The 248,794-nt window shown below is 38.0% G+C and overlaps 2 protein-coding genes across 3 annotated transcripts; one reads left to right on the top strand and one right to left on the bottom strand.

Annotated features, from left to right (window-relative positions):
* Positions 1–17,348: 17,348 nt before the first annotated feature.
* On the bottom strand, positions 17,349–139,560 carry ADRA1A (adrenoceptor alpha 1A). Of its 2 annotated transcripts, XM_051974152.1 has the most exons (4): positions 138,067–139,560; positions 134,073–135,812; positions 26,751–26,986; positions 17,349–20,228 (listed from the first exon to the last, which is right to left on the bottom strand). In XM_051974152.1, exons 2-4 carry the CDS (start codon positions 134,953–134,955, stop codon positions 20,220–20,222), a joined length of 1,128 nt encoding a protein of 375 aa, XP_051830112.1. In that variant the 5' UTR covers positions 134,956–135,812; positions 138,067–139,560; the 3' UTR covers positions 17,349–20,219. The 2 variants fall into 2 exon arrangements, with proteins under 2 accessions (XP_051830112.1, XP_051830111.1); XM_051974151.1 differs by lacking the exon at positions 17,349–20,228 and having other exon boundaries at positions 25,644–26,986.
* Positions 139,561–143,916: 4,356 nt separating this feature from the next.
* On the top strand, positions 143,917–144,987 carry LOC127552328 (nicotinamide riboside kinase 2-like). Its single transcript, XM_051982891.1, has one exon. The coding sequence runs from the start codon at positions 144,079–144,081 to the stop codon at positions 144,679–144,681; it is 603 nt and encodes a 200-aa protein (XP_051838851.1). The 5' UTR covers positions 143,917–144,078; the 3' UTR covers positions 144,682–144,987.
* Positions 144,988–248,794: the final 103,807 nt, after the last annotated feature.

The raw sequence follows: 248,794 nt of genomic DNA, 5'->3' as shown, positions 1-248,794 counted from the left end.
CACCCATCCCCTAAATGGTAAATAATCCAATATATGTTAAACATGTGCAATTTTTCTACACATGTTTTCACAATTGCCAGGCTGCACAAGCAAAATCAGATAAAACCTAATCAGATATAAACCTACTAGAAAAACTATGTGATTAAAGGATATGCATGGTTTGATAGTCCTTTGGGCATAGTTCCAAATTATTCTAAAATGGTTGGATCAGTTCACAACTTGTTCATCTGACCATCTCTGCTAGCTGTCAGCTATATTCCTCGAGAAAGGATTCAGATTATTATAATCTACTCATTTCACTGAGCATTGGTTCATGTAAGTTTCCCCAAGCCTCTCTGAAATCATCCTGTTGGTCACTTCTTAGAGCACAACAATACTAATTCATGTCTCATAACTTATTCAGCCATTCTCCAACTGATGGGCATTTACTCAGTTTCCAGTTCCTTGCTACTACAAAAAGGGCTGCCACAAACATTTTTGCACATGTGGGTCCCTTTCCATTTTTTTTTTATGATCCCTTGGGTTATAAATCTAGTAGAAACACAGTGGGATTAAAGGATATGCATGGTTTGATCATCCTTTGGGCATAGTTCCAAATTACTCTCTAGAATGGTTGGATCAATTCACAACTTCACCAACAATATATTAGTATCCCAGCTTGCTCACATCCCCTCCAATATTCATCATTATTTTTTTCCTATTGCCTTAGTCAATCTGAGAGGTGTATAGTGGTACCTCAGAGTTGTCTTAATTTGCATTTCTTTGCTCAATAGTGATTTAGAGCATTTTTATATGATTAGAAATGGTTTTAATCTCTTCATCTGAAAATTGTCTATTCATATCCAATTTATCAATTGGAGCATCGCTGTATTTTCATAAATTTGAGTCAATTCTCTATGTATTTTAGAAATGAGGCCTTTATCAGAACTCTTGGACATAAAGATTTCCCCCTCCCCCCCCCAGTTTTCTGCTTCTTTTCTAATCTTGGATGCATTGGTTTTGTTTGTACAAAAACTTCTTAATTTAATATAAACAAAATTATCCATTTTGCATTTCATAATGTACTCTAGTTCTTTGGCCATAAGCCACATTTAGACTCAATAGAAGGAAGAACTTCCTAAAAATTCTTAAGGATATATTCAAAAGTGAATTGGGCTACCTTGGGAGGTCATTATTTCATAGGATCATAGCTCTAATTTGGAAGAGCTCTCATTATCTATTCCAATATCATTTTATAGATAAGGAAACTGAGTCCACATGAAGTTAGATGACTTGCTGAGGGTTATATAAGTAGGAAGTAGGAAAACTTTCTACATATGTGTGTGTGTATGTGTGTGTGTGTGTGTGTGTGTGTGTGTATCCCAGTTTTTCACATCCCCTCCACCATTCATCATTACCTTTTCCTGTTACCTTAGTCAATCTGAGAGGTGTATAGTGCTACCTCAGAGTTTTGTGTGTGTGTGTGTGTGTGTGTGTGTGTGTATAGTTTATGGTATGTATATAGATATATAGTTTATAGTATATACGTCTTTCTCTCCATATATATGTATACATATGGAAAGAGAGAGAGAGATACATACTATAAATTGCTTTTTCAATGTATAATATAAAACCCAGTCTTGAATTTAATCTCTTTGTCAGGGATGTTGTGTTGAGATACAGTTTAGACTAGATGGCATAGGACATCTCTGATATTCTGGTAGCCTGTGGAAATGAGTTAACAGGAATAAGTTCAGGGGGTTTATTGGGAGGATGGGGAAGATCCTAGAAAACAGGCAAAAGCAAGGGGTGGGAATCTGAGGTCTGAAAGTTTGTCTGGGCCTTCCATCAGTGGTTACCCGAGAAGTCCCAGACAGAAGGAAAATAAGCAACGACTCAGAATCAGCCTGCTTTAGAGCAGTCTCCTTTCTGCCTATGTTGGGGTAAAAGCCGTCTAGACAGCAAATATGTTTTTCTACAAATGTTTTCTAGTTGGATGTTGGCCAGAGAGAAAATAACCTATCTATTCAGACTCGCTGAAGATGAGTTTGGTGAGAGGGACTCTTTATTCAGGAGAAAAAGACACAGTAGATAAGGGAAACCATGGAATATCTCATTGACACAAAGGGGCTAAGGCTTGGGTCAACCAGTGGTTGTTCACTGTCTCTCTTGCTCTTGGACATTTCACTCATGTCACCTTGTCTCCATTCCCTTTGCCGGGGCTAAAACTTCTACGTTTACCTTTCTTCTTCTCCAACAGATTGCTCCTACTGTCATCCCTACATCATCTCTCCAATTTTCAATTTCTATCTACTGGCTGCTTTCCTGTTACTTCTAAAAATACCCATGTCTTCTCTGTCCTTACAAAACCCCCAATACTTGTTCATCTGACCATCTCTGATAGCTGTCAGCTGTATTCCTCAAGAAAGCCATTTATGTGGAGTGCCTTTATTTCCTTTTTTTTTTTTGCAATAGTTCTCTGTACTCTGACTTCATTATGCAATTGATACAACATTCTCCCCTAAATTACTAATGATCTCTTAATCCCCAAATCTGCAGGTCTTCTCTTCTTGACTTCTCTGCAGCTGCTGGCTTTTGGACACCTTCTCCTGGATATTCTTTCATTTTTATTTTTTTTTGTGATAGCTTCTCATTTCTACTCTTTCTTGTCTGGCTCCTCCTTCTTCATTCAGGTCAGCCAGTCCCAGTAGAGCTGTATGTCCTGGAACCTCTTGTGACCTCATAGGTCCGTCACCAGTCATCTTGACTTTTGTCTTGTCCTAGAGTCTGATAACTCTGGAGGAGAGAGTGAGGTTGATGACTTGGGTGGCTCCATCTTACTTAATCCAACTCACTCGCAAGTCAAGATATCCCTCTTGGGATGTCATTGATCTGCTTTGAGAATAAAGGATGATTAACAGCAACAACAATAATCTGTGATCTCCTCAGCATCCCTGGGTTTAGTTATTATCTTTATTCAGATGAGCACACACACATAAACACATGACACATATACACACATATACAGCGCTTATCTCTATTAAGTTCCATCCCATTGCTTTTTGGATATCTGGAACTAGAAGTCTGGTACACATCTCCTATTCAAGATGTCAAAAACAAAACTCATTTTCTTCTTGCCCAAATCTCTCCTTTTCTGAATCTCCATAACACTCCATCCAATTACTCAGCCTCAAACATTAGTATCATCCACGACTCCTCACTTGCATCCATACTCAAATCTTTCTGCAACAAACCCTATTTCTCCTTTCACTTCGTTCACATGATCACCACCACCACTCTAGAATAGGCTCTCATTTTCTCTCATCTTGATTATCGACTCCTAGACTCCCATCACTCTAAGCCATTCTCTACTCAGGTGCCAAAGGGATTTTCCTAAAACACTGGTCTGACCATGTCCTCCCTCTCTCCAATGAACTCCAGTGGCTTCCTAGTATCTCCATGATCAAATATAAAGTCCTCTGTGTGCATTTAAAGCCTTACTTTTTTTGCCTCTTCTTACACTTTCCTCCCCTTTGTAAACCGTATAATATAGCTCCAGTGACTCACTTGTTGCTTCTTGCACATGTGTTCCCTCTCTGAGATCTGGACCATGCTCCAGATTGGAGAAATCCTCTCCCTTATCACACAGAGGACTGGGACTTTTCTGCATTTAGTTGTATCTCAAGTGCTTAGCTGTGTCTGGCCTATAGTAAGTACTTAGCAAATGCTTGTGAACTGATAGTGGGGGGGGGTGGTGGAGATGGATAGTGCCATGGAAGCAAGGAACATGAGCTTCGACTGCAGGACCTTGTAGGGGATGGAACGGCCTGGCGTGCTACAGTCCACGGGGTCACAGAGGGTTGGATATGACCAAAGGACTGAACAACAACAAAAGAGACTGACTTACAGACACAGCACAGCTAATTACCATGAAGTCACGCTCCAGTTTTATTTCAAGAAAGATTTATGACATGACTTCTATGCCGAGCAACACGCCAAGAGGTGCAGAAAGGATGAAGCTCAAAGAAATCTATGTCCCTGCCCTTGTGCATTCTATGACCCAGCTGAGCTGCTTTGTTTTCTAGCCATTTTTTGAACTAGACAGTCTGTCTCAGAATCCTTCCTTCCTTTCAAAACTTATTGTAGATGCCAGAAACCTCTCTGGATTTTGCCAGTTGTTAGTTCCCATGTCTTCACAGTGCAATTCATATCTATCTGTCTATCATCTCTCTCTGTCTCTGTCCCTCTTCCTCATTCTGATTCTCTCTCTTTCTGTCTATTTCTATTTGCCTCTCGCTATATTTATCATCTATCTTTCTATCATCTATCTACCTATCCTCTATCTATCCTCTATCTATTTATCTATCTATGTCTCTCCCTCTCTCTTTATTTGGTTTCTGCCCCACAGCCCCACTCTCTGATCATCTCCCCATCACAAACTGGAACTTTATTCATGGAAGTTTACCACTGTGATAGGTGAGTTTTTGCATTATTTTGTGGAAACATTTCCTGGACTCTCCTTACCATGCGCCAGTACAGTTTCACCATGTGTAGTGAAGGCTTCCAGGAGCTCTTTATGTGTTGTCTTCTTGCATTAGGGTGGGAGCTCCTCAAGGGCAGGAACTGTATTAGTATCCTCAGCACTTAGCAGAATGCCTGGTACCTCTCTCTCTATTCCTTTCCCGCCCTCTCTAACTTCCCTTCCTCATATATCTGTGGGAGGCAGGGTAGGATGGCAGTCCATTTTGTTTTGTGAATTTGTAGAGAGTTTTCTCCCTTATGAGAAGCCCAAATTTGCCTCTTTGCAGCTTCCATCCTGGATCTTGGTTCTTCCTCTGGGCTCCAGAACAAGCTTGATCTTTCTTTGCCATGGCTGCCCTTCAGATATTGGTTGTGCTCTTCAGATTTGGGATTTCAAGGAACATAGATAAAGTCTTAAATCAAACTATGGGTTTTGTTGAAAAATATACCAGCCTCATGGACATATTCACTCAACAGGAAGGGTACAAGATGACAGAATTGCATCTCCTTTCCTGCCACTCACTGGGTTTCCATTTTTGCTTGGCCAAGGACAGTGAACCTCTTCTCCCTGTCCTGGGGTGAATGGCCTATTTAGACATGTCTAAATTTTAGAATGTCTAAATAAGCCATAGCCCAGCTCCCAAGATCTGATTGTCCTCAGATGTTAGAAAGACATAGGGATGGCTGGTCTCCCTTCCCAGGTACTTCCCTGGTCTCCTCGAATAATAGAAGAAAATAGAGGAAGGCCTCAGGCCATGCTTGGGATGATACATAGGAGAGTCCTATGGACTGGATGCATGCATGGTTTGGGATCAAACCAAGGATTCCATTTGAATAATTGAGACAAAGGCAGCTAGAGATTGGATTTAGACCTAAATCCTGGATTCAAAACCTAGCTCTGACACTTTATACCCGAGTGTTATCTTGGCAAATAATAACTTAAAACAACCACAAAGAGAGAGAGCTAGAACATCCAGCATGCTAATTCCCCCCAATGTCCAGTAAGACTGAACAGAATTCTTTTAGAATCACGGTCTGAAGCCACAAATAGTCAGATATCCACTTATTTCTCCTGCTCTCTCTGTCTGCTCATGTCCTCTTCTCCCTACTCTAGCCTCGAAGAGTCTCCATTTAACTTCCCAGAATCACTGGAAGACAATTTTCCTATTATAATCAACAAGATTGAGACCTGAAATGGATAACAGCAATCATCTACTCCCAGATTCTGTAGTAAAGGAATCTCCATTGTAACATACCACCCATGTTGTTATCCAGCCACTGCTTGAAGACCTTTAAAGACTATTGCTTTCCAAGTGGCCCATTCCACTTGGAAACATCTCAAATTGTTGGGTAATTGTTCCTTATGTCAAGTCCAAATTGACCTTTTCTGTACCTTCTACCCATAGCTTTTAGTCTTATCATCTGGAGTCAAAGAGAATGAAAATGATCCATTCTCCTTATTACAGCCCATTGACTACTTGAAGACAGATGTTGTATTCCTTCTTAGGTATTCCCTTCTCCAGGCTAAACATGGTTTAGCCTCTCTCAATGGATCTTTATTTGGCACAGGCCCTATCCTATTCCCTTGCCTTCTGGGTACTCACATGTTTAAACTTTGCAAAATTTAGATTTTAGAACTGATGGCTCAAATGAAGGAGGTCCAATGGCACATAAATGTTTTTGCCCCAAGAATAAAGATGTGATGATAGCTAGGAAATGCATCTTCTATACTGGTCTACAGTTCCCATTCTGCCTTTGGGGACTTTTATACAACTAGAAGTTTTGCATAGAATCAATTGTTTTTCTTTTCTTTTCTAAACTAATAGATGGCTGTTAGGTGCTTAATCAACACTAGTTAATTGATTTGACCAGATGATCTCTCCAAGATACACATTTTGTTCTGTAAAATGAGTATAATAATATTTATAATAACCTCAATTGAGAGAATACATTATCTCTGAATGAAGCTTCTCTTTCTTGGTGATGCCATCAACAAACAGGTGAATTTTTGTTTTATCCTGACCTGAAACAAGTTTCCACTTTACTTCTTGGCCATTCCCAGATCATGCAGCCATCCACAAACCTTACCCAGCCTGCCCGCCTTTTCCAATTCTACTCAATAAATTTCCTTCTCCCACTAAAATATGGGTACTATGTAAAATTGAAAATTAAATAAAATTGAATTTGAAAAAAGAATATGAATGCCTTGAGGGCAGAGACTATGATGATTTCTTGTATTTGTATCTCCTAGAACATAGGAAATCCTTAATGTCTTTCCTCTCCCTCCTTTTCCCCTTCCTCTTCCCCTGCTGCTCCCCTCCTCCTCCTCCTTTACTTTTTTCTCCTCCTCCTCCTTTTTTATTCGTCCTCTTCTTTTCTTCTTCTTCCTTCTTGTTCTTGTTCTTTCTTCTTCCTTCTTCTTCCTCCTTCCCCTTCGTCCTCCTTCTTGTTCTTGTTGCTCTTGATCTTCTTCTTGCTTCCTTCCTTCCTTCTTCCTTCTTCTCCCTCCTTCCTTCTTCTCCCTCCTTCTTATTCTTGTTGTTCTTCCTCTTGCTCTTCTTCTTCTCCTTTTCCTTTCCCCCCTTCTTCTTTTTTAATTATTCATTAGCTTCATTGGGTTTCATCACCATCTCTATGCATGTAGAGGACTTGCAGCCACAAATATCTAGTCCCTGAATTTCAGCCTCACATATAGTACAGGGGAGTGAGATGAAAAGTGACAACCCATGTGGAGACCGTTTTCAACAAACCGTATTGCTATTCATAAAAGGAAGAGAAAAACAACCTCTGTATCCTCAGTGGGGCAGTAGAGGGTTTATATTTATGTTCTAGTGGAAGGGTGGTGAGGGGGTACAGGTAATAGAATGGCACCCCTGGAGTCAGGAAGACTCATCTTCCTGAATTCAAATCTAGTCTGTATGACCCTGGGCATGTCACAACCTTATTTGCCTTAGTTTCCTCATCTGTAAAATGAGCTGGAGGAGGAAATGATAAACATTCTAGTATTTCTGCCAAGAAAATCCCCAATGGGTTCACTAAGAGTTGGAGATGACTGAAAAGACTGAAAATAACAACAGCAATTTCAGCTCTCGTGGAAGGTCCAGAGACCTTCAGGGCTCAAACTTATATATAGTTTGAGACAAAGAGCCAGCATGAAACCAAAGGCATGGAATTTTCTAAATTACCTAATAAGGGATGAGGACAGCTGTAGGGAGTTTAATTCTAATGATGTCAATCCAATAAAGGGCCAAGGCATAATTCCCAGCCTCTGGGATTATTAGCCATGGAATATTTGAATCCTGGGGGCTGGGGGAAGGGAGCTCAGCATATTCCACTCAAACCAGTTTTTCTTGATCAATGCATCTCCAAACTACTGCATATTTCAAACTGGATGTCCCATCGGTAGCTCAAATGCAATACATCCAAAACAATTCATTATTTTCTTCCCCAAATTTCTCCCTTTCTAAATATCCTTGGTTTATTGAGGACACTTCTATCTCTTCAGTTACTTAGATATGTAGCCTTTGTTTTATCCATGACTCCTCACTCTCCCTCATCCCAATACATCCAATCAGTGGCCGAGTCTTTTTGTTTCTTTAACCACAATCTCTCATGTTTTCCAGTTCTCCCTACTTTAACAGCCATCACCTTAGTTCTGGACCTCACCCCGTCCCACCTGTTTGGATTTCTACAAAAGCCTACTAATTGGTCTCTCTGCTTCAGGTTTTTTCCCTCTCCAATTCATCCTTCTTGCAATTGCCAATGTGATTTTAATGATCTATGTCTCTTCTAAACATCTCTAGTTTTTTGAGGATCCAGTTATCTAGATATGTGACGTTGGTGTTATCCATGACCTTTCACTCTCCCTCATCCTAGCCATCCAGTCATGATCTTTTTTTCCCAAATCCACATTTTCTCATGTTTTCCAATTCTCTTCACTTTAACATCCATCACTCTAGTTCAGGGTCTTACTCTCCCCCCACTTGTACTTCTACAAAAGCCTACTAATTGGTCTCCCTGCCTCAAATTTTTCCTCACTTCAATCCATCCTTCTAATAATTGCCAATGTGATTTTAATTAACTAGAGGTCTCAGTTCTATCCAACAAAGACTACTGACTTTTTGTTGCTTCTAGTATTAAATGTAGAATTTTCTGTTTACTTTCTAAAGTCCTTCATAATCTGGTCTTAGCCTAGCTTTCCTATTTCATTGGATTCATTTACCTTCTTTATACGATTACACTATTGTGTATCTCACATTTCTGAATCTTTGTACTCCCATGCCTGGATAGCCTTTCCACTTTACCTTTATCTTTGCCTCTAAGAAGCCTGCGTTTCTTCAAAACTCTGCTTCTATATGGAACTTTTCCAGAGTGCCCAACTGCTAATGTCTCTTCTCCAATTACCTTGCATTTACTTTGTCTTCTTTGTATAAACTTGATATATGTACATGTAGTTTTTTTTCTGTCAAAATATAAGTACTCATTGACTGACACCAGCTACCACTGAGAAGTGAATATAGTGTGAATAGAATGGCACTTAACTTGAGAGTGCTAGAACATCCCAGCATGCTAATTCCCCCCAATGTCCAGTAAGACTGAACAGAATTCTTTTAGAATCAGGGTCTGAAGCCCTGGTATATTTCACCTCAAGAGATAGCATGATGGCAAAATGGATAGAAGACTGATCTTAATATCTGGAAGACTTGAGCTCAAATCTGGTCTTTGAGTCTGAGTAAGTACTTAGCTTCCCAGGGTTCCTAGGCAATTAATTATCTAAACCATTGCTGATCTTCACTGATGGAGGGTTTTCATACCAAAATTTCCCACTTTGACAAAATCACAGCTCTTCACCCTACTCTATCCTTCCCTTGTGTGATAGATAATTAATTGGAGCCCAATTTTATTCCAATCAATATTAATCAATTTGATATGATTACATAGAAGTGGTGATTATAAGTTCTGACATTAGACCCCAGAGCTGTGAATTATAGATTTTAAATTAAGCTAACTAGAGACTCTCCATCTTTGTTTTTTTTTTTTTTTTTTTTTTGTTGTTGTTGTTATGGATGATCGAGCTATGAGTGATGGAGGTGACTCAATTATATGGAAAGTCCTCCAACCATATTTTTGCCCATCTATCCTTGGCATCCATTGGCCAATATGGGAGGAGTGATCATAAGCACTTGACCAACAAGTGGCCATGGGTTGCCAGTCTCTGGCCTGCCTTTCTACCAGCCCATGGGAGTGCTCATTAGGACCTCCTGAAAGATCAAGATAGGTCTGTCAATGTCTGTCAAGACATTAGTCCATTTGAGTACCAATGGGATTCTTTATTTTGTGTAGAGCCTCCTGGAGGGAAAAGAGCAAGGTTTACCAACCAATAAGATTATGGATTTTTAGTTTGTTTCATCTGTGTTGTCTGGGGAACAAGGACTATAAAACTAAGTCTCTGGAGGATGAGGACATCTCAGATCACGAGGAGGATCTGAGGTCCACTTTTTTGGAGGGGTTCATGGACCTTTTAATAAAGTATCAATAGCTCAGCATTCTGTCTCATTTATTTTTCTTATAGATTGGACAATTTAGAAATTTCCACACATGTAGCATCTGAAGATTTGCAAAGCATTTTCTTCCTATGAACTTTGCCAGCTAGATAGTCAAGTATTTTTTGTCATCCTAAATATTAAGAAACAGATGAGGCATGAGTCCTGAAGTCAGGAGGTCCTGAGTTCAAATCTGGCCTCAGACACTTAACACTTCCTAGCTGTGTGATCCTGGGCAAGTCACTTTGCCCCAATTGCATCTGGGAAAAAAAAACAGATGCTTAGAGTCAGTAAAAACCAGTATTTGAATCCAGATCTTTTGACTACCTGGTAGCTGAACCTCAAGTTCACACATTCAAAAAGTTTTGGGAAATGCATCTCTTTGACCACTCTGACATTTGGTATCTCTTAGGACTCCAGCTCCTAATTGGTCCCTGGGCCCATCCTTTTCTTTGATAGAAGTACTATCAGGTTGTGTATTTAATGGTTAATTTGAAGTTGAGAAGGTCTGGGTTCAAATGCTGCCTAAAATACTTGTCATCAGTATGACCATGAGCAAATCTTTTAATCTCTGATGAAACTCCAATTGCAAGGCAACCCAAAAATATTTGGTGATCATTTATTATGTGCTAGAACCTGTACTAAGCATAATTAATGGAATTATAGCTTTAGAGCTTAGAGGAACCTCAGGAGTCACTCTTTCATTTCTTAAATACTGGAACTACTGATGTAATTGACCCAAGATTATGTATATAACAAGATAGAAAATGAACCCATAGTCCTTGACTCCAAATTCAGACATTTTTATTCTCAAATTCAAGGTATAAAGTATGGCTCTACCATTGTTACAGATACTGATGACTCCTGCCTGCATAATTATGATGGTGAGGGGCCTTGAATTCATACTATATAAAGATCAATTGAATGGATCGGGGGTTATAGAGTTATAAATGTTCTAGGTTATATTTCCTTATAAATTCAAAGCTGGAAGGGACCTTGGACCCTTATCTAGTTCAAACTGGTTCATTTTATAGATATAAATATTTACATTCCATTTTATAGAAACAAACATACTCAGGGAGATTAATATCTTGTCTCTAGCTGGGAAAATTAGGAAGGTGGGGACTAGGGAATTTGTTGTGGTGAAGTTATCATTTGGAATAAAACACAGACTTCTTTGTCTGTAGAACGTAGAATAATGGGTAGAAGAGGCAAAGAGGATAAGTTAGATTTAGCTATCTTAAAGAGTCTTAATGTTGTCTTGGGAATTAGTGGGTGAAATTTTCAAGCAAACATTAGCTGATTAATTGATATATTTCAATGAAGAGCTATTTTCTGGCATGAATTAGACTACGTGACCATTAAGTTTTTTCTGGCCCTGAAATTAGTCTTCAAATGAGAATACTGTTTTCACCCTTGAAAGACCAAAAACAACTCTTAACTAAATAAGATTCCTTCAATACCCATAAAGTTCAAGGACCAACCACAATGGCTTCTTACATCAAAGGCACTTCTCTCTTTGGTGCTATCCATGGTCCTAGCATTATCTCAGCCTGTGATAACCCCACCACTAGATTCTTTGGAGTAGACCAACTCTTAACTTGGGGTGCACAAGTAGATCATTCACAGGCAGATTTCCAGGACTCTGTGTAATTGAATTGGAAAATATATCTATTTCCAGTAATCTCTATCTGGAATTTAGTATTTTTTTAAATTGAGAAAACAAACTGTTTTTTTCTGAAGAGGTTTCCCTAGATTGCCAGAAGGATCAATAACACAGAAAAAGGTAAAGGGCTCATATAATTTTTCTGTTTTCATTCCTATTCTCTTTGGCCACCTAGTCTCCCTGACTGCCTTCGACTCCACTGACCTTTTGACTGGTCAACATTCTTATTAGCTGGTTCTTTGATTTTCTCTTCAGACATCTCCACCCATTTAGACATGACCTGGCACACAGTAGGTGCTTAATAAGTTCTTATTAAATGAGTGACTTCTTTGTCAGACATCTCTACTTATTTAGACATGACCTGGCACACAGCAGGTGCTTATTAAATGCTTATTAAATGATTGACTTCTTGGCTTGCCACTTGTGTAAGGCATTCTGTTTCTGAACATAATCAGTAAAATATGAGCCTCTTGAGAGGAAGGACTGTTTCATTTTTTGTCTTTCTATTGCCAGCATTTAGCACAGTGGCTGGAACGCGATAAGTGCTTGATAAGTGTTAGTGGGTGGATTGAATTTTCACAACAACAATGTGATTCATTGAAACATTATAGAATTTAAAGAAAGACATTTAAAATATTTTATTAGAGGACACATTTCAATATTGAACAAGACATAAATATGTTGCTGTATTGATAGGAGTGTAAATACTTATAATTTGAACTACATCATTGAAACAAATAAAACAACTCCCTTAAAACATGAATGAATCGCATGGCCACAAAGCACATCCCTCCCCCAATAATTTACTTGTTGGCTTATTAATTAATTTATACATTCATTTAATTCAAGAAAAATGACCAGCATGATTTTTTTAATGGCTTTTATAAAAATGGTGTTTGGAAAAGTCAGAAACATTTAAACAGCATGGTTCAAAGTCCATTCCACGAGAATAAAACGTCTTAAAAGCCATTTTCAGCTTGGGTGTCAATGCAAAATACTGCAGTTGATTCAAGTAGACAGATATTTTTACAAGGCAGGATGCAAGTCAAGCTCATGAACAGACCTATCGTTCAGTCTGTGACAGCATATACAACACAACCCACATTGCCACAATATTTAGGAAAGAGATATATACATATATATATAGATATATATTTCACAAAATGAAAAGATTAAAAGGTACCATCCACTCAAAATCTCATGTACAGAAATGATCAAATACCCAAAGCTAAAGAGGGCAGATTGAATGGCGGATGGCTGGTCCATTGGTAGAAATTTCACAGGGAGGAGCTTTATTGAGCTTATGTTAAAGGTTATGTGGGAGACCACTCTATCTGATGGGCAGCCCCACACAGTACCTATCTGTTCTGGATACTACACAGAGCATGTATCCTGGGTAACTTTTATTAGAAAACAAGCAGAAGAGGGGCAGCCAGCTGGGAAACGAGCTCAGACTCATGCTTCGAGGAGGACTGTCGCATGCTATTGAACCAGAGCTATAATTTCACAAGGATGTAATGAACCTTTACTTGGGGTAGACCGTATACCATGCTGGGAGGAATAAGCAGAATCCTATCAGTTACTAGTTGACACTAGTAAAATCTTTCCCTTAGAATTTTTTTTTTGAAGTACCATTCAAAGCTTGTGGCTACTCTTACACATAATGAGTCATCCTTCTCAGCTGTAAATCCCCTTGACATAACATAGGTTGAACATCATCCAACTTTTAGTGCCAAAGTTTAAGCACTTCTTCAGAAGTACAGAGATTTAATTATTATCTAAAGCCAGCATTTTAAAAATGGATTAAAAAACACCACCCATTTCTCAGCCCTTCTTGGTTACTGTTGTTTTTAAAATAACACTGCATCATGGAGAACAACACCGGCTTGTTAATGCCTCACAAAGCATTGGCTTTCGGCTATGGATTAGTTGCCTCACGCATGTTTATTTACACGATGAGTTATCAGAAAAGAAACTGAATTACTTTTTTTCAATATAAAGAGAACTGAAGAAAAAGGCTTCTGAGGCCCAAGATTTCCAATGGCATAAACAAAAGGGGCCTAGACTTGTCATCCACTGGCCCTTTAAAGGTTCAGTCTTGGATGAAAGGTAAAGTGGGAAAAGATTGTGTGTGCTTGGGGAAGAAGTTTACTGTGCCAAATCCTGGGGCTGAGAGGCAGCCATTTGTCTTGACAGTTTCCCTTGGCAGGTGTTGGTGTTTCTGCGGTTGCATTTCCTGTATCTGTGAACTTTGCAGGGGAGGATTTTGAGGAGGATGGTGGAGAGAAATTAGAATCTGGACTGTGGAAAGGAAAGTTGTGTAAGCATGAGAACACAATAGAGAGAGACTGTTACACTGTGTTACGTCTCCAAGAATATGAACAATTAGATCCTGAAACCTGTTCTTGGCTTTTGCGTGCTTGTTTTTGCAAGTGCTCATTAACTCATTCATTTAGACACGGATCAAAATTCAGATCGGGACAATGGACATGGGATTGGATCCAAAGCAAAGTTTCCTTTTTAAAGAGAGCCTTCATTTGAAAGATAGAGGGCACCTAGACTCAAAGCTGTAAAGGACCACACAGGACACCTAGATGAATCCCCTCATTTAAACTTGAGGAAAATAAAACTCTTTAAGGTTCAGTGACTTGCCTCAAATTACAGAGCTAGTGATCAGTCAAACTTAGAAGATCTTCTTTTTACTCTATTACATTGTACCTCTTGATGTGATGATTTGTTTAAATTTAATACTGCTGGACAAATGCATTTATTAAGCACCTACTTGGTGCAGAACACTGTGTTAGAACTAGAGGAGAAACAGAGTTTCAATTCAGTTAAATTCAATAAGTAATTCAATTAAGCATCTACCATGTGTCAGGTGCTGTACTAGACTCTGGAGGAAACAAAGGCAAAAATAAAATAGTTCCTGACCTCAAGGAACTTGCCTTATATTGAGGGAAGACAAGAAGCATGCAGATAAATCAATTCAACATGATGACAAGTTTGCTACAACTGAGGAGGCTGGGAAAAGTCTTGTGGAAGAGGTGCTATTCAATATGAACCTTACTGTGAGTTATTAGCTCCAAGAAGCATAGGTGAAAAGGGAGGGAACTCCAGATATGGGGAATTGCAAAGACACAGAGGAAGGAAATGAAATATTATACTGGGAACAGCAAATAAAACAATTTTGCTGGAATAATACATCATGGAATTCTTTTTTGCTCAGAATCAACAAATGAATGAATTCAATTTCTTGGACATAGGTTCTTGCCACGAGCTTGAGAAATCAATTAACACCAAATGAGATTTCTCTCTCCCCATCATTCCCATGATAGAAGAAGTGAGCTGACTTTATTCTGACATGATAGCTGTGTGACTTTGGGAAAGCTATCGTTGTGAACTTCAATTTCTCAGATGTAAAGTGAGGGACTTGGAGAGGATGACTTCTATTATTTCTTCTAGATCTGAGTCTATTAACCTATGATATATATTTAATTGTAGGCATTTTCTTGAATAACTTTATCTATACTTGACCTAACAGTGTCCCAGAAAAGAGATCTATAATTGCAGTAGGGGTACCAATCAGCTTTGGTAGAATTAGCTTCCATACCAATGAAATTATGGGTCTAGCAAAAATAAAAACAGTTCTATAAAAGTAGGATTCTTCTCAACTTTTTTTGGTGAGGCTGGAGAGATCAAATTATTCTTAAAATGTATACTTTATGCTTCAGTTTATCATGACCTACTGAATTAAACTTTTGTTTAGCATGAGAGATAAACCAGAGAAAATCTGAGTGGGACAAACTTTTAACCCTTTTAAGAAACAGAATCATTCCTTCACCAAGTACCCAATTCACATTCAAATGACGTAAGTCAGCAAAGTCATTCATAATGGAAAAAATAAAGTGGATGAAAAGTGCATATTGACCAGATTATACCACCCAGTTGGATGAACGACTAATTGAGTCAGTCCGTTAGTGATTCTAGGTTGGCTGTTCATTTCAGGTGGGTCATGATGTGGTCCCACAACAGAAGAACAGAGAAAATCATAGGAAACTGTGGAGGAATTTCAATAATAGTAAAAATATGTCTTAATGTCAAGGTTTTGTGTTATATGGCTGCAAATAAAAAAAAAAACATGATCTTAGAAGAATTACATAAAATTTCCCACTCTCTTATTTATATGTGTTTCTAAGTACAAATATAAGGCAAATCTGTATTTATTCAGGTCCAAAATAAATCCATTCATCAATATTTATTTATGAAGTACTTATCTTATTCTAGGCACTAGGGTGCTAAGGATACAAATACAAAAAAAAATGAAACAATCCCTACCATGAGGAGCTTACATTCATGATGAAGTACATTCATATTTCACTGAAAATGCTTCTGTGGAATTAACATTAATCATTGATCACATATCATAGGTTTAGAGCTATGGTGATTTTATAGATCATGTAGTTCAGACTCCCAATTTTGTAGATAAAAAAAACTAAGGCCCAGAGTGGGGGGAAGGCCTTTCCTAAAATCCTTGGACTCCCAATTCTGTTCTTTAAGGTCTATGATTGTCTAAAGCATTGAATTTTCTTATTTTTTTCTCTGTGCCAAGGTTGGCCAATGAAATCCTGAAACAAGCTAGCAGTTTTCTTCCTAGAAACTGAAAAGATGATTGATATGAATAGAACATGTTTATACAAAGCTGAAGTGGAACATGAAATCCATGCCCCAAATTTACTCAGGCCTTAAACCAAGTTTAAGAACCAGAGTTAGGAGCAGACTGTCTGGAAAAGGTTGGGGCAAGAAGGTAGCCTAGGAATGTGACTCAGTGTCCTTAGTTAGATTGGGCCATGATGAGCTTGGCGTGTAGCCATACTCAGGTCATACCATTGCTTGTGTAAAGTCTGGAACTTAGTGGTACAGAGAATAGAGTGCTGGAGGAAGAAGACCTGAATTCAGATCTCCTCTGAGACATTAACTGTGTAGTCCTGGACAAGTCACTCTATAAAAAGAGAGGCTTGGCTTGATGCTTTCCATCGTTTTCAAGTTCTAAATGGTCTTCTAGTTCTAGATCTATGGTCCTATGAGACTTGTCTCAGACACGTAACATGTGTGCAATCCTGGGCAAGTCAAATGACTTTGCTCTGCCTCAGTATTCTCATCTGTAAGATAAAAGAGTTTCATTTGATTGGTCCTATGGTCTCCTTTCTGTCTAATGAGTTGTTCTATGACTTTATGCTTTAAAAATCAAATGGAGAAACCCAAGGCTAGAATTGAGGTCTTGAGAGATATATACCATGAGACTGAGCTCTGTGAGTTTGTGTTGATTTGACTCTGATTAGCTAAGAGAGTCTCCAGAGGAAGGAAAGCCAGACAATGAAGAATCCAGAGACCAAGTCATAGGAGTGTCACTTGAAGGAACTGAGGATATTTACAATGAGAAGATTTGACAACTGTCTTCAAACAGGTTAAGATTTATATGTATCAGAATGATTAGATTAGATTATTCTGCTTGGTCCCAGAGGATAGAAATAGGAGCAGGGAGGAGAAACTAGGGAGAAAAAGCATTTAACTTGATCCGAGGAAAAGAAGAGATTTCTAAAAGTTACCTTGGTGTGTGGTGAGTATGTGTGTGTGTGTGTGTGTGTGTGTGTGTGTGTGTCTGTGTGTGTATAAGTGTGTATGCATGTGGAGTATGTTCTCCCTTCCTGGAAGTCTCAGGGCAAGAACTGAATGATTATCTGTCAGGTATAATCTCTTTAACACTCTTTTTAATACATGGACTGGATCTGATGGCTATTAAAGTTCTGGGACTTAAATGAATACATTTGTCAAACTATACATTTTGAATTAGACATTTTGAACTAAATATTTTGGTTTTCTCTGATCTCTCAGAATTACTGCTCCTGCCTCTGCCTGACCAGTCACAGAGTCCTCCTTATACTGCATCTCCAGTTTTTCCCTCTCTGCTCCTGACGTCACCACCCTAGTACGACCTTCACCATCTTTTCCTGGACTAATAACCTGCCCTTCTTTCTATAGTGTCTCCACCCCCTTATTCTTTGCATGATTTCTAAAACAACTTTCCTAATATACATATTCTATCTCACTCTCTGGCTCAAAAGCTTTCTCTGACTCTCCTTTGCTTCTGGCATTAAATATGAATTCTGTAGCTCGACATCCCAAACCTACTATATAGTAAGTCTTCATCCTGTGTTCTGATGCTTATCTTCCACTTCTTCCCTTCATGTTCTAGTAAAATTGGACTTCTGGCTATTCTTTGAACTGCTTCTGTGGATTCCCTTTGGCTAGAACATGTCTTCCTTTAAGAATGATCTCAGTCCCAGGCTCATCTTGGCTCTCCCTGAAACCTTCCTAGAACAATTCCTTTTGACATCCTTTTCCCCCCTCAAATGCTTTACGTTTCCTTATCTGTACATATTTTGCCTCACCACTTCCATGTCTCAGTAGACTGTGAGCTTCTTGAAAGCAGGAGAGCTTCAGACAATTAACACGCATTTAGTAAGCACTTACTCTGGGCCGGGCACCGATAAAGAAAGGCCAAAACAGAAAGCTTCTTGCTCTCAAGGAGCTCACATCCTAATGAGGAAACGACATTCAAATTTTTGCATTTTAGGGGTATTTAAACAATTTTTTTGCCTTGCTGTCCCAAGTATTTTTCACAGAACTTTGCATATAATAGGAACTTAATAAAATTCTTTGAATAAAAATGGTGAAGAAGGTGATTTATCAGAGGAATCAGCTCTTTTCATGGAAGTAAAGAAGAGTAAATAGGGCAAAAGAGAGGACAGGGCAAAACAGAAGAAGATTCCGTGAGATTATAAAGAAGTGGGCTCAGTGTCCAAGCTTTGAATAGTAGACATTAGTTGATAAATCAGTCTGACATGCATTATGATGGGGATGAAGGGGGGAACTAGGGATCTCTGTGGAGAAAATAGGTTGTCTTGCAGTCAAAGAAGAAGAAGACTGGCCTACAAATTGTAACAGACCCTTCAAACTTCTGGGCCCAGTCCCTAATTGGAGGAACAGGAACTTCTCTCTTGGCCAGAGTTCTGTCCTACCTTAAATGAAGAGGTCATATTGTACCAAATCTGAGGTCCCTCTAAGCTCTGATGTGCTGTGTTTCTGTGAACTGGTTGGCCTGACTCTAAAGTTTCTCATAATCCTAGATCTGTATTCCTATTAATTAGGGAAAGCCATGAAAATAATGGCTAATGTCTTAAAATAATGAGCTCAGGGCATCGGGGTTTTCTGCCTTTTCTTCTACTTTCACAGATTCAAATTTGCCTTGTCTCTTTATTGTATTCTATTGTATTCAATTGTACCATTCTGTTATGTTGCAATGGACTTGTATAATTTTAATGGCTCATTAATATTCCAGCACCTTAGGATAATAGGGCCATAGATTTAGAGTTAGAAGATATCTTAGTGGTCCGCAAGTGCAATGTCCTTATCTTACAGTTGAGGAAATTCAGCTTCAGGAGTTTGTCCAAAGCCACCCAGAGAGTAAGTGGATGAGCTGAGGGGGGAATCCTGGTATGCTGTCTCTTTGCTCTCTTCCATGGTGTCTAGGTTCAAATCCTGGTTCTGACTCTTACTACATTTATGGCTTTGGGTCATACTTGAGCCATATACATGGTAAAGGCCCTTCATCTTTGAGGGCCTTTGTTTCCTTAACTTTAAATGATGACATTAGACTTGATGACCACTGGGCTCTAAATTTATGAATCTATCATTCTTTCATCTCCCAGATATGGTGTATTTTTAATCCTGGATTTTTTTTTTGATTATGATTCTTTGTCTATCTTAGTGATGATTCCCCTCATTTTTTTTTTTTTTTAACACACAACACTACACAAGGTGAGCAATAGAATGCCTGATCGTGCTATAATAAGAGAGTTGTTTTTCTCATTCGTCTCATCACCTGTCCTGGATCTAAAAGGCAGTGAAAACATTATTCAGCTACCCAACTTTGAACAAATTTCAGAAATGAGTGTGAGGAAAACAAAAAGCCATTTTTGCTGGCCACTTTGTCTAATAGCAACTTTGGTATCACCAGTACCAGTTATCCATGCTTCAGGAGCAGAGAACATTGTGGGACAGCTTCCTTGTGTAGTGTAGACAAGATTTTTTTATGTGATTGCCATCCCTTACCAAGTGAGCTCCTGGGAACATGAAGAGGAGAGAGGTGAGCTGAGCATCTGCAGACAGCTTGCGCATTCTCTGTAGGAAGCTTAACTCAGTTACCATGTGCCTCAGTGGCCACTGGCTCTTCCACCCCCATCAGCAAAATTGCAAACTGTGATCTCCACTCACCCATCTTGCAGAGGCTCTGGAGGGCCACAGGGCTCATGGCCAGCATTGTTTATGAAGATGGGAGTCAAAACAGGCTGAGATCAGCCTTGCTCCATGACCAAGTTTGTGGGCAAGGAACAGATGCATAGAGTGTCCTCAATGGCTCCGGCTGGAGCTGTTTGAAGGTGTTTTCAGAGTTAAAAGTCCTAGTGGTATGAAAAGAGATTACAATAAGTGAGCACCGAGGTCTCCTCCGCACCTGTTCCTTAGTTGCTCTAGTGGACTTCCAAAGGTGCGTTTTGCTTATCAGAGCACATTAAATTGCCATCAACGAGACTCCCTTCAAAAACACCTAATTAAGTATGGTCTTCATAGGCAAGAGAGCATCATCTTCCCAAAGAGCAATGAATTTGAGCAGAACTAGGCCCAGAAGCAACTGAAGAAAGCTTGAAGAATTTTGATTAAGAGTAACTGTGATTAGACACTGAGAAAAAAAATAAATCGCTAACTCAAACAAACAGCTGGTGCCATATTCCCATGCTCAGATGAAGAACCTTTGTTCCCAAGACCAGCAGGTCAAAGTAAATGTATGATGTTCGTCTTGATCTAGTGCTTATTACTCACACCTGAAATGACCTCAATTAATTTACCATTATTTAGGAAAAGAAGTTAATTAAGCAAGTTAAAAGAAGTAGAATCTCATACTTGGAAAAGACTTCCAAGATCATCTGATCCAGCTTATACTTGAGCAAGAATTTCTTTTTTGTTTATTTGTTTGTTTATTTGTTTTTGCTTGAGGCAAATGGGGTTAAGTGACTTGCCCAGAGCTGGAAAATATTAAGTATTGGATTTGAACTCAGATCCTCCTGTCTTCAGAGCCAGCGCTCTACCCGCTATCTAGATGCCCCGAGCAAGAATTCTTAGTAAGATTTATGACTAGCATTACCCATTTAGGAACATCCCACCAACTCCAAAACTGCCCATTTCATTTTTGGAGAGTGACTATTTAGCAGATTTTCAAGCCAAAACCTGCCTATTGGTAACCTCTATCCATTGCTCTACTTTTGCCCTCGTAGGCTCAATAAAAAAGGCCTAACCTTAGGGTTGTGTGAGGACTTAAGGTATAATGAGTAGTTATAACTTTCAACAATTTCATTATTGATGGTAATCTTGAATGACTCCTAAATTCTCTCCCAGTAAAATCTAAACTCTTTAAAGGTAGGGAGTTTTGACTTATCTTTGCATCCTCAGAGACTAATACTGCCTAGTTCATATTAGTTACCCAGTAAATATTTGTTGAATTGATTTGAATTGAACTGAATTTGTCCTCCTAGACAGGGCCAAATCTTATCCCATTCCATCAACTCTTGGAAACATGGAATAAGATCAGAGACAAGAAATCTTGTATTTTTTTTCCCCTTACTCAACCAATTCTCTTCCCATCTGTAATGTCTTAGAATAGAATCTGGATGCTATAAGTGACAAGGTTGTATAGAAGTTAATTATAAGGATAAAGAGAAAAAGATTTGGGGGAACAATTTGAGACCCTGAAAAAGTCATAACAGGGACTATTATTTCATTTCATTTGGGTGAGCTGGGACCTAGCTCACCCAAAGGCATGGTTTTGGTGTCTTAATGTTTTAAGTGGATAGTCACATACGCCAAATGCGGTCTTTTGGTAGGAATAGTCTAGATATGAGAAAATGTGTAAAAGGTTCTGATGGATGCTGAAGTGTTGATAGTCAGCCAAATAACCATTTTCTGAGGTTCTTCATGTCTCTTTATCACCAAAGCAACACAGGTCTTTGTCCAGTTTGAGACTGGCATTTTACATACCCACATAATCCCTAGTCCTGTGAGTTTAGCCTTTCCCATTAGTTGTGATGACTTCTAGGGTTAGAGAGTCACTTTAAACCTCCTACTTGAATATATTCAAGAAGTCTTTTCAATCCCAATCATTCTGGGTAAATTCTCTAGACTAAAAATAGAGGCAGTAAACATGAGACAGGAAAAGGGTCTAACCATGACTGTCATTTGCCTAAAACAGAAAACGCCAAGGCTTGGTGCCAAAATATAATGATTTCAGACAGCGTTGTGTGCTCTGAGTCATAGAGATTGATTTGGTCGCTTGGTTAAAAAGCCAACTGAAATCGCCAATCTCCCCCTCCACCCCCACCCAACAGGCTAAACTTCAGACGATATTGTCAAAAATTTAAATCGACAATTGCATATAATTTTATGACCAATTTGTGCTATGGAAAAATGTCAAAGTATAATTCTTGGTTCCAGAGAATGAGAATGAGGCTGGAGTTTAAGGTATTTAGGGATATTTGACCTTGTAATAGTCATTATGGTTGATGCAAGTGATTGGATAATTTTCTGGTTAGTGAATTTTGCTAGAAAAATAAGTTTCCATCTCATTTTTTGTTAGCTAGTTTTGTTTTGTTTTTGCTTCTGTTTTAGGTGGTTAGTACAGGAGGATTTTGGAAACAGAATGACCTTGATGTGAATTCTGTTCCAGTCACTGATTGTGCGAGACTTGGAAAAGTTATTTAACCTCCCTTAGCTTCAGTTTCCTGATTTCTAAAATGAGCATAATGAAAGTATCCATAGCACAGGATTGTTGTGAGGATTGAATGAGATAATACGTACAGGGCTTTGCAAATCTTCAAGCATGATATAAATGCTAATTATTACCCTTGATAATAATAATTAGCATTTATATAACCCCATAAATTGAGATTATAGATAATTTGACTTCAAGGTGCTTAGAGATCTTCTCTCAAAACCTATGGTCTTTTTCAGGGGAACCACATGCTGCTATTCTTTTCAAGAGGCTGATAGTCTCATTTTCTGTGGGTGAATGAGGGGTCTTGTCTAGACATTTCAACTTAGAAGAAAACAGTCCCATTCAATTCAGATAAATTCATTAAGACTAAGTAAGGATGACAGACAGAAAAGTTCATAGGACCATTAAGTTAGAAGTGGAAGGGATTTGAGTCCAACCTCATCTTTTTACAGATAAGGAAACTGAAGTAAGGAGGGATTAAGTTACTTGTCCAAGATCCCATAGATCATAAGTGGAACAATTGGACTTTGAAACCAAATCTTCTGCACCAAATCCAGCTTATTTTCCCCTGTGGAATCATTCTAAACCCTTTAATTTTTGACCCCTAAATTCTTCCTATTTAGGAAGATTTGCCAGACATGACAGGGATCCCCATCATCTTTTGTAACCATTATCAAATCAGTGAAAGTTATAAACCAGAGTATCATTGACTAAGAGATCTTGAGCTCAAAATCCTTGAGTGAGGTCTTTTTTTGTTAGAAGAGAGAGAAAGGGATTTGCCCATAAGGGAAGCTATGATTCATGATGTCCAGCTACCATGCAAACCATGCAAGGTGGAATTATACCAAAAGAAGTGAAAACATATGCAAGGAAAGCTCTTTCACTGGAGAAGCTGGTGGTCACTTTCAGTAAAGAAATGGAACAATATCTCCCAACTCTTCCCAATTGTGCAAATAATTCCCACAAAATCTCTTGATTAATCTCCATTAGACAGGTTTTCATTGCAACATGCAAGATGATGATCTCAGACTACAGTATCCTTGCCAGAGTTGCAAGAAAGGAAATGAAAGTGTAGCTTGTCCTGGTTCCCAGGCTAGATAAACTTTGTACCTTAACTAGGGGAAGTAATCAAGATTTATGTCCCAGGGACCCATAATTTTGATCAGTGACAAAAATAAAAATGGGGCTACCAAGTCCTTGTGGCCTGTATTGACTTAGAAAACCACATATTAACATTAGCTCTGTTCTATTGTGTTTTTATTTATTTTGTTGAATATTTCCTGATTCCATTTTAATTAGATCTGTACTGGTGAGTGTTGAGAGGAGGACCAAGTGTTTGACACCTCGGAGAATGCTTGAAAGCATTTGCAATCCTTCAAGACAAGGTACCGTGGAGTTCAATAGCTAGTTAGCAAGAACAGTAAGTAAAGATGGGAAGTAACAAGGAGCAATCCAAGATGAACACTTGCGTTCTCTACCCCCCGACTATGTATACTATAATCATCTCCTGCTATTTGCCCTGGGTGCAAAATTCCTAGTTATGTCTCTGCTCGCTAAACACTTTGAAAACATTAAAAGAAAGGTGTTAAACAAAGAAAAGAAAGGACCCATGGAAATGGCCCAGAGGCCATATGGTAAGCCGTGACCCTACTGATCTGGCAAGAAAAGACACATTTGAATCGGAGCTGACTCCTGCCCACACAACACAGGTGTGTGGGATACTCAGTGCCTGGAGCATCATGCAACAGCATGCAATGGATACTGAAATCCTGATGTGCCTGGGAGGATGAACAGCCCTCCATTTGCTCAGAAATGAGTTCCTGAAATAGTGGGTGATTTATGGAGAAGGGTCTTCCTGCCCCAGCCAAACTGAAGAGGCTGTGGAGTTATTTGGCAGTCTCAACCATCAGGTGCAATGAGTTCTCGTTTGCTCTTTTCCCTTCCCTTTAGTGTGCTGCAAATGACTTTTTTTTTTTTTATCAGCTCCTCAAAATGACTTAACTGGTTTTATAGTTAAGATGAATCAATTCAAATCCAACAGATATTGATGGAGAGATGGAGAGCCAGGCTCAAGATCAGGCAAACCTGGGTGAAAGTCCTGCCTCTGATTGGCTGTATGACTCTGTGGTAGGGCTGCAGTCAGCAAGACCTGAATTGCAGGTCTTGTCCTAATGCTTACTGCCTATATGGCCATGCAGGTGCTGACCTACGTTGATAGAGGGAACTTCCACACTGGGAGTTCCATATACCAACAAAATCAGGTCTAGTTCCTCCATTATCCCTAGGGGACAGGGAGGACAGGTGCTGTAATAGGTGCTGGAGACACAAAACCTAAATGAAATTATTCTCCCTTTTAAAGAATTTATATTCTACTGGGGGATATAATAAATAAAAAGTATGTAAACATCACAAGTAACTTTCAGACAGTGCTTTCAAGATTTGCAAAGCACTTTATAATATCTGTTGGGTCACACAAAAACCTTGTGAAGCAAGTGCTTTTCTTTCATTTTACAGGTAAAGAAACTGAGGCACGGGGTCACATAGTTCATAAATGCCTGAAGCAGGATTCCAGCTACTCTGCCAGGCTGACTTTCAAAGTGGTAACAGGAGGCAGAGTAGTAGCCAAATTCTCATCCTAATTGTCTGGTAGACTGTAAGCTTCCTGATGACAGGAACTATTTTGTTTTCATCTTTGTGTTCCTAGAGTCTAATACTGCACCTTGAGGATAGAAGGTACCTAATACATTTTTTAAAAATTAAATTAAACCCAAATCTGAGCTTTAATAGAAGGTAAATTTCTTGAGGGTAGGGGCTATTTCACTTTTGTTTTCCACTCCATTAGGGTCTAGCAAAGTGCCTGGGACATATTAGGTGCTTAATACATGCCTGTTGAATGAAATCAAATCTTTTGATTAAATGTGACTCTCCTTCATCCAGCACTTTGTCTTTATCTCTCCATTAACCCTATAACCCTTTACCTTGGACCTTAATCATCTGTGTGCATAATCTACCTCTTTACTAGACTGTGAGCTCCTTAAGAGCAGGGACTGTATTCTTTTTTTTTTTTCTTGTATGTCCAACATCCAGCACATAAAAGGCAATTACTAAACATATGGTGAATTATTGAACTTTACCAGTAAAAGATTTCAGTCATCTTATTGGCACTTTCAGCACCCCATTCCCACTCCCCACCCCTCAAAAGAATTTCCCTTTTTCCCATTCAAAAACTCAATGAATGTCATCTCATGCTAGTCTCTGGGAATTGAGGGCTGGCATCAAAGCAAGAATCCAGAGAAAAGTAAACTTCACTCTCATATTTCCCACAGTAGAGATTCAGGAAGGGTCCACAGTGGTCAGGTGGAAGCACTTTCCCTCGAGGAGAAGGGAAATACGCTTAGGGATATTGAGCTCCATTTTGAATCTTCTCCCTTTCCCTCTCCTGTTCTTATTCACTAAAATAGTGACTGAGGCCATCAGTAGATTCAGCCTGGAAAAAAAAATATCCTCGCGCCATCAAGAAATAACTCCAAACTTAGAGTGTGCGCTGAAAATATTCCCGATGAAATCATAATCATATATTTATAGTCTTTTGGATTGTGGAGGAAATTTTGTTTCCCATGATATATTTCGTTGGAACGACCATAGACAAAAAGGAAGGCTCAGAGAGAAAGGGTTCCCAGCAGGGAAACGATTGCCATCGTTCTAAGTCACCGGACTGCGAGATGATCTCTCATCTCTCTCTCTCTCTCTTTCCTCCCCACCCCACCCTACAAGGAAGGCCATTGCCTTAACTCCAGGAAGAAGAACCATCCAGGCTTGATGAATGGGAGATGGAATGTCAAATGACCCATTCCTCCTCCCTGGGGACTGTTCCAGCCCATTAGACCTCCTCCCCATTCTCACTGAGGGAGATGGTGTGGATCTTAATGGTGGGCAGTTGGCGGTTCTCTTGGACGGCCGAGCCTGAGGCCCCCACGCAGCAGCAGACCCTCAGAAAGCTTTTGCTTCTCACCCGGGCCGAGGTGCAGGAGGATTGGTCATGGGACACGGCTTTCTTAGGGGGCCCACTGGAGGTGGAAGAGAAAAATTTCCACTCGCAGACCCCCTCTGACTTGGAGATCTTATAGAAGGTCTCCCCTGATCCCACTGGGATACGCACCAAATCCTTGTGCTGTTCTATGGCGTGGCTGGGTGGGTTGAGGGTATAGCCAATGACATGTTTTGTGGATTGCCTTCTTCGGAGACACTGGATTCTCAGGACATTCTGAAACGCCTTTTTAAACTCTTGACTGGAACAGGGATAGATGATGGGGTTGATGCAGCTGTTTAAGTATCCGAGCCAAAAGGCTATTTTAAAAACAGTATCCGAGGGCTTAGATTCAGGAAAGAAAGACCCTAGAATAAAACACAAAATACATTCACATACATTAATTGGCCGGGTTGGAGCATAGCAGAATAAGGTGATATGCACAGGGTTACAAAATAGAGTACTGAGGCAGAAATATAGATTTTAGGGCAAAAAAAAATAGAAATATAATTGTAAAACGTATCACTGTCATTAGCAGGCTGTGGGATTCTGGGTATGTTTGTCAATCTCTTCAATTGTAGGATGAGGATAATATTTGCATTACCTTTTTCACTGGGCTATTGTGAGTTTGTAAAACAGAAATTTGAGGGTTTTTTAAAAATGATGTATGTAATTTTGGAAAAATCATTCAATTTCTTTGAGTCTCAATTTCCTCATCTGTAAAATGGGAATCATATGTGCAATCTCACAAGATTGTCGCAAAAAGCAGGTGAGAACTGTTTGGAAAGCATGCTGCTAAGGGCATAGAGATGGAGGGATGTTATAAAGTTTGTAAATGGTTTGCTATATATTTGTACCAAACCCAATCAAGAGGCCTTCAGATTTAACCTTGACCCTGGCCAGGTTGGTCTCCTCACCTCTCGAACCCACCATGTTTATTTTTACATCTGGGCCTTTGCTTTACTCCTAATACTCAGCAAACTCCCAATTACATCCAGGATCAAATATAAAATCCCTCTGTTTGGTATTCAGGGCCTTTTGTGACCCTGCCTTCTCCCACCATTGCAGTCAGTTTACACCTAACAACCACGTATTCTTCAGTCCAATGGTTAAACTCCTGGCTGTTCTAGGAAGAAGACATTCTACCTCTGGGCTCAGAGCATTTGCTCTGGCTGTCTCCCATGCCTGGAGTGTTCTCACTCCTCTTCTCTGCCTTCTGCCTTTCCTAAATTCTCTCAAGTTCTAGCTACAATCCACCATCTACAGGAAGCCATTTGAAATCTCTATTAGTTCTAGGCTTTCTCCTCTGTTAATGATTTTTCTTTTTTGGCACATTGCTTGTCCATACATATTTATTTGATTGCTGTCCTCCCTCCTCTTAGACTGTGAGCTCCTCGAGGGTATGAAGGGGTTTGGGCTTTTTTATCCCTAAATCTTAGCACCATACCTGGAACACACTAGATTCTTAACAAATGCTTCTTGACTAACAATATGGAATATTCTCCCCACTCAATCTATTCAAATCAATGAATCAACCAATAATCATCCTTCAGGATCCAGCCCAGATATTAGTTCTTCTGGGAATTCCTCCAGGAATGGCTTTCTCTTTCACCTACTCCTGAGCCTTACGGCATCAGCATCGCCTTTGGTGGACGATGTCCTTCCCCCAATGGCCACATGGTATCAAGAACTAGACCTGGAACCTGTATTTGAATTTTATCTTCAATACGACTAGTGGTACAACAGAAGAAGCTCTTGGAACTTTAGTTTCTTCATCTCTTAGATTAGTAACAGATCTCTTTGTAATAATAATATGTATAATATAATAAATTATACTTAACATAATAGTCTTTGTAAGATTTTAATTTTCCTTGTAATTATCTCTAAAGGTTATGCAAAATGCTAAGTAATTTTCTAGCTCTAAGGGTTACTAAGTGATTTGGTTCACTTTCCTCCTCTCTAATATGAGCTAGGAAGGGTTGATTACTGTTGTCTCTTCCAACCATAAATCCTATAAATGTTGACTCATAGGTTCCACCGTCTAGTGGACTTAAATGGATACCTAAGGATAGGCAATGAGGGAGTGTAAACCTAGTTTACAGCATCTTATCATTTTGGGAAATGGGTTAAAACACATTTATTAAGTAAAATGATGTCATTTTGGTCCTCTTTAAGAAAGGCAAAAACCAACCATTAAGCAACTCATTACTAAGTGCTTGATACTGTTCTAAGTATTCTTAAGTTCTAAGTATACTGTTCTAAGACAGTTCCTGCCTTCAAGTAGCTTGAAATCTAACAAATAAAAAGTTAACAAATATGTTCATAAGCCCATATACAGGATATATAAGAAATATTAAATATAATATCACAATAATATATTATAATATAATAAATATAGTATAATAATATTTATGTAACATAATGCATAATACAATAAATATATATTAAAAGAGCAAATTTAATAGAATTAGGAGGAGTTAGAAGGAGCTTCCTATAAAAGATGAACTTTTAGTAGGGACTTAAAGGAAGCCAGAGAAGTCAGTCTGAAAACTTGAGCTGCCTCCCTTCTCACATTATCCCTTCAAATGATGCATCAATGCCTCTCAAGTGAATACAAAAGCATCTCTCTAATACTCCTTTCCCGGTGAATCAATCAAAGGACAAGGTGGATGAGTGGAGAAGGAACAAGGTGGGATGGACCGTGAGTTACACCATAACCAAACCAAACCAAACCAAGGGAAGGGCCAAAGGCCACCGTGTCTGACTAACTGCAGAGAGAATGTTGACACAGAACAGAAACCCAACGTTTCTCCCTCTGGCTCAACCAGTTACACTAAAAAGCAGTATCACTAACAAGATTGCCTATATTTTGCAAAAGCTTGAGAGTGTGTCTAATGACTGTCAGGGAGAGCTGGGCACATCAAAACTACCTTGGCTGGGAGTCTCTCTTCTCAAGGAATTAGAATGGGGACAAATTTTTCCTTTTTGAGAAATTTTTAGTAGAGAAAAAAATACAGATTTCTGAACTCTGAGACCAAATGCTAAGGAGTGGTTATGAAGCTGTCTGATATTGATCATAATCCTATCAAGTGGTTACCTTCTTGAATTGATCATTAGTTGAGGTTAAGTGTCAGAAAGCAAAAATGAGTGGAATAATAAAAGACATGGAAATATTTCAGATCATATGCTTGAGGTGCAAAATTTGGGGATCTCCTTTCTTTAAGTCCATCATTATTTCTTTTCTCAATCCTTTTACTTGCCCCCTTACTTTCTTCTGATCTCTCTGCCTCTGAAAGTCTTTCATTTGATTCTCTCATTCCTTCTACCCAACAATATCCTAGATGTTAATATTCTCTCTATCCTTCTAACCTCTCTTGACTGTAGCAAAATTTTTGCTTTATCAGCATTTCACAGATATGTTTTAGAAAAGGCATAGATCATAGATTTAGGCCTGGATGTGACCTCAGAGGATATTTGTCCCATTTTATAGATAAACAAACTGGGGTTCCCAGAGTGAAATGATGATATATATTGCAATAAGATTCAAAGAGCCACTTGGATTATGAATGTGTTAGTTTCTCTGAGTTGAAAGCCAAAACTTTTTCCAAACTAATTCATACAAAGATGTGACTAACTAATACACCTAATCTCAGCAAGTTTTCTTAGAAATCCAAATAAGATGGCTGACATTGAATTTCTGACAGATTGAAGGAGGGATATGTGTGTGTGTGTGTGTGTGTGTGTGTGTGTGTGTGTGTGAGATTATGGTTCTTAAATCACAGCACTCAACGTGTTTTCAAGTTTGAAGCTCTGTCATTGTGGAAGAGAGATTAGTATCGATCAGTTTAGCCATAGAAGTTAGAATTAGGAACTATGAGTGCCATTTGTCCACAAAAAAATTATGCATTCAACAATGGAGGTCATCCCATAGTGCAATGGATATTTTTGTCCCTTGCCTAACAACCAAAAAAAGTGGAAGAAACAAACTCCTGTCACCATTAAAGACAATGGCTCCAGCACTCTTGGGGCTCAAACGCCACATTTTGAGATATGGTTACAGAGGAGATATAAATATCATCGATGAAAACAAAGATGGGAAAATCACTGTCCTTGATAAGTGGTTGATTATTCACTTGATTCCCTTGAAGATCTTCAATGTGGGCAAACCTGTCTCCTGTCAATCAGGTCTTTCCAATTTTAGACAAGCTCTAATTGTGAGGAAGTTTCTCTGGTATCCAAACCTAAATTGGCCTCTACTCCCCTTCTTCCCATGACATCTAAGTCTTCCTCTGTGGACAACAATTAGTATGGTTCATCTTTTGACAAGGAGCCCTTCAAATATCATCCCTCTTTTCAGGGCTAAACATTTCCAATTCTTTTAGCTAATTCTCGTACGGATTAGTAAGAGAAACTTCACCAATTGGGATGTTTTCTGTACACTCTACATTATATCAATCAATAAATATCTGTTAAGCACCTACTATGTGCTGAATGCTATGCTAAGCACTGAAGATACAAAAAGAGGCAGTGCTTAGAACTAAGCACAATATGAACAAGGTGGCAAAATAATAGAATCCTGGATGGGATTATTTTTATTGTTGTTATTGTTATTTTTAGATGGGGTCTGATCAGAACAAATCCCTTCCCTTTATTAGTGAAGGTCCAGAAAAGGAAATTTATCTGTTCTCTTATAACAATCAGAAACTAGACGCAAAACTGGGAATATAATTCAAATGTATAGTTTCTTGTTCTACTTTCTTGCCATTATACTAACTATCTAGCTTTGTGAAGTCCGGACTAGCACCCTGGAGGCCTCAGGAACAGCCGGAGTCAGGATACATAAAAGTCCTTGGTCTTTAGGGGGAGAAGTGAAGGAGACAGACAAACTGCCACAAGCTCGCCACCAATCTCCCTTCTCCTGATCTTGCTACAAAGTGAAGTTCTCTCACCTCTCTCACCTTACCCCTTAATCCTAACCTACAATTCTCTTAACCCCAAACATTGAGCCAGCATTAATTGTGAGAAGAACAATTCCAAACATATGCTAATGGAGTCATTATCTTATTTTGAATAGGTAATTAGCCTTAAGTGCTCGGTTGTCTGAGTCAAGTGCACCTATTCAGAGTTTCAGTCCTTTACATAGCTTTATTTTGAATTTTTTTAAATTTATAGAAAAAAAAATTCCATAACATAGCATACAAAAAGATGATTGCACATTAAACTGCAAATCCATTATGTACAATTTGCTATTACTTTTAAATATATAATAATGTCATCATGTAAATTTCTTTTTTTCTTCCATCTCCATCCTAGAAATGACTACCATTCATTAGACACACACATGTAAAATTTTTCTATACATATTTCTATTTATCAGTTCTTTCTCTGGATATAAATAGCATCTTTCTTCATAGGTAGATTTTTATTATGGGATATTTTGTAACCCAAGAATGAAACCAAAATACTGATAGTGATTGATTCTGGAGCTTGCAGACATTTAAACTTATGAAGGACACCATAAAACAGTGGATGAGAGCATTGAATTTGGAGCCAGAAATAGCTGGATTGAATCTCACCTTCTAAGCTTACTATCTCTGTGACATGGGGCAAGTCACTTAGACTCTCTGAGAAGGAGGTGAATTTAGCCTTTAAAATCCTTTCCAGTTCTGTGATCATATGATTGTTCTTATAAGAGTAACAGGAATGCAAACAAAATTAGAAGGGAAGAAATAAACTGGCAAATAATTTTTACATTCAAGGGTTCTGATAAAGACCTCATTTCTAAAATATATAGAGAATTGACACAAATTCATAAGAAATCAAATCATTTTCTAATTGATAAATGGTCAAAGGATATGAACAGCAATTTTCAGATGAAGAAATCAACCATTTCTAGTCATATGAAAAGGTACTCTGAATCACTATTGAGCAGAGAATTGCAAAATTAAGACAACTCTGAGGTACCATTACACACCTCTCAGATTGGCTAAGATGACAGGAAAAGATAATGATAAATGTGGAGGGGATGTGGGAAAGCTATGATACTAATACATTGTTGGTGGAATTGTGAACCATTATGGACAGCAATTTGGAACTATGCCCAAAGGTCTATCAAACTGTACATAATCTTTGACCCAGCAGTGTTTCTACTGGGCTTATATCCCAAAGAGATGACAACAAGAAGATTATACGATGATCAATCGAATTGATTGAGGCCAGTTCCAATGATATTGTGCAGCATGATAATTGTGGGGAGGAAATACATACATATATATATATATATATATAATATATATATATATATATATATATATATAGAGAGAGAGAGAGAGAGAGAGAGAGAGAGAGAGAGAGGAATTGCACATGTTTAACATATATTGGATTATTTGCTGACTGGGGGAGAGAGTGAGGGGAAGGGAGGGAAAAAGAACTTGGGCTCCTGTGTTTGCGTTCCAATCTTGGCTTCAATAGTGTGATATGACAACCAAGAAATTTGATGTGACCATGGGCTGTATTAAGAGACACAGTGTTTAGAGAAATAAGTATTAACTTATTATTTATAATTGTCATTAATAATAATTAGCACAAAGTTTTACAAAGTGCTTTACAAATGTCAGCTTATTAGGTTCTCACAACCCTGAGAGGAAGATGCTGTTATATTTTATAGAGAAGAAACTGAGGCAGACAGAGGTAGAGTTACTTGGCTAGAGTCAAAGCTAGGAAATATCAGAGGCTGGTTTTGAATTCAGACTTTCCTGAGTTCCAGAATGTTACCTACTATGTATCTAACTGTCTCATATAAGAGGGTATCAGTTCCTCTGCCCTTGCATGGCTTTGATCTCATCTAAGGTATTTTCTTCAGTTCTGAGTTTCAAGTATGAGGAATAATATCAGTGGGTCAATGGATTGGGCTTAATGGCCTCTGGACTCTTCCAATTTTGGAATTCTAACATTCTGTGACACATACTAAGTACTGTGTGATATGGGCCAATTATCTGCCCTCTCTAGCCTTCGGTCACCTCATCTCTAAAATGGACATAATAGAATTGAAAATATATAATATATAGACTTATCTTGGGGGAAAACATCCATAAACCATCAAATGCTCTAGAAATGTGAATTATAATTATTGCACAATTTCCCAAATGGAGGATTGTGATCTTTTGAAAGTTTGTCTATGATGTGTTAGGTTCTGAAAATTATAATCTTTGTTTTTTTCATTTAATATATCATCTTAAAAGGAGAAGAAGCTGAGGTGATAGAGTTCTGGAGAGAAGAATCAGTCCTTCTAAAGTCTCAATTCTCTCCTGCTTTTCACACTTGTTGGGCTTGGTTTGAATATAATACTTGATAGTCAACAAACTCTGATCTTACCAGGGAGCTCCCAAAGTGGGGTTAGTCTTATATTATTAAATGTATCTTCTCACTCAAAAACAATTATTTATTAAGTATCTACTTTGTATCTGGTATTGCGATAGCACTGACAACATAAGTACAAAATTAAATGTCACTACCTGCAAAGAGCTTATATTCAAATCCAAAGAGCTTTATGTCAAATGTAGACAATATCTATCTATCCATCTCTCTATACATGTATGTATACATATATAGCAAATAGATACAAATATATGCATATACTAAATGCATTTAAAATGAATAAATGCAAAAATACACACAGTTGTTAAATACAAGGTTGCCTGGGAGGACAGATATTCAGGATGATGATGATGATAACTGTAATAATAATAATAATGAGGATGAGGATGAGGATGATAATAATAGTTGGCATTAATGTAGCCCTTTAAGATGTACAAAACAATACAGATATAGATATAGATATATACACACATGTATATGTGTGTATATATATATATATATTAGCTATATCTCGATATTTTATTTTCTTATTTTATCCATGAAACAATCCTATGAAGTTGGGGCTATTGTTATTCCCATTTTTATAGATGAGGAAATTCAGAAAGCAGAGGTCATATAGCTTTTAAGTGTCTAAAGCAGGAATAAAAATTAGTTTACTAATTACATTTTTTGCTAATTATACTTAATCAGTTATAGTAGGAAATTATGGCTTTGTAAGTAAGGGAGTTCCTTTGGAACCTCATTTCCCAGAATCTCAGAGGTGGAAGCCGGTCTCTGAGACCAGCTAGTCCTATCTGTATGTGAACAAGAAAAGCGTCTACAGTTATTGTGTCAAAGTCAGTTAGAAATGGAAACCCACTAAACTGTACACAGGGATTCCATTGGGCAAAATGTTGACTTAGAAAAACGCATGTTTATATAGTTCTTTGAAAAAAATCAATGTGCCAATACATTAAAATTGATTAAGAACTACATTTTAAATACAGGGCAGCTAGCTGGCTCAGTAGAGTGCTGAGTCTGGAGTCAGGAGGACTCAACTTCCTATCTTCCTAGATACTTGCTAGCTGTATGACCCTGGGCAAGTCAATTTGCCCTGTTTGCCTCAGTTTCCTCATTTGTAAAATGATCTGGAGAAGAAAATGGTAAACTGCTCTAGTATCTTTGCTAAAGAAACCCAAATGGGGTCATGGGGAGTCAGACATAACTAAAAAATAACTTAACAATGGCAAGGCTACTTGAAAGTACCATGGGCCACGTGAAGCCACGATAGGCTAGGTAACATTTCTGACTTCTGCTCTACAGCATCCTTGACAAAATGGCATCTGGCCTCTGACTGAAGACTTCCAGGGAGGGGGAAGTTGAACTATCCCAGGGAGCCTCTTCCATATGGAGATGGCTCTAAATATTACAGAAGCTGAAATCTGCCTTTTCATGATCACTGGTGTATGGGTTCTTAGATCTGGTGGAGATGAAGGAGGTTTCTCATTTAACACCCTTCTAATCCATAAGGAGTAATATGTTATAACAGATAGAGAGCTAGTTTCAGGACTAGTAAGATCTGGATTCAGGTCTCCCCTTTGACAAATACCGGTTCTTGACTGGTTCCTTGACCTCCCAGCATTCTAGACAACTCTTGCCATATCTTTTAATTGGTTTTTCGGCTTGTGTCTCTTCAACCTAACTGGGTTGCTGCCAAAGTGATTTTCCTAAAGTGTAGATTTGGTCATGTCACCCCCTATTGAACAAACCTCAATATCTTCCTATCTGATCCTTTCTCCAGGATCAATTATAAAGCCATTCATTTTGCATTTGAAGCTCAGGCCCTTCTGATCTTGCCAGATGATACCCCAGTACCCCCCATCTGCGAGCCGGCTACCACAGGCTACTTGCTATTCCTTATACATGGTGAATTCCCTCCCACTCCCATCTTTGGACCCTCTCACCCCCAAATTTAGGATGTCCCTCTTTGGCCTTTGAATTTCTCTGTCCTCCTTCAAGAAGCTCAAATCCCAGTTCCTGCCAGAGCTCTTGGCCCGTCTCCAAGCTGCCAGGGCTTCTCTTGTGAGATCACTCTCTATCTACTTTGTAGGTACCATACATGACTTGGCTATTTTTAGGCTGTCTCCTCCATAAGAAAGTGAGCTCCTCCTGGACAAGGCTGTCGTTGCTGCTCTCAAACTTAGCACAGAGCACAAGAGTCCTCCACAGTAGACTTGCTATGGCTCCAAGTTACAGAGAAGGGCCTGCCCTGAAATTGGGAGGAGAAATTTCCTCACCTGGGATTTCTTTATACGTACATAGTCAGTCCTTCTATTTGTGGATCTGTTAATGCAATGAGCGCTCAGTGATGTAATCTCCCATCTGTGTCTTCTCTTCTGTCTCAGTTGTTCAATAGCCTCCTCCTGCAGGGGCGGCCATCTTTGTTCCCCCACTCCTTATTGTCCTGTCACATCCTTAGCTGACTTTGTTTTTTAATTGGCTCCACCAGTAGAACCCAGATGCTTCCTGAAGGAATAGGCTCTGTAGCTTTTGATTTTTTAGCCCAATTCCCCGGCACAGAGCAGGACCTCAGCAAATGCTCCTTGAGTTGACTTTGGCACCTTCTCCATGGCAGCCATTGGGCTGAGCGTACACTATAAAGCAGTCTCTGCCCTCATACAGCTTACATTCTCCTGCCAGGAGAGCAATACAAAGTGCATACAAGAGCAGTATGATTTAATTTGTGGGCGCTCTCAAAGATCTCATGTTCTATTGGGAGAGTATATATATTGTCTCTCCCAATAGAATCTGCATATATATGCAGAGAAATTAAGACAAAATGTATATGGAATAAATATGAGGGTGAGGGCAAGCCTTATGAAGAGTGAGCCCCTGATCTGAAATCTGAAAAGAACTTGGGGGAGGGAAAGAGGGAGTCCATTCCAGCTTTAAAGGAACAGGCCATCTAAAGCCCGGGGGGCTGGAAATTGATGGAAACCTGCTAGTGCAAAGCTCTCTGAATCCCCAGATCCAAGATGTCCACAGCTAATTAGTTTAAGCTCAGGCCTTTCCCTTGAGGAATGTGGAATGTCCAAATGCTTATCTGCCCTGGACAGCAGCTCCCGGGTTTGTGGGCATCGGAGCAAAACTTTTAACCCTTGGCTTGGCTCCTCTTAGCTAAAGCATTGCCTGCAGAGAAGGGTCAGCCAGACAAAGTCTGTCAGTGCCCAAGCAATATCACTTCCTGAGCTTCTGGTTCTGCCCTCTTGGGTTAAATAGTCTGAAGACCGCACCCTGTGGCAATTCTTCAAAGACAAGAAGGCAGTTGTCAAGGCTCCCTTCCTCCACCTTGCTCATGTCACCCATTAGAGATCCTTCCCCCTCCTGGATATCCTCCAGCTTGATTATGTTCTTCCCTCAATGTCTCCAAAAATGGCACTTCCTTGGCGCATGAGATCCATCTATAAGAGGCTCATTCTTTTGACTGGGTCCAATCGACTTTATCTGCTGTATGAATGCTGGTAAGCAGGGCTAAGCCATGTTTTTCATTAGCCCCGGAAGGAGATGAATATAATCAGATCGACAGAATCACAGCTTCTCAGAGTTAGCCGTGGAGCCCAATCCATACGTGAATGAGAGTCTAAGATTATGGACATCCAACTTCTGCCAGGGAGGAGAGGTTACCCACCGTACTCTGGGACAACCCTCATTGTTGGGAAGCTTTTCCCAGCATCTGGATTGAATCCTCTTCTTGCTTCTGTTTCTGCCCCCTTGGGTCAAACAGCACCCCAGTGGGAATACTACACCTCAAGGCAATTCTTCAAAGACATGAAGGCAGTTGTCAAGTCTTCTTTCCTCCACCTTGCTCATGTCACCTATATGAGACCCTTCCCCCTCCTGGATATCCTCCAGCTTGACTATGTCCTCCCTCAAGCTGTGATGTCCCCCAAAGCTCAGACATTCTAGCTGGAAGGTATCTCATTTTACAGAAAAGCAAACTGAGGGCCCAAAGAGTGAAGTGTCCTTGTAAAACCATAAGATCTGAATCAAAGTCATCCCAAAGTCAGTGTGCTTCCTACTGCCCTGGCAGCTCCATGTCATACCCTCAATAAACTCCAGTATCAACCCCCAAATCTTCTATTTGTTGTTCAAACTCTTGGCATCTAAGCCCCTGTTGCCCTCATAGGCTTCTCACACTTTCCCCACTTCTGTGTACTCTTCTGTGGTCTCTTTGCTGTCCCATAAACAACATCCTCCCTCTCTTGGCTCCAGGAACACTTTCTGGCCATCTTCCTGCTCCTCCCATTCCCCCCGCATGGAATGCTCTCCCTCTTCATCTCTGCTTTCCCTAATTTCCTTTAAACCCCGTGTTCTAAGGCAGCTTTTCCCAACCCCTTTGAACGCGTGTTCTCCCTCCCTTCATATTTCCTATTCATCCTGAATAGCTCATTTGGACATATTTGCCCTTTTTTTTGTACCTCTAGCACTCAGCACCTGTGCTTTGTGAACATTTATTAGCCACTATTATCACTTATCTTTTCCTAAAATCTTGCTTTTCTAGAGAAGGAAGGGGGAAAAGAGAGCTCGAGGGTAGTCTACACTATGGTGCCGGAGGTGAGGGCAACAGAATATCAGCTTAGCAATGGAAGGCGATATTAAAGATCATCTCACTGAATGTCCCAATTTTTCAAAGGAGGAAACTGAGGCCCAGATGAGAAAAGTGACTTAACCATGTACACACAAGTAGTCATTGGCAGAAGCTGTTAGGAACCCAAGTTCTGAGTGTTTTATATTCATTGTTTTTCTACAAACAGAAGAGCCAAGGCACCCATTTACAGGTTCACCTCCTTATCCTCTGCCTCGGTTTTGCACATCTGGATATACCTGAGAAACTCAGGGACAAAATTCCTTAAAGCCCGTGTCTTCCAAGCCGGCCTGTCCCCTTGCTGAGATTTCTTTTCTCGCTGATGGAGATGCCCTCATTCAGCAGCCCAGCTGATGAAGATACATGGCCAGCCCATGCCCTGGGCATCCTCTGCCCGTCACCCAGGACAGCTTGGTTGTGCTCAGAAGAGCTTTCCTACTGCAGTGAAGGCATAGTCTAGACCACTCTCAAAGGACAGAGAGACAGCAGAGAGCCTGAACCTTATGTCAGATGAAATCTTATCTCTGATACTGGCAATAGGAACCTAAACATATCATTATTTCTCTTTGGGACTCGGTTTCTGTCCCTGTAAAATGGAATTTTACTATCAACTGCACAGCAAAACCCTAAAGGATTATGTGAAAAACAGCATGGTGCAAAATAATTGCTTGAAATAATAAATTGTATATGGTATACATATGCTAATAATATGTATATAATATATATCATTATATTATATATTATACACATACAATATATATAATATAATATAACTTAATAATAATAATCAACCTACATAAATAATAGCAATAGTAATTGTCATTTGGACTGGAAGATCTCTGAGTCTTTTCCAGCTAAGACCTGGGATCTTTGAAGTGATCTTCTGGTAATATCCTGGGGTCTATGTCTCTTCCCCATGGGGCAGGCTCCCTCTCCTCCCCTAAATGAAAAGATCTCTTCTCCCATTTGCCCTTCTTATGCTCTGGCTCTGCCCCTGCTGCCCACCTTCCAGAGCTGAGCATGACTAATGATTTATAAACTCTAAAAAGTTTTCTTTTTTTTCTTTTCTTTTTTTAAAAAGAAACGTGAGTTTTTATTCCCATCTCTACCTCCTTCTGGGACAAATTTCTACTCCTCCTTCAGGCCCCACCTGAAGGGCCCCCTCCCCCAGGAAAGCTTTCTTGAAGCCTCTAGCCCTCACAGACCTGCTGTTTGACTCTTACCTTATATGGTCCCGTTTTCTAATCCTGAGTCTGGTTACCTTGTGGATGGCTCCCAAGGGCAGGGCCTGTATTTGATACTTCTTAGATCTCTCTTGCATCTTCCTTATTAGCCAACATCACTAGAGCCTTGACTCAATTTGTCTTGATCGACAAAGGAAATGGGGGGTCTGTGTCCCCTTCAGTGTGAGCTGTTTGCCCAGATCCAGGAACTGGGCCTTTCCCTTCCTGTCCTGTTCTCAACTTTCCTGAACTATTTTCTAGACTCTATTTATAAGAAAACAAAGGCAGTTCTTCAAATAGCCTTTTGTATCACTGTTACAGACACTTCATAAAATGATTACTTCTAGTACTTATAAAGATGGTTTATAGTGTCCTGGCGAGAGGGCAAAGCATGTAATTAAAAGGTAATAAACATCACCGTTCTCTCATCAGAGGATCAAAAATTTGTGGGATGGGAGGGCAAAGCCAAATACCACAGGCCTAAGGCAAGAGCAAGCAAAACACTTCCAAGGAATCCCCCACAGAGACTGCAGAAAGTATGTCAGCCTTTGGTTTCAAGGGTTCCAGATCCCAAGGTTGTGGTCTGCTTACCCACTGACTGCTTCGTGCCAATTTGGGGGTTGGGCCTGATGGGTTACAGTCTCGGAAGGGGGAGGGAGGTTAGCTCCTGGGCTGCTGGAATTGGAGGCCGGCTCATCCTCATTCTGGGTCATTTTGGGTGGGATTGATCCCAAGACAAGAGGGATTTGAGGATCAGTTATTCAGAACAACATTATAACAAAGATAATTCTAAATCTGTGTTGTAGGATGAAAGGGAAGAGGAAAGAGCCTACCTAGTTCATTTCTTGCTTTTTCTACCTCCTCCATGAAAATTTATCACACAGGGCAAAGCTATGTTATATTTTATATCTATATGTCTCCATTTTTTTCTTTTTTTATTTCATTAAATTTATTTAATATCTTTCCCCAGTTACTTTTTTTATTAAAGCTTTTTATTCCCCCCCCCCAAATATATATATATATATCCAAAATTATCCAAGCATATATATATATATATGCTTGGATAATTTTCAACATTCACCCTTGTAAAACCTCGTGTTCCAAATTTTTCTTTTTATCCCCCACCCCCTCTCTTAGACGGCAAGTAATCTGATATATGTTAAACATGTGCAGTCCTTTTATATGTATTTCCACAATTCTCTCACTTTACAAGAAAAATCAGATCAAAAGGGAAAAAGAGGAGAAAGAAAACAAAAAGCAAGCAAACAACAACAAAAAGAGTAAATATACTATGTTGCGGTCCACACTCATTTCCCACAATGCTCTCTCTGGTGCCGGTATACACCTCCATTTTTCACATGAAGAACGTGTGTTTGATAATAATAACAGCTGACATCCAATTAGTGGAATGACATTTACAACATACTTTACATATATTCTCCCCGTTGTCTGATACAATAATCCCGGGAGGCAAGAAGTACGGGCGTTCTTACAACAGATTGTATCTGGAGTTCTGGGTTTAATTCTGGACTGGAATTTAGAAAGGTCATTGTCACTTGGAGAGCATCCAAGGGGGGTAACTTTTAGCATATAAGAGGCATTTAATAATTGTTTATTAATAGATTTAAAGAAAGGTCTGAGTTTATGCAATATGATGACTGGCTGAAGGAGCTGGGGCTATTTGACTTGGAGAACTCAAGTTAACAAGCGGTTATTAAATGACAACTGTATGCTGAGAACAATGCTAAAGGCTAGGGCTATAAAGAAAAACACTCCCTTCTCTTAAGGAGCTCATGATGTAACTGGAGAGCCAATATGCAAGCAGTTAAGTACAAACAGGATAGATGCAGGATAAATTGAGGGTAGACAGGGAAGACATTAACAGAAAAGAAGCCTTGCAAAGGATGGCTTCACAAGGTGAAATTTTAGTTAAAATGGAAAGGAAGCCAAAAGGAGGAAAAAAAATGGCAGGTCTAGGAGACAACCAGAAAACACCCAGAGTCAGGAGATGAGTGTCTTGTGTAAGAAATAGTAAGGAGAGCAATCCCACTGGATCATAAGGTATTTGGGGAGAGGGAGTAAGGTGGGAGAAGACTGGAAAGGTTGGAGTGGGCCAGTTTGTGAAGGGCTTTAAAAGCCAGTCAGAGTTTTATATTTGATTCTGGAGGTAATAGGGAGCCACCAGAGTTATATAATGGAAAGTGTGTGTGTGTGTGTGTGTGTGTGTGTGTGTGTGTGTGATGGCCAGATCTGTATTTTAGGAAGATCAGTTTGTCAGTTGAGTGGAGCATATACTAGAGTGGGAGAGATGTAAGGGCTCAGGGAAGTGATAACTGTCTCTAACTATTTGAAGGGTAATCTTATGGATTGAGCACTATATTTAAGTTAAGGTGACCCGTGTTCAAATCCTGCCTTCTGACACTCACCAGCTGTGGGATCCTGAAGCAGTCACTTAACTGGTTTTAATCTCAGTTTTCTCATCTGCAAAATGGGGATAATGATTACCAAGGGTTTCAGGAAAACCAATGCTATTTTTAAAGCATTTTGCAAACTTTAAAATACTATATCATCATCATCATCATCCCAAGAAAACAATTCTTGAAAATTCTATCTATTTAGAGGTGGAGGGGGTTGCCTCTAGAGGTGGTGGACCCCCTCCCATCTCTGGAGATCCAGCCTGGATGCTGGGTAGTCACTTGTCCAGCACATTATAGAGAAAACCTCATTCAGCAGACTATGTTAGATGGCTTTCCAACGGTGAGGTCCTCTCGTTCTTCAGCTTCGGAAAGGTGAAGTAACAAGCCACAGTCATGGAGATAGTGTCAGAGGTGCATTTGTTATTATGGTGTACTCCCTGAGGGACTTTCAGCGGCGGGTCAGAGTGGGGTGAGAAAGCTAACCTTCATAGACTTCATAGACACAAAAGAATCTGAGGAGGGAGAGAGCACTAATACCTAGCTAGTCAGTCAATCCACAAGTATTTGTTAAGCACCTCCTACGTGTCAGGTGAGGAAACCAGGAGGCTCAGTGATTAAAGCCAAGACTTATCTTTCTGAGTTCTAATCTGATTATTCTGGGTAAGTCACTCTATACTGTTTGCCTCAGTTTCCTCCTCTGTAAAATGAGCTGGAGAAGGAAAAGGGAAACCATTCCAGGGTCTCTGCCAAGAAAACTCCAAATGGGGTCACAACGAGTGACTCATTTCTTTCTTTCCTCTAGGATAAAATATAGTTTAAGGATTGCCACTCTGACCCTTGCCCTACTGGAAAAAGTACAAGGCCTGTCTGATTGATGCCAAGAGGGGCAGAGGACTCTTGCAGTTGGTATTATGCTGCTTTTCCCCTCCTCTGCACCCCTTGCTCCTTCCACTCTAAAGAACAGATGTTTAAATCCAGAATTTCTGTTCTTATTTACATGCTATCTTATTAGCATCAAAGGAGGCTCATACAACATAGGATACATCCTAATTGCTGCTAATGAATGAATTTGTGAATGAATGAATGAACGAAATGACTAAACATACTTGCCATGTGTGTTAAGTGCAGGGGACAACAAGAAAGGCAAAAATGATCCATGGTTTCAAGAAACACATTGCCTGCCATTGGGTGAGAGATAATTATGCAAATACAAGCTAAATATATAGAATAAATGGGAAGTAATCTCAAAAGAGAAGGTGCGGCCAATGAGGATGAGTTAGTTGAAAGCTCCCTGGAGAAGGTGGAGTTAGATTAAACTTGACCCTGAACCTTGAAGCAAGCTAAGATGTCCAAGAGGCTAAGGGAGAGTGTTCCCTATGCAAAGGTATTGGGCGGGAGTGGCAGGAGACGACTGCTGAGGAGGGAGAATATTGAGGAGACCCATTTGGCTAAAATTAGCTCAGTGTGTGACATATCTGGCAATCTGGGCTGGAACCAGACTTTGACAGACTTTAAAGGCCAAGATTAGAAGTTTGCATTTTATGTCAGTTACTGTAGGGGTTTACGGATCTGGGGAGCAATGTTACTGGATCTAAGATTTATAACGACAGCTACATGGAAGGTTGACTGAAGAAGGGAGCTAACAAAGAGGCTATCAGAGTGGTCTATGTGAGGATGGTGGCTGTGTCAGTGGAGACAGGGGGATGGATTCAGGAGGGATGATAGGATTTTCTCATGGGAATCAAGTGCTCACTTGGGGGCCTTGAAGGGGAAGAAAATGATGCTTTCTACCTCAGCATTCACACCAAAGGCTTCGACCTCAGTATTTCCTTCTGGGTACCACAGGCCATTTACTTTCTTTTTTCTTTTTTGACTTTTATATAAATAATGAATCACACAACCAAGAACAGTGAGGATGAATCCTTTATGTTGTATGAACTTGTTCTGATATTAATCAAGATAGGCTGTAAATGACTCTAAAGAACAGAAATTCTGGATTTAAACATTTATTCTTTAGAGTAGAAGGAGCAAGGGGTGCAGAGCAGGGGAAAAGCAGCATAACACCAACTGTAAGAATCCTCTGCCAAGAGGAGCCCAGCATCAGTCTGACAGGCCTTGTACTTTTTCCTGTAGGACAAGGGTCAGAGTGGCAATCATTAAACTGTATTTTATCCTTGAGGGAGGGAAGAAATGGTTTTCCCTTTATTCACATGCCTAGCATTGAGCCAAGTGCCAAGCACATAGTAGGTGCTTAATTAATGTTTTATTTACTGGTTGATCTAATAACAGTGAAGCCTGAAACTACAACTAGCTAGCTTTTATTCTGTGAGCCTAATCTCCATATCTCAATATTGGTATATTGATATTGGAGCAAACTTTGTCCAAATTTGAAGTGCTTGCTCACTTCCCATGGAGCTCTTCCCTTCCTTCTCATGATCCTTTTTTTTTTTTCTTCAAACGTGGAAACTACTCTGGATATGCATAGGTCAGGGCCTAAGAAACTTGTGTGTAGAATTTAGTCACCAAGCAGACAATATAAGGAAGAGAGAGAGTTTAGCCTTTTCAGGAGTGATAATCTAGAAAAGATTTGAATAATAGAGGGCTTGGGGAGCATGGGGAGCATAGGAAAGATTGAGAACAGTCTTAGGGGTCATAAAGTGGAGAGAGATGGAATGACAAAGTATTATGACCAAATGAGGGAATTTTCAAGCTCATGAACATGGCAGTGGAGCATTTGTGGATGATGATATGGCAAAAATGAATTCACATTTCTTCACAGAGCTCATATCCTACCGTGGAAATGTACAAATAGATGCAAAATAAATACAAGATCATTCTGGGTAAGAACATGTAGAATTGGATGAATTAAAAAAGGGAGCTTCTGAAACTTTGGCACTCAAGTGAAGTGTTGGAGAGAGCCAGGGATCTCAAGGGTGAAAGTGAGGAAGGAGAGCATTCTAAGCATGGGTTACAATCTATAAAAAAGGCATCATGGTGAGAGATGGAAGGCCATGTAGGAAGAACAGCAAAGGGGTCAGTTCAACTTCAACAGAGAACATGTGAAGGAGCATCATGTGTAACCAGTAGGAATTCTGAGCTGGAGCAGAGTGTAAGAGCTTAAAATACAAAAAAAAAAAAAAAATCCTAGAAAAGCAATAGGAAAGGAACCACCAGCATTTCACGAGCAGGGGAGTGATATGGGCAGATGTGTTTTACAAGTATGCCCTTGGCCACTCTATGAAGAATAGATTCAAGAAGAGAGAGTCTGGATTCTGGGAGACCCATTGGGATTCTTGGGAGCAGTATTCTAGCCTTTCCTACCTCCTTGTGGACACTGCTGTCATGACCATCTCCCTGTGATAACATCTCTCTTTTCAAGGATCATTTCCCTCTGCCTCCAAATTGGAACAGACCTGCCTCGATGATGTACAAGTTCTCCTTGTCTTGTACCTTGTCTTGAACCATGAAATTCAGCTACTTTCCATAATTTCTCATTCCTCTCATGGCCAAACACATCAGATACTTGTTTGTCACCCACTGCCTCTGCCTCCCCGACTCCAATTTCTATCTTTAAAAAACCCTCCAATCTGGCTTCCATCTCTATTATTTATTTGATTGCTCTGGATGCACGGTGATACATAAGGAGCGGAGGGAGCAGCAGCATGTTGAGTGAGTAGCTCTAGAGAAAAAAGTGTTGCCATGGGCAGAGAGATTCCTTGCCAATGCCTCATGCAGAGTATAATTTTCCCGACCCGCTCTGTGTTGACCTTCTTAGTTATGGATCATGGCTACACATTCCTTCTCTTGCCCCCCCGCCTAGTTTCATAGATTGAATTATTCACATGAACTTTGACTTGATCTGGCACAGGCACCTTATGGTCCTGTCAAACCATGGCTTGGGACCATGATGTTTTTTTCCCCAGGAGAGATCTCTTTTTATTGCCCTTTGAATTGCTTTCTAATCACACAGTGTCTGAGGTCATCCATTTCTATACCCACTTGAACAAGAAATCAAATGATTCAACCAACACCCCTGTATCGGACTTCAAGCTCTCCAACAACAAAAAATTTACCCCTTCTCAAAGCAGCCCATTGCACTTTTGGACAGCTCTCTATTATACAGCTAGATGGCTCAGTGGATTGTGTACCAGGTTTGAAGTCAGAAAAACCTGAGTTCAAATATGGCCCTAGATACTTACTGTCTGTGTGACTTTAGGTAAGTGTCTTAACCCCTTTTGCCTCAGTTTTCTCATCTGTAAAAAGAGCTAGAGAAGGAAATGGGAAAGCATTCCAATATCTTTGCCAAAAGAACCCCAAATGAGGCCACAAAGAGTTGGATATGACTAAAATGACTAAAGAACAATAACAATTATTATGAAATTCTTCCTTATATCACACTTACTTTTGCTTCCTTAACATGTCTCCTCCACCCTCACTCTCAATACTGTCCTCTACTACCAAGTAGAGCAAGGATTTAACTTTCTTCCACATAGACCTGACTTCAGAAGTGATGGATTTCCCTTTGTTGAGGTCACCCATGGATGACCATAGGTTGGTTATGTTTTTGTGTTCCTTTCATATCTTTGCTGGGTTAATGGATCAATGAAATTGTTTCAACTCTCAAATCTCTTCTATTTTGTCAAGAGTTTAAGATAGCTATAGTGTCCTCCATTAGCATTCTCTTCCTGATGCTAAAATGTCTAATCTCTTCAGTTAGCTCCTGCAAGTCAATATCAGGAATGCATAGCCTTACTCTAGGGGTCATGAATTCAGCAGTCCAAGGAGAGCTGAGGAGGAGAACTGAGTGACCCAGTCTGCTGAGAAAAGGAGCATTTCTTGTTCACCAGAGCATGTGCTAATGCCCTAAAGGTTGGCCATGACTTTGACTAGGTCACAGAACTTTGCTTCCTAGATAAGGAAGGCCTGAGTGCCTGATGGTAGCACACATATCAAAGTAGGTCATTCCAATCAACGGAGTGGAGAAATTGCCCATCTGCTCCATTGGCTTGATAATATAGTTCTGGTATAGAAGGTTGTCTGTTCATTTACCGTATAAGAAGTATCATGGTTAGAGAGACTATGGGGGTGGTGGATCTGTGTAAATTTAGTGGAAAGGATGCTTTGAATCTGTTAATTGCAGATATGTCTGTTGAAAAGGCCAGAGCTTTTTTATTTTTATTTTATGGAGGGCTCTCTTACAAAATATATTATTTTTCATCCTTTCTTTCTGAAGCAGACCAATGACATCACACATGAATGATATCTTGACTCGTGGGTGAATTGGATATAAGTGAGACAGAGCTGTGTGAATCATTAGTTTTGCTCTACCTTCCAGTCATCAAAGTTTAGTGACAAAACAAAAGTCAGGATGACTTGCCGTGGACGACCATGGCATCTTCCATACCTCCTTCCCTTACTTCCTCCCTCCTCAAGACAGCAAGTAATCTGATATAGTTTAAATATGTGCTATCTTTTAAAACATACATCTATATTTGTTACATTGTGCAAGAAAAATCACAGAAAGAAAAACAACCAACTAAACAAAAAGATGAAAATACCATACTTTGATCCACATATAGTCTCCATAGTTCTCTCTTTGGATGTGACCGACATTTTCCAAACCAAATCTATTGGAATTGCCTTGGATCAGTGTACAGTGATCTTCTGGTTCTGCTCACTTCACTTAGTATCAGTTCATGCAAGTCTTTCCAGTTTTCTGAAATCAGCCTGTTCATCATTTCTTATGGAACAATAATATTCCATTATCTTCATATACCATAGCTTATTCAGCCATTCCCCAACTGATAGACATCCATTCAACATCCAGTTCCTTACCACTACAAAAAGTATTGCTACACACATTTTTGCATATATGGGTCCTTTATTCCTTTTTATTATCTCTTTGGGATATAGAGGAAGTAAATGGCTGTGGTTCACAGATTTAGAACTGGAAGACACTTGAGCTTTTATTTAATCTAAATTCACCATTTTTCAGATGAAAAAACTGAGGGTCACAGAGATTAAGGGATATATCAAACAAAGATCATAGATAATATGAGACATCCAGAATGCTTCATCTGTACTTGAAAGAATCACAGAGTACAGGCTGCTGAAATAAGAGTGACTCACTAGGGCATAGTCTCTTGGGGATTCTCTCTTGTTAGAGAAACTGTACATGCATGTATGGAAAAGGTCACTCCTTACTTGTCAATCTTTATTAGTCCATATACACAGTCCCTGTGATTTCTGCCCAATCTGTATGCATAATTCGGAAATGTTTCAGCTAATTATGGCAAAGATGTGCTGAAGTTTTAAAAAGGAACAGGGTAATTTCTCAGAAAATTCAATTTTCTTGCTTTATAGCTTCCTTTGTGGTGATGATAATAGGGAAAGTGCTCTTCTCAGTTGGGTTCTTCCTCTCCTTTCTAGTTTTTATTTTCTCTCATTCCCTGTTTCCCTCCCTTTCACTAATATTCTCCATTTTCATGAAAATATTTCACAATATATCACTCACTTATTTTTCTTCTTAAATAAAAAGCAATGAACATAATTTAACATTTTTTTGGTGACTTAGAGTCATCCTGTTGAAAATCAATCGATCATTGTGCTTAAAGCAGGGATGCCAGCAAGGACTTTTGTCATATATTGGGCCCTAAATGACTTCAAACCCTTGCTTTTATAATTTTTTATGCCTTTTATGATTTGTTTGGTTCTACCTTCTGCTGTCCACAGTCATCCTTACTGGTAAGGACTCTTCCTAGTATCCATCCAATCGCATATTTATTCCACAAGAATTTTAATAACGGCTAATCTCTGTGCTAGGTGTTAGGGGTGCAAAGGCAAAAATAAAAGTAATTATTTGGGTCGTCTAAACACAAGTGCTGATCCTCCTATGGAGGAAAAACTGATGGATTTTATGAGATGTTTTCATAGCTCTGATACTTTCTTCCACTTCCAGTTTTATTGCTGTTGAGCCTGATCTTAGGTAGCATGGTGTTGTCATGTAAGTCAAAAATACATTTTGGTTTCAAAAAAAAACCTGGAAAGATTTACATGAGCTGATCCATAGGGGAGTGAACAGAACCAGGAGAATATTGTATACATAATAAGAGCAATATTGTTTGATGAAGAACGATGAATGACTTAGCTTTTCCTGAACAATACAATGTTTCAAGACAATCCCAAAGGAGTTATGATGAAGCATATCTGGTTTCAGAGAAAGAACTGATCTTGATTGAATACAGAGTGAAGCATGTCATTTTTCTCTTTCTTTTCTTCTTTCTTTCTTTCTTTCTTTCTTTCTTTCTTTCTTTCTTTCTTTCTTTCTTTCTTTCTTTCTTTTCTTTCTTCCTTCCTTCCTTCCTTCCTTCCTTCTTTCCTTCCTTCCTTCCTTCCTTCCTTCCTTCCTTCCTTCCTTCCTTCCTTCCTTCTTCCTTCCTTCTTCTTCCTTCCTTCCTTTCCTTCCTTCCTTACTTCTTTTCCTCCCTCCCTCCCCTGTCTTTCTCTCTCTTTCATTCAAGTTTTCTTATACAAAATGACTGATATGGAAATATTTTACATAATTGCATTTGGATAACTTATATTTGCTTGCCATTTCAGGGAGAGAGGAAAGAAGGCAAGTATGGATAGAATTTAGAACTCAAACCTTTAAGCAAAAATATTAAAAATAAAAAATATATACATCTCAGAATAGATAAAATAAGAGGTACAGTTATTTTCTTAGGAAACCCATTTTTTCTCATTTTGAAGAATACATAGTGAGCTCCCCACTGTGTTCAAAATAGGATTCTATTTATATGCAACAATTTGTATATAAAACATATGGCTTAAAGCATTAAACATTTTTTTTTTACTTCTAAGAAACTTTTGCTTATCATATTTTATCATGATTACTCTAAATCAGCTGAAAAGCAGTGATGACTAATTTCTTAATAGGCCAGGATTACCTCCATAATAGGAAAGAGAGATAATAATAGTGCCTACCTAGAAGGTTAGTTATAAAAAACTAAATGAGGTAATCTATGCAAATCTCTGAATGTTAGTCATTATTCGTATGATATCTGAAATCACAAAGGGAAGAAAATATTCAATACCAGCTTTCTACCATTAAAATTGTTGCCTATTCTGGACTTTTCCTCAGAGCTGGAACATAGATTTCTCACTTTCATTGAGGTAAACAAGTACATTGGTACAATTACACTGGGAGACAGGGATGTTTCTAACTTCTGATCAAAATAATTTTGAGGGGTAAAAGTCATGTATAAGTAGGGAGTATCCCTAAAAACCTCACATAGAATGTAGCACTTGAACTAAATTATGAAAGGAATTGGATATTCCAAGAAGAGGTGAGGATGGAGAATATTCTGAATGTAGTGTAAAGACAAGGAGAAGAGAGATGGAATAATGACAGCAAGTACCCATTTTTATGTGGAATGAAATGTAGGAGGGGATCTAAATTTAAATCACTTCGAAGGACATATTGGAGTTAGATCATATAGGGCATTAAATACAAAACTTGAGCTTATATCTAGCTCCAGACACTAATTAGTGTCTAGCTATGTGACTAGCTAACTAGCTATGTGACTTAACCTTGTTTGATTCACTTTAAAACTATAAAATTTGATTTTAAAATACCACCTACATCTTGGGATTGTTGTATGGATAAAATGTGATAATATTTGTAAAGCTCTTAGCTCATTGTTAAGAATAAATGTTTATTCCATCACTCTACATTTCCTTTCCCAAACAAGAATTTGAACTTGACAGTAGGGAGTCACGGAAACTTCTTGAGGAGGGGAGTGACATAATTGGACCATTATTTTAGGAGTGGCAATTTAACTGTTGTGTAAAGGATACTCATAAGAGTTAGAGCCAGAATGACCCAATCATTTAATACAGCTCTCTCATTTTCAGAGGAGGAAGCTAAGGACCTGAGAGATTAATGACATAATTGGAGCTTAAGACCTGACTAGGGTTTGCAGATGAGAGGGAGAAGTATCATTTCTTAGTTATGAGAGTAACTGAAGTCTCTTGGGATCATTGAACTGGAAGGCAGATTGAAGTCATGCTAGGAAGACGAGAAGGGCTAGAGACTATAAGACATGAGCAGCAATAACCCCAGTGGGAAGACAGCATCTTTAGCCATATGTAGGAATTAATGAGCCGAGTCTGAAAGAATAGGAGGCTTGGGGCAACAACTGAAATGAGGCCCTGAAAAGGACAAACTGGAAGGAGAGCAGAAGTGCAGTCGAGAAGGAAGAGGTAGAGGTGTGCCACTGGAGCCTGTAAATTATCCTGGGACTTAGACTTACATAGTCTGCTTATTTCTTTTCTGTAAATGTTTCTTCTAGCCCCATTTTTTTTTTTTTTTGCCTCTAAATAAAGAGCTGGCGGCTAGCTAGAGAGAAAGCACAATTTAAATGAACAAAATTCTGCTTGTATATTAAATATCATCCTAAGTGGGGGCTTGGGAATATTGTGCTTCTATTAATGATTCTTTTTCTGATAAACACTGTATAAAATAGATAAAGGGACCCTGCGGTACTGAGCCTACATAGTTAAAAAAGAAGCAACTTTTTATAAAAGATTATAGTGATTAAATACACACAGAGAGAATACACATGGTGGAATAGAACATATACAAAACAACTTAAGAGAGGAGGCTGGAAACATCTGGGAAGTATTCCTTTCTGCCCCTATGGAGCAGAAAAGGATGGCGTACTTGCTGGCTAACTTCATACTTCACAGTGTCAGCCCTTGGTGTTACGAGTGACCGATTCAAGGTCACGAGATGCCCATTCGAAAAGGTAGAAACTGAAACAATGACTGCTAGTTTCAAATATAGTCAGTTATACCATGCTCTATTTAGAAAAAAAAACCATCCTAAGTTATATGAGCTATCTATTTCAGAGGTTTCATCTAACTCTAAGATCCTATAATATTTACTAGACTTTGTTTCCTTCATTGAGTATTGATATGGCTGAGAAGTATTTAGTCTTATTTGTCATACAGGCAGGTAGGTGACAAAGTGAATGGAGTGCTGGGTCTGGAGTCAGGAAGGCTCATTGGTGAAGGTTCACATCTGGCTTCAGAGATTTATTAGCTGTGTGACCCTGAGCAAGACACTTAACTCCGTTTGCCTCAGTTTCCTTAGCTGTCAAATTAATCAGAGAAGGAAATAGCAGACCACTCCAGTGTCTTTGCTAAGACAACCCCAAATGGGGTCTCAAAGATGGAAATGACTGAAAAATGGCTGAACAACGTACTTGTAAGGAGACATTTCTGTTTCAGAATTTCTTGAGAATCTATCAAGTCTGGGAGTTTTCTAAGTATTATTTTCCAAAAAAATACTTGATAATTTTGGAATAATGTTCATTCAGAGGACTGTGCTATTGTGAACTGAGAATTCGAAGGAACCTCAGAGTTACTGAGTCCAACTCATCATTTTATGGAAAAGAAAAGTTATATTCAGTGCCTTGACAGTGGTCACAGGTAACAAACATTGGTTGTTGAATTTAAACTCACGTTCTATTTCTAAACTCTATTCTAGTTCTACACTGTTGTAGTTTAATTCTAGTTCTAGTTCTAAACTAAACTAAATGAGTTCTAAACTCATATTCTAGAGCTGATGCCTTCCATACTGCATCTCCTCCTCTCAACTAGCCTGTTTCATCCCACTTTCTTTCCTTTAAATATGCTATTGAATTCTCATGTTTGTCAAAGATCTGCATTCTAGTTATTTTTCTGTCACCAAACATTGGTGTAACTTTGGATAAGTCTCTGAGTCTATTTCTCTTCTGATGAGATAAAAAAATGAATTATCTAGTCCTTAATAGTTTTATTGGAAGACTATGAAATTTCTTCTGTCTTTTATTTTGTTGAATTCTTCAAATCTTCTGACTTTTGTACACTGAGAATGTTTGTTTTGGAGAGAGACAAAAGGAACACGGAGAAGGAGGTACACTAAGCTGCAATACAATACAACTGATGAGTTGTCTAGGAGAATTGAAGTTTAAAGATGTCATTAGAGAATGTGGGAGAGGGAAAGAATAAGCATTTATTGAGTGCCCACTCTGTGCCAAATGCTGTGCTAATCACTTTAACCAATGACCTCATTTGATCCTCACAAGAACCCTGGGGGTATTTCTTTATTATTACCCCCATTTTACAGTTGAGGAAACAGGCAGATTGAGGTTAAAAGACCTGTTCAAGGTCACACAATTAGAAAATGTCTGCAATGGGATTAGAAATTGTTTTCCTAATTCTGGGTTTGGTGATCTATCTGTAGACCTCCCAATTCTAGCATGACTGGGAAAAAAAGATGTTGAAACATAACCAAAAGGCAGCTTGTGTATCCCATTACCGCAGAATGATAAAATCTCAGCAATGGACAGGACCTCAGTGGCCAGCAACTTTAATCCATGCTTGTACCAGAATCCTACCCAAAGCCCCCTTGACAAATGGGTATTGATATTTTAAGAAAGGTCTTTATGACCCAAGGCAAACCCCCTAATTTCAAGCAGCACTAGATGGTAGGAAGATCTCATGTGTCCAATATTCAAATGTATTTGTGTGTTCCCATTGATCCAGTTCAACAAACAATGTGGAAAACAGCCTATCTATATTTACCCAACTTTCACCCACTGTCCCTTTGTCTTCCTTCCAGGGCCAAGCATTCTGCTTCTAAATGAGTTCCCTTTAAATATTTGCAAGTCCCCCTTGCACTTCAGTTTGATGTAACTCAGCAAGTGCTCACTGTGTGCCAGACACAGTGCTATAATACAGAGAGAAAAATGGAACAAGTTCTACCCTTTAAGGAGTTTGCACCCTACTGGTTTGCTCAATTCACCAAATCCCAAGCCTGAAAATATCAGTAGGTTGTTACTGTTGTTCAGTCATTCTTCAATTGTGTCCAATTATTCATGACTTTATTTTAGGGTTTTCTTGGCAAAGATATTGGAATGGCTTGACATTTCCTTCTCCAGTCCAATTTATAGATGAAGAAACTGAGGCAAACAGGGTTAAGTGACTTGTCTAGGTAATCATTGTCTAGGGCCAGATTAGGAACTAATGAAGAAGATTCTTCTTCATTCCAGCCTTAGTCCTCTATTCATTTGCCACCTAATGAGTAAATAAGGTCATTGGAAATGGAAACTATGGGTTATCTCCACCTATCTGCCTCATGCATCTGTTCTACAGAAAGAGGGAATTTGACATCCAAGCCCTTCTTCCACACGCCATTAAACAGTGTTCCCCTAATTACTAAATTCAAACTAAGATCTAAAGAGAGATGGGCCTAGAAGTCTAGGTATCGCAGGTCAATGGAGCCAGTCTGACAGCGGGAGGATCAATCTCCACCCATCTGTCTGACTAGATAATGGTAAACTGAGTCCTTCCCAAGGAGTGTTCAACAAAAATGAGAGACCACAAATCAGAACATCCTAGAATATATGTCAGTCAATGGACAGAATAATATTCTTGCTTCCCTCTTCACCAATTCATTTCACCTTAGATATATTTACATCAGTGTGATTCTTGTGATGGTCTCTCCAGTAGACATAATGAGATTCAACCCCAGGAGCTCTTAGTGATAAAGCTAAGACTTTAAAAAAAAATGGAAACTTGGCTTCTGTTTTGCTCTTTCATTGTAGCATAATAGATAGTGGGGGGCAGAGAAATCAATTGATCAAGTCCATGGTAGTCCTGAATGTAAAAGACATAATTCATGGAGTCTGTGACTTTTGGCTCCTTTGAAATGGAATGCAGGAGGAGAGCCAGAGTTTGATAAAAATAGAAGCTATCCAGTGTCAAGGCCTGTCTCCAGATGGTCTATGGGAGTCCAGATAATAACTCTTCAACAACAAGGTTGCCATTAATATGCATAGAGATTTCCTGTCTTAGAGGGGGGCAATGAGCATAAAGGATTTGGAGCAGTATCCATAGCAAACAAGTGTTTTTTTTTTCTCCAGAACGGAGGATACGGTTAACCTTTCCCCTTCTGGAGTATTCTGGGAAAAGATACTGAATGATTCGGGATGGGAAAGGAGAATGGTCAAAAGCCACACATTTTTATATTGCTTTCTCTTTTGTGGGAGGGTGGGGAAGACACCTGAGGTACCCTGAGCTTCAATTTCCTCCTGCAAAATGAGCCAGCTGGCTTCTGGTTCCTTCCAGCTATAGAACTGTGATGATATTATCCAGTAACAAATATGGCGGGCTCCGATTTCCTCTGCATTGGTAACTCCCAGAGAGGAAATTTTATCCACCAATATAGATCGGCAACTCCTCTGGGACACATAGGGGTATTGGCAGGGATGCTGAGAAGTTAAATGATTTGCCCAGTCATAAATTTGATATGAAAAAAGATGAGACTTGAATCCAAGTTTTATCAGGGAAGCATTGATTTGGAAGTGAAAGGGCACAGATTTTCTGTTTTCACCCCTTCAAGGCAATCACGATTGCTATTTTCCAGATGATCTCCTGAGGTATAGAAGTTAAAAGTCTTGATTACATCCATGTAGATAAGGAGGAGAGTTAGATTCTCGAGCCCAGGTACAGTAGTTTCTACTGAACAACACAATTTCTCTGAATTTTTCCAGTTCAGAAGCTAGACATTCCTCTGCTTCACTACCTCCTCTCCATTTTAAAGTTTCCAAAAATTAAACAAAACTATGTCCCTTCTCCTCACTCATAAGAGCCCTGTGACATTCAGAGGGTAGCTATTATGATGTCCATTTTATGGATAAAGAAAAGGAATCTCAGAGAGATAAAGGGCATTTACTCATAATTATATAATTATAAAATGTCAATAGCAAGAAGGAAAACTAGCCACACTTGGAGCTGGCATGAAGGATCTGGGACTTTGCTTCTGCACCAGATGGGACATGCCCTCTCAATTTAAACTTTCTCTGATGTCACTCTTCCCTCATCCTCAAAAAGTCCTCCACATCCCCTTTCTGGGGCTGCCTCCCTGCAGAATACTTTCCTTTATATGATGCTGAGTAGAGGGGGTCTGTGCAGGATCATAAGAAGATCCGCTAAAGAGGATGGGGGGATCTACAGGGAAGTTGGTTCCTAATAATACTTATCCTTTTCCCCTTTCTCTCTGAAAAACTCAACCCATTCCCTGCCTAATCTCTATCCTTCTCTGCCTTCTCTTTCTACTCATTCCCATTCCTTTCTCCACTGTTAATAGACTCTTTCCATTTTCTTATGTTCTCTGAAATTAAACTTTCTTCTGAGGATACAACATCTCTTGGACCTTCTACAAGATAACTCTTCCTTCTTTGAGACCATCATCAGTCAGCATCTATGCCCTCTATGGACCTTCAGGTCTCTGAACCCTCCCTCCTTTCTCCAGTAAGTATAGGACCCAAGCTCCCAGTCTCCCTCTCCATTCCAAACTCCAATTACCTTTGAATATCTTCTCTCCCCAATTACTCAGTCTCCTTAATATACTTTTGGTTCCACTCTACCTCAAGTAACCAATCAAACTATAAACATTTATTAAGCACATACCGCAGGTCTGGGCTGGACACTACATATACATGCATAAAACTAAGACAGTTCTTGCTATCAAGAAACTGACATTTTGCAGGATAAGGTGATACAGAAACATATAATTACATGCAAAATACTTACTAAATAAATGCATTTTGAAAAATATTTTACATATGTAAAATATATATGCATATAGATATAAATATATATAAATTTTTTTTTTTGAGGGAAGGGGGTGTTGTACAAACAACTAGCAGCTAAGGGGATGAGACAAATCCTTGCATATTGAAGTATGTGAAAGGGAAGTAATGCTTGATAAAGCCACATAGGTTGTTTGAATCTAGGTTGTGCAGGGCTTGAAATGTCAAATAGTAGTATGTTGAAGCTGCATTATTACAGCTCTGGAGAGCTGATTGTTAAATTTCCAGTGTGGCATTTACTCTTTGAAAAATCACAAATCAAAGCTTGATTTATTGTTTGGCTTGATTGCTTAAATTTAAGAAAGGGAAGAATAAAATGTGAGTGATATAAATTAAATTGAAAAGTATATTGTTTGCTTATATAAATGCACAAATACATATGCACATATCTAATATACATATGTACGTATCTAATACACATGGGTGTATATTATCTGTCCATCTATCTCTCTTTTTCTGTAGAGTCAGTTGCACATTTACCTGAAGTTGGGGGTAAAAAGTTCCATTTAAGGAACACCAATGAGGCTAGTTTCATTGGATCGCAGATTGGGGGATGGGGTGGCATAAGGTACAAGAAAAAAGAAAAAAAGACAATCCTTGTCCTTAAAGAGACTGAATATTACTGGATCCTCTAGTCTTTTAGGACTATCATTATGGGAGCTGTGTGGATGGAAGGTTTAGAATAAGGAGAGGCTGGAGGTCAGAATAAGCAGGATTTTAGTTCTCCAGATCTTTACTCCAGAGCTAGTGCTCTTTTTATAATGTTCATTTTAGACATGAGGCAGATAGATGGAGGTAACCCATGGTTTCCATTTCCAATGACCTTGTTTACTCATTAGGTCCCATGGGGATAATCATTCTTTCCCTACCTATATTAAAACACAGTTTTGAAGGAACCAGGAAAAATTGTATATAAATGTGCATTATCATTCAAAGAAATAAGAAAGAATAATTAGCATGTTCCTTAATTAGGATTCTGTTTGTAGCTTTATTGTGGAGGGCAACCCCATTAAAAAAAAACACTTAAGTGAACCTCTGTGCCTTGATTACAGCAGCCATTAAATCTGAGTATTGAGTGAGTCCAGGGCCCCACTGGGAGATTTAAGTCTGTGCTATTCACACATACTTATGAAATTCAAGCATACTCTTCCCTGCCAAGCACTAATGATAGTAATAAATTAAGGAAACCCCAGCTTTACAAATCAGCATTGTCATGAACAGTAGACACGGAAACGCACTAATGATTTTTCTAACAGCCCTTTATGGTTTCTAGTAGTGACATCGATGCATTTATTGGAAGAAAGACTGCTAGGGGTTGGGGCTTCTCCAGGAAGTTTTTAGGAGGGGAGCAAGTCTAGAGATGGACCTTGAAATGAAGGATTTGGACTGGCAGAGAAGAGGAGAGTAGTGAAGATGGAGAGGTAGGAATGAGCCTGGAGTAATCATGGGAACAGATGGAGATGATAAGGAAGATGACACTGGGGACAATGAAAGTGGAGGTTGTGTTGGCTAGGTGGAATCAGTTAATAGTACTTGAAATGTTAAGAAAGCACTGGATCCAATGTCTTGCTTCTATATTAGCAGAGAATTTTCTGTTCTAACCTTTCAAAGGCCTACTGTGAGATCCAATTCCCCATGGCTTTCCCTAATAAAATGGTGGATGGGGAGTTGGAGGGAGTTAATTGCTCTTTGGTCCACTTGAAAACTTGATAATATAAAAAAATAAAATGTTTGGCCGTGAAACTATGCTCGTGGTTGTTTGTGCTTGAAGGAAGCTCAGCGAAGAAAGAGTCCTGTGTATGAAGTACAGGAAGACCTAGGTTAAAATCCTTACCAGCTATGTAATCAAATTTAAGTCACAACAACGATAGTCTCATTTTTCTCATATGTAATATTAGAATAACAATATCTTCCTCTCGGTATTGTTTTAAAGCTCATATGAAATAATGGATACTTGACAATTACTTTTATAGACTCTCACAAAGACTATGATTATTGTTATTTTCTCTTGAAGAGGATATGGAATCATAAATAATGACATTCTAATTGCCATTCTCTAAAGAATCAATGGGGAGACTGAGGTTTAGTTTTTTTTTTCCCTATGAGATAGCTATGAGGAGATGGAGAATTTTATTTATTACCTATAAAGAGATTGAGTTTTATCTACTATCTGTGAAGACTCTAAGAGTTCAATTGTTATGTTAGAATAGGGATTCTTAAACTGAGGTCAGTGAATTAAAAAAATTGATATCATTGATTTCCTTTGTAGTCTAATATATTTTGATTTATGAATTTAAAAGCATTTTTTTCTGAGAAGGGGTCCATAGGCTTTAGTAGATTCATAAAGGGTTCCATGATATAGAAAGGATCAAGAAATCCTTTGTTAGTAACCTTTCCTAGCTGGAGAGAGATTGAGATAACAGAAAGAACTTATGTTCTACAATGGTTGAATTTAATTCCTACTGAAAATAAATAAGAAGAAAATTCTTGAGAGATTTTGGCTGATTTCCTAAGATCTGAATAGTGAGACTGTGTTCCTGAAGTGAGAAGTCTCGAGTAGTTGCAATAGTTAAGACATGATTCTGGCTGGGTCCATTCCAGCAAATGAAACATTGTAAATTATTATGACTTTTATTTTTAATATTTATGAGGTTATTAATAATTGCATTTGTTTTACTAACATTTATTTAAGCATAGGACAATATAGATTTTTATATAGAAGAAAATATGGGAAGTACTCATGGAAAAAGACATTTCTTTTAAGTTATTGATGATTTTTAATCAAGAAGAATAAGAACTCAGCACAAATTAAGATGAGAGAAGAGTTACAGTTTTAGTACTTAATAAACAAATATGATGAGAATATGGTAACAACTCAATTAATAGTCTGAGACCGTTCCCTTTGGCTATATATGAGTTTAGTTGACCTTAAACCTTGTTGCATATGTGAAGCACTTTGCAAATCTCAAAGCCCATAGGAATGCGTTCTATCATTAGTGCAATGTGTAATTAAATCTGGCTGATTGGCTGTGAAAATGGGAGACAAAATCAAAGATAGCAACAAAGTTTTGATTCTAGGTCCCATTTCAAAACTTGACAAATGTCGATATACCAGGTTAGGATGCGCCCTGCGCCCCCTTTTTTTACCTTCAGGATACCGTGTAACCATCACTTTGCATAAGAAGCTTTCACTGGTCCTCCCCAATTGCTATAGAATCCCTTTTTCCCTTGAGGATACAGTGTAACCACCACTTTGTATAAAAAGCTTTCACTGGTCCTCCCCAATTGCTAAGGGCTTTCTGCTTCCACTTCCTTGCCTTTTAACTGTCTTGCACAAATTACCTTAAATTTAGTTTTATTTGTTCTCTTTATATATATTTGTATAACTCTACAAGTCTTTTTTTTCTCCTGATAGAGTGTAAATTTCTTGCGGATCAGGGATTTAGCTTTAGGGACCTAGCATTGTGACGGCACATAGTAGGTAGTAAATGACTCTTTGTAGATATCTTTTTAATTGCCATCTTGAACCTGCCTCAAATATCTGGCTTTGAATCTATTGTTTAATTTCAAGAGTTTCCTTTCCTAGATGAAAAATTCCTCAAGGAGAAGGAATATTGCTTATGCATTTTTCTATCTCTCACTGTTCTAATCCTACAGTATATGATAATAAATTCTTGTTGAATTTTTGAATAACTCAATTGATGTGATGTTTATTGACTAATTAATAAGACTCATCATGAACCAATTGAATGACTGAATAACAAGAGTCAGCTGCTGGCTCAATGGATAAACTGTAAGACAGGAGGACCTAGTTCAAATCCAGACTCAGACACTTGCTAGCTATGTTACCTTTGGCAAATCACTTAATCTCTGTCTGTCTGTCTGACAAAAAGATACACTGGATCCACTGGAGAAGGAAATGGAAAATCACTTTAGTATTTTTGCCCAGAAAATCCCATGGAGAGCATTGAGTGCTATGGTCCATGGGATCATGAAGAACTGGATATGATCAAATAACAGTAATATGATAGTCTAGTTATTTGAACTTATAATCAACTGAGCTCCTGAGATAATTTTTTCAGACAATATACTGTCTAGTCAGATTCATAATTCGAAATTCTAATGTTTGAGAAAAAATTGGTAAGGAAGTCCCGAAGAGAGACTTTGGACATCATCTTTTTGTAGAGCACAGAACTGGAAAGTAGGGAAAGACAAATGCTTTAGCAAGAGCCGCTATGCATGAAAACCCCATGGCTGCTGCCAGAGAGCCAAGCTGCTGGGAAAGAGAGCAGGATGAGATGGAACTGGTGAAGATATAGAGATATAGAGATATAGAGAAAACCTTGGAATACCACTTTAGCTATCCTATTAAAAAATCTTTAATTCCAGGTATCCCATCAGGATCATGGCCTTCTATCTTCTCTGTTGCACTGGGGGGAAGGAACAACTTATCTATTAGACACTTGTAGCATTGTTTCCCAACCTCTGAAATCTGAGCATCAAATCAGTGGGAGAAAGCAAAGAGAGGGGAAAATATTCGACATGACTATGGTAGAAGGGGAAGACATGCTTCAACCCAGCTTTGTCATGGCAACAAGACTCCCAAGATACATGTCCAGGTACATAGAGGTTAAGGAAAGAAGCCTTCCACACAGTAGGGTTTTATTATTATACATTTTCTATGTATTGTCATTGTCTAATTGGCTAATGACAATGCAGTCATTATTACATGGGGAGCATTTGTTAATCTAAAAAGGGCTTTTGTACTAAAAAATAAAAAATAAAACAAAAACAAAAACAAAAAAAAACTCCAAGAGGGAATATATTCCAGATGTCATAAACATAGAAATTATAAAGCATAGTCTGAAGGCGTTACAAAATTTATGTTATTTTCTATAACTGCTGGTAAGGATAAAGGGAAGTTGGAGTTTGGTGCCTGTTTGAATGGGCCAGGTCTTTCATCAAATTTATATTGTAAAATTCTTACTGCTTTAATCTCTAAGACTTAATTTTGTTGCTTAAGGTGTATCCCTCAATACCTTGGACAGTGCAGTTTTCACTGCAGATATCCAAGAAAGTTTGTGAAAGCTCTTTGAGAACCAAAAATAGGTCTCCAATACTTTTTCATTCAGTTATTTTGTTGGTTTGTGCACTTGTGGGTGTATGTTTTTATGTGCTCACAAATGCCATAAACACTAAACTAGCTCAAACAGTGGCCATGGTGATGATGATGATGATGATGGTTCTAATAAGAAAAAAAATTTGCTCACATGGGTCATTAGTTCTGGACCTTCATCCAGAAATAATATCTTAAGTCCTTAATTTCCTTCAGTCTCTGTCTCCCCCAATAAGGCTAAAATAAGACATAAAGTAGTGATGGAGTCTTATCCAAAGGGCACTGCTGATATTTTTCTCAGAGGATTGTATTATTTTGAATTACTTTGCATATATTTTATTGTTTCCCATTAAAATGAATGCTCTTTGAGGGGAGAGACTGTGTCTTTGCCTTTCTTTTTACCTCTGATGCTTAGTACACCACTTAGCACATAGTGAGCATTTACTGAATGTTGACTTTATTTAATTTGATTTGAGAGGAATCATGGGATACTGAGCAAAGTACTAGCCTTAGAGCCAGGAAAAATATGAATTTAAGTCTTGCCTATGATATTACTGACTGTGTGATCATATAGGATATCCATTAACCTCTTAGTGCTCTAGAGTCTGAACAGCCAATTCTTGAAGGTAACCAAGTCTAAGTTGCAAAAAAGACGCCAACCTTCATTGGGAGAGGGATATTTCTCATCAAAAAATTCTCTATACTACTGAAATCCCAGGTCAGTCTCCAATGTTATGCTGTATTTACTTTGTGTATATATAAGTATATGATGCATGCATGTATAAATGTATGTATGTATATATGTATGTATTTGTGCATGCATATATATGTATATATGTAAATATATATGAATATATGTATTGTGTATATATATGTATATAAAAATGTGTTTCCATGAATTAACATTTATCCACTGATTTCTGCCCTGTTGACATTAAAACATAAACAACTATCCTTTAAATCTGGTCATCCTATCATTTGACTGAATAAATGTCTGGTCCATATTTCTCCATCTTTTGCACAAGAATATGATCAGATATTTTACTAAAATCTAAATAAACTGTATCCACAGAATTCCCTTCATCTAGATCATACTGTATGCATGAAAGTAATTGAAGAAGGAGAGATTTGTGGGAGTTTGAGGGTACGAAAGGGTTGTTGTGGGCAGGAAGTTTTGTTCTGCTTGCCTCTCTCCCTTCACCCCCACTCTAGTTTGCTGCTAGAAACAATGAATCAAAAATATTGCAGATAATTGATATTACAGAAAAAATATCTTTTGTAAAAGATATTATAGAAAGGTATATTTAGGCTAAATATCTAGGAAAAAGTTCTAACAATCAGAGTTGTTCAGTTAGGTCTAATTCTACCAGTCAGAGAAAGCCAGATGATGGGCTTCCTTGGAGGCAATAGGCTTTCTATTATTGTAGGGTTTTTTTGCTTTTTTGTGGAAGGGATTCTTAACCCTACTTAAAATGGTTTAGATGATCTCTGAAGCTCCTTCCACCATGAGGTCTTTGATTCCCATGAGCCTACTAGTGATTTTTCTCTGGCATAGGTTGAACTAGATCACTACTGGGGTTCTAGCCCCAAAATCCTCTGCCTCTATTACTGTGACTCATCCCTAATTCTGTGTGTGACATTCATTGCTAGTGGCAGAAATCTGGCTCTGAGTTGAAGAACCTCCTTGGGGAATGTCAAGGGCTCCACCCTTTGCCCAATAGAACCCCCTATTTTATTCAATGATCTTTCTTTAAACCCAGAGGGCAAGACACTGACAAGAGGTCCTCACCCATCATGCTCATGACAAATACCAGGATCACTTTCACAAGAGTCGGCATGCAAGTCCTGGCAATGGAGCAAAATTCGAATTTGGGTGATTTCACGCTCCCTTTCTGAATTCCTCCTCCAGGGCCTATTAAATATAAGCAAGTGTGGTTCAGTTATTTTTTTTTCCTCCTTTTGAGAGTCTATGAACTGGCATGGCCTAAAACGGCTGCTCTGTTTCATGAGGGAGGAGCGTTGCTCATGTTGCATAAACAAAATAATATGTCTGGTCCTTCTGTACAGATGGTCGCGAGTGGCCTGGTGGGAAGCATCTCAGGTGACCCGGACAAAGGAAAGTTGACAGTGATGAGGGGAACTGGACCTGATGGGAAATTTCAAACAACAGATCCTGTCCTAAATAATTATGTGGAAAGAAAAAAAAAGGGGGTGGTGTTGATTGTGGGAAATCATTCCACTCCCTTGATTTCAACATGGCAGGATACATCTCAGTCCAAACAATGTGTGTGTGTACCAATTACAGGTCATTGGCTCAGCATCTAACATCTGAGATGAAGAAATTCAATTAGTTTATTTGAGATAGAGAGCTAAAAATATAATAGGTACAGATGCTTAATAAATGCTTAGTGATTGATTGAAGTAAAAACTATCAATCTTATTTCCATTAAGAGAGGAAGAACTGCTCAATAAAATGAAGCCCTGAAATAAAGTCTTTCATGGAATGGTAACTGGTCTTTAAACTTGTCCATCCACCCTTCATTATCAACAATTATTATTCATGGCTAGATAGGACTCACTCTCCCCACCAGGTGCCAGTATATTTGGAAATAACCGGACTCTGTTAGGAAGACCTAAATTCATAGTGTTCATGCTTACTTTATGGGTGACCTGGGCAAATTACTTCTCCTCATTTTAGCCTCAGTTACTTATTCTCCCTTGTTCATTTCTCTCTCTCCTTTCACTCAGTCCCTCCTCATAAGTACTTTGCTTCTAACTTCACTTTCCAAATAGGTAAAATGGGGATAAAAATAGTACCCAACTCTTAGAGTTATTGTGAAGGTCAAATGAAATTACATCCTGAAACTTCTATATAAATGTCAGCAAATGTTAATTACTAGTAAAAACATTAATAGCACCAAGTATTATAATGGATTTCAAGGTCTGTAAAGTGCTTTCTCTACATTACATCAATTATCTTCATGACTATCCTAAGAGGAAAGATCCTCCACAGTAGGGACTGTAACAAGCAAGCATTGCATTTGTATCCCTAGCACCGAGCATGGTGTATAATATACAATAGGTGCTTAATAACTGCTTAGTGATTGATTGAAGTAAAAACTATCAATCTTCTTATTTCCATTAAGAAAAGTGATTTGGGGTAATCAATTTATTTTCTAGAATATATCTCAGAGGACTGCTGATCCAATCCCCCCTCCTTTTTCAAATAAGGGAACAGGCTAATTGAGGTTAAATTATTTCCTCAAAATTACATCAGTAGTAGGAGCACAGAACTAGAACTCTGAGACAGAACAACAGTCTAGATTAGATAATCTAGGGCTTCCTAATGGAAAATTGGAGAATTGTGAACTTTTTGCCTGGGAAATTTTTAGGAGACCTCAGGTAAAATAGGCATGCGAACCAAACATTTATTGATAATAAGTCATAATTGTGTGATTCTCAATTCACTTATGTGGCTCTATATAGATCCCAACTCATAGTTTAAGAGGCTTTAATCCCATCCTCCTGATTTGACAGAAAAAGAAACTGAGACTCAGAGGAGTTAAATGACTTATCCAAGATTACTCAAGTGGTCAGCATCAGTGGTAGAATTTGAACACAGATCCTCTGATTCCAGAGGCAATTATCTTTCTACTGCCCTTAAACAGTAGGATTTACAGCCTCAAACTCATCATACTAAAAAGTGGATTTTATTTCTTACTAAAATCAAAAAATTGGATTATTTCCTCTGTTAATCTTCTTCTAACTCCTCCCTCTTTGATCAATGTCTGGAGTGGATCGACAAAAGTTCTAGTGAAAATGGGAATATTTGGGGAACCCTGCAAATAAACCCTTTGTACCATTAAATTGGCAGCTCTATCAATCAACAATTACTCACTGAGTTCTGGTTATATGCAAGGCTGAGCATGATCACAAGACTTCGGCTTTAAGTTGGGGTTAGGTTAGGACTTGTCAGATGTGAGTGAAAGCTAGAACAAAACCATGGAGAGGGGAGATGGAAGATCTTGGATGGGGAACAGCATGGCGGTAAGACTGGATAAAGGGAAAGAAGAGCTGATTAATGCAATTCAATTCTATGTAAAAGGCAATGGACATCTAGACTATCATGGCACAAATGTGTTAGATTACTTTGGGATATTGATTCCTATCCTTAAGGGGATAATACTCTACTCAGACAAAACATTATTGTACTTATATTCCCTCATCTCCATAGTTTAATCATTGCTCAGGGATATGAGACCATTGTACCAACCTTTTCCAGCAACTAATAAAACCCCCAATTTTCCTCTGAAAAATCTCTCTCTCTCAATCTCTTTCTGTCTGTCTCTGTCTCTCTCCTCTCTATCTCTCTGTCTCTAACTCTCTTTGCCCATGTAGACATCTTCCATCCCTTACAGTTTTACAGGCCAAAATGTTCACCTTTAGGGATACAGTCTACAAAATCTCCAAATTGGGAACTATAGCAATTTCTCTTAAGGGTGTAGTAATTTACTGGAACTTAAAGTTTGAAATATGGATCCTCAGAAAGAAGTGTTAATGAAGTACAAAGACCACTGTGGCCCAAGTAGGGAAATTTAAGATTTTGTTGAGTGCTAAGGACCATGTCTAAGGGCATTTAAGGGGCAGGTCAATTCTCTGAGAGCCTCCACAGCTGTGAACATCTGAAGGCATTGCAAAGCAGCCTTTCCTGACACAGGTGTTGCTTGTGGACTGGGAATGAAATAAATTGGAGGCAAGAAGGAAGAGGAGAGAGGTCAGACAATGCAATGGCCTTTCAGTGGGGAGGTCAAAGAACAGCAGCTGCTTCTCAGTCTCCTTGAATCACCGCCACCATCATCATCATCTTCTCACAAGAAGAGAAGAAAAGGTCTACCAGAGGTACATATAGTGGTCCCAACAGTTGAGCTTTTCCATTTAATAGTTGTTTCTTTTTTTTTTTCACCCTGGGAAACTATTTCTGGCATAAAACTCAATTTCTTCATCTATAGAGAGGGAAGAACAATAAAATTTATGAAGTGCCCTCTATATACCCAGCATAGTATGGCATGTTGGGGATATAAAAACAAGAGCAAAACTGTTCCTGCCTTCAAGAAGCTTACGTTCTAAAGGAGGACACAACATGAAAATGCAAAGGTATGGTCAATATATATGACTGAGAAGTTACTTTCCTGGCTCAAGAATTTTATTTCCTTCCCTCTTGTGATCATTTTCTATTTTCCCTTCTTTGTTTGTACATGGTCATCTTCATGTTCTTTTCCTTGTTAGACTGAGTTCTTTGAGAGCATGGATTGCCCTTTGCCTTTCTTTGTCTCCCCATCATTTAGCACAGTGCCCAGCACACAATAAGTGCTTCCTAAATGTTTATTTTCTGACTAGCTAGCAAGTGTCTTGGAAAGAGGGAGGCTGATGCTTATTTTGCTCTGCTAATCTCATGGCATTAATCTGATGATAAAATGGGGGAATAGAAAGTATACTGAGATATTCTGTAACAGTAACCTATATGGGCAAGAGGAAGTAACAATGATGACTCCCAGAAAAATCAGGAGGCATGAAGCGTGGCAAAGAACAAAAATGGGATTGGGACTTGGTTTGCAATTTCCTTGGTGTAGGGAATTCATACTGAGGAACTTCCTTCTGAAGAGGAAGACCAGTACTTTCTCTGTATCTTAAGAGAGTTGTCTGGGATATTGAGATGATAAGTGATTGGTCTAGGGTCACACAGCCAGTATATATCAGAAGCAAGACTTGAGCCCAGGTCTTCCTGGGTTCCTATTGAGGTCAACTCTCTCCATTATATCATATTCTTTCTCTATTTATCTTTCTGACTCTATTTCATTTTACAAAATTTATCATTTTATTATTAAAATTTATTTATTTTTAATATACATTGCTTTTTGTATCATGTTGAGAGAGAAAAATCGGAGCAAAAGTGAACGACCATGGGAGAGGGGAAAAAACAAAAAACAAGAAAAAGAAGCAAACATAGCATATGTTAATTTGCATTCAATCTTGAAAGTTCTTTTTCTGGATGCAGATGGCATTTTTCGGCCCAAAATCTATTGGGATTGCTTTGGATCAGTGAACCACTAAGAAGAACCAAGCCTTTCATAGTTGATCATTTGACAATCTTGCTGTTTTTGTATACAACATATTACTGATTCTGCTTGTTTTGCTCAACATCAGTTCGTGTAAATCCAAGCCTTTCTAAAATCAGCTTCTTTATCATTTTTATAGAACAATAATATTCCATTACCTTCATATACCACAACTTCTTCAGCCATTCCCCAGTTGATGGGCATCTATTCATTTTCCAGTTCTTTACTACCACAAAAGGAGCTGCTACAAATGTTTTTACACATGGGGGTGCTTTTCCCTCCTTTATGATTTCCATGGGATACAAACCCAGTGCCATTACTGGCACTGCAGGGTTAAAGAGTATACACAGTTTGATATCTCTGAGAATAGTTCCAGCTTGCCCTCCGGAATGACATTATACTTCACAACAATTCTGCAAAGTAGATGCTTATATATGTTATCATCATTCCCATTTTATAAAGAAGGAAACTGAGTCACAGAGAGATGAAGTGACTCTCTCATGACTATACTCCAGGATATTTTAGAGGTAGGACTGAAATCTTATATTTCTGTATTCTTTTCCTGATACCACACGGCCTTAGGCAAAGCTCTAATCCCATTAGTAATAATAATAATTGACATTTGAATAATTCTGTGTGCATGATTTCACTCAATGCTGACAACAATCGTTAGATAGGTGCTATTATTATTCTCATTTTAAAGATGAGGAAACTGAGGTTGAGAGAGTTTAAAAATTGGACTTGTTCAAAGTCCCATAGTTGATGTCTGGATCAGATTTGAACAGATCTCTCTCTGCTTCCCATATTCTGCACTTTATCCACCATAACTCCTACTATGGTGTAAGTGACTTAGGCAAACTAATGTTTTAGCTTACTTAGTGATGCTTATGGGAGACAGAGACAGATCTGTAGGATTTTAGGCATGGAGAAAGAGGTGGGAAGGTGAATTTTTTTTTTTTTGGGGGGGGAGTGCTAGGGGAAGCAGGATATCTTTTCTGATATGCTTGAAGCAACGTCAGGGAGGTGGTACAATGGATAATGTACCAGGAGTGGAATTAGAAAAACCTGAGTTCAAATTCAGTCTCAACCTTCTTTCTTGCTATGTAATCCTAGGCAAATCATTTCATTTCTGCCTCAGTTTCCCCATCTGAAAAATAACCAGAATACCTACCACCCGGGTTTGTTATAAGAATTAAATGAGATAACTATTGCAAAGCACTTAGCACAGTGTAAGTGCTCAATGTTAGGTATAATTATAACAAATTAATGGAGAAAATTATAACAAATCACAGAATCTATCGTGAATTGATGTTATATAAACTCAGTTGGGCTCTCAATGTTACTAGGCAAACCTTCTAGATCTTCCTTATTGACTCTCTCTTACTCTTCACACTGACTCTTCCAAACATATCCATCTCTCCTCAAAACTCCTATGGTTCTCCCTCCCTGTACTTTTCAATTGAGAACCCTACCTGCTATTTTACAGAAAAAATTGTGTCTGTTCACCTTTCCTCCCCTTTTCTCATCTCTTAGCACTTATGTGTTTTCTGTCATCTCCTCCTCAGGGCCTCCTCCATCAGGCCCCCTTTCACATGACAAAGGGGCCTGGCTTCTTTCCCAAAACTGACTCCTCTACTTGTTTGAGATCCCATTTTCTCTAGAAGATTACTTTATTTCTTGTCCCCACTCTTTCCCTAATTTTCCATCTCTCTCTATCTACTGGCTCATGGTCTACTCTCTACAAACATACTCAAGTCTCTCCCATTATAAAAAGCAACAACAATAAAACCAGCCAATCTTCCTTGATCCTTCTATCCCTGCTTACTCTTGCCTTGTGTCTTTTCTGACATTTATAGTTAAACTCCTTGAAAAGACCATGCAGGGGTCCTCAAACTTTTTAAATAGGGGGTCAGTTCACTGTCCCTCAGACTGTTGGAGGGCCAGACTATAGTAAAAACTATATTGTGGGCCTTTAAATAAAGAAATTTCATAGCCCTGGGTGAGGGGATAATCATCCTCAGCTGCCGCATTTGGCCTGTGACCCGTAGCTTGAGGACCCCTGATCTATAGTAAGTGCCTTCACTTTCTCTCCTCTGACTCTATTAATACCCTATTCTGACTTCTGACTTATCAAACTACTCTCTCTAGAGTTACCAATGATTTCTTACTTACCAAATCTCCTTTTCTCCTTAGTTTTTCTGTTGCCTTTGGCCCTGCTGAACACTGTCTTCCTTGACACCAGGTTTTCAGGACACTGCTCTCTCCTGGTTCTCCTCCTAGTTATATGATTACTTTGTCCCCTATATTAGATCTTCCATATCATGACTTCTAACTGTAAGCATCTTGGGGGGGGGGGGTTCTGTCCCAAACCCTCTCTTTTTCTCCCTCAATACTACTCTATTCATTGATCTCATTAGCCCCCATAAATTTAATTACCATCTCTACACTGATGATTCTCAGATCTCCCTTTCCTCTTCCAAACTCTCTGTTGACCTCCAATCTCTCACCTTCCACTGCCTTTTAGACATCTTGAACTGAATGTCCAGGAGATATCTTAAAATCAAGATGTTCAAAAAAGAACTCATTATATTTTTCCTTTAAACTCCCTTCCCCATTACTGGAGCATGCAAGGCCGTCTTTCCAGTCCATCAGACTGGCAATCTAGGAATTGCTCTAGACTTCTTTGACCCTCACCTCTCCCCCATATCCAATCTGTTGTCAAGACCAGTTGATTTCCCTTTTAAACCATCTCTGTAATATGTTGCCTTCTCTTCTCTACCACATGTGGTAGTGGAGGTCCTCATCATCTCACATCTGATTATTGCAATAGTCTGCTGGTGGGTCTACCTGCCTCAAGTCTCTCCCTACTCCAATCTATCCTCCATTCAGCCACTAAACTGATTTCCTAAAATGCACAGTGACAATTATCAAACACAAAGAACTTCACTACACATATGGTGTATACACTTATTTTTATCACATATATTTGTCTGTATATTGTCTTCCCTATTAGATCATAAGCTCCTTGAGGACAGGGAGTATAATTCTTGCCTTTTTGTATCTTCAGTACTTAGAACAGTATTGGGTCCCTAATAAATCTTTGAGATTTATTGATTCCTTGGCTACCTAAGTGCAAATTGCCTCTCGGGGATCTTGTAGAAAGCATCTCTACCCCAAAGAGGGTCAGACTGGAAGACCTCAAACTCTTTGTCAATTCTGAAGTTCCATTAAAAACAAAGTTTAATAGAACATCTCTGTATTCCTCTTTTTGCTGTACACATGTGCCTGATTTTTAAAAAAGCCTTATCTTGTGATCAGAAAAAAATTCCATTATCAGTCATTAGTTCTGTTTCGCCTCTGCTCAGAGCTCTTGGCTGCAGTAATAAACAATTCACAAGTTGGGAACACCAGCTCCAGCCAAGGTTTAAGTGATTGCCTGCTCTTTTGCAGGGAAGTTGGTGGAAAGGGGACGGGGGGATATCTTTTTTCAGTTAGACCTATTGTATCAACATTATCTTGTTCCGGAAATGGAGTGATTTCTTGAGTGATTCTGATTAAATCAAGGATAGCCAGCCTATCCTGTACTTGATATAAGTGACAATCAATGTTGATTTGGGGAAGAAAGACTTGATCAGGCTGATAGCAGTCTGGGCCAAAGTGGGCCAAATGAATTTGTTGTGCCATTCCCTACCTCTTTTTAACACCCCAATTCCTGTCTGCTATTAACCCTCTCCCCCACCCTCTGTAGGTTCAATATTTTTTTTTGAGGTAATTGAGGTTAAATAACTTGCCCAAGGTCACACAAGGTAACACAAATATTAAGTGTCTGAGGCCAGATTTGAACTCAGTCCTCCTGACTTCAGGGCTGGTGCTCTATCCACCGCTCCATCTAGCTGCCCCTTTAAGTTCAATCTTAAATTTTTGGGGGTTCATTTCTTAGGGGAATGAATAAATGAAGACTTGGAATTCTAATAAACAAGTGCTAAATTAGACTTTACAGAATCTTACAAGGGGCTAGAAATGCAGGATTTACCTGATCAACCCATATCCAAAGAAAAAATCCCACCAGTGACATACCAAGAAATGAATTTTTCTTATGATTAGGAGCCAGTTGTGACCCTAAACCACTTTCACAGGGAAGCACTTGGAATAATGGGCAGATCAATCAATCTACTGATTAATTAACACGCCTTTAACAAGTGCCTTCAGAAATGGAGATTTAGGCTCCCTATAAGTATCAACTCCTTAACAATTGGAAATATAAACCAATGGAGTGGATCCCTATTCATAGGTTCTTCATCACTAGAGTTTTTATCCAGAAGCTAATTGAGCCACTGCTGTGGTCCCTTCCAGTGCAATTTCATGAAAAGTTGCCAGTCACCAGATTTGGGTCAGGAAGTCCATGTAATTGTATACCTCTGTGAAAAAACCAGTGTAGGCAAAATTAAATTTTGAGGGGCAACTCAAATTTCTGACACTGTTTATGCAGTAGGAGAATAAGCATTAATTGAATGGCTACTACAGCACTGAGCTAACTGCTTTACAATATTATCTCATTTTATCCTCATGGTGCTATTACAATTCACAATTTATAGATGAGGAAATTGGGATTAAGTGTCTTGTCTAAGGTCACACAGCTAGTGTCTGGGGCTGGATTTGAATACAGGTTTTCCTCATTCCAGATCCAGTACTGTATCCCCTGTCCCATCTAACAGATTCTAGGCAATGTGACCATGGTAAGTGTTGAACTCAAGTTGTGTTGGGTCACATTGCTGACAAGAATATGGAAGTTTGGTATTTTTTGTCTGGAGCTTGTGCTCCAATGCACAAGCAATCTGGTACCTAAAACTGGCTTGCAAATTGTGTGTGTATGCTTACTGACATGCTCTGAGTGATTTAATTTAATGCAACAAGTGTTTAGAAAGCACATATTGTGTGCTAAGCTCTGTGTGAGATGCTGTGAAAACAAAGACAAAAATATGCTGGATTGGAAGGAGCCTGTTTTTGGCTAACTCTTGGTTTCTTGCCTCTAGTTTTCTAGTCATAAGAGAATTGAAGTTGCAGGAGAAGGCAACAGAGACAGTGTGCAGGTAACCTATATTGTGTTATCATTGACTTTATCATTACTTACGCACTAGCAATGGTGTAAGGGACATAATTCAAGAAAAGTGTGATTATCCCTAATGGATAAAAGCTGCTGAGAACTAGAAAATGGTCTGGCAAAAGTTAGACCTAAACCAACACTGAAAGCCACATTTCATAATATGAAGTAAATGGATATTAAAGATCCTACTATAAACAATTAGAAGAGAAAATCATAGACGTTCACAGCTCTGGGTAGGAGAGCTTACTTAAACAAGTGATAGAACAGTTACATAAGATAAAATAGATATCTTTGATTACACGAAAAGGTTCGGCAGAAACAAAATCAATGCATCTAGGACCACAAAGGAAGTAGTTGAATAGGAAAAAAAATCTTTACATCAAATTTCTGAGTTTGATATTTTAAACATATGTGTTGATATGTGTTTATATACATATTTATATATATGTGTGTATGTTTCAATGAAGTATTTCTTAAATATCTACTATGTGCAAAGCACATTGCTAAGTAATGAAGGACACCACACACACATAACATATATACATATACATATATATGTATAACACACACATACATATACACAACACATATGTATGGATGATCACATGCATATACTGCTCATATGTAACAATAGTGTTTTATAGTTATATACACATTTGTATATATGTATTATCTTGTATGTGTGTGTAAACAACAATCTATTTTAAAAATAGATTAATGATCAAAGGCTACTAACAAAGAAATCTTCAAAGAAGAATTTCAAATTATTGATACTCATCTGAAAGAATGCTTCAAAACACTAATAATGAGCAAATCAAAACAATCTTGAGATTTTACTTCATATTATGTAAATTGGCAAAAATGATAAAAGATGGGATAGTCAATGCCGAAGGGGTTGTAGGAAGATATGCAAACAGGTACATTGTGGAGATGTTTGTGGAGCAGGTCGGCTATTTTGGAAATAAATTTTAAATTATGCAAATAAGTAAAATATCCATGTCTATGCTATTTGACTAGAGAGATACCACTCTAAGCTTATGCCTCAAAGAGGCTACTAATTAGAAGAAAGTTCCCATACATTCCAAAATATTTATAGCAACAATTTTGTGATAAGAAAGAATTGGAAATAAAGTAGATGTCCATTGATGGAGAATTAGCTAAACGAGCTCTGGCACATAAATGAAACGGAATGTTACTGTAGTTTAAGAAATGATGAACATGATAAATATCAAGATTCAAGGAAAGATCTGTAAGAAATAATGTGGAGTAAGTAAGCACAGCCAAGAAAACAATATAGACAATGATCACAACAATGCAACTGAAAAGAAACAACCACACATAAAAAAAAGTTGTAAAATAAAGAAAACAAGATATGAGAAGACCCTACCAATCCATGATTTTGCAAAGATAAGTTGTCCATGAGTGTGTTACAATGACTAAATTTTTGTATTCTTTGTGCATTCATTTTTCTTTTCTTTTTGTCCGTAAAATATTAATAATAGAATAATAATGATTTGAGGTTTGCAATGCACCGTACATATATTGTCTCAATTGATTCTCACAATAGCTTTTGAGAATAAGTTTTATTATCACCCCTACTTTACAAATGAGAAAACCAAGGTGAGCAGAAGTTAAATGACTTGTCTAAAGTCATACAGTTAAGAATTGTTTGAGGCTACATTGGAATTCAAATCTTCCTGATTCCAGGTCTTGTGCTTTATCTATTGTGTCACTTTTGTTATATGGGGTGGTTCTTTAAAAAGATAATGAGGATGGATATTTGGAGAAATTATGGCTATGTAAAAATAGTATCGACAAAAACTTTTTTATAAAAAGAAAAGCAAGATCAGACAAGGAAGTGGGTTGGTTATATAATGAGTGTAAGAGACAGATAATAGTTGGGACCTCCACTCAGAAATAAGGAGGCTTAGAATATGGTTTCCATTACATTGGGTAGACCCTTTTGTGGGGATCTGGGAGAGAACTCGGACAAGAATCCCAAATGATGAAAAAACATGTGGGTCATGATTCTTCACCATATATACATTTCTTTGGAAATTGTCTCTTTTAGAACAGAATTTCAGGAAAATCTCAGCCATGGCACTTTGATTCTCTCCTCTCTGGCCACCTCCTCTATGGTGGCTTGACAGATTCCTGGCCAAGATTCAATGACTTGTCTAGGGTCACATGTCTGGTAGAACAAGATTCAAAATTGGGCACACTTGTCTCCATCCTTCATAATAGGTGATATCATGATGCCTCCTCTCCTTACACAGCCAAAATCTTTATTGCTATATGAACATGGACCCTTACTATCCATAAATATCTCAATTACACATGTTCACAGAAGAAATAATCATTTCTCAATATCTTCTTCAGTTCCTCTTCTGACCCCATGTATTTCTCAATTTCTTTTCCCCTCCCTTCCTTCTTCCCTCTTTTCTTTCTTTTTTTCTTTCTGCTTCCCTCCTTCCTTTTCCCCCTCACTCCCTTTCTTCCTCCCTCCCTGCTTCTTTCCTTCCTTCCTTCTTCCTCCCCCGCCTCCTTCCTGTTTTCTATCAAAGGAACTGTCATCCCTCCAGGTTCACAACCTTAAGTCATTCTCATCTTCTCATTTTCTTTCCCAAATATCCAAATTAGTCACCAAATCAAGTTGATTATATTCCCACAACTTTTGCACTTGAGCTCTCTTCTCCACCCATGGGCCAACTACATTGTTAGGTCCTTATGATTATTCAGATTATTTCAGCTTCCTAATTTATGCCCTTGTACAAATCTGTCCGATAGTCAATTCATCTTCTATCTAGGAATCTTATGCAGTGATTGTTTCCAGTCACTTCCAATTCCAATTGTTTCATATTTACTGAAGGATAAACCGAGGATAAGAAAAATCAAATAGATTGCCCAAGGTAACACAGGAAGTCTATTTAAATACAGGTCTTCTTAAATATTTTTGCCTTTTTTTAAGCAGAAAATTAGTAATTATTCACAAGGTGTATACCATGGTGGGGATTCTTTAAGGAATAGGTTGAATCATTTCCTTCTCTAGCTCATTTTGCAGATAAAGAAACTGAGGCAAACAGGATTAAAAAGCCTTGCTCAAGGTCACCCAGTTAGTGAGTATCTGAGGCTGGATTTGAACTCGTGAAGATGAATCTTCCTAAAGTTTTTTTCAGCTCCCATATTCTGTGATTCTATTTACCTAGCACCTTCCCCAACATCCAAAACACAATAGGTGTTTAAAAAGTGCTTGCTGAATTTTAATTTGCATCCTTTATACACACACAGCCCTTTAAATTTTCCAAAGACCTTTTGCACACATGCTCCAAGTGAAGCATCTAGATGACACACTAGGTGGATATTTGTTGCAGTGTACAGAATGATGGACTTGTAACCATGAAGATCCCAGTTCAAATACTCTCTGAGACACTATAAACACAGGCAGGGCATTTAATCTCTTCTTATCCACAAAATGAAGAGGTTCTAGTTAATGAGCCCTGAAGTCCAGTCTAGCTCTAAATCTTATCCTAGGCTCTTATCCTAAGAAATTTGATCCTTAGTAAAACAACAACAACAAAAAAATACTCTGAAGAAATTAGGAGAGTAAGTATGAACACCTGCTGAGTAGGGGTAGAAAGTGAAATGGAGAAGTTACCCTACCAAGATCATATAGATCCAGTGGTATATATGGGGCTGCACCTCTCAATGGAAGAGAGGATTTTGTCCTCCTTGTCTCCTTGAGCAAACCCCCCGTCTCCTGATGTGCAGTCATGAATCTGGCTCTTTGTATTAAACCACAATGTTTTCTGAGATAATAAACAATTGATCCTCTGGCTTCTTTGGGCAAAGGTGCTCTTCTAAAATGCTGAATGTTGAGAGGATAGGACTGGAAAGACCTGTTCTGACCATGTGTTGGCAAATTGACCTTGTCCCTTTGGGTCCTCTCATCAAGCTACTTGGCTGTAGGAGGAAAGGAGGGAAAGAAAAGAAGAGAGAAAGAAGAGGAAAAGACAAAGAATAGGGGAGGGGAAATGAGAGAGGGAGTGTCTAAGAGTTTTCTTAGAAGTAGAGGGAGCAGAAGGAAATCCTCCATAGGAACCATAGTGACCCATCTGTTTCCTTGGACCTAAGGCATGGGAAGGGGGAATCTGTGATATTCAGAGCAGTAACTAGCGTGAGGAGAATTGGCCTTTGCCCCAGGGTGTTGGCATGAAATGGTACAATTCCTTCTTCTGTTCTTATCCTTATGCTGTTTTCTACCCCATGCTTGCTACCTCCCCTTGGTGACATAGCCATCGCACTGACCACTAATGCTTACTTGTGTTGTTCAGTTGTTCCAGTCATATTGGACTCTTCATAACCCCATTTGGGGTTTTCTTGGCAAAGATCCTGGAGTAGTTTACCATTTCCTCCTCTAGCTCATTTTGCAGATAAAGAAACTGAGGCAAACAGGATTAAAAAGCCTTGCTCAAGGTCACCCAGGTAGTGAGTATCTGAGGCTGGATTTGAACTCATGAAGATGAGTCTTCCTGACTCCTGGCCTGGTACTCTGTTATGGTGCCACCTAGCTGCTCTCTCATGCTTACTGTAAAATTGGGCCAGTCATATAATCTCGACAGGGCTCAGTTTCCTCATGTGTGTAATAGGAAGCCTGGGTTAAATGGTTTCTAAAATCCCACTGAACTTCAGAAATAAGATCTTGTGATCTGATTCCTCATCCCAAGAAGAATCTGGAACAAGTGCTCCCTTTTGCTGTCATGACTGTACCGAATGTAGGATTTTCTTCTGAAATAATTCTTACTTCCATATCACACATTCAAAAGATTATAGATTTAGAGTTGGAGGCATATAGTTCAGTTCCCCCATTTTATAGTAAGAAAAATAAGACCAAGAGAAGAAAAGAGACTGTATTCAGGTTCACGGTTCCTAAATGTCAGAGGTAGAATATAAATTTAGGTCTTTTTGTTTCCAAGTTCTTCATTCTATCCATTATGCTCCACTGCATCTTAGCTAGCCCCTTGTCAAACTAACTCTGTCACTATATTTTAGTTATCTGTTTGGTCCCAATCTTGGACTAACCTTTGGCTATGTTTAATCTTCTATTTTCTATTATAACCTCAGTGCCTTCTAAAACACAATTCCAGTAGGTTTAGCTAGTTATGGTTCTGGGGTTGCTCAAAAAGAAAGAACAGGGAATGAATATGAAAATGCTTCAGTCACACTTAAGTCTCCAGGGAAGCAAATGAAATCCAGGTAGCTAATGGCCATATGACCATTTCATTTTCTCTGTAGGAATATTATAGATTTGGCCTGGGGAGAGGACCCTCAATACCATAACAACTGCAGATCAACAGGTAGGAATCTTGTTAAACAAAATCATCTTGATTCCTGGAAAAGTTAATTATGGCAAAACCTTCAGCCTAAGAGCCTGCTTTCTCTTGAATTTTCTGTGCATTATCTTGCACGTCAGGGAAAATTCATTTCCCATCATAAATTGCATTTTCATTGCTTTGATGCTGAGGTTTAAGCAAGTGGACAGCAAAACTCAACTTGGTCGTTGATGACAACATGTGGGTTACATTTGACTAATAAGTTCTGGATCTAGCTGATGCTTTCTGCATCCTTCATTCTAGTTAAAACTTGATAACTCTATTTGTTGGGATTTAGGGAAGATGAGTGAGAAGCTGATTTAATGTTGTGAGAGGAGCTAGTGATTTAAACAAAAACACCAAAGCATAGAACGTCAAAGTGAAAAGGAATCTCAGGGGTCATCTGTTCTAACTTGTATCTAAGTAAAAGCTCCCTCCGCAATAGACCGAAATAAGGATCATTCAAATTTTCCTGGAATATGGCCAGACTCGAGGAACCACTACCTCAGGAGAAAGCCTAGCTAACTCTGGGTTAGTCTCAAGTTTTCTCTTATATCAAACCTAAATCTATTTCTTTGCAAATTCTATAGAACACACATTGTTCTCTTTACGCAGTCTAGGAACGAGCCTGATAAAATGGTGAGTTTCCAAAGGATGGCATCCCAGATGGTGAAGACTACATTGTGCATATTTTGCAAGGATCAGTAGAAGGAACTAGTGATGGTAGCATTACCTTGGAGAAGAAAAGTCTCAGGAAAGGGAACATAGTGGCTATCTTCATGTATTTTTTCTTGGCTGGCATGTCATATTGTTCATTCCTTTTAACCTGGCAGTTTAAGAAAACCCTTAGGAACTAGCAAAATCTTTCTTATCTGGATCTTTCCTGATTTATATTTTATATATTATATTTATAATTTTTAAGTTGCCTTTTTAAAGCCAAATTTGAAATTTACACATTTTCTTTAAAAAAGCCTTCCTGCATAGCATTCTGGTCCTTTTTTCCCCCAAGTTAATATTGACCTATTAACAACTACTCTTTGGGTCTAATATTTCTGACAGTTCTAAATCCACATAACCACATATCCATCTTATAGCATTTTACACACAAAACACAAATAGATATTATATATATGTATGTGTATGTATATGTATATATATATGTATACATATGTATATATATATATATATATATATGTGTGTGTGTGTGTATATATATATATAACATATAACATTCCCATGGAATAGCATTATAGTGAAAAAGCAATGGGATTAGGCTGTGTCTAATGACAGCCAGGGAGTTGTTTTATTTTTATTTCTTTCTTATAGTAAGACAGCTCTCAAAAGGCAATCCAGTGATTTGGTTCCTAAATCCTATGGTCTAGTATCATCTTTCTGGCCTCTTCCCCTGTTAACTTCTTGCAATCTTTTCTTGTGTCCTAACCTTCAATCAGCATCTGGAATAAAAACACCAGCTGATCTCCAACAGTCTTCAGTTTTCAGCTCAAGACTTTATAATCCTAAGCAAAACATTTTGGTTTCTTTCTGGCAGCAGCATTTGTCCTCATGCAAATCACAAGAAATGGGTGCTAGCCATCTGATTTCACAAGTGTCAGGAGACTTTCAGTTCTAGTCCAGATACACATCCCAGGTGGACAAAAGAGGAAACTTCCTTCTACTCTTGTCAGGTTCTCCCCACCCCTCCAAAATACACAAGATGTTCCATTTTTGTTTTGTCTTAGTAGCATAGGGTCTGGAACACAGTAGAAGCATAACAAATGGCTCTTGGATGAGATAATGAATGAAGGTTGAAAGAAGGCTGTTTCCATGTTCCCTTAGAAAAGTTTCAGAATGGGAATCTTTTCTTCCTGTAACAGATGTCTTTACACACATTGGAACCCAATGGGTAGAAACCTTACCCGTCATTTGGTGAAACATGGGCAATTGCTTTCTATTTAGAAAACCTGCTTCTAGCTTATATAAAAGCAGAATCATAACAAGAAACCTTGGCCCCAGACTAAATACCACCAATCATTTCTTGGGCAAGTGGCAAGAGTTCTTACAGCTGGAGGTGATTGAAGGAGCCAGACTCAAGTCTTTGAGGGATAATGCAGAAAGAAAGGTAGATTTCAAGTCAACCTGACATTGGGAATTTTTGCTAACAATATCCTACATCCCCTTGTTTCTATGTTATTGGAAGACTTCCAGTAGAACCACCATTAGAACAATACCTAGTATTTATATCATGCTTACAGTGGACTGAAGAAACTGAGGTGCAGAGAGATTAAATGAGCTATCCCATGTCACAAGCTGGTCATTGTTTGAGTCAGAATTTAGATTCAAAGGAAACCCAGATACCCTTGGTGCATCCTGTTCATTCTACAGATGAGGAAAGTGAGGTTGGGATCCAAAGAGATCAAGGGATTGCTTAAGATTCCATGAGTTTTAAGGTTCAGAGGCAATGATTTGAATACAGGTCTTTTGACTCCAAAGTCATTGCTCTTCCAATTTTAACGAGCTTCCTCTGATATTATCAGCATCCTCTAAATTTGGTGCCCTGAGACATAGTCCCAGTTTCTCTGCCTAATTATAACTATGAGGAAGAACCTCAAAGCTATTCTATAGCTCCGACACTTCAATTCAATCTAGTGATCTAATTCAATACACTCTGTCTAGTTCCTGCCCTAGTCACTTTTTGTTTTCCTCTTTTCCTTGCTCATGATACATCCTTTTACCCTTCAACTCTCCTCTGGTATCTTTTTCTTTTGTTCAAATCTCTCTCAATGGTAGACTATCTTCTACTCGGGTGTCAAAATCTTCTTAAAATTCAAATGGAACCAGTGTCCAGGGGACACTACCAGGCTATGAAACACAGTGAATTCTGCACTCTATACCCTATTCAGATCACAGAAACTCAAGAGGACCACTACATCAGAGCTCTAATCTTAATCTGCCATTCATTCTATCCATACTTTAAAAAGAATTCTCTATACTCCAGCCAAAATTGGCCACTAGTCTCTGCTAAAAGACATCAAGTGAAGGGCCGGGAGACCAAATACCTGTTGTTCTTTTTCCAATTGCTCTGAATCTTAGGAAGGATTTCCTGATCCCAAGTCTGAATTTGCTTATTTCCATCTTTTCGCCTCCACTTCCATTGCTCTTCATCTTCCCTCTGGGGTTAAGCTGAACAAATTTTATTTTAATTCTTTATGACATCCCTTTAAGAACTTGAAGACAGCTCTCATAATCCTCTACACTTCTTTCACTCTTGTCCCACTTCTTACCCCTGGACCTTGGGAAATGGACTTTTTGTTATTGTTGTTTAGTCATGTCTGACTCTTTATGACCCTTTTGGGATTTTCTTGGCAAAGATACTTGAGTAGTTGGTCATTTCCTTCTCTAATTCATTTTACAAATGAGGAACTTGGGCAAACAGGGCTAAATGACTTGCCTAGGATCACACAGGCCAGGCACTTTGCAACCTAGCTGTTCCTAGAAAAGGGATTCATTTTTTCCTAGAGTAAATGTCTGCTGCATTCATTCTTTTACGCTAACTAGAGAATAGAATCTGATTTGGTTCTGAAGCCATATTTTTTTTAAGCTCCTGTTTCCTTCAGCTTAGACTATTGTCTTTATCTCATTCTAAGGTGTTAAGATTGAAGGGAAAAATATCTTTTCCTTTTGTGCTTTTAGGAGGACATTCAGGCAATGACTGGGTTAGCATGTCAAATAGCAAGAAAAATGAGCCCCTGGAGTCCAGAGGAGGTTCTTTCAACATGAATAGGATCAGAGTCATTTGAGGGCAAAGCCAGAGGTTGTTTGGTAGGATGGACACCATATGGCTCAAGCTGGCAACAAGACCGTAGCTGGAGTTTGTATCGGGAATGACACATCGGCCAAGGAACTGATAGAGAAAGAAGACACCCTGCACTGATTCATTTCAACTGTCTATTACACTGACCATGCCATCTTTCAAATAAAAACAAGTTCTCATCTAGTCTCATTTCCCTCTCCTGTCCAACTTGGATACAGCTGTCAGGCTAATTTTTCCAAAGTGTCAACTGGCATATCATTGCTTAGGAATCTGCAATGGCTCTCTTCTTCCTATCACTATGTTTTTCTGGCTTTCCAGGCTATTTACAATCTAGTGTAGTCAACATTTTTTCCCTTTCCTATTTCCTATTCTTCCTCCCTTACTTTTGGCTACATTCAGCCACAAGTACATTTTGTACTTTTCAAGTTTGCCCTCATGTCTCTGCTGTTCTATTTGTTTGTAAAGTCCTTCCACTTCCTTGGCTCATCTAGATCTTATTCACCGTCAACTTTGCGATCCAGTGACACTATCCTCCTTGCTCTCCTCATTACTCTAGGCATTTTTAATGTGCTTTTCTAAATTTCTAGAAGATTATTCCTCCTTATTGCCACTTTTGGTTTAGCTAAGTCACTTGGAAGCCTTTCCAGATGGCCCAGAATATTAATGCCTTCCCTCTTCTAATTATTTTCAATTTATACTGTGTGTAACATATTATAGCTCCTATAACTCCTTTAGGGCAGGGACTATCTCTTACTTTTCTTTGTATCTTCAGCATTTATCAATGTGCCTAGCACACAGTAGGTACTTAATAACTTGTAGCAGATTGTAGGGCTAATCCCAGCTTTTCCTTCCCACAAAGTTTTCCTTGACTAGTCTTGTCCACATTCATTCAACCAACAAGATTTGCAGTTTTATGTGTGATCATCTTTTTCATTCTACTGTTATAGAAATGCTTGTTTTCTCCCATAAATTTTTGAAAAATTAAAAAAAATATTAAGTGACTATTATGTATCAGGCACTTGGGTAGGTAGATATTGGGGATGCAAAGACAAAAAAGTTCCCTTTGGCCATAAGGGACTTGAATTCTCTTAAATCTACACATAGATTAGTAAATATAAAGCAAATATAAGGATATTTCTGGGAAAGAACACATAACTAGGGAACTTCATGAAGAAAGACCTCATGGAGAAGGTACTTGAGTAGAACTCTAATTAAATCAATTACTAAGCATATATTAAGTGCTTATTAAGTGGCAGATACTATGCAAAGGCAAAAATTAAACAACACTTACCTTCAAGGAGATTTTATATAGGAGACATGCTCACATAGAAGGATATCTAAAATAAATACACGGAACTTTTGGGTGGCAGAGACAATGACGCTTACATTGAGATTTGGAAAAACAAAACGAAGAAAACCCCAACAACAACAAACCCCAACTAAAAACCCAAGGCATTCTAAGAATAAAAGTGAGATATAACTATACAAAGGTGGGAGAGAAGATGGAAAATTGCATGTTGGGAATGATTGGAAAGAACAGTTTGGCTGCCCTAAAGAGTACATGAAGAGGAGTAATATATAATTAAGGTGGAAAAATTGGTTGGAATCATGAAGGCATAAGTATTTAATCTTAGAAATAATAGTGAACCATGTGATTATCTGGGGAAAAGGCTGGAAGATGGGAGATGCTCTGAATTCTGTCTGCTCTGAATTCCCTTTGTGCCAATTAATAGTACAGGTCATCCTCTATTTTTTCTAATTCATTGATAAATTAGTTTTGTTTTCCTCTCACCTAAAGTATAAGAGATTCGAAGGTAAGGGCCACATTTTAAATCCTATCATAACTAGCATAGTGTTGGGCATACTTGTTAGCACTTAATGAATATGTGTCAATTTCTTGTGATCTGAATGCATTATATAATTTTGCAAAGAAGAAATAGCAAAATAATCTTTAAAACAAATCCCTCAGTGAAAATGCAGAAAACCTAGTTATGCTAAGCCTCATCTTTGATCCTTGCTGATTTTTTTTAGAGGAACCAGTCTCTGCTCCCCAAATCTTCCTGGTGCACAAGAAACATCCACAAAGATCACCTTAGAGATTCTCCAAAAGCTGGAGCCTGCTGGACTGATTTTGAAAGCCACAAGATGATTTGACCAGCTGATTCTTTCCCCTGCTTAGAGACAGACACTGGGACTTTGGGCATTAACAAACCCAAGAAAGACAATGCTTCCTACAATTAGGCTGAAATCTCTCAATTAAATTGGTGGGGGAACCTGGTGTCCAACACCCAAAGGGAAAGTCCATCCCACTTGTGGGGGTGGTGTAGGGGTGGGATTCTTCTTAGCATAGAGCATGGTAGTTTTCTCCTTCCTCTTATCAAGGTTTTCTTAAGGTTAATCAAATTGATGGTCCCTTAAAGTATATTAGCACCAATCCTGTAGTTCTTAGTGACCAACTGTTTTAGGATATTCCTGTTCCTGGGCTTTTATGGAGCATTGAATGAACAAGTTTTGTTGATGATTGGGCCTGGCCCCAAGCCAGACAAATCTGTGGCTCCAACAAAACAGTCTGACCATTACTTCTCAGCTTCTGAGGGAGCCCTGGACTGGGTAGAGCCCTCAAATGGATATTTGAGAAGAATCTAATAATACGTATCTAAATGAGAGAAGGGGAAAGGCTGAGAACATTTGGCACAATAGAGAGGCTGTAAAAAGGTTTATTATGGATACTGCATATTAAAAACAGCAGGGCTGCAGATCACTAAGTCTATTATCCTCACCAAAGGGAGAGAAAGGAGCAGAGAAGAAAAGAATGGAAAGTTTAGCACATTTCTTCTATTTAAGACTAACTGATGTTCATGGCACTGTCATGGCTGATGTACGTGGCATTGTGTCCTAACTAATGTACGTGGCATTGTGTCATGGCTGATATATGAAGCACTGTGTCATGGCAGATATATGGGGCACTGTGTCTTGGCTGATGTATGTGGAATCATAAGGGTTGCAAAGCCTTTTATGTACATGATTTCATTTGATGTTCCCACTCACTTTGTAAGGTTGATTAATAACCATCCTTATAGGTGGTGCATTCTTGTAGCAGTGGATACAGTAAAAGATCTGGAGTTAGAAGACCTGAGTTCAAATCTAGCCTTAAACACTTTTTAGCTATGTGATTTTGGCCAAGTCACTTATCTTCTGCCTCAATTTTCACATCAGTAAAAAGAGGACAATAATCCTACTTCCCAGGGTTATGGCCAAGCCACAGCTAATTGAGTTGACTTTGGTCTTGCCATTGGATTTCGATGCTCAGATTCTATGAACCTGATGCCTTTGGCAAGTTTGTCTCACTTAAATCCAATTTACATGATCATCAAAAGGCATTACCGGTACCATTGATTATTTTACTATCATGATGTCTTTTTGGTCCCCCTCAAGCATGAAGGACAAAAGAATAACAACATATATGTGAGCTCATATGGTTTTGTCTAATTTTATAGACCAAAGCTTCTTAAACTAAGGGTTGTGAGCCCTTATAGGGCCACACAACTGAATGTGGGGAAACAATAAAAGGTTTCTAGTTGCAATGACCAAAAATTAATTCAAAATCAAATGTGTAATGAATCTGAGGTGTTTCTGGCCATGCTTTCCCATGATGCATCATGTAATGTCCACCACAGCCTTGGTTCTAGACACACAACATGTGCACTTTCCACTGTGCATGCACAGAACTTGCCAGAAACACCATGGCTCAGATTCTAGATGGGGCTGCACAAACAGTTCTCTGGCAAGAAGGGTTTGCCAGGGGGAAATTTTTAAGAAGCCCTATTATAGATCATAGGGATTGTGAATAGAAGAAAATGTAAGAGTTGTTTAGTTCAATGTCTCATTTTACAAATAAGGAAAGGGAGACTCAGAGATGGGAAGTAACTTAAACTATAGCACCATAAATTTAGAACTGGAAGATACCTCAGATACCATCTAGGCCCCTCATTTTATAGATGAGAAAACGGATTTAGAGAGTTGAAGTGACCTGCATGAGGTTCCATAACTCTAAAGTGGTAGAGCTGGAATTGGAAGATGTTACTTGGAAATCAAATCCAGAGCTCTTTCTATTACCTAATGACTTATTCATGGCCACCTAGCTTGGAAGGACCGGATTCTGATTTTGCTTTCTCATGCCTCTGGGCCCAATGCTCTTTCCTATGCAGTGGATTGCTTTTCAGAATTGAGAATCCCCGAATCTCAGTGAGAAGAGTTCTTGGTGGTCCCCGACTATAAGCTGTAGTTAAAAAAAAATCCTAGAATAATCCATGAGACAAATGCTTCTCCAGTCTTTGCTTGGAGTACTCCACCAAGAGATAGACCACTTCTTTTTGGGTCTTTTTTCTAGATATCAAACCTAAATTGGCTCCATTCCATTCATTGCTGCTGGTTTTGCCTTCTCTTTTGTGGCAAACTAGAAGAACCTAGCCCCCTCCTCCACCTAGCAACCTTGAAGATGCTTGAAGACAATTGTCATGCTCTACCTGAGTCTTCCCTACTTGATTGTTGTTGACTGGCTCTCCACTCAAGAAATACTCAAAGCTTTGAGAAACTGAGTTGTCACATAGTCGAAACATCTAAGGTAGATTTTGAAATCAAGTTCTCTCCTGACTCCAAGCAGGCTTCTGAGGCTTGCAAGTTTAAGCTCTTTAGTGCTATGGACTAATTATTTCGTAAATCTGACCTCTAGCTTTTATACCAAAGCCTAACCATTACATACAATGCCATCTTCAAGGCCTGGCTTAAATATAAGGTCCAAGGAAGACAAGGCAGATCGCTCTATTCTATCACTTTAACATTCAGCTGATATTTCCTCTGCTCTTATCTTGAGGGAAATTAGGTCCCAAAACTCATATCAGAACAAATAGAGTCTTGAGAGAAAACTGTGGCTACCTTCTATTTTTAAGTCTCTACTGATTCCAAGTGCTTTCCACTGTGCAAGCTCAAAGGGATGTTGGAGATCCACTAGCCCAGTGGCCTCATTCCACAGATGAGGGAACTGAGTCTCAGAAATAAATTGACTGGCTAAAATTCACATGGGTAACAAGTATCAGAGCTAAGAGTCAAAGAGAGGTCTTATACTGGATCCCCCATTCTTTATAATATGACTAGATCCAATGCTCACTGGAGGAATGCTCCCTCCAACTCTTGAGCCTATCTCTACCATGATAGTGAATGTGTCTACTTGTAGATGGGGAGGACTTAGAGTTTGAAGATCTGCGTTCCAAATCCCCACTCTGATACTTACAAGCTATGTAATCCTGGGCAAGCCATGACTGCTCTCAACATGTTTTCTTATCTGTAAAATGTGGCTAATAATTGCATCTTCCTTGAAGGGTTGATATGAGGGTCCACCGAGATAGCATCTATAAAATATATTGCAAATCTTAAAACACTATGTAAATGCTATTATATAAGCATTTGCTATTTTGCAATATATGTACATGTATTTATTTGTTCATTTTATATGTATGTTATTTATGTTTTTTATATAAATGTAGATGTTTTTATATGTATTTATTATAATCCTTTGCTGTAGGGATGATTTCATTCTTCATATATGTATTCCCGAAGTTTATAAGCCACTGCCTGACTCATAATAAGTACTTAATAAATACTACTGAGTCACTGACTCATTGATCCATGCAGTATTACTCTGAATTTGTCGCTGGTCTCTATATACTTTCTTTCATGGGTTCTTCTCTTTAATAATGGCAACAAATTTTTTTTAATCTCCCCCTAAAATATAGGCAGAAACAGAAAATGGGCATCTGAAGCTTGCAAGTTCAAGCTCTTCAGGGATATGGACTGGTTATTTCAATAAATTGATCCCCAGCTTTTATATCAATGCCTAACTATTTTCTACAATGCCATCTTCATGGACTGGATCAAATTTAAGATCCAAGGAAGACAACAAGACAGACTGTTCCATTTTATCTTTTTGCTAATGACATCCAGCTGATATTTCCTCTGCTCTTATCTCGATGGGAATCGGGTCCTGAAAATCACATCAAAACAAATAGGGTCTCAAGGGAAAACTCTGGCTGCCTCCTATTTTTGACTGGATTGGAAATAGCACCCAGTGCGGTTCTCCTCCCCCTTTTTTTCCTTTCTTGTTTGGGCTGGGTACCCTGGCTTTGTATGAACCTGGAACAGAATTATAAATTAAGATCCTGGGCAGGATGCAGAACCACTCTCATCTAAAATTCTTCCTCAGGTGCAATGAATTGAGGCAATGATTTTTTTTTAATCTTTCATTATTTTTATTATTTTTATCTTTTTTTCCCCCAGATAGTACCTTAGCTAATATGATCAGTGATTCATTCAGGGAAATGAGTTTAGGGAGTAGGGTTAATGGCAGCTGGTCCTGGTGCTAAAAAAAGAACTGAGACTTCTAAATACACAGACAACCAGTTCATAAAGTAATCAATCAGCTTCTCTTCTCATTTTCCTGTTTTTACATACACAAATTCACAACATCCTTAACTAAGCAAGTGATAGAGGTGATCCAACAAGAACAATCAACCAACAAGCGTTTAGTAAGCACCTACTATGCACCAAGCACTGTGTCTGGCTCTGCAGATACCAAACCAAAGATAAAATACCTGCCCTCAAGAAACCTATACTGTCTCTGAAGAGATCCTTTAGATATTACAAAATTAAAACTTTTGCATGAACTAAACCAATGCATATGGAATAAAAAAAGAAATAGTTGAATGAGGGGGAAAAAAACTCTATATCAATTTCCTGCCACAGATGTTTGATTGAAATCACATAAGATGGAGAGACATTCCTAATTAGATAAGTAATCTAATGATATGAACAGTTTTCGAAAAAAGAAAATTCAAATCATCAACATCTATATAATTATTTTGTACAAATCACTAATAGTAATTCTCAATGATATTAATAAAAAGAAATTCAAATTTAGATTTTAACTTACAAAGAGGATAAAAGACATTATACTGGAGGAACTGGTGGCGAGGCAGAAATACTAATATATTGCTGATAGAGCTACAAATTGTCCTTACTCCTCTGGAAAACAATTGGGAATTATATGACAAAACATCTTAGAGCCAAGTCCCAATTAATATAAATAATGAATCTCTGGAAATGTTGGCATGTATTTGAATTCATACCATTAAAAATAATAGTTTTGTAAAATATGGCAATTCCTTCCCTCCTAATGGAAATAGGCAGTGCAAATTCAAATACTATCATTACTTCACCAGATTCTTTATTTTCACTAATTGGGAACTGCCTATAATTTGTAAATTTTTACCTGGCAAATTCATTGATTTCTGACATTAGGAGATATGGTGACAGACATTAGAGGGATTGTAAAGAGAATAAATTTAAAATTTCAATTGTATAGGAACATTTCAGATGAGGAAAAAGTCTTCTCTGTAATTTAGAGTTTTAGAGTTATTAGAATGATGACATTAAGGGATTTACCCAGTTTTCTCAGTCAGTAGGTGTCATATTCAAGATTTGATCCCAAGTCTTCTGGTCCTGAGGCCCCCCTCTCTAGTCACCACACATGCTGCCTCTCTGATAGAAAGTAGTCCTTATATATAACAAGATGTTTATGACAGTATTTTTTATAGAAGTAAGAAATCAAAATCAAAATCGATGCCGATAAATCAGACAACAACTGAACAAATTACAGGCTACAAGGGTATGGTGAAATATTACTGGGATCTGAGCATTAATGTGTATGAGAAATGGAAAGATCTATGTGAAGACTTACATGAAATAGTACTATAGGAAATGTCAGATAACATACAAACACACTACAAGGGAGTAAATGAAAAACAATACTGAAATGCTGTCAAACTCAGCATAATTGTTTCAAATTTCAGTCTAGAGAACTGCTCTTTCCTCTCTCAGTGGAGAGTTGGGAGCCATGAATGTGCAGAAGAATATTTGCTTTCAGAATAGTCCATAGGTCTTTTGGCTGAGCTGAAATGTTTTTCATTTAATACAATAATGCAGTATGACTGGTTACAGGGAAATGTTTGTAAAAGGTACCAATAAATAACAAAACATTCACAACAAAGGTGAAGTTTGGATTGTCTCAACCTTTTCCCCCACAGATCCCTCAGGCTATATTTTTGGGCTGCTTTTTCTTCTTCTTGGCTTTTATCATGGTTGTTCCAAACTGATTTCATTAGACATTGCATTGGACATCCTGGTCTATAGGTATCTTTAAAGCACTCTTTGGTAAAATGAAAAAAAAAAAGACATCAAAAAGTAGAGGAAAACAATATTTTTATTACTTGCAGAAGCATTAATGATGGTTGCTGCACTACCATAGAAAGCACACTGGATATAGAGTTCAGGAGGATCTAGGTTTGGATCTCAGCTCTTCAATTTAATGTGTATGGCTTTAGTCAATTCCCTAATTCTTCCATAATTTTTCATTCAAGAGTAAGAAGGTCAGACTAGATGGATCTTTAAGATCTCTTGCTGCTCTAAATCTTTGATCTAAATGAAAACCGAGCCATTTGTAGATATCCCTTGATTGGGAGAACTCAAAAGGTTAAAGGTTGAGATGGCAATGGGATGATCTGGAACCGTGGGATAACAACTACAGAAGACTAATAAAAAGCAAAAAAAGACCATGGGGAGATGTCTACGATGTCTATGAACTAGTTTCGTGGAAAGAGTCAGAATTGGGGTTAGTTGAGGTCAATTCCATGTGTGACCTAGGGCAAGTGCCAAACTTCAGTTTTCCCTGCTATCAGATGATGATGTTGGACAAGATGGCCCTTGAGGTCACTTCCAACTCTAGATCTAGGATCCTCTGTATTCTATGATGTAAGTACAACCAGAAAAATAAGAAAAGGACAACAATGAAAATAGAATTTAAAAGAAACTTAAAACAAAATGCTATATAAGTATAATGTCTAAGATTGGACCAAAGAAAGAGTTATGAAAAGATATATCTCCATAATTCATTGAATAGTTGGGGAGCTATGGGTATGGGCCACTACAAATCTTATCCAATTTGGTTGGTTTTGCTAATTTTTTAAATTACTAAAATATATATAGAAATGATGGTTTTCTCAGAGAGGTGAGAATGGCAGGGTCTATTTTTGGGAATTGAAGCTGATATAAAAAGCAAAAGACATTTTATTTATTTTTAAAGAAAAAGAAACTAGTCTTTGATGATTAAGAATAGCAATTCCCCACATTTTGAGAGTATTTTACTTTTTGAAAAGATAGAAAACAAATTGATTAGCACATTTTCAGTTCACTTCTGAAACCAGAGTTATGTACTATCTTTCTTATATTCACTTCCCATCCCCAATGTCACATTTTTATTCTAAAAAAATAAAGTGACTAAAAATTCATTAGTCTTTGACATTGTTTTGAGAAATGCACTAATGCCCCTTTCAGTGAATCCAATCATCTCCTGGGGTTTGACCAACTTAGGGTTAGAAAAAGCCAATGTGTAATGACCAACCAACTAACAAGAGAGTTTTGTTTGTGAGGACTGTTTATAAATGTCCACGTTCCAGGGCTTCAATGTACTAATGCTCAGGACTCATAAAAAAAAAGACAAGAACAATAAAGAGGATCTTAAAAATAGTTATAAAAAAGGGAATGAAAGGCATCAGAACTCTTGTTATGGTGGATGAGATGGTGATAACTGACAATAGAGAGAAGGCAGAAAAGCTCATTTTTTGTTTTGCTTTTGTTATCTCTGCCAAAGAGAATGATTTCTGAATTAGAAAAGCAGAATAAAGATAACTAATAGGGATTTGACACTCAGGATAAATAAGAGAGCACTTAGCTGTTCTTGAGGAACTCATCAATTGGCCCAGATTAGCTACCTTTTCCTTAAGGTCCTTAAGGAATTGATGGATATGATTGATGAGTCACCATCAGTGAACTTTGAGGGACTGGGAAGAAAGGAAGGGAAGCTGCCCATTGGAGGAGGATAATTGTTCTGTTTTTCAAAAAAAAAAAAAAAAAAGGGATAAGAACCAAGATTCTAAATTATAAACTGGTGAGGTTGACTTCAATTCTTGGAAAAGTTCTTGAACTTATTAGTAAAGGAAGGGTCAGTGACTATCTGAAAAAGGAAGTTGTGGCCCTATGGGGTTTAGCTCCATCAAGCCCAGATTTGCCAGATTGGGAGATTAGGGGACATCTAGAAATGTCATGTATCTAAACCCGTTTGCTGTTGCTACAGTTTGCCTCGAAAGACTTATTGAGATCAAGAGTGGTTGTTAATGATTCATTATTAACGTGAAAGAAGGTCTCCTGTGAAGTATTTTGTTTAGTCCTATGCTGTGTGACAGGATAATAATAAAAAATCAGAAGGCAGAAAGTTTTTTAGCTCCACAATAGTTGAAACTATATCACCAAGCAGCAATCATTAAAGAAGAGTTGGTACTGTTTGAAAAGGGGAGGGTCAATCAGTGAAACAAATTAAAGTACATAATACACTGAAGAAAAGCACTACAATATTGGTTTTTGACGAGCCCAAAGAACCAAGTTACAGGGCAAAGACTCATTATGTTACAAAAACTTCTGGGAAAACTGGAAAATAGTTTGGCCAAAATTAGGTACAGATAAAAGATCTTACATCATATGTCAAGATAAAGTCCCAAAAGATAGATATAAAAGGATACAATATAAATGATTTAGAGGAGAAAGAAAAAAATTACCTTTCAGATTTATGGAAAGAGGAAGAAACAATTACTAAATAAATAATAAGATCAGAAAAGATAAAATAGACAATTTTGATTATGTGAAATAAAAATGTTTTTATACAAATGCATTTAATACAGTTAAAATAAGAAAGGAACAAGTTGGAGCAGAATCCTCATAGCAAGTTTTACAATAAAAATCTCATATTCAAGATCTATGAAAATGATTCAAACTTATGAGACTAAAAACCATTCTATAATAGCTAATCAAAGGATATGAATATATAGTTTAAAAAAAAAGAAATCCAGGTTGTCAACAATGACATTGCAAATCAGTACTGATCAGAGAATTGAAAATGAAAGGAACACAGAGATTCTATCTCATGGCTATCAGTCTCAAAAAGACGACTAAAGAGGAAAATGACAAACATTGGAGGGGTTGTGGGAAATTGGGCATATACTTTGGATGGAGCTGTGTCTTGGTTCAGCCATTCTGGAAAGGAATTTGGAATGATGCCCAGAAAGTTAGGAAATAGTGTGTTCCCTTTGACCCAGCTATATGACCATTAGACCAATAAACTAAAGAGATCAAAGAAAGAGGGGAGAAAAAAGACATGAATGTACAAATGATATTTATAGCATTTTTTTGGTAGTAGCTCAGAAGTAGAAACCAAGGGAGAGCCAATCAGCTAAGGAAGAGCTAAACAAATTTTGCTATTTGAAAGGAACAGAATGTAATTGTGATAAAAAAAATAAAGATGTAATTCATGGTTTTAGAGGAAAATTAGAAGAACTCTATCAACTGATGCAGAGCGAGTCAGGAGCTAGGAGAAACATTTATATAGTAGTGACAATGCTATGGAGAAAACCAGCTTTGAAAGGCTTTAAAATTCATATCATTGCAATGTGAATTCAGAGGACTAAATATGAAACTGACCACCCATTTCCTGTCAGAGTGATGATGCACTTGAGCCATGGGATGAGGCAGACATTTTTGGACATAGCCAATGAGAGCATTTGTCTTGGTCGTTCATGAATATTTACTACGGGAATTTTATTTTTTATTGAATATTGGAAGAGAGAGATAATAAATGCTTACATAAATAAATAAATGATGTTCAAAAAAGAGTGGTTTCTCCTTCCTTGGAGGTCTTTGGGGTTTTTATAGTATTTAGCTTGGATTAGAAGGCTGTTCAGGCCACTTCTAATTCTCAAATTCTGTGACTTTAGTAGAGTTTGATGAAGTGCTATTTTTTGATGATGTTATTCTTGTGGAAAAGATGGCTAGAGCTATGTTAATTAATTGTGTTAGCAATATTAGATTCAGAGATTAATCAAATGACTAAATTCGAAGAGAATTTTCAAGGAAATTCTTGTTCAGATAGAAGACAGATTATGATTTTGGAGGTGTCTTCCAACTAAAAGCTTCTGGAATTCTTGACTCTCTCAAAAACATAAATCACTCATATTTTTTATGCTGCTTGACTCCATATATGACTTTCTATTATCTTTGTTCAAGATGGAATCAGATTTTTAGGGTTTTAAGATACCCTATTGTTAAGTATTTTTTTCAGTTATTTCAGTATTTTAGTTAAGTATTTTTCAGTTATTTCATGATTCCATTTGGGATTTTTTTTTTGGCAAAGATACAGGAGTGGTTTGCCATTTTCTTCTCCAACTCATTTTACAGATAAGGAAACTGAGGCAAATGGGTTATGTGACTTGTTCAGAATCGTAGTTAGTCTGTGAAGCCAGGTTTGAACTGATGAAGAAGAGTCTTCCTAATTCTAGGCCCCATGCTCTGTCCACTGTAACATCTATGTGCCTCCATTTTGATATTTCAGAGATCACCTCATCTAATCCCCTTATCTGACAGATGAAGAAGTTGAGGACCTGATGAAAACCTGCTTCTGTTTCTCATATCTTCTGATCTCTCTATTATCTCTCTATCTTCTATCTATCTATAGATATAGACATAGCAAGCAAATGCTTTTCAAAGTTTGAGTTTGCAAAATACTATAAATATCTCATTTTATCCTTACAACCATAGGTTCTAAGATATTATTATTATTTCTATTTAAAGAGGAAGAAACTGAGGCAGACAGGTTTAAGTGACTTGTCCAGTGTTACATAGCTAGGAAGTGAATGAGGTCATATTTGAACTCATCTTCTTGATTCTAGGTCTAGAATTCTTTCCATTGTTCACTTAGATGCCTTATTTATACACCTATGTATAGCTGTGTGTGTGTGTGTGTGTGTGTGTGTGTGTATATATATGTATATGTATATGTATATATATATAAATAATATGTAGGTCTGTGTGTATATATCTATATAAGTATATTTTTCTACTTGTATCTAGATTTTTATGGCTCAGCACTTGCCCACACATCCAAGATCCCCAACTCTGCCAGAATGAATAGTCCATCACTTTTATAGCCACAACTTTTTCTGAATAATGGGCTCTGTATGACCTCTCAGCCTAAGTCACCTTCGTCGATGTGATGCCTTTTGCCACTACCTGCCAAATATCTTTTCCATAATCTGTAGCCATTTGGGATTTTACTGAGTTTGGGATTGCTTTACCAGGTCCTATGAGTGACACCATGATTAAATGTCAAAGGAAAGAAACATTTTCTCAAAAGGTTGGGCAGTATTAATAACAGTAAATAGCAATAATTCCTGACTTTCATATAGCTCTTTATGATCTGTCAAGCATTTAGAAAGATTACCTTATTTAAGTTTCATGAAAATTTTAACATAGATGGAAAATAAACAGTAGCTTTTACTGTGCCAGATTTCCCAAATCCATTACCCCAATAACCAGTCACCATATGCTTTTTTGTAAGAAAGACAAGGCTCCAGGTGGTGTTCCTATAGTTTGGAAATACAATATACAAAGACACATACACACACACATACATAGGATGTGTGTGCACAAGTATGTACATATATCAATGTATTTATAAAATAATACATAAATTATATCTATTGTAGATATTGAGAGTGGCAATGTTGTGTAGTGGTTAGAGAACTAGCCCTGGAGGCAGGGATAATTTGCTTCACAATCAATTTCTGCTATATACTGGCTGTATGATTAATTGTCTATCCCTAATTCTTGTGCAGATGTATTTCTATGAACACACAGACACAGACACATGGATATACACAGACACATAGACACAAACAGATAGAAACACACACGCATATATAATATGTAAACAGTAAATTTAGAGAACTATAAATATATTATTTCCCATTATATATTATATAAATATATGCCCAAAATTAGGCTTTAGGGATAATGAAACCACATATGTGCACATATATTTCATATTTATATATACATGTATATATTATATAAGTTCCCCAAAGTCTTAGTGCAGTTAATGTGTGTGTATATGTCTGTATGAACATATGGAGGTTTTAAAAAAAATTTTGCTTTCAATTGGACTTATCTGTGATCTCATTTGTGTAGAGAGCTTCTGGTGCAAAACTTACTTGACCAAGGCATATTGACACCTCTAATGCAACTTCTGAGGACACTGAGTACATAAGGTAAGGCACATGTATGGGGTCATACATCTTTTATATATCATGGGTAGGATTTGAAGTTAGGTCTTTTTGGCTCTGAGGCCAGCTTTCTCAAAGAATCACAAGATCACAGATGTCTCATAGAATCACAAGATCACAGATGTCTCATAGAATCACAAGATCATAGATGTCTCTCATAGAATCACAAAATCACAGATCTCTCAGAGAATCACAGAATCATAGATGTCTTTCAGAGAATCACAAGATCAAAGATGTCTGAGAGAATCACAAGACCATAGATGTCTCTCATAGAATCACAAGATCGTAGATGTCTCTCATAGAATCACAAGATCGTAGATGTCTCTCATAGAATCACAAGATCGTAGATGTCTCTCATAGAATCACCAGATCATAGATGTCTCAGAGAATCACCAGATCACAGATGTCTCTCATAGAATCACAAGATCATAGATGTCTCTCAGAATCACAAAATCGTAGATGTCTCTCAGAGAATCACAAGACCATAGATGTAGCATTGGAAACAGTCTTAGAGGCCAGAAACATCCAGTTTCCTCATTTTACAGATGAGAAAACAGGCACAGTGAGGTTCAGATTCACAAATCAAATACAAGTCTGAGGTGATATTTGAACTCAGATCTTCCTGAATCTCTCTTTCTAATGCTGCAGCTGTTCCTCATATACAATATAGACACACCAATACAATACATGTAAATGTCATGGTGTCTTGAAAGAGATCATTTCTTCAAGCATTGCTGGTAAATCTGGTCCTTTTTAGTGGTTTTGTGAAACTGAATGATGCCCATGAATTTATCTCAGTGTCAAAAGTTCTCACCTGAGTAGCAGAAAACACGTGAGAATTGAAAGGTCCCAAGACAACGAGTGCTTATTTATATAAACTCATCTTCTCAAATTCCCATTTCTCCTGATGTCAATTGTTTATTTATACTTTTCCTTTTTTAGCTTTTTATTTGTTCTTTAGTATGACTGTTTGCCCTGGCAAGGCTTTCTATTAACATATACAAATGGGACAGGAATCCCAGCAGTTAGACATCTGGGGAAATAGCATCTGTTAGCCAACTCTACTTTGGAATATATTAGTGGAGAGCGGCTCTCTCAAAGGATGCTGGAAGGATGGGATGCTTTTCGAACGTTAGAGCAACTTGGGGATCCTTCCGACAGGGAAACTTCAGTTCTCAGGTTCTCATGTATAGATAATGGGATGCTTTGACTCCGAATGAACTTGGATATTAGCCCCAAATCCAGTCAATATTTCTCACTTTGTTCTTTAATAATTTGATAACTATGTTCCCACCAGTTCTCAGTCTAAGATCCTTTTAGCCTAAGTAAATGGTTCAGAAAAAAACATCTTTTGATGACTCAGCTTATACTGTTCAGCATTTAAAATGCCCAGTACGTGCATTACTGCCAAGTACATCTCCCTGAATCTGCACATCTGTGTGGTTCCCACTTATTTAAAATAAAAAAATAAAATGCCAACTCTGGAGAGCAAAAGCAGGGGCACAGAAGCCCCACTTTTAACTCTGAGCCCTGCCATTTCCTCAGTTTACTCACCTGTTAAATGGGATGAAAATATTTACATTTCTGGAGCAGCTACTTGGTGTAGTGAATAGAGATCTGAAGTCAGGAAGAGCTGAGTTTAAATCTGACTTCAAACACTTAACACTTCCTGATTGTGTAACCCTGGGCAAGTCACTTTACCCCAATTGCCTCAGCAAAAACAAAACAAAAATAAAAACAAAAAACCCCTCAACATTTATATTTCTGATCTCATGGAGCTATCAGGAAGAAAAGGAATCAACCTGCTCTGAGTCAAAGAGGCAAAGCATCCTGAAAGACATGCTTTGGTCAGGCCATACCTGAAGACGTCAATTATGGGTGATAGGACTGAGGAAAACTGGCCAGAGTATCTTTGCTGCTTGTTGTTGTTGTTGTTGTTAAGTAATATCCAACTCTTAGTGGTCCCATTACAAGTTTTCTCAACAAAGATACTGAAGTAGTTGGTTATTTCCTTTTCCAGCTCATTTTACAAATGAGAAAACTTAGCTTAAAGTCCATTGACAGGGAACCCACCACTTCCAGAGAAAGTCCACCACCCTTTCAGATAGCTCTGCCATCAAGTAATAATTCCCCTCTCTACAGCTTCCTCCCCCTGCTGCTGGTTGTGTTCTCTGAACCCCTGCAGGTATACTGCCCTGATTGATGAGAGTCCCCAGCAGCTAGCAGACACAGACCTGCTCACGCTTTCTTTAGCCACCCTATTTCTCTCCCCATTGCTCCTGTTGCTAACTCTGATCCTAACCCCCAAAGCCTCTGTCTCTATCTCCCCAGCTCACTATCTTCAGATGGTGCAGTAGAGTTACAACATGGGTGGGAAAAGGTCTCATACTAATAAAATCACAGTTCTCCGAAGCATTCAAAAATTCATAGAAATCTAACTTTAGCAAGTGCTGGGGTTACTCGGTTCTATGTCATAATGGGGAGGGACCTCAGAGACCACGTCACCCCATTTGCTGAAGAAAAGGCATCCCTGCTACTAGATCCCTGCTAATATTCCTCTATACCAGGGGTCCTCAAACTACGGCCCGCGGGCCGGATGTGGCAGCTAAGGATGATTATCCCCCTCACCCAGGGCTATGAAGTTTCTTTATTTAAAGGCCCACAAAACAAAGTTTTTGTTTTTACTGTAGTCCGGCCCTCCAACAGTCTGAGGGACAGTGAACTGGCCCCCTATTTAAAAAGTTTGAGGACCCCCACTCTATACTGATACAAAGATTAAAAAGGAAAGTGGTCTTAATTATGCAAAGCAAAGTGATATGGGGTAGTAGACAGAGAGTTAGCCGGGAAATCAGAAGACCCAATTTGGAAAGATGGCTTGCGTTCCCCATTTTTAGGAAAGTGGATTTCAACCCCCTTTTGCCTCTTATTGAGGATGATGGCTTCTCCATCTATAAAATGAAGTTTGTCCAAAAATGGCAGGATGCTCTTATAATTCCTCATGGTTAAGTCTCCTCATATTATAGATAGGGAAACTGAGTCCCTATGTACCCAATCTCATATCGGGAATAAATAGGATCACTGAAAAGAAGAGAAACTGGGCTGATTTTCAATGCTTAGAAGGAGACAATATTGGACCAGGACAGAATGACAAGGCAAGTCAACTCAGAATCAGGAAGTGTGAATTTTGCTGGCTGGATTATGCAGACCCAGACTCACATCCTTTTTTGTTAGAATTCAGTGACTTAGAGGATCAGTTCTGGAAGGGATGTCAGAGATCTAAATGGTTTTGTCAGAATTCAAAACTGGTCCCCTGTCCCTCAGATCCTATGCTGTTTTTCTTCCATACAGTTATATGCATTTCAGGCATCTCAGTTCAAGAGCTAGGATATATTCTCCCCCAAATCCTTTTTTACATGTGATAGAACTGGTTTCAGAGTATGATATTGGTAGGATTACCTTTGGGGTTCACTTTTGGGCTAAATAGGCTTTGGAAACTGAGTCATCATTTATAACAGAAGCTATTTATGGAATAATAACTAACATTTTAAAGTTAACAAAACCCTTTATATACACTATCTTATTTGACACTCCAAACAATCTTATGAGGTAGATATTATTAGTACCCCTATTTTACAGATAAAGAAACTGAGCATCTGTACCCTGAGTAGCCCAATTTGGACCCATTTCTTTCTGGGCCTATCTGTCTACTTTATCTACTATGTTGCCAGCAAACACAGCTGGATTCATTCTATTCCAGGGGCCCTTATCATTTTTGCAAAATAGACACCCTTTGTTAACTGATCTATAAAATAGTGTTTGTATAATATTCATGGATTACAAAAAATACATATGTATATATGTATATATATATTAAAATACAAGTTTCAAAATATATATATTTTTAAAAGTTTATGTATTGGAGCAGCTAGATGGTATAGTGGATAGAGCATCAACCCTGGAATTAGGAGGACCTGAATTCAAATTCAGCCTCAGACACTTAATACTTACTTTTTAAGAACTATGCCTAAATGAAGGGGCAGGTCAATTCTCCAAGAGCCTCCACAGCTATTAATTATAACACTTGAAGGAGTTGCAAAGCAGCCTTCTCAGATGGTCCTTGTGGATTGGGAATGAAATAACTTGGAGGCAAGAGGGAAGAAGAGAGAGGTCAGACAGTGCAATGGCCCCTCAGGAGAGAGGTCAGAGAACACAACTGCCTCTCAGTCTCCTTGTATCATCATCATCCTTTCACATGAAGAGGTCCATTCTACAGATCTGAGTTAGACCTCCAGCAGCCACTGGCAGGTGGCTCCCCTACCGCAACATATGATACCCAAATGTGGGGTACAAGAATCACCAGAAACAAAGAAGCAGCAGTGTCTAAGAGCTATTTGTGAATAGGATCCTCCCAAGAGAGTTCTTTCAGTAACCCACGGGGAAGGAAAGAGAGAAGAGACCCAATAAGACTTTTTTTAGTCAGAGTAATTAAATGGGCCAATACATCAAGGGGCTGAGCCAGGAGACAAGAGGCAGTTAGTTGTGTTCTCTAAACTCTCTCCTCTTCCCTCTTGCCTCCAATTTATTTCATTCCCAATCCACAAAGAACATCTGCATAAGTAAAGGCTGCTGTGCAACTCAAATGATATGATTCACAGCTGTGGAGGCTCTTGGAGAACTGACTGTCCCTTCGCTCAGGCATTGTCCTTAACACTTTTTAGTTCTGTGTAAGCAATTACCTAACCTCAATTGCTTCAAAAAAAAAAAAGGAGGGGAAAAAAGTTCATGGATCCCAAATTTGGAAACCCTCCCTGATAGAGTGGCTTCTAGATGTTGGAACCTTCTTCATCTGGGATATTTCTCAACCTTAATGGAACTGTTGTAGCTGATAAAGCTCTGGGATTAAAGTCGAAGTTTGAGTTTCCATCTATCCTTGCCTCAGACACTTATTATTGTGTGATCAGATAAAATCACCTAATTTCTTTGTACCTCAGTTTCCTCATAGAGTTTTTGACAGACCCACCTTTGGGGTTCCTTTTAGCCCTACATTTAGGGTCCTTTGAAGCTTTTCTTGAAAAAGTATCTATACCCACTTAAACCTGTCTTGAACCACACTATTCCAAGGCCCCCCATTGGTAAAAAAAAATATGCCATTTAATGGTCCCATGTCACAAAATGGAGTACTGTTCTCTGTGCAGATGGAACGGTCCATGAATGACCCAGACTAAGGGAGAGGCTTTCTGGGTGGAAAGGCTGTCCTTCAAATGGGCTGCTTGCTACTCACTGTTTTTACAAACATACACATGTGAAACCTTGTTTTACAGGTCCCTGGGGCTTTATCCACATCCCTTGGGGCTGAAAGTTTAGCCCAGTCAGACCAAGCCAGAATGATTTGGCAGAAAGACGGAGAGGGTGATGGGCAAAGCTTTTGGGATTGGCTTTGGGCTTCAGCCAGGTCAGCCTTCTCACTTGACCGTGCCTCCCACTTCCCCAACCAAGCTTATTCCCAACTCCCCTCATAATCATGGCTCATGCTTCCCCCTCCCTCTCTCTCCCCCCTCCAATCCCACCAAAGTGCTGCCTCATCTGTGAAATGTCTCCTCGTGATTGCAGCCCCCAACTTGGCCCTCTCTACCTTTTCTAGCTTCTTTGTGCTTGCTCTTGGCACAGCACGACAAAATGTCGTTTTATATGCAGTTCTCGTCTGGACTCCAATGCGCCAAAAAGACTCGGCATTTTATTCTAGCAGCCTAAAATGCCGGCACTCCGTGATTTGAAAAAAGGAAAATGACCGATAACCTCAGAGCTAACAGAAAATGCCTTATCTTCCTCTGATTTTCCTAGGATAGAATTGTCCAAGTTCTTCGTTGTCCGTCTGGTGCAGAAGAAATGAATGCTGGGCTGGGAGGGTGGGTTCAAATCCTGCTGCAAATATTAACTGTGTGATCCCGAATAAGTCATTTAACTTCTGTCCACCTCAGTTTCTCGATCTGTAAAATGAGGGTAATAAAAGCACCTACCTTCTGGGGTTATTGTGATATAAATAAGATAAAATTTTAAAAGGCTATATAAATGCAAGCTACAGTTATGGTTACTGACATCAAAGTCTGCCCTGAATTATAATTATCTATTTATTCTGATTTTATTTTGAGGGGTGAGGCAGTTGGGGTTGAATGACTTGCCTGGGGGTCACACAGCTAATAAATATTACATATCTGAGGCTAGAATTGAACTCAGGTCCTCCTGACAGGCCAGTGATCTATCCACTGTGCCATCTACTACCTTTATACTTATCTAGTTATGTATCATTTCCCCCCAAGAGGATGGAAATTCATTGAGGACAAAGAGAAGAGATCATAGCACTGGGAGCAGAAAGTATCTCAGAAGCCACTGGTCTACTCTTCCATTTTATAGATGAGGAAGTTGAAGACCACACAGGCAAATATAGGCCATATCGATGATACAGTCATTTTTAATCTTTGTATATCTACCTAGGTACTTGACATGCCTATATTTTCCATATTCTTGTTCTTTCCTTTCAGTCACGTCTGACATTGTGACTCCATTTGGGGTTTCTTGGCAAACATGCTGGAGTGGTTTGCCTTTTTCTTCTCTAGATCTTTTTACAGATGTGGAAACTGAGGCAAATAGAGTGAAGTGACTTGCCCAGACTCACACAGCTAGTAAGCGCCTGAAACCAGATTTGAACTGACGAAGGCTTCTTGACTTCAGTCGTAGTGGTCTATCCATTGTGTCCCCCTACCTGCCCTTCCTTAATACTTTCTCTACCAATCCGTGGTGGAACTTTCTCTCCAATTTCCAGTTTGATGAGTTGCCTCGAAGGCCGAGTTTAAGCTTTTGCCTACAGTTCTCTTGCCACTGTGCATCAAAGATGCGACTTGGACTAAAGTCTCCTTGACTCTAATCCAGCTTTCCATTCACTGTTCTATATTACCTTACTATCTAGTAGATGCTTTAAAATATTGAAATAAATAGAATGCTACATGGTATTTTTTGCAAACCTACAGCACAGTATCAACAACGACCTGGTGGGGAAAGAATTCTGGGAGATGACTATGAACCACTACATAGAATTCCCAATCCCTCTATTTTTGTCCACTTGCATTTTTGATTTCCTTCATAGGCTAATTGTACACTATTTCAAAGTTTGACTCTTTTTATCCAGCAAATTAACTGTTTGGACATGTATACATATATTGTATTTAGCTTATACTTTAACATATTTAACATGTATTGGTCAACCTGCCATCTGGGGGAAGGGTGGGGGGAAGGAGGGGAAAAGTTGGAACAAAAGGATTTGCAACGGTCAATGCTGAAAAATTACCTATGCATATATTTGTAAATAAAAAGCTATATAAAAATATATATTAAAAAAAAACAACAATGACCTGGGGGAGAGAAGTGACACGAAAGACATATTTTAGGATACGCCTGCCTGGGTCCATGTGAACAGTCATATAATAAGATAATGCATATATTATACATGCATAGTATTATATAAATATATAGTATATAATATACATACATATTATTAATAATATGTTATAACATTATAATAAGATAATATATATTATGAAATATATTTAATAATGTATAATAAGAAAGACAACATGTAGACAGCTAAAGTCCTGCCGTTCCAGAGACCCAGAGGAAAATCTCAAATGTAATGGTCAAATACTCCCTCTGTGAAGAAAAAAAAAATCCTCCATTCTTTCTCCAGCTTTTGTGCTTTTGCAAGATCCTCAAAGCTTGGGAAGACCATTGATCTCTGTTTTCTATTTCTTTACTTTATTTTCTCTAACCCATTGTGCAAATTTGTCACATCTTTCTTCCGTAAGAAGCCATCTAAATATGATGCTCTTCTTTCTTAAAGCTTTCAAAAGCTCCACGCTTTTTAACACCTCGATTACAACTTACACTGACATTCAAGGCTTGCCATAATCTTTCCAATTCCATTTTTCAATGATCCCTCAAACCCTTCCTTGGTTATTATAAAATCAGTGGGATTGTTGTACCATTTCTTGTCAATATGACTTAATACTCCTTTTCATTCATTGCTTTTCCTCAATACATCTCAGTCCTCTCCATTTTTCAGGGTAGAGCTTGGCTATCCCATGAAATTCTTCATCGCTACTCCAACCTTCGCCAATCTCCTCTCCTCTCTAATTCTGCATTTCTCATTTTTACCAAACAATTGAAGCACTTAATTATATGCTCTCCGACACTGTTCACAGTTCTTACACATATTAGTCTTATCTTAGGAAGACAGTGTAATGTAGCGGTGTGGTCACATGAATAAATAGCAGTTTCTTTGATTTTTCAATTTCTTTATCTAAAATAAGAATATAAGAGGCGTCATTTCACAGTCATTAAAAGAACTGGCTATGTAATTGGGAAGACCCAAATTCAAATTGTGCCTTATATTCTTACTAGCTGTGCAAACCTGGGTGTGATACTTAACCTCGTTGTACCTCAGTTTCCTCAACTGTCAGATGAATGACACCTGGATTCCTTTCTAATTCTGAATTTTTAAGCACTAAAATAGTTGTGAATGTCATATAAGTCTACTGGATGATGAGTTCTGTGGACCTTATCCCACTTAACTTTTTTGTCTCTTTTGGAACATATCTTTATGCTTTGCTCAGAGAAGGAGCTTATTATGCTCACTCTTAGGTGCTCACAGGATAAACTGCTTCTAACCTTTTGGCTAAGATCCTCCCCTCTCACTCAAACTAAAGAAATCAAGACATTTACTGCAAGCTTCTTTTTCCCTGTCTCTACTGTTCATGTCACAACCCCTTGACATTTCCCTATCATTCTCTTATATTTCCTCCTTTACCCCAGTCTTTGATGAAAAGATGGCTAAGATGTAACCTTACTGTCATTCCTGACCAAATTTTCCATCAGGCTATTTTCACTCCCTACCATTCTTCTTTCTCTTTCTCTGTCTCTCCATCACCATCTGTCTTTATCTCTCAGTGTCCCTCATGCTTCCTTTCGCTGTTGTATACACACCAAAACGTAATGACTTTTGGTTGATCCATTGTTAACTGACATTTCAGTAGCTTTGTAAGGTTTTCAAAATTTTCCACACCCATTATCTGACATGACTCTTCTCCCCAGTCCTTTCAGCTACAAATAATTTCCCCAATTCTGTAGGTGAGAAAATTGAGAAAAAGAGGTACTAAATTACTTGTCGGGGGTTTTAAATCTAATAAATGTCAGTGGAAGAATTTAAACCCAGGTCTCTATTGACTCTATTACCAACATTCCACCTTATTACAGTGCCGCCTCTTTGATTATTCCACATTACTTAAGTATTACTATGGAATATATTTCCCTGACAGAATATAAACTCCTTGAGGATGATATGGTTTTCATTTTTAGGGGTAATCCAAGCACTCAATAGATTTGCAAGCACATAGTAGAAGCTTAGAATATCTCTATCAAATTACACATTGATCCCAATCAGTTTGCCAGCCTGCAGCAATGGGTTTGCATTCTTTCTTATCTAATCCTAGTGATAAAATGAAGGATGAGTATTTAACAATCTCACAGTCCCTAAATGTCCCTTTCATCATCTGTTCCAGAATCGAAGAATTACAGAATTGAAGGATGCCTCACAGACCAGTTAGTCTAAGTCACAGCTGCAGAAAACTGTCTCCATTCCTAACACTGGTCTCCTTGCCATTCCCTGAATTAAACACTCCATTTCCCATGTGTTTTCCTTGGTTGTTACTCATGTCCAGAATGCTCTGCCTTTTTCATCTCTGCCTCCTGGCTTCCCGAACCTTCCTTAAAGTCTCAGAAGCTTTACTTTCTACAGGAAACTTTTCTTAGTTCTCCTTAGCCTCCTTAACCTTCCCTCAGTAACTCCCCCAAATTTATCCTCTGCATCTCCTGTTTGTACCTAGTTATCTCCATGTTGTCTCCCTCCATGTGAGATCTGAAAGTACATGCACCTTTCTTTGTATCCCCAACACTTGACATAGTGCCTGGCACATAATAAGCCCGTAATCAATTCTTCTTAACAAGTGGACATGGCCTCTGTTTTCAGAATCCAAGGAAAGGGAATCTATCATTTCCCCGGGTAACTCTATTTTTGGATGGCTTTAACTATTAGCCAAGTAGGTGAGTAGACACACATTGGAGCACCCAGAAAACTCATTTTCCTGAGTTCAAATCCAGCCACAGACACTTACTAGCTGTGTGACTCTGGGCAAATCACTTAACTGTCCCAGTTTTTTCATCTATAAAATGAACTGGAAAAGGAAATGCCAAACTACTCCAGTATCTCTGCCATGAAAACTTCAAATGGTGTCATGAAGAGTCAGACATATTGAAATGACTGGATGACTACTACAACAACAATGAAATTTGAGGGGGGAAAGAATACTGCCAAGTAGAGGGGCAAGGAAAGGTTTCTCATAGGAAGAGGTGCCTGAGCTCATCCTTAAATGAATGAAGAAGTCTTGGTGATACAGTTCAGGCAGGGGAGTAATCAGAAACGTTGAGCAAGTCCCTTATTCTATGATTCAGGCCTTTACCTACATCCTCTTTATGACTGTTTTATCATCTGTTAAATAGGAATGATAATAATAAACACTATATGATACTATTGGAATACTATTGGATTATGTGAAATGATAAGTAGGATGCCCTGAAAAAGTCCTGAAAGACTGCCATGAGCTGATACAAAGGGAAATGTACTGTGCACAAAACTAACAGTCATATTGTAAGATGATTACTTGTGAATGACTTAGCTCTTCTCAGAAATATGATTCAAGACAACTCTGAAACACTTAGGATAAAAAACATTATCCATCCCCAGAGAAAGAATTGATGTTGTTTGAATATAGATCGAAGCATATTTTTAAAACTTTTTTTCTTGAGGTTTTCATTTTTGTTTTCTTTGTGAAAGAAACATTTTCTTTTTCATTTTCAATCATTTCTTGCCCTTTCAATAAGGGTTAGGATGGGGAGGAAGGAAGGAAGAGAATCTGGAAATTAAAGTTTTAAAAACAAATGTTAAAAATGTTTTTTTACATGAAATTGGAGAAAATAAAATACTAAATATATTTTATCCCACAAATTTTGACATGTTATCTCATTACTGTCATTTTCTTGGATGAAATTATTGATTGTGTCTATGATTTGTTGTTTCATTAGATTATTTAGTTTCCAATTAATTTTTGGTCTATTTTCCCTTGGCCTTTTATTGCATCATGATCTGAAAAAATGTATTTACTATTTCTGGCTTTCGGCATTTGATTTTGAGGTTCTTATGCCCTAATACAAGGTCAATTTTTGTATAAGTTCCATGTATTGCGAAGAAAAAAAATATTCCTTTCTATCTCCATTCAATTTTCTTTAAAGGTCTATCAAGCCTAACTTTTCTAGCATTCTATTTATCTCCTTAACTTCTTTCTTACTTATTTTGTGGTTTGATAAATAAAATTTTAAAAGAAAAAAATAATAGCCATCTAATATATCTCTCAGGATGATTACAGCATCCAATAGAGTAATATAGAGTAGAATGATTTTATTTTAAAAAGTGAACATATTCTAATGATAGTCATTACTATAATTCCAGGAACTTCAATTTATGGTTTGCTGAAGTATGTAAATCATTTTGCACACATTAGTTAATTTGAGCCCTACTGTATCCCTCTCAAAAATGTATTGCTGTTATCTCTATATTTGACAGTTGAGGAAATTGAGACTGACGGGAAAGTCATAAAACTAAACAGATGAAAGAGACGAGATAAAAATCCCAGTTTTCCTGATTGAAATCCTGCATTCCATCTGCCAGGACATAATAAAAGTTTCTAAATAACATCAGGTGCATATTTCTATCCCCATGTCAATAATATAATGAAAATAGGAAATTAAATTTTAAAATCTCAATATTTTTTCTTTGAGTCTAAAGCTACAGATACTTAGAAATCCAATTGGAGGTATACATGTTGTATTCCCCAAGAGAATGGAAGCTCCTTGAGGACTACTTTCTATCTTCCTATCCCTAATGTCTTACAAAATGCCCAGTACTTAATAGTAATTAATAATAACAGGCACTTAACAACTACTTGTGACTTGATTGCTTTTCACTGTTCCCCTGGATCCCTGGGATCACTCCATTTTCTTGACTTTGGATCATTTTCTGCTAAGTCACCAGATGGAATGAAATTTAAAGGAACAGATCCATCAGGGACTTTACCATAAATCCAAAAGTAGGGACTTGTTGGGACAAGCCTGGGCTGAAAGCAGAATCTTCTCAATTACAATGGGGCCTGGGTAGGGACAACCTCCAGTGACCAGCAAAAGCAAAAAAGAGTGTTAATTGCACACAAGGGGACTGAAACTGCACAAGTCTTTGACAATAATAGTATGGTCAAGGAGGTTTAATGATGGTAGGGAGCTGTCTAAAGTAGAAAGGAGCAGGAAGCAGAATTGCTCTACACTTTTCTGATTGAATTGAATCTAAATTAAACAAAACAATAAAATTCTCTCCATTCCAATTCGATCCATCAAACTCCCATCAAGCACGCACTTTTTTCTAGGGACAATGGGGAGAAAAAGACAAAATAAATTTTTAAAAAAATGACCCTGCCCTCAAGGACTTTACATTCCCTTGGTAGGTACAATATGTAAACAGACAAGTCAAGACAGATAAGAACCACCAGCCTTGTCCATCTACCTTGATTCTGTGCTCTTCTATGTTCTCCATAGATGTCCTCTCCTCTGATTAGAATGTGAGCTTCCTGAAGGCATGAACTGTTTTGTCTTTGGATTAAAACTGAGAGTTCTGTTTGGCAATAGGAAGCACTAAAATGTAAAGTCCTTTCATTAATTCATAAGTGTACATACAATAACTTGAAGAAAGAGTCCCACTTAATTCTTTTTTAGCTGCAACATAATTCAGTTTAATACTCCCAGTTCCCAGAAAGTCAACTAGTCTATTTGTAAGAACACTACCAGACTTGACGTAAGTAGTCATGGTTAGAATCCTGGCTCTTCTCTTTCTGAACATAGAAGTCCAGATGAGTCATTTAATGTCTAGACTTTCATTTCATCAATTGTCAAATTGGATGAATAATACTAGCATGGTCTACCTCAGAGAGTTGTTGTGTGGAAAGTGCTTTTGAAAGTGGAAAGGACCACGTAGACATGAGTGAGACTCCTTCCATTTCATCCCTTTGCATAAGCTCTCCCCCACCTTGAATGCTCTTACTCCTTATCTTCACCTCATACAGGTTGTATCAAGGGGTGGTGAAGCAAGTACTCTTCCTATCCAATCTTTGGTTGGTTTTACTTTGGTCTTATACTCCAGTCCCTCATACTCCTTTTGGGTAACACACACATATGTATATGTATATACACATAGATACATTATGGCTGCTTCCATCTCAGGAGGAGACATTGTAGAAGACCTTATGGAAATATTTCATTGGCTTAATATTACTGATGATTATTACAATTCTGTTGTTGTTTGCATTGGTTTAATGCCTCTTGATGGCCAATTCACATGGAGGAGGACCTCCAGAAAATCCAAATTGAAGTAGAAAGCCTTTTAAAGAGTGAGATTCTCCAGATTTTCCCCTTTGTCAAATACATCGTATCTACTGCTTAAGGTAATGTATCTACATTACCTTAAGATCTCCTTAATGAAATTCAAAGCTACTTATGAGATTCATATAACTATCTACACAGAAATAACTAAGTGGATGAAAAGTTCATGTTCAACTCATTATATTGCTATTAGATAAGTAGTCTATTACTTTAGTGTCTAAATACATATATATTTATCTGTTTATTAATATCTAATCCTAACTACAATTCTATTTTTAATTTCATAAATGTTGCAGATGGACATTTAACTGGGCCAGATTTGTTTATAATTATCATTAATAAATTTAGTAATAAATAAATTTATATTACTCTTAAGATTTAAAGAATGCTTTTGTGTATATTCATATATATACATGTAGATATATTCAAACATATATGTATATATGTACACATGTGTATGTGTACATATCTATATCTATGTATATGAAATCTTAATCTGATACTCACGGCCACCCACTGAGGTAGGTGCTATTGAGGCTGTAAGGTTAAGTGATTTTTCTAGGATTAAAAAAAAAAAGCTAGTAATCATATGAAGAAGGATTCAAACTTAAGTTTCTTTCTCTCCAGAGATTAGCACTTTATCCACCATGTTACCCAGTTAACGAAGAACAGAAGATGAGACACTTACATTTGGAAAAATGAACAAAACTTTCAATGAACAAAAATAATCTTCCAATGAGTCAATTTGGCATAGGAGAAAGAGAGCCAGATTCAGTGCCTCAAAGATCTAGGTTCCAAAGCAGAATCTGACGTAAACTATCTTTGTGATCAACAGCATCAGATCAATGTCCCCATAGCAACTCTTTAAGATTCTAAGTGACAGAAGTACAGTTAGTAGCTCTACTTAGAGTGCTAGATTTTGAGTCAGGAAGACCTCAGTTCAAATTCTGCCTCAGAAACTTAATAGTTTTCTAACTCTAGGCAATAGTTACTACTTCTCAGGTACAGTTTCTTTATTTTTAAAATGAGGAGCTTTAAATTGGTCCAACCTTCCTGAAAAGTAATTTGGGATTGTGTCTCTGAAGCTATTGAAGGAACAACACTTTGCCTTAGCAATTTTATTACCAGATCTATACTCCAAAGAGATCAAAGAGACAAGGATCCATGGGAATAAACATTTAAAGAATGGATGACAAAAAACCTGAAAACTAAGTGTGCCCATTAGAGAATAGCTGGACAAATTATTGTTATTGAATGTACTGGAGTAATCTTGTGCTGTAAGAAATGATGATGAAGAGGATCATTGAAGAGAAGCCTGGGAAGATTTATATGAATCGACCCAGAGGAAAATGATCAAAATCAAGGGAAGAATGTATACAACAACCACAATATTGTAGAGACAAATAAGGAGATTCATCTCAATGATCTTTAATATTCCTTCCAATACTTAATCTTTGATCTTGTATAACAGCGGACTTATTATTAAGTAACATCACAGTAACATCACAGACTTATTATTCTCTCCTTCCCACTTCCCCCAATCTCTCATTAATAATTTTGGCCATAAATCATAGATAAATCCACATTGTGGGAAACCCAAATGACAATGAGTACCTGAGGGGTACAAGTTACTCATGGCATATTGCCCCAAATTTGGGACATGTAAGAAAGGGAATGGAGGCATCCTTTGGTTCTCAGAGACACCACCAGCCAGAACTGAAACTCTAATAGATCTTACTTAATTGGCAAATCTCCCAGCCTAGTCTGGTGATCTGTATCTGCCTGTACCCTGAGGGCCAGGACAGTTATAACAATAGATCTAGCTCATCACCAGGATTTCTATTGGGCAAAAAGAGTTTTTTTTTTTTTTTTTTTGGTTTGTTTGTTTGCTTGCTTGCTTTTTGGCTAAAGAAACTCATCAGACCAGCTTTGGAGGTGAAGGGAAATAGATAGCCATGTTTCCGGGATCCAAAGGAGACACTGCCTTAAATGTAGAAGACAGAATTCAGAGAATGGTGGTATGAATGAGCCAGTAGATGCCCTGAAAGTCATTTATATCAATGCACCGTTTTTACAAGTGAAGAAACTGAGGTCCAAAGAACAGGAAGGCTTTATAAAGGATCACTTGGCATGGCAACAGCTGGCCTTAGGGTCTAATCCTTTGATCTTCTGTCCTGTGGCTTTTTCCTTTCGGTGAGGGTCAGATTCAAGGGACTTGGACTCAAGTCTTGACTCTGGCACTTATTTTTATTATGATTACTTTAAAAGATCAAAGTAAAGTCATTTGGTGTAATGAACTTGCTATTCTCCTAAGCTGACACTCCCATATCCTGGCACGGCCCCTTTGCCAGGATCTCTCTCCCTCCTCATCTCTGCCTCCTGGTTTCCTGCCTACCTTGAGAGGTAACTAAAGTCCCACTTCCCCCATTCCTCCTTAATCTTGCTGCCTTCCCTCCAAGTTTTCCCTCAGTTTTGATTTCTCGTATCTTGTTGGTATATGGTTCTTTGCACATTGCCTCTTCCACTAGATGGTGAGCAGGGACTGGTTTGTTTTCTTGTTTACCCAGCATTTGTGCCACATAGTGAGCACTTCACGAATGCTTGCTGGCAGGCCCCATGACCTTTAGAAGTTTTCTCACATGCAATATGGAGGTTTAGATTCACTATCACTAAGGCTCTGGCCAGCCTGGATCTATGTTCCTGCATGCTAAGAACCTTCCTTGTGCCAGACACTAATTTAGGTTTTGAGGATAGAGAACAAAAAAAAAGACTCTGCTTAAAAGAGCTTATATTCTATAGTGATGGGAAACAACATACGTGGTAGTAAGGAAAACAAAACAGGAAATGGGCAGAAAAGTATTTCTGTGGAGGTGTGGGGGGCACTTGAGACTCAGGGAAAGAGGAAGATCCTCTTACAGATGGGACTCATTGGCATCTATTGGGAGCCCGAGATTCAGGAACTCAAGGAATTGTGGTTTGTGAATGACTCATTAGGGGAGAAGCACCTTGCCTTCAGCGATCACTGGACTGCTCCTGTGAGGCAGCTGCTCTGCTCATCTCCTGCTCTCATGTGCTCTCTGCTTAGTCCACCTCCTGCTCCCATGTGGCAGCTGCTTTGCTCACTTTCTGCTCCCATGTGATGGCTGCTCTGCTCACGTCCTGCTCCTATGTGATGGTTGCTCTGTTCACCTCCTGCCCCATGTAGCAGTTGCTCTGCTCCCTCCTGCCTCATGTAGCAAGCAGCTACATTGCCCATCTCTTGCTCCCATGTGGTGCCTGCTCTATCCACTTCTGTTCCTGTGCTCCTCTTAGAATCCAATCCCCTCAGCATGTACCTGTGAATGGACTTCTCTTAATGTGCTGAAATGTGCTGGAGGGGGAGGAAGAAACACTTGATGATGAAGCAGGATTGGTCAAGACTTGATTTACTTGCTGTTGAAACTTAGGAAAACTGCTGTCCTTCTACAGGCATCATTTCCTTCTTTAAAATGAGAAGGTTGAACTTTATGACTTCAGAGTCCTGGCTGGTTCTATTGTAGGGCTCCTTGACTGTACACGAATGCACTGATAGAGAGGTGGGGAAGAGAACAAGCATTTGCTAAGCACTTACTCTGAGCCAGGTGCTGTATTAAAGGTTCAATAAGTATTATTTGATTTCATTCTCACAACAATCCTGGAAAGCTGGTATAATTATTATCCCCATTTTACAGCCAAGGAAACTGAGGCACGTGGAGATTAAGGGATTGGCTCAGGTATACAAAGCTAGGAAATCTCTGAGGCTGTTCTTGATCTGGGTTTTCTAGGCTCCAGAGCCAGCACTCTATCTAGTATATCCCTTAGCTGCCTTGACAAAGATGCATATTATATAGGCAACAAAACATGACAGCTAGTAATTGTTATCTAGCCTTAGTCACTGAATGGGTGTTGCCTGAGGCAAAATGAGACCTACTGGAGACCTTTGCTTAAAAAGAACAAGGTCTCCCATTGCATGCTGGGCCATCTCCAGACATCCTGATCAATATCTGGCCATTGGGCCCAGATGGCTCTGGAGGGGAAAAGGAGGCAGGTGACCTTGCCCAGCCCTCCCTTACTTAAATCCAATTCACTTGCAGGTCACAGCATCACCTTCCCAATGTCACAGTCCTCTTTGAGAATGAAGGGCAAACAACAGCAATAACAATAACTGGGACATGGAGTGATGGAGACCCAAGTTCAAGTGCTGATTGTTTTACTGGGCCAATCATAGGCTCATGGGATTGTGCGTGAGAGTTGAAAGGAAACTTAGAAAGACACATCCGGTCTAAGTCTCTCTTATTGTAAGTAAGGAAAATGCAGTTTAGGAAGCATCTCGGATCATTGAAACAAAGATCTTAGGTGTCATTTTCCAAATAAGGAAGGTGAGGTTTAGAGCGGACAGAGCACCAGAGGAGCTAGAGGCCATGAGTTCTACCACCTCATTTTACAGTTGGAGAAACTGAGGCAAGCAGGGCTAAACCTTTGCTGATTTCTGAAGCTGAAAATTTAACACTGGGCTCTCTTAAGACAATTTGAACTGCCTGTAGCACAGCAAAATTAGTAATTGTTTGAGGTCGCATTTGAACTAAAGTCTTCCATCACTCTACCCACTGGGCCACTGAGCTGCCCCCAAACCAAGGTACAGAAGGCAAAATGACTTGTTCACATATCCAAGTGTTAAGTAATAGGGACAGATCTGAACTTTAATCTCCCAGCTCCAAAGCCAGGGGCTTTTGCTCTGCATGTCCAGGTTATCTCTCTTATCTGTCAAAGAGTGATAATGATGCTGTGGTCCTCACCTTGTCCTAAAACACCACAGAAAACTTAGAGCATTATTAAAAAAAACAATCTCAGCCCTGGCTCTAAATTAAAGACTGGTGGAAGGGATTGGCTTTAATGGTATTTGGGACCACGGCCCACTCCCTCTGGGAACCTTTCCAAGAACAGAGAAGCTGAAACTAGAATTAGAGTTGAAAGAGTAGAAATGATATGATCTGATGGGTGGGAGAAGGTACTTGTTCTCACGACAAATCTAGAAAAGGAAGGGATGGGCAAGGGAACAGACCATGGGAAGGAGAATTCAGTCCTCTAATTTTCTAGAGGGCAAGTTAAATACTTTTTTTAAAAAGCAAGGGATTTTCCCAAGATCAGGGGCAAGGTCTGGGAATATATCTTGGGCCTATTGACTGCTGCCTCCCTAAGCAGTCCTCTGTCCCTCTCCTGCCACAGTCTCTTCTTTTAACTCTATGATGTGATTCCAGAAGAAGCCATCTTGTACATATTCCCCGGTGATCTTCAATCTTATATCTCTAACTGATTTTTATACATCTTGAATCGGCTGTCCAGTAGATATGTTAAATTCAATATTTTCAAAACTGAACGTATTCTCTTGTTCTCTGAAACTTCTCCCCTCCCAATTTCCCTAGAGAACACCATCGTCGTAGTTTCTAGGACTTACCAACTAATAGTCATTTCTTGACTTCTCTCTATCTGCTTTTCAATCAATTATCAGGACTATTGATTTTACCTTTGAAACACTTCTCAAAAATGTCCCCTTTTCTCCCTTACCACTGCTACCACCCTGACACTGACCCTCATCAACTCACACTTACATCATGGCAGTAGCTACTGGGGGAGTAGAAGGAGTGATCTTCCTACCTCAAGTCTCATCTCTCTTCCAATCAACCACCAAAGTGATTTTCCTAAAGCACAGGCCTACCCAAGTCTCTTCCCTCCACTTAATAAATCCCAGTGGCTCACTATCACTCCAGGATCAAAAACAAAATCTTCTGTTTAACATTCAAGGCTCTTTCCAGTCTAGCTCTCTCCTACCTTTCCAATCTTCCTTTGCCTGATTCCTCAACACATACTCTTTGAGCCAGTGACTGGTCTCCTGGCTATTCCATGAATAAGACTCTCCATCTCTTGCCTCCAGGCATTTTCTCTTGTGGTCCTCCCTGCCTGGTATCCTCATCTCTCCTCATCTCTACTTTTGTGATCTCTATTCCTCCCCAACCAAAACCTCAGGTTCTACAGGAAGCTCTTCCTCTTCCCTCTTCCTTTAAGGGCTTTCTAGCTCTGCTTTATTTCCTTTCCATCTTGTATATGGTCTGCTTATACATCTTTGCTTACTTGCTGTCACCTTCATTCCATTGAGAGCTCTTTCAGGGAAGGAACCATCCTTTTTTGAACTTCTGGTGCTTTGCACTGGCCCATAGTAAGCCTTAATAAATGTCTGTTAACTGATTGACTTTCTGTTTGCAAGCCTGTGGAAAATTTCAGAACTGGCACGGGAAGCTATTCAAAAGAGGACTCAATTGGGACTATAGAGTTTTCAGGATGGATCTTGGGGATGGCAATCATCCAACAGCATTTTGATGGATTGAACACAAGGGTGTTAAGAACACATGTTGGGGCAGCTAGATGGCGCAGTGGATAGAACACCAGCCCTAAAGTCAGGATGACCTGAGTTCAAATCTGTTCTCAGACACTTCCTAGCTGTGTGATTCTGGGCAAGTCACTTAACCCCAATTGCCTCAGGAGGGGAAAAATACAGAACACATGTCTCTTATGTGCTTCCAAAGGCACACTGTTGGATATAGAGAAAAATGAGAGTTGGATGGCTTTGCAATGGATGTTAAATAGCTACTAGATGCCCAGTCAACACAGTAGCAAAACATCAAGCCTTCAAGAAGGTGGAGAGGCTATTTTATAGGATCTTCCTTTCTCAAGATGTGACTTTGACCCCAACATGTGAATTCTGGGCGTATCTGGGTTCATGACAAACTGGAGTCTGCACCTTCACCATGATCCAAAGCAGCTGGGTTGAATGCTGAACACAGCTGCAGAGACACACTGGCCCATTCGTGTAGAAACTAAAAAATGCTACTAAATTATGACCCTGGCCGTGGACTGTACCAGCTCCCTTCCAGGGGTGTTTCTTTTTTTATCTTGGACATTTTGGGCCCTGTGGAACTTGGCAGGAGAAAAGCCTTAAAACAGATTGAAATTATTACCTTCACCGCTAAATAGCATTTTTTTTTAAGAGGAAAGGAAAGGGATTGATTTATTCAAACCATATTTGCAGAAAACAAGTTCAATTGGAAGCTGAAAAATTGCTTAAAGGTCAAGTTTTGCCTTTGATACTTAAAAACAAAACAAAACTGCTGAACATCTAGTCTCTCCTCAACATTGGGTCTACATCCGCCATTGTGTCATCTTTTTTCCATCTTAGTAATGATGAGATTCTATGTGGCCAAAATAAAACCATTGGCACAGAGAACAGGGGAAAAAAAAACCCTCCTTATGCGGGCAAAGGCTCCTTGGGAGCTACTTTGCTGACAGTAATGGACCTGGCAGTGCTGGGCTGTCAGCTGAATTTGGCATAAAATGGCAGAATGTGGAAGGGTTCTAGAAAATAGGGATAGAATGGTCATGTATACATATATTGTATTTAACATATACTTTAACATATTTAACATGTATGGAACTACCTGCTATCTGGTGGAGGGGGGGATGGGGAAGGAGGGGAAAAATTGGAACAAAAGGTTTTGTAAGGTCAATGTTGAAAAATTATCCATGCATATATCTTGTAAATAAAAAGCTATAATAATAATAATAATAATAAAAAGATTAAATTGTTTACAATCCCTCCAAAAAAAAAAGATCAACTTTAGTTTACTATTTACTATTTTACTATTTTTTTTACTATTTTATCATTGTATTATTTACTAAAAAGTTTACTATTTACTATTTAGTTTATTATTACTTTCAAGTTCAAATAGAATATCTTCTCTTTAGTGTCCCAAACCCTTCATAATCCTTACGCACGTTTCCAGCCAGCTTACACTTTGCTTCCCCCTAGGAATGCCATGATATGGTGACATTGGCCTCCTCCTTGTATCTGGAATAAGACCCCCATTTCCAAGCATCTTTTCTGACTATCCCTCATGCCTGGAGTTCTCTCTCTCCTTAGCTCTCCCCTACCCCACCCCCCCTTTTTTTTTCCTGATTCCTTTCACTTCCTAGCAAAATTCTAGAGGAAGTCTTTCTTCAACCTCCTAAATACTGATACCTTCTTTCCACAACTCCCATTTCTCTTGTATATAACAATTTGTTTGTACAGTTATTTATGTATTGTCTGCTCCACTAAATAGTCATCTCAGGGGACTGGGTTTTGTTAGAGTTTTCACCTTTCTTTGCAGTTTTAGCACATAAATTCCTGGCACATAATAGGAACTTAATAAATGCTTGTTGACTGACATCCAAGATCTTTCCTTACTTCTTTTACTATTTTTTGAGACATGAATCTGTTACTATTACTATCTCTATCTCTATTACTATTACTGTTACTCCTACTTTTTCTACTTTCTATTTACTATTACCATTACTATGTTGCTATTACTGTTAGTGTTACTATATTACTATTACTGTTACTATTACTTTTCTATTTACTATTACTGTTACTATCACTATATTGCTATTACTATTACTATTACTTTTTTTATTTACTATTACTGTTACTATTACTATATTACTATTATGGTTACTATTACTATATGGCTATTACTGTTACTATATTGCTATTACTGTTGTTATTACTATATTACTATTACTATTTCTTCAGACATGAATCTGCTCACCAAAGCACAAAGATTGCTCAGTAAATAGAGTGTTGAGCTTGGAAAAGACTGAATTCAATTCACTTTAGATACTTATATGATTCTGGGCACATCACTTAATTGATTTTTGCTTCAGTTTTGATTTCTAGAAAACAGAGTTAAGAGCATCATCTACCTCACTGGACTGTTGCGAAGATCAAGTGAACAAACAAATATATAGCACTTTGCAAACTCTAATATAGCTATATAAAGGTCAGTTATCCTTACTCTTCTGATCAAGAAGACACTGTAGCTCCTTGTCATCCTTACGATAAAATGCCGGTTTCTCAATTTGCCCTTCATAGTTGTTCCAGTCAGTCTCTCTAGGCTGAGTACACATTACTTCCCCTCATTCACACTGTCTACTCCAGCCACACTGCCTTGGGTTTCCCAGGGATTTGAGCCCATTTTTCACCTTCATGTCTTTATACAAGATGTCCCCCAGAATGAAAATTGCTCTTCCCCATTACAAAAATCTCTGATTCCCTAAGAAACCCAGCTCCAATGATGCTTCCTTCAAGAGGCTGTTGCTGATCCTCTTCATCTGTGAGGATCTTCACCCCCAAATCACTGTCCATTTTAAAAATATATTATTTATGAATACATTGAATATTTCTAGTAGAATGTGAATTCCTTGAGGTCAAAGATTATCTCACTTTGGTATTTATATCTCAAAGGCCTATCTCAAAAGTTGCTCACACCCAGCACAGTAGAAGCTATCTTACCATGATTATTGATTGACTGATTGATGAATAAGTCTTGGCTATTTTCAAATCAGTTTAACTGAAATTTATTGCCTTAACATTTCCAGGCAGTGTTAAATGTGAGTGTTAGAAGATACAAAGAGAGTAAACTAAGCCTTGCTCCATTGAAGTTTCCATTCTTTGAGAGGGAAATATTTATTATGTATTATTTTTATCATTAAATTTTAAATTAGTTTTCATTTTGTTTTAATTATTTTAAACAATTTTTAAGTTATTTAATTTTAAAATTTTAATTTAATCTAAATGTTATTTAATCATTTTAATCTTTAATATATTATATTTATTATTTGACCCTACTACCCACTTGAGTTGCTGTCCATCTCCCCTCCCTTCTTTTTATTCCAGAACTTCGAGATATCTCATAGTTTCCACTTCTCCTTAACCCCTCCTTTCTTGAAGACCTGTAATCTGGTTTCTGTTCTCCTAAATCTAATAAAACTGTCCTTTTCTTTTAATTTTTTTTATTGCTCTAATTTGCTTCTGCATTGCTCAGAATTCTTGCTGTATCTCTCATCCATCTCTAATAAACATGATTTTTAAAAAGGGAACAAGAGGAAAAAAAAGTCAGCAAAACTGATATTATTTGGAAAGCTCCATTTCTCTGGACCTCCCATTTTCTGTAAAGGACTAAAGGGAGCAATTTCCTTATTTCTCGTCTTTGCCCTCAAACTCACTCTTTATAATTTCACCACATTCAGTCTTTAAATAATTTTTAGTTACTATTATTTCAATTCCACTGTTGTAGTCACTGAGTATGTTGTTTTTTAGTTTGTATCAGTTCATTTAAGTTTTTCCAGGCTTCTTTGTATTCATTACATTTGTTGCTTCTTACAGCACAGTAATATTAAATTTACATAGCCATTCTCTAATCAATGTGCATCTGTGTTGTTTCCAGTTGTTTTATATCACAAAAAAAGAGGCAAATAAGGTGAATACTTCAGTTAGCTGGGTGTTGCAGTGGATAGAACATCAGATTTAGAGTATGGAAAACCTGAGTTCAAAACTAGACTCAGAACCTTGTTAGCTGTGTGAACCTGAAGAAGTTAATACTGTTTGCCTCAGTTTCCTCATCTGTAAAATGAACCAAAGAAGGATATGGCAAACCATTCTGATTATCTTTGCCAAGAAAACCCCCAATGGAGTCACAAGGGAGCAAATATGAATGTAGTAACTGAACAACAAAAACTGCATTTTAAAAAATATTTATTTTATTATGCTGAGGCAATTGGGGTTAAGTGACTTGCCTAGGATCACCCAGCTAGGAAATGTTAAGTGTCTGATGTCAAATTTGAACTCCAGTCCTCCTGACTGCAGGGCTGGTGCTCTATCCACTGCACCACTTAACTGCCCTTAAAAAAAAAACCCAACAATTTTTTTTTTGGTATATATTTTTTTTGAGTAGGGATAGTGAGGTGAAATAGATGGAATACTAAGCCTGGAGTAAAGAAGACTCATCTTCCAGAGCTCAAATATGGTCTCAGACACTTATTAGCTGTGTGAGCCTGGGCAAATCATTTCACATTGTTCGCCTCAGTTTCCTTAGCTGTAAAATGAACTAGAGAAGGAAATATAAACCATTTCAATATCTTTGGCAAGAAAACCCCAAATGGGATCGTGCAAAATCTGATATTACTGAAACGATTCAACAATAGCAATAACAAACTTTTGTAGTTGAATCCCTACGAGGATTTGTTTTATGCTCTGGTAGAGAGACTTCTAAATACTTGTGCACGTGTAGTTATCTTAATGGGATTTCCCTTTCTATTGTTGCTTCTTGACTTTGGTTATTATGCAGAAATAATATTGATTTTGTAGGTTAATTTTCTAGCCTTCAACTTTGCTGAGGGTATTAATTGTACCAATTGTTTCTTTGGTGCTTCTCCAGCATTTTCTAATTAAGCCATCATTTCATCATCAAATAAAGAGAGGTCCCTCTCCTCTTTGCTTATATTTATGCTTTTAATTTCTTTCTTGTCTTAATTGCTGTTGCTAGCATTTCTGGAACTATATTAAATCATGGTGAGAAAAGGGGCAGCACGTACAAACAAAATCTTCCTTCTCCAAAGAGGTTTTTTTTTTTTTTCTGATTTACTTCCCTCCCTTCCTCCAGTGCTTTCCACCTGTAATTCATGTAGACAGCCCATAACTTGTATGAATATAATTATTGGAATATAGTCTGGATCATTAGACTATCACCTTTTTGAAAGCTGGGACCATGTTTTTCACTTTTTTCCCTCCCATATTCCTGAAATTTATCACAGTGCCTGGCACATAGTAGGCACTTCATAAATCTGTTGTTTGAGATGTTAAATGACTAGGAAGGGTTACAGAGCCAGTATGTATTGAAGGTAAGATTTGAATCCAGGTCTTTCCAGCATGGAGGGCAGCTCTCTGTTACTATGCCACCTTATCTCTACTGCAAACAGTAATAAAAGAAAGGAGAGCATTGAATGAAGAGTCAGAGAACCTGGCTTGGAATGTCAATACTTGGTCCATTTACTCAGAGTAAATTATTTCAAGTTATTTCAATTTTGTGAGTCTCGCCTCCTTCCTCCATGATATTTCTAGAGACCATTCTAGCTCAATGTTATGATTCTATTAAGTCAGTTATGTTTCTTGCCCTTAATTTCTTCTTTTGTAAAATCTATCTCTTTTTTGTCTCTGTCTCTTTTTCTTTGTCTCTGTATCTCTGTCTCTCTACCTCTCTCTGTCTTTGTCTGTCTTTCTCTCTTTACTTCTTTTTGGATCAGTGAAAATCATCAAAGAATTGTATGAAATGAAAAAGAAGTGGAATATTCCTAAAGTGAGAGATAAGCAATTAACAGGAGGACTCCACTTGTTCCCCGGCGAGCCTACGAGGAGGAACTGCATTGGTGATTTACTGAAAAAAGGCAGAGATATCAAACTGGAGACCATAAAACTCCTGAGTAGGTCCAGAACTACATTAAAATATAATTAGAACCAACTATGAATGACTCAGCTCTTCTCCAAGACACAATGATCCAAGACCAGTAAAAAGGACTCAAGAAAGAAAATGTTATCCATAACCAGATAAAGAACTGCTGGACTCTGAGTGCAGATTTCAGGATATCTTTTTCATTTGCTTTTTTCTTGAATTTCTTTCTTTTAATCCTTTTCTTCTTTTACAACTATGAATAATATGGATATAGATTTTGAATGATAGTACATGTATAACCTATATCAATTTGCCTCCCATTTTTGGAAGAGGGGAAAGGAAGGAGAAAAAATTGGAATTTAAAATCTTGTGAAAATAAATGTAAAGGGGTAGCTAGGTGGCGCGGCTCTGAAGTCAGGAAGAGCTGAGTTCAAATCTGGTCTCACACACTTAACACTTCCTAGCTGTGTGATCCTGGGCAAGTCACTTAATCCCAATTGCCTCAGGGGGAAAAAAAAGCTAAAAATTGCCTGACATGTAATTGGGAAAAAATATTATATTAACATTATAAATGTAAAAACAAACCCTATAATTAGGAGATGTTTAATAAGTCATCATGTGGCTAACAGGGATCCATTAGTATTTGAGTTTGACACAAGTATAAAGAACTCCCACGTGAAAAAACTCCATGTATTGATTCAGGCTGACACTGACTCTGCAATTTTAACTCTTTAACAGCTGCCTAGAGCATCAAAAGACTAAATGTCTTACCCAAAGTCACTCAACAATTATGCGCAATCAGAATTTGAACACACATTTTCATGGTTCTCCAGAGAGGAAGTTCTCCAGCAGATTTAGTGAGTTGGCTCTCTGTGGTGAACTTATGGGAATGTATGGACAAGAGGGGCACAAGGTATGCAGGAATGGATGGGTTGCAATCTAAGTCACTTCAGTAATTTGATAATAATTAGTATAAACTAGTTTTTCTGAGAAGTTATCAATAGGACTTCCTGCCAACTGGACAACTAAGCCAAGTCAACAAGCATTTTATATTAAGCATGTGCCAGGCACAGAATTAAGTCTAAAAATAAAAATTGCTATTTTTAAGAAGCAGGCTATCTATTCAGATAAACATAAAAATAATTAGAAATACATATATTTATATATGTGTGTGTAAACACACACACATATATAAATATATACATGTATGAGTGTATGTGTTTATATATATTCATATATATGTATATACACATATATCACTGAAATGGAGTGGCAGACAGTGGTCAGGATTTGAATAGAACAAATGTGATTTGTATTAGCCTAGTATTTAAATCTGTATCCACGGAGTTAGGAAGACCTCAGTTTAAATCTCAAATTATGAAATTATTATTTATATCTGGAAGGGATTTAGCAGTTATCCAATCCAACAATGAGGAGTCATTTTATAAGGGAAGGGAACAAGCCTGTATATGACACTATGTGACAGGCACTATATAAAGTACTTTTTATAAATATTATCTCATAGATTCTCACAACAATCCTTTGAGGTAAATGTTCTAGTTGAGGAAACTGAGGCGATCAGAAATTAGGTGGCTTGCCAAGGATCACACAGTTGGTATGTCTCGGAGGCTGACTTTAAATTCAGGTCTTTCTAAGACTAGGTCCAGCACTCTATCCCCTGGACCTCCAGTTGTCTAAATGAAGAAACTGAAAGGAGGAAAGAAAGATGGTTGGATTAAAACTCAGAGGATTAGATTTCAATTCCACCTCTGTGACTTACTTTAGCCTTATGAAAATAATTTAATTTTCTTCTATATATTCTATAAATTTCTTCTATAATAATATAATTTCTTCTTTTAATTTCAGTTTCCTTCTCTAAAAATGAGGGGGTTGGGCTAGATGGTCTCTCAGATCCCTTTTGGCTGTAGATCTGTGATCCTATAAATGGTGTGTGTGTGTGTGTGTGTGTGTGTGTGTGTGTGTGTGTGTGGCAATTGGGTCTCATAGCTAGTAAATGGTAAGTCTCCAAGGTCACACTCAATTCAGGTCCTCTTCACTTCAGAACCAATGCTCTATCCACTGTGTGGTCTAGCTGCACCGGAGCATCAGTCCCAAAGAAATGAGAGGTAGGGGCTACCAGAAGACAGCTAGATTGCTTCAGTACTTTGAGGGCCAAATTTACACAGGGAGGATGGGGGAGGGTAATTCAAATGCATTTGAATCCAGCCTCAGGAAAGCCAGAACAGGACTGCCTAATCTTGGTACTCAAATCAGAGTATCTATTCCTCCCATCCATTACAATGACAAGCAGGGGGCTGCAGGCATCAGGCCATGGGACACGTATAGACCATTTTCCTATAATTTCTGCTGTCCCAAAGTTAGTTCTGGGATAGCAGAGATAGCCTCTTCCTTCTTTATTTTTATTTGCAGCATGAGGTAGGAGAAATAAGGCCTAAAGAGAGAAATTCAGAGTCATGAGACAACTTTGAATTCTCTTGTTAGTGTTGCTTTTGCTAATTCCTTCTAGAAAGTCTCATCTGGGAAGGTCCTGAGACTCAAGCTTTAGCTGCCCCAAGAAATCAGCCCTTTCTGGAACTGTTCCCCAGAAACATCCAAGTGGATACTGGCAGCTTTCAAATCATTTTCTCCCTGTTATTTCAGCCTATCGCCCAAAGAATATAGTACCAGGGAAATGAGTGTGGATCACAACATAGCATTTCCACTCTTTCTGTTATTGTTTGCTTACATTTCTGTTTTTCTTTCCAGGTTATTTTTACCTTCTTTCTAAATCCGATTTTTCTTGTGTAGCAAGACAATTATATAAATATGTATACATATATTGTATTTAACATATTTAACATGTATGGGACTACCTGCCATCTAGGGGAGGGGGAAAAGTTGGAATAGAAGTTTTTGCAAAGGGCAATGCTGAAAAATTACCCATGCATGTGTTTTGTCAATAAAAGTTATTTTTTAAAAAAAGAATATGGTACTAATGCTCCCAAAGGGCAAAGGAAGCCTGTGAAAAACAATAGGATTGCAGTTTTGGGGCGAGGGGGAAAGAGCTCAAAAATGATTCTCCTTATAAGGGTTCAAGTTCCTTGGTTCCCCTCTAAACCAGCAGGGTTCCGAACAACCCCAAATGTCCTGGCAATCAGCTCAATGCAGGCAGAACATGTGAAAACATCCTTATGTGAGACTCTTTCCCCAGCCCTTTTTGGGCATGGGCTGAGGCTCCACCAGCATTCCAGGAGGGTGACAACCAATGGAGCTTTCTGTGAAGCCTCTTGGCTTTGCCCAGCATCATCCAGACCACAGCTTTTTCTGTCATCCTTTTGATAAAATCAGAATCGGGAAATATCACAGCCGTGCGCTGTTGCCCGAAAGGTCAGCCAGTCAGACAATCGCAAAATTTCAGATTCTTGGAAGAGTCTCGGGGGGGGGGGGGGGGGAGGGAGAAGGGAGGGGAGGGACAACCTATAACTGACCAGGAATTGGCTTGATAGGATCTGCAATAAAGGGTCCAGTTCAGGAACCCATTTGAAGACCTCCCATGGGGCAAAATCCAAGACCTTCCAGGAAGTTCATTCCTGTGGAATAGCTCTAGAAAATTTGCCTGAAATCTAGCCTCAATTAGCCTCTTTGCAACTTCAAATGATTGCTCCTGGAATCAAGAAGAATATATCTAATCTTTCTTCCATGTGAAAGCCTTTCAAATATTTCAAGGCAGTTATTCTTAGATTGTAATCCAATTGGGAGAGGAGAGACTGTCATTTGCATCTTTTTGTATCCACAGTGTTTAGCACAGAGCCTAGCACAAAGCAGGAACTTAGTGTTTATTGAATGAATGAACAAAACACCAAATGTTGTCCTAGGCTCTAGAGAGTCAATATAAAAAATAAAATAATCTCCAGTCATTGGATGATTGAATAAGCAAATGAATGGATGGATGGATGGATGGATGAGCTAATGAAAGAATGAATAAAAGAGGTGCCTCTTTTGAATTGGGGTTACAGCTAATATCGAACCATGAGCAGAAAACCATCTTTCTGATTCTCTCAAATTGAAAAGTGTCAGAATTGGAAGGGACCTCTGTATATTGTATAACTCAAGCCTGAAAAATAATCACCTCACCAATATCTACAGCAAATGATTATCCACCCCTTTCTTCTTGGGAAACATCTCTTCCTTTCCCTAATCTTTGCATCTTACTCCAGTCTTGCACATCTTTAGTTGTTATATTTCCCCCACCCCTCAACATCAAGTCTAAATTTGATTCTCTCCAGTGTTGCCTATTTGCTTCATGATTCTACCTTTTGGAGTCAAACAGAATGAGATTGATCCTTCTTTCATGTGATAGTCCTTTAAATTCTTGAAATTAAGAGATTGGGGTTTATTTATTTTTTTGGGTGGGGGGAATGCTCAGAGTTAGTAATTTTTCACTTTCTTAAGATAGATGAAGTTTTTTTAGTTATTTCTTTTTAGAAAACAAATACAAATTTTGTAGTCAAGATTGACATGGAATGATTGTCAAGCTAGAAGAAGACACCGGGATCAAAACAAAACCAAGTGTGGGGATAATGTTGTCCAAGATGGGCATTATGGTTTATAACTTGGCTCTGATATCACTTCCAAAGGAAAAGTGAACTCTTGATATTTTAAGGAGAAAGGTAATATTGCTGGGGGGGAGAGGGGGAGGGGAGGAGGAATGGAGGAGGAAGAGACAAGGTCTATTATCCACATTTTAGAAGTGAAACTGAAGCTCAGAGAAGTAAAACAATTACCATCTTCAAATAATTATTTTGGAAGTCAGGATGGTACCAGCTTCATACACTAGCTGGGTGATCCTGGAGGCCTCAGTTTCCTTATCTGTTAAATAAGGAGTGTGATTGAACCTAGCCTCTGAGATCCTTTCCAGCTCTAAATCTGAGGTGCCCATGTTGACCCAGTAAATCAGTGTCTGAAGTGAACTGGATTCCAAGAAGTTCATGCTGATTGTGTGTATGTATGTGTGTGTGTGTGTGTGTGTGTGTGTGTGTGTGTGTGTGTGTGTAGAATTTAATCATTCAATAGAACATAAAAGTTCTGCTATATTTTCTACCAAATAGGACAGAGGCAGCTTCAGCTTTCTCCGTGATTATCACTGCCATTATCTTGACTCAAATATCTTTCTTTATTCTCCCAGGTGTTAGAATCCCATTCCTTTTCCTCCCAATCCCCTCCCGATCTCAGCCCCCAACTTCAGCCCTATTTAAACTTTGTCATTTCTGTCCAGCATACGACCCTCCTTTCAGTCAATCCCAGTTTTCAACCTCACTCTCCTTCGCTCCCTGATCCAATCATCTGATAAAACTTGGTCGATTCTACTTCGGCATCATTTTCAGCATCTATCTCCTTTCCCCTCCCCCTTTCCCCTTATCAACTCTTGCCTGGACTATTGCAATTGTCTCCTAATTGGTCTCCAGCTTCAAATCTCTTCTCACAATAATCTTCCCTCAGTTCAGCTTAACAAGGTGATTTTCCTAAAGCACAGGTTGGACTGTGCCTCTCTTCTGCCCAATAAATTCAAGAAGCTCTCAATGACTTGCAAGCTCAAATATAAAGGCATCTGTCTGACACTTATCCTTCCCAATCTAGCTCCACTTAATGTTTCCTGTTTTATTACCCATTATTCCTCTTCATGCACCCTCTAATTTAGTTAAAATGTTCTTCTCATTGTTCCTCATGAAGAACCAGGCAGCAAAGTGGATAGATCTTCCCGAGTTTATATCTGATCTCAATCACTTCCTAGCTGTGTGACCCTGAGGAAATCACTTAACCTTGCTTGCCTCGGTTTCCTCATTTGTAAAAGAAGTCGAAGGAAATGGCAAACCACCCCAAGTCTCTTTGCCAAGAAAACCCCAAATAGGATCATGAAGAATTGGATATGCCTGAAAATGAATGAATGATAGAAACTGTTCCAAGGTCAGCAGATGGTACATTCTAGGGATGGGAGGATAGCTAATGCAAAGGCAAGGAGAGATGCAATCAGGTACCACATATGAAGGACAAATTACATTAGCATTAGCATTAGTTGATTAATTAGCTATCCTCCCATCCCTAGAATGTACCATCTGCTGACCTTGGGTTTCTTATCTTCCTTCAAGGTGAAGGTCAAGAACCAGCTACTACAAGAAGCCTTCTTTTGTCCTTCTAGCTACAAATATTCTCCCTACCCCATTCAGTTAATTGATCAACAAACATTTAGTTAAGTTCCTGTTATGGATAGACATCATTTTAAATGCTGGGGACATAAAGAAAAGTAAAAGATAATAATGTCCAAAGACTAATGGAGGGGATGGCATTTACAATGATGTATAAGAAAGCTATAAATGGGATTAATTTGAAATAATCAATAGAGGAAAGGCATGGGAATTAAGGGAGATTAAGAAAGCCTTCTTGTAGAAGGCAGACTTTTTTTTTTTTGTTTGTTTGTTTTTACTGAGGCAATTGGGGTTAAGTGACTTGCCCAGGGTCACACAATTAGGGAATGTTAAGTATATCAGGCCAGATTTGAACTCAGATCCTCCTGACTTCAGGGCTGGTGCATTGCCCAAAGGCAGACTTTTAGTTAGGATTTGAAGGCAGCCAGAGAAGCCAGGATATGGAGATGAGGAGTGAGAGCATTCTCTACCTGTGCACAACTTAGCTAATATATTTGTGAAAATGCATATGCACACACATATACATACAAACATATGTGTGTCACATTCTCACACATATACATATGTTATTCCCTAATAGAATGGAAACTCCTTGAAAGTAAGGACTTTTGTCATTATATAGACATGCCTAATAACATTATAGCTGTCACATAATAAGTTTGTTGATTGATTAAGTGACTTTCTTGCATCTCCATCTCTGCCATCTCCATTCATCCTGATCTATCTATATATCTTATCAATAACCCATCAATATCTTACTACCGGACCCAGCTGACTGGAGGAGAGAGTGAGGCTGTTGGCCTTGCACAGCCCTCCCTCACTTAAATATAATTCATTTGCAAGTCGAGCCCTCACCCTCCTGATGTCATTTGTGGGACAAACAAGTGACTTCCCTACAGTCCCACAGTTAGTAAATGACAGAAGTGGAATTCCCATTCTGTTCTCTCTCCTGGACCATAGTTATGACCTTCTTTTGATTTCCCTGCCACAAGTCTCTCCTCTCTCCAATCCATCTTCCACTTTGCTTGCTAAAGTGATTCTCCAAAATACAGCTCTGTTATTCTACTACTCAACAAGCTTCAATGGTTCCCTTTTACTCCCAAGCTCAAATATTAAATCCTTGATTTATTCAAACCCTTCAAAACCTGGCGCATTGCTACTTTTCCAAGTTGCTTATATTTTACTAACCTTGACACAATTGATCTACACTGGGCTGGCTTATCAGCTTACTGTTTGTCCCTTTCTACTTGCTCCCAACCATCCCTAGAATTTTCCTCTTAGCTCCTTTCCAGCTCCCTCAAGACTGGTGATTTGCACGTGGTTTCCTCCTCTATTAGCAGTTGATTTCCTTAAAAAATAATTTTTTAAAAAAATTTTCTTATGTCTCTAGTGCTTAGCACAGTGCCTGGTATAGGTTAAGTGCTTAATAAATACCTGTTGCTTCTTGTCTGCCTGCCTAATTGACTCTAAGCTCTGTGCTATCCTCATACACTCCACACAGTAGAATGCTTTTCTGTGAATGCTTCCCTTTTCTTCTATCATGTGATATTCTCCACCTGGATTACTACAAAGGGACCGTGAGTCACACTTTCAATGTGGTTCTGGCTATATGTTGGAATCCTTACTGCTAACTAATTAGAGTTGATCTAATCTTACAAGAAGATGTTTTGGGCAGAACCTGAAACAAGGTACTAAGTAGAACTAATGAATACAAGGCTTGTGTTCACACCTTTACTCATTGGAGTTCAATGAGTTCACACCTCCCATAGTGCTCTCTGGCCCAAAGAGCTTTAAGGGAGGTGTGAACTCCCTTGAAGTTAGAAAGTGTACTTTGTGAAGCTAGCATACTTGTGGACTGGTGTGAACTCATTGAACTCCAATGAGTAAAGGTGTGAACACCAGCCTTGTATCAATTAGTTCTACTTAGTACCTTGTTTCAGGTTCTGCCCAAAACATCTTCTTGTAAGATTAGATCAACTCTAATTAGTTAGCAGTTAGTAAGGATTCCAACAGCTATATCCAGGAATGAGGCATAAATGTTAGTGTCCTGTAATTACAGATGGATAAGATCTATATATCTGAGATTGGGGGTAAAAGGGAACCACTGAAGCTTGCTGAGTAGTAGAGTAAGAGCTGTGTTCTGGAGAATTACTTTAGTAATCGAAGTAGAAGATGGATTGGAGAGAAGAGGAACTTGAGGAAGGGATATATATATATATATATATATATATATATATATATATATAGCTATAGATAAACAGATATATATATATATAGCTATAGATAGACAGATATATATATAGATATAGCTATATATATATATATAGATAGATAGATACACACACACACACACACACACACACACACACACACATATATATATATATATATATGTCTTGAGGCTCTATCTATATCTGTCTGTCTATCTATCTCAAGTCATCTATCTTACCCAGAATTCATCCTGCCCAACTCTTCCCAGTTCCAAAATATATCTTCGTTTATATATGGTGGCACAAGTGGATTGAATACAGGATTTGGAGTCAGGAGATCTGAGTTCAAAATCAGCCATAGGCACTTACTTGTGTATGATCTGGACAAGTAGCTTAACTTCCATCTGCCTGATTTTCTTTGAAAATGGGGAATAATCATTGCACTTTCCAGAATTGTAAGGATAAAATGAAATAATATTTGTAAAGTGCTTTGTAAACTTTCAGTGCTATAAACATGTTAGCTATCATGCCATCAATACTTTCTCACTGTCTATACCTCCCTTTTCTTTTACACGATTCTTTTTAGATGTTTAAATAGGTATATTTGAGAAAATGGCTGGGTTGTAAGTCCTTTCGCCTGTTGAAATAGATATCAAATATTCTCGAATAAGGACTCAGTGGTTGGCTACCATCAGATTACATTTGTCAGTCTAAACCTTGAATTAAACAAAGGAAGACATGGAGGCTGAGAAATAAAGTGACCTGACTGAGTTTCGGTAATATGCTTTAAATGTGGGTCTTTGGTCAAATCTGAAGCCAGATTTGAACTCGGGTCCTCCTGACTTCAGGCTTGGTGCACTACCCACAGGAGGTCATAGCTAGAAGGGGCACCCTGGGCTTTAATAGTAAGAAGGAATACGTAATTTCCAAGGTAAGGTACCACAAAATCACATAATTATATATGGAAAAGAAACAGACAATAATCTTAAAATTATTCCAAAAGATATGAGACCTTACGGCCAGATTCCTGAAATTGAAAGCAATAGTATCTAGTCCTTAGTACTGGTTTTAGAACCTAGAACCTAAAATAGAACCCAGAAGGTCAGGTTTAGGGAGGGAAATTGTAGAAGTATTTACATTAGGACACCTGTCCCATTTTACACTTAAGGAAATAAAATATTAGAGATGACAAGCTTTGACTGAGATCATTAAGATCTGTATTGACAGAGCCGATAATACACTCTAGATCCTCTGGATTTCTCCAACATTCTTCTCCTGTACTACACTCAAGTGCTTTCTCACACCACGACAAGCCACTACAATGTTCTAAGTGTTGAACAGAAAAAACAAATCAAAAGTAGAACTCCCATAAGTTCATGCAGTCGAAATTTGACCCGAGAGTACTGGAGGCATTAACTTGAATCATTTCTCACGACCACTTTCCAAGTTACTTGTCTGAGTCTCTCTCAACAACTGGTGGGACTCTTTAGGATCTGAATTTGCAGACTAAAAATAACAAACCACCATTTTGGGATCTTGTTGAAAGGTTCCCTCCCTCCCCCCTCGCATTCACGAACTGCTCCAAATGGATCAGCTTGCTGATCTTAGCAACGATCTGATTACTTTTGACAAGAGTTAATTTAACATCTGCAGGAATTGGACTTGGAAACCACAGAGCACTTTTCACCCTGTTTCATCCCCAACTTCTAGAGAGAAAGAAATCAGCCATCCTGTCAGAGTCGGGATGTTAGTGATGCTTGTTTAAATACACACATTGTCACAGTGAAGAATGAAGTATTTACTCATCGGGGGAAATATTTATAGTGTTTTCTTTAACGCTTAAATAGGTTTGGGCTTCCAGTGATTTTTTTCCTGTTAACAGTTCATTGTACTTACCTTTCATCTTGAATCCAGAAAATGAGTGCACAGTTATGAAGATAATCAGATTATTTTTTCAACAGAATACTTGCTAATATAATCTTATCCTAGTAACAGGCAATTGTCCAGAGTAAGCTTGATGATTTCTCCCGATGCAAAATGAACACACACACACACACAAGATTTAGCTGCAGTATCTGAAAAGACCTTTAACAGTCCTCGGCATAAATGCCTGTTGAAAGAAGGCCTGGGAGTGTTTAGGTTAAATATCCAGGAAGACTAATAAAAGAACTTGCCTTTTTTTTTTTTTTTTAATGCGGATTAATCTACATTAAGTAGAGAAGGCTTTATGGTACTCTGAAAGTGGCTTTGTTTTTTGCTGTATAAAATAGGATGGACTCAAGGACAAGGGAAACTCAGGTGACATTTCCAGAGAGCTTTGGTAGCATGCATGTTTTAAATATGGTCTTTGGTCATAGCTGCAAGGGACACCCTCACACATTCTCACACATGCAGTTTCTAGATGAGAAAACCAAGGTTCAGGGAGATTGATGTGACTTGCCCAAGATGGCAAATACTAGTAGAGAGAGACTGAGAGGACTAGAGACTTTGAGGAGGAAGGGATCTGAAGACCATGGAGCCTGACCACCTTTTTCCCAGATGGGGGAAAATGAAACCCAGAAAGAATGAAAGGATGTTCCAAGTGTAAACCAGCAGAAGTGGGATTGGAGGATCAGAGGCTTAAAGTTGGGAGTTTAGGATCATATGATCTAATTAAACAAAGGAGCTTAAACAAATTAATTAAATTGAATTGAATTAAAATGAATGAAACAATGTAGGTTACTGAAATGACTTGACCAATTCAATACAAATAATATGGGAGCAGAACCAGGATTCAAACACATATCCTCTGACTTCAAAGCCAATATCTCATATTCAACTGCAGGTTCAATGGACTTTCTATTGACCGTGCTGATTCTGTAGCCCAGATTTTGATGATGGATTGAAACAGACAATGTAAGAGAGAAGGGGGAAACATCCCACTTAATTGGTGAAGTAGGAAGGACAAGTTTGTAAAGGGGTTTTGTGCCTCCCTTCCAAAGACTTACCAATGGGCATCACTAAGAAGAAAGGAAGCCAGCAGAGAATGAAGCAGCCCACCACGATGCCCAGGGTCTTTGCGGCCTTCTTCTCCCTGGAAAACTTGAGAAGTCTCACGGAGAAGTGCGTCTTGTTCTTGGAGCTGGAGCCGGAGGTGCTGGCAGAGGGAGCGTTTTTCCGATGGATTCTGAGAGTCACCTGCTCGGAGTCCGACTTGTCAGTCTTCAGGCCGTGTTTGAGACCCTTGCTTTCCCTCTTGGCCACCACGTACACCCGGCAGTACATCACCAGGATGATGGCCAAGGGGATGTAGAAGGAGCCCAGGGCTGAGAAGAGCACGTAGCCCGGCTCTTCGGTGATCTGGCAGATCGTCTCATCCTCCGGGGGCTGCTCTTTCCAGCCAAAGAGAGGTCCGATGGAGATGGTCAGGGACAGGGCCCAGACACACATCAGGGCCAGGAGACCTCTTTTCTGGGTGACGATGGTAGGGTAGCGCAGGGGGTAGCTGACCCCGATGTACCTGTCGATGGAGATGATGCACAGGCCCATGATGGAGGCAGTGCAGCACAGGACATCGACGGCGGCCCAGATGTTGCAGAAAATCCGGCCGAAAGCCCAGTAGCCCAGGATCTCCAAGATGGCTGAGAAGGGCAACACCGTGGAGGTGAGGAGGAGGTCAGCCACGGCCAAGTTGACGATGTAGTAATGGGTGACAGACTGCAGGTGCCGGTGGCAGGCTACCGAGAGAATCACCAGGATGTTTCCCAGCACCCCGAAAAGGATGAGCCCTCCCAAGATCACACCCAGCAGAATGGCCTTGGAGATATTCACCGGCTCCTGGGCGTGGGTGCAGTTGGAGCTGTCGGAGGCATTCTCAGGGAGAAACACCATGGTCCCCGGGACACCACCTGGCTCAAATCCCAGCTCTTCTTCTACAGGGTCCCGGGAGAATGCCCAGAGAATCCCGAGAGGAATGGGATCCTTAGTCAGACGGACGGTGGATGGGAAGCTCGAGTCTCCTAGGAGTGCGTGGGCTTGGCTCGGCTGAGAACACCCACGACATGGGCTGTCAGAGGCAAACCAGACTGATGTAGGAAATCCACCCGAGGCGGAGGGAAGGAAAAAGCAGTTCGGGGAGACATGGTCAGAAGGCAGGATCCCCGCCTCTAGCCCCTCCACTCCTGGCCCCACCCAGCCAGAGCCGGGAGGACAGGGTCTAGCTCTTCAATCCCCACACCCCCGAAGTCCCAGAGCCTTCTCTTCCGCAAGAAGTTCTCAGCGTGGGGAAGGCATTTCAAGATTGGGAAATGGGAAGAGTTTGGAGGGGGAGGGGATTGAACTCGAGGAGATTCGTCGGGGTTTCTCTTCCTAACTCTCCGAAGGTTCCGGATCTCGTCAAAGAAAACCTTGAAAACCAAATGAACACGATCTCCCTCCGCCCTCTCTCCCCCACGGGCGTTAGTGGCTTGGCCTTTCACGATCTCAAGGCCTCAGTCTCAAGGGCGCCAGGTCAAGGTCAAGGGGTGTGGACAGTTCGATGCCGGCGAGTTCCTTCTCCCCAGAGTCCGCAGGTCTCCCGGACTCATCTGGAGGGAAAAGGAGGTGGAGGATCAGCCCCTCCAATCCCCCGCCGCCCCTCCTAGGGCTCTGGCTTCAGGGCATGTCCCCGATCCCGGGGCTGAAGGAGCAAGAGTGAGATGGCCGCGGCGGCTCCGGGGCTGGAGGGCTCGGCTCTGTTTGAAAGTCTCCTGGAAAAGGACAGAGAAAAAGGGAGGGGGAGAATGAATGAATGAATACAGGCTCCCGAGGCCGCCCCGTCCGCGTTCCGGGGGGACGTCACTATTCCTGGGGAGCCGGGCCCGCGGCTTCTCCTCAGTGCATAACCCCTGTTCTTTCCCTCCCGCCGGGGCGTGGGACACAGAAAGCTAAGCTCGGAGATTGCGCCCCTCCTTCCCCCTGTTCCCCACCCCCCCATTCCTGGATCCTCTGCACCGGTGTACGTGCTCACTGCCTGATTTTCCCCTGGTTCCGTCAAGAAGTCCAGATGAGCAGAGTCGAGTCAGGGGACCCCATAATATTGGTGAACTTGCCTCCCCACAGAGAGGGAAATGAACCCCGACAGCCTCTGAAAAGCGCTGCTCGTGAAGTCGCTGTCTCGGGAAGGGACGTTAAAGAGATGCTGCCCCCTGATTTTACAGAGAGAGAAACCGAGGCCCAAAGGGGGAGCGGGGAGGGGAGGAGTTCAAGGTCAAGGTCACAGGGGACGCGAGGCTGCAGCCCTGGGGCTCCTGCGTCCAAGTTCAGCGCGTTTTTCACCTCTCCACGAAGCCAGTCCAAGCTAAGGATGGATTCTGCCAACAGGTGCCCCAACATCCAGCTACTTAGAGAGGAAGAACTAGGGGTTGACGTGACCCCCGCTAGGATGAGAGGAGGGTCCGACCCTCAGGCGTACGCAGTCCGCGCCTGTGGAGGACCCACACCCTGCGAACCCGCCGGAGACTGAACCAGAACCGCAGCTGAGCAGCTTCCACGGCGCCCGGAGCTTTCCTGGGCCTGGGCAGATGCGGGGTGCGGCGGAGCGGAGCGGGGTGCGCGGGGCCCTCTCCTCCTACGTGACAGAGGAGTCTTTCCGCAGCACCTAGCTCCACCCGTCTCTGGCCAGTATAACTGTCCACACCGGGTCTCCGATCCTGCAGGAGACAGGGACCCCAAGTCCCAGAGCGGACTCGTCCTAGCCTGCGCTGTGGCGCAACTGGACCAGGGGCGGGCCGAAGCAGAAGAGAAAGCCGGCGGGAGCGGGATGGAGAGGCTCCTTCTAAAGCTTCCCGGCCCGGGGCGGGGCAGACCCCCCCACCCGCCGGGAAACGCCGTCTCGGGGCTTCGAACCCCGCGAGGGAAGAAACGCCCGGGCTTCCCCTCGGGGACTTCCTCAAGACCTTCGGGTGCACGTCCGGCCTCAGGACTGACGTCCCACTCGGGGGAAGGTAAAGAGTGATGGAGTGGGAGGGAAAGAACTGAGTTCCAATCCCAGCTCCGCTGTTTACTGTCTATGTGATGGGTAAAAGCCTTCGACTCTCTGGCTCTCGATTTTCCCGTGTGTGAAAGGGGCCGTGTGAGCTGCCAGCTTTCCAAGGCCTCTCCAGTTTTAGATCTGGGATCTTGGGATCCAGGTCCTCCTTGGTCATTTTTTCAAATCTTTCTCTTTTGTATAAATAAATACAACAGGGTTTTGTTTGTTTGTTTTTTAATACTTGACATCTAGGAAATAACTTCAGGGAAAGTGTGTTGGGGGAAAAGAGAGGATTTTGTGTGTGTGTGTGAGAGAGAGAGAGACACACACAGAGAGAGAGAGACAGACAGAGAGACAGACACATAGAGAGAGACAGAGATACAGAGAGACAGAGAGAGGATGTAGAGAGAGACAGAGACGAAGACAAAGAGACAGACGCAGAAAGACAGAGAAGCAGGTGGAGATATAAAGAGACAGTCGCAGACAGAAGCAGACAAGATAGAGACATAGGGATACAGACAGATAAATAGACCCAGTGAGAGATAGAGAAACAGATACATAGAGACAGCAAAATAGGCAGGCAGAGGCACCGAAACAGAGGCTCAGACAGAGAAAGAGAGGCAGAAAAGAGAAGGGAGGACAGAAACCACTCAGTGAACCCGCTGCGCCCCCCCTCAATGTAGAATCAGAGGAACTGGATTCGAATTCCCGCTCCTCTAGTTCAGTTAATATTTGTGACCTTGGGCAAGAGCCTCGTCCTCTCTGGGCCTCAGTTTCCCCCGCTGTAAGAGAAGGGGGTCGGATGCGATGGTGCCGTAGGATCTCTTAGCCCCAGGACGCTTTCCCTTCACCTGCCTGTCGGTGGCAGAGAGCCAGCCCTCTGCTGGCTGTCCTCCTCCCGGGGGTCCCCGGAATGGAGAACTCCTCGGTGTTCCCCGTCCCCTCAGCCCCCACCCCCACCGGTGCTCCTCGCCTCCCCCGTCCCGGCTCACCTAGTCTGCGGTCGCGGGGCGCAGCGGCGGACGCTCGGGGTGGGAGGCGGCCGGCCGGAGCGTCTTCACGGGAGCCGGTCCTGGACCAGTCCAGCCGCCGCAGCCACCGCCTCCTCCTTCTGGCCGCCGGGAGAACCTGCTCTTCCCGTCCCCACGGAGCCGGCTCCCGGGATCCCGAGGGCTCAGCGGTCCGCTCCCGCCAGCTCCGGGCTCGGGCTGGGCTCCCGCCGCAGGGAAAAAGGCAGGGCCAGAGCAAAGAGAAAAGAAAACCGGGAAGAAGGCGAGCACCCGGTCCGAGAACTCCCCGAGGGCTGTGACACCGGGAGAACCAGCGGGGAGATCGCAGCCCAAAGCAGGCAGGAACTTTGCAGCTACCGCTGATGTAACAGGCGCTACCCTCAGCGAGTACCGTAATCTCCTGCCTTTACCGTATTACTCTGCGGCAAGCGGAATATTTCGCCCAGTCAGAGCTTCTGCGCAGGGACTTTCTCCGTCAGCTCGCCGTGTGCTGAGTACTGAAGAAAAAAAAAAAAAAAAAAAAAGACTTTCCTTTGGTCAAAAAAGGCAAAGAAATACATCTTGGGGAGTGGGGCGGATTCTTCTTCTTCTTCTTTTTTTTTTTAGACGGTTAAAGAACAAGAGCAAAAAAAGAAAAAATCTTGGAATAGCCTGAAATCTCTGGGAAGGGTCATCCAGATTTGCTGTGGGCAAAGCTATGCCAGGTAATGCCGGTCCTGGCGACCTGAGGAACTGTACACATTGGATGATGTCCTGTTAAAACAGAGGCGAGCTGGGTTGGGAGCCAAAGCCTCGTTTCTGGGGTTCTGTTGTTCGGAGATCTCTGTAGGCCACGTTTTAAAGACGAAATAAAATCAAGTGTAATTGAATAAATACAATGGATTGCACTCGAACAATTTTCAGGAAGAGAAAAGGATTTTTCTTAAACACGGTCTGGGCCCTTTCACAGACCCAAAGACATCCATCCAATCTCACCCCGGGTTCTTTAAAAGCTCAAAAGTCTATTTTGAAAATGACACTTTGTTTATAGGTTAAATAGGTTAAAGAGGTCTTTAAAATCCTGGAGCTCATTAATCCTGATTTGCCTGCCCTGGGAAAATTGAAATTGTCACGAGTTGAAATGTCTTTTTCTAGTAACTTTCACATCCGGGATTTCTAATAAAGGGTCGAAGGTTGTCGATTTCATACTCCTGTTGGGGGTGAAGTCTTTCATTGCTGTCACCCATGGCCAATTGAGGTGGAGAACTGTTGGGATCATTCCAGAGACAAACCTGTTGGCTCATAGCAGGAGACCATGAGGTGTTCTGGGAGGCAGTACATATGATATGGAAGGAAAGAAGGAAGGGAAGAAAGAAAGAAGGAAAGGGGAAGGAAGGAAACAAGGATTTCTTTAAAACCCACGGTGTGCCAGGTACTGGGAGACATATTTGAAATATATCTCATTGGATCTTCACACTGAGAGGGAAGTGCTTACATTATCCCTTATCCCCATATAACAGTTAAGGCAACTGAGGCAGACAGATATTAAATGACTTTTGCAGGGTCATCTTAGTAAGTCTGATGCTGAATTTGAACACAGATCTTCTCTTTTTACCCTATTTTAGCCTGCCAAAGAGCTCTATCAAATATTAAGTGTGTGATTTTGTATGAGATGTAAATCGGAATTTTAGTTTCTTCAATTATAAAAAAGGCTGCTGGATTGACAGGGTCCCTAAAAATTCCTTTGAGTTCATATCTTTTTCGATCTTTTTAACATAAAATGGATGGATTAACACATTGGAAAGATTACTTAATTTTCTTTCTGAACTTGAGTCCTGATTGAAATGCTGTCTCTGACATTTACTAGGAGTGTGACCTAAGGCAAGTTACACCTTTAAAGGAACCCAGTGTAATTGTAAGGAATGTAATTGGGAAATATTTATTTAAATAATAGTTTTTTATTATCAAAATACATACAAAGATAGTTTTCAACATTCACTGTTGCAAAATCTTGTGCTACAAATTTTTCTCCCTCCATTCTCCCTTCCCATAGACAGCATGCAATCCAATATATACATGTACACATGTTTATATACAGTTCCACAAATATATATACATATATACATACATATATATGTATATATACAAGAAAAAGCAAATTGAAAAGAAAAAAAATGAGAAAGAAAAGAAAAAGCAAGCAAACAACAACAAACTGAAAACACTATGTTGTAATAATACATATCCAGTCCTCTTTTTGGATGCAGATGGCTCTCTCCATCACAAGTCTATTGGAATTGGCTTCAATCACCTCATTGTTGAAAAGAGCCACATCCATACAGAGTTGATGATCATATAATTGTGCTGCTGCCTTGTACAATGTTCTCTTGATTCTACTCACTTCACTTAGCATCTGTTCATGTAAGTCTCTCCAGATCTCTCTGAAATCATCCTGATGATTGTTTCATATGGAAAAATAATATTCCATAACATTCATATGCCATAACTTATTTAACCAGTCTTCAACTGATGGGCATCCATTCAATTTCCAATTTCTTGCCACTGCAAAAAGAGTGGGCTACAAACATCCTAATATAATTAAAAAAACAAAAAAACAAAAAACAAAAAACAACGTTGCCCTTCTTTTCAGAATCCTCCAATGGCTCTTCATGGCTATTGATGGTGAACCTTCTTCAGCCTGAAGTTCACCTTTATCTCACAGTACTCTCCATTTGGCGCTAAATGAGAGTCCTTGAATCATTTTAGAATTACCCACATGATCTCCTCTTTTATGTCTTTGTTCTTGACATTCATTTCCTGTGCCATAAGTGTCCTGTGCACATCTCTGCCTGTTGAATATCCAAGCCTCAAGACTCAGCTCAAATGCTGTATCTTTCAGGAAGCCTTCCTTGACTCTTTCTTACCTTGCTCCCAAAAGGCTATTAAGAATCACTGTCTTCTGAAAATGCTCAATGTACTTCATTTATAGCTCCCTTCTACCCTGTCAATGCCTATTCTGCTTTAGAATTATGCCTTGTCTTTAAGTCCACTAGCTGGTAAGCTTTTTGAGACCAAAAGCCACATCTTAATTTTCTCCCTATCTCCTGAAGCACTTAGTATAATGACTTGCATAGTCAGTGTTTAAATCACATTTATCAAATGAATGAAGGGATGAGTGAATGGAATATTAATACAGAAGGGAAGTAGAGGGGGGCATTTAGTTTAAGTGTCTCATATGAGAGGTGAAGAAAGTTGATCAAAGTCATAAAATAGAACTCCGAGAAACTTAGAAGAGAATTTTCTGACCATCAAAACTTCTGTCCAGCAGAGTATAAACTCCTTGAAGGTAGCAGTTTTAACTTTTATTTTTACATCACCAAAACCTCCCTCAGGGCCTTGAACATAGTATTTAATAAATGATTTTGAATTGCATTAAATTGAATTTCTTTTTGGGCAGTTTCTCATAATTGTTCTAAGTATAATATATAGTCAATTATCTTGTGCTTCTTGGAAAATCACCTCGAAGGAACACATTGATGTCTTAAAGGGTGGGTGGATAATGGAAAGTCTGAACAACAAATCTTTTCACAAAAGGAAAAAAACAAAACAAAGCACAAAGCTGTTGAACAGTTAAGAGATTACCAACAGTTATGATCTATTTAAAAGAAACTATTAACTCCTAATGTATAAGGAAAAAAATACAATGTACTTTACTTCATGAAAGTTTTTTTTCCCCCTGTTTAGGAAATTTATAATCTCTTAAAATATGGGTTGTGCTAGTTGTTTCAGTCCATCACAAACAGTAAATGGATTCAATCCAAAATGGGAGCTTGGGTTATAACCAAAATGTGGACAGTAATAATAATAATAACAATAACACAAGAATTATTATACCTGTAATCTGCAATCTAAAATCCATAGTCAATGGCAATGTAGATGGATTAGGAGTCATACAAGAAATGGGATAATTGAAAGGGCACCCAGAACAGTGATTTGCCAGAGCTTCTATGGGTAGTAAATGTGAAAGGTTGGATTCTGACCAAAGTTTCAGTAATCCTAAATCTTTTCTTACTATACCACACTTTTGCCTTTGAATTTGCTCTACTCATATTCATCATCTAGTTGTCTTGTGCATGTCCTCCCACAAATACTTCATATGAAATGGAGGTGACAGAATAGTCTTGGAGTCTTCTAGCATAATTTGGGTAAAAATGGGACATGTAAGCTGTTCCTTTAATATACTTTGAACTAAGAACTTCATGGCTTAATCACCTGTCTTTATGATCTTAAATTCAGAAGGTGAAATCCCTTAGGCTACTTTTTGCCATATAATGTTGGCAACTGATTTAAACCTTGCCTGAGATTGGCTATAAACATTGCATAATGGGATGTAGTATTTGAAATCAGAAAGAAAGCATGGTATAAGTGATGGACTCTTAACCTGGGATCAGATATTCTGTGTGTGTGTGTGTGTGTGTGTGTGTGTGTGTGTGTGTATACACAGTTTATATGTATATGCACATACATGCATATTTCTTAATTATGTTTAAATATGATTGGTTTCCTTTGTAAACCTATGGATTTCATTTTAAGGACTGAAAAACATGATTCCCTAGACTTCATCAGACAACCAAAGGGGACCATGATATTAAAAAAAAAAAAAGATGAACAACTCCTGAGATATTACTAAAACAACAGTTTTGCAGTAACAGGGCTTCAAACAAAGTGGGTTCAAATATCCCCTCTGATACTACCTATGAGACTTTGATCAAGTTACCTAATTTAGGTAACTAGGTCTCAGTTCCCTAAGCTGAACTAGCTGGCTTCTGAGATCAATGTCTGATGTATGTCTAAGATTTTATGGACTGGCTTAAAATCCCAGGTCCAATTCTACTTTAGCAGCCCCCAGTCGTCAACCATTAATGATGTCCATGGCAACCAATAAAATAAGCCCTGATAGTGCAAGCTGTTTGCTTAAACATTATTTTGTGCTCCTTGGGTAATTTTCTATGAATTATTTTAAAAAATCAAAATGACATTTTATTTATCTGTATGTGTATTTCTAAATGTGCATATATGGATATATTTGATCAAAATATGGAGAAATGATTTTAAGAAGAAAAAGCTTTTAGCCCTATTTGTGAGGGACAATTTGCACTAATTTTACAACCATCACCCAGGACCCATTAATTGTTTGACAACCCAATTTGAGAAGTGTTGGAATCCTTACTAACTGCTAACTAATTAGAGTGGATCTAATCTTACAAGAAGATTTTGGCCAGAACCTGAAACAAGGTGCTAAGTAGAACTAATTAATACAAGGCTTGAGTTCACACCTTTACTCATTGGAGTTCACAAGTATGCCAGCTTCACAAAGTAAACTTTCTAACTCCAAGGGAGTTCACACCTCCTTTAAAGCTCTTTGGGCCAGAGAGCACTATGGGAGAAAACCCATAATCCCATTCTCTCAGAAGAGTCAGATAAAAGGCCAGCAATGAGGGATCTAAGACAGAATACATTTTTTCCTCTTGGCTGGCTGGTCGCAGAAGAGAGTTCAGCTGGACTAGAGAGGAGCGACTCTGGTGGCAGACGAAGAATTTTCAGAGGATAAAGCTACGAGTGAGAGTTCAGTGGACAACCAGATTCATCTTCATCTCACACCACTGTGGTAGGTGGCTGGGCTCCTGCACGCCCCCCACTGAGACCAAGCTGGTCTGAAAGACTCACCAGAAAGCTAGCTGAGCTCCAAGAGAAGGATTTGGAAATATTTGGAGGGCCCTAAGCTAAACCGGCTGTGTTGTGAGAAGAACAAGAACTCCAGCATTTGAACTTGTAACATTTGGTGCCCAACGTGGGGCTAACAGACCCCTCAGTGGATTTCAGTGGAAAAGCTACGATCCTGATTCCAGTGGAAAAGACCCTTCAACCCAGAAATTAGGGTCGCCTCCCACTCCCCTTCCCCTGGCGCCGTCCCAGCCCGTCTCCACCACCACTCCCCACCCACAGAGGGAACAGAAGATGAAGTACATCATTGGCATTGGCGGCATGACCAACGGAGGAAAAACTACACTGACCAATAGACTCATCAAAACCTTACCAAACTGCTGTGTGATCCACCAGGATGACTTTTACAAGCCACAAGATCAAATAGAAGTCGGGGAAGACGGCTTTAAGCAATGGGACGTGCTGGAATCTTTGGACATGGAGGCCATGTTGAACACAGTCCTGGAATGGCTAAACAACCCCATGAAGTTTGCCCGCACCCATGGAATCAACATCCAACAGAACTCCCAGGAATCCAACTCCGATGATACCCACATCCTCATCCTGGAAGGCTTCTTGATCTATAGTTACAAGCCCTTGCTGGATTTGTACAGTCGCCGTTACTTTTTGACTGTTCCATATGAGGAATGCAAGAGAAGAAGAAGTACCCGCAACTATAAAGTTCCTGACCCTCCGGGTCTCTTTGATGGCCATATTTGGCCCATGTACCAGAAATACAGGCAGGAGATGGACAACAATGGTGTGGATGTAGTGCATATCGATGGACTGAAATCCAGAGATGAGCTTTACCGTCAAGTCCTGGAAGACATCCAGAATACACTCTTAAATCGCTCCTAGCTTCTGGGAAGAGAGTAAGAAAGGGAGTGGGACCTGCCCCTCACGGATTTAGCAGATCTCCATCATGCCAAAGGAACAATACACTGAACCAAGCCCATAGACTCTACGGGGCCCAGAGACAGGCGCCCTCAGCTCCTGGGGAGGTCAAACCGGCTGTGTTGTGAGAAGAACAAGAACTCCAACATTTGAACTCATTACAGAGAAGGAATTACATTAGCTTCTCCTGCTCCCCACCAAAACTCTATCCAAGTAAATCAATTCGTATTTTTCTAAAAATGTTGAGCTTTTCATTTCTGCAACTGAGATTCTCATCCTGAGATTTGTTCTCCACTATAATTCTTCTGGAGTATTTGGTTATTTGTGTTATCAGTAGGAAAATCCAATAAAAATCACTGTGGTTTTCATAATAGTTGACTAATCTATTAATCCATTTATTTATTTTCTCATCTATGTCTTTGTCCATCTATTTATTTATTTAGTGAGTTATTCATTCATTCATTTATCTACTTGTTTATGTTTCTCATTTATATGTTTATTAATTCCTCTCTCTCTCTCTCTCTCTCTCTCTCACGCACACACACACACGCACACATTATCTCTCTCTCTTTTCCCCCTCTCTTTCTGTCTCTGTTTCTGCTTCTCTATCTCTGTTTTTGTCTCTGTCTCTGTTTCTATTTTTGTCTCTCTGCCTTTCTCTGCCTCTGTTTATCTCTGAATGTCTCTCTTTCTTTCTCTAGGTCCCTGTCTGTCTCTGTCTGTCTGTCTCTGCCTCTCAATGTATGTCTGTCTCCCTGTCTCTGTCTCTCTGTCACTGTATTTCTGTGTGTGTCTGTCTCCCTGTCTGTCTCTGTCTGTGTCTCTCTCTGTCTCTGTCTCTCTGATTCTGTGTATCTGTCTGTCTTTGTCTCTCTTTCCCCCCTTCTCTCTAAGTTCAGCAGTGTCCCCACATTATTTCCTCTAATTTTGGAGTTGGTTATTCCACTTGTGTAAGAATGAAAAGTTAGTTTTTCTTCCCATATGCTTCCCAAATGCTATGTGGGAGATGAGAATTTCTCTATCTTTGAGAAATGATCAGGGATTCCATGATATGTAGCCTATAGCAATGATGGTTCATGTCTAGAACAATGGGAAAAGAGACCAAGGGGACCCTGAATTTGAATCCTTGTTCAATCATTTATTAACTCTGTGACCTCAGAAAGGTAGTTTTCTTCTTCAAGCCTCAATACTGGTTGGACCTTAGGCTCACATTATTTCACAGGGATTGTTGGGAGGAAAACCCTTTAAAGTCTTAAGATTTCATAGACGTGAGTATTATCATTAATGTTCTGAAGTGATAGAAGTTGTCTGAAAAAAGGGCAGTGGCTTTGGAGTTACGTGTATTGGATATGAAGCCCCGTGACAATAATGGTACCCACGAGATTTTGGAAGATGCTATTGAACCTCAGATTTTTTATCAGTACAATGAGAATACTGTTCCAGATGGTCTTGAGGTCCCTTTTATCTCTTGAAATGATTCTCTGACCTTATGGAAGTAGTCATTGTCTCTAGGTCTCAGTTTCCTCATTTACAAAGCAAAGAGATTAGAACAAATGGCTCTTAAGAACTGGATATTCCAGGTTCGAAGCTACGCAGATTAATCAATAAATATTTGTCACGCTCTTGCAGAACATAGTACATACTATGGACTTAATGGGTGCTTGTTGTTGACATGCCGTGGGGCAGGTCCTGTGCCAGCCACTGGGGACATAGATAGAACAAACAAACAATAAATTCCTTTAAGGTAATTATTTTCTATTGCCTAATAGACAAGTTAAGTATGTTTCAAAGAAATAAAGGGAGCAAATCAGAGCTAACTGTTGAAATCAGGCAAAGTTTCCAATGGGAGGTGGCATTTGATGACCAGGGAGACATGAGGAGACAGTACCTCTTGGGAAAAAAAAGTTTATGTCAGTCCAGAGTTGGATAAGGGACCATGGAAGCCAATTTAGTGGAACACAGAGTTTATGGGGAATATTATGAAATCAGGCTGTAAAAGTTGGCTAGAGAGAGTAGAAAGATATACGTGGTAGAGTGGATTTTTTTTTAAGCAATAGGGAAAGTTTTTTGGTAGGTCAGAATTTTGGCTCTCTGCTCTTTCTTTTCTTTTTCCTGACAAATGGATATGACAATAACTGAACTACCTACTTCAGATGATAGCTATGAAAAAAAAAACTGCTCTATAAACTAAGGATGGGAAAGACAGAGTGCAATGCTTGCAATCAGAGAGCCCTGAGTTTGAATCTTTTCCTCAGACAGTTACTAGCTGTATGACCTTGGACAAATCTCCTAACTTCTTTCAGCCTCAGTTTCCCTAGTTGATAAGGATCAGAAAATGTTAGTTATTATTATTAATAAATTCAGAGGGTTACTTCCAGTTGGGAAGGATTTTTTTTCCACCAGTATTCTCATGGTAGCATCACAGGACCCTAACAATCACCAGGTCCTCTATTCCTTTCATGAAACCTCCTTTGTAAATATTACTGAGAAAATCATAGAATTTCCAGTTAAAAAAAAAAACAACTTATCTGACAGAATAATGAAAAACAATAAATCATAAGCAGAATGATGGAGAAGGGGACTTGTTCTTGAAACTATCCAAGAAGACTTAGTCCTTTAAGTCTCCTAGGGTTTAGAATTAAAAACAACAACCAGCACAATCTACTTAAAAATCTATTGATTCTAGGTGAGTCCCAGTTCTCCAGATGAGGAATTTGTTCTAATCCTTTATCAAATAGAGGGAGTGATTCATAAATCGGGCTTCGGGGAAGTGGCTGCTAAGTCAATAATTCTGCCTTCGGCATCACTCATTCTTCTTTCTCCCAAGCCACTGGAAGGTATAACTTACTCCAAGTCAGAGCTATTTCTTGTTATCTTGTGTCACATCATCACAAGTCCTGATAGCAGAGATATCATGGAGGAAAGATGGGATGAAGTACCTTTTAAAATCAGATCAATCAATATCCAATCCAACCTAGGTTAATGTAGTTGTATCCAATCCCATCGATTCTGCCGACATGATGAACGTTTACTAAGTGTCAGGCACTGGGGATACAGAGATCTAAGCTAAAACAGTCCCCTTCCCTCAAGCAGCTTACATTAAACTCAAGAGAAACAAAATAAGATCATGGGATAATAGACACAGTTGAAAGGGATCTCAGAAGTCATCTAATCCAATGTCCTCATCTTATAGAAGAGGAAACTGACTGATATTAAGTCACTTGCCTGTGGTTGTACAGGAAATGGATGGGTAAATGGGCTTCAAGTTCATGTTGACTCCAAATCCACAACTCTTCAAGCATATGTGTGATCATGTGAGCAGTACTAATGATTCAAAGGATAAAGAAAGAATTCTTAGTAGAGGGAAACTGAGTCTCGAAAAAGATGAAGGTTTCTAAGGAGAGGAAGTAAAGGTGTAGTATACTGTGGACCTAGGAGACAGCCTATGCAAAGGCAAAGAGTGGGAAAGCAAATGTGTTGATTTCAGAAGGAAAAACAAATAAGGAAGGAAAGCTTGTAAAGGGCAGTTGTGATATCAATATGGAAAAATTGACTGGAGACATGATATAAAGAGCATCTAAAGATGATAATAAACAAATCCATATGATGATATTATTGTTGTTCTTTGCCTCTGAAGCCCCATTTTCACTTTGGTGAGTTATCACTGGGCCCTTCATTTTGATAAAGTCACTAGACCAGTCATATTGCCCTCATACCCCCATGTTGGTGCTTCCCTTCTCCCTTTAAGCTTCCCAGTATTTAGCAGAGTCTGGCAAACAGCAATTGTTTAAAAAACTTCTGTTGATTTGACTCATTTTATACTATCTTTATTGACATGCCCTAAAACCTTATAGTCATGAGTCATGTGGATTCGTGGAAACAGAAGGGATTACATTGGCAATTCAGTACTAGACCATAGATGCTGAAAAATACAAAAAGTTATATTTAAGAAACCTGGACTAAATGATGAAGATTATGCAAGGAAACAATAGAAAGGTCCAGGTTTTTGGTCATCACAAAAACAATTTGTTAAATATGTTTATACATATGCATCTGTTTCCTCTGATCTCTTTGGAATTATAAACTCACTCGTGGTCTTGCTGCATTAAAGGGTAGACATACTTCAATCCGTTTTGGCGAATAATGGGAAATGATTTTTCTGAATTGCTAGAGCATATCATAACTCTACCAAAAAGATATTAATGTGCTTGCTTTTCCATTGTCTCTTTGACATTTCTCATCCAATGACTTTCAAGAACTTGCATGTGGTCTACTATATATTTATATGTATGTATGTATAAATGCATACACATACATACATATATACATATATATACATGTAATGTATATATATATATATATATATATATATATATATATATATATATATATATTATATATATATATATATATATATATATATATATACACACATTATATAGTCTACTATAACTTTTGGTTGAGTTATAGGTTTGTTGTGGACATTTCACCTGGTTAAAATAATAGGGCCAGAGGATATTGTTAATAAATTTAAGAAAGATAAATGACTCACTCATTAACATGGCCTAGATCTTGTTTACATCTAATTCTTATGTCTGAATGAATCATTTGAGAAGTCTAAATTATGTTTACTTTTAGTATTATTGACATTATGTTACTTATGTGAAGCTTAAGCTTTAGGGAGTCAAAATGACTTATCCAAGACCACAAGACCAAAAAATGTCAATGCTTAGAATAAAAACCAGGTCTCCTATAAATTGCATGAGGCAGATAAGTAAAACAATTGTTAAATACTATTAATTATTAAGCTACTGTACTGAGCACTGGGGATACTAATAGAAGCAAAAATAATGACAATCTCTTCCTGCTCTTAAGAAGATGACTTTTAGTGGAGAAAGACAAGACATGGGATGAAAATGAAAAGCAGTGGTTGGAGGAGGGGAGGATGGTGGACTGAGGTAATAGTGGCAAAGTCCTGAGAGAAGGGAGGTGAATGAAACATGTCTGACCTAATCCCTCCCCTGAAATGGAGGCTCCAGGAGAAACTCACCAATGGGAAAAAGGAGGCTAGAAAAACAGAGGGATATTTTGGTTTTTGGTTGTTGTTTTTCTGGTTGTTATTGACTCTTAGCCTGTACCTTTATTAACTATCTTAAGATTATACTTATGGTTGTGATACATGATTAGAATCCTATTTTATTTCAACTACCATTATTCAGCTTGACATGTAGTTATTATAAGTTTTGTATATTAGGTTCCAGAACTATGAACTGTTGATTCTAAGTCTAGTTCCTTAATTATAGAGAACTAGCCCTGGGTACAGAGGGATGCCCCAGAGTGAGAAGACACCATGAATACAGATGAGAAGGCAGCTGAAAAATGGAGTTAAAGGCATAAGAGTCAAAAGCAGAGGAAAGAGAGCAGGGGCAAAGTCTTAGATAAACTTAGCCTTATATTCATCTCCTTCCATGGTACTTACTAAATTCTTTGCATTTAGTGGATCTTTAATAAATCTTGTTTAATAAAATTGAACTATGTCCATTGGGCTTCCCAATATGTCCAGAAAATTGCACTATTATTAATAGTACTCTCCCATCTCCCTTAAAAACTACTATTGGCCCTGAAGAGGTGAATGACTTATCCACATTGACTAGAAATCCAGAGCATCTTATTTCTATTCCTTTGTGATTCCTTTCCATCTATCCTATAAATAGTCTATTTGTACACAGAGATGTGCATGCTGTAGCCTCCATTATATTGTGAGCTCCTTGAATGCAATGTCTGCTTTTATTTTTCTCAGCACAGCGCCTTCCACGTGTTTTTGTTGTTCAGCCATATCAGACTCTTTGTGATCCCATTTGAGGTTTTGTTGGCAAAGATACTAAAGCAGTTTGCCATTTCTTTTTTAGCTCACTTTTACAGATGAGGGAATAGAGGCAAATAGGGTTAAATGACCTGCCCACGATTACACAGGTAGTAAGTCTCTGAGGTTAGATTTGAATTTGTGAAGATGAGTCTTCCTGATTTCAAGCCAATTTAGTGGAACACAGAGTTTATGCGGAATGCTTTGCTTACCTGACCCTTTAAAAAAAATGGAATCAAAATGCGAGTGCATAATACAATAAAGACAAAGAACCTTAAAACCATAGATCTAGAGATGAAAGAGAACTCAATTCAAGAGAATTGAGAGATGTACGCATTGTACAATCTCGTTGCCCCTGGCACATCAGAGATGATTACTACATGCTTGTTGTCTTGCTGACAAATAAGCCTCCAGATCAGAAACCATTCCATAGGGCATTTAACCTCAGATCTGGCACTTCTCTTCTGGCCTAAGCTTTCTAGTTAGTGAGTGGGCAGGTTACCATTTAGACATAATCTACTGTATTTCAGCAGCTGCAGCCAGGACTTCCCTCCCACTTTAGCTATCTTCTTGTCCTCTGTCCTCCTTGTATACATACCCCTCAAACCACTAGGCCTTCAAAACAGTGTCATGTGCCTTGACCTAAGTATGGTCATTTGGCAATGAAATGATATTAAAAATATACAAATCTAAAAACATAAACTCTAGAAAAGATGGAGAATTTCCTTCACTCTAGCTTTTCAAACACACACACACACATTTTGAAAATGGGAAGCTTCCCTCTAAACTGCCCTGCTGTGGATTCACTGGCCTCTCCGGCGCTCAAACTGACACATCATTCACAGTGCTGTGAAAGGCTAAGGGGAAGAACATCCCTTCTCTCTCCTTCTGAAGGCTGAGCTTGGCCTCTGGATCGATATGCCAACTTTTCTGCCAGTCTCCTTAACCCAGCCATATCCTTGGAACAGGCTGTTCACTGCCCCGGGGAGTAAATTAATAGCATGAACTTGTTCATCTATAAGTATCAAGAAAAAAAAATCCAGTCTTTCGTGTTCTCTTTTTATTTTCCTTAGCTACTTTAATAATTTATTTTCTTATTCTTTTAATGTGATGTAGGGGAATCTAGTTAAGAAGGTTCCATCCAATTCAGTAGAATACAAAATAGCAGAAGTCAAGTCGAACTGATTTTTTTTCAGCAGTACCAATTACTGCCATTGTCAGAAGACCTAAAACTGTTGAATTCCAGAATCACAGGATTATGAGATTTGTTAGAACTATCTGGTCTAATCTAGATCTGAGAAGTGAGAATTAAATCTCAGAATCCCAGAAATGGATGGAAACTCAGAAGTCACCAGATCCTGACAGTGGAAACTCTTCAAAATCTCAATAAACAGTCATGTAGCTTTTGGCTGAAGGCATCAAGCAAGAGGAAACCCATCATTTCCTAACACAGTTCATTCTCCTTTTGGATAGTTCCAACTATCAGAAGGATTTCCCCAAATATTAATCTAGCCTTACCTTCAATGCCATCGCCATATGTTAATTATTCCTGCTTTTGATTCCTGGGAGAACAATTCTAGTCTCTCTTCCACAAGAAAGTCTTTTAAATACATGAAGAGGAACATTAGTAATAATATTCTGTGACTTGTTACTTATTCCTTCTCTTCATATACTCTTCACTAATAAGTGCAGGATGAGTTTGATTTTGTTGAGTACAGTATATAAATATGAGTTAGGAAATAAACTTTTAGGGAATCAAAGACTGTCTATTGCTGAAGAGACAGGTAGTAGAAGCCATTAGCAGTATCATTCAAACTACCTATTAGAAAGGAAAAAAAATCTATTATTACTCTGAAGGATTCAAATTGGTTGTTGACACTGATCAGGCTGGATAATTAGTCTACTCAATTTCTTTTGCCTACATAACCATGACTGAGTCAGGCCAACCTGATTCTATGTGGCTTTCTTTGAGATTTAATGCTCTAGAATTGCACATGTTTTAAGATATAGGGCATTGCTTGCTGTCTGGGGAGAGGGTAGGGGAAAGGAGGGAAAATTTTTGGAACATAGAGTTTTGCAAAGGTGGATGTTGAAAATTATCTATGGATGTGTTGAAAATAAAAAGCTTTAATAAAAAAATGAAGTACTAAAAATTTTACAAAAACAAAAAAGAGATTTAATGCTCTAAATTGCAATTAGAGTTGTTTTTCCTTGGCCTGAATTATTCTTTTTGGGTTTTTGAGATTCATTTCTTTTTTTCCATAGTCTTCTATGAAGGAATGGCCCAGAACCTGGATGTTATATCTTTTTAGATATTTGCATTCTCCTCTCTAAGTCATATCATGGAGCTTTATTCTTTTATCTGCACCAAAAAAGTAAGCAGATTAACAAATCTTTACCAGGAGAAATATAGCTTTACATGACTAGTACAAATATACTAGTGAAATATTGATGTGAAACTTAGACCACCAAGTTTGAGATCAAGCTATTATCTTCTAGCAGTGTCTTCCTAGAGTCTTTCCCGTGGCATGTTCAGCCACGGGAAGCTGGGTGTTGTATTGGATAGATTGCTTGACTTGGAGTTAAAATCCTCTCTCAAACATTTAGTTAACTGTGTGATCCTGGGCAATTTCTGTTTCTGAAGATAATTGTTACCTATCATAGTGGACTTTTGTAAGTCCAGTCACATTAATTTATTAATCATCTATTATGTGTCATGAATTGTACAAAATCCTGAAGATAAAAAAGCAAAACAAAAAGTAGTTCTTGATCTGATGGGAGAAGTACAACTATGTACAGACAAGATATATGCAAAATACTTTGGAAATTTTCAGAGAGAGAAGGCCCTGGTGTTAGAAGGTCAGGAATAGTTTCTTGTGAAAGATGGGATTTTAGCTGATAATCGAAGGAAACCAGAAAATTCAGACAACAGAGATGAAGAGAACATCCCAGGCACGAGGGACAGCCAGTAAAAATGCCTGGAACTGAGAGATGAAATGTCTAGTACAAAGAATGGCAAGGAGGGCATTATAGCAGAATCATGGACATGTGACAGAATCATGTGACAGAGGAGGAATGGCCAGACAGATAGGAGAAGTATCAGGGTAGATCAGTGGCACAAAACCTAAAGAAAAAAGAAGAGGGTGATCAAAATGGAGGGAATTCAAGAAGAATTAAAATTGAGAAAAGGCTATTAGATTATATAGGAAGCTAATTGGGAGCTTTGGAGGGAGCATATTCAGGGGAATGGTGAGTTCAGAACCAGATTGAAAAGCTAAGAATAGAGCAAGAAGAAAGGAAATGGAGCCCTAGATTGTCAATGGCCTCAAAGAGTTTAGCCATGAAAAGGAGAAGGGATTCAGCATGACAGGAAGTATCGAAGCATGGACTGTGAGGATTTTTTTTTTTTAAGAGGATGGGAGTGAAGAAACCATTAGAAATTAGAGAGAGATTGAAGATTACTGAAAGAGTGGATTTGGGGGTAATCTGTCGGAGAAGACAAAGTGGATTGGGAGCACTTGTGCAGAGAAAGAGATTTGTTTTGGCAAGGAGAAGGATTACCTCTTGATGCAAAATAGGGGTGAAATAAAATATATTGAAGGAAGGACTCTGAGGGATGTGATATGTAGGTGAAAGGATATTCATTCAATAAACCTTGAGTAAGTATCTACTATGTGCCAGGCACTGTGTCAAGCACTACAGATGCAAAAAGAGACAAATGAGAGGCCCTACCTTCAAGGAGTTTATAATCAACAGGAAGCTTTCAGGAAATGGTTTTAATATTTTGTGTGAAATATGAGGCAAGGTTTTAAGATAAGAGAGTGAGGGCAAGGAGAACTGTGGGGGATTTGAGGAGGGATGAAAAGTTTGGAATAACTCCTATTAATTAGTGAATTAATAAAGGAAATAGAGTAGGATTGCCTGTGGCAGTGAGGGCCCAGTTGAGATTAGGTAGCAGAATCACTGTTTCATTGCTCTTCTCTAGTTTTATTCAGCAAAACATGAATGAAAGCTAAAATAGCAAATAGTGAGAGTAACTCAAAACTGGGACTTAGCATATCAAAATCTTTGATAGGATAAAAGCCAAAAGACTTAAATGAGGAGGATAAAATAGTATTGAACTGGTTCATCAATGGATCAAGAGGGGAAAGAGAGGAGATATAGCTAGTTTCGGAGTGATGGCCTGGGAAAGAAATGTAGAGTGGGACAATTGGTGATTATGGCAAACATAAAGAACAGAATAAGGGATGGTAAAGAGGAGGGAAAGGTCAAGATAAAAGATTATGATTGGATAAAAGAATGTCAGAGTTCATCATAATAAGTACTTATGGGTAATGGCAAGATCAAGGGTTTGATATTAGTCTCTCTTAGAGTTGAAGTGGGGTGAAAGAGTAGGTCATGGGAAATAAGTAAGGACTGAATGAGTTTATATATATAAAGAACTATGTGAGCTTCATAGCATTCTTTAAATAATACATGCAACAAAAATGATGATGTTCCAAGTATCACAGAGAACTTTTTACTTATATGTAATATAATTGCCCCACGGCTCCAGTTAGTGTTAGCTATTGCCCAATAGCTGTTCATCATTTTGAGGAGGTGTCTTTTAGAAATGAGCTTAAAATTTATCTTTTCTTTCTACTTTCTTAGTTCTATTTCGGATTTGCTAATATGAATCAACGTATTTCATTGGTTTGGAGGTGATATTGGTTCCCCTACTGGAAATCCAGCTAAGAAAAAAAAATGTATCTGCCTGATAGACAGGCACTTCACACAAAGGCAATCAAGAAGTAAAGGGTAATTAAGTCAGTTAGAGAAAAGCAAATTGATATAAAAAGTCTAAGAAGTCAAGACATCTTCAAGTACTTCAAGGATTCTCTCAAAGAAAAAGTTTAGACTTGTTTTGTTTGGCTTCATGGGACAGACTTTCCATTCTTCTTGTCCCCTCTGCAAAGGGGGATGGCACAGAGAAGACAATCTAGGCTTGATGTGAAGAAAAATGTTCAAAGAAACAAGGCTATCCCAAATAGAGTGACATAATCTGGGAGAGGGGGATTTCTCTTGCATTTAGGTCTCTGTTGAAAGGTTGACTGACCAGTGGTTAAGTTTGATGCAGAGGAAGTCCTTTCATTCTCCTTTGTCCAGGTATGATTTAATTTTGGGTTTTCCTATTCTAGTCTCCAAGATGCTAACTCTAAAATTCAGATCAAGTCTAGAGATATCAGAGTAAAAAGGTACTGATAGTTACCACATAGATTTATGAAAATATTAGAGAAAGCTAGTAAGCCTGCTCAGACATACCCAGAAGATAGTATACAAATGGATCAGAGTAAACCATCTCTATCCTTAGGTCAGAATTGAAAACTTTGATTATTTCTGCTCTATGTTACCCACTAGATATGGGTGCCCCTCCTGGATTACTGCCTTGTTATGGTGCAGGGCCTTGTGTAGCTTTGAAGAGGGACAGAACTCTGGAGAAGTATACTTAAAACAAGGACACTTACAACAAGGTGTTAACACAGCATGATTAATGAGATGATGGTTCTCTAGTTCCCATATAGACTTAGTACTTAGTATGGTGATATAATGGTTCTCTAGTTCACACATACTTAGTATACTATAATGATGTAATTGTAATAGGGTATTTAAGGGCTGAGAGAATTGGGAACAGAGTGGGTCAGTCAGAGTGAACAGAACAGTAAAGATTTTGGACTCTATTCCTGATCATCATCATGATGACTATCTTGCTGAGACCAAGGCCCTCCAGACTAGCTCAATCAGACTATGAGCTATGCTATATAGGGTTACTCAAAATGTACAGGTCAAAGTGGAGAGTTCTGACAAAATGTGATCCACTGCAGAAAAAATAGCAAATTTGACAACTAAATCTCATGGAATTATAAAATAAGCTTTGGGGTATAGTGGAAGACAGAAAGGTTTGGTGTGCTATAGTCCCTGGAGTCACAAAGAATCAGACATGACTGAACAACTGAAAAAATAACAAAAGGTTTGGGTGGCTATGGACATGCAGATGTTGAGTACATCTAAAGGGAGAACAGGAGCTTGTAAATGAATACTTCTCTTGATTAAGAATATAGCAGTTAGTAGGAATTTTCTTTAATGAACCTTCTGATTGACTAGAAAAATCCATATCTGTTTAGACTGAAATTGTGTTCAAAGCAACAGTTTTTATTTTGCTTAGCACAATGTCTGGAACATAGTAGGTTCTTAAGAGATGATTACTAAGAAATCAAAAAATCAACATTTTAGCTTTGTGTAGACTGACAAGCCTGGCTATTAACTCCATTTTATTGAGGAAACCAAATAAGCTGTTTCAAAACTGGGTTGCATTCCATGGGATGGATAGAAATGCATTTAGTTCCTTTTCATTTTAAATGCATTTGTAAAGATAGCACACAGCTTCCAGCCAGCCCACAGCATTTAATTTAATGAACTCTTTTTTTTTCTTTACAAAAACACTTGGTTGCAAAGTAGATTATGTTAATTTTCATAAAAAAGAACACAATTCTTTCTCTAAAGAAGTAGATTTTCATTTGCTTTAAGTGAAGGGAAGCACAAATTTTGGCATGTTGAAAAACTTACTCCTCTTTTTTTTAAATATAAAAACTTTTGTGGTTTTTGTTTTTTCTCTTTGGAAGGTAAGAAAACCACAGCTTCTTCTGAGTCCAAATCTTTTCCCACAAAATTGAACAATGGCTTCTAAAAAAAGATAAAGCATGATATGAATTGATAGTGAAAATCATTTTTAGAAGGGTTCCCACAATACATTATTAGCCCAGAATGCCCTGGAAACCACAGCATTCTGATAGTAATTTTATGTCCTAAGGGCATCATCTAAAATGGATTAAATGCACTAGGTCAGGTTGGAGCATTTATCAAAAGGAAATGACTAATGTCAAGGCTTAACTGTAAGTGTATGTCATTTCAGACTCAAACAACTAAGCCTTTGCTAAGCAAGGAGCCAATGAGGACCAATAAGAGATTGAGTGGACCTTGCATCCCAGGTCCAAATTAAATGTGCTCTCTTTGTTGAGAGCTGTAAGATTAATAATAATAACAATAATAATGAAGATTTACATGACACTAGCCAGATACTATATTAAGTGTTTTACAAATATTACCTTGTTGATTTTCACCATAACCCTTTAAGATGGATGATGTTGTCACCCCCATTTTTAATAGATGAGAAAACTAAAATAAATAGGCTTGGTGACTTGCTTCACACTGCTAGGAATTATCCGAGGTCGTTCTGAACTCTAATCTTCTTAACTCCAGTCTTAGAGATCTATCTCTTGCTTTGCCTACCTGACCCTTTAGAAAAAAAATTGAATCAAAATGCGAGTGCATATTACAATAAAGCCAAAGAACCTTAAAACCATAGATGTAGAGATGAAAGAGAACTCAAAAGCCATTTAATCTAACTTCCTTTTTATAGATGAGGGAGAAAGTGGAGACTCAGACATTAAGTGTGTTGCCCAAAGTTCAATTCCATTTAATTAATTCAACTCAACTCCATTCAAAAGCAATGCATTCAATTCAACAAGTACTTATTAACCATTTAATAATACCTAACTATTTTCTAAAAACCCAATTTGTGCTTTTGATTATTCATTGGGTGTGTCTATTTTTCAGGGTTATTGTGAAGATCACCTGAAATAACATGCATAATGTCATGTGTAAAATGCTTTGCAAGGTTTTAAGCACAACAGAAATGTTACTACTGCTATTGGTGGTGGTGGTGATGATGATGGTTGTGGATAATTCATCATAGAGGTTAGAATTAGAGAATCTCAGAGTTGGATTCAATCTCTATATAGCATTCTAATCTGATTTAGTAATCTTGTCAGAAAAAGAAAGGAGATCAATGACATCCTCATGAAGCCACATTGATTCAGTTTACTTTCCCAAATATTGTCTGTGTGCACGTGTGTGCATGTGCGTGATGGATCCTTGTTAACAGTTTGGTGAAGTCTGTTCTTAGAATAATGTTCTTAAATAATTGAAGGGAAAATAATAAATTTTACTTAGATCTTAATGGAAAGAAACATGAATTTTTTTTTCAATTTAAGGTCAAAGACTCCCTGAAATTCTGGACCCAGATTAAGAAAGGGAAGGAAAGGGAACAAGCATTTATTAACTACCTACAATGTGTGTGTCTGTGTGTAGAAGAGATAAGGTGAAGAACTTCCAGCAGCTGTGTGTAGTAAAGATGAAGTGAAGAACTTCCAAGAATGTTTCAATTCCTCTTCTGTTGGAATCCTTACAAACTGCTAACTAATTAGAGCTGATCTAATCTTACAAGAAGATGTTTTGGGCAGAACCTGAAACAAGGTACTAAGTAGAACTAATTAGTACAATGCTTGTGTTTGCACCTTTACTCATTGGAGTTCACAAGTATGCCAGCTTCACAAAGTAAAACTTTGTACCTTTGTGAGTTCACACCTCCCTTGAAGCTCTTTGGGCCAGAGAGCACTATGGGAGAAAACCCATAATCCCTCTCTGTCGTATCCCACAATTCCTCCCTCTTGGATAAAAGAAACAGACAGAGGCTCTCGGTGAGATTTCACTGGAATGACATAAAGAGTGGAGCTGGCTGGAAGCTGAAGAAAGCAGAGGCAGAGGCTGAAGGACAAAACCTTTGGATTTGGCGACATTCGGAGAGAGCTCTTGGAACCAAACAGAGAGATAGGCCTCTAAGCTAACCGGGCTATATTGGAGATAATAAAAGATCTGAACTTTTATCACCCGGCTGCATTTGGGAAGAAGATCACCACACTCTTCTATATTTAAGTTTCTCTAGGTCTCTGTGACCTGCATAAGTATGTTGAGTAGTAGCCAATATGTACTTAGATTTTAGATATATGTATTTAACCTAGAATGATGACATTTATCGCTTTCAAATTATCAATGTTTAGACAACTAGTTGCCTGATGTATGGTTCCTCCCGGAACTAGGGAATCTGCTGTTTTTGGTACGAATAACATGCAATTAAGGGGTGGGATGGGGCACCTATCTCTTAATGTTCTCCAACTCATGATGTAATCCTTTGTAACTAAAACCTATAAAAATTGTAGTGCCTTATCTCCTTCTTTAGTCCTTTTACCGTGAGCTCTCTCTCTTTCCCTCCTCATGGTGGAATTGCTCATTCTCATGAGAATTTATTAAATAAAACAACTTTTCTGCTTTTTACTTCAAGAGATGTCTGAGTAGTCATTTTTGGATAGGATTTTTTATCCCTCAAAAATGTGATAAGAACTGTAATGGGCTGAGGCTTGAGTTGATGCACTGAGGTCCCAAGCACATGAGGCTAAATAGTAATTGGACCATACTCTATTAATACGTAAGCTTGGAGAAAGAATGGCCCCCACCCACTCTTTGTGCAAGTCCTGATGTGTTGTATAGGAAATGACGATTTTGGTGGGTGGAGGCAGGGGAGTGGAGAAGGAAGGGGAGGAGAGACCTTTGGGACGGCCATTGCCTCAGTTGCCGACACAGTTGCCTCCATGGTTGCCTCGGCTCGCGTCGCTCTCTCTTAGCTGGCTTCCTGTCGCAACTGCCTATATTTGCTATCGCAATCTTTCTTGCCTATATTTGCTATAGCAATCTTTATTCACCTCTTCGCTTCAATAAATATTGAAGATTTTCCCCTTAACCTGAATTCCTGACTCCGGCTGACTTTAAATACGCGGTCATTACATTTGGCGCCCAAGCGTGGGAACCAAGGACCCTACTTTCACTGAAGAAGTCTCCAGTGACCAGGAACTTAGGTGAGTATAAGACAAACAGGGAACTTATTTTCTTAAAGACTAAAGCAGTAACTTTTTGGCTGAAATGGGACAGATCCTAGGTAAAGATTCTCCATCCCCCACCCCAAACCCCCCAACCCCTGCCCCACCCAGGAGTGGTGTTATAAAAAGCCTGCGTGACCTGATAGAAGAGGAAGGGCTAGTTGTATCTTGGGAACACGCAGCTAAACTTTTGAGTACATTAAAACTTACCTCCCCTGGGTTCTTAGAGGAAGAGCAAATCTCTCTGGGTAACTGGGCATTGGTTGGTCAACAGATCTCTGATTATAACATTGACAACCCTCAGTCAGTTCCCTTCGAGGCATTCTATTTATACAATACGATACAGATGGCCTTAAAATACCGTACTAGTTTTAGGAGAAAAGGAAAAAACTCTAAGAATGGCCAAATGCGGAAGCCTGAGGTAAAGGAGGAAGACAAAGAACAGATTAATGGCCTTATCCCCACAGGGCATGAAGACTTAAGTGAGGCTCAAGGGCGGGGTGAATCTGAGGCAGCTTTAGCCCCACCTGAGGAGCAGGTAATTGACTCTCCTCCATCAACTCCACCCTCTGGGATGGAGGGAGGAGGGGTAGTGGGGGGGGCAGTGACAGCACCAGCACCTCCCCCCCAGCATCCAGCCCCTCCCCCACAGCGTCCAGCTGCTCCTTTGAGTAGATTGCAAAAGGCACTAATTAAGGCCAAAGAAGAAGGGAGAAATGTATTGGAAATCCAACACCACATTTTTCCAGTTATTCAGCAGTTTGATTCTTCAGGTCAAGAAAGTAGAAGATACTCTCCTTTTGATATAGATATCCTCAAAGACCTGAAAAAAGCTTGCACTCTTTATGGGGCTACATCAGCTTATGTTAAGATGCTATTACAAAATTTGTCTTTTGAAATCTTGACCCCTGATGACTGGAAATCTATAGCAAAGATATGCCTAGACCTGGACAAAACTACTTGTGGCTTTCTGAATATAGTGAGCTCTGTAGGATACAAGCCCAACAAAATAGTCAAAGTGGAGTTCATGCTGCAATCACCTATGACCTACTTACAGGTACAGGTCCTTATGCAAATGTCGCAGCACAAATTAATTATTCTGTAGCAGCATATGAGCAAATTGCTGTTAATGCTATCAAAGCGTGGGCTTCCCTCCACAGTAAAGACGACAAGAGGGGGCCTTCACAAAAATAACACAAGGGCCAAATGAACCCTTTGCTGACTTTGTGGGACGTTTGCAGACAGCTATCACAAGAACAAATGGAGAAAATCCAATAACAGACGTTTTGATAAGGCAACTTGCTAAGGAAAATGCTAATGAGGTTTGCAGAAGAATTATACTAGGACTGCGCAGGGATGCTCCTTTAGAGGAGATCATAAGACGCTGTGCCACAGTGGACACAGGTGCCTTTTATACCCAGGCTATGGTGCAGACTTCCCAAAATTCAAACATGGGAAGACAGAATCCCTCTTGGCAAGGGACTTCCAGAGAGACTCGTAGATGCTTTCAGTGTGGAAAAGTAGGGCATCTGAAAGCTCAATGTTGGTATAGAGATAGAATGGGAAAACAAGGTGGGAGAACAAGACCCCAAACCCCATGTCCAAAATGCAACAGAGGCTTCCATTGGGCCTCAGAATGCAGACAGATTCAGGGAAACGGGATGAGGGGCCCAGCCCCAGGGCCCAAGGCAAAAAACACTTGGGGCATGATGGCAGCCAATGGTGCACCAGGGAGGGCCTAGAAGTCCAGTATCCAGACATGACCAATCAGCCAGAAAGCCATATGATGGAGAAGGGGATTACACAGTCAACCAGCCAGGAAGCAACCTGATGGCAGAAGGGAATTACAATTGGGGAGAATAGAGCTGTATGCAGCTGGGACAACTGAGATACCCCCTGGAAAGGTGAAATCTGTTCCTCTCCAGCCTATGGATCCCTTACCTCCAGGCACAGTAGGCTTGACCATTTCACCTCCTTTTTGTATGTACAAAACAGTGTCCATCCACACACTGATGTGGGAAACTGGGGAATGTGTAGATAATATCCCAGTCACTAATACAGGTAGACAATGTGTGACTTATCACCCAGGAGACGTAGTAGCATCAGGTTTACTCATACAGAATCCTAATAAGCAACCTGGTGATAGTCACCCAGGTTCTGACTCCAGACCACAAAATCCAGGAATTTACTGGACAGCAGCTGTAACGGCTGACCGACCTATGCTCACGATCTATATAAATGGCCTACCATTGGAAGGATTGGTAGACACAGGTGCAGATCGTACAGTTATTAGAGGTGCCAATTGGCCCAGTCACTGGCCAAAGATTAAAGCAGACACCTATATGTCTGGAGTAGGAGGATCAATAGCAGCTGAAGTTAGTGCTGCCCCTATGAGATGGACTTTTGAAGGCAAAACAGGAGTTTTTACTCCTTTTATAGTTGAAAAACTCCCCATCAATCTGTGGGGAAGAGATGTTTTACAACAATTAGGGTTAAAAATGAGTACTTCGGTTTTTTAAGCAGGGCTGCTGTTGAAGGCCTGCCAACACTTTCACCTGTTCCTATCCAATGGAAAACTGATACACCAGTGTGGATAGAACAGTGGCCCTTGGGTAGCGATAAAATTCAGGCCTTATTAGATATAGTACAGGAACAGCTTGAACAAGGACATTTACAACCTTCTCTAAGTCCTTGGAATTCCCCAGTGTTCGTTGTAAAAAAGAAATCAGGAAAATGGAGGATGCTCACTGATTTAAGAAAAGTAAATGAACAGATGGAAACTATGGGAACTCTTCAGCCTGGACTTCCATCTCCTACTCAATTGCCTAGAGAGTGGCCTCTTTGGGTCATCGATATTAAGGATTGTTTCTATTCTATCCCTCTGGATAAGGAGGATATGAAAAGATTTGCCTTTTCAGTGCCCAGCGTTAACTTAGCTGAGCCTTATAAAAGATATGAATGGACAGTTTTGCCACAGGGAATGAAAAACAGCCCCACTATGTGTCAAATGTATGTTGCTGCTGCTCTTGCTCCAATAAGAAAAGCATTTCCAAAAGTAATACTATTACATTATATGGATGATATATTGGGATGTGCACCTGAGGAACAAATGCTAGAAGCATGTCTGCAAAAGACCATAGAAACACTAAGATACTACAAATTATACATAGCTGAAGAGAAAATTCAAAGACATGCTCCTTTTCAATATTTAGGATATGAAGTATACCCTAAGGTGCTTACAGTACAAAAACTGTCCTTAAGAACAGAGAAGCTAAACACCTTAAATGATTTTCAGAAATTGATAGGAGATATCCAATGGATGCGACCAGTGTTAGGCTTGACTACCTATCAGTTACAACCATTATATGATATTTTAAGGGGAGACAGTGCTTTAAATTCACCACGCCAGCTTACAAAAGAAGCTCAAGAGGCTTTGAGAGAAGTTGAACTGGCTTTATCCAATGTGGTTGAGAGAGTCATTCAAAAACCCTTGGAAATAACAGTTTTTGCCACACAAGAGGCACCCACAGCAGTCCTTCATCAAGGAGACAGTGTGATAGAGTGGGTGAACCTCCCGGCACAACCAGAACAAAGCCTTACTCCTTACCCAGTGCTTGTGGCTAGAATTTTGTTAAAGGCCATTAAGCGAGCAGTACAATTATCTGGGGCAAGACCTGATAAGATATACACCTTTTACACCAATACACAAATAATGTGTGTTGTGAGACCATCCCAGAGTGGCAAATTTTATTAGCCATGGCTCCTAATTTTATACATGGGTCTCCATTAAAGATAACCAGACTTTTACATAATTGGCGATGGATTCTTGAAGAAAAAGTTTCTAAAGTTCCCCTTAAAGGACCAACTATCTTTACAGATGCATCCAAACACAATATTTGTGCTGTATACTCTCATGATTTAACCATAAAGAGAGTAGTCAGAACTCCTTTTCAGTCCACTCAGCAGAACGAATTGTATGCAATCATGTTAGCTCTCGCTTATTACCCAGGAGACATAAATATAATATCTGATTCAGCCTATTCAGTAGGTGTGGTACAAAGAATTGCCACAGCCCAAATAAAATTTGCAGCTTCTAATATATATCAGCTCTTTAAGGAACTTCAGGAGCAAGTGAGAAAACATCCAGGTAAGATTTATATCTTGCATGTCCACTCACATAGTGGACTCCCAGGCCCTATTTTTGATGGGAACTCAAAGGCAGATAGCCTTTTAACTATGTTGGCCAGTACACCTTTATTTCAGGAGGCCCAGGAATCCCATTCTAAGTACCATCAGGCTGCTCGAGCTTTGCGTTTACAATTTGGGATTACAAAAGAGGAAGCTAGGAGCATAGTAAAAAGCTGTACAGCTTGCCTTCCTTTCCATGCTCCTACACTGCCTCCAGGGAAGAACCCTCGTGGTTTGAGACCCAATGAAATCTGGCAAATGGATGTGACCCATTATAAATCTTTCGGTCGTCTGTCTTTTATCCATGTTGTGGTAGACACCTTTTCAGGATTCACTTTTGCCATACCAGCAGCAAAAGAGACAGCCCGAGTGGTCACTGAATTTCTCATGCAAGCATTTGCCATTATGGGTGTGCCACAAGCAATAAAAACAGACAATGGTCCTGCATACACCTCCAAACATTTTGCACACTTTTGTGCACAGTATAAGATTTTACACACCACTGGCATACCTTTTAATCCTCAAGGACAGGCAATAGTAGAGAGGAGAAACAGAGACATTAAGACGCTCCTCCAAAAACAAAAGAAAGGGGGAGCCACAGGTAACCCTAGAGAACTACTAAATCTAGCTCTTTATACTATTAACTTCTTGATTTTTGACGAAGATGCACTGGCTCCGGCAGACAGGTTTTATAACCCACCGGAAGGGCAATGTCCAGTGCGAGCAGCTCCACTATCTTTAGATAATCGCCAGGTGATGTGGAGAGACCCAGAAAGTGGTGAATGGAAGGGACCAGATAGGCTAACTGCTTGGGGGAGAGGGTTTGCTTGTATCTCTACAGGTGGAGAAGGAATCAGATGGGTGCCAACGAGCCGTATTCGCCTTGTCCATCGCAGAGAGACGGAGCAGACCCTTGAAACGAAGGAGAAGACCCAAGAAACATCGGGTGGTTCTGTTGCTGATTGTGCTCACCATTGAAAGAGTGTGGCAGTTATGGCGTTTGACTCATGGACATAGAAAATCATTGGACTTCAAAACCCTCAGAAATCATTGGATTCTCTGAGACATAAGATTGTTGTAGGACTTTAAAGCCCTCAGGAATCATTGGATTTTCTGAGAAATGATAAGACTGTTACAGGACTTCAAAATCTGCTGGAATCATTGGATTCCCTAAGACATAAAAAGACTTTTGCTGGACTTCAAAAACTTGGGGGGATCATTGGATTCCCTGATATGTGAAGCAATGGACAATAGACTGGTTTTGGACTATCTCTTGGCTGCTGAAGAGGTGTATGTGTGACTGCTGTTTACATACTCTCCTTCTAGGACTTCTGGCAATCTTTTACATCATACTGTTGATTTATATTGTTTGTTATACCGTTACTTGGGTGCATAATTCATGTTTGTTACACCACATCAAGCCTGCACTGACTGTGGGGAGAGTCATCACTAATAGTCTCTGCGTTGTTGCTATGTGCTATGTGTTCCCATGCTGATGGGTTTGTGCATAATAAGACCCTTGAGCCCAGAAACCTGCTAGCAACCCCCACTTCCCTTTGGTGCTTTTCATCTCCCTTCCTGAGATGTCAGGGAGGGCGTGATTATCTCCTTTTTAGTGCTTTCACCTCCCTTCCTGAGAAGTCAGGGGGGTCGTGATCACTTCCTTTTCGGTGCTTTCACCTCCTTTCCTGAGAAATCAGGGAGGGTGTGATCACCTCCCCTTGGGGGCTCTGACCTCCCTGAAGAGTCAGGGATGGCATGATCACCTGTGTTCTAAAACAAAAGAAAGCGGGAGATGTAATGGGCTGAGGCTTGAGTTGATGCACTGAGGTCCCAAGCACATGAGGCTAAATAGTAATTGGACCATACTCTATTAATACGTAAGCTTGGAGAAAGAATGGCCCCCACCCACTCTTTGTGCAAGTCCTGATGTGTTGTATAGGAAATGACGATTTTGGTGGGTGGAGGCAGGGGAGTGAGAGAAGGAAGGGGAGGAGAGACCTTTGGGACGGCCATTGCCTCAGTTGCCGACACAGTTGCCTCCATGGTTGCCTCGGCTCGCGTCGCTCTCTCTTAGCTGGCTTCCTGTCGCAACTGCCTATATTTGCTATCGCAATCTTTCTTGCCTATATTTGCTATAGCAATCTTTATTCACCTCTTCGCTTCAATAAATATTGAAGATTTTCCCCTTAACCTGAATTCCTGACTCCGGCTGACTTTAAATACGCGGTCATTACAAAGAACTATCTTAAACTTGTACAAATATTATCTCACTTCATCCCCACAACAACCTTGGGAGGTGGGAGCTATTATTACTTTTTTACATTTGAGGAAACGGAGACAGACAAAAATTTAAGTAAGTTGCACAGGATCTGATGAGGGATTTTAATTCAGTTCTTCCTGATTCAGGTCCAGTATCCTCATTACTATATCACCTAATTGTTTCAAGAACCTCTGTTCTTGATGTTAACCAACTAGCTATTTTTTTGTATTTTCTAAAAAAACTTCCCAGGAATTCAGATTTAGATCTAGTCCATGGTTTTCATGCTTATCTTTCTCTTTAATTTTTTTTCTTTTGCAAACCATGCCATTTTCCTTCCTTAAATTGTGTAGTTCCGCACGTGTTCTTCATGATCTTTCAAATATTATTGGCAGTGAGCAGTAATCACAGTCTTTCAGCAACTGGAGATGAAGCTCATCTGAGCTAGTTGACTTCAAATCTTGGAGTTCAGCTAGATATTGTCTTAATAAAGCCTTCCTCATCCTGGGTATTGCTTCTCTATTAGACAGTTTTGTTTGGTACGTTCCTGTTTGAAGGCTGTCCTGTTTGACAGAATCAGAATGAGAACTGAGCTTAGGCTTCCTATGATTATTGATTATTTATGATTATCATATTATATACATCAAGCGGGAGTTCCATCCTTAATTAGATTATCCTTTCCCCCTAACCCTCAAAACAGCCCCTAAACCCTGTATATAAACCCTGTTGGTATTTTTTCCTAACCTCACATCCTTCTGAGCATTGATTCTTCCAATTCTATTTTTATTCGACAATGCCATACTTTTCTTTCTATCCAATTTCTTCCATCTTTTCTACATATTAAAAAAAAAAACCCAAAGCTGAAAGCTAATAATTTGGGTAGTTGCTGAACAAATTATGATGTGTGAAAACTTTTATGAATTGTTGCAGGGTAAAGTGAGTAGAACCAGAACAATTTATACAATGATAATAATATTTGAAAGATGATAAATAATAACTTTCAAAGACAAAAAACAAACCAAAAAAACCCCAAAACCAAACCTTGGTGACCAATGATTTTAGAGGATTGATTTTGAAGCATGTGAACTTCCAAACAGAAAACTGATGGAATAGTTATGTAGAATAATGCATCAAGGACAATGACAATTTGTCTAGACTGCAATTTTTTTTAAGTTTTCTTTTTCATATTAGTGGGAAAGGGAGGTGAGAGGGAGAGGAATACATTTTTGTTAAATAGCTAGTTAATTGTTAGCCTTTTCTTACCTGGAATCAAGGTAATAAAACCATTAATACACAGGTTTGCTATTGCTTCAGGTACTTTTTGGGGTCTATTATGTGATTAGTGGAAACTATTAGGTGAAAGAATATTGGACACAAAATTATGGATATCTGAGCTTTTAAAACATCATATAGTACAAAAGGTCTGGAAACTGGAATCCATGAAAGAGATTGTAAACAGCTGAGTTCAAGGAAGATCAAAATTCTGAGCCACTTCCTTGACCCATCCTGGCAGCAGACCAATCCTGAAACACTGATTTCTGCAAATGAGGGTGCCCATCTATTAGACCACATTTGGAAATGATCTTTGCCGTTTCCATATTTCCTCTTTCATTTTCCACTTCTCATTGTGAAGCTTTATTCCAACCATGGCATTCATGTTTTGGAAAATTCTATTACCCTTGTGGCCACTTCTCTGATTGGATGACTCCATAAAACACATTTGATGAGGGTGACCAGATCAGTCACATTTCATTTCTCTTCAGGCTCACACCAGACTTCCTCCAATATTTTCCTGTGCTCAGTATCTTTGTTTTCTTTCCCTTTCCTTTTTCAGTTTTCTTTTATCTCCATTAGAATATAAATTCCTTGAGGGCAGGTATTGTCTCTCTTTCTACTTATGATTTTGTATTTCCAGTGTTCAGACCATTGCCTACCACATGATCAATGCTTAATAAATAGTTGTTGATTAGCTGGCTTCTTTGCAGGAGGAGGGAGGAAAGAGGAGAAGGAAGAGGAAGAGAAAGAGAAAAAAGTGAGGAAGGAGGGGGAGGGAGAGAGAGACACAGACACAGACACAGAGACACAGAAAGGCACAGAGAGTTTAGTAGGTAGTTGTGAAGTGTGTGAAAATCATGGTTCATGGTTTGAAAGAATTCAAAAAGATTGTCTTAGAGTCATAAAATAACCTTTTTTATGCCATAGTTGATGAACTCGTCTCTAAGAGAATCTAAAAATTAGAAGAAGTTTGGAAGAATTTTTATGTACTGAAATTTGGGGCTTAGTTAGGAAGCTAGCAGCCTACTTGGGGAGAGCAAGGTACAGACAAGGGGAAAACCAGGATGTCTTTTTACCCAGGTTGGGGGACAGAATGTCTTTTAGGATTAGCAAGGAATTATCAATCAGACAGGATGGAGTTTTTACAGGGGGACAAATAAGGAGCAGTAGCTAAGAGATTTTGTTGCTCCATATTACTTAGCTACATATGCAGTTCTGAATAGACCCTCATCTCTGATCCATCATTTAATCTTTTCTATCTCTGTGGGAGAGTAAATTTTGGTGTTAAGGGCGGGAGACCCATCAGTTGGATAGTTGAACTCAGTCATTATTAAATTATGCCTTATAATCTGCTCCCCAAATTCCTCATCCATTTCTTCCAGCTGTTCAAGTGGTTTGTAGTCTAGTTCAATGATAAAATCACCTTTTTAATGCCTCAGTGGAAAAAAGCACTGAATTTGGAGACAGATGATTGAGGTTCAAAAACCTGTCTTGATTGTTTACTACCTGTATCACTTTTTTTTTTGGGGGGGGGGATGAATCACCTGATCTCCTGGGTCTTTATTTCCTTGTCTGTAAAATGAAGGGATTGGATTGCTTCCCTCCTAGAATATCTTCTAGCTCAAAATCTATGCTTTTATCATCTTCCACTGGTCATGATCCAAGATCATTCTTTACACCCAGTTCCTGAATTTGCTCCCATGAATATACTTTCTAAATTAAATCCACTGTGATTCTCTTAGTCTCATGTTCCAGTCATGGGGCTCATCTTGCCAAATTTCAGTAAGAACTCAATATGTCTTTACATTAGCATTTCTACTTGCTAAGTTCTTGCTTAAACTTTAGACATTTGTTTTTAGATAGTCGAATATTTTCATTCTCTTCACTAACATTATTCAGCCTCTTGATAGAGTTCAAGTTTCCTTTCACTTCAGAATCTTTTTAAAGAATCTCCCTTCCTTACAAATCACTTTTTTTATTTCCTTGTTATATTTTCAAGGAAGATGTCATTGAAATATTAGTACTGTCTTTCATGTACTTCAGGTACTTTTAGGTACTTTTTTGATGCTAGTGTGGAAAGAATGCTAGATTTGGAAGCAGAGAAAATGTTTGAAAGCTGTCTCTCTTATACTCCAAGTGAACTTGAGCAAGTACTTGTCCCTATCCAGACTTAGTTTCTGAATCTCTAAAATGAATGAGTTGCTTTAGTTGCGTGCTAAAATCATTTCCAAATCCAAAATTCTGCTCTCTGATACTTTGGAGTATGTTAAACAATTCCTTAAAGAGTTTCATTTTCTAGTGATGAATGAATGCTAAAATAATTATTAAATGCAAGAGGCAGCTAGGTAGATAAGACAGCTAGGTGATGAGGGACCTGATGTCAAGAAGGCTCATATTCCTCAATTCAAATTTGGTATCAGATACTTATCCTAGATTGTGACTCTACACAAGTCACTTAACCTTATTTATGTCAGTTTCCTTATCTGTAAAAATGAACTAGAAAAGGAAATAGCAAAAGGAATAGAAAAAAAATAGCCAAAAAAATCCCAAAGAGGATTATGAAGAATTGGATGTGACTAAAAAATGACTGAAAAACAACAACAAAAATGTACCAGGCATTATGTTCTTAGTTCAGCTCTCAGCATAGTGTATGGCAAATAGTAGGTACTTAATAAATGCATTTTGTTTTGTTTTGTTTTTGCTAATTGATTAAGTCTTCTAGGAAGGAGTCCAGCTAGCATTTATAGTACTGATAAGTACCAGACAATTATCACCACATAGGCTACGTTGGCCATAAGAAGGCCATCTGGAGATGGGCTCTACTCAGCATACAATAGAGATTAAAGTATGTATTTGGAAAGCATGAGGATTTGGCAGTCTACTTCTGGCACAACTCTACATTGCAGGCAAATTCACTCTGGCACTTAAATACCTTTGTCTATGGCTCCCATCGATCTTTCCAGTCTTATTTCATACTCTTCTCTTATGCACTTTCTTTTGTGGTTTAATTGGCTTCAGGTTATTTCCATTTTCTATTTCTGAACCTTTGCTCAAGGGATCCCCTCTATCTAGAATGGACTTCCTCCTTACCTCCAAGCCATAGAATTCTAGATGTCTTTAAAAAATATGTTGGGTGCTACCTTCTACATGAGATCTTTACTGGTATCCCTCCCATTCCCATTTATTATACTTAAACTCTCTTGAAATGTCTTTATATTTACTTCATAGAATCATGAATTTAGAGATAGAAAAGTACATCAGAGTTCACCAAAAAATGCCCACATTTTATCGATAATTGACTGAATCTCTGGAAGGTCACAGTTCCAAGGTTGCCAGTGGAAGAACTGGAATTTGAACATAAATCAACATTCTACTTTCAAGAGCTGACTCCCTTCTTGATCCTTTATCCCACAATAGAATATAAATGTCTTGAAGTTAAGAACTGTTTCTTTTCTGTCTTTGTTTACCCATTTGAGTACAGTGCTTGGAAAAGATTAGGTGCTTAAGAAAAGTTCATTGAATTTAATTGAGTTGAATTCAGCCTGCCAAGATTTGAATTTTTCATAAATATGACTTTTAGCTATCATTAGAAATTGGCTTAGCTTTTTTATATACCAATATCGCCACTTCTATTGACTAAATGCACACACACACACACACACACACACACACACACACACTCAAACACTCCAAAAAACAAACCTGTCCCTATTTTCATGTTTTCCCCTATACTGTCATCTGAGAAGCCAAAAAAAAGGCATTTAATCCAAACCTAATTTGGCTGCTTTCATGGCTGTGGTCTAGCTGATTCTCTCCAACTTATTCTCTCACGCTCTGACGCTAACGTTGACTATCAGGACATTTTTTGAGTTATCCCAGGCTTCAAGATGAATTATGAGAAATTGGCAGGGGGAACAGTGGTATCAAAAGTAGAGATGTAAAATGCATTTAAGCCAGGCCAAATTCAAGTGAAAATAGCCATTCTCCTTTTGGACAAATGGAAACTGACTCTCCTATCAGGAATTTAGTATAGACAGATATAGATAGAAAGAAATATATAGACAGAAAGATAGTTATTGATTGAAAATATAGAGAAATATATTAATAAATGCTTAGAAAGATGAATATATATGTATAATATATATATATATATATAAAGAATGAAAAATAGATAAATAGACAAATATTTATTAAGCACTCATAAGGTAACAGTGATAAGCCTTGGGAATCAAAAACAAGCTGGCAAGACAGTCCCCAACATCAAGGAATTTAACATTCTAATGGAAGAAGATAACACATAAAAGATAGAAAAGATGGACAAACATCCCTTTGTTTCTTAGTTTGCATTGGTCGATTTCTATGGACAAGACACCCAATCTTGTTGTGGCACAAAGAACATTAGTCTAAGTGGGAGACTGGAGACCTGAATTCTATTCCCCATTGACTTTATCACTACCTTGCTGTGTTGCACTGGACAAATGATTTAATTTCTGTGTTTCTCAATTTTCTCAGTTATAAAATAAAGGAGACATGAGATGAAAGTCCTATCCAGCTCTAATTCCTTGTATTAGTGATATAAATAAGGAAATATTAGAAATGTCTTGATTCTATGCTTTGTGTTCCAGTAAAACTGGTTTCCTTGACTTTCCAAACTCAATGTACCATCTCCTATCTCTGTTCTTTTGCTTAAACCACCACTTCTTTTGTGTTTGGAATGTTCTCCATTTTTATTGCTGCCACTTAGAATCCTTCCTTCAACTCACAGCTGAGGTGGTATTTTTCCCTATGATTTCTTCCCCACCAACACTCTGCAATACTTATATTTCCCCCTCCTCAAATTATTTTTTAATTGTGTTTATGTTGTATTTCTGCATTATATATAAGTTTCTTGAGGGTAAGGCCAATTTAAAATCTATTTTATTCCATTTAAAAAGTATATATTAAACACTTGTGTGCAAAATGTTGGAATCCTAAAACAAAATGGTACTGTAGCAAAGTGACTTGTATCTAGTAGACACTTAATTAGTGTTTGTTGAATTGTTTGAATTTGTACAATGTTTAATTCCAGCTAAGTATGAGCTCCAATGGGAACACAATACTTGCCCAAGTAATTTCAAATTCAGTGAGGCAGGTGCAAGGGCTCAGAGTCAGGAAGACGAGTTCAAATCCAACCTTAGACATTGGTTGTGTGAACCTGGACAACTTATCTGATCTTTCTTAGCCTTAGGTTCCTCCTCTGTAAAAGGAGAAGGAGGTGTTTGGTGGTCTTCAAGGTGCTTTGTGATTTAAAACTATCCTATGGAATTCTAGGAAGAAATTCCTAGTTTAAAATTCCCAGAATATTCTTTTCCCAAGATTATTTCTGTACATCTGCTGAGCTGTTCAGCTGCATCTTGTAATAGATCATTTATGACATCAGGTATGGGGAAATTTGGGAGAGAATGTTCTCTAAGAAAAAATAGAAATGTTTAGAGGGACCAAGGGAAATTCCATGGATTTCCTTTTATATATACAGGATTATATCCTATGAGTTCAATTTATTCCTATTCATTTTTTATAGTAGGCTGTTGTAGAAGAACAGTATTTATTGAATATTTATATATAATATATATTATATATATACATAACATATATTCAGAGAAGTATATGTGATGGAAAATGCTGAATTTTTCACTTGTTATCATGAAGGTCCATTGGAAACATGGACAGACTTGAGTGAATGTCTCTCAAACTAATCTTCCATGGGTTCTCCAAAGCAGGAAGACTGATGACTGGGATTGTGTTGGGGTTGTATTCTGTGCTAGCTACGTGAATTTCCTTCTTTTGACTGCTACTCATTTGCTGGTGAGCAAAATGAAAGAAAAGCTTTGGGGAAAAGATTCATAAGGTGTTCTACTACTTTGTAGTTTTGTTAAAGTTGGGGATAGGTTATTCCCTTCAGATATATGTTGTATTAAATGGCTATTGAGGTTTCTTCTACCTCTAAATTCTTTGATTCTGGTAAATAGGAAGTGAAACTATAATCAATCAATCTATGTATATCTTCAAATATACATCACTCTCTGAGAGGCAGAATAGTTGAGCTGAAAAGGCAGGAAGGTAGCTACTTTAGCCAATAGCCTGAACAAGGGCTCTGATCTACCTTCCACTTTCTAGCTGTCTGCAGGAAATGGAAAAAAAAATGGATCTGGAATATCATAACTTGTGTTCTATAATAGTCTTTGTACTGTCACAATAGAATTAATTTTGATGTCTGGAAGAAGAAGAAAGCCAGAGAAGACAACTTAGGATCTTGTACCCTAATAAACGTTGGAGTAGGGTGAGGAAAGCAATGGAATCTGGTGTTTACATTTCTCATGATTCTATTTCTTTGCAGCCCAATATTCTATGAGTTGTTGGTAGACTCATAACTAGGAATGTCTATGAATCAAAACAAATACTGAAAACTATATTCAGGGAAAATTGAATGATGTAATTAGGCATGAATTATGCCATTGATTCTACAGTGTGAGAGGGAGAAAGGAGATAGGGGGAAGAAGAGTAGAGGAGAAGTTTTTCCAGCTTGTCATGGGGTACCTTGCATTTTTAGCTAATTATTCTTTTTTTTTTAAATTATAGCTTTTTATTTACAAAACATATGCATAGAGAATTTTTTTTTAATACTGATCCTTACAAAACCTTCTGTTCCCAATTTTCCCCCTTTTCCCCCTACCCCCTGCCTTAGATGGCAGGTATTTATATTTTAATATGTATTGGAATATCTGCCATCTAGGAGAGGGGGTGGGTAGAAGGAGGGGAAAAGTTGGAATGAAAGGTTTTATAAGGGTTAATGTTGAAAAATTACCTATGCATATATTTTGTAAATAAAAAACTATTATATATATGTTAAATCTAATATATATATATATATATATACATATCCATACAGTTATCTTGCTGTACAAGGAAAATCTGATATAGAAAGGAAAAAAAAAAACCTGAGAAGGCAAAAATGCAAGCAAACAACAACAGGAAGAGTGAAAATGCTATGTTGTGGTCCACACTCAGTTCCCACAGTCCTCTCCTTGGGTGTAGATGGCTTTCTTCATTGTTTAGCTAATTATTCTTGCTAAATAATTGGTAATATTGTTTCTCTAAATTTGGCATTATGGGACAAAATTTTAGCCACTGTTGGACAAGTACAGTCATTGTGGACTAAGTCTTTAAGCTGTGCTTAAATTTGCTGGAGATCCTACCATTACTATTAAGGAGAGAGAAGGCATGGCCATTACCTTCACTAACTTCTAGCTCTAGTTCCTTGGGATGATTGTGATCAAGAAGGATGAATGATAGAATGAAAAAGACAAGTGTTACTCAGGACTAGAAGAAGTTTCTGTGGTACTGTGTAAGAAATATTAGATTTGGAGTCAAATGGGGCAGTTAGGAGGTATAGTGGATAGAGTGCTAGGTACATTTTTTTCTTTCCTGTTTACTTTTTTATGTTTCATCTTGAGTTTTATATTTGAAAACTGAATTTTCTGTTTAGCTCTGATCTTTCATTAGGAATGTTCAAAAGTCCCTTATTTTTTGAATGTCCATTTCAGCTCGACAAGATTATGCTTAGTTTTGCTAAGTAGTTGATTTTTTGTTGTAGTCTAATGTCTATTGACTTCTGGAATATCATTCTCAGACCTCTGATCTTTTAATGTAGAAGTTGCTAAATACCACTTAATCCTGATTGTAACTGCTCAATATTTGAATTATTTATTTTGGCTGCTTGAAGTAGTTTTTCCTTGACCTGAGAGTTGCGAAATTTGGTTGTAATATTTCTGTGAGTTTTCAATTTGGGAATCGTCCCAGGAGATGATAGGTGGGATTCTTTCCATTACTATTTTATCCTTTGGTTCTAAGATGTCAAGATAATTTTCCTTGATAATTTCTTGAAACCATGGCTTCCAGGTAGTTCTGACAGTTATCTCTTCTGAATTTATTTTTCAGATCTCTTTTTATTCTGAGAATGTATTTTACATTTCTTCTATTTTTTTCATTCTTTTGATTTTATTTGATTGATTCTTGATATCGCACAGAGTCACTAACTTTCACTTGCCTAATTCAAATTTATAAGGAATTATTTTCTTTAGTTAGTTTTTGTGTCTCCTTTTCCCTTTGGCAATTCTACTTTTTAAGTTTTCTTCACTGGATTTTCCTACCTCTTTTTCCGTCTGGCCAATTCTACCTTTTATGGGGTTATTTTCTTTTTCCAAGTTGTTGACTCTTTTTTTCATAATCAATTCTCATTTCTTTTCCCATTTTTCTCCTACTTCATTGTTGTCTTTATTTATTAACTGCTCATTAAGTGACTGCTTGGTTTCTTTCACTACAGCATGCTTCTGAATAAATCTACAAGGGTTACCATGACACAGACTTCAGCATTACCTAAAACTGTTCTACTTCAAAAATCTTAAATTATTGAAAGTTTCTTTTTTTCTCAGGATCTTCTTTTCTTTCTGCTTCATGCTTCCTAAATCTATTCTTAGAGAAACAGCTTGGTGTAATGGTATGGAAAGGACCCGGAGGCTGGAGAGACCTGAATTTAAATCTTGCTTCTGAACAGACCAGCAGTATGATTTCAGGCAGATTGAATAGTCTCTCTAGACCTCAATTTCCTGGTTTGTAAAATGGAGGTAATAATTGTAACAGAGTTATGATGTAAAGAGTTGTGATAAGGATCTAATGATCTCATGTAAATAAAATGCTTTGCTTTAAACACACAATATGTATCAGTTATTATTAGCTTGTTCATTTTAAGAACCATTCTATATTTTCACTTCCTCTCTCCTATACTCCATTTTCTGAGGAAAGAGTGCTCCATTTCCATGTCTATACCTTTAGGATTTTGGTTCCATTTCTCCCCATTTTTTTCTGCAGGAGCTTGTTCATATTGAAAGAGCTGTATTTAAAAAAGAAAGAGGGACAGCTAGGAGGTGCAGTGGATAGAGCACCAGTTCTGAAGTCAGGAGAACTGAGTTCAAATCTGGCCTCAGACACTTAACACATCCTAGCTATATGATCCTGAGCAAGTCACTTAACCCAATTGCCTCAACAAAAAAAAAAAAAAAAAAGAAAAGAAAAGAAAAGAAAAGAAAACTCTTTATGGTAAAAACAAGAGAGATGAGGGAAGTATTATGCAGACTCCTTCTTGCCTCTAGATAAAATGCAAAATCAAGTTAGCATTTAAAACTCTTTGCAATGTGGCTCAAATCTCTGTTTGCAGACTTATTGCACATTAATTCTCTGTACACCCTTTACATTCCAGACAGGCTGGATGACTGTAAATTCAACACTTCATTTCTCACTACCTTTGCATAATCCATTCCCCAATGCAACTCACCTCCACCCTTTGAGGCCTTGTTTAGTTACTTCCAGATATTCCTAGTTGTTAGAGCTCCCTGCTTCATTTCACTTTAAATCTATATATTTTGCATACCTCAGTAGAATGAAAAAAGGTCCTTGAGAGCAAAGCTTTGCTTTTTGTTTTTAGTTGTGGTAGGAAGGGTACCTCTTTTATATATGCTGATTTTTTTTAATATGTAAAGGGCATTCTTACTTGATTTTTGGTTGGTTCTAGAAATTAGGAACTGAATCATTGGTTTAGTTTGCTAATTGCCTGTGACATAAAAGGCTGAACCAATAGGAATTAGCCTTTTGGATATTTAGCAGAATTTCTTCATCCAGATAGGATAGTCTTCTGACCTAGAGTATCATCCTATTTTGATTTTTAAATAGGAATTGTGGCCTTTTAACCTCATTCTAAGGAAAGATTTTTTTAAAATTGAATTTTAAGGTTTAAAAGAAATTCATTGCATTTCTGTCTTGAACCAAAGACAGTGGACTGGCCTGAATTAAGGTCTGGTCCAGAATAACAGTGATAAGCACAATGCCTTGAACATAGTAAGTAATTAAGAAATAATTGCTTATCTGGCTACTGAAATGAATTTCCAAGGAATTTGCTGGTTCCATCATTTATATCTTTTTGGAAACAGCTATAATTGTGCTTCTGAATTCCTTGAGTTTTTTTGGGGAAAGGTCACAAAATTCTTGGAAGAGTATTTTTAATTCCTGAATGTAGTTCTCCAAGAACACAATAGTTTAGAAAGACAAATGTTTGTTTTTTGACTGGTGAAATACAGTCTTGGGACTGCAGGCCAGGTTATAGGAAACACATAAAGACCTTACCTTATTATGGGTTCACATCTAGATCACACACTCCATACTCCACAAAATGCTCCTTACATCATGGAGGCAAGGTTCATGAAGTTCATGATCCCTCAGTTTCCTATGTAAAAATCAGACTTTCAGGGTAATGAATATTTTAGGTTTAAACTGGGAAAAAGTAGCACCAAATTTGAGTTTTTCAGCATTAGCCTGATTATGATGAACTGAATAAATAATCTTCATTATTTTTCTTTAGAGTTTTCATGGCACAGGATGTTTGAAAATAGATGATTCTTAGGGGGAGCCCTGATGTGGACACTAGTTAGACAGGAGAGTTTTAAAAGATCACGTAGATCGGGAGTGGAAGGATGGGAGAGGATGAATTCCACAAAACTTTGATAGGCAGAGGAAGCAGCCTTGTGATGTAGGTCCAGGCAGGCAAGAGGGGCCTGGAATTGGCAAGGTCAGATAGTAAGGTGCAGATAAAAGACAGAATTCTGCTGCTGCTATGAATTGATTTGAAGCTTAAGAGATGAGTAGGATTCAATGAATGAGGAAAGACAAAAGTAGTGGCATAGAGAACTGAAAACCAGGTGAACTACTGTAAGACTTGACAAGACAGGACATACTTGGAATGAGAATGGGGGAAGGGAGTTTTGCAGATTGATTGGAATGTAGAGAAGAAAATAAGATAAATGTGGAAAAATAAGATTGTAAAATACTGTTTGATGTCTTGAACATTAGCAAGATTAGTTTGAATTTTATTTAATGGACACCAGAAAGCAATTGAACTCTTTTGAGTAGAGGTGTGGCATGAATTCATGGCATGTTTATTGGGAAGAGAATCTTAGGGTTTATTTAGTCCCACACCTCCATTTTACAGAAGAAAATGAAGGAAAGAGATTTACCTAATGTTACAGAGGTTATAAGTACAGAGCAGTTCATGGTATATAGAGTAAGTGTTACTAAATGGTTTCGATCGATTGATTTGTTGATTAAGGTAGAAGGCCCATGACTCTACATGTGTGTGGATAGGAGGGGTGAGGAGGAGGGAATAAGAATAACTCCCGAATCGTGAACATGGGAGAAATTGAATACTGGTGCCATAGACAGAAAGTTCAAAACCTAAAGAATCCAGAATGAAAATCATGGAAAGAATACTACATTTGGAGAGTCAGGGAATTTGGGTTTCTATCCCAGTTCTGTTACTTGAGCAAACTCTTAAACTGCTTTGTTCCTCCTCTTCCCTATCTATGTCTATGGCTATGTCTATATCTATGTCTATGTCTATGTCTATGTCTATGTCTATGTCTATGTCTATATCTGTGTCTGTGTCTATGTCTGTGCCTGTAGCCCTCAACCTCTTTTCATTACCTGAGCCCACATAGTATGAAAAATGAGGAATGTTAGGGATGTAGGTGAAGAGAGGATGGACCAATTCCCTTCACACTGGGTGGGAGGAGTTTGCTGGTGATAGTGATTGACAGGATACTGGGTACCATAAAAAACAGAAGGGCCAGAATCTGGGTTCAAGTATAATCCTCTTCTGTCCAGAGGAGAGTCAGGGAGCCCATCTTTCTACTTTTTATCTGTTTTTTTTTTTTAACTACACAAAAAGAGAAGTCCTGCAAACAGGATATTAACTAGAATGCCTCCCCTTTGTTAAATGACATGTTGCTCCTCACTCCTACGATCATCCAAGTTTTATCATCACTAGTATTATACTAATCAGGGTCAGAAATTCCCAGGAACTTATAACAACCTTTTCACTAAGTGGATTTAAGTGGAGCCTTCTTTGTTAGTATTTAATCTAATTTAGTAAATTTAACTCACTCAAACAAAAAGGATACTTATAGTGACTAGCAACTGAAATCTATATGGGATGTCTCCCCTTATCAAAATGTGGTCACCTTAAAGAGAGCGTCTACCATACTTTTCTCTTTGTATTCTCATTATTTATCACAGTGCTTTGCACATAGTAATTCATAAATCTTTTTTTTAATTCATTTCATATATGACTTTTTTACTTCATTACTATCCCAGGTCCATTAAAAAAAAAAAAAAACCTCTTGGTCATTTTTCCTTTGTTCTTGAAGAGGAACATAATGATGTGTTAGAATCTAGTTATAGTGTGTCTGACTGTGGGAGCTGAGAATGCTCCACCACAGGTTAGGCACAAATAGGCCATTTGGGGTAGGTTCTCTAAATTTGTACATCCCACTTTTTTTTTTTTGAGCAACTTCAATTATGCTTTGGTGAGGGCGTACTATGTGGGGCAATCCTGTACCAGCATCACCCAGATCTTGTAATCAATTTTATGGTTCTTCAGGGAGACTTTGATATAGTCCTTGTATCACTTCTGAACATTATGTGATATGGTTGTGGGGAAAGCAGTCATGTGTATAAGTAGAAAGATCTATAAGCAGAAAGATACTAAGTAGAACTAATTGATACAATGCTTGTGTTCACACCTTTAGAGAGCTCATATAAGCAAGAAGTATTTAAGTACTCATTGGAGTTCACAAATATGGGAGATTCACAAAGTAAATTTTGTAACTTTGTGAATTCACACCTCCCTTGAAGCTCTTAGGGCCAGAGAGCACTTTGGGAGAAAACCCATAATCCCATTCTCTCAGAAGAGATCATATATAAACCCAGTCAAGGGAATTCAGCTGAATTTAGATTGAGAGGGGACCATCAAGTGAATTCAGCCAGAAGCCCTCTCTTGGAGGCTGAAGAAAGCAGAGGCAGAAGGAAAGGACAAAGCTGCAAGAGCTCTCGGAACCAAGCATTGTATCAATTAGTTCTACTTAGTACCTTGTTTCAGGTTCTGGCCCAGAACGTCTCCATGTAAGATCAGATCAATGATACTGAACCATGCTAAATTAGATAATTATTGTCTCTATCAACTCTAATGACTTCACAGTTTGCAAAGATTCCAACACTAAAATATGAGTTTCAATTGTGGTCTAGTTCTAGATGGCCCTCTGATGTCAGGTGTCATAAGATTTTATATAAAAATGGGCAAAACTTGTACCCTTTTAGCAATTCATCAGTTTAAGGGTAGGTAGAGAAAGCTAAGAACAAGAATTATCAGAATTCCCCCCCCCCCTTTTTTTGGTTGAGCTTGGACTCTCTGATATTAATCCCTTTAGCTTCATGTGCTAATCAGCCTGCATCCAGAGCATTTTCCAGGGACTGTGTTCTCAGAGAAAGAGCCAGTATCTTTGGATCAATCATCTGTGATTCAGAATCTTCATTCAAGATATTATGAAGGACTCAAAGGTCACAATTGATCAAGTAGTCAGACTTTGTTGAGGGGTCAACAGCTGGGAATTGTAAGGATCAGAACAATTGCTCTTTGTCCTTTGCTAAATGAGGATAAATTTAATGAAAGCCTTTACATTCTCCATGTCCTTTGATGAGATTCCATTTTATTAGATAACAAGTTTATCATTTCTTAATCCCAAGGGGGAATTCTTAAAAGCATCTGGCTACCATTTTTCCATTAAAGGGCTATAACTCTTGATACATGTAGGGGCCATTTTAAAGCAAAGCTTAAAATGATTATATAGTCAGAGTGGAGTGAGTTTATTTGGCACAAGAAGCTAATTTAAAAGCATTCTTAAAGATGCAATTAAGCCATTTAGAATACAGCTTCTCCTTAGACAAGGATTGCATTATTTGTCTCATTACGATTCTATTTGAACAATGTTGTTTGTCAGCTTTGTCTTGTGACATTTGCTATTAACTTAAAGATTTCAGTTTGAAGACTCCTCCAGTTTGGATTCTTTTCTTCTCCTGGGCATATTTCCATCAATAAGAGTAAGTTTTTCTTTTTGAAAGGTAATTGGAGTTAAGTGGCTTGCCGAGTCACTTATCTAAGAAGTGTTAAATGTTGGAGGTCACATTTGAACTCCGGTTCTCCTGACATCAGGCCCTGTGCACTATCCAATGTGCAACCTAGCTGCTACTCATAAGTTTGAAAGAAATGCAAAAACCTCAATGTAGTTGAGTCTTACTACTATTCATTTCTATATCTCCACTGGGGTGAGCTCTCCTTACACTGAAATTGATCCTAATTAGTTAGTTGTTGCAGTAGTTAGGCACCTAGAATGAAGAAAACTGGAATTCAAATTTAACATTTGATTAACTGTCAGCTGTGTGATCTAGGACAAGTAACTTTAGCTTTTTGCCTGTTTCCTCAACCGTTAAATGGGAATAATAGAAACACCTCTCTCAGGAATATTGGGAGGATTAAATGATTTATAAAACACAGTGCTTAGTACACAGTAGATGCTTAATAAATGCTTGCTCTTTTTCCTAATTTCTTAATGGTGGACCCACTATGGAAGGAAAAACAATTAGGCACTCTGTGGATGATTGTCTCTAATCTTAGTTTGGCCAATTTGGGGAAGTCATCTGCCACCAAATCTGTAAATTTGCTGCCATGACTGCTGCTAGGTGACACAATGCAAACTCAGCATCTTACCAGCCCCAGTCCATGCTTCATTTAGCCATTCTCCTGAAAACTGAATCCAGGAAATCTTCCTTGCTGATGCCTCTCTTTTTTCCAACTGGGAAATGACCTACCCTCAGATCATCTTTCAGGGATCATCCTGGTCTTTCTAGGGGACTACATTATTCTACTTTGGTCTTCCATTCTAGGATGATCTGTCTAGATCAGTGGGTGAGTGCTGACCCATTTAATTCACTCTATGAAGACTACCCCTAAACATACTTAATATCTACTATACTTATCCCTACTCAATTTTCATGTTTTTTTTTTTTTTTTGATGATAATAATAATCAAATCATTATTTCAAGTCAACTATCTTGGGACTCCACTTACCAGCCTCAATTCTCTCCCTCTTTGGCCATCACTCTTATTGTTTCATTTTATTATAACGTTCTTAATTTGTATTTCAAAGGGGTCTGCGTCTGAACTTTCCCTACCTTTTAACAGAAATTGGATAGTTTTTCAGTTATTTAGAAACATTAACCAGAGTCGATTACTATCCTCAGGAATATCTCGTCTTCCAAGAACATAGAAACTGTCAGCCCAACTGCCATGGGGTCTTCAGTACTGGACAGAACCACTGTTCTCTTTTTATTAATCATTTGCTAGCCTTATTAATAAAATGATTAAATTACCCAGAAATTATGTCTCTGAAACTTTTAAAATGCTACAGCACCTAGTAGGTGCTTAATGAGTATTTTTTATTTATTTATTTTTTCATTCCGAATTAGTAGGATTTTTGCAGAGATATATGGTCTTCAGAAACAGGAAATAAGTCTCTTTCGCCCTCACTCGGAGGCTAACATTCATTGCATGATCTCATTCTGCCCGACAGATCACAGAACTGGGAGGGACCCCTGAAGTTATCTGGCCCAAATGCGTCATTTTACAGATGAGGAAATGAAAGCTGGGGAAGGGAAGTGACTTATTCAAATTCACACAAGTAGTGAGCAGCAGAAACAGGATTTAAATGCAGGTGCTCTGTAAGCACCATATAAAATATATATGTATATAAATATACATACAGACTATATATATATTTATGCATATATACAAACATATATATGGATATATGGATACATAGAGCATATATACACGTATATTTGTGTGTATGTGTATATATGGATATTCATATGTGTGTAGCTATATATATACACACGTGTGTGTGTATGTGTATGCTGCTTACACATATATACATATATTTCATGACTTTCACAATGGCAGCTTCTTCCCAGAGTCTTTCTTCAGGTACCTGAAGGGATTTTGGAACAGCTTGACTTCTTTCACAAAACTGAAAGCCAGAAAACCAGAATCCTTTTATCTCTAGTTTTCACCAATTTTTCTCCTTCTACAGGTGTGGAAGACTGAGTAATTAATTAATCTCAATCAATGAGGAAGGCCATTATGCAAATGGGCCTCCAGCCAAAGGATTTCACACACATACACACAGATTCAAGGACTCTCTCTGTATTCTAAAGGCAGCTAGGTGGCACAGTAGATAGAGTGAGGGAGAAGACAGTTCAAATAAGATCTCTGACACTTGCTAGCTGTGTGACTCAGGACAAATCACATAAGCCCTATCTGCCTCAGTTTTCTCATCTGCAAAATGGGGAAAATAGTAGCACCCACCTCCTAGCTCAAATATTCTTTCCTTTCCCAATAATTATTCTTTTTATTATTCTTTTACTTATACACACGGTTCAATGAAGCCAAAAGTGTTGTAATAATTGAAGTCTGTTTTTTTTTTTTTTAATTTAATGGGGGTTGGAGCTTGGGAGGGAAAGATCTTCAGATCTATGATTTCATTTGAGGATTCCCAGTGTGAAAATAACATCCAAGAATGCAGATCAGCAACTCTTGTTTCTTACAATAGTACAACTGTCTAGAACATAAGAGCTTCAGTGATGTGCCTCTGGTGACACAGTTAATGTAAAAATTTTATATAAAAAGCTTTTAAACTGTAGAGAACATTGTACTGTAATGGCAAGGATCTAACATCCAAGATGTTATAGAAAGACTTGTGTTTGTAATTTTTCTTTCCTTTTACAAATATTTCCCTTTCTCCCCTTTCCTTCTGGTTTCAGGTTCTATTCCAGTTTAATCCATGTTATTATGAAATACAAATATAGTTATATTCCCTATGCATTCATTCCATGCTGCCCAATAAAAGGCTCATGTTTTAATTCTTAGTATTTTTATTCATTTTGGACAGCTGATGGCTCACTGGATAGAGTGCTCAAGAAGACCTGAGTTCAATTTTGGTATCAGATATTTATTAGTTGTGTGACCCTAGGCATAACACTTTTGTTTGTCTCTGTTTCCTCATCTGTGTAATGAGCTAGAGAAGGAAATGGCAAATCATTCCAGTATCTTTGGATACTGGATCTCAATGGAGTCAGAACGAGTCAGACATGAGTGAAAAGACTGAAAAACCACAGACTCCAAAACCTAAGTTAAATATCCCTAGTTTGAAAACCCTGTGAGGGCAGAAGCCATGTTTTATATAAACTACTCAGCTCTGCAAGTATTTAGCACAATGCTCAGCTACACAATAGGCATGTAACCGTTCTTTATTGAATGAATGAATTGCAATAGGACTCTTATTTAAGCAGAATGTGAGATCCTTGTGTTCAGGGGCCAGATGGTCTTAGAAGACCTCACCTATCCCTCACAGAGGTCAGAATTTTACATTTTGAGGCTGGCATGGACATTGGTCAACATAGTCAGCTTGACATGTATTTGTTAAGCAGCTACACTGTACCAGGCTAATTGATTGAATTTATTATTTACTAAATGGTAAATGGAATGGAATTGAATCCACTTTGATTTCTCTTTTCAGAATGATTTCACATCCCTCCCTCTACATGATGAATATTTCAATCAAACTGCCATACTTTTATTGTTCCTGCCTAACAGCCCATCTCCTAACCCATGCCACTGTCCAGTTTGTTCTCTCTCCTGACTTCAGCCTTTTGTCTCCGTGGCCCTCTCAAAGATTCAACTCCAGTAATGCTTCCTCTGGAGGGTCCTTTTGCTTCCTTGTTTATACTCTTTCTTTTTGGCTTGTGCTTTGTGATCACTTTGTATTTCTTTTATATCTCTTTTTCTAGTCAATTATATACATGCTGATTCCCTCAGTAGGATGTAATCTCCCTGAGAGCCAGAATGGTTTCCTCCATATTTTTCCCTTTTGTATCTTCAGCACCTAGCACTGAGTCTGGGGCATAACACACTGAAATGTCTGAATTGAACCATATAGAATGTATCCTGATTCTGTGTCTTTGCCCAAGAGTTCTTGCCTCTTCAACTTTTAGAATTATCAGCCTTTTAGAATTATTAGCTCCCTCTAAAGCATGGAGTAGTCACATTGATTCCTAGATCTAGAATCAGGAAGACCTGAATTCAAGTTTAGCTTCAAACATTTAATTAGCTCTGTGATGCTAAACAAAGCACTTACACAGATTTAGAGGGGAAATGTAACCTAAGAGACTTGCTTTCTGATTGGATACAGTAAAGTAGGGTTACACAAAACTTCCATAGGGGTAGAGCTATTCTTATAGCTGATCTCCATCAATGGCCTTCCCTGCTTGCCTTCTGGAGTAATCTTATCAGTACCTCAGGCTTTCTCTGTCAATCCCACCTAGTGACTCAGGGATCTCATCAGTTATTATGATTATTATTATTTACTCAGAGAACACCATCTGACAAGACCCCTTTCCCAATCCTTTCAATTCCTTGTATTCACACCTTGCCCCTGAAATGACTTTGTATTTAATTTGTATATTTTTAACATCCCTCCCCCTTCTACTAGTGTCTTTCTTCTGAGATTATCTTCCATGTTCTGGGTCTCTACATCTTGTATAACATAGTTGTTCATGTATTGTCTCCCCCATTAGATTGTGAGGTTCTTGGGGGACATGGAACCATAGTTTTGTATTTTTTGCACCCCTAGTGTTTAACTCAGTGTCTGACACATAGTATATGCTTGCTGATGGATTGGCTAGGGCTATAATTCTGAACTGAGTCTCTGGGATCCTATTTTCTGTCCTGAGAATGAACAAGCAATATTAGAGAACATGATAAGTTAATAGGCATTTTTTATGCTTCCCATGTAATTCATTAAACTTAGTAATTGTGTTAATGTGTCTGCTTCTGTATCCTTGGATGGCAAGTCATAGACACGCAACACAGCTTCCACACAGTGGAGATTACTGAGAGAAGGCAATTGCTTCATAATGAAAAGCTCGTTCTGCTCTCCCATCTCTCTCTCCTCTCCCCTGTGAGCCATCACAGTTAGCTTTCACCCAGGGAGCAAGGCAGCTCTTAATAACCCAACCCTGTGCTGGGACTGCTATTGAAATCTCTTTGGAGATATTCTCATGGATGCGGCTTGGAAGGCAGTTGTGAAGTGCCGAGTGAAGCTACTGGGCTGCTCAGACAAATCAGCTGTAAATTCTGAGCTGGAAAAGCTTAGTGTCCTGAAGATGGGTAGTCTCAGAAGTTTTATAAAAACAGAATCTTCAAAATTAGCTATACATACATAAGTATGTTCATATGTATATGTGATCATATATGTATATGTATCTACATACACATATTTGTTATTTTTTTTCCATCATGTCTGATTCTTTGTGCCCTCATTTGGGGTTTTCTTGGTAGGAATATTGGAGTAATTTGCTATTTCTTTCTCCATCTCATTTAACAGATGAGGAAACTGAGGCAAACAGTGAAGTGACTTGCCCAAGTTCACACAGCTAGTAAGTGTCTGGGGCTTGATTTAAACTTAGGTCTTCCTGATTCCAGGTACAGAACTCTACCCACTGTGCCACTGAACTGTAAACACACACACACACACACACACACACACACACACTCTCATTGTATATGTACATACATACACATAGATCTATATTTTTATAAATTTCATTGTGGATAAATGGAGTCAGAGATGTTGTGTTGAAATCCCATCTCTGACAATAGTTTTGTGTCTTTGAGCAAGTTATAAAAACTCCCTGAGCCTCAATTTTCTCATCTGTAATCAATCAATAGACATTTAAGTGTATACTATGTGCCAGGAATTATATAAGATCTGGGGATACAAAAAGAGGCAAAAGATGTCCCTGTTCTCAAGAGCTTACAATCTAATGGGGTAAGTGACATGCAAGCAAATGTATAAAAAGCAATATATATATATATTATATATGATAAATAGGAAATAATCATCAGAGAGAAGGCATTAGAATAAAAAAGGCAGGGGAATGCTTCCCGTAAATGAGAGGATTTGGGGATTTAGAGTATATTCAGGGAAAACTAGTACCTCTGGAGTGAGGGTTGCTTTCTACCTTTGATATCCACTTCATCCACCTAATTCTGTGCTCCAAGAGGCTATAGCATGCTGGGAAGTCATATCCTGATAAACTATTTCAGCAGAAGTGTTAAGTCAAGTTGAGGGTAACCATTGGTGAGTTAGGGGTATGTATATGTGAAGACTTCCTCTGGTGGAATGGGTGGATGAGAATAATTTGTTTCAATGGCCATGAAGGCAGCTTTCCTCTTTTGGTACATTGCTGCAAAGGATCTCCAGGTCTTCATAATTTTTTTTCCCCTAACCTCCTCACAGTTATGATACCTACCAAGGTGAATAAGGTGAATGGGATGATCCTTCAAAAGATGTTCAGATACCCAGAGGGCTCCTGAGTTCCACTGCTTTGCTTCTAGTGAGAATTCAGCTTTATGGCCTGAAGTGTTCAAGGTTATGACTACTGGTCCCAGTATAACCACACTTACTACTTTATCCATTGCCTTTCACCACAGAACTTTGAAATAAGTAGAAATGGCAAAATGGTTATAAGTGATGTCTTGTTATCTGGATATCAATTGGATTTAAGTGAGATTGTACAAAGTTGTCAATCTCACTCTCTCTTCCACAGTCATCATACTGCAATGTCAAGACAGAGTCGAGATGGCTAGTGATTGCTCAAGATGCAGTATATGACTTTAATGTCTTCAGTTTCTAGCCAAGCTTTTTTTTTATTATAGCTTTTTATTTACAAGATATATGCAGGGGTAATTTTTCAGCATTGACAATTGCAAAACCTTTTGTTCCAACTTTTCCCCTCCTTCTCCCCACCCCTCCCCCAGATGGCAGGTTGACCAATACATGTTAAATTTGTTAAAATATAAATTAAATACAATATATGTATACATGTCCAAACAGTCTAACCAAGCTTTAAAAAAAATTCTATATATAACCTATTGAAAAAGAAAGTGAACATCCACTTAGATAGAACTTAAAAAAAGAAAAATGTTATCCACCTCCAAAGAGAAAACTGAACTTCTGAGTGCAAATTAATAAAAAAATTTTATTTGGTTTTCATTTTTTAGGAGGGACTAGGGATAGGAGCAAATATGTTTTGCATGTAAAATAGATATATTCCTTGCCTTCTCAATGCATAGAAGCAGGGAGAAGGGATAGAATTTGGAAATCAAATTTTTTAGAAAGAATGTTTAAAAAATTAAAAAAAAGGTGGGGAAAAGCCCATCTAAAAGAAAAATAATTACTTTACATTTTGGTCTAGCCATAAGGTCATAAATCTAGAGCTGGAAGGTAATGTAGAAACCAAGTGGGTCAAATACTTCATTTTACAGGTGAGTAAATTGAGGCTCAGGGATGACCAATTATTTGCTCAAAGTAACCTTCATTTTTAAGCATCAGAAGAAAGATCACTTCATAATATAATCAAGGTATTATAACTAAATTCTATCCTGATAATTTCAGTCTACTCTAATGTTATTAATACTGACTAGTTCAGCTTTTTTAGAATGTTTTTAATCTTGTGATAAGTCCAATTGGTCTTGACTGAAATATTTGAGGCATCAATCTTAATCAGAGTTTATGCTCTACCACCCTTTTAGTTCTCCCCCCTTAGCCCCTTTCCTGTGACAATAATTGTTCCTTTAATGTTTCAACCCAAGTTTAATATATATTTTTTAAATGCAAGCAATTAACATCTTTATTTTAGATCTGTTTGCATTTTAGTCAGAAAGTCAGCAAATGCTAACTGCCAGTTCATCAAGAAGCATTTATAAAGTATCTACTATATTCCAGGTGTTGTGCTAGGCCCTGAAGATACAAAGCAAGAGTAAAATGATTCCAGCTCTCAGGGATCTTCAAATTTAATGAAGGAGACAATATGCAAATAACTATATGTAGGTAAAATATAAATAGGATAAATTGGAGAAGGTGCAACAATTAATAAGGATTGGGTTCTTGTGAAAAAGAGATGAGGAGGGAGAGAGTTCCAGGAATAGGAGAGAGCCAATGAGAATACTTAGAAGTATCTTGGAGGAAAAAAAAAACTAACAAAATAGAGAGGAGAAAGCTATATGATAATTGTAAAGATAGGAAAGTCCCAAATTATGAACTAAAATCAAATTGCAGGATTTTGTATTTGATCCCTGTTTTATTGGAAAAAGTGGAGTAATTTGGTCAGATTTGTGTTTAAGAAAAATCAGTTAGACAGTTGAGTTGAGGTTGGCTTGAGTGGGTAGACAAACTTGAAGTTGGTAGACAAACTAGCAGACTATTGCAACAGTTTGGGTATGAAACAGTGACAACTTGTATTAGGATTGTGGCAATGTCAGGAGAGAAACGTGGACATATAGAAGAGATATTGTGAAGGTGAAAAGAACAGGACTCCATAACTGATTGAATGAGAGGGAAATAAGAGAGTAAGTACTTGAAGATGACAATAGTTTTTTTAATGAAACTGAGTGACTGGGAATGTGGTGATACAATAAGAAGGAACTATAGAAGACTGTAGTGGAAAAATGGAGTACTTTTGGACATGTTGAGTTTAAGATGTCTTGAGGACATATAATTTGAGATGTCCAATAAGAAGTTGGGATTGGGAGCTTTGAAGTCAGAAGAGAGATTTGAGCTAAAAGGAGAATCATTTGTATTGAGATGATAATCTAAACTTTGGAAACTGATGGTTTCAGTATATAGTATAAAGAGAAGAAGGACCAGGATAGAGCTTTCGATGGCATCCATAATTAGAAGGCATGAACTGAATAAGAATCCAGTAAAAATATTGAGGAATCTCCACATGTGTAGTAGAAAACTCAGAGAGTGGAGTCACGAAAACCTAGATAGCAGAGTGTATCCAGGAGAAGGGAGTGACTGACATCAAAGGCTGCAGACAGGTCAAGAAGGATAAGCATTTGTCAAAGACCAGTAGATTTAGCAATTACAAGATCATTTATAACTCTGGGGACAGCAAATGAATGATGAAGTCAAAAGATGCAATGCGAGATTGGACAGTCTAAGTCATCTGGAGGGAGCCAGGTATCCATGTCTGTGAATGGATCAAAAAAGGAAAGGGTTGAAGATGAAAGCTAGTTTGTTATCTATAGAGTAGGTATGCAGAGACCAGAGTGTACATGGTGGGTAGATTTGGAGTGGGACTTTGGGATTTTGGGACTATTGCGATGAGAAGGATAGAAATAAGGGAATGGGACAGTGGGGGATGGAGAGTGGGGAAACTCTCTCTAATCTGCAGTCTATCATCCCCATTATACCTTAAGCTCTACTGGATGAAATGAAATTCATAGAGCCCAAAAGTTGATCATTCTTAGAATCAGAACTTGAAGCAGGATCATGTAACTGAAATTAGATGTCTATTCACACATTCCCTTTTTGCTTTTTTACAATTCAAAAACCTAGGCAATAGTTTAAGTAAATTAAGTAGCATTGTAGGAATCAGAGCTGTCACTCTTAGGCCCTTTCCTCAGACGTTTAGATTGTATGTATTAAAATATAAGATATCTGGCTTGATCTAGAATCGTGCTTAGAGTATTTTCTGCTTTTATTGACTTTTCATTCCTCACATGTCTTGGGGGAGAGGGGAGGATGCTCTTTGAGCAAATGAAAAGCAGGCAAGAGGCTGCACATTTGCATTTTATCAGCACCACACACAGCAGGGGCAGAGCTGCCTTTTCTCAGAGCTGAAGAGAATCATGTTTTAGTCTTTTCCTAAATCAGGCCAACCAAAAAATATCAGACAACTGGTAAGTTTCAGAATTCAGGGATGCCATCTGAAGGACAGGAAAAGGTACAATGGAACTCTAAGAACCCCACTTTCCTGCCATGAAATAAGGTGCAAGGAGGCTATTGCTTCTCCAGGAATGGAGTGTTTTGGAAGAGTTCTAGACTTTGAAGAAAGAAAGTCTTGTGTTCATGATCCTAACTTTCTGTAAGATCCTGGTCAATGACCTTACATGTTTTAAGGCTCAAATGTATCATGTATAAAATGGAATAATAATACTTATAGCAAGACGATTGTGGTAAATGGCAAATTCCCTAATGCACATAATCTTTTGAAAACCTTTAAGGGCCACATAAATATGAGTTATTCTTTATAGGAACCCATGGGGCAAAACCAGAATTCTTTTTATAATAGTTTTTTTTTTAATTTTCAAAATATATGCAAAGATAGATTAAACATTCATTCTTGGAGAACCTTGTATTATAAGTTTTTCTCTCTCCATTCCTCCCACCTGCTTCCCTAGACAGAAAATAAACCAATATATATTAAACATGTGCAATTCTTCTATACATATTTCCACATTTATCATGCTGCCCAAGAAAAATCAGATCAAAAAGGAAAAAAAATGAGAAAGAAAATAAAAAGCAAACAAACAACAACAAAAGGTGAAAATATTATGCTGTGATCCACATTCAGTCTCCATAATTCTCTGTAGATGTGGATGGCTCTCTTTATCACAAGTCTATTGGAAGTGGCCCGAATCACCTCATTTTTGAAAAGAGTCTATTACAGTTGATCACCACATAATCTTGTTATTGCTATGTACACTGTTCTCTTGGTTCTATTTACTTCACTTAGCACCAGCTTATCTAAGTCTTTACAGGCTTTTCTGTAATCATCTTTTTCATTATTTCTTATAGAACAATGATAACCCATCACTTATTCAGCCATTCCCCAATTGATGAGTGTCTGCTTAGTGTCCAGCTCCTTGCCACTGCAAAAAGGACTGCTACAAACATTTTTGCACATGTGGGTCCTTTTCCCTTTTTATGATCTCTTTGGTATACAGGCCCAGTAGAGACGCTGCTGAATCAAAGACTAAGTATAGTTTGATGAACCCTTTGGACATAGTTCCATATTGCTCTCCAGAATGGTTGGATCAGTTTACAACTCCACTAGCAATGCATCTCCTCTACATCTCCTCCAATATTTATCATTATCTTTTCCTGTCATCTTAGCCAATTTGAAAGGTGTGTAATAGTACTTCAGAGTATATTAATTTGTATTTCTCTGATCAATAGTGATTCAGAGCGTCTTTTCATGTGACTAGAAATGGTTCAATTTCTTCATCTGAAAATGTTCATAGTCTTTGGCCATTTATTTGTCAATTAAAGAATAGCTTGTATTTTTATAAATTTTAGTCACTTCTCTATATATTTTAGAAATGGGGCTTTTATCAGAATCCTTGGTTATAAAGATTTTCCCCCCAGTTTTCTACTTCTTTTCTAATCTTGGCTGCATTGGTTTTATTTGTACAAAAACCTTTTTATTTAACATAATCAAAATTATCCATTTTATGTTTTGTAATGCCTTCTAGTTCTTTTTTGCTCATAAATTCCTTTCTTCTCCACAGATTTGGGACATAGACTATTCTTTGTTCTCCTAATTTGTTTATAGTATCATTCCTTATCTAAATTATGAGCCCACTTAGACCTTATCCTAGTATAGGGTATTAGGTGTTGGTCAATGACTAGTCTTTGCCACACAATATTCCAATTTTCCAAGCAATTTTTGTCAAATAGTGAGTTCTTATCCCAGAAGCTGGGGTCTTTGGGTGTATCAAATACTAGATTACCACAGTCATTGACAATTATGTCTTGTGAACCTAACCTATTCCAAGGATCAACTACTCTACTTTTTAGCCAATATTAAATGGTCTTCATGACCACTCCTTTATAATATAGTATTAGGTCTGGTACAGCAAGACCATCTTCATTTGCATTTTTTTCATTAATTTCCTTGAAATTCTTGATCTTTTGTTCTTCCAGATGAACTTTGTTATTGTTTTTTCTAGATCTATAAAATAATTTCTTGGGAGTTTGATTGGTATGGCACTAAATAAGTAGATTGATTTAGGCAGAATTGCCATTTTTATTATATTAGCTTGGCCTACCCATGAGCACTTGCTAGTCTTCCAATTGTTTAGATCTGATTTTATTTGTTTGGAAAGTGCTCAGTAATTGTGTCCATATAGATCCTGACTTTGTCTTGGCAAATATTTTAGATTATCTACAATTATGTTAACAGAGATTTATCTTTGCATCTCTTGCTACTCACTTTGTTTGTAATATATAGAAATGTTGATGATTTATGTGAATTTATTTTGTATCCTACAACTTTCCTAAAGTTGTTGATTGTTTCTAGTTGATTGTTGATCCTCTAGGATTCTGTAAATATACCATCATATCATCTGCAAAGAATAATACTTTTGTTTCCTTATAATCTACTCTAATTCCTTTAATATAATGTTATTCTCTTATTGTTAAAGCTAATATTTGTAATACACTATTGAATAGTAATGGTGACAGTGGGCAACTCTGTTTCACCCTTGATCTTATTGGAAATGTGTCTAGTTTATACTCATTACATATGATGCTTGTTGATGGTTTAAGATAGATGCTATTGATTATCTTAAGGAAAACTCCCTTTATTCCTATGCTCGCTAATGTTTTTAATTTAATTTTTTTTATTAAAGATTTTTTATTTATCAAAATACATGCATGGACAATTCTTCAATATTAGCCCTAGCAAAACTTTGTGTTCCAATCCCCTCCCCTCCCTCTCTTGCTCTCTCTCCTAGATGGTAATTAGTCCAATATATGTTAATTATGGTAGAAATATATGTTAAATCCAATATATGTATACATATTTATTCAATTATCTTGCTACACAAGAAAAATCAAATCAAATCAGAAAAAAAGAGAAGCAAAATAAAATGCAAGCAAACAATAACAAAAATAGTGACAATGCTATGTTATGAACCACATTCAGTTCCCACAGTTCTTTCTCTGGGTGTAGATGACTCTTTTCATACTAAACAATTGGAACTGGCCTGAATCACCTCATTGTTGAAGAGAGCCATGTCCATCAGAATTGATCATTGTATAATCTTGTTGTGTACAATTATTTCCTGGTTCTACACTTTTCATTTAGCATCAGTTCATGCAAATCTCTCCAGGCCTTTCTGAAATTCTCTAAAAATACAGAACAATAATATTTTATAACATTCAATGCCATAACTTACTTAGCCATTCTCCAATTGATGGGCATCTATTCAGTTTCCAGTTTCTTGCCACTACAAAAAGAATTGCCACAAACATTTTTGCACATGTGGGTTCCTTTCCTCCTTTAAGATCTTTTTGGGATATAAACCCACTAAAAACTCTGCTGGGTAAAAGGATATGCAGTTTGATAACTCTTTTGGCATAGTTCTAAATCACTCTCCAGAATGGTTGGATCCATTCACAGTTTCACCAACAATGTATTAGTGTGCCAGTTTTCCCACATTCCCGCCAACATTCATCGTATCTTTTCCTGTCATCTTAGCCAATCTGAGAAGTGCATAGTGATATCTCAGAATTGTCTTAATTTGCATTTCTCTGATCAATAGTGATTTGCTCACTAGTGTTTTTAATAGGAAAGGGTGTTGGATTTTTTCAAATGCTTTTTTTTTTTTTGCATCAATTGAGATAATCATATTTCTGTTAATTTGGTTATTGAGTCATCAATTATGCTAATAGTTTTCATAATATGGAACTAGCTCTGCATTCCTGGTATAATTTTTACTTGGTCATGGTGTATTATCTTGGTAATAACTTGCTGTAATATCTTAGCTAATATTTTATTTAATACTTTTGCATGAATATTCATTAAGGAAATTGAACTATAACTTCTTTCTCTGTTTTGACCATACCTATTTTAGGCATCGGCATCATATCTGTGTTATAAAAGGAATTTGGTAGGATTCCTTCTTTCCCTATTTTTGCAAACAATTTGCATAATTTGGAAATTAATTGTTCTATAAATGTTTGGTGGAATTCACTTATAAATTCATCCATCTGGAGATTTTTTTTTTTCCTTAGGGAGTAGATTAAAAGCTTATTCAATTTCTTTTTCTAAAATAGGATTATTTAACTAATGTATTTCCTTTTATGTTAATCTGGGCCATCTATGTTTTTGTAAATAATTATACATTTTACTTAGATTATCAGATTTATTGACATAGTTGGGCAAAATAGCTCCAAAATTGCTCTAATTTCCTCTTCATTGGTGGAAAGTTCACCATTTCCTTTTTTTGATATTAGCAATTTAATTTTATTATTTCCTTTTTCTAATTAAATTAACTAAAGGTTTTTTTTTTTTACCAACTCTTAGTTTTGTTTATTAGTTCAATAGTCTTCTTATTTTTATTTTATTAATCTCCCCTCTTATTTTCAGAATATCAAATCTGGCATTTAATTGGGGGTTTTTAATTTGTTTTTTTTCTAGCTCTTTTGGTTGCATGCCCAATTCATTGATCTTCTCTTTCCCTATTTTATTCAAACAAACCTCTAGAGATATAAAATTTCCCCTAATCACTGCTTTGGTGGCATCCCATACATTTTAGCATGTTGTCTTAATATTTTCATTTTCTTGAATGAAATTATCCATTGTTTCTATGTTTTATTGTTTTACCCACTCATTCTTTAGGATTAGATTATGTAGTTTCCAATTAATTTTTGCTCTATTGTCCCTGGCCCTTTATTACATGTAATTTTTATTGTATCATGATCTGAAAAAAAGATGCATTTGCTATTTCTTTCTTTCTGCATTTGATTTTGAGGTTTTTATGCCCTAATAATTTCCATGTAGGTTCTATGTACCATTAAGGAAAAGTATTTTCCTTTTTGTCCCCATTCAATTTTCTTCAAAGCTCTATCATACCTAACTTTTCTAAAATTTTATTTACCTCCTCAACTTCTTTCTTATTTATATTGTGGTTCAGTTTATCTAGTTCTGAGAGAGCAAGGTTGAGATTCCCCCACTGGTATAGTTTTGCTGTCTGATTCTTCTTTCACCTCTCTTAACTTCTTCTCTAGAAAATTGGATGCTATACCACTTGGTGCATATATTTAGTATTGATATTACTTCATTATCTGTAGCACCCTTTAGCAAAATATAGTTTCCTTCTGTATGTCTTTTAATTAGAATTATTTTTGCCTTTGCTTGATCTGAAATCAGGATCACTACACCTTTTTTTTTTTTTTAACTTCAGATGAAGCATAATAGATTCTGCTCTAGCCTTTTATTTTTTATTCTGTATGTATCACTTTACTTTAAATGAGTTTCTTGTAAACAACATATTGTAGGATTTTGGCTTTTAATCCAGTCTGCTATCTGCTTCCATTTTATGGGAGACTTCATCCCATTTACATTCATAGTTAAAATGACTAACTCTGTATTTCTCACCATTTTATTTTTCCTGTTATACTTTTCTCTTTCATTTTCCTCTTTCCCTCCTTCCCAGTGTTTTTCTTCTGATCACCACCTCCTTAAATCTGACCTCCCCTTATACAGCCTCTTCCCCATTTCTCTTCCCTTTCCCATTCTACTTCTGTTCTCCCTTCTAGTAACCTTCCCATTTCTCCTCCTTCTTCCCTACAGGATGAGAAAAAAATTCTCTATCAAATTACATATGTTTTATATTTCCTCTTTGAGCCAAATCAGATGAGATTAAGTTTCATACAATCTCATCCCTCTTCCTTATTTCCCTCAATTGCAATAGGTCTTTTTGCCTCTTTATGTGTTGTAATCTACCTCATTTTACTTCCCCTTTCCTCTACTTCCTGTACAATATACCCCTAGTTTCTTTTTTATACCATCACAAAAAAAATTAAATCATACCTATAGTCTCTAAATATATCCCCAATAAAGATACAGTTCTCAAAAGTTAAACATACCATCTTCCCAAATGGCAATATAAATCTTTATAAAAACATAGTTTTTTTCTTCCTTTTTAAAAAACCTTTTTTACCTTTATTCTCTTGAATTCTGTATTTGAAGGTCAAATTTTCTGTCATCAAAAATAAATGAAAATTCCACTTGTTCATCCTTTCCCCTAAAAGATAATGTTTGATTTTGCTGGATAGCTGATTGTTGGCTGTAGTCCAAGCCCCTTTGCCCTCTGGAATATCATATTCCCTTCTCTCTTTTATAAAAGAAGTTTCTAGGTCCTGGGTAATCCTGATTGTGGTTCCTCAATATTTGAATTTTTTTTCCTGATTGCTTGAGTACTTTCTTTTTAATTTGATAATTCTGGAATTTAGCTATAATACTCATTGTAGTTTTCCTTTTGGGGTTCTTTCAGGAGATGATCAGTGGATTCTTTCAATGGCCATTTTACCCTCTGGTTCTAGGACATCAGTACATAATTTCTTGAAAAATGTTTTCGAGGCTCTTTTTTTAATTGTGGTTTTCATCATTTTTCCTGGATTTATTTTCCAGGTTAATTTTTTTCCCATTGAAATAGTTTACATTTTATTCAAGTTTTTTCATATTTTTTGTTTTATTTGATTGATTCTTATATCTTATTGAGTCATTTATTTCCATTTGTTCAATTCTATTTTTTAGTGAATTATTTTCTTCAGTTAGTTTTTTTTTTTTTAAATCTCCTTTTTCATTTGATTAATTGAACTTCTAAATGAATTGTTTTCTTCTTTGGATTTTTTTTTCCATTTTACCAATTCTGTTTTTTAAGGACTTTTTTTTTCGATTTTGCCAAATCTATATTAAGAAGTTGCATTCTTTTTCTATTTCAACAAATGTATTTTAAGGAGTTTTCTTCAGATAATTTCTGTCTTTTCCAAACTCTCTTGCAAAGCTTTCATTACCTTTCCCCAATTTTCTTCTAAGTCTCTTTTAAGATCTTTTTCAATTCTTTCAAGAGAACCTTTTGAGTTGGGAGAACAATTTATATCACCCCTTGAGGCTTCATCTGGATATGTTTTGCCTTTAATGATCTCAGGGCTTGAGTTCATTTCTTCCCTGTCTCACAATAGCTATATATGTGAGATCTCTTTTTGTTTTTGTCTGTTTTTAAAGGTTGAGGTCTGCTCTAAGGGCAAAGGGGAGATTGTCCAAGCTTCCTCTTTAGAGAGGACAGTTGGTTTCATGCTGTCCTGGGTCAGTACTGCTGTCTTCCTTCCCATACTGGGTGGGTGTGTCCAAATTCCACTTGTTATGTTGGGGTTCAGATGGTTGCTATTTACCTTTTGTAGTTGCACTGGACACCTCACAGCTAGTTGGCTTATTCACTGGCTTCTGAACTATGCAAGAATAGCCAATGCTGCTATGTTTTGGCTAAGAGACTCTCAGTAGAATCTCCTGCTGCACTGAGGCCTTTTTGTCCTGGGTCTCCCTGTGCTGTGCCTGAGCTGGGCTGTCTCCCATCCCCACTCCCTGATTGAGACAGTACTTTCCTGAAGTTTTTCCAAAATATCTTCTGCTGGAAATTTATCACACTCCAAATATTTATGGGTTCTGTCACTCAAAAACCCACTCAGAGGCTAATATGGTGTTGATCTGAGGGAAGCCAAGAAGAGCTTAGATCAAGAACTCTCTACTCCCCACCATTTTGCCTCTGCTCTAGAATAACATTTCAGAATTCTTTAAAAAGACAACAGATTGCACTCAAGGTTCTTTTTGATATTTTTGCCATCCACAGATGATGGTGAAGTGGAAGATGTTGATAAGGAAGAGGGATAGAGATTGAATTTGTGATTTTATTGATATGGGGAGCCCCTATTTAACACTAGCTGCCTGATCTCATCTTTCTGAGTTCAAATATGGCCTCAGCTATGAATCCTTTGGTAAATTATTTAATCCTATTTGCCTCACTTTCCTTACCTATAAAATAAGTTGGAAAAGGAAATGACAAACTACATTGCAAGAAAACCCCAAATGGGACATGAAGAATCAGACAGGACTCAATATGTAACATCATTTCTTTTACCAACTTTTCTGCAATTGATTATCTGAGAGTTTCCTTGAGCATCAAAAAGTTAAACTTCCCAGAGTCACACAATTATTATGGTTAAAGACAGGACTTGAATTCAGATCTTGCTGCTTTTGAAATCAAAAGCACACTTTTTAAACCAAAGGGATATTTAGTAAAAACAAAACAAAACAATACAATACAAAACAAAACAAAACAAAAAAAAAACAACAAATTTGTGGAGTAATGAATAGTTCCAACCACTCTGGAAACAAATTTTAGTTATGCTATGAAAATGACTCATTTATCCATTATCAGTTGGCCCCCAATTCCACTGCATTTCAAGGAAATAAATCTTCACTGATTTTCCTGCTGATAGCACATTTGATTGTGTATGTTGAGGAACCAAGACTCCAAGAAATTGCATGGTGATAGCCTCAGCTGAATAAATACAAAACTAAACAATTTTTAGTGTTACACAAATTGTTATGGTTGATGGGATTTCTGGAGGACCAAGATCATATGTACATTTTTCAAAAAAGGTTGTCAAATAATCAATACACACTTGGTAAATGGCATGAAATTGCCATCTTATTTGATCCAAATAGTCAAGTTGGATTGAAAGTCTTTTTTTCTCAAATTAAAAGAAAAATAAACTTAGTAATTCTGAAAAATTTTAAATAATTTATTTTAAATTGCTATGAAGCTGAGCAAGGAGACTAAAAGAATTTATTATTTTCCAGCTTGTCATGGTTAATAATACAATGTTGGATAAAGGGCAAACATGATTAAACTCTAAACATCCAGCCCAGAAAGTCACATCAGAGAAGTAGAATTGGGATGACAGCAGAATTGAGTCTATTTACTTCTGTAAAGAACTAAGTTCTTGGGAAAAGGTAAGAAAGGGACTTGTGTAACAAGATTAAGGGAAGGAAACTGTGGAGTAAGGGATAAGAGGAAGAGACAAGACAAGAAGTCATTTGATTCCAATTTTAGGGCAAATGCTTCTTCCTATCACTTCAAAAATAACACTCTCCACAAGGTTAAAAGGTTGTATCAATAGTTTCAGTTACTTTTGAGATGCTGTTCTCTTTTCTTCTTCTACCTATCTTATTATTCCCTCAAAGGCTTTCTAGGTCATCATTATCTTTAGATACTCCCTAACTTTGAGGGTACCCCCACATTTCTATTTTTTTTGCTTCTCCACCTGTGTAATCTTTATGAGTTCTGTATGTTCCAACTTCTTTATATGTCATTTTCCCCATCAGAATCTCAAGGTCTGAAGTTGTGTAATATCTTTTTATAGTACTTAGAACATATTATTCAGTTGTTTTGGTAACGTCCAACTCTTCACGATCCCATTCGAGGTTTTCTTGCCAAAGATATTGGGATGGTTTGCCATATTCTTTGTCAGCTCATTTTACAGGTGAGGAAATTGAAGCAAACAAGGTGATGTGTCTTGCCCAAGGTCACAAAGCTAGAACTTGGATATTTCTGACTCTAGATCCAGCCCTCTATCCACTGTGCCATCTAGCTGTCTTTTTATATGCTTGGTACATTGGGAATTATTAATAAATAGATTTTTTAATTGTGAGGAAGAACTTAATATTCCTCTCACACACACATTCATAAAATCACTAAGAATTGAGCCTGTGGGTATGTCAGGAAGTTTACCACAAGTATCTGGCTCACACATAGATACATAATGAAAGGGGAATGAATGAGTAATAACGAGTGAGGAAAATTCATTCCAGTCCAGTCACAATATCACACAAGTAGATCTTCCAACAGAGTTCCTAGTGATCAGGAAGAGATTCTGATGAAACAGTTCTAACAAGACAGTAATACTATTTCAAAGAAACTGAATTGAAAAGGGAGTTAACAGTAGAAGTTGACAAACAATCCCCACCCCACATTCTCCCATTTCCCATTACAACTGATCTGCTGTTTAAATCTGTCTGTTCTTAGTTCAGAAACATTAGGTTAAAAAGTTGACAGGTATTTATCTAGATTAGCATAGGTGTCCTTCTTGTCTTAGAACTTATTTGACCATAGGCTTTCAGAAATATCTCCCCCCAAAATAGCTTTGTGGGTTTACTCTTGCCCAGTTCTGAAAATTTGATTAAACTTAGTCTGATACTTAAATTACTTTGGGGCACCAGTATGGATGGTCCAGTACAGATGTCTACCACCGGGTCTGCAATGAAAACAACTTCCATCTCTTCACAATAAGGAGCTTCCCAACTGTTAGACTATGTCAACTTGCTTGCTTTGAAAAGATTCAAAAACAGTCATTTGTGTTCATTTCATTGTGCACTTTATAACATATAGCCTTTTGTGTTGGTCACTTTGAGATCATCATCTACCTCTTAGATACGTGAAATAGTAGGGAAGGATTTCCAAGTTTGCCATTTATCTTGGTCAAAAGGAGATTCAATAGATATCAATGATAAAAAATATCTTTGGATCTTTCATTTTTATTATAGGTGAAGTAGCTGTTTGGATAATTAAAGAATTTGAAATTTAAATTACATTTCTCAGTTCAGATGAATTAGAAGCAACAATATTTGTGACAATTAGGATTAGCTAAATATAGTCAGCTTAACAATAGCATTCTTCAGGAGCTCCAGAGATTCTCGATTCTTCAGGTTACTAGCATTCCCTCCACACTGCCTGTATTTTTGCTTAATTATCTTCTTCAGGTTTAGTAGAGCACCAATGTGTGTGGCCTCTAAGTTTTTGATTCCAAAGGGGAACATCATGAACTTCTATGTTATAAATTTATTATAGCATGGGAGATACCATTTTTCACCTTGAAGATTGGAATTGGTATAATGACTTCATTACCTGCAAGATTTATGAGGTGGCAATTTAGTAGGACATCCTCCTTCTCAGCCTATCTGGCCTTACAAACAATTAAGATACTTTCAAAGTGTCATTTGAACAAAATTTAGATTTATTTAGAATTTACTTTCATTGCCATCCATATTTAAAATAAGTTTGTCAATATTCTTCTGTTCTACAAAGGCTGGGAGAAGAGTTTTATCGATTCAATCAGCTGCTGCTAAGATGTGTTCTTCCTGGAAGTAGAGTCTATCATTGAGAGCTCCAGAGTTTCATAGTTGCCAGTAGTAGCACATCATCTCTAAAGAAACCTTTTCTCATATAGAGATCAACTTCAAAATTAGGGATTTTAATGAGAATCAGAGCTTTTTCTTGCCTAGATCATGAGAATAAATGTGACGTTCTAGTTGTGGTTTTCTCCACTGGGCTTAGAGAATAGAAGCTGAGGAGGCTGTTGCCTCCAAGAAAGAATATTAACTATGAATAAATGTTTGTTGATTGATTCATTAATGAGCTCATCAGCTTTCATGTGTGTAATCATCTTTTTTTGTGATCTAAATAACAGCCCTCATCTTTTTTCTGTACTGCACTTTCTCATCTCTACACTCAAAGTCCCATGAGCATTTCAAAGCCAGTCTATCAAAAAAAAAAAACAAACAAACAAACAAAAAACACATCATAAGTATCCATATATCTGCCCTTTTTCTTAAATCTCCATTTTTGGAGGACATTAGGAAAAGCTTCTTGCAAAAAGTGATCTGTGACCTGAACCTTAAATAGAGCTAGGGTTTCCAAAAGGAAGAGATGAGGAAGAAGAGTATTCCTGGTCTGGAAGATAGCCTGCACATTGTATCACTATTTAGAGTTCTGAAAAATATAACTCTTTACACACCTTTCTGTGGTCATCATGTTTATCATTTCTTACAACACACTAATATTTGACATTCTATATATATTACTATATATAATATACTATATACATATAGTATATAATACCATGTACAATTCTAATGCTTAACATTCAAGTTCTACAGTTTGTTAAATATTCCCCAATAAGTCCCATATTTTTGGTACCACAAAAAAAAATTACCAAAAATATTTTGGTACATATAGAATCTGTCAAGTATCTCTTTAGAATATAAAATTATTACTGGAATCTCTGGGTCAGAAGATATGAAACTATTTAATCACTTTGCATAATTCCAAATTCATGGAGTACTTAAAAAAAAAATCAGGTGGTTTACTGCTGCCACAATCCATTAAAACAAAAATAAAAGCATCAAATCTCCTGATGAAGAATTCAAATTGCAAATCATCTGGAAGGCAATGAAAGTTTCATTCTGGGTGGACTCTATATCCCTGGCCCTTACCATAGTTCCTGTACATAGGAGGCACTTAGAAAGTGTTTGATTATTGATGTTCAGAAGCAAGAAGAATCCTAATATTTTTCAGAGTTGGAAGAGACATCAGTGGCCATTTAATTATAAGTGTATCTGGTCAAGAATTTTCTTTTTAGCATCCATAGCATTTGTCCATCTAATTCCTGTTTAAAAACCTTTAGTAAAAAGGAGCTCACTACTTTTCCAGTTTGGTAAGGAAGTTATAGTTAGGAAAGCCCAGAGTAGCACATGAAATACAATTGGGGGAATTAGTATGACATCAATGATCTCACAGGTCTATTAAAATGTTAATTATTTTTAAACCAGAATGATGATTTTTTTTTTTTAGGAAAAAAGAAGACAGAAATAAACCAAGTTTAGATGAAATGATAATTGTGATCAATTCTGGTATCTAGATATTCAGATTTCTTAATTTACTAAAAAAATAAACTTCTGGGAATAATGAATCAAGGTACTCAGAGCATAGGAACCATTCAGACAATCTTTGTCACTAAAAGGAGAAGACGGGAATGGACACAGTCCCTCCTTAAATTGGTAGTTAATAATCCATGGCCATGATCTGATAAAAGAAATAAGGAGCTGTTATGATTAAGCAATTCCAACAGTAGAAATTCTTTTCTTAAATTCTGAAAAAATCTTCCAATGGACTTTTTGACATTAATTTTTAAATTAACACTTTATTGCTTAAACCTTATAAAGGAGATAAATAAACATAACCACACCTGTTTCAATTTTTATTAACCTATACACATTTTAAAAATAGTTAATAGTTTTGATATTTACTTTTCCCCAATTACATGTAAAATATTTTTAAACATTGTTTTATTTTTAACATTTTGAGTTCCAAATTTTATCCCTTCATCCCTCTTTCTCATCTTTGAAATAGTGAGCAAACTTAGAAATTTGATTTAGTTCTGTACATACTTGAAAAATAAGGTCTTTATCAGATATATTGGCTATAAATCCCCCTAGACACCCAGTTTTATGTTTTCCTTCTAATTTTGTTTACATTGGTTTTTTTATACAAAAACATTGATTTTATATAATGAAATTTAATCATTTTACATTTCATTATGTTCTCTATTTTGTTTGATTCTAAATTCTCCCCTTATCCTTAAATCTGACAAGTAAACTATTTCATGTTCTTCTAATTTGCTTATGATATCACCTTTTATGTATACATCATATACCCATTTTGACTTTATCTTATTTTATGGCATAAGATGTTGGTCTGTACTTAGTTTCTGCCATTCTAATTCTTGATATTTTGGAAACACTGATTGCATTTCCCTTCAATAAGACACAAAGTTGAGTTATATTATTTCCAAAGTATAATAAATGACTCACACAGAAGTTAATGGTCAGGTCCATGATGAGTATGAACAGGATGTCACCTGTGAACAAAGAAAGGAATCAGAAAAAAAAAAGAGCAGAGAATGTTATTGAAGAATTGTAAGCCAGGAAGAGATGAGCTGGACATGAAGAAATTGAGAGATAAAGGACCCACTGATAATCATTTGATAATGGGGAAATTGAGAGAGGCTTCTAGCAATAGGGATGAACCTCTCTTTCCACATATGAACTTTTGGAATAATAGAGAAGAGTCACAGACAATGGGCTATAAGTGTTCCCCATGATTGCAGGAAATTCCTAAATTGACAAGATCACAGCTCCATTTGAAATGATGTACTTAGATCTCTAAAAAAGAAATGGAAAGCTGCCTATAAAACCTTGATATCAAAGTTTCAACTTAACAAGCTCATTATTTTTCTATAGTTGATCAGAAGAAAACAATAATTTGTGTAAATAAATTTTTAATTTAAAATAATTTAGGCAAATTCAGATTTTATATACATTTTCCTCAGCAAGAACAATCTATATTATATGTATATATTAATTCAAAGTTAAAGTAATTTTATTGATGTATTTTATTTTGACATCACCTAGCTTTCTCCTAAATCTCTCTGCCTCTATCGCCACAGAGCCATCTCATAAAATAGGGACTTCTTTTAATCAAAGAAAAATAGAAAAAAATCAGCAAAATTGGTCAATATATAAATATATGACAATAAAATAATATTCCAAACACATGAACTACCCTACATTTGCAAATGAGGGGAGATGTATTTTTCGTTCGCGTTGTGCTTTTTCTTATTTCAAATTATTATTACCAAGTAGATGGCTTTGCCTCAGAAATGTTACCTTTCCTAAATACCACATTATTTCATCAATCTTTCCAAGGCTTTCTTACTACCCTAATGATTATAATAATTTTTTTTACTGGAGCACATTAAAGCCCACAAAATATTCTCTTCCCAATGACTTCATGAAGAAGGTGATATGATGATTATCCCTACTGCAAAGATGAGCAAACAGGCTGAAATACATGAAATCATTTAACTGTGTCACAGAATAAGTAGTTGTCAGAGGAACTTTGTCAGGTCTCCTGATTTTAAATCTTCTCCTTTCTACTACTATGCACTGTCATGATTGAAGGTAGACACTATTAGACTCATCTAGTAGAGCAGAAATACACCCTTTAGTTCTGGATCTTCCATATTGCTTTTTAATCTGGCTAAATGTTCAGTCTTTTCAGAATGTCTGGTATAAAGTTGATTACTTTCTGATATGCATCATATGCAACATTTTGATTTCTTCTATAAATTTCTTGAATGATTCAAATGTTTGAATGCCTCTTAAATAAAGTAAGTTCAGTGGAGGCAGGGTCTAGTTTACTTTTTAAATTTCTTACAAGTAGCACAGTTGAGATTGGTTGAAATGAATTGAATTGAATCAAATTGCTCTTCTTGCCCTGACATAGCAACACAAATAATGGCTGGGAAGTTTGAAAGAGTCATACTTGGCTTGATGCAAGGAAATTTCCTGATGATTAGAATTATCCTAAAGAAGAATGGAATAATTAGGAATTCTCACTAAAAGTCTTCAAGTAAAGGGGAAATTTTACCCTTTGGTTAGCCATAATTAATCTGATTTGATTGGGGGACTGCCCTAGACGAATAAACTGAAAATGCTCACAATTCTCTAGATTATTTGGCAGGAACATAGTTAAAATGAGTAGCTACCACATGCTGAATTCAGGTTAATGTACCCCAGGTATAATCTTTGGTGCTTGCACTATCCTCCAAAATTCCTAGTAATGGCTCTGCTTGGAGAGGTAATTTGTAGAGGGAATTCTTGCGCAAGCATCAATTTGACTAAAAGGCCTCTGAAGAGTCTTTTAATTGAGAAGCAATAAATGAGCATTTCCCCCCTTTCTTCTTGTGTGCCATGAACTCTGAATCTTATATGTAGCAGAGTGTGTGACATAGTATGTTAGAGTAGAAAAAGTCTTAGTTTTTTGCTTAGGGGATCTGGATTCAAATCCTCACTCTGGAACTTACCACCTGCATGATTTTTGTTAAATTATTTGATCTCTTCAGCAGTGAAATGAGAGATTGAACTTGCTACCTTCTGAAGTTCCTTCCAATTTGAGATCTATGATTCTGTGGATTTAAAGACAAGAAGAATTGTGTTTAAATTTTGCTTCAGCTATTTATTATCTATGTGACCTCGAATGAATTCCTTGGGCCTCTTTTCTCATCCACAAAATGGAGATAATAATAATACCTATTTCAGGGTTATAAGGATCATATAAGATAGTGTATTATAGTGCTGAGCAAACTAAGTTCTATATTAATGTCAGTTGCTAGTAATTTATGTTGCTGAAGAGCTTACAAAATTATTTTATTGCAACTTTTTTCACAGAATTTCAGAAAAAATACCAAAGGTCATATAGTTGAATCTGTACCTTATTAAGTACTAAAAACTTTAGGCAACAATTTTGAAAAAAAAATTCCATTTGGCTCATAGTATTTTAGAAATTTTATTGCTTCCCTCTTCTCATCTCCCCCACATTCATTAGACCCATTTAAAAAATGCATCGACATATAAGCCAGTCCAACGAATATTACTGCCTGTATCCTCCCCAAACATCTCTGAAAGTTGTCACCATAAATTCTTTGTTTTTATTCAAGGCCTTAAAATGAAGGGGAAACCATCATCTCCTGAAGGAGCCAATTCTAAATTAAGAGAGATTCCTTTCTTAAGAAGTCTGTTCCTCCACATTATCTCCATTTCTCTGAAATTCTTAAAGAATGTTCTCATTGTTTGTTGTAAAATTAGCCTTGAAGAACAGGCTAGTGATTTTGTCCTTGTTCTGAAGGAGAAATCATTCTGTGTTTCAGAACCCGCACTTGGAAGACTTGGTATAGATTGTTCACAAGACTGCTCTGGGAGAAGTTGGATGATTTGTAGCCCATGACTTGAAAGACTGTTAGAGCATTGTCAGGCCATCCATGTTACTTAGCAACATATACAAGGCAGAGATGACCAGGATTGTAGAGGGACAAACTCTGGAGAAGTATACTAGAAACAAAGTGTTAACTCTGAGGAATCGATGATACAATGGTTATCTAGTTAACATATATACTTAGTACTTAGCATAATGACATAATGGTTCTCTAAGTTCACACATAATCAGTATGCTATAATGATGTAATTACAATAAGGTATATAAAGGCTAAGAAGGACTGGAAAAGAGACATTTCATCTTTGAATAGCCTTGTGGTGGCTCTCCTGCCTTCACCACTTCTCCAGAAAGCTAGCCCGAACATTACACAGGATGGAGTGTTTTAGACAGGAAAATCACAGACGTACCCAGACTCTTTATCCAACACCTCAACCAATGACTGCTTCCTTTCCTCAAGATCAAAATGTTTGACTTGTATGAAGATCAAGTTTTCTTTTAGGGTTACTGCTTTTTTTCTTTTTCTTCTTCCAAATCACACTTTATTTCTGTGTGTTTGCATTCCTACTCAGTTATTGTCTATTTTGTTGCTTTGGTGAAACTTGCTACCATGGATTCAAGTTTTTTATTCTGCCAATTATTTCTGCCACACAGATTATAAATTCTGTTCTCATGATTCTCATTTCTCTTTAAAGCCATTCAGGAACAGTATGTTGTTGTTCCATGTTCTCTTCAAAGTTCACCCAGTCCTACACTTTATCAAAGTTGGATCATTTTCCTTTGTTTTGCATTATTTATAGAGGCATAGATTTTTTTTTTTAACATATGTGGAGACCATATTTCCTTTTATTGGGAATAACCTTGTTGGTTTTTCTGTTTATATTTAAGATTTTTGAGTTTTATTTCTCCTGATGTATTTGGTAATTTCGTGCTTTCCCCCTCTAATTTTCCTCTATTGTTCATTTTCTGACTTGCTCCCCTCTATTACTAGTTTCTTTCCCTAAGTGTTATTCTTCTTAGGCTTAGGGAAAGGTCGCTCCCTCCAACACATATATTGTTTCCCATTTTCTCTTTCCTTCAGTTCTTTAGTCCAGTGTGACAAAACACAATCACAGTATCATGGCCGAAGAAAATTTCTGCATTTGGAGTTTGGAACACCATAGTCCTGAGGAATTAGGGTTAGAATTGAGTTCTGTTATAGATCTAGAGATGTGCCCTCTTGCTCTGTTCCTCCATTAAACAGAACTCTGTTGCATCATGGTATGCTACCTTGGCACTTCAAGTTTGCTGTTAACTCATGGAGTTTTTATCTTGTTTGGTTTTTTGGCATCCCGCATTATGAAGAGAGATGAAATTGCTTTATCTCTGGAATATAAATTTTTATCTTGAAGAGCTTGGAATGGTTCAGATGGTTGGAGAAATGTCTAGTCTTCCAGTTTTTGTTCATGTGATTCCTCTTCACTCCAATCCCATATGAGTTTTTGATTCCAAAATGGTATATATTAATAAAATCTTTTTTCCCCCCTGAGGTAATTGACTATAAGTGACTTGCCTAGGGTCACACAGCTAGGAATTGTTAAGTGTCTGAGGTAGGATTTGAATTCAGGTCCTCTTGACTTCAGGGTGGTCCTCTATCTACTATGCCACCTAGTTGCCCATATTAATAAAACCATGAGAGAAAATAATGATGTTAGGAAATAAGTACTAAACAGTAGCTGGTGCATTGAAAGTGCTTGCTAAATTATTTTTTCATTCATTTATATATTTATTTCTCCATTCATCCTTTGCTCACAAGTAGTTTTTCTCATAAGGGAATTATAAGAAACTCCTTTAATTAGTTCCTCATTATCAGACAAGGGGCTCTTCTTGTGAAATTACATGTGTTTTAAGAGTGAATTTATGGAAGCATTTGAGTACCCCTCTTACAAATAAAATGTAGCAATGATAATATTAAAAATGTGTCAAGGGAGTACACTGGGATTCAGGAGAATAAGGAAGAAGAGAAATTGAAGACTCATAGATCTAGATTGGATTTTAGAATCCATCTATTCCAATCCTTTTTTTATAAATAAGGAAACTGAAGTCCAGAGAGGTTTTGTAATTTGCTACATAGATAGTAAGTGATAAAGCTGGGTTTTGATTTCCTATACTGTGACTTCAAATTGAGTCTGATCTTTCTTCTGTACCATTTGGGATAGGGGATAGTTTCAAACCAATGCAACTGGAGATGAATAGAAATGATTGTCTTCCCAGTTCTGGGACTTACATTTCCACTGGAGCTAGGGACCCCCTTTGCAACATCTCAAAAGGAAAGATTCTTCTTCTTTGTTTCTTCCCAGAAATTACCTTTTATTACAACTATTCTCTTAAATGTGGCATTAAGTGAAAGATACATCTCCCATTTTCTGTTATGACTCAAAGAAATATAGTTACCTCGGGCTCTAGGATTGAACAGCACTTGGGTTCTATTAGGTGAGTTCTGGATGTAAGTACTTGGATTCTGTCATGTTTCTCATTAGTGAGCTTCACAAAGCAAGCTGTTCTCCCCTCCACCAATAGGACTTTGAGGAATAAAGTCATCCAAGAAAGAGGTGGAGATTTTAAAAATAAGAGAAAGCCTTAAAAAAAGGGTTAAGGAGAAGAGACCTGACCCTTGCTGTCATGATCCTGAGTTTTGAGAGCTTATCTAAAATAAAAAGTAAGTGAATGTATCTTTCATTTAAGGCCAAATTCAAGAGGGTAGTTGTAGTAAAAAGTCATTTTCTGGGAGGGGAATCTTTCCTTCTAAGATGTTGCAAAGGGGGTCCCTGGCTCCAATGGAAGTAGATAAGATATGACTGAGTTGGTATTGGAGTATTTGTGGCTTAGTCCTGATTAAGCATTTAAGTGACCAGGAGGCCAATGGTGTTCTCAATAGAAATTAAAATTATTTGTAGGAGGTGAAAGTTTGAGGAGTAAAAATAATAACGTTGATTTGACATATTGAGTTTAAGGTACTGAGAGTTTACCAAGATGGAGTTGTCCAATCTTAATAGTGATTAAAGTTCAGACAACTCTAGTCTTCCCAAGCAATAATTGTATCCCAGAAAGCTGAGACATACTTTCTCCTTTGGTCTTGAGTGCTTCTTAACAAACAATGAAAGGAATTGTCTTTGAAATGCTGTCATTGTTATTTTAGATGGTCTTTGGCCAGTTCCATATTCACTAGTTTCCTCTGCATTTGTTGAGGGCACCGCCATCTATCCAATATGTCAAGCCTGAAATTTTGGAGTTAACCTAGCCTCTTTCCATTGTGATCAATTGCTTAGTTTAGATTTATCTCCAATATCTATGGCATCCCTCTCTTTCTTCCATAAAAGCCCTAGCAAAATTTCAGGATTTCAGAGTTTTAAGAAGTCTTGATAGTCATGTACTCCAAGTTATATCAGGAAAAAATGCTCTACTACAAATTTGACAAACACTCATCCAACCTTTGCTCAAGAAGGAGAATTTCACCAATTTCCTATTCTTGTCTACTTTTTTTTTAGATCATCAATTGTTAGAAAGTTTTTCTTCACATCAAACCTAAAGTAGCCCCTTTGCAATATCTGCTAATTTTGTCCTCTGGAGCTGCACAAAAAAATGTGATTTTTATTATACGTGGCTATTCTTTAAACACCTCTCCTCTCCTCCTTTCCTCTCCTCTCCTCTTGATTTAATTCCTATTAGAGTGGTCTCAAAGAGGGAACAATATACACAATAAGTTGCAGATAGAAATCTATCTTACCTGATATGGAAGTGAGTGTGGAGGAGATTAAATAAAGGGGTGAGGACTGACACAAAGAAGGGAATATGAGGGGAGATTGTAGACAGAAATAAAATGCAGGTGAGGAGGGAAAGAGTAAAAGAAAGAGAAGACAAACAGGAGGAAAATTAGGATAGCAGGAAATACAGTTAGTAATCACAATTATGAATATGAATGGGATGAACTCTCCCATAAAGTGGAAATGGATAGCAGAATAGATCAAAAATTAGAATCTTGCAATATGTTGTTTAGAAGAAGCACTCTAGAAGCAGAACCACAAAAAAGAGTCAAGGTAAGGAGCTGGAACAGTATTATGCTTCAGCTGAAGTTAAAAAAAAATCCTGATCTCAAAGTAAAAGCAAAAATAGACCTAATTAAAAGATATAAAGAAGGAAACTGTTTTGCTAAAAAGTACTATAGACAATAAAGCAACATTAATAATAAATATATATGCATCAGGTGGTGTAATGTCCAAATTCTTAAAGGAGAAGTTAAGTGAGTTATAGGAGGAAATAGACAGCAAAACTGTACTAGTGGGACACCTCAACTGTCCCCTCTCAGAACAGAATGTTGTGCACTTTAGGGGAGTTCTTTGATTTACTTCCCCATAATTAATAGCGTGAACCTTGGAATATTATTTTCTCCAAGTACTTTGGGAGCCATCTTTTCAGTAAGACTGCACCCGATGCCCTAGATATTAGTGCTTTCCCCCCTGGCTTTTCTTTGGATATTCACTGGACCTTGGTATCTATTATTGTAATGTATCTTTTTAATAGAATATGAATACCTTGAAGGCAGAGGGTACCTTTAAAATTAGTGTTTATATTTGTACCGTAGTGTCTAGCACCTTATCTGGCAATCAGTCTGTCTCTGTGTATTTATTGAGAGCCTTTTATGTGCTAGGTATTGGAATAAACTCCAGGCTTACAAAGGCAAAATAGTCTCTGCCCTTGAACAGCTCATAGTGTAATAATGGAAAGAACGTACAAACAACAAGCTATAAACATGGTATTTACAGGATAAATTGGAGCTAATCAACAGAGGGAAAGTGCAGAGTAGATGATTAGTCTACGCCAGATTGAATTTCATCAGGACCATGTGACCTTCATAACATTTGTGCTTAGTCAGGAGGATTATACATTTTACAGAAATAGAAATGTGTCTACACAAATATATAAAGTATGTATTTGTCCATATATATGTATATATATTTGTGTGTATGTGTGTTTATAGAGAGAGGCAGAGAGACAGGAGAGAGAGAATAAGATAGAGAAAGAGAGAGAAACAGAGACAGAGATAGAGACAGATAGAGAGAGGAAGAGGACAGAGACAGAAATAGACAGAGAGATAGACATACACACAGAAAGAACGGAGAGATAGTACATATCTATTTCATGAGAAACCTATGTGAAAATTGGATTTATTACAAGATGAATGAACATGCTTGAACCCTATGCAGAGTTCAGAAACCAAACATAAACTTGCATATCCATGACAGTTCAACAAAGAAAGGGTGAAGAAACAGAAATCTTCTCTGCAATTGGAGTAGCATGAGAGGAGGAAAGGAACAGTAGGTATGGGGAAAGGACTTAAACCCTTCCCCAAAGAGGAGAAGTAAGGTGAAAGTAAAAGTGGCCATTTTTTTTCCTCTTGGGAACTACTTGACCATGTAGATAAGATAGTCTACTTATCTGCTAGGGTCCTAAGTGCAGAAGTGGTTTCTCCAGCTAATGCAGACTGACTGGTGCCTCTTGACTCCCAACGACACAGCGAGTGCAGCTTGAGGTGCAAATAATGAATTATGTCAATTCAAGAGAGTGGGGTTTCATCCTGGGAAGAAGGATTCCCATGAAATCCATAGGATTTGCACATAGGTTGTCTTGGGAATAGGAGTCTGAATATTATAGTCTAGAACTAGGAAAAAAAATAGGGATTCATCTATTGCTTACTATAGTCTACCACTTATAGGGTAGTAGAAACAGAGTTTGAAAATCAGGATATAAATGAAATACACTGTCATCAGTAATGGATTTGCCCAGAGAATTGTAATAAACTCTGCCCCCAACTCTTCAGGTGGCCCATGGATTCTCCTTACCTTTTTGTCAGGAAATCCAGAAACTCAGCCAGACAATGTCAGGCTTGATGAACTGTCAACAACACTAAAAAATAGGTATACTGGCTTCTTAGCAAATGGCATAGTGAGCACGTGATCAGGAACTGTTATACAGAACCCGATAGAGAGCAGACTGGTGGAAAACAAGAAGTCAGATTTGGCTAATTGCGTCCATCTCCTGGTAGACAAGAATTCTGAGACTGTAAATGACAGATGCTCATATCTTTTCACTAAGAGTCTTTGAATTCAGTCAGTGGCTTATGGGTAAAACTGCAAAGTTGGAAGATAGAAACTCTTAACCTTTTATACTTCAAAACAGTGCACCACAGAATTTCCATGGATACAGCCCTTGAACAGTGATGGTTGAGATTAGAGAATAAGATAAGGGATTTTTTGGGAAGGAGTGTAGGAAGCATAGGTGATAGCAGTATTTTAGTGATTAGAAGGGGTTTGACCCATAAGGCTGCTCATGATTGTTAGGGAATGGCCATGCTTCCTCTGTTGCGAGGGATTTTCATAAGAAACATTTAGGGATATTCTTATTATCTTCTCCAAAGAAGGAGATAAAGGAGAAAGAAGAGATACTATCATGAAGATATTGTAAAAGAACATGCAACAACTAGCTTCCATTAACACCATGCTAGAGAAGTGACTTTTCCGATTCTACCATCTGTTTGCAGGGAGAGTTGAGGAAAAAAGACAAAAACCAATGTCTATTATTGATATTTTATTAGATGACCTGTTATCGACTAGCTTTTTGACAGATTCATATTCCACAGAAACCAATTGAGATTAAAATAAACACCAGCATGTGTGGAATCCTGAAGACCTAAGGAAACCCCAAACTACATAATTAAGTTTTAAGTTTACTTTTATAAAGATGTAATTGGAGGAAGGAACAATCAATTGGTGCAGTGGATAGGGCATGAGGTTTGGAAATAGGAAGACTCATCTTTTTTAGTTCAAATCTGACCTCAGACATTTATTATCTGTGTGACCCTGGACAAATCACTTAACCCTATCTGCCTCAGTTTCCTCATCTGTAATATGAACTGGAGAAGGAAATGGCAAACCACACTCCAGTATCTTTGTCAAGAAAATGCCAAACAGGATGATGAATGTCAAACACAATGACTGAATAATAACAAATTGGAAAAAGTTTATATTGAATTTCCATATGAATATGCTCTTATTATAACCTGAATTCTTGTTGTCTCTTATTAAGAACACTTTTCATCGTGATGTACGATATTGAAAGAATTTGCTAAAACATGTCTATGAACTTTATTCTCTATTCCTAGATCTCCTTGTATGGATTTATTTTTTGTATTTAGTAACAGCTTGTATTTCTGCCTAACGACACTTTATTTTATTTTATTCATTTTAGGTTACATATTCTAGCCAGAAATTGCTTGTCATTCCTTTGGTTGGCAGGAGGAAAGAATTCCAGTCTCAGCAATTCTCCCTGCAATTGTTAATAAAACAATAAAAATGTCTCTGACAAGATTTAGCTAAAATGGGTAGCGATGCAGATTTTTTTTCCTACTCATAGATACATTTTCACAATCATTGGGACCCTTTTCTCATGCAGACATGTTTCTGAGTGTGTCTCTCAATATACTAACTTGCGATAAGATAGAAAGAGGAGTTATGTATTAATGCTATTTCTTTCTGGAAATCTGTAACCTTTGTATGTCCTTGATACCTTTTCTTAGTGTTTCAGGCATTTTATATAGGCAGGTACATGATAATATGCTCTTTCTGAGCCAGTCCAGACTGTATTTCTGAGACTTTAGCTATCTCATTATGCTTAATTAGCTTGGAGATGTTTGAGACCTCTAGATAAAAACAAGAGCAAAATGGATTAAAGAGGGCATTCCGGGGATAAGAAAAATGGTAAACAAAGGCAAAAGGACAGGAAAGCTCAGATTGTGTTAAGGGATCAGAGGGTAGTTTCATTTAGCTGGAATATAGATATGCAATAAAAATAGAAAGCAAATGTGGCACAATATTGCAATGGGTTTTGAATGTTTGGTGAAGAAATTTAAATTGCCTTTAGTTGATGGTTGGAAACCATTGAAGGATTTTGAACAGAGGCAGGAACTTGAAAAGATCTATGATTAAGGAATATTAAGGGGACAGTGGTGTGAAGGAAGAAATGGTATATTTCATGATGGAGCACAGGCAGAATGACCTGCCATTCCAATTTCATATATATATATATATGAATATTTATATATGTATCTATATTTATGTCTACATCTATATATAGATAGATAAATAGATAGATATACACTCTCACACAATATATAGTAATTAATTATAAGTAGTCAAGAGCTTTCAAAAATGACAAAAAATTTAGAATGTATAATACTACTGGATGCTTGTGATATTCTTTGTGTTTACAGTTGATATGAAATTATGAAGAGTTAAGCATTTATTAGGCTAATTACTGGTGTTAAGAGAAAGGCAAAAAGATCACCATAAAGAGTTCATGTGGTCATAAAGGAGACAACGATTAAATAACTATGTAATACGAGCTATATAATGGATAAATTAGAAGTAATCTCAGGTGTTGTAGGAAATGGGGAAAATCTCTTTGAGAAGATGTGATTTTTAAATAAACCTTTAATGACACTAGTGAAGGTAGGATGCAGAGACAACATTCTAAGCATTAAAGTCAGCAGGTGAAATATATAGAGTTGAGAAAGGGAGCTAATTAAAAAAAATTAAAGGAGACCAATGGCCCTAGATCACAAGGTAAGTAGAATGGAATGAAATTTAAGACTGGGAAAGTGGAAAGGCACCATTTTATGAAAAGCTATAGAAGCCAAACAGAGGGATTTACATTTAATCTTGAAAGGAGCCCCTGAATTTTGTTGAGTAGGGAAATAATGAGTTGGACTAGATTGCCCTCATAGTCCTTTCTTATTTTGAGATTTTGTGATTCTATGAAATTTGCTGATTGCTCTTTAAGAACCACTGTGGCCAGACTTTTTAATTTGGATTGAAATAATAATATCCATAATAATGCATGCAAGAGAAGATCACCCTGATTATTCTTGATGATCTCCATGGAAGAGGAACTCATTAATTCTCAAGGTAGCTGGTTCCATATTGGGGGAGCTCTAATTTTCAGAATCTATCCTCTTCCCCACTTCAACATCAAGTCTAGATTTGCCTCTTTCTAACTTCTACTATATTTTCATAGCACCACTTCTTCCTTCCAAACTCTCAATACATTTCCTTTTGCTTTCTGATTCTTTTTATTGTTGTTCAGTTGTCGTCATTGACTCCATGAACTCATTTGGGATTGTCTTGGCAGAGATACTGAAGTGGTTTGCTACTTTCTTCTGCAGCTCATTTTACAGATGAGGAAGCTGAGGCAAATGAGTTTAATTGACTTGATCCAGGGTCACACAACCAATGTCTGAGAATGGATTTAAACTCTTCCTGACTTTCTATGCCCTTGCCACTGTTCCATCTAGCTGCCACTTTGATCCTAGTATATCTTACTCATTCTACTTTCACATCCCCTCTTGCATCCATCTCCTTTCCAGCTTTGTCCAGTTCAGGACTTCATTGTCTCCTCTTACAAGCGTCTCCTAACTAATCTTTCTGCTGGCGGTCTTTTCTCTTTGCAATCCACGCAGCACACTGTCAACTCATATTTGTAAAATACAGAGGCCATCATGTCACTCTAGTACTTGAAAATCTCCAATGGCTCCCTGACTTTGCCTGGAAGCTTCCCTAGGCTTTGATAGGTTAGTTCAGCACAGTAGGTAGTGCAGTAGGTAAAAGTTCTTGACTTGGAATCGACCTGAATTCAAATTCTGCCTCAGACATTTATTAGCTTTATGACTCAGGGCAAGTCACTTCATCTCTCTCAGCCTCAGTTTCCCCATTTATAAAATGGACATAATGGAAGTTATGTCTCAAGATTACTATAAAGGTCAAGTGAGTTAATACAAAAAAGCACTTTGCAAACCTTCAAGAGCTATATGCAATGCAATTGATAGTGGTGATATCTGGAATCAAATCTTCCCATCTTTTCTCTGCTTCCAAACATGGGGATCATCTCTAATATTTCCTTTCCAGCTCCCCTCTCTTTGTTTTCTTTTCCCATTCCAATGTCAGTTCCTGTGGATAGGGAAGAGCTCCTTCACTTGTACTTCTATCCCTGCACCTTAGCACAGGTCCTGACACGTAGTAAGCCCCTGACAAACGCTCTCTCTAGCCATCTCACAAATTCAGTATATGTATAACGAAACAAGCATTTATTCACGCTTGTTAAATTAAAAGTGAATTCTCTCACGGCTTCTCCCATCTCAGCAGCAGACCTGGAAAGCTGTTCCATGCAGTCAAAGACAGAATTCCCTCAGCCTGGGTTGGTGTCTCCAGTCAAGCTCTCATGGTGTCATCCTTGGATAAGCATGTCTGCCCACAGTCTCACATGCAGAGAAGTTGAAGCTTCAACATGTGGCTGCTTTGGGCAGAAGGGCGGCTGGGTTTTCCAGGATTGTACTCTTGTGGTTCTGCTGACATTTCTTGGCTTCAGAAAACCCTGCTTATCTGATCCAGGTTTATTCTGGGCTCTCACACTGTAGACAGTTAGGCTGGCCCTCAGTGGAATAGGGATGTGGGTAGAATTCTTGGGAAGCAGCCTCCCCCATGTCTTCCCATTACCCCTTCCAGGGTGCAGGGAGGCTTTTCTCCTAAGAAGCTAATGGGGCTGCCCACAGAGGGTGGGTGCTGAATGTTTTGGGGATAAGGTTACCCATGAGCCCCCACCACCACCACTTGGGCTACAACTTTAGAGGGTACCACTGAACCTTGGTTTTTTAATTCCCCGGCACGCTGGCAAAGACAGAGCCATTTAGTCCCACTTCTATACCTGCTCTTTTTGAGCTCCAACCATTCCACCAGAATTTGGAATCCATTTGCTCAGTGGGCTGAATTCAAGTCAATTCCATGAGGATTTATGAGTCAATTAGTCATTCAAAAAGAACTTTCTAATGTATCCAATGTAGCAGGTCTGCACTGTACCATGCAATGAGATAGAGAGAGAAAAATAAAAGTCACCTGCTCTCGGGAAACTCATGCTGTATCGCTGTGTTGCTGCTAAAGGCAGACCTGACCATGCCAGCCCCTACATAATAAACTTCAGGGGGGCCACTGATAGCAAATAGAAAATGCTATGGCAGACATTTAAAGTCCCCAATCTTTTTATACTCTGCTGACCTTCATGTCTACTGCGATCCAGATATCCTATTCTTATTGCAGTTTCTCTCAAGGCCTGTTTTCTGCCTCCATCATTGAAAATGTCCTATCTTTAGGGTATAATCTCATCCCTATGCTACTTCCACAGTGATTGAAGCTGGGTATCATTCAGAGGAGGGCAAACAGGATGATGAATCAATCGATTTACTAATAAGCACTTATTAAGCACCTAATATGTTCTGGACACCCTACTCTGGGAAAGGCCACTGATTCATGTCATAGCAAGGAAGAGGTGAGAGAATAGATGATGGTTAGCTGACAGAAGAGAAGAAATATCAAAGACAGCATCTATCATTCAGTATGAAGGGCTGTCATATGAAGGACAGATCAGACTTGCTCTTTGTTCTACAGGAACAATGTTGTAATGATGATCATTTGTGAAAGACTTGTCTACTCTGATGATTTTAATCTTCCAAGGTAATTCTAAATGATTCAGGATGAAAAAAAAAAGGCTAACCACTTCTAGAGAGAGAACCAATGAGCTCAATGAAAATGGAAATATAATTTCCTTATTTTCCTTATTTTCTTTTTTTGGTGATGTGACAAATATGGAAATACTTTTCATGATTTCACATGTATAATTGAAATCATATTATTTGTCCTCTCAGTGGATGGGTGAGGGTTTGGTGGAAGCTGAGGGGATGTACAAAAGACTGAAACATTGGGGCAGCTAGGTGGCTCAGTGGATAGAGCACCAGTCTTGAAGTCAGGAGGACCTAGTTCAAATCTGGCCTAATACTTCCTAGCTGTGTGAACCTGGGCAAGTCACTTGACCCCAGTTGCTTCAGCAAATATATATATATATAAAAGACTGAAACAATTGCTAATGAAATAGAGGATACATTCTACTTGGGAAAAAGTGTACACACATATACATGTGTGTACATAAGTATATGCACACACACACATATATGTATCAGTATCTATTATCTATTATTATATTATATGTTGTTATATTATGATATATATTATATATCAGTATCTATTATATTCTAAATGGAACATGGATAAATAAATATGCAAATAAAGATGCAAAAAAGTAGTTAATTAAATACCTACTTATTCCTAAGTCAAAGATCCACAGCCAGGAGACGATATCCTCCTGATGAATGTTGAAAGTTTTGCTGGCTCCATATGGATGTGGGTTGCTAACATCTCCATCCCCAACCATTTCTCCTGAATCCTCATCCGAGAAACAGTGATGACAGTAGTACATAATTTTGCCTCCACCCTTGGGGCCTTTAGCCAATTCAAGCTATTACCCTTTTTTTTAGTTCTACCAACTAAATGATTTTATATCTGATTAGAAATGGAAAGTATTTCTAGATGACAGCATGGTGTAATATGTTGAGTGCCAGACTCAGAGGCAGGGAAATCTGGGTTCAAATCCCATCCATCATGCTTACCGGCATTAATAACAGCTGTCTGCCCTATCACCCAAAGTTGTTGGCTAGCTTAGATGTGATCATTTACACTAGACACTTTGCAGACTTTGCGGTTGTAGATGATGGCACATTATCATTAGTATTTTTTTTCACAAAATGTTTAGAGACTCTGATATCATTCACACAAGATGATTACTTCTTGAGTAATGTTAACAGTCCAGGATCAACTCATAGATGCTGGATATTCTTCAATGGATCCCATGGCTTTGGGACTTCCCCTGAATGATGTAGTTTATAACTTTATTCAGTCCTCCTCTCATTCCTAGTCCCATGTGATTTATTCATTTCTTTTCACAATTCCACCACATAAGTGTCTACACAACTAATTGAAGATCTTCCTGCTATCAATGTGTGGGGGGCTGTGTGAAATAAATTTCTTTGACTAGCCACCTGTCATCCATTGCTCTTGCCACATGATCAGCCCTACTCACCATATAATTCTTTGATAACATCTTTTCTTCTCTTGAATTTCTTGTTGTTTATTTGTTGTAGCTTGCTAGTTCACAGCACCATGTGACTCCTCATTGTCGTCTATATAATATTCATATTAAATTTTTTAAATAGAGTTTTGTTCTCTGACTCACTGCCATATGAGAATAGTTTCTGAAGGCTAAAATGGAGAAGATGGTGCTTTGCTTTCATAAGGAGCTTTGTAATTTTCTAAATGCAGTCCAGATCTCTTTCATTCTCTGGTTCGACTCTGGTCCCAATTTGTTGCCCATCTGTCCAATATATTTAAGAAATGCATATTGATGGACTGGTTTTATATGGTGTCCATTCAAATGTATGTTGAAATCTGGGCAATGTACATTCTTAATCCACTTGATCTTACCATTAAGCATTTATGACTCTCTTCCAGACTCTATACTGTTCTGGAACTAGGTGAAATTAGAACAACATCTGCCTAATAGGAACATTTGAAAGACTTCATCCTTTACATGGAAACTCTTCATATTTTTCTGTATTTATTCTGTTTGAATGGCAAATAATTGTAGCCATCATACATCTCCCTGGATTATGCCTCCTCAACTGACATTTATCATCACAAGGCCATTGAACATGATTATTTATTTTGTTATTATCTTTCAAGGAAACCTGGAGAATTTTAATATAGAGATGAAAAATACTTTGTTGTAAAAGAGCCTCTATTCAACTTTCTGCCCTACTTTTGTTATCATCTAACTGATCATAATAGTATCTTATAGTCTCTACATCCTTCAGATGGTTGTCAAACAATAAAGATGGATCCCTGCTTTGAATACTTATTATGAAAGCCTACTTGTTCCCTTCTAAAATAATCATCTAGGCTTCAATATGGATATAGATGATGCATGTATTTTTCATAGATGAAATAGTAAGCATAGAGAACTATAGTTATCGATGTTCTCAATCACCTTTTTCAAGAGCTAAGATTTTCTCCTGCTTTTGCTGCTTTCGTTACTTTACATCCTCACAATGTATTACCTCCAGCAATGTGTGGGCCTCCAAACTCTAGCCTTCATCTCTCAGCACAGGATGCTTTCCTTAGTAGTGTCCCTCTTTAATCACCTGTAAGACATTTTGAAATGTGGTTCTTCTTTATTGTCTTTGATGGAAAAAATAATTTATTATAATTATTATCACAAATCTATTCTCCTTTTTTCCTGCTTATCATTACCTTTCCATTTTTATCCTTCAATACCTTTGGAATGACTTTGCTGAGCTTGAGATTTTTGCCAACTTTCATTTAAACTGATTTTACCCTCTATTGCTTCCCTCTGATTTATGGGATGATACTATCCATCACTGTCCAATATTTTTCTTCATCTGACTTAACAAATTAGTTTTTATTCAAACCTGTTTTCGTCTTTGGCAGCCTTCTTTCTCTTTTTGGCAAGTCCATCCGATGTTTGCTGACCAAGTGATTTTTGAGATTTTATGTTCTTTTTGTTATTGCAATTGATTTACATTGGTTAAACTTCTGATATTGTGGCTTAATGGATAAAATGCTGATCTTACAACCCGAAAATCCTTAGTTCAAACCTAACCTCTGGCATGCAGTGACTATATAATTTTTGGCAAATTATCTAATTTCTCGGTATTGTAGGCAACTCTCCAAGACAGCAAGTTACACCAAAAGAATTGACTTGCATTGAGAGAGGGGGTTTATTTACCTTGGAATTTTCTGTACCAATGAGAACACAGGTCCAATGTCCATCTGAAAACTTCTGGATAAATTGTTATAATGTCAATGTCATTTATATCATCCACTTGCTTTTTGATTGTTAATTGCTTCTACAAATAGTTCAGAGTGCTTCAATTATTCATTATAGTTATATATAAAATCACTCCTGTTGAAGTTATATTGTGAAGGGCTTTAAATCAATAAATGAGTCCATCGATAAACATTTATTACTGTTGTTGTTGTTCAGTTGTTTTCACTTATGCTGAATCTTCACAATCCCATTTGGGTTTTCTTGGCAAAGACAATGAAGTGGTTTGCCATTTTCTTCTTCAGCTCATTTTACATATGAGGAAACTAAGGCAAACTAGATTAAGTGAATTGCCAAGGTGATATAGCTAGTAAGTGTCTGAAACCAGATCTGATTTCATTTTGCTGAGTCCAGGACAGGCACTCTATCCACTGTGCCACCTAGCAGCTACCATGTATTAGGCACTGTGTTAAGCCTTGGAGATACAAAAAGAGACAAAAACCAATTCTGATCCTCATGGAGCTCACAATCTAATCTTAAATGCCAAACCAATGAATTTGTATAATTTCCTATTTACCTCTTTGACTTCTTTCTAATTTATTTTGTGGTTTGATTTATCTAATTCTGAGAGAGCAAGGTTGAGATCTCCTACTATTATAGTTTTGCTGTCTATTTCTTCTTGCAGCTCGAATTTGTATAATTTCCTAAAGAGAATTGATATAGATGGACCAGGCACTTGTTATACATGTCTATTTGGTAATTGTGTGGAGTGGAGGAGAAATTGAAGGCAGGAAAACAAGATGAGATCCTCTGTGTACCAGGGTACACAGGTGGGTACACAGGGTGGTTGTGGGAGGATTAGACTAAAGCAATGTGAGAGACATTGATACAGAAGGGACAGGGTTTGGTAAGGAGCATGCAGGAGAGTGCAGACTACAGAAAGATTTTTACATTGAGCAAATACAACTGTGTTCTCTTTACATTTAGCCAACCTCTGTCTGGCTTCAATGAAATCAACTTGTGTTTCCCAGTTGTGTGTGTGTTTCCACACATATACATCTCTCTCTTTCTCCTTTTCTATCTCTCTCCCTCTCTCTCTCTTTCTCCCCCCTCTCTCTTTCTTCTTCTTCTTCTTCTTCTTCTTCTTCTTCTTCTTCTTCTTCTTCTTCTTCTTCTTCTTCTTCTCTTCTTCTTCTTCTTCTTCTTCTTCTTCTTCTTCTTCTCTCTATTTCTCTCTTCATCATCTCTATTTCTCTCTCTATCTCTCTGTACTGCTATCTTTATCTCTATCTCTATCATCTCTCCCTCCCTCCCTTCCTCTCCCTGCCTCTCTCTCTGTCTCACCCTGTCTCTGTGTGTGTGTCTCTCTCTCCTCTCTGTCTCTATGTATACATATATATGCACACACACACACATACACACACACACACACACACATGTAGCTAGTCACAATTTTTCCTTCAGTAACCAAAGCACGTGATTTAGAGGACAGGTACCAGATACAGCTTAAGGAAGGCAGGGATTTGAAACCCACCTCCTACACTGGCTGTGTATGTCATAATGTCATTGAACTCCATTTTCCTTATCAGAAAAAATGAGAATCGATACTGATAGCTCTAATAACTGTAAATTGAAAGGATTGATTTTGTTTCACAAAGTCTTGGTGAAACTCTGTATTAAAAACACTTTGAAAACTTTAAAGCTCTCTGTAAGGGTCAGTGACTGCTATAAAGGACAGCTGCTGAGATTCTATTCCATGTGGGAAAAAAAGCACATCGAAAATCAGATCCTGAAAGGCATTAGACAGTGGAAGTACCTCTAGATTGAGCATCACATAAACCCAACCCAACCCAACAAAATGGATTTTCATCCTAGCTCTGCCTATGTAATCTTATTTTCCCTGGGATCTCAGTTTCCCTATTTGAAAAATGAAGATATCGACTAAATCCCCTTCTAAGTATATACTAAGTTTCCTTTGAGAATCATATCTCTTAGAGACAATCAACATATAGATGGAAGAGATCCCCTCAAATTTCTAGAGATAGCCATGAAAAATCCCACGGATAACAAGATAGCATTAATAATAATAATAAGAAGAAACAATAATAGCTGGCTTTTATATTGAATTTTAAGGTCTAAAAATACTTTATGCATATTAGTTAGATTAATTGTCTCTTTATAAGCATATCTGGAGCCTTTTCTGTTTTTCCAGGGGTCACAATTTCAAAAGAATCCAGAGGTGAGCTATCAGCATGGTGGAGAGCCTTGGATTTATGTAAAAATGAGAAGCAGTAGAAACAACTCTGAGTGTTTAGCTTGGAGAAGAGATCAAGTAGCTGTCTTCATGCTATGATAGAATAAAAGGATGATGAAATATTCTTTGTTGAGCCTCAAAAGTCAAAACCAGGAGAAATGGGGAAAATTGCACAAAAACTCATTAGAGTTGAGATCAGGAAAGACTTCTGGGAATGAGAATTGACCTCCAGGGAACATATTGCTTTGGGAGATTGTGAGTTTCTCCTTCCTGGAGAATTTAAGGCAAAGACTGGATAAAAGCTTGCTACCTATATTGTTACAGGACTCTAGATCCAGTGGGAATTTTCCTGACTGGCCTATGAAGTCGCTGCCAGTTCTAAAAAAGAATAAAAAAGATGGTTGCCTCCTAAGAGACAGTTTGAATTCTTTTCGGTGGAAACCTTGTAATGGGCCTTGGGTTTATGAAGGGGCTCCCAAGGACTTTTTAATAATCTCTTTTACTACTAGTGATTAATTGCAGCCTTAATGAATTTGCTGGCACAATTTATCACCCTGATGAGGTAGACACAAGGCCATGGCAAGCTCAGCCTCAGGGAAGCTGAGAACCTCAAGAAGATTGAGTCTTCCCTCCTGCTGAGTCACTATTTTCTAGAGGCATGAATCCACTTACAATTTAACTCCCTTGTTTTCAATTATTCCTGACAGTATTTCTTTCCAGGATCTCGCAGATCTTGTGGTTTGAGGCCACCTTAATTGGAGGGATGGGGTCACAGCAAAGTGATCAGGAGAGTCCTTTCAGAAGATCGGGCCATGTATCAGAAGAAACAGTATTTCCTCAGAATTATAAGATCATAGATTTAGGATTGGAAAGGGCCTTTAAGATGCAAGCCAGTCCCAGTTCTTCATTTTATGGAGGAGGAAGCTGAGATAAAGTCATGAAATGACTCACACAAGTTGATTCAGGTAGAAGTGGAAGAGCTGAAATTTGAACCTGTGCCTCCTTACTCCAAACTCAGCAGACTTTCACCAAGAGGGTTTCTTCTTGCACATAATGCAAAAAAGACTTGGTATGATTCCATCTGCTAGCTTGTTAAATAGGTCTCTGAACTTTGTTCTTAACCTTGGAGCAAATGCTGAATATCTTTGCCCAGATTTTTAGTCTAGAAATAAGCTGTCTAAATCAGCCTAATGCTTTATCCCTTTAACCCTTGAGTAGACATACTAGAAAGCAGCATTTTTTCCTGTTGGGAAGGGAAAAGAGGAATAAGCACTTATATCATGCTTATTACGTGCCAGACTTTGTGCTAAACACTATTGCAAATATTATTTGTACTTGATCCTCACCACAATCCTGTAAATTAAGTACTGTTATTATTCCCATTTTACAGTTGAGGAAATCAAGGTAGACATAGATTAAGCTACCTGCCTAGGGTCATACAAGCAGCAGCTGAGGCCAGATTTGAACTTTTTTCTTAATTTTATGCCCTGATGCTCTATCCATTATATTACCATCTCCCTCCAGCCTCCTATATTATATGTATGAACTAACATGAGTGATTTTTAAAATAGATATGAACATCTAGTGATTAATCACTGGAAAAATGATTTAACTTTGCTGGGCCTCTCTGTTTCCTCATTGGTAAAGAGATGATTGAATTAAAAAATGGTCACAGTTCCTAAAACTGGATGGACCCCCAGAGGCCATTTAATCCAAACCCTTTATCTTTTTCTTTTTTTTAAAATAATAGCTTTTCTCCCCCCAAAATACATACAAGGATAATTTTCAACATTTCCTCTTGCAAAATGTTGAGTTACAATTTTTTTCTCTCCTTCCCTCCTCTCCCCTTCCCCTATACAGCAAGCAATCCAATAGAAATTAAACATGTACAATTCTTCTAAACATATTTCCACATTTATCATGCTGCACAAGAAAAATCAGATCAAAAATGAAAAAAAAAATTAAGAAAAAAAACCAAGCAAACAAACAACAACAACAAAGGTGAAAATACTATGCTTTGATCCACATACTATGTTTTGGTCCCCATGGTTCTCTCCCTGGATGCCGATGGCTCTCTCTATCACAAATCTATTGGAATTGAGCTGAAGCAGCTCATTGTTGAAAAGAGCCAAGTCCATCACAGTTGATCATCATGTAATCTTGTTGCCGCTGTACACAATGTTCTCTTGGTTCTGTTCACTTCACTCACATCAGTTCATATAAGTCTTTCAAGGCTTTTCTGAAATCAGCTGCTTACTATTTCTTATAGAACAATAATATTCCATAATATTCATAGACAATAACTTGTTTAGCCATTCCCCAAATGATGAGAATCCACTCAGTTTCCAGTTCCTTGTTGCTACAAAAAAGGGCTGCTACAAACATTTTTGCACATGTGGGTCCTTTCCATTTTTTATGATCCCTTTAGGATACAGGCCCAGTAGAAACACTGTGGGATTAACGGGTAGGCATAGTTTGAGAGCCCTTTGGACTCTCCAAATTGCTCTCCAGAATCAAACCCTTCATTTTCAAGATAAGGACAGGGAACTTTGTAACTTGCCTAAAGCCACTGAGTCAGGAAAGGGATACAAGGAGTCCATATCCAAGTCTTCTACCTCCAAGTCTTTCCATCAGATAGTGTTTTTTCTCACCATCCCACACTTCCTCTAAGTTCCTTACAAATCCAAGCTTGTGACCAAAGCTATTATTATTATTATTGTTTTAGTCTTTAGCTTTAATGAGTTCAGGCTCAACTTATTACAATTTAACAGCAGCTTCATTTACCTCTCACCAAAGTTTAATTTCCTGTTAAAAATAGAGTAATAGCACCATTAGAAAAACATTAAATATGATGAATGAAAAACATGGCCTAGTCTTCTGAGGGAGAGACTGATAACAGTTAGGAATATTGAGTTTGAAATCCTATCTCTAACACCTATTAATTGAGTATTCCTGGCCAAATCACATAACCTCTCAGAATCTCAATTTCCTCATCTGTGAAATGGGCCTTAAAATACTTGTAGTACCCACTGAGTTGTTTGAAAGTTAAATGAGATCCTATAACACAGCATGACACAGTAAAAAGAACTTTGGATTCGGAGCCAGAGAACCTGTTTGCTAATGGTTGTTTATTATCCAGGGTTGTCCATCGCCAACATTGTTGTTTACTAACTGGGTGAGTCAGCCATAGTCACTTATGGTCTCTGACCTTCTTTCATCATCTGTAAAATCTGAATGATGCTCCCCATAGTAGCTACCTCCAGGGCTCTCAACGAGCTGCAAATGAGATAATGCATCTCTAACTTTTTGTAAACTTCAACTGGATATAACTGCGAGCCATTATTATTTCTTTGCACGTCTTTCAGACGTAAATACTTAATAAATGCTTTTGGCTGCCGCAAGGCCTGAACTGGCAGCAAGGAATAGAGAAGGAGGAGCTGTGATTCTCCAGTCTGTGCCAGCAAATCAGGCAGATTAAATGCTTTACAAAGTACACAGGCAGTCTTATAAATGATGCATTTTCACAGAAGCAGTCATCATTTTTTTTTTTTTTTTTGGTTTTCATCTGCCAAGTTTGATGCAGCCTGTGACTTTAGATGGTCCTGAAAATTATGGATTACTCTTTGTTCAACATTCCTGAATAAAAAGCTCAGAGTTCAGGGTCATCCACAGTTTGGGATGGGGAGGGCATGGAGAGTTCATGAAGTAAAAGGGAATATTGTCAAAAGGAAGTTTGGAAGACTGGAAAACAGGGCTGAGGTATACTAACTTGTGTGAATGCATGTCTAAATCCATAGAAATCCAAGTTGGAACAGACCCATTGGAGATAACATGAGCAGTATGGAATGCAGGAAATCTAGTCCAACAGATTAGGAAACTGAGGCCGAGAGAGCTGATGGGATTTAGCCAAAGTCATCCCATAGATTAGTATCAGGCTCCACAGAAGAACACAGTCCTCCTGATTTTCAGCCCATATCTTTCCCAATTTATCAGTGATCTGATGGGGTCCAGTCCTTTTCATGAATCACGGTTCATCTTTGTGCTTGAAGAACTCCATAGATTGTAAACTCATCATCCTAAGAGTAAACCCATATCTATACGAGTGTTTATAAGATAAATAAAAAAGAGAACAAAAACAAGTATAATAGGGCTATATAAATCCCATTCTATGTGCTTCTTGTCTCTGTCTTTCCAGTTGATTTAAATAAGCCACTGACATTTAGGAAAACAGTTTATGTTTAGTCAAAATAATTCCATCTCTATAAATGGCATTGATTAGTTGCTGTGATGAAGGCCCCATTTCTCAAATATATATGGGATTGAGACTAATTTATAAAAAAAAAAATAAGAGCCATTCTCCAGTTGATAAGTGGTCAAAGGATATGAAAAGGCAGTTTTGAGAAGAAATCAAAGCTAAAAATTCTCTAAATTACTGACGATTAGAGAATGGGAAATTAGAACTACTCTGAGATACCACCTCATATTTATTAGATTGCTTAACCCAAAGAAAAGAAAAATGATAAAGGTGAAGGGGTTCTGGAAAAATTGGGACACTAATGCATTGTTGGTAGAGTTGTGAACTGATCCGGCTATTTGGGAGAATGATTTATGCCCAAAGGATCATAAAACCCTTTGATATAGTAATATCACAACTAGGTCTCCCCGATAGAATTTTAAAAAGAAAAAGAGAGAGAAAAAACCTATTTGTACAAGAATATTTATAGCAGCTCTTTTTGTGGTGGCAAAGAATTAGAAATGGAAGGGATGCCCATCAATTGGGGAATGGCAGAACAAGTTGTAGTATATGAATATTATGAAATATTATTTCTGGTCCTAAAAAGGACCAGGAAGATAGGTTCATAAAAAAACCTGGGTAAATTTATATGAACTGATTCAAAGTGAAGTGAACATAACCAGAAGAACATTGTACACAATAGCATCAATATTGTAAAGATGATTAACTACGAAAGACTTAGCTACTATTATCAAGACAATGAACTAAGACATGCTGAAAAGGACCTATGTTGAAAAATGTTATCTGCTTCCATTGAGAGAAATGAAAAAAATCTGAGTGCAGATTGAAATATACATTTTTTTGCTGTCTTTATTTTTATTTTATTCCTTTGTGTTTTCTCTTGCAATATAATTAAACTGGAAAATATCTTGTATGACTTCACATGTATAACTGATATTAAATTGCTTGCCTTCTTAAGGAGGACAGAGGGGAGGGAGGAAGAGAATTTGGAATTCAGAGTTTTGAAAAAGTTTGTTAAATTGTTTACATGTAATTTGAAAATAGTAAAAAAATGAAAGCAATTAAAAGAAATTTTATTGCTTTTAGAGATATGAATGATGAGAGAGACAGAGACAGAGAGAGATGAAGACAGAAACAGAGAGAGAGAAAGATAGGAGACAGAGAAACAGAAACAGAAAGATAGAAAAAGAAACAGGTACCCAGCAGCCTTGAGTCAGGAAGTTCTGTGTACAAATCCAGCCCCCAGCCCTTATTAGCTGTGTGACCCTGAGCAAATCACTTAACCCCTGTCTGTCTCAGTTTCTTTAACTGAAAGGGGGATAATAGTAGCACCTGTTTTATAGGGTTGTTGTGAGAATAAAAAAAAGTAATATCTGTAAAGTGGCAGGCATATATAAATGGATGCTTTCCCTTTTCTCTTCTTCAACCCTTATTATTCCTGGATTAACATTGATAATTAGAGCATCAGTGGAAAAACATTGGATTCAAAGCCACTTCCAAGTCTAATTAAATAATTTCTTCTTGTAAGACCTCAGAGATTATCAGTTGGACATCTTCATTTACAGACAGGGAAACTGAGGAACATAGCATTTTAGTTTATTACTCAAGATCATTAAGGTAGAAACTGGCAAATTTGTTTCCTTGTCTATCTATCTGTTGTTTTCTTTCCAGTTGCTTTAACAAATGCCCTCTGATGATCTGGCATAGTTGAGTCTCACATCAAACTTGGGCATCCTCCTTTCCTCTTCCACAGCTTCTTATATTGCTGCAAAGCAATACTTATCTTCCATCTTCCTACATGTTTCTTTCTTTTTTTTTTTTTTTGAAAAGCAAATAGAACTTTGTGAAGAAACACCATATAAATGTAAGCTATTATTATCATTGCAAGTGATTGTTAGATTTGCAAAGAGGGCTTTAAATTGTATATATTTAAATTCTTCAATATATCAAGGATCTGTGATTTCATCCGTGCTCCCTCTGCTCACTGGATCACAATGACTTTATAACTTTTAAGAAAGTGTGCAGTAATTGAAATAAAAAAAAAAATCTGTATTCTTTCTTCCAACCTGGTGAGGAATCCCTCCTGTACTTAGCTACTTGGATAAGCAGTGTAGAGTCCATCCCCAGGCTTGGGTTAAATATTTTCCAGCTTGGTCAGTCACTGGTGCCCCAAACTCCAGAGGCTCGGGGTCACTGAAAGACTGCCTCATTTCTCTCATTTAGATTGGGAACTCTTTGAGAGTTCTTGTATTTCTTTGTATTCCTGGTGTTTAGCACAGTTCTTGGCACAAAGCAGGCATTTTATAAATGCTTGGCAATTTCAATGGACTTCCACTCTATAAAAATGACTTCAGTAAAATCTATTAAAATTTCCCATAATCTTGCAATTTAAGAATAAAAATTTATTCCCTGCTTTCCCTTTCAGGTACATGGTGTTCTAGAGGCACTCTTCAAGCCAATGAACATATGGTACCTCTTGTCTGATATCTATTCCTTACTGACTTAATCCTTGTCAGGCAGTCAACACGCATTTTTTTAAAAAAACTAGATGCCAGACTCTAGGACACTAAGTTCCAGGTATAGTGTATAAAGAAAGGGGAAAACAGCTTTTGTACTCGGGAGGAGTGAGAACATGTAATTAACTCTGCAGGCAAGAAATATACAGTATAGATGGAAAGTAGTCAAAGAGCACAAGGCCCTAGCATCTATGGGCTCCTATGCCCAATTTCCGCTATAGTGCAGTTCAGACCCCAGTTTCCTCAGCATCTACCTCATTCACCACTGGACCCTTCTTCCCATCTTCCAATATTGTTACTCTTTAAATTATTTTCTTTGACTTTCCACAGGTGTAGCGCCATTTCTCTCTGGCAGGAAAGAAACATTCTAAGACTACCGACCACTTTCTTTTTGTATTTGTTCCCAGTGCTTAGTGAGATGCTTTGAAGATGGCAGATACTTAATAGTTTTGCTGAGTTGAATTGAATCCATAGCTTCAACATTTCCAGACCATTTATTTTATTCTACCCCTTCACCTTTAGTTGTGCCCTGAGATATAGTAGCATGTGCCCTGCTACTCTTGATTCTGGATGCCATTTTTCTTATCCTCTTTTCTGCAAATGTCTGTGAGATCCCCAAATTCTACCGCTACCTCCTCCAAGTCTCCCAGTGGGGCTTTGCATCAGACATGGTGGCATGGCAAAGGAGGAGTCCAATCTTGAAAAGGCAACAGAGATTTTGGACAAGTTAAGAAAAAGACAGCTGGGCTATAGCCCAATTAAGGAATTAATTCAATCTGGTAGGTACTGACAGAGCTTATGCTCTTCTGGCTGAGTTTCGATGACATTAGAGTCACCTCCACACTAGAAACTGATATCAGAAGACCTTAGCAGTATTGTATATTACTGTAAAGCCTATTCTTTTTATTATAATGTTCACTTTATGATTGACCCTGCTGTGAATCACAGAAATAATACTTCCTCCCCCCTACCTTAAGGAAATTCACACTCCATGTAGCCTAAAGGTAAAGGAAAAGATGTCTCCTTGAGTTTATCAGTTGGTTGCTGCACGTTGACAATGATTATTTAACCAGAAAACAAATGAGAAGCATCATTAAGGCCATATGTGATCAAAGCAAAATTGTAGTGGTTAAGTAGGAAGAGCAAAAGGTAAGATCTAGATAGATTTTGACTGCAATATGGAGAATGATTTAAACACTGAAGAAAACATAAAACACATAAAATTGCTGTTCTAGATGGTAACCACCGAAAATCATAGGCAGGGATGGTATAAGATGAAGAGGCATTGATGGCCATCATCACCAATGTTTTCCGCTTTAAATCAATCAATAAGTGCTTCTTAAGTGCCTAGTGTGTGCCAGGCACTAGTAATGAAAAGCCAAAATTGAAATCAGAAACTTACATTTAAATATTTAAATAGAGGAGACAACATATATGTATATGTATATACATATGTGTATATTAATATACGCTCATGTATATAATCACATATATGCATGTACATAATGTATATTACATATGTGTATATGCATATACACATATGTATATGTACATATTCATAAACATACAAGACACCCATGGAGCATCCTGAGTATACTCCACTGTCATTTTATATTTCTGGTTTTTTATACTTTATTTTATTTCTTACTTTATACTTTGGTTTCTCAAGTCAAACTACTGCAGGGACAAGACATCCATTGGGATCTATTTCTGAAACCATAATTCATAGCTTCCATCAGTGTACGCACTGTCACAGTCACTTGACAAAAATGATTCAACAGCTCTACTCTGTACATTATCTCTTTACCCGTGTGGTATTTCTACTAGGTTAGTCACTCCCCTCACAGACATTTTTCAACATGAAGTGTGGAGCAGAGAGAAATGCCCTTCTCATCCCTCAGGAATTCATTAAAGAGCTTAATCATCCCCCCATAGCCTTCTTTCTTCTTTGATCACAATATGTCCCTTTTCATTGTTTTAAGGACATGAAAAAAATGACTGATCTTTTAGCCAGACAATGGCTAATCCACCATTCATTTCAGCAAGTTGAGTAAATTCTTCCTATCTCCCGAAGAAAGAAATACAAATACTTCCTTGTACTTTATTGACAGGAACCAGTCAATGTCTGAAAGAAACACTCCTATAAAAGGCAAAATCAAGGCACTTCAAAGTCAGAAAAAGGTGCACATCTAGTTTTCTCTGTTATCTTCCCTTTATGTTTTACTATCTTGAGGCTTACCTCAATTAAGGCTTTTCTTATTTTATGATGGCTAAGGGGAATTGTGGGGAAATGAATTTCTGATAGCCTCTTCTGCTTATAGGTGGGATTAAAGAGATGGAAGTCTAAATACTTCTCCCTTTCTCTTATTTATTGATTCCTCTCAAATGACTTGGCCAGAAGTTTCTCTCCACTTAGCTTCTAGAGATCTAGGCTTTTTAAAAAAATAAACCTTTATCTTTTGCAGTTTGATGAAGCCCATGGACTCCTTTTCATAAGAAAGCTTCAAAAATGTGCACACACACAAATATTAAAATAAAAATGTGATGTTTCCTACTTAGTTCATGGATCCTGTGAAATTTACCAAAGTTCCAAACTTTGTCATGACTTTTTACCCCATAGGGTAATTACCTCTCTTCTAGATATTCCAATTTATTGAGTTTTGAACTAATCATTTGTTTTAGAGAAGATCTCCTGGGTGTGATGAAGTGTCTCAATCCAAATATACTTCTGGTCATATTTAGTTTTGATGGACCGATTTCTAGGTCTGTTCGCTTATGGTTCACACCTCTGATTAATTCAATGAAACAGATGTTTTCTCACCTAATAAGGACATCAGAATTAAATGGAGTTGCTGGTTTTGATCTCCAGATGTCACACTTAAAGGCACAGTTCAGATATCCCTTCTGATAGTATGTGGTCCCCATTCTCGGAATTTTCAGTGCTTCTAACTCCTATCCTATTTATACTTTTATTTACCTCATCGAAAATATACTAGATATACTTTATATATTAGAAAGTATGCTGAAATATACTTTATATTTATATTATATATATATATGTAAAATGCAACTGTTGTTTCTTTGTAATAGGATATTATGCCTTTGGGGGCAGAGATTTTCATCTTTGTGTCCTCTCACAGAGGTTGGAGAAGGGTAGGTGCTGTATGATTATTCTTTAGAAATTCATCCTCTCCAATATATCCCTGACATAAGTGCCCAAACAATATTCCCAAAGTACAGCTGTCAGCAGGTTATTGCCAAATAGAATTGGACTGAACAGAACCTTTGTGATAACCCTGACTAGTTGACCCTTACAGACATCATTATTCCCATTTTAAATAATGGAACTCAGAGTTAAGAGATTTGTTCAATATCATACAGCAAGAAGGTGAGATAAGCAGAATTTGAACCCAGGGGTCTCCAGTATTATCACTCCGCCACATGGCCTCTCTAAAACTTCATGGATATAGTAATGATACTAGTGATATGTACAGGTAGTATTTATATAGTGCTTAAGAGTTTGCAAAGAGCTTTTGTTGTTGCTCAATCAAGTCCAACTTTCTCCACCACATTTGGAATTTTCTTGGCAAAGATACTGGAGTGGTTGGCCATTTTCTTCTCCAGCTCATTTAACAGGTGAGGAAACTGAGGCAGACAGCAGTGTGTCTTGCCTCTATGGCCAGATTTGAACTCAGGAAGATGATCTTCATAACTTCAAACTTGGTGCTTCATCTACCGTGGTACCATCCAGCTATCCAAAGGGCTTAACTCAATTGATCTCACAAGAACTCTGCAAAAAAGATGCTATTGTAGCCCTCATTTTACAGATTAGGGAACTAAGATCCACAGAACTTAGATGACTTGGCCAGAGTCACACAGCCATTAATTATCCAAGGCAGGATTTGAACTTAAGTTTTCTTGACTAAATCTATTTCTTGTGCTATCAAGCTGTTCACATGTAGGTAATCTTCACAATTGTTCATATCCATAAGACACTGAGTGAATGTGATCTTCTTTATGGGGAAGAGACAAAGGGGCCCATTGTTAAGTGACCTTCAGTGCTGCTCAGAAAGCATCTCTTAGGGCTATTCTGACACCAAAATACATGTACCAGGAAGCACATTAAGGAGCGGGATTGGGGTGTGTATGAAGCAGGGACACGATGCTGGGACATGTCAAATGAGTGAGTGTCTGCATCGGACAGACACGGACATGCCGTCCACACGCCTCTCATGCCTCAAGAATGCTTTGAATGTTCCCAATGGAAAAACTCGTCACGACTTCTTCAATTCTCTGTTCCACTTTTGCGCATGCCATTGGATTTTCTCTAATTAGTACCAGTCAAGTCACACCCTTGGTATCTATTTTTTCCTGATCCTGTTCATGATTCTGTTTTTGAAAAATCAATAGTCCCCAGGGAAACTAGGCTCTAAAGAGCCTCATTTTAGCCGACCAATAAATCAAACTGACGTTTACTAACCTGACATTTACACACACACATGTAAATTCACAAATATATTTGTATATATATGTGTGTATATTATATTTCTATGCATATATATCTATGTATGTCTATGTAGACATATCTACACATCTATCAATGTATATATACATACATGCATACATATATATTCATACACACACACACATATATAATCACAATCTAGCTTTACTAAAAGATACACAAAGGGCTCTAAAAACATCTCAATGTATTTTAAAGGTATCAAAGTCAGAATCTGCACTAAGACTTCTGGAGCATCCTGCAATACACGTGGGTATATATATATATATACATATATATATATTATGAATACAACATACACATACATTTATAATATGTGTACATGTACACATAACATAACTGACATTTGTAGAATGTTTTCTATTTACCAGACACTTTACTAAGTGCAATTTTATTTCATTTGATTCTTACAACAACTTTGTAAAGTAAGTGTTATGATTATTTCTATTTTACAGATGAGGAAACGGAGGCAAAAAAGAAATGCTTAGGCTGGATTTAACTCAGATCTTCCTGACTTCATGCTCAGTACTCTATCCACACACAGTCACACATATATGCACAATATGATCCACTGATATGTACCAAACTATACACACACAAATATATCTATGTACACATAATTATATACATATATTATACAATCCTCTATATCAAAGCTTCTTAAACTCTGGGTCACAATGGGGTCATCTAACTGAATGTGGTAGTCTTGAGAAATCTGACAACAGTAAAAGGTTTCCCATATTCTCTTGTGAGAGAGTAACATGGGCTACTTTGTGAGGTGATGGCTTTCCCCTCATTGGAGACCTCTGATCAAAGGCTGAATGACCCTTTGTCAGACGTATTATATTGGATCCCTTTGTCATCCAGGTTGAATAATATGATCACTGACCTCCACTCAAAATCTAAAATTCCACGATTCCATAATTCTTTTAGGAGCCAAAAGTTGTTGCTGAAGTTTTTTTGACAGGGGATGACATGTTCAGATTTTAGCTCATTGCCTTTCCTATTGTTTTCTCTTTTTACTCTTTCTCCTGCCCTGCTCCATCCCAAGGCTTGGGGTTGATCTCAACCCTGGGAAGGAACTAAACACAACCTTCCAACTTCCCCATAATGAATTCCACAATGCTCTGTTGCCTCTTTTCCCTTCCCCTAAGCCTTAGCCTCCACCATCTTGTGACTTGTAAATTATTTCTCTTGCTTTCACCTGGGGAAACCAATTTCTTCTGCAGCTAAGGAATCACAGACTTGAAAGGGTGAGGGAAGATCCTACTGGGTGCTCTGATCTGCTAACTCTATTCTTGTCTTCTCTACTGAAGATTTATCATACTGATGCTCCGGCTGATTTATGATAGATGCCTAACAAATGCTTGTTGCCTCTGCAGTCACTTTGAAAATTTTCAAAGTACCTTCATTTCTTTCTTTTTTTTTTTTTTGTCCTGAGGTCCACTTGACAATCTCTCTTGATATTTTAAATTTTATCTTGATCTAATTCATCCTTCACTCAATTAACTAAGAGCTTTTCCTAAAGCGCAGTTTTCACCATGTTATTGTATTAAAAAAAAAAAAAACAACTCTAGTACCTACTTCTAGGATCAAATATAAATGGTTTTGATTTTAAAATGATTTACAATGTAATCACCTCTCCTGACTCCTTGTACTTTGATTCCTTCTGAGCACTCAACAATGCAGCCATCTTTGTCTTATTTATTCTTCTTCATGCATCCTTCTTCCATTTAATCCCTGGTCCTTTTCAACACTCAACTTGTGCAGAAGACCTTTGCTGATAATGCCTTCCTTTCCAAAGTTATCTTGTATCTACTTTCTATGTATCTTCTCTATACCTATCTATATAAATTTTTTTTGGAGAATTTAAACTCCTTAATGATAGGAACGGATTCTCTTTGTAATCCCATCACTTAGCAAAGTTCCCAATATATAATGGAGACAATAAATCCATTTTGATTTATCACAGAGACTATGAGAGGGGGTTTAGAACAATGGCCTTCAGATATCTATATCTTCTAGGACTTTATCAACACAGATCCCCAATGCTAGAATTACTATGTGGGGACTCGGTATGCCTTAATGTTTCAAATGCACTCACTCTGGCAACACTTGCCTCTATTCACTGTGATACTTTGTAATCATCCCATACATAGTCTAAACAGCTACATTTCCCAGGGAGTATGTTAAAATCTCTGGAGATTTGATCCTGAATTCCTAAAATGTCACCATTAATTAACTTGGGGAAAGAGACTTAACGCTCTATCAATATACACATAGTCTCAGATTGCCTCAACCTTCACATATTCATTCAAATCAAATATTAATTCTACCACATGAAATTCAAACTCTGATTATTTATATCTAATCTGTCTGCTTATCTATCCATCCACCTATCTGTCTTTCTATCTGTCCATCTATCTATCATCTATTTGTCTCTTTCTGTCCATCTGTTCATCTATCTATCTATATCTATCTATCTGTCTGTCTCTGTCTTTCTGTCCATTTATATATCTATCCATCCATTTATTTGTCCATCTACCTATTTCTGTCTTTCTGTCCATCTATCTGTCTGTCTTTCTGTCTATCTATCTATCTATCTATCTATCTATCTGTCTTTCTGTCTATCTCTCTATCTATCCATCTGTCTGTCTTTCTGTCCATCTGTCTGTCTATCTATCTATCTATCTATCTATCTATCTATCTATCTATCTATCTATCTAATCTTCTTCAGAAACACTAAGGGGCCAGCCTCTAATAAAACATGCTACCAATTACCAGCTCAGAAAATTCCCTGACAGTCATTGACAGCCTGAGGATGTAATTTACCACTGCTACTGGCAAATATGAGTTTCTTTGCCTCAAAATATAACTTCCAGCCTTTCAAATCAGGTGACCCAATAATGTAGCTTAAAGAGTCATCAAAGTTTATTGAGCAGGGAAGTGACATGATTAGAGGTGTGATTTTTGAAAGAGCAATTTGATTGTAGGATCAAGACTTGATTAGATATGCGGCATGTGTGAGCCAAAAAAGACCTGCTAAAAGGCTGGTGGGATAATGAACTAGAGGAAGGGAAATGAAGGTCTGAATTATTGCAGTGGGGATGGGAATGGGGAATCAAGGATAGATGAGAAACACTTTGGAAATAGAATTGATAGGACTTGGCACCTGGTTAAAAGTGGGAAATGAGTTAGATGAGAAGATCAAAGAGGAATTAGAGATTTTAAATTGAATGGAAAAGCACTTATTAATATATGCATTTATTACTATATATCAAGCACTGTGCTAAATGCTTGGAATACACGTAGACAAAGGAGACAGTCCTTGCTGAGAGAAATCACATTATGATTGTGGGAAATAGCATTAACTATTGAAAGCAAAGAATAATAGGTGAATTGAATCAGAGAAACTATTGGGTCAGATAGAAGAAAACTGAGAAAGGCTGAATAGGTCAGAATACTTTGGTTCCATAGATTTGGAGCTGGAAGAGACCTTCAAATCAACTGGGTTCAAACCATTTATTTTGTAGGTGAAGAAAATGAGGCTCAGAGAAATTAATCATCAGGTTACACAACTAGTAAATGTCTTCATATTGTACCACTCTCCTGGGATGCTTCTACCAAGATTCACTTGACTAACAGGATTACAGGAGGATGGCTAGTGTTCTCATGGTTACTGAGGTAACCCAGAGTGGTTTGGGAGACTCTAGGACTGGTGTTCATAGGTCCCCATATAGTATATTCCCCCATATCAGTTCATTACTTGAGATTCTACCAACATAAATTAGCCAGTTAATATTGATTAGCTTTTATAGATATCTCAGCAGAGATATTTGCTGAGAACGTATACGGCAAGGACAAGGGCATATTACAAAAGCCATCCAAACACGGGCACACTCTACTTTGCTGCTCATGTTTAGTCCCTGAGGAGAGTGGATTTTAACTTAAAATAATGGGCATATCCTTTCCCCTTTACTTGCCCTCATTCCCCATGAGATACTTTCCTTCTTGAAATCACTATGCTTCTAGGGAGAGTAGACTACATTTGAAATACAAATTGAAACACACATGCCTGAGGAGTATCTCTTGGTCTTGGGAATCCCTACTAAATTTGCCTCTGGGGACTTCATAATCAGTGAATGATTTATTCTGTTACGTCTATGATATGGTGATTCAGTGCTGGATCAATTCACAGGTGGCCTGAGCTAATCAAGTTACTTCTCAAGGCAGGCTTCTCACTGGACTCAGCAGACTCTATTCCCAGTTGCTGGATCTCTGATTAACCTTTAAGAGCTTTTGAAGCTCTTAATATCATAGCCTGGTCTTTCTCCCTGACAGTTTACTCATTTAAGATTATATGTGTGTGTGTGTGTGTGTGTATGTATATATGTGTGTATACACACAATTATACATATACATATATATTATATATACATATACATATATACTATATATATGTGTATATATATATATATATATATATATATATATATATATATATATATATATACACATATATACATACACACACACATACATACACATATACAAGCATCATGTGCTCAAGGAGATTGGGTCGAATTCTCCTCCTCCATCCAAGATCCCAAAGCAATCTCTCTTCTTTGAAATCAGTCAAGGAAGAAAGCAAGAGATCCTTCTTTTGTATACACACCTAATTCTGACTCATTAGCCATTTAAATAGCTTTTCATCACCATATAGTAAGCTGACACAAAATAGAGGATTCCTGTGTGTGCTTACACAGACTAGAGAAGCAGATTTGCAAATCATCCATGCATGTTGGAACTAGAAAGGATAAATTATGTTTATTCCAATGACTGGGCCCTCCTCCACTACAATGTAATTGGTCCTTTATTGCTGCAAAATGAATCTAGATAAAATTTTGTCTTAGGAACACCTATAATGTACAATTATAGAAATCAAAGGGAATAGGTTTGGTCAGGGAAACAATCATAAAAATCATACATTTTTTAAAAAAAGGGAACAGAGATATGGTCATAAATATTCTTATATAAAACCCAAATAATCTATTATGTTGTTTTCTGTTACTCATGTCTAACACTGCAGAGCTTTTAATTGATGCAATGTTTTAACTCACTAGGGCACCTTCTTATACTAGTGGATGCAGAATATTTGTAAATATTATCTTTCTCTTCATGCTAGCACTTAAAGGGACATCACAAAAAAAGCAGACAGAGATAAGCAATGTTGAAAGGAATAGAACCTTGCATTGGGTGACTTAAGGATAAAAATAAGGATGTGACCTGCGCCATGCAAAAGAAAATTATGGAGGAAGTAGTGGTAACCCTAAAACTACCTCACATTGGGTAGGACTAACACCTCTGGGCTAGGGTAGCTCAACAGTACCTTAACTATAGGGCCAAGATCTATCCCTTCAGTTGATCTCAGGCCTAATTGATGAAAGATAAGTTAGAGACCAATCTCTTCATTTTAGAAAACTGAGGTCTAGACAGGTAAAATGATTTGTTGAAGGTCACCTAACTAGTATTTGTCTTTCTATTGTAGCACCTTCCTTGGGCTCATTCCAAAAGGGAATTCCCATCTGTCCATTTTAGTAGCTTGATTAGAGTTTGGGTTCTTTGACAACAGAGTATATGCTTTCTCCATAGCTCCTGAGCTATCCAGAGCTAGAAAAGCTCTCAGAGGTCATCTAGTCTACTCTCTTGTTTTAATATAAGAACTCTGAGGTCTATCAAAATGAAGTGACTTGTCCCAGGTTACATGGGTAGTAAAGCCTTAGAGGCAAGATTTGAAAACAAGACTTGTTGGAATCTTTACAAACTGTTAGATGTTTGTTGTTGTACAAACAACATTAGAGTTGATAGAGACAATAATTATCTAATTTAGCATGGTTCAGTATCATTGATCTAATCCTATGAGGAGATGTTATGGGCCAGAAGAAACAAGGTACTAAGTAGAACTGATAGACAATAATGCTTGTGTTCACACCTTTAGAGAGCTCATATAAGCAAGAAGTATTTAAGTACTCATTGGAATTCATAAGTATGGGAAATTCACAAAGTTAAAGGAGCATAAATAGAGCTTCAGTGAGCCCAGTCAGGAGAGTTCTGCTGAATTGGAGACTGAAGAAAGCAGAGGCAGAAGCAAAGGACAAAGCTGTAAGAGCTCTTGGAACCAAGCAGAGAGATAGACCTCAAGTAACCGGGCTATTTTGGAAGGAGAAAATAAACGTTTGCATTTTTACCAGCTGGCTGCATTTCAGGTGATTATTACTTTTAACTGAAACTAAGGCTGCCTCCAGAAAACCTCCCCGAGAAACCTGCTCTCACCCAGAGAGAACCATTATTTTAAAGAAGAAGAACACCACAAAGACTGTGCTTTTTTCAGTTCACTATAAGAACAGGGAAGAAGTATGATAAAATATATTGTGAGGGAAGCTTAAGTCTGCTGGTCTTCAGGTTATAGAATGATTTGGGAATGCAGAATGGTCTTGGATTTCATGAGTCATTGTTCTTTGCTTTAGGTCAGCTTTGGAACATATCAAAGGAGCTTTCTCATCACCAAGAACAAGAACCACCATATGACCAGAGAGCCTCACATGTTTGGTATGAAAAGGAGAGATCCTGTTTCATCACACAACACTCGCTTCTCTCCATTGAGCTTATAGTCAGGGAGGTCTTATTTACACAAGAAACTGGAGTACATGATCTTAAATAGAAGATTTTAGAAGTTGAGAATCTATAGAAGGGTCATAGGATCATTGAGCTGCAGCTGGAAGGGACTTCATTCAGTGAAATCTTTTCATTTTACAGACAAGGAAACCAGCACAGAGGGGAAATGTCATTTCTACAAAATATAAGGCAGAAGGAGCCAGTCTTGAATCAGGATTTTTACCCTGGACTTTGAACATTACATATGGCTATCTTTCCTCTGTTTCATTCTGGAAGGACAGAAATAAATCCATGTTAGAGATGAAGAGGGAGTAATAATTGAGTAGACAATAGCTCAGAGAAAGACTGTGGCAAACACAGCAGTTAACTTCTCTGAACTACAACAGGTGCTCAAAAAAATGTCAGTTTCCTTGTCTTTGAATTGTTTCTTCAAGGATATAGCTAAAAAATGGATTCCAGATGATACAAGGGATGTTTGTTATGGCCCTACTCTCAAGTGTGTCACCCTGAGAGGAAACTTTTCCAGTTGATTAATGTTACTATGCCACTTAGGTTCACATGTTTCTTAGTTCTTATAAAATTTTGAGCCCATGTTTCTAATTACAGTGCAGAACCACCTCCATTGTTGGAGACATAATAATCTTAAACTGCTTCATGAAAGTTAGCTAACATCCTTCTCATCATCACCACCATCATCATCATCACCATCACCATCACCATCACTATCATTATCATCATCATCTTCATCATCATCATCATCATCATCATCACCATCATCATCATCAACACAATCATTGATTATCATCATCAGCCTCAGACAAAATGCTTGATTGCATGTAGGTTGATCTGGTTTCAAATTTCATCTTAGATAATTATGAGCTTAGACTCATAATTGACTTTAGTTTCCTTTTTGGTAAAGTGAGGACGATAATAGCACCTACTTTATAGAAGTGTTTTTAAAATCAAATGAGGATATTGCATGTAAAATGCTTTGCAAATCTTCAAAATTTAGCAAAATTAAACATTTCTATGTTTTATGTAAATATTAGCTCTTATTATGAATAATATTTGTAGTAGAATAAGTGTTCTACTTGCATTTTGAACCTTGGCATTGACATTTTCTAATTGTGTGATGTAGAATGAAGCATTCCTTTTTCCTGATTCACATATTTTTTATCTGTGAAATGGGGACAAGTATTCCTTCAGAGCCTATGTAACAGATACTCATTAGATAATTGTCTATTATTAAGGTTTCTTCTTCTTCTTCTTCTCTTCTTCTTCTTCTTCTTCTTCTTCTTCTTCTTCTTCTTCTTCTTCTTCTTCTTCTTCTTCTTCTTCTTCTTCTTCTTCTTCTTCTTCTTCTTCCTTTTTTTCCCTAAAAAGCAGATCTAACAATGTCATCACTCTATTGAATATATTCTAGTAGCTCCCCATCATCACTAGAATCGAATACAAAGCTCTCAGTTAGCATTCAAAGCTCTTATAAACATGTCTCTATCTAAGCTCCTTGGAGTTTCCCTCAAATCAATAGCAGATAAAACCTCTGAACTCATTTTGGAACAACAGCACCCACAAATATTTGGAGTATAATGGATTTCCAGAAGAAGATATTTTGGAAGAACTTCAGAAAAGGTTTGTTTCAATCAGACAAGGGTAGATGTTGTAGAGCCCGGAGCAGGGAGCCCAGGGCAAGGAGCTGTGTTGGGGAGCCAGGGCGTTGTGGCTTCAGAGAGCTGGAGAATCTACTGTGAGGATCTTAGGATACTCTATCCTGGTTACATGCCAGTGGTTCAGCAGATTTGATTTGAGACACTCAAAGCAAATACAAAAGGGAAATTGTGAGCCTCTGAACCCTAGGACCCTTTCAAAATATGACCTGGCCATGCCTACCCAGCACCAGAAATCAGTCAGCAACATTGTCCCCAGGACAAATTAAAGTGCTGCCCCTTTACCTTAAGAGCAGATCTCAACCTTTAAAAAAATGAGCAAAAAAAGCAAAAAGAATGCAGACCAAAGACAGCTTTTATGGTGAAAGAGAAGAACAGACCTCAAACCCTGAAGATCCTAAAGGCAAACCAGCTCTAGATGAAGCCCCAAAGGATGATATGAGTTGGTCCCCATTTCATAAGGCTGTCTTGGAAGACAGAGAGTTAGAAGAAAAATGGGAAAAGGAAATGAGATCTTTGCAAGAGAATATAGAAAAGGAAAATCAGAAATTATCTGAAGAAAAATCCTTAAAAATTAGATTTGATGAAATGGAAAAAACATATAACTCCTTACAAAATATATATGAAAAAGAAATCAATTTGTTGAAAAACAAAATTTGTGAAATGGAAAAAAAATGCAATGAGTAAAACATCCTATTTAAAATTTCAATTGGCAAAATGCAAAAGGAGATAAAAAGCTAACTGAAGAAAATAATTTACTAAAAATAGTTCACTAAAAAAATTCACTAAAATTTTGTACAAATGGGATTGAATGACTCAATGAGACTTCAAGAATCAAACAAAACCAAAAAAAAAAATAGAAAGAAGAAAATAGAAAAAAAAGTAAAATATCCCATTGGAAAAACAAGTTACCTGGAAAACAGAGCTAGAAGAGTCAATCTAAGAATTAGTGGATTTCTGAAAACCAGGATGAAAAAAAAAAGCCTAGATATCATCTTGCAGGAAATCATCAAGGAAAACTATTTGGAAAACTTGCTAGAACAAGAGGGTAAAATAGCCATTGAAAGGATTCATCAATCATCTCTTGAAGGAGACCCTAAAATGAAAACTCCGAGGAACATCGTAGCTAAATTTCAGAGTAATCAAACTAAATATTTTTCAATCATTTTGCTGGTCTCTTTGCTGGCATTTACATTAGCTGTCTCATATGCCTAGAATGGTTTCCCTCCTGGTTTTCTTCAAGTTCAAAGGAAAAATTCCATGTTTTATAGAAAAGGCTTCATTTCCCAATATCTCTTAATTCGAATTCTTCCCCTGTTAGTTATTTTCCACTTATCACATATAATATATAATATATAAGCTATCCTTTTCCTCTTTCCTCCCACAATAAGCTCTAGTAGGCATGTGTGAGCCAGTTCTGACATGTTCCTTCTTGGAAAGTTCTAATATTTACCCCAGTAATCACACAAGTTCTCTAGGTTCCCATTTGCTCTTCTGCAATACAAAAGGACATCTCTTTGCAATTTGTTAGCTAGGTCAATCTTTACAAAATATGTTCTCAAATGAGGTTTGAATGATCAATTTGTCTGGGAGGGATGGAGATAGAAATGGTAGGATACTTTGGGACTATTTTGTAGAATCCATACTAGAAGCAAAGGAAGCAAAATAGGGGCAAGTTGGTGAGGGACTCTCTCATGAGTGAGGGAACAACATGGAAGAGAGAACACTCCTTGTAGCTTTATATGGCTAATTATTATTACTGACTGAACACTAAGATTACTTGCCTCTAAGTTGCAGAAGGAGTGTAAATATTGCCCATACCTCCTAAATTTAAGGTCCCTTCCTAGTTATAACATTCACTGGATGATCCTCCAAACTCCTTTGCTTTACTCAATTCCCCTAATTCATTTTTTTTTTTTTTTGGAGATGGTTTGTGCTTATGACTTTCTATGGAAACCTTTTGCAGCCTAATGCAGATCTGAAAAGGAATGTGTGAAAAGGCAAATAAGAAGACTTTGTGTATTTGCAGGACAATTTATGATTCAGGATCTAAGCTGGACAAAATGTAAGAGGAACCAGGACTAGTGAGCTTTTATAAAACACCATTAGTTCCATTAGACATTGTGAAGTTCACTGAAGTCTTGCGTTGCCTATCTGGCTGAGCCATTCTGTTCACCCAATTTGTCTTTCATGTTGATGGATAAAAGTCCCAGGAAGCACAATTTGTCCACCCTCTCCTCAATCAGAGGTGGTATTAACTTACAGATGGCTGTCCAGGTAATTCTCTAATTGCATTTTACTTTCACTATGGTAACTCAGGTTGAGCATCAAAGAAAGGAAGTCATGGACTTCCAGGAGAGTAATGCTGGACAGAGGTCTTTATCACTCTTAAGACAATTCTAATAAGTACAAATAAGCTAATGTTGGAGTAAGTTGAAGAAAACATTTCAGCCAAATATAATCTTGGAGCTGTTTTGTCAATAGTTAACAGGCAGTGGGGCAGGTTTGTTTCCCTTAACTAAGAAAGACGTCTTCCCAATAATTTTAACCCACAGTAATTTGCCAATTAGAGATATAAATGGTCAAAGCTGGGAAAATAATGCATAAGGAATTAAAAGCTCACAAATATGGGTAGATGGGTCAGGGTGGGTAACCTTGAGAAAAATAGAGATAACTGGTTCTTATTTTCCCTGTTCTCTCTGGACTGTTTAGTCCCTTAAGTGAAAAACCACCCTCTCCTTTCAATATCTGTTTTGAAAGACACCCAGTTATTTTGACTTCATTAATCTTACCTTGAATCTTTAAATGTCATGAAATCCTATTTGAATCCAATTTTTTTTATCCCTTTCTCATCACCTGAAGTTCCTTTGACATTCTTAATTGTTTTCCTTCAGCTGACACTTTTTTTTTTACCTTATGTAATAGATTAACCAATATTGGTTTTCCCATTTTGCAATAAGAGTGAATCTTTGGAATTCAAGCGTGAGTATAAATCATTAGGGATACTTATGATATCAATGGAAATCATCTCCCTAGGGTGATAAAAATATTTTCAAACTCAGAACAATCACTTCAGCATCTAGCACAGTACACAAATGGATGGCTACTTGGTCAGTTTTTCCTGATTGATCAGTGAGACACACTATTGATCTATGTCTGGATCTATGTGTTCAGATGGGAATATTTTGTAAAGTCCGGGCTAGCTCCCTAGAGACCTCAGGGTCAGCCAGAGTCAGGACAAGCAAAAGTCCTTGGTCTTTAGGGGCAGAAGTAAAGGAGATGGACGAAACTGCCACAAGCTCTCCACCAACCTCCTTTCTCCTTATGCTCCTGCAAAGTGAGTCTGGCTCATCTCACTCCACCCTCTAATTCCTCTTACAATTATCTGTATACACCAAAAGATGGAGCCAGCACGGAATAGTGAGAAGGGGCATTTTTTCCAAACATATGCTAATAGAGTTATTGTCTAATAGATAATTAGTCTTAAGTGCTCTGTGGTTTGATTCCAGTGCACCTATTCAGAGTTTCAGTCCTTTACAATATTTTACATATACCTTTATGTCTACCATTTATCTATCCAACCACCTATCAATATATCTAGCTATGCAGAAAATTATTAATGTTTCCCCCTATTGTT

Source organism: Antechinus flavipes, chromosome 2, assembly GCF_016432865.1.
Source record: "Antechinus flavipes isolate AdamAnt ecotype Samford, QLD, Australia chromosome 2, AdamAnt_v2, whole genome shotgun sequence".
NCBI classification, from domain to species: domain Eukaryota; kingdom Metazoa; phylum Chordata; class Mammalia; order Dasyuromorphia; family Dasyuridae; genus Antechinus; species Antechinus flavipes.
Note: the sequence above shows the minus strand (reverse complement) of the source record. Positions and strands in the feature narration are given on the sequence as shown.

Excerpts from the sequence above, each read along its gene's own strand:
- ADRA1A (XM_051974151.1), bottom strand. The coding sequence starts at position 134,955 with ATGGTGTTTCTCCCTGAGAATGCCTCCGACAGCTCCAACTGCACCCAC. Across the intron at positions 26,987-134,072 it reads CTTCTTAGTGATGCCCATTG|GGTCTTTCTTTCCTGAATCT; the intron begins GTAAGTCTTTGG and ends GTTTTATTCTAG.
- LOC127552328 (XM_051982891.1), top strand. The coding sequence starts at position 144,079 with ATGAAGTACATCATTGGCATTGGCGGCATGACCAACGGAGGAAAAACT.